The following is a 218550-nucleotide window of genomic DNA, read 5'->3' on the forward strand; positions in this document are numbered from 1 at the left end:
GCGATCGTCAGCTTTTGGGATGGGGAAGAGATTGGCTGCAGTTCTGCTGGGGGGGGGGCGCTCCCTGTTTCCAGATGGAGAAGGACTGTCAATGGCCACTGCTAAAGACAATCACAGTCCTGCTAGCCCCATCCACGATCTGGTGGAAGGTGACTCGCTTGGTTGCCACTACCAATCTCAGAAAGAAGGGATTTCTTGTACAAAGGTTTTTATTAACTGCCCCTCGCCCGCCGGCTGTCAAATGACGGCCAGGCGGCGCAGCTCTCGGTCTGTGCGGGCGCCATATGACGTCCTTCCAGAACTACCGCTCTTGCACGCCCCTGAAGGCGCGCATCACGGCGATCGGTGGTGCAGTGTGTCAATCACACACACCGCTACACCAATCTCGGTAAAGAGCCTCTGACGGAGGCTCTTTACATCGTGATCAGCCGTGTCCAATCACGGCTGATCACGATGTAAACAGGAAGAGCCGTTGATCGGCTTTTCCTCACTTGTGTCTGACAGACGCGAGCAGAGGACAGCCGATCGGCTGCTCTCCTGTTTATCAGCACAGCCCCCCTCAGATGCCCGCCCAGGACCACCAGGGATTGGCACCACCCTGGACTACCAGGTATGCCACCCTAGACCACCAGGGAAATGCCAGTCAATGCCCAGGCAGCTGCCTATCAGTGCCCAGGCAGCTGCCTATCAGTGCCCATCCCAAATGCCTGCCAGTGCAAGTGCAATCAGTGATGCCTATCAATATCATCTATCAGTGCCCAGCAGTGCCGCCTATCAGTGCCCACCAGTGCCACCCATGAGTGCCCATCAATGCCGCCTATCAATGCATATCAGTGACGCCTACCAGTGCCCATCGTCAGTGCCACCTCATTGATACCACCTCATCGGTGCCGTCTTATCAGTGCCCATCAGTTAAGGAGAAAACTTACTTATTTACAAAATTTTATAACAAACAAAAGAAAATAACTTTTTTTTTTTTTCAAAATTTTAGGTCTATTTTTATTTGTTTAACAAAAAATTCCAGGCTCTCGCTATGGTCAGTTTAGTTGCAGTAAACAGATGCAGTGCCAGCTGGCGTTCTGGAAGCAGTAGTTCTATAATTGGTTTGCATAGGAGAGCATCATAAGGGTCCCACTTCAGGTTAGTGTGAAATAGAGTGCGGGGAAGGGCATAGACTCTGACCCATAATCTGCATGCTCTTGGACACGCCTGAGAGCATCCCTGGAAGCAGAGAGGAGAATAAGTTGGAATGAAATGAGCCAATCTAGCCAGGGTATATTAACATCTGTATAGTATTTTATATGCATTCTCCAAAATTAGGACATTTTTGCAGCATTCGGAAAGAGAGATAGTAATGACCTGCCTGTCCTCCGAATCCAGCTGCCTCCCTGGGTTGGCCTCCCACTGGAGGTAGTAAGGTCTAATCTGTGTTTCTTTTTTTTAGAGAGAAAATGATTGCTGCATAGACTAAGGAGATTAGGCCCGAAGATTGGGGCCGGGATCTACAAAGGCTTTCTAAAGGGGTAAAGGTGCATGGGGTAGGTCGGGACTTGATGAGCTGTTGCAGAAAGTGGCAAAGCTGTAGGTAGCTGTAGTGTTCCCGAAGTGGGATATTGTGTGAGGAACGCAGCGCATCAAATGTAATTATCTTGGTGGGGGTGAATAGAGAATGAATATCAACAAAACCGTTATTAGTCCACCAAGAAAACTGTTGTGGGTTATCATGGTCTGGCGGGAACAAAGGACACAGGAGGAGGCGGAATAATGGAAGATGAGGAGAAATCAGACCCGCTGAGTATTTAATCAAGTCCCACGCGCGGAGGGAATGTGTCAGGCAAGGCCCAAGAGTGTCAGGCCAGTGTTTGAGGGGAAGCCAGGGCAAGGAGGCTAACAGAATTGGATATGAGTCCACCAAGTCTATGGTGGCCCATAACGGCATTTGATGCTGTTCATGGGGATGAGACAATGAGGCAATGTTCGCTGCTGTATAGTAGGCTTGGAGATTGGGAACCGAGAGGCCACCATTGATCTTACGGGCGTATAGAACCTGTGTCTTGATTCTGGGTCTGGTGGAACCCCAGATAAATTTCAGAATTTTATGTTGGTGAATGCGCAGAATATGTGTAGGGACCGGGACCGGCAAAACATGAAAAAGATACAGTAGTTTTGGGATATAAGTCATGCGGACCGCCACAATCCTGCCGAACCAAGATAACGGGAAATGGGACCAGGAGGACAGCATATCGGATAACTTCCTGAACAGAGGGGGAAAATTGGCCTGGTATAGTTCCTCATATGTCGGAGTGAGCCTAATCCCCAGGTAAGGCAGAGAAGTGAGCCATTAAAATGAAAAGGCATTTTTTAGGGTTGCCAGCTCCAAGGGTGGAAGGTTAAGAGACATAGCTTTCAATTTGGTAGGGTTAACTCATGGTCCTCAAAATAGCGCAAAAGGTATCCAGGAGGGGGAACAGGTTAGGTAAGGCGATGTGGGAATTAGTTAGTTAGGGACATCGGGATATCGTCCACAAATAATGATATTTTATGAGAAGTACCCGCTTTATCCACCCCTGTTATGTCTAGGTGAAATCGCATCGCCTCCGCTAAAGGTTCTAGTGCTAAGATAGATAGAAGTGGGGAGAGCAACCTTGTCTGGTCCCCCTCCTGATAGGAAAGAGAGGCGAATCAAAATCGTAGTACTTGACCTTGGCCTGGGGAAAGTCATATAATGCTGAGATCCAGCTCAAGAATGAGGTGCCAAAGCCGTAGTGGCGAAGTACCGTCATCAGGTAAGGCTAAGACAGGGTGTCAAAGGCCTTGTTCACATCGAGGGACAAGAACATCGTCGCCAAAGATCTGTTATGTACTATATGTTGGATTTGAAGGAGCCGTCTGATGGCGTCTCCCGCCTGTCTTCTCGGAACAAAGCCCACCTGGTAATTTTTAATCAGACAAGGTAAAAAGGAATTCAAGCGGTTGGCCAGAATTTTTGTTAAAATTTTCATGTCTATGTTTAGAAGGGAGATTGGCCTAAAAGGAATGGTCCCGGTCGGGTTTGGGGATCATCACTATATTGGCGGTGAGGAGGGTTGAAGTAAAGGAGTGGCCATTTTTCACAGAATTAAACATGTTTGTCAGGTGGGGGGCTACCACATCAGCCATTTTCCTATAGAAAAGTGCCGTGAAGCCATCTGGGCCCGGTCTCTTGCCCACTTTCAATTCTTTAATACATAATAGGGTCGGGGTCCGACCATGGAGCCGCTAAGATAGAGGCGGAGACGATTACGGGAAGATGTTTCCTGGACACAAACATATGATCGATTCGGGAGTGGGAATGATGAGGATGAGAGTAAGGAGTGTAGTCCCTGCCCAGGGGATGGAGCTCTCTCCAGATGTCCACCAGGTCATGACTTCGTAATGAGCATAAGAACTTTTTTGCATCCGGAGAATGTGCTTTGCACTCCGAGGGATATTTGTCAAATGCGGGGTTCAGAGTCACATTGGAGTCTCCTGCCAAGAGCAGAGTACCCCTCTGGTGGGCTTTCAGCAAGGATCAAACATGGGTCAGGAAGGGCCCTAGATGTACATTTGGGCATAGTATGTCAAGATGGTAACTTACGTGTCCTGAATGCTACCCTGTAACAGGAGGTATCTGCCATTTGGTTCTGCTATCTGTTTACTGCAAGTGAAAGGAACTGATTTGCGAAGAGCGATCAGTACGCCTCTTTGCTTAGTCGGGCCCTTAGTCAGGTAGATTTGAGGGTATATGGCATGAAAATTTTGGGGGCAAGAAGAGGAGGAGAAGTGGGTCTCCTGCAGGCATGCAATGTCCACTTTTTGTTTTTGGAGGTATTTAAAAACCTTCACCCTTTTGAAGGGAGAGTTCATGCCCTGAACATTCAGGGATAACCAATTCAAAGCCATACCATCAGAAAGACGAACTAAAAGATTGCGACGCCCTGAGGCCCCGTGGATTTTAGGGGGGCAGAGGAGAGAGGAAGAAGAGAGATTGGTGAAAAGAGAAAGTATAGAGGTGAACCGTGAGAATCGAGGCCGAGAAGTACTCGGAGCATAGCAAATAGGTAAAGCATAAATGCTTCACTGAGTGGGAACAAAGGCCCACAAGGGGGCCGGAAGTTGGGTAAGACTAGCATCTGAGCCAAGTTCCGGCACATGGGGGAGCAATGGTCCTTTGGAACCACTCAACATCCTAATATTGTAAGATTGTCACAAGTAAAATAAGCACAGTATCTAACTTAGCATTTAGGCCCCTTTCACACGGACGGATAGAATGGTGCTTTTAGCTGCGGATTTTCTAGATTTCTACCGCAGCTAAAAGCACACAATGCTTTCCTATGCGCCCATTCACACACTGCGTTTAGCTGCGATTTCATTACATGGGGTACCGTGCGGATAGAAAAAATAGAATTGACTGCGTCCAGGAGCGATTTAGCGCAGCTATCTGCACATAACCGCAGGTAATCGCAGTCTATTGTGTCAACTGCAGATAGCAGCGTGAGGAAAAGAAAAGAAAAACAAAAAAAAAGCTCTCAGTTCACCAAACATGAGGAAGAAAAATCGGTGACTCGCGCTAAACAAATTAGTGAATGTGTGGCTAAGAAATGCCGCACCAAAAAAACTAAATACAACAGGTATTAGTGAATACATAAACCATCAGTGCAGTAATATATCACAATTAGTGCAAGCAAATTTCAAAATGAGTCCATGTGTAATAAATATAATAGGAAATAAATGTGAATGGTTGAAGGAATAGTCCATAAGGAAAAAACCCAAAACAGTGAATGGTAATCCTGGGTCTTTCAACCGCAGGGAACCTTGGCACGTGCCCCTGGAAGATGCAATTTTTTTTTGCGAAACGCAGCGTAGGGCTGAGCGGTATCATCGCGCCACCTCCCACTGTCGCTGTACATCCAGCAGGACGGGCTATCTGTGGTCATCCGGCCGGTGCCACAGACTGTTCTTCTATTGATGATGCTGATTTTCTTGCCTACATGTGAGTGTTTACGTTTTTTATTTTAATAAATTGCCATTTGATTTTACACTATGGGAGCCCTCCCTTTCTTTCTTCCTATGATGACAACACTATGCTGAGGGCTGAGCCCCTTTCTGTGGACCCATCCATCTCCATCCTAGCACCTGACGTCCTTTCCAGTTTCCATCTCCGCCCCTGGGAGTTCCGGACTAGCAGGATCTCAAAGCCCTTCTAGACCCTCTGTAACGGGTGGTCATGGGGTTCTGGTAAGCGGCCAGGCTCTTACTATTGGTGGTGGTCCCACACATCCAAGGTTCCATGCGGTTGAAAGACCCGGGATTGCCATTCACTGTTTTGGGTTTTTTCTTTATGGACTATTCCTTCAACCATTCACATTTCCTATTATATTTATTACACATGGACTCATTTTGAAATTTGCTTGCACTAATTGTGATATATTACTGCACTGATGGTTTATGTATTCACTAATACCTGTTGTATCTAGTTTTTTTGGTGGGGCATTTCTTAGCCACACATTCACTAATTTGTTTAGCGCGAGTCACCGATTTTTCTTGCTTATATTGTGTGTTTGTGTCACATTTAGGACATCGCAGCTTTTTTTTATCATATTTTATACACCTTTGAAGCGCAATTATTTCCCCCCCCCTTACTTCTTATTTAGATACACATATGTGGATATATGTATGCTGCATATATATATATATTTTTTTCTCTTTTTTGATGTATGATATGTTTATACACATATATTTCTGTATTTATATATTTTCCTTATGACTAAATCAATATATATTCTTGATCGCAATTTATAAGCAGACATTTGTTTACATGTATATTTTCTCTGTTTTCATAGTTGACTATAATATCACAATATATTTCCTGAAGAAGCTTAGGAAAGCGAAACATGTTGAGAGAGTGGTATTAACTTCTGTATTGATGAATTACTTCATTTGCTTTATTTATTTATTTATTTATTTTTTAATTATTTATTTAGTGGAGAACATGGCCCACATGGACCAGCAGGAATACAGAAATAAATGCGTCAGATAACATATAAGGTACAGTATAATGAAATCACATTCTTGCATCTCTTATTGTAATATACCAGCCCCCCACTTGTCATTCCATAACAGTACAATAAACCTTATAAGATTATATTGTGTTCAGCCGTGGGGTCCGGTATTCCACTGACATCTTTCCGTGCTGACTACCATTGCGCCCGTCCTCTATTTTCTATATAATTGAGAACAGGAAAAGAGATAGAGAAAGAGAGCAAGATCAGAGTGGGGGGGGAAAGGGGAAGGAAGAAAGAGGGTAAAGGGAAGTGTGGAAGGAGGAGGGGGAGGTATGAGAGATGAAGACTTCATTTGCTTTATATGTTGTCTCTAGCCAATGTCTGTTTTTTTAAAAAGATTGTTAAATAAAATTTATTTTATTCTATTCTATGTTCTTTTCCTTATTTGATCCCAGCACCGTTTAAAGTCCCTGGGGCCAATCTAAGGCCTCAATGTCCCCTTTTTTGAAAATTATACACTTTGGGATGTGGTGCTTTTGATTTTTCCTTCCTTCCGAATCTTTACTCAATGAGGGCAAAGTAGCCGATCGAAAGACATTGCGAGGTTAAAGGGTGCACCCAGTAACGACGGGGACATCTCCTCCGCTCGATCACTCTTCTCCTCTTCATTCTCATCAGCAGCAATATACGCATTGCCATCAAACTACCCGTACATGCATTCATCTTCAAAAGCACAATAGACAGAACACTCCTCTCACTGCAAAACTCCAACACACACTCAGCCAGTACACAAAGAGACAGGAAATAGATGATTTGAACTGCAGAGGACCGAAATGCATCATGGGTAGATTCAGGACCAAACAAAAACATTGACTACCGCAGCTAAACGCAACCGCGTGTAAACGCAGGTAATCGCATTGTACAAATGCAGCTGATCGCAGTGCTTGGAGTCTTGAATTTCACAGAAAAAAAAAACATGCTTTTAACTGCGGCAGAATAGCCGTCCGTGTGAAAGGCGCCTTAAGGCACTAAATGTATGCAAGTAAAATGAGACTTATACATATAGGTGCAAGGAGGTCCCTTGCTCTCCCGGGGCTGCCACCCTCAAGTGGTGTCACGCAGGGAAAGCCAGCGGACAAAGAGGCAAACACAACAAATGCTGGCCACTAAAACAATAGGTGCAAAGTGTAAAACAAACATGAGCCAATAGGCTCTATAACAGGTTAAACTGAGATGGAGAACACCCATTCAATCACTTACACCACCGGTTAAGGAGTGGATGTCACTGTCAGCTAGCCTATAAAAATAATAAGAGAACAACAAAGAAAAAAAAAAAAAGAACAGTTGTGGGTCTCCCATTAAGGGAGCCAACCTATGTTAGGTGAACCGTCCCATCTAAATGTCTACCCCCACCCACCATACAATAGTCAAAGAGTTTCTGAAGCGGTTAGGGCAACCGGTGACTAAGTGATGGGAAGAAAGGCAATAATAAAACCAAAAACTAGGAACCTCAGGGTATAGAGTATCGTCGGTTACCTTTCTCAAGCATCAGCAGGAGACGAGGATTTGCGGATGAAACCTAGAGAAAGTGCAACATACTCCTCCATGGCCTTAGCCTCCAAACCGGCAAAGGGTAAAGCTCGAGGGGGTATGGCACCAGGTTACATAGTAGGTGAGGTTGAAAAAAGACACAAGTCCATCAAGTCCAACCTATGTGTGTGATTATGTGATTAGGTTGAAGGTCAATTGCACAATCATACGACCGGTGTGGAGGCAAAGTACCGGCTTGACCTTTGTTAAAGACATTGCTAAAATTGCTGTACTCCTCCAGCAGGGAGGAGGGTGAAGAGGTGCACAAGACCTTGGCTACCTTCTGGAAGCATCTCTTACTGCATTGTGGTGACCAGGACGGAGCCAATCAAAAGAAGGGCTGTGCCTCTGTAACCAAGGATAACCAATAATCAGCGAAAACTTAGGTGAGGAAATAACTTGGAATTGGATTATCTCATGGTGAAGAACCCCTACGGCCATGGACAATGGAACAGTCTCATGAGTCACATGGGCAGGCTGTAGAGGTCTCCCGTTAAAAGCCTCAATGGCAAGTGGAGTGTCACGCAGCTGCAGCGGAATCGAGTGCATCGCTACAAAGACAGCATCAATGACCAGGCCTGCTGTCCCGAGGTCGATAAGAGCCTGTATCTCGACGGACGACTCAGCCCAAGAAAGGGCAACCGAAACCAGGGGCTTATCCTTATAGATAACTGGAGACAAAACAACGCCACCTAAGTTCTGTCCATGACAGGACCTCAAGGTTCGGGTGTTCCCTGGACAGGTAGGACAAGACTTCAAAAAGTGACCAGCCTGGCCACAATAAAGGCACAATCTCTCCCTCCTTCTAAGGGCTCTCTCATCCGCAGAGAGATGCGTGAAGCCCAAGTGCATGGGTTCATCTTCACAGACCGACAGGCTTCCGCAAGCACTCCTTAAAAGAGAGTCTTTCTCCGAGTCTGGAGTCATTGAGAATGGCAAATGTGATCAACTTCTCCAGCTCAGTGGGTATATCTCGGGCTATCTCATCCTTGATGTTATCCCAGAGACCATGAGAAAAGGCAGCCACGAGGGCCTCATTGTTCTAAGCAACCTCTGCTGCCAGAGTACGGAATTCAATGGCGTAATCGGCAACAGTTCTCCTACTCTGATGGACATGAGGCTCTTGGCAGCAAATACCCTTTTGAAGGAAGCCACAATTTCTGGATAACTCAGGACCATGGGTTTTTGCGTCTCCCATAGAGGGTTTGCCCAGGCCAAGGCTCTCTTAGAAAGCAAAGATATCATGAAACCTACTTTGCTTCTGTCCGTGGGAAATGCCTGGGGCAGCATCACAAAGTATATCTCAACCTGGTTGAGAAACCCTCTGCATTGAACTGAATCGCCCCCAAATCACTGGGGAAGTGAAGCGGAACCAGACATACCTCTTATACAGGTAATACTCGAGGTGGGTGCCTGCACAGAGACTGGAGCAGCAGCTGGGATTGCCTGCAACACAGGTTGTACCGAAGCAGCCACAGCGGGAGATTCCAGGTGAACCGTGCGACTCAAGAGCATTTGTAACGCCATGGCAAACTGATCCATGCAGTGATTCTGGTCATCCAATCTGGAAAATCACACTTGTTTAATAATAATAAAAAGATAAACAGAGTAAGTGTAGTCAAAACATAGCCAGAGTTCAGGAACCAGATCGGATTGTCAGCCAGGCCAATGTCAGAGAGCCAGAGATAAATGTAGTAGAACAGCATGCAGGATCTGGAGCCAGTAGGAACATCAACCAAGCAAGTCTTCAACAGGAACGCAGGAGTCTCTGTGATGTTGACCAAGGCGAAGGCAGAGATCAAGTGAGCTGCATGGCTTAAAGTGTAAGTAAACCCCCTATTGTTTTCAGCCAAGGAAGCTGCCATCTTGGCCTCTGTTTAATCTACAACTGCCATGATGCTGCACATGTGATCAGTTATGACACCAGCCATTGGGTGGTTTGACAGTTTAGTTGAGAGCACAACCAATAGGAGTGTTACATTTCCGGCACGTGCCAGAAATGAAACTGTTTTATGGATGGGTTTACTTCCGCTTTAAGTAGGCAGGACTAATGAGCAGGATATCGTCAACAGGTGAGTAACTGTGGAGAGATAGGAGCTGGCAATTAGCCGACAGCTGAGTGGCCAGCTCAGAGAAAGAAGGGCTGAGCCCAGCCCTGACAGCATGATTCTGTGATGGTCATCACTGCATGGGCTACTTCCAAAAATCACTGTCTGAACATAGTTTTCCATGCCATCCATAAATAAAAGGTAAAGCTCTATAGTACAAACACCATCGTCTTCTCTGGGACAAAGCTCATTTAAAATGGTCTGTTGCAAATTGGAAAACGGTTTTGTGGTCAGACAAATCAAAATGTGACATTTATTTTTGACAGCCATCTGCCCCATCAATGCTGAAAGATATATCCAGGTTTTAGAGCAGCATATGTTCCCATCCAGAGGATGTCTTTTTCAGGGAAGATCTTTCATATTTCAACAGGACCATGCTAAACCACATACTGAATCTTTGACAACAACATTGCTTAGTAGTAGAAGAGTCTGGGTGCTTAACTGGCCTGCCTGCAGTCCTAAGCTTTCACCAACTGAAGATATTTTGCACATTTTGAAAGATACAACAAAGGATACCCAGGACTGTTAAGCAGTTAGAATCCTATAACAGGCAAGAGTTGGACAACATTTCTCTGCCAAATCTCCTCGCTTCCCAGATGTTTACAGAGTGTTAAGAGGGGATGCTACATTGTGGTAAACATGGCTCTGTCCCAAATTTTTTGAGACGTGTTGCTGCCATTAATTTCAAAATTAACTTTTTTTTTCTTAAAATTGTACATTTTAACAGTTTAAATATTTTATATGTTTTCTATTGTGAATATAAGTTAGGTTTATACGATTTACAAATCATTGCATTGTCTTTATGTAGATTTTGCTCAGCATCCCAACTTTTTTGGAAGCTGGGCTGAACAAACAAACCTTACTTTTTTAGCAAATGTGGGCTGGTGGTCTATATAACAGAGGGGTGTAAATTTACATTCTAGCTTCAATAATTATAATTGAATATCCCCTTCTCCCAAGAAAAGGAAAAGCACTGACTACAAGTGATGATTATATTTTTCTGAAGTGTTGTGCTGTTCTCACAAAATGGCAAAAATCAATATACGAAAAAAAAACAATTAATATTTTATAATATAGTGACAGTGTAGCGCTACTAAAAAGTGAAATTAAATCACAAAAAAACTAAATAACACATCTAATAAAACCAAAAAGTAATATATATTAGCTATACTGAATAAAACAGCGAGGGTGTAAGAAAGAATGTCCACAAAAAATGGCAAATGGTAGATCCCTCAGGTGAAGGTAATCCCAATCGTGAAATAATGGTGTAAGGTTTGTCTGTAGTCAATAACAGCGGAACTCAAGAGGTAAATGGGTACTCTTACCAGCTGTGATGGACCCCAGATGTCATACGACAGAGGGGTCAAACAGGCTTGAGATCCTATGTTGTATTTATCAGATGTTACCCAGGTACTGGACACAGGTGGATGGAACCAATTCAAGGTGATATCCTCAGCTCCTGGTCCGTAAAGGCTCCAAGTGCTCCCCCGTCAAATAGCCGTCTCCAAAGATGTTCTGTGAAGGCTCCGGGGAAAAATCATATAGAAAATAGAAGGAAGGAGAAGGACTCCAATGGTGCAGGTCAAAACCAATAGGGTTTATTAATAAAAGGTCAGATGGTAAACACCATCAATAAAAGTGATCACAAAAACGGGTATAAAATAGGATAAAACCAATGTGGGATACAAGAAATGCTGGGCCATTGGAAGAAATACCACTCTCCGTCATCAAGGCTCAACACATAAAACTTGGATGGACTCAAAGAAACCAGTGAATTTGCAACTTCATTGCTGCTCAGCAACTTCTGTCAAGTTGTTACTTCATATGGCGAGTTCAAAACTGGCTGTTACATCGATCCATCCAAATTTTATCCTGTGTTGAGCCCTGATGAAGGGGGGTGGTGGTGCCCTCAAAATGCTTAGAGTGTGTATATATAGATTATATTATTATATACATACATACACATACACACAGTGGGGGTTATTTACTAAAGGCAAATCCACTTTGCACTGCAAGTGCACTTGGAAGTAAAGTCACTGTAGATCCAAGGGGGATATGCAAGGAAAAAACAGCATTTTAGCTTGCACATGATTGGATGATAAAATCAGTAGAGCTTCCCCTCATTTCAGATCTACCCCTTAGATTTAGAGCGACTGCACTTTCAAGTGCACTTGCAGTGCAAAGTGGATTTACCGTTCGTAAATAACCCCCAGTATCTCACAAAAGTGAGTACACCCCTCACATTTTTTAAATAATTTATTATTTCTTTTCATGTGACAACACTGAAGAAATGACACTTTGCTAAAATGTAAAGTAGTGAGTGTACAGCTTGTTTAACAGTTTAAATTTGCTGTCCCCTCAAAATAACTCAACACACAACCATTAATGTCTAAACCGCTGACAACAAAAGTGAGTGCACCCCTCAGTGAAAATGTCCAAATTGGGCCCAAAGTGTCAATATTTTGTGTGGCCACCATTATTTTCCAGCACTGGCTTAACCCTCTTGGGCATGGAGTTCACCAGAGCTTCACAGGTTGCCACTGGAGTCCTCTTCCACTCCTCCATGATAACATCACGGAGCTGGTGGATGTTCGAGACCTTGCGCTCCTCCACCTTCTGTTTAAGGATGCCCCACAGATGCTCAATAGAGTTTAGATCTGGAGACATGCTTGGCCAGTCCATCACCTTTACCCTCAGCTTCTATAGCAAGGCTGTGGTCATCTTGGAGGTGTGTTTGGGGTCGTTATCATTTTGGAATACTGCCCTGTGGCTCAGTCTCCAAAGGGAGGGGATCATGATCTGCTTCAGTATGTCACAGTACATGTTTGGCATTCATAGCTCCCTCAATGAACTGTAGCTCCCCAGTGCCAGCAGCACTAATGCAGCCCCAGACCATGACACTCCCACCACCATGCTTGACTGTAGGCACACTTGTCTTTGTACTCCTCACCTGGTTGCCACCACACATATTTAACACCATCTGAACCAAGTAAGTTTATCTTGGTCTCATCAGACCACAGGACATGGTTCCGGAAATCCATGTCCTTAGTCTGCTTGTCTTCAGCAAACAGTTTGCGAGCCTTGTACATCATCTTTAGAAGAGGCTTCCTTCTGAGATGACAGCCATGCAGACCAATTTTATGCAGTGTGCGGCATATGGTCTGAGCAATGACAGGCTGACCCCACCCCTTCAACTTCTGCAGCAATGCTGGCAGCTTCTCATACGTCTATTTCCCAAAGACAACCTCTGGATATGACGCTGAGCTTGTGCACTCAACTTCTTTGGTCGACCATGGCGAGGCCTGTACTGAGTGGAACCTGTCCTGTTAAACTGCTGTATGGTCTTGGCCACCGTGCTGCAGCTCAGTTTCAGGGTCTTGGCAATCTTATAGCCTAGGCCATCTTTATGTAGAGCAACAATTCTTTTTTTTCAGATCCTCAGAGAGTTCTTTGCCATGTTAAACTTCCAGTGACCAGTGAGAGCGATAAACACCAAATTTAACACATCTGCTTTCCATTCACACCAGAAACCGTGTAACACTAACGAGTCACATGATACCAGGGAGGGGAAATAGCTAATTGGGCATTTTCACTTAGGTGTACTCACTTTTGTTGTCAGTGGTTTAGACATTAATGGCTGTGTGTAGAGTTATTTTGAGGGCACAGCAAATTTACACCGTTATACAAGCTGTACACTCACTACTTTATATTGTAGCAATTTAGTATCATTTCTTCAGTGTTGTCACATGAAAAGATATAATAAAATATTTACAAAAATGTGAGGGGTGTACTCACTTTTGTGAGATACTGTGTGTTATATTTTTTTATATATATATATATATATATATATATCAGGCCCAATGGTTCTGATGTACTGAGGAAGTATCTTATTGTGTGTGCTGCCCTGCTGTATAATTATCCATCATGGCATACCGTCAGGGAGGCGTGTGATTGGCCCCAAATTTATTCTGCCACAGGACAACATCCCCAAACATATAGCCAATGCCATTAAGAACTATCTTCAGTGTTATAAAGAACAAGGAGTCCTGGAAGTGATGGTTTGGCCCCCACAGAGCTCCGATCTCCACATCAAGTCTGTCTGGGATTACATGAAGAGATGGAAGGATTTTAGGCAGCCTACATCCACAGGAGATCTGTGGTTAGTTCTCCAAGATGTTTGGAACAACCTATCTGCCAAGTTCCCTGAAAAACTGTGTGCAAGTGTTCCTAGAAGAATTAATGCTCTTTTGAAGGCAAGGGGTGGTCACACCAAATTTTGATTTTATTTGGATTTCTCTTCTGTTTATTTTTTTATCAATTAACAAAATTGAAAGTAAATGAACTATTAACACTTCTATTTCTGAAAGCATTCTTCAATTACAGCATTTTTTCACACTTGTCTAAAACTTTTTACAGTACTGTATATAAGTTTTGGATTCTCAGATATTAACCACTTGCCAACCGCCGCATGTACATTTACGTCAGCAGAATGGAACGGCTGCGCAAAGGGACGTACCTGTTTGTCCCGGCTGCGTGCTCGGTGAACATGCCCGCGATCATCTCACGGAGCACCAGAATGGGGAGATGCCTATGTAAACAGGGCATTTGCCTGTTCTGCCTAGTGACAGGACAGTGATCTACTGCTCCCTGTCATCGGGAGCAGTAATCAGTGTCATGTCACTTGTAGCCCATCCCCCCCAGTTAGAATCACTCTCTAGGACACACTTAACCGCTTCATTGATGGTGTTTAACCCCTTCCCTGCCAGTGTCATTTACACAGTAATCAATGGATTTTTTATAGCACTGATCGCTGTATAAATGACAATGGTCCAAAAATAGCGTCAAAAGTGTCCGATGTGTCCGCCATAATGTCGCAGTCACGATGAAAATCTCAGATAGCAGCCATTAGTAGAAAAAAATAAAATATTAATAATAATGCCATAAATCTATCCCCTATTTTGTAGACGCTATAACTTTTGCGTAAACCAATCAATATGAGCTTATTGTGATTTTTGTTACCAATAATATGTAGAAGACTACATATCAGCCTAAACTGAGGAAAAACATTTTTTTTTATATATATTTTTTGGGGATATTTATTATAGCAAAAAGTAAAAAATATTGCTTTTTTTTCAAAATTGTTGCTCTTTTTTTGTTTATAGCGCAAAAAATAAATCTGCAGAGTGATCAAATACCACCAAAAGAAAGCTCTATTTGTGGGAAAAAAAGGACGTCAATTTTGTTTGGGTGCAACGTCGCACGACCGCGTATATGTCAGTTAAAGCGACACAGTGCCGAATCGCAAAAAATGGCCCAGTCATTGGGCAGCCAAATCCTCCAGGGCTGAAGCGGTTAAAGCTCCACTGCAGCCATAACTTGTTTATGTTTGTCACGCTTACCCCTAATGCAGATGGTCAGGTACTATAGCTGGCTGCTGTGTTCTTCATCTATAGCAGCTCATTTCCATTATGGCAAGCAGGCCTACTGGTACTCGGTTGCCCCAGGACTTATACACAATGCTATAGTTCCTGGCCACTATGCCGGGGCAGGCGCGGACTGGGCAAAGCAAACAGGTACTTGCTATTGGCAGACATGCAGAGTGGTTCAATGACAGTCCAGGTACAATGTAGGCAAGGTTCAGAATAGTCTGGGTCAATCCGTAGTCAAAAGACAGGCAGAGTTCAGAGAGTAAGTGTAAAAATGTGTATTAAACTACCAAGGAAAAATGTGTATTGAAGGTAATCAAACTAATTAAAAGGTAATACGATCAATAAAATTAGTAACATGGTTAAAGTGCTAAACACCTCAATAAAAAGTGCTATTTGAAAAACACAATATACAAAATGATACATCAATATCTATCCTATTATAGAAATAACATAACTGGTATTGGATCAATAAAGTGCTTAGAGTGACAAAAACCACAAAGTCCAACATTTTTTTTTTTTATTTTAATAAAAAGATTAACCAAAAAAGTGACATGGTTAATTAAAAATGCTTAAAGTGCCAAGAACCAAAGTCCAAAGGTTTGAAGGTGTGATCTAAACAAACTTGAACAAATAATTCAGCCAAAGGGTGACACTCCAAAAGAGCCAAAATAATTAAAGGTGCCACCAAAGGCTTATTGGTCAGCTAGCTCGATGGATGCAACAGGCTTTTAGTCTACAGCTGTGTTGGCAGCTATTTTTTCTCTTTCCATTTCACACAGCGTGGTATTTTCCCCCTCTTTTTCCAGAGTTCAGAGAGTAGTCGATATCCGATCTGAGGTTGTCAACGACGGAATCTAAACAGCAGAGCAGGGCAGACAAACAGAGAGCTTGGAACATGTGTTACAAATGCAATATCACAAGCAGGAGACTGCAGGTTTGGCTGGCTTGAATCAGGTTTGGTCTCCACCCAGAGACTGACCATATCAATCACCTTGCAGGTGGACAGGAATAGAAAATGTATCACAACCAAAACTAGAATGCTATAATGAGACCAGAAGGATCAGGAGCGCTATATTCTCTTGTTGTGTACAAAGAGATTAATTTTTATTATTGTGTGAATCCTCACCTAGGAGATTTATCCATACTTCTAGTCTATTAGATTTGTGGCAGAACAGGAAGAGAGGATAAAAATCTCCAGTGGTCACATAGATAGCAATAAAATGTAAAAGCATTTAAAACAATTCTAGTAGAATGAGGGAGACTTTCCCTCACTTCCTGTCTAATTGGCAGAATAGAAAACTATGGAAATGTTCACACTTCCTATTTGACAGTTTTCAGATCAAGAAATGAAGCAGAATCCTCCCCAATGGGGACACAAGCAATAAACACATTTTCCAGCAGAGTGATGAAAATTTAGAACCTCTTCAAGACCTTTTACTTCTGTCTGTATCTTTATAAGGGCGATTTCTCCTAATTTCCTGTCCAGAATATGGATATCAGGAAAAAAAAAAAAAAAAAGAAGAAATACCCTCTATGCTGGTTGCATTTACATTCTTAAGGGAAAAGATCTACATACTAACCATTTGACAGAATTTCTGACTTTTCTCCATTTTGCTTCCCTCCCCCAAAAAATGTTGCTTTGGATGGAATTGGGAGTTTAGGTAGTGAGACTTGCTAAACCAACAGTGAATATACATTACACTATCTGTAAGGTGTTTCCCAACCCTTTGACCCTTCTATACAGGATACAACTGTCAGACCACTTGTCATACCACACTAAATCTCAGGTTCAGTTCATTAATGATTTTGGAACTTTAAAAAGATAGAAGACACAGAGTTAAAATGAATACAGAAGGCTTAGCACATTCCAACAACTCAAGACATTAAATCAAAGGAACATGGCACCCCAGTGGATCAGACAACTCTTCAGATGATTTCTCACATGACAAACTTAGAGGCAGCTTCATTCTAATTACTATGTCTAACCACAAGATTGAGCTTTCCTATACAAAAGTCTTACTGTTCAGTGACAACCTGTCCCCTTATGGGAACGTGTCCATTACTGGAATAATAGGGACATTCTAACACCTTATCCTAGCACTGGAGGGCATTGTTTGACAGGTAAGACTGCCATAATGTGCTAATATGCGAGGCATACTAGACCAATATGGCTAACAGGTCCTGGGGGTCCATTTAATAATAATTTTAAAAAAATCTTATTATTATTAATATACAGGATTTATATAGCGGCAACAGTTTGTGCAGCACTTTACAACATGAGGGCAGACAGTACAGTTACAATACAATTGAATGCAGGAGGAATCAAAGGGCCCTGCTCATTACAGCTTACAATCTAAAAATGTAATTCTGCTTTAAATAATTCCTTTGGGCAATAATATACTGCAATAGCTTGTGCTACGTACTGAGATAGGCTTATCCTCTAGTCCAGGATATAGAGAGAGTAGGTTGTATCACATTTTCATCATTTAGAAGAATAGGCTTGTATTTTTTTCAGTCGATACAAGGTTTTCTCTGACTGGTTAAAGTTTGAAGGTGGGCAGGTGACACCATGGTCTCCAACTCGACCAGAGAAAGCCTTGTATTCCTTGAAATTATACAAGGCTTCTCCTGAATAGTGGAGATATACACTACAACTGGCTCTTTTAATATCTGGCATTAGAGGAGAAGTGTCATACTGCTGCCAGGGCACATCGTCGTTTGCTGTATCTATCACAAGCTTCTATGGTGTATTACAGCCTAAGCAGCAGCCAGTCTGGCATGCAGATAAATCATATAGTACAAGCTGGCTCAAATAAGTCATTTAAAGTGACATGAACCCACCTAGAATTCTCTTTTAGGTAGTGTAGCTTGGTCAAGGACTTCCCAACAGTGTGCCGATTAGACAATCAAAAAAAGAAAAAAAAAAAAGAGAAAGATTGTACAGATGGTCTCCTCATTGCAACCATTCTACATTCTCCTTTTGTCACTAAACTGTCATTGTTGGGCTGACATTACTGTGCATAACAGTAGAGCTCCCTGTCCTGGCCCTTCATTCCATAAGCTGAGTCTTGTTGTGTAGATCAGGGAGTCTCTAAACTTTATAAACATAGGGCAAGTTTAGTGTCCTTCAGACTTTGGGGGGAGGGGGCATATTAGGGCCAGTGGGAGTAGAAGATGTCCTGTCATCCAGTAAGTGTAAACAGTGCCCTATCTTTGTTATCAGAAGGAGGACCTGTGCCCCTGTGCCCCCAGAAAAGACGTGGCGACAGTGGGGTCCTACTGTCGCCACGTCTTTTCTCAGCGCTGTTTTATTTGTTTTTATCTGGATTTACATGTGAGTATACATCTGTTTATTTTTAATAAATTACTTATTTTTACGGATTCACACTATGTGGCCATTCCTTCCTTTCCCACTTCTCCATATTATCGTTTGGCTCCACTAACCCGATTCTGAGGGATACGATACCTTCTGGCTTGCTTCAACTACATCGTCCCCCCCCGGGTTTGGGCATCCACCAATTAAAGGGATACAGCATCAAACCGGTCCATCCACAAGCATCATCCTTCCAGATCGCCCTGAATCACTCACCACCTAAGCCTACCTGACCCAACTTGGCGTACGCCCTTTGGGTCCATCCCATCCGGTAAGCCTCTTCATCTTCAGGTGGTGTTGTGTTTATTTTCACCATAGATGTCTTCTCGAAGTATCCAGTTTCTTGAAGGACTTTTCACTTAATACATACAGATGTACTTTTTGGTTCACCTTTGGGAGTAATAACTCAATACGTTTTTATATATTGGATATTCTATTCTCTAGCGCTACACCTGTTTTGTTCTTTTCTTGTCTATGCCTTGTTGGTTGTGTTAGCTGCTATTTTCTTCTGTGTAGGGCAGCGCAGAATTGTTTTGTATATAGTCCCAACTATGTGGACTCTGACGTAAGGGGGGGCCTCTGTGCAGACTCTGATGCTTACATAATAATGTACAGGGTGCAGGGGACAGGAGTACGTAATGTACAGGGTGCAGGGGTCAGGAGTATGTAATGTACAGGTGTCAGGAGCATTTAATGTACTGGGTGCAGGGGTCAGGAGTATTTAATGTACTGGGTGCAGGGGCCAGGAGTTTGTAATGTACTGGGTGCAGGGGCCAGGAGTTTGTAATGTACTGGGTGCAGGGGCCAGGAGTTTGTAATGTACTGGGTGCAGGGGCCAGGAGTTTGTAATGTACTGGGTGCAGGGGTCAGGAGTTTGTAATGTACTGGGTGCAGGGGTCAGGAGTTTGTAATGGACAGGATTCAGGAGAATGTAATTTTACAGGGTGCAGGGGTCAGGAGTGTGTAATGTACACGGGTGAGAGTCATGGTACAAGAAGGGGGTCCCATGAGGTCCAGAGTGAATGAAGGTGTTCACTGTACACTCTGTTAGAAAGAGGCCCCCCTCCAGGTTCCATTATACTACTTTGTAGTCTCTAATGGGGCCTGAAGGAGAAGCTAACAGACTCTCTGCTGTACTTTGGGCCAGGGGCGGGACATGGACAGGGCATGGGTGGGGCATGGGTGGGGCCTGACAGGGGGCCCTTGCTTTATTTGTTCCAGGGGCCCTGAGTGTTGTCAGTCCGCCCCTGCCGGCAAGTGTACCATAATGCTCTCCCTGTTAGGGATCTCCACCCGACAGGAGCTTCCTAGTTCCTGCCCATCATGACGTCATTCAGAGGCTGGGATGGAAGAGGAGGAGTGCTGTTGCGACCTGCGGGGAGCGTCTACTACAGTGGGTGAGTGAGCAGCTGAACATTGCTGCACTGCTTTGATCTTACAGAAGTGGTTAATTATCTTAAAAAAAAATTTGGGGTAGGGAGTTAATTAATCTACAATGATATTTGTTATATGCAGTATGGAGGAGGTTAATGTATTGCTATTGATCACTGATGCATTAGTGACCAGTGGCAGTTAATTAACCTCTTTGTGCTGCATTAGCAGCAGTGGTGTCAGTGTTAATTAAACACTTAATGCTGCAGCATAAAGGAGTTAATTAGCACTGACACTGGTGCCACTAATGTTGCATAAAGGGGTTAGTTAGCACTGACACTGGTGCCACTGCCACTAATGCAGCATAAAGGGGTTAATTAACTGCCACTGGTCACTAATGCATCAGTGACCAATAGCAATACATTAAAGCAGAGCTCCGCCGAAATTTTTTTTTTTTAAAGTCAGCAGCTACAAATACTGCAGTTGCTGAATTTTAAAACATGGACACTTACCTGTCCGGGGCGCCCGCGATGTCTGCACCCGAGGCCGTACTGTCTCTCGGTCCTCGGGTGCTGCCGCCTCCATCTTCGGTAAGGGAATCAGGAAGTGAAGGCTTGCGGCTTCACTTCCTGGTTCCCTACTGCGCATGCGCAAGTCGCGCAGCGCAATACGTATGGTCCCTGCTGTCTCTGGGACCCGTGTGTTTCCCAGCAGACAGCGGGGGGGGACAGGAAGTGGCGTAAATAACCACAGATTCTGTGGATATCTATGCCGGAAGTGGATACAGATACCTGTAATATACAGGTATCTGCACCCCCCTGAAAGGTGCCAACTGTGACACCGGAGGGGGGAGATATCCGATGAGTGGAAGTTCCACTTTTGGGTGGAACTCCACTTTAACCCCTCCATGCTGTATATTCTAAATAGCATTGTAGATTAAAGTGGTTGTAAATGTTATTTTTTTTATATAAATATAACAAACTTGTCATACTTACCTGCTCTGGCAAAGGGTTTTGCACAGAACAGCCCAGACTCTTCTTCTGGGGTCCCCCGCCGGCACTCCAGGCCCCTTCTTTTCATCCCGCCTCCTGTCACCTTAAAATCATAACATAGGGGACTTTTTGTCCCCTATGTGATGAAAAAATAACTTAAGAAAAAAAAGTTACACACAAGCACATAAACCCCCCCCCTCCACCCAAATTTTTTTGAAGCCCCCCCACCCCCAAATATACACATTAACGAATGTAAACGCATGCCTCAGGGGAACCTACGCATGAAAACGTGATTGCAATGCATGTTACATATTACCGTGCACTACGGAATGAGAGCAACACAAGACCTCCTCTGTAACACTAAACTGATACCTATAGGGGGATTTTGAAGCTTTGCCTATAGAAAATATAGGGTACTGAAGTTTGTCGCCATTTCACACAAAATTAAGGTTTGACATGTTGGCTCTATTTACTTGGTGCAACCTCTAAGTCTTTTATATATTACCAAAAAATTGGGTAATTTATTGCCTTTGTTTGCCCTAAATTTCTCTTTAGTGTGTTTTTTTTTACAGAAATTTTACGTTTCCTAGACCTTTGCGGTAATATCGTGTGACATAAAAAAAACTACCACTATTTTATTGTCTAGGGTGTCTGCTTTCAGGAAATATATAATGTTTGGGGGTTTTGTGTAATCTTCCAGCCTAAAATGATTTTTTAAACATGTGTGCAAAAATAGCTCTGGCTAAGAAAAGGTAAATTAACCACTTGAGGTCCGGGCCATAGCCGAATGACGACCACAGCGCGGACCTAAATTTCTGGGAGGCCGTCATAGGACGTCCTCCCCTGTGCATGCATCCCGCGCGCCCCCTGCAGGAGTCACGGAAACTCGGGTGATCACAGATCCGAGTAAGGGGCCGATCCCGACCCCTTACCATGTGATCAGCTGTCAGCCAATGACAGCTGATCAGATGATGTAAACAAAAGATCAGAAATCGTTTTTTTTTCTGCTCACGCTGACAGTGTGAGCAGAAAAAAAAGCCGATTACCAGCTTATGTTAAAGGGACATCGGTCCCGAAGAGGAAGGAGGCACATCTGCCTCATCTGTGCCTGCCAGTGCCACCTATTGCCACCTGACAGTGCCCACGAGTGCCACCTATCAATGCCCACCAGTGGTGCCAATCAGAGCCACCTAGCAGTGCAGCCATCAGTGTAAGCAATCAGTGCCCATTATTGCCACCATCAGTGCCTATCACTGCCACCCATCAGTGCCCATCACTGCCACCTATCGGTGCCCATCAGTGCCGCCTCATCAGCGTACATCAACAGGAGAAAAATTACCTGTTTGCAAAATTTTATAACAAAATATAAAAAAATATATAACATTTTATTTTAAAAATTCTGTCTTTTTCAATTTTTTTTATCAAAAAATAAAAAAACGCAGAGGTGATCAAATACCACCAAAAGAAAGCTCTATTTGTGGGAAAAAAATGATGACAATTTAATTTGGGTACAGTGTTGTATGACCGCGCAATTGTCATTCAAAATGTGACAGCGCTGAAAGCTGAAAATTGGTCTGGACAGGAGGGGGGTTTAAGTGCCCAGTAAGCAAGTGGTTAACATGGATGACAAAAGTGGGAGTTGGGAGGAGGCAGGGAAGAGGGAGAGTGGGGCAGAGTTGCTCCACCATGGACCTCTGGGTTATACTTGCCCCTGGGCCAAAGGATGCCAGTCAGCCCCTAGCAGGGGCTCTGGAGGGCCACATTGTCCTCCCCCCACCCTTGTGATCATGAAAAATTTTAGACTGTTATCCTCGATCCATTTTTGAATCAATCTGTACAAAAGATCCATTTGCTAAAGGTACAATTTCATCACTTTATAATCAATTATATGGAGTAGCAAATCTTAATAGACCCTCTTACGTTCAGAGGTGGGAGGAGGACCTGGGACGAACTTTAGAAGACACGGACTGGTCTAACATATGGCTCACATCTAAGTCATCTTCACCCAACATCTTATTGAATTTAATGCCCGAGCCAAATATGTACCTGGTTTGTTTGTATTCATGTAGAAATTGTGTTTGGAGCGTTTGAGGGATTTATCAACTGACTCAGTGAGAAATAGATCGTATTCCAATCTAGATTTTTCCAGATGAGATTTTGTACTCTGAGATGGATTATCTTGGAATGATATGTAGGCTGCATTAAAATTGAGTTCTAGTTTTCTAGTTTTTTTGCTAGATTTTTGCGTTCCCGTTTAAATAGTGCCATTTGTCTTTGTATTGTACCACGCAAGACAGGCTTATGAGCTTCCCACAGTGTTATTGGGAAGATGTCTGTTGTATTATTAATTGATATGTATTCCTTTAAAGCTTGTTCAATGGCCATCTGATGTAGTGGGTGTTTGAGCATTATGTCCGGTAAGTACAGTGAGGGAGTGCTTCACTGGGAAAGGACCGCTCTGTTAAGCAGCCACTATTCAACACATGGATTTTCCCATTTACAACTCATTGACCAATATACTGAGGGCTCAGGAATCAGTCGGCTGTGGTCTCTCCTGGCCCACCCTCCAATTACTTTGGAAGGATGGTCGGTGCCCTGCCTCAACCCCGGTTGAGACGGTTATATCTCACACCCTAACAGATCCCATTGCTGGTGACCCCTCTTGACTTTTGGGCTATTTTTTAAATTATGCATCCCACCCCTGATGACTGGCAAGAAGCCAAGAAACGCGTCGGGTTCGCAAACTAAGGATGCCCTATCAAGCCTAAATCATATCCCTGACATTTATCAATTTTTTATTGAGTTTTCTCATTTCATGCGATTTTGTGATTTTGATTGGCGATTTTAATTCATGTACTTCTGTTATGAATTGCATATATGTATGTCCATTGATTTGTTTACACTACTGAGTTTCCTCGATTGTTACTGCTAAATATGCGTTTATATCAATTCATGCGATTATGTCTGTATTTATACTACTTTATTGGTACTGTATGCATCAAAATCATGGACTTGACTATTAATTAAATCCAATCATTTTACCTACTCACATGTATTCATTATTATACTTTCAATTGACATGCTTCATTTAAAGTCCCACTTGCCCCTCTCTTTTTTTCTTGTATGTATTTGGAAAGAAGTTGAGAAAAAGGTAATCTAGAGGTTATTTTGGATGGTGTAAAAGGTGATTTATCTAGAAATGGGAGGAGGACCTGGTTCAAATCCCCACACATTATCACTGTTCCTATTTTGTGTGTATTAATCACTTGTAATATATGTGAGAGGAATGGTGTAGGTTGTTTGTTAGGAGCGTAGTAGGAAATCACTGTGATTGCTGTATCCATTATATAACCCATGAGTATCAGGTATCTACCTTCTGGGTCTTTAATTTCTGATGATAAGGTGAATGGTGTGGATCGGTGAAATGCAATTAGAGTTCCCCTTTGCTTGGTACAGGCAGAAGCCGTGTAAATTTGTTGATAAAAAGGAGAAATATATTTTGGAGTAGAATCTTTGGTGAAGTGTGTTTCTTGGAGGCATGCTATGTGAGCCTTTTTGTTATGGAAAGTACGGAAGGCTTTGGTCCTTTTTTGAGGGACATTTATTCCCTGAACATTCAGGGAAAGTATATTCAGTGGTGCCATGGCAATAGATCAAATAGTTTTGACTTACTTTTTGTTATGCAGAGCTGACTGCGCAGATCAACCTGTGTGGACTGAAGAGATGAATAGATAGAAAAGAAACCAGTGAATTCTGGAGTAAAGAGTAAACAAAAAACATATGAGATTAGATGATACATTGTATAAATTATTTTTTGCAAGTAATCACGATTTACTGTGAAAGAGAATAAATATCTCTCTCAGGGGAATAAGTGCCTTCGTCACACTCCCACATAATATGGTTGGGAGAATGAGGAGGGCTAATGGGGGTACACGGATCTTCCGCTTACAGGAGAGAAGTGCTATGTCAAAAGACATCAAAATGATGATTCATTAATTGGAGTGCAGAATATAGTTTTGAAATTATTTATTCCAGGGTGGTTGTATATGGTTAGTCTTGCCCTAGGCTAAATAATTCAGTTAGAAAGGTACTGTTAATAACTTTGGTATTGATGAAGATAGTTTGAATTATTTTGGGATTTTAACCCTTTTAGAGTAAACAATTACATCATTTATTCATATGTAACTGTTTAGATATGTTAACTCATAAAATTGAGGTTGTATTGCTTCAGATTAGAATAAACAAAAACATAATTCTAGGAACTAGTTAGGTAATAATATATTTGTTTTAAGAAAAGAAAGAAAAAGCTTCCATTACTTCTGGATTATTGAACATATTTGTCCTAAAAAGTAATAAATCTATTGTTATTACCTGATAATATATAACTGAACAAGAATTTCCTTATTTCACTTATATATTCTAAGGCTATATGAATCAGAAGTAATAAGAAATATAACTGGAATGTAACATGATCCCACACAGTGTGTGACTATCAGAATGCAGTTACATTCAGTGATAAATACAGGTTTTTTTATAGAGAACCATCTCTTAGTATAATAAATGAAGAGATATCAGGAATTAGGATGTCAGTCCATTGAATCTTCTTGGTCCATGGATGATGTGGCATAATGGCCTCTTTTGTGAGAATGATGATTCCCATTTTGTTCTGAAATTTTCTGGGTGCTGCCTGAAGGTGAAGATGACGCCATTCTTCTGCGTGTGGGAGTGTTGCTGCTTATGGGTTCTGTCAGATTTAATTTTAAAAGGGTTTGTTGTAGTTCATCTGCTGATCTGCTTCTGTAAATTGTACCTTGGTAGTTTAATCTGACTGAAAAGGAGAAGCCCCATTGATACATAATGTTGTGGCGTTGCAGTTCCATTAGTTGGGGTTTCATGGATCGTCTTTTAGTAATAGTAAGTTGGGATAGGTCAGCAAAAATTTGATAATTGTGTCCTTGAAAATTAAGTTCCTTTTTTTCTCTTGCAGCAATTAGTATTTGTTCTTTCGTTCTGTAATAATTAAATGTTGTGATTATATCACGTGGGGGTCCATCTTTCTTTTTGGCTGTGGGGGCTCTGTGTACTCTGTCCAGTTCTAAACGTTCAATAGGGATATCTGGCTTTAGTTCTTGTAATAGAGCAGTAATAGTAGATTGCAGGTCTGTCACAGTTTCAGGTATTCCCCTTACGCGCAAGTTTGAACGTCTGGCTCTATTTTCGTAATCTTCGAGCTTAGTTTGAAGTATTAAATTCTCTTTTTTTAATTGTTCCAATTCTGTTATATTTTCTTGGGTTGTAATTTCAATTTCATCCATTTTTATTTCTAAGGCTGCGGTGCGGTTTCCCAGCTCTCTTATTTCTTTGGTTAGGCTTTTTGTTATTTGGTCTGAGGTTTGTTTTAAAGCCTTATGAAGCATCTTTTCAAATTGTAATAATATTACTGGGGATGCTGAGGAGGCTTGTGGAGAAGTTTGTGAGAGTATTTGTTCTGTATCTGACTCAAATGGAGAGTCTTGCTGTGACATTTTCTGTCTGTGAGAGCGCCCTGATGCTGTATCTTGTGAGGTGACTGGAGCTGCTTCAGCTGCATTGAGTGCCTGTGAGCTCTTTGTGAGGTGATTTTTATTTCTGCCACGGTTTCCTCCCTGTACCATATTTCCTGCCCAAACTTTCACAGTTTGTTCCCTGGGGCAAAAAGGTTCAAATGGATACCTTTTGAGCCTGCAGGCTCCGCTTTGTCCTTCTCTTCTCTCCTCAGCGGTGTGGAGCTCTAACAGTGCATGTCTGCTCCGCTAGGCTCCGCCTCCTGCCCCCCTTTCAGGATTTTTTCATTGGTGTATTTAAATAGGAGCTCCAGGCTCCTTCAGAAAAAAATAAAAATCAGCAGCTACAAATACTGTAGCTGCTGACTTTTGGAGGTCAGAGGGGCTCTACAAAAGACTCCGGCCTTTTCAGTCTTTGTTGATTCTCTTGCCACCAGGTCTAGTTACCCAGAGATATTAGATGACTATTGCCTGATACTCACATATCTTACAGACCTACATAGCAATCTTATTGTCTATGGTGCACAGCTAACACTTTTGGAGCATCACCTTTAGTTGGATTGATAATCTGTTCTCCAAACTCGCTTGGCTGTGCTGAGTTGTGCACCCCTCATAAACATGAACACCTTGATTATACGAGCACATCTGTGAATAAAACTGTCAGGTAATCAAATCTTTACCATGTACAACCTTCAAATAATGTAAATGTCCCATCAGAACTGGTAAGTGATCGGTTCCACATGTGAGTATGTTTATTAGTTCTGTTCCCGCCTTGTGTAGATGAAACAGCGGCGTCTGCGGACTACCTCAACCAACAGGGCAAGCATCAAGGGAGTGAAGGGGCGTGTACAATGCGTTTCTGAGGCCGCCTCCTTTATAAATAAAATGTTGATCTCTGTGCATGACAGTTGTTTGCCAGTTGGATGGCTGTGCTGCTTTCCTCCTCTCCATACAGATTGTTCCCTCCACATAGAAGCAGCATTTTGTTTACCATAATGTAAGTCTGGATTTGTGTTGTTAATAAATAGATACTATGTTCTTACTGATACCTGTGTTGTGGCCATCTTTGTGTCTCTACATGAAAATTACAAGCAAGAAAATGAGTCAGAAGACTTAAAGGTTAACTCCACTTTCGTTGGGGAAAAAAATAGCAAAAAAAGAAAACATACTATAGTGTATACAATTGTGACACAAGTCATACTGTAATTGATTTTTTTTTAAAAATGACCTTTCCTTTTCAGTCTGCAGCTCTGTTGTTTTCTGAAAATGCAATGCAATATGGCAACCTGGAGGTGTTCTGTACACAGAGTGTGAACTGATCACTCCCCAGAAACATCATTTCCTGCTTGTGTGATTGGCTCACTAATTTTCCCAGAAGTCTGCCTTAGATTCAAGTCAGATTTCAGGCATCCCCTGTAACAGAAATGTCATTTTTGGTGAGATACTTCCAATAGGAACACGTCTAAAGGGATGCAGGCCCAGCAGATTTCCTCATTAGTGCTCTGCAGCTGCCACAGCTGACTGATAATTATGAAACCATTAGACCCACTTAGCACAGAGGCAGAGTGGAACAAACAGTGATTTCTTCAGAGTAACACAAGGTAGGAATCTGCAACAAAGGTTTTTATAACCCTTGCAATATACATAGATCACCTAGAGGGAAATGTTTTGTTCTCAACAAAAGTGGAGCAACGCTTTAAGCTGGTCATAGATGGATCGAAATTTGGCCGGATCAGCAAGGACTGGATGAGGCCATTCACATTCCAGTAAAGTTGATTTAATGATTGACTTCTTTCAAACTGGCTTGTGGGAAAACGTCCTTTTGATCAGTGTATTCTGACAGGGAAGGAGCCCCACTGTCCGAATATAATACTGGAGAAGAGCAGGTAAGGGAGAACTGCTTCAAGACAACACCAGACTCCATTGTTTTTTTTCTTAGACAGAGACAAGTATTTGATTTTTGGGGGTAGGTAGAGTGAAGATTTTCTGCCTAACCCCCTCCCCCCCCAAAAAAACAAGATCCCTAAAAATCTGTCTCAGTATAAAGATCCTACACTACGATTCCAGCCTTGTCTTAGTTGAACCAGAAGTTCACCCTTAGTAGAATTCCAACTGTGGGAGCCCAACCCCTCCAGATGCTTTGTGTCAAACCATAATAGATGCATGAAGAAAGCCCAAGGTATGAAAACAGGAGCCGTTTGAAACAAATACAAAAAAGGAGGCATGATGGACATCTTGAAAGAAGCCATTTGGCTAAACCAAGAATGACGGTAATAGACCAAAATTAAAAAAAAAAAAAAAGTGTGGAGTGTATGGCGGTGAGTAGTGTGTGCAGGAGAAGAGAGCAGGATGGTGTTAGTAGGGCAGTGGCAGTAGTTCATTATTTTTATCGTATTTTTTTACAATTTTATTTTTTCAAAATAAAAAAATAAAAAATGGGGGGGGGAGCAGTGTCAGTAGAGCAATGGTCAGTGTAAGATTTTTATTTTTTACTATTTATTATTACCTATTTATTTTTGTATTATTTCGATTTTTTGATTTGGGGGCAATGGGCAGTGTCAGTAGAGTGGTGGATGGTGTCAGTAGTTTTTTATTTTTACTATTTTTATTATTGTGTGCAATTTATTTTTTCTAATTATTTTACAATTTATTTTTATTTTTTTCTCAAAATCCTTTGGGGGGCAGTGTATGGTGTCTGTAGGGCAGTGGGTGATGTCAGTAGATTGTTTTTAATATTTTATTTTCTGTTATTTTTTACAATTTAATTTTTTATTATTTTTATTTTAATTTTTATTTCATTGTTTTTTCACAGTGTTTCTGGGGGAGGGGAGCAGTGGATGGTGTCAGTTGGGCAGTGTCAGTAGAGCAGTGGATGGTGTCAGTAATTTTTTTCTATTTTTAGTTATGGTTTATTTATTTTTTCACAAATACATTTTATTTATTTTAATTTTTAAAATTTAATAATTTTTCTTCCTTTTTTTTCACAATGCCTTTGAGGGGTAGGGGATTGGGGCAGCGGATTATGCTGGTAGGGGAGTAGATGGTGTTAGTAGAGCAATGGACAGTGTCAGAATTGTTTTAATTGTTATTGTTTTATTTTTACAATTTTATTTTTTTATTATTTCTTTCTATTTTTTTTATTATTTTTTCAAAATGCTTTTAGGGAGTGTTTTTTATTTTACTTTTTAGTGTTTTTTTTTTTTTTTATTATTTTATTGAGAATTACATTTTTTAATATTTATTGCAATTTATTTTATACAATTCATATACATGTATATAAATAATGTGCGATTGTACAATACTAGAATATGTGAGTGATATATACATGTATAGTAGCAATATGTGATTGCGATTTATAAAGTTTATTTTTTTCAAAAGTTGGAAAAAAAAAACTGCCCTTTTTTGCCAGGTAACAGGTGACTGATGATGTCACAGTGAGCAGCTGGGCTAAAAAACAGCCCTTTGTTGCCAGGTAACAGGTGACTGATGATGTCACAGTGAGCAGCTGGGCTATAAAAAGCAGCACTGCAGTGGCAGGCAGACAGATATAAAGGAGCAGTTGAAGAGTACACAGTGATTTTCAGTGTCCCACTGTATTGTTGCTGTGACCCCAATATATTGTAGAGATATTATATCATATATTAGATAAAAAAAGGAGACAGCGTAGGAAGAGATTTATTGCTTTGAATTTAAATTTTTTTTCTTTAAAAAAAAAAAAAAAAAGCAGAAATATGTCTTGTAGAAATAGACAGGTCAGGACTTGTCTAAGTGCTGAGGACTTCACATTCCATACAGAATTAGGGAGAGGATCCTACGGACAGGTAAGTGATCATATTAGATTAGTAGTGAGGACACAGCTGGGTATCTCTAGAACTCTCTGATCTGATCTGTAGTTTTTCACCTTCATCTCACTAATGAAGCTGCCCAACAAACATGACATTTGGAGGTTGGAATAAACCAATAAAGTGGTTCCCCATCTTCATATCACCCCTCAGAGTTCTGATCCTGAGTCTCCCCTCAATTCACAGCTCTGATCAGAGATCACATGATCGGCTGGTTTCCTCTCTCATCGTCTGACAGAGGCAGGAGGAGGCTGAGATTCGTCCCTGACTCACTCGGGGGAGGAGACAGAGCTGATCATGTGATCGCTGAGAAGCGAGGCATAGCAGGATTATTTATACATCACACACGGGGCACACAGCAGTGGTGTTCGTATAGCTGTTGCTGAGGTCGCCATGGTGACCGGCCCCCAGTCTATCTGGATAGGAGGAGCGGCTGATTAGACCTAAATGAAAGCACAATGTGTGCTGTGCTCTTTATCTCCCCCTACAGTGCAGTACCCGACAAGAAGAGATAAGGGGAAGCTCTGCCTTTTTTAACCACTTGCGGAATGCCCACAATAGTGCCGGTGTTCTGCCATATACTGTCCTCGTATCAGATAGTGTCCGCCTCGTACTGCGCAGGCGCAGCGCCTGCGCAGTACGGAGGAGCAGGAGATGCCGAAAATGCCCGAAGTTGATCAGCTGACCATCAGCTGTACACAGCGCTCGGGCACCTGTTAGCGATGGCAGTGTAAGAGGGCCCCTCGCGGGCTCGCTTCGCTCGCCACGCTTCGGGCACGGCCTCGCTGCGCTCGGCAAATATTTATTCTAACTCTATGTCCACTTGGATAGTAGGGAATGATCCTGGACATAGGGTAAGAATAAATGCGCAGGCGCCGTGTACAGCTGACGATCAGCTGTTGAACTTCGGAGACTTTCGGCGTCTCTTTTGTCCTCCGTACTGCGCCTGCGCAGTACAGGGAGGACACTATATGATAGGGGACTGAATTCGATAAGACACCGGACAAAGCGAGGACGGGGATGTGTGAATGTAAACATACAAATCTACGTTCTGTCAGGGGAGAGGAGAGACAGACCGTGTGTTCCTAGTATATAGGAATAACGATCGGTCTCCTCCCCATGTCAGTCCCCCCCCCACACACAGTTAGAACACACAGAGGGAACACATTTAACCCCTTGATCTCCCCCTAGTGTTAACCCCTTCCCTGCCAGTGTCATTTATACAGTAATCAGTGGCTATTTTTTAGCTCTGATCGCTGTATAAATGTCACTGGTCCCAAAAATGTGTCAAAAGTGTTCGATCTGTCCGTAAATAACAAAAATGCCATAAATCTATTCCCAATTTTGTAGATGCTACAACTTTTGCGCAAACCAATCAAAATACACTAATTATACAAATATACAACATTGCACGACCACGCAATTGTCAGTTAAAAATGGCCTGGTCAGGAAGCGGGTAAATCCTTCCGGGGCAGAAGTGGTTAAAATGCTATCTGTATGTATGTATGTATGTATGTATTATGTATGTGTGTGCGCGCATGTATGTGTATGTATGTATCATGTATGTATATGTGTGTGTGCATATGTATGTATTATGTATGTGTGTGTATGTATGTATGTATATGTGTGTGTGCACATGTATGTATTATTTATGTGTGTGTGTGTGTGTGTGTGTGTGTGTGTGCGTGTGTGCGTGTGTGCGTATGTGCGTATGTATGTGTGTGCACATGTATGTATTATGTATGTGTATGTATGTGTGTGCGCATGTTTTATAAGTATGTATTATGTATGTATGTCTCTGCATGTGTGTGCATGTGTGTACATGTGTGTTTACATGTATGTATGTACATTTTATATATGTAATTTTAATCCTGACCTCCTTAAAGCTGAGTTCCACACAAAAATGGAACTTCCGCTTTTCGGAACCCTCCCCCCCTCCGGTGTCACATTTGGCACATTTAACACCCCCCCTCCACTGATTGGGAATGGTGCAGTCCAAGGGTGATGGTTTCTCCTTGGTAATCTACAATATAATAAATGATGTTTTTTGGGTTCAGTTACTTTACTTTAACCCTCGCAGTGCAGAGGGGACCCCACTACATGGGGAATGTTTTTCCCTTGGATTTCAGCCTTAACCCTTTTTCTACCAAATCCTAAAGTAGCATTACAAGCTACCCCCAGACTAGTCTTACAATTGTCCCCTCCCCTAAAGCCTAAGCTGACTAATCTCTGTAAGAAAGATTTATATACTTACCTATGTACAACCCTCTCCATCCAGTCATGTGATCTCCTATGTCATCCAGTGCCAGCTGCAGGGGAGAGGAGAGAGTGCTTAAAGGGGTTGTAAACCCATTTGGTTTTTCACCTCAATACATTCTATGCATTGAGGTGAAAAACCTCTTGCAGTGCATCTGCGCCCCAAAGCCCCCGTTTAACTTACCTGGGCCCGATCGTTCCTGCGCCGGAGACGAGCAACCCCACTCAAGCCGGTGTCTCAGGTGCCGATTAATTGATTGATAGCAGCACAGCCATTGTCTCCCGCTGCTCTCACTCAAATCCAATGATGCGGGAGCCAGGGGGCGGAGCTAAGTCCTGCTGTCTGTGTCAATGGACGCAGCAGCAGGACACGGCAGCATGCCTGCACGAGTGCCCCGAGGGAGAGCGCTTCTCCGACGGGACACTCGAGAAGAGGAGGAGCCAGGAGCGCCACTGAGGGACCCCAGAAGAGGAGGATCGGAGCCACTCTGTGCAAAACCATCTGCACAGAGGAGGCAAGCATAACATGTTTGTTTTTTTAAAAGAAAAAAAAATGCAAAGCTTTAGTGCCCCTTTAACAATGGCTGGTAAAGCCTGGAGGGGTGACAACACCCATAGGCTTCCTATGGCCCATCCATTGTCATTGCTCCCTCCTCTCTCCTGCAGCCATCGCTGGCTGACACGGAGTCAGATCACATGACCGAACCGGGGTGGGCTGAAAATAGGTAAGTATATACAACATTCAGCCTGCTGTAATGAATAGGGCTGATGGAAGCTCATTTTTATGTCTATAGGACATTTATGGAGGTTGATAATATTCTGACAAATGACAGAAAGGGGGAAAAGAAATGTAATTACAGAGAGAACAGGAGGAATGTCTAGGAATGATTTTACAGCTAGAGCACATGGAAAAGAAGATGTACTAACCTCCCTCTCTCTCTCTCTTACAGGTTGTGGCTGCCACCCCCCACGCCATTAACAAACTGGTGGCCGTGAAGATGGTCAGCAAAAAGGATCTAATTAAGGACGACCCGGCTTCCGTCCTGATCGAGAGGAAGGTCCTGGAGATGGTTGAGTGCAGCCCCTACTGTACTCACCTCTATGGCGCCTTTCAGACAGACGTAAGTGTATTTTCTATAAAATATAATATATAGTAGCAAAAATATTGTTTCATGACATCTGCATGCCGGCTTTGGAAGCTGAACTCCAGACAGGCAGGGAAGATGCAGATGTGACACATGTATAGTACATCTCACCTGTCAAAGGATTGTGTTGTGATCAAGGTAACCCTGCCAGACAACATTGCCAGGTCAGGGACCTCACTTTTCTCTGCTGTAGTCACACAATAGTGGCTGATCACCTGCCTTGCAGCCTACACTGATAACTGTCACACTGCATTAGGCAATGCTATATAATGCAAACTGGCCTGACTGGCTCTCACCGATAACAGTGTTCCACCACCTCTGGCTCAGGTTCTCTGCCTACCACTATCACCTGTAAACACAGAAGTCACCTATAGTGGAGGTACTAGAGCCAGCTGGGTGCTTCAGCTTAATACAGCAACAAAAGTAAGATATGTGGACAATGGTGGAGCTTTTAAGGAAGGGGGGTTGCATGGAGAGATCAGAGCTAAAGATGGGTGAAAGTGGGATGTGGATGGGGGATGCAGAGGTAAAGTAGCTGTGGAAGTAGGCTGAACTCTGCACTCACTTTGTAGTGACCCCTGAACTCTGCACTCTGTATGTAATGTACTCCTGGTGTTTTATGCCCCTTTAAGTGGTTGTAAACCCTTGCAGACCACTTTTACCTACAGGTAAGCCTAGATTACCTAGATTAAGGCTTACCTGTAGGTGCAAACATGGTTTAGGAGATATTTCCGAAAGACAGGTACCGATGTCTACGGCGCATGCCCCGTAGACAATGGCCCGCAGGCGCACTGAGCGTGCCGTCTCTAACGGCGATCATGCAGTTAGTGGCGGCACCAGCGCAAGGAAGAGGAAGTCAATATAAAAATGACTTTTGGTATTTTTACCAGCTGTATTTAAGAAATAGATTTACTGAATCTATCTCTGGAACCAAGTGGTGATTTATATAAGACTGGAGTTCACATAGAATTGGAGAAGTCAGATGTAGCGGAATACACCAGAAACATGTTACCAAAGGATGTATAGTAATAGATGGACATAGATATTATGCAGTGTTTTTTGGTAGAGAATTATAATCTGATTCTTTTATTTTGACCTTCTAACTGAATTCATTCACTGACCTGTCTGTATTTCCTTCCCCAGAACTACTTATTCTTTGTAATGGAATACCTGAGTGGAGGAGAGCTGCGGAAGAAGATAACCGGCAAAGCAAAATTGACGATCGCCGCCATCAGACACATGGCAGTGGAGCTGCTTTGCGGTTTGCAGTTCCTACATTCAAAAGGTGTCGTGCACAGGTAAGTATCTTTAAGAGACTGCAATTATTTTTACAATCTGCCCAATCACTGAAACTGTAACTAAATCCCATTTGTGAAAAGAACTATTCACCCTTCTGCAAAAGGTGGAAGGGCGCAGAGGCAATACATTTTACACTTAGTGGTGCTTTCCTGTTTCCCCCTTCTCCATCCAATGATTGTGGCTGCCCTTCTGCTGGCCGTTCTCATAAGAGAATGGTTGAGCGCAGATTGTATCACTTTTTAATGTTTCACTTACCCAGTAAAAAAAAGGAGGGAATTTGGAGAATTTTTTTTTGATTTTCCACCAGGACTGATTGATTAGTGCTGATGAAAACAATTGTTTAATGATCATATAGTAGTAGTGCCATCAGTTCAGGAAAGACATCATTGTTTCCTGGATCCTATCATTCTGTGTATGGACAGCGCTAGGAAAGGCAGATTTGTGAATGTTAATCCCTCTATGGATCAGTAACATTGGGATATAGGGAGGAAAATTGAATGAACTGCAGATCTGATGCTCTTTTTCTTCGTAGGGATCTAAAACCTGAAAACATCCTTCTAGATGGGAAAGGTAATGTGAAAATAGCAGACTTTGGTCTAGCTGCGACCAACATGATCGGAAATAAGAAAGTAACTGAATATTGCGGAACATCCGGATATATGGCACCAGAGGTAAGTAAAAAAAAAAAAGCCAAGGGAAACTTTCAGTATGGCCTTTTCCAGTCTCAGCTGAGTGTGATTTGTCGCTCTGATCCTAATCTCTCTAATTTTCTTGCAGGTCTATGAATCTAAACCATACAACGCAATGGCAGATTATTTCTCTTTGGGAATAATTCTGTTTGAAGTGGCTTTCAAATATCACCCATTCTATGATGGCGAGGACGATAAGAAGATGAAGAAATGTATACTCCAGGATGAGCCACGTTACCCAGAAGAGGCTGACCCTGATCTTCTGGACTTACTGGCAAAGGTAAGTAGTGACACAGTCCCAGTGGGACAAGAAAAGTAGATATTTAAGCTCAGCCAATAAGTCATTGTTCTTTGCAAAAGCAATGCTCTGAGTAAAGTGGAGCCTCATTTATCCCAATGATTGTAAATAAAATGAGCTAGGAGGTGGAGGAAACCTGTCACATGACCTTGAAATGTCATGTGACAATACTCTCCTCCTACGAACAAGCATTCTTCGCAAGTTTTATACAAAGAACACACCGCAGAGTCCACATTGTGCTCAGCATTTTATTAATAGGATGTAAATTGCCAGCGCTGTGTGGAGTATTTCCTGTGATGTGCGGAGAGTGAACACCGCAGATCTTTATAAATAGACCTCTTAGCAGTTTTATGCCATTACGGTCATCTAATGTTTCTCCATTTTCTTTTCCCTCACAGCTCCTGTGCAAAGACCCGAAGACCCGCAAAAAGGATGTTGCCAACATAAAGGACCACCCGTTCTTCAATGAAATAAATTGGGAAGAGCTGGATGTGGAAGAGCCTACCCCCCCATTTCCTAAAGATAGGAAGGTAAGTAGAAATTTGAGTGCTTTGTGTGCGGTCCACCCAGCCTGGCACTGTACACAAAATAAATGATGTTTGGAAGACAGTATCATTGTGCTTAACAAGAAACCATCAAGACCAGATTTATGAAAGGATATGAACATTCTGTCTTCAATTATTATAATTGTGCAGCTTTTTTATTCCCATCTTAGCTTTTCTGACTTATCAGATTTAGAGTCTGGGGGGAAAGAGTTACATATCACTTAGCTATAGGGCTCTGAGAGGACAGCAACAGGCAGACCTCATATGAGCTCTCAGCCCAACTCTCAATCTGAAGACTCAGGGGGAGTGAGTAAAGTGAAATAAGGGGACAGATATAAACCTTTCAGAAGTGAGTTTGCACAATTCTAATAGTGAAGATACATATCCTTGGTATCGGACATCTCACAATCATATGGACTTGGATGGCCCATACAGGGGGAAATGCCCCCAAGAGGTATTTCTTCTAATTATTAGTAAATCTAACTGATCTCTCTTTTTTAGAACCCCAGAACCATACAAATAAAGCGAATGGAGCTGGAAGAAATAACAGACAAAGAAAAGGCCGTTACAGATGACGAACAGAAATTGTTCACAGACTTTCCTTTTATCAGCGACAAATGGAAAGCCCTCATAAACCAAGAAGAGGCATCTTAAGCAGAAAATGACATAAATGCCTCAAAATAAATCAATTCACTCAAGAAAAAAAAGGGAGGATACAATCATCCAGTGTTAACTAGCTGGAAGAATAAGGGGAGATGACCCCAAAAAGAAAGACACAGCTAAGCACACTGCCCTTGAAACTGAGTGAAATAAAGCCAGAAAAACAAAAATGGAAACAGGATAGGGAAAAGGGGAGAGGGAAGGGAAAGAGAAGGAAAGAAGAAAGTGGGGGAGGAAAAAGCTGCTGGAGACAAGGACCAAAGCTGCTGGATAGAAAGAGGGAAGAAAAAAAGAGAACCAAGGAGGACAGGGAAGGGGGTGAATGAGGTAGGGAGGAGGGAGAACGGGAAAAGAGAAGAAAGAAAGGGAGAATGGGGAGAGAGAGAGAGAGAGAGAGGAGGGGGAGCAGATACCTGTGTAATACAGGCATTTGCTCCCACTTCTGGGCATAGATACCAGAGCCACCCACTGGTATCTATGCCACTTCCTTTGTCCCCCCGCTGTCCTCTGGGAAACACACAGGTCCCAGAAGACAGCAGGGACCAGTGGGATAGTGCAGCGCGAGTCACGCATGCGCAGTAGGGAAGCAGGAAGTGAAGCTGCAAGAAGAAAGAAGAGGAGGAGGAAAAGAAAAAGAGGAGGAGGAAGAGGAAGAAGAAGAATGATGAGGAGAAGGAGGAGGAGGAGATGAGAATATAATCTCAAATCAGGTACAGTGGAACCTCAGATTACAAGCATAATCCGTTCCAGGAGAATGCTCGTAATCCAAAGTACTCGCATATCAAAAGCGAGTTTCCCCATAGAAGTCAATAGAAACGAACCCGGAGATTTCAAAACCATTTCCACCTGAAAGGAAGGAGGAGATCTTTAGGCTGAAGATATATGCACAGATGAACAGAGCATGCGATTCCTTCATCCTCAAATTGGGAGGACCGGGATTTTTTGACCAAAAGCAAGATGAACTCCGAATTGCAGAGAAGTTCTGCTAAGTACCCAGGTAAAAACAGGACTAACATTTATTTACTGACACACACTGGACAACATACAATGACTGGCATGCACTGACCTACACTAACAGAGGACGTCCAGATGTACATAAACTGACTGGTCCATGCTTTAGAGAGATGTACACAGACAGACAACCAAATTAGGAGAGAGTAGATCGCACACACAGATTATAGGATGAGGCCTACTACAAACATACATCCAACATTAGAAAAATGATGACTAGCATCCAGTAGGGTAGCTTAGTGTAGTAAGTGTAGGTCCTGCCCTAGAAGAGTCTACCTTGCCGTGGTGGGCAGGCTTGGAATCTCTTGGTCAAAAGTGTGTCAGTGAATGGGAGAGAGGATCACTAGATCTTCACTTCTGGCCAATTGATTTTACCAAAGGACTCTTGGTTTAATCAGAGTATATTTAGTTGGAAAAGGAAAAAATGTGTATAGGTCAAGAATTATACTTTCATAAACACACAATAAAAATTTGGTATATTTACATTTGAATTGCTTCCTCTTTTATTTAATCCGTTCATGACTGGGGGTCATTACCACTTGGATGCACAGGCCACATTTGCAAGGCCGGAAGGGGCTCTATGACTACTTCTTCCACTTCTGGTGTGTGTGTAGGGATGTGTAATAGGTGTTTATCTATAAACATGTGTCCTAACCATGTATATAGGTATGTATTGACAAGCCCCTTATGTGACAGTAGTGACAAGATCCTCTCAATGGAGACATCAGGGGTCTTCTAGCTTCATCCCAAGAACAGGATATATGATTAAATACGGTAATGAAATATTCCCCTTAACTAGGAAAAGATATCAAGTTCTCAGGGAATTTTATATTCATTTTTAAATTTTATATTCCTACACATTCCCCTCACAAAATATATAGGAAATTTGTTCCTTTTATCCAGGGCTAGAGGATCTGCTCTATTCAGAAGTGTTTTTCTGCCCTCACAATCTATACTTTAGTATTAAGCCTTTGGGCTCTTTCACATGGACGTGTCTGTGTACGGAGCCCGCTCTGTTAAGTGGGGGATCGCTCCGTCGATCCCCGCTGAGCAGGCAGTTGATAGGTCTGTCTCTGCACACTGTGCAAGGACGGACCTGTCAGAGCGCCGCTCTCCCCTATGGGGGAATCGGATAAAGATGGACCGTAGAGTCCGTCGTCACCCGATCCGATGACAGATGGAAAAATAGGGTTTTCCTCTGTCACACTTTTTCAGATCGGAGTGGGTTGGATGTCAGCGGACATGTCACCGCTGACATCCATCCCCCCATAGACCTCTATGGAGTGTCCGTTCAGGTCCGCCTAAAAAACTGAGGCGAACCGTCCATGTGAAAGGGGCCTTTCTCTAGTCTCCAATATAATTGTAAAATTCTCAATTTTAAAATCTCTTGCTTCTTAAAGTGAATTTTAAAATCTCTTGCTTCTTAAAGTGACTGTAAATGTTTTACATTTTTTTCATTAAAATATTAAACATGTAAGGCCCCTTTCACACGAGGCGGGCTCCGTTTCTACAGAGCCCGCCTCGGTCCGCCGGCTCAGCGGGAGATCTGTCCGTTGATCTCCGCTGAGCCGGCGGATGACAGGTCCCTCTCCGCTCACTGAGCGGGGAGGGGCTTGTCAGGTGCCGCTGCCGCCTATGGAGGGATAGGACGAAAACGGACAGCATGTCCGTTTTCGTCAGATCTCCCCCGATCCGATCCACCAGCGATGGACTTGGACGTAGGGCCATCCGTCTGCTCTTCAGCGGATCGGACCGGGTCGGATGTCAGCGGACATGTCTCCGCTGACATCCGACGCTCCATAGACTAACATGGAGCGCCCGTTCAGGTCCGCCATCAAAACTGACAGGCGGACCTGAGCGGTCCGATCGTGTGAAAGGGGCCTTATACTGATCTGCTCTGTGTAATGGTTTTGCACAGGGCAGCCCTGATCCTCCTCTTCTCGGGTCCCCCGTCGGTGCTCCTGGCTCCTCCCTTTGCCTGCTATGGGGCACTTGTGTGTGCTCGATCTGGAGCCTCACTGCCTTTGTCTATTGTGTGAAAAACTGCACTTGGTGACTATTAAATGACACAGTGAAAAGAATTGTGACTCTCAGAGAAAGCAACACTCTAAAATGTGTCAACACCCAAAGAAATGTCACTATAGCTGGTTTGGTGCACTGTCTCTTAAATTGTTACATTGATATGAAAAGCTTAATTGATAATGACACAATGACAGTGGGACTAGGCCCTGCCCCTGGGCTACGCTCACAGCTTTTGACTGACAGCAGCTGGAGCCAATGGCTCCCGATGCTCTAAGCCAAGCCTGCGAGAGCGGGGAGAGGGGAGAAGAGCTGCTGCAGACATTCATAGCACTGGATCGAAATCGGACTCAGTTGAGTATTAAGGGGGAGAGGGTGGGTACTATTAAAAGGTTTTTACCTTAATGCACTTTCATTTAAAAAAAACTCCAATAGTACAATGGTAACCAATAACATTTTGCTTCTCAGGTTAACAACTCAGGTTATCTACTTTTGTCTATATCCTGTACAGTATGTCCTCGGTCTCTTTGTCATTCGACTTTTACCAGAGAGGAGTCGAGCATTACAGCCAGAAACATTGTTTCCATTTTCAATAGTTCTGTAGGAATAAAAGTAAAAAAATAGCCAGGGCTGAGCTTTTACTCCTTTCATACGGAAGCATCAGAAATATTTCTGTTGGGCTTGACTTATTTCCCAGATCACCTTTCTTTATTAGAAGGGACTTCTCCATCCTGGCTAGCATATATGGTGTGACTAAATGGGGTTCTGAATTAAGCTTTTCCTTAAAGTGGTTCTAAAGTATTAGGCTTAATGTACACAGGACGTTTTAACAACCTCAGGCGCTTTTAACCCTTTTTCGGCCACTAGCGGGGGTTAAAAGCGCTGTTAAGAATAGCGGCATTTTACCAATACATCAGTCTCAACATACATCAGTGTCCCCATCAGTCTCCCCATATACATCAGTGTCCCCATCAGGCTCCCCACACATCTGTGTCCCCATCAGGCTCCCCATACATCAGTATCCCCATCAGGCTCCCCATACATCTGTGTCCCCATCAGGCTCCCCATACATCTGTGTCCCCATCAGGCTCCCCATACATCTGTGTCCCCATCAGGCTCCCCATATATCTGTGTCCCCATCAGGCTCCCCATACATCTGTGTCCCCATCAGGCTCCCCATACACCTGTGTCCCTATCAGTCTCCCCATATACATCGGTGTCCCCATCAGTCTCCCCATATACATCAGTGTCCCCATCAGTCTCCCCATATACATCAGTGTCCCCATCAGGCTCCCCACACATCTGTGTCCCCATCAGGCTTCCCATACATCAGTGTCCCCATCAGGCTCCCCATACATCTGTGTCCCCATCAGGCTCCCCATACATCAGTATCCCCATCAGGCTCCCCATACATCTGTGTCCCCATCAGGCTCCCCATACATCTGTGTCCCCATCAGGCTCCCCATACATCTGTGTCCCCATCAGGCTCCCCATATATCTGTGTCCCCATCAGGCTCCCCATACATCTGTGTCCCCATCAGGCTCCCCATACATCTGTGTCCCCATCAGGCTCCCCATACATCTGTGTCCCCATCAGGCTCCCCATACATCTGTGTCCCCATCACTCATCAGGGTATCCCCACAAATTGGTGTCCCCGTTCGAGCCCCCCACATTTTTGTGTCCCAATCACTCATCAGAGTATCTCTGCACATTTGTGTCCCATCACAGGCCACCCCCGCTTTCATATTTGTGTCCCCATCAGAGCCATCACCCCCCCCCCCCCCCACAAATTTGTGTCCCCTTCAGAGCCATCACCCCCCAACAAACACATTTTTTGTGCCCCCATCAGAGCCATCAGCCCCCCCATATGTTTGTGCCCCCATCACCCCCCCATATTTGTGTGTGCCCATCAGCCCCCCACATGTTTGTGTCCCCATCAGAGCCATCAGCCCCCCCATGTTTATGTCCCCATCAGAGCCATCAGCCCCCCCGTATATTTGTGTCCCCATTAGAGCAATCAGCCCCCATGTGTGTGTCCCCATCAGAGCTATAACCCCCCATATGTTTGTGTCCCCACTAGAGCCATAACCTCCCCCCATATGATTGTGTCTCCATCAAAGCCATCAGCCCCCCACATTTGTGTCCCCATCAGCCCCCCCCCCAGATGTTTGTGTCCCCATTAGAGCCATTCAACCCATCCCTCACACATTTGAAACCATCTCACATCAGCGCCCCCTGCATGTGTACTTTACCAGCACTTCTCAGACATTACACTGGCTGTACAGACGTGCTGCACCTCCCAACTCCCGTCCCGCTGGTATTACACACTGGTTACTGGTTAACAGTGAGGCAGGAGGCGGGAGCAGGAAGGTGGCAACAGGTCTACACTAAAGCACTTCTTTGGCTGCCCATGGTCCCAGCAGCCAACATAGTGAGATGACAGGAGGGATTGTGGGACCTGCGCTGAATATTGCTGGGGGTGAATATGCAGCGCAAGTTCCAGAACTGACAGGAGGACCGAGGACTCCAGCTGCGGGCCAGAAGAAATGGCCTGGTGGGCCGGATGTGGCCCACAGGCCGTACTTTGGAGGCCCCTGGTGTATGGTCACATTTATACACCTAAAATTACCAATTGCGCTTTTAGTGTCATTAATTGTTAATGCCACACCAAACACAAAAGCAAACACGCATTTTGCCACACAAAAAAACAAGTGACAAATGCAATAAAAAAAAGTGCAAAAATGTCCCCTGAGCTATTTTGTCATGTGTAGCACAGCCCATTGAAATCAACGAGCTGCCCTATGTGTGTCACTGGAGAAACAAGTTAAAAAAACTTGCACTCCCACTACTCTAGGTGTGAATGGGGCCTGAAAGTGAAATTGGTGCGTTTACACAAGAGCAATGAGGCTCCATTCACATCTGTGCGTTTTCAAATGCATCGCAAACTGCACAGAAAATGCAAGTTTCACCATGCGTTTCAGAAATGCTGCAAATGTGCATCATGCTTGTGTTATCATTAAATGTTAAAGGCTCCCAAAGTGCAGCAAATGCACCAAAAACTGCAGTAACACACCACAACCTGCTCCAAAAAAGTTCTGGAGCTTCTCTGGGGAGATTGTTATGCTTAAGGCAGCCCATTTAAGTGAATGAACTGGCCTATGCTTGACGAGTGAAAACACTCCAAAGTACCCAAAACAAACACATGCAGGAATGTGAGTTTTCACTACGCAAAGATGTGAACAGGGCCTGACAACTGATTGTCTCCCTCTTATGTTCTTGTATAAAGATGGCCATACACCATGCAACCTGATTGTACAATCTCTGTACAATTTCCTTTAGATTTACCAAAATGATGGAATACAGGACACACTTGAACAATCCATTAAATTTGTATCCAATCAGACAGGCCTTTGTACTACATAGCTGATGGGAGATCTAAAGGCGATTGTACAATCAGATTGTATAGGGAGTAGGTGGAAGGTAGTATTGTAATGAAGGAGTGTGGTCCAGAGTGGTGAACACACCCTATCATGTGATGCAACAAAGAAGTGAAGGCTTCTGGGAGATGATCTATAGGAAGTGAATACTGATACAAGCTACAGGAAGTGATGGAATCTGAAAATCTGTTCAAAAATACAAATAAACTGACAAGATGTGGACAAAGTGGGTTAGAAAAAAGCACATTGAGATGGATGGGCCAGAAATGGCATTAGAAAACACTTCTATTTACTATGAACACTGAAATTCTGCCCAAAAGGGTGAACCTTTCCTTTAACTACTATTCATATAGTAAATAAAATTTAGGTAGCCATAAAATACTCACTTTGAATTTCACCCGATTCCTGCTGAATTGGCCCAAATTTGAGCTGAGGATCTGTTGGTACCCCTTTGCTTAAAGTGGAGTTCCACCCAAAAGGGGAAGCTCTGCTTAATTGGTTCCCCCCCCCCTTGTTTTTTACAGGTACCTGCAGCCACTTCCAGATAACTTTGCTGCAGAAAACTCATCCGGAAGTTTGTCCCCCTCCTCCTTCCCCTGATGCCAGGCCATTCACAAAGCACAACGCGTTTCACGCCTGCGCAGTAGGGAACAGTATAAGTAGCTGCTGACTTCATTTTTTCTGAAGTCTGGAGCTCCTCATTACAATAGTTGATATTTAGATTGACTTTTGTCAAAGCAGCCAGCGAGAAAAATGTTGGCCAAACGATGCCTGCATCCAGTCAGGTGCTGGGACTGTCCAGGAATCCATGCCGTTTAGTGAGATGGAGAAATCAGTTTCTCCTGTTCAGGAAACTGAATGAGAGAAATCTACATGCATGTAGCCAGCTATAGCAGGGTGTGGGGTTGGGTTGTAGTCTGACATTAGTAAAGGACCTTATTCCAGCCTAATTAACCTCCATAATAACCGTGAAGTCAGTATAATCTAAACTTCTGTATTATATGCATGTTTGAGGTCAGTGACTCCAAAGATATTGAAGTAAGATCAGGATGGAAGGCTCTCATATTTCTATCCTAACATATTCTGCTTAACCTCCCTCCCCGCATGCAGTGGCATAGTGTGGGTTGTCAATGCCTGGGGCAAGGCAAGTAATTTGTGCCCCCTAACCCGTGGGCTTTTAGAACTCCATGAGTCCTTTACATAAGTACAATATTAAACCCCTTACCTAAGGAGAAGTGGAAGACACACTGAGTGGAGGTCCCTTTGCACACACCAGGCACAGGTACTTGAAGACCTCTGTGCTGTTCTTGAAGGTGCACACACTGCAGTCCCAGTAGTCTTCATCTGAGGAGGGCTTCCGCTTCAGTCTGTGGGGAAGAAACACACAGGTCAAACACACAGCACACAACAAGGTCTCTGCTTCTCTGCTCTACCACACAGAAGACCACCACCCTCCCTGGACTGCTCCACTGGCACCACTCACCTGGCTGGTAGGGCTCTAAAGCATACCTGCATATGTCAGCCATGAGGAATGGTGTGTCCCCCAGGAGCTGCAGGAAGATGGTGGCAGAAGTGAGGTCCAAGTGGTGGTCCCTTGGGCCTTGCATACATCACACATCAGGTGGTGTCAGGGAATGGAGTACTGGCCACATGGTGATGGAAAAAGGCTGAGAGTGTGACTTCTAACTTTTAGGTCAACAGTTGTAGCACTAGAAGTGATGCAAGGTCAGTGATGAAGCACTGGTGTAGACCATTTACATACCTTATGAAGCCTGACTGGAATGCTCCCAGGACGTTGCTAAGTGAGGCCTAGTCATCACTACTCACCTCCACCATCACAGGAGTGAGCTCTTTCTCTGATTCAAACCCCCTCACATGTCCTTTCTCTCCTCTGATGCAGAAGCTTTGAGCTCAGCATTTGAGCACTCCTGTGATGGTGGAGGTGAGCAGTGATGACTAGGCCTCACTTAGCAATGTCCTGGGAGTATTCCAGTCAGGCTTCATAAGGTACGTAAATGGCCTACACTTATAGCAAGTGCTTTATCCAACTTTAGTCAGAGTTGCACAGTTTTTTTTTTTTTTTACAGACACCCCTTATCTGCTTAGACAGTTTTGTAGTAAAGGTGAACTATTCCTTTAAATCAAATCACAGTGCTCCTAAGTGAATCCATATGTGTCACTTCTGTGCTCACTAAGCTCTCACCTTCCCGTATATGATATACACACAATAACCATCAGAAAGCGGTTGTATAATCCGTAGATTTCCTATCCACCAGTGAACCTACAGCTGTTACTTCACATACTCCTGATGCTCATGGCACTGGTCCCTTAAACCACTTCAAGACCAGGCCTATTTCTGACATTTGTTGTTTACAAAAAAGTTTACACACACACATACACACACACACACACATACATACTTATTTTAGAGGTGGGCGATTTTATCAAATTAAATTACTCAGGAGAATAAAATGACCGTCGTTGCAATATGTTATGTCACACTGTATTTGTCTTTCAAACGCAATTTTTTTTGGGAAAAAATACACTTTAATGAATTAAAAAAAATAAATAAATAAACAGCAAAGTTAGCCCAATTTTTTTGTATAATGTGAAAGATGATGTTATGCCAGGTAAATAGATAACTAACATGTCATGCTTTAAAATTGTGTACACTTGTGGAATGGCGACAAACTACGGTACTTAAAAATCTCCATAGGTATTGCTTTAAAAAAATGTAATGGTTACCAGGTTAGAGTTACTGAGGAGGTCTTGTACTAGAATTATTGCTCTTGTGACGATACCTCAAATGTGTGATTTGAACACGGTTTACTTATGTATGCGTTTTCTTTGGCGCGTGAGCATAGAGTGATGGGGAACTTTTTTTTTTTTTTTTACACTGTCCCTTTAATTTTTTTTCTGATCACTTATTGCTGTCACAGGGAATGTAAACATCCCTTGTGGCAGTGACAGCTACTCTTTATGGAGAGATCTGGGGTTTAAAAGACTGCAAACCCCTCCTCTGCACTTAAAAGTATTCAAAAATGCCAAAATCTGCATTTTTGAATTCTTTGGATATTTAGACCAACGGTACCGGGGTGATTCCTCTAGCTGCAGGCATCACTCCGGTACAACCACTATCGGACCCCCCCCCCCGGTGCCTGCGGTGGTCGGCAAATCCTCCCCGGCGATCAGTGGTGAGGGGGAGGCCATCCATTCGTGGCCCCCCCTCACGATCGCTCCTGGCCAATCAAATAATTTCCCTGCCTCTGTATTGTACACAGAGGCAGAGGAAATGATGTCATCTCTCCTCGGCTCGGCATTTTCCGTTCCGGCGCCGAGGAGAGAAGACTGTAATGTGACTGCACCAACACACACACACACTCAGTAGAACATGCCAGGCACACATTACACCCCCGATCCCCACCCAATCGCCCCCCGATCCCCACCCAATCACCCCTCCCCCTCCCTGTCACACTGACACCAAGCAGGTTTTTTTTTTATTTTTTGTTATTTTCTGATTACTGCATGGTTTCAGTTTGTGACAGTTACTGTGGTAGGACAGTTACTGTTAGCCCCCTTTAGGTCTAGGGTACCCCCCTAACCCCCCTAATAAAGTTTTAACCCCTTGATCACCCCCTGTCGCCAGTGTCACTAAGCGATCATTTTTCTGATTGCTGTATTAGTGTCGCTGGTGACGCTAGTTAGGGACGTAAATATTTAGGTTCGCCGTCAGCGTTTTATAGCGTCAGGGACCCCCATATACTATCTAATAAATGTTTTAACCCCTTGATTGCCCCCTAGTTAACCCTTTCACCACTGATCACCGTATAACTGTTACGGGTGACGCTGGTTAGTTAGTTTATTTTTTATAGTGACAGGGCACCCACCGTTTATTACCGAATAAAGGTTTAGCCCCCTGATCGCCCGGCGGTGATATGCGTCGCCCCAGGCAGTATCAGATTAGCGCCAGTACCGCTAACACCCACGCACGCAGCATACGCCTCCCTTAGTGGTGTAGTATCTGAACGGATCAATATCTGATCCGATCAGATCTATACAAGCGTCCCCAGCAGTTTAGGGTTCCCAAAAACGCAGTGTTAGCGGGATCAGCCCAGATACCTGCTAGCACCTTCGTTTTGCCCCTCCGCCCGGCCCAGCCCAGCCCACCCAAGTGCAGTATCGATCGATCACTGTCACTTACAAAACACTAAACACATAACTGCAGCGTTCGAAGAGTCAGGCCTGATCCCTGCGATCGCTAACAGTTTTTTTGGTAGCTTTTTATTGAACTGGCAAGCACCAGTGGCATAGTACACCCCGGTCGTAGTCAAACCCGCACTGCAGTAACACTTGGTGACGTGGCGAGTCTCATAAGTGCAGTTCAAGCTGGTGAGGTGGCAAGCACAAGTAGTGTCCCGTTGCCACCAAGAAGCCAAACTCAGGCCGTCGTGCCCATAATGCCCTTCCTGCTGCATTCGCCAATCCTAATTGGGAACCCACCGCTTCTGCAGCGCCCGTACTTCCCCCATTCACATCCCCAACCAAATCAGTCGGCTGCATGAGAGGCATTTTCTTTATGTCCTCCCGAGTACCCCTACCCAACTAACCCCCCCAAAAAGATGTTGTGTCTGCAGCAAGCGCGGATATAGACGTGACACCCGCTATTATTGTCCCTCCTGTCCTGACAATCCTGGTCTTTGCATTGGTGAATGTTTTGAACGCTACCATTCACTAGTTGAGTATTAGCGTAGGGTACAGCATTGCACAGACTAGGCACACTTTCACAGGGTCTCCCAAGATGCCATCGCATTTTGAGAGACCCGAACCTGGAACCGGTTACAGTTATAAAAGTTACAGTTACAAAAAAAAGTGTAAAAAAAAAAAAAAACAAACAAAAATATAAAATAAAAAAAAAAATAGTTGTCGTTTTATTGTTCTCTCTCTCTCTCTATTGTTCTGCTCTGTTTTACTGTATTCTATTCTGCAATGTTTTATTGTTATTGTTATTATGTTTTATCATGTTTGCTTTTCAGGTATGCAATTTTTTATACTTTACCGTTTACTGTGCTTTATTGTTAACCATTTCCATTCACGACTTTGAGTGGTTATACCAGAATGATGCCTGCAGGTTTTGGTATCATCTTGGTATCATTCTTTTCAGCCAGCGGTCGGCTTTCATGTAAAAGCAATCCTAGCGGCTAATTAGCCTCTAGACTGCTTTTACAAGCAGTGGGAGGGAATGCCCCCACCGTCTTCCATGTTTTTCTCTGGCTCTCCTGTCTCAACAGGGAACCTGAGAATGCAGCCGGTGATTCAGCCAGCTGACCATAGAGCTGATCAGAGACCAGAGTGGCTCTAAACATCTCTATGGCCTAAGAAACCGGAAGCTACGAGCATTTTATGACTTAGATTTCGCCGGATGTAAATAGCGCCATTGGGAAATTGGGGAAGCATTTTATCACACTGATCTTGGTGTGGTCAGATGCTTTGAGGGCAGAGGAGAAATCTAGGGTCTAATAATTTTTTCAAAAAAAGGTACCTGTCACTACCTATTGCTATCATAGGGGATATTTACATTCCCTAAGATAACAATAAAAATGATTTAAAAAAAAATGAAAGGAACAGTTTAAAAATAAGATAAAAAAGCAAAAAAAAATAATAAAGAAAAAAAAAAAAAAAAAAGCACCCCTGTCCCCCCCTGCTCTCGCGCTAAGGCAAACGCAAGCGTCGGTCTGGCGTCAAATGTAAACAGCAATTGCACCATGCATGTGAGGTATCACCGCGAAGGTCAGATCGAGGGCAGTAATTTTAGCAGTAGACCTCCTCTGTAAATCTAAAGTGGTATTTTTAGCACTGGATTTTTAAAGGCTTTTAAAAATTTATTTTGTTGCCACTGCGCGTTTGTGCGCAATTTTAAAGCATGTCATGTTTGGTATCCATGTACTCAGCCTAAGATCATCTTTTTTATTTCATCAAACATTTGGGCAATATAGTGTGTTTTAGTGCATTAAAATTTAAAAAAGTGTGTTTTTTCCCCAAAAAATGCGTTTGAAAAATCCCTACGCAAATACTGTGTGAAAAAAAATAAATGAAAACACCCACCATTTTAATCTTTAGGGCATTTGCTTTAAAAAAATATAAAATGTTTGGGGGTTCAAAGTAATTTTCTTGCAAAAAAAATAATTTTTTCATGTAATCAAAAAGTGTCAGAAAGGGCTCTTCAAGTGGTTAGAAGAGTGAGTGACATGTGACATAAGCTTCTAAATGTTGTGCATAAAATGCCAGGATAGTTCAAACCCCCCCAAATGACCCCATTTTGGAAAGTAGACACCCCAAGCTATTTGCAGAGAGGCATGTCGAGTCCATGGAATATTTTATATTGTGACACAAGTTGCGGGAAAGAGACAAATTTTTTTTTTTTTTGCACAAAGTTGTCACTAAATGATATATTGCTTAAACATGCCATGGGAATATGTGAAATTACGCCCCAAAATACATTTTGTTGCTTCTCCTGAGTATGGAGATACCACATGTGTGGGACTTTTTGGGAGCCTAGCCGCACACGGGACCCCGAAAACCAAGCACCGCCTTCAGGCTTTCTAAGGGCGTAAATTTTTTATTTCACTTTTCACTGCCTATCACAGTTTCGGAAGCCATGGAATGCCCAGGTGGCACAAACCCCCCCAAATGACCCCATTTTGGAAAGTAGACACCCCAAGCTATTTGCTGAGAGGTATAGTGAGTATTTTGCAGACCTCACTTTTTGTCACAAAGTTTTGAAAATTGAAAAAAAACTTTCTTCATTTTTAAAAACAAATGAGAGCTGCAAAATACTCACCATGCCTCTCAGCAAATAGCTTGGGGTGTCTACTTTCCAAAATGGGGTCATTTGGGGGGGGGGGGGGTTGTGCCACCTGGGCATTCCATGGCCTCCGAAATTGTGATAGGCAGTGAAGAGTGAAATAAAAAATTTACACCCTTAGAAATCCTGAAGGCGGTGCTTGGTGTTCGGGGCCCCGTACGCGGCTAGGCTCCTAAAAAGTCCCACACATGTGGTATCCCCATACTCAGGAGAAGCAGCTGAATGTATTTTGGGGTGCAATTCCACATATGCCTATGGCCTGTGTGAGCAATATATCATTTAGTGACAACTTTTTGTAATTTTTTTTTTTGTCATTATTCAATCACTTGGGACAAAAAAAATGAATATTCAATGGGCTCATGGCCTGTGTGAGCAATATATCATTTAGTGACAACTTTGTGCAAAAAAAAAAAAAAATTGTCACTTTCCTGCAACTTGTGTCAAAATATAAAATACTCCATGGACTCAACATGCCTCTCAGCAAATAGCTTGGGGTGTCTACTTTCCAAAATGGGGTCATTTGGGGGGGTTTATGCCATCTGAGCATTTTATGGCCTTCAAAACTGTGATAGGTAGCGAGGAGTAAAATAAAAAATTTACGCCCTTAGAAATCCTGTAGGCGGTGATTGGTTTTCGGGGCCCCGTACGCGGTTAGGCTCCCAAAAAGTCCCACACATCTGGTATCCCCATACTCAGGAGAAGCAGCTAAATGTATTTTGGGGTGCAATTCCACATATGCCCATGGCTTGTGTGAGCAATATATCATTTAGTGACAACTTTTTGTAATTTTTTTTTTTGTCATTATTCAATCACTTGGGACAAAAAAAATGAATATTCAATGGGCTCAACATGCCTCTCAGCAATTTCCTTGGGATGTCTACTTTCCAAAATGGGGTCATTTGTGGGGGTTTTGTACTGCCCTGCCATTTTAGCACCTCAAGAAACGACATAGGCAGTCATAAATTAAAGGCTGTGTAAATTCCAGAAAATGTACCCTAGTTTGTAGGCGCTATAACTTTTGCTCAAACCAATAAATATATACTTATTGACATTTTTTTTACCAAAGACATGTGGCCGAATACATTTTGGCCTAAATGTATGACTAAAATTGAGTTTATTGGATTTTTTTTAGAACAAAAAGTAGAAAATATCATTTTTTTTCAAAATTTTCGATCTTTTTCCGTGTATAGCACAAAAAATAAAAACGGCAGAGGTGATCAAATACCATCAAAAGAAAGCTCTATTTGTGGGAAGAAAAGGACGCAAATTTCGTTTGGGTACAGCATTGCATGATCGCGCAATTAGCAGTTAAAGCGACGCAGTGCCAAATTGTAAAAAGTGCTCTGGTCAGGAAGGGGGTAAATCCTTCCAGGGCTGAAGTGGTTAATGTAGTTTGTCACTGTTTCATGGGCGTGCATCATTTTAAAGCAGGACATGTTTGGTATCTATTTACTCAGTGTAACATTATCTTTTATCAAAAAAAATGGTATTATATTGTATTTGTGTGCACTAAAATTCATTAAAGTGTATTTTTTCTCAAAGCAGTTGAAAAACCTCTGCATAATTATTGTGTGGCAAAAAAAAAAAATTACAACACCCACCATTTTATTCTCCAGGGTCTCTGCTTAAAAATATATGTTTGGGGGTTCGAAGTAATTTTCTAGGGAAAAAAAGCAGATTTGAACATGTATGACAGAAAGGTCAGAACTGGCCTGGGGGGGGTCAAGGACTGAAGGCGAGGGAAAATCCAAAATTTGGAGTTGTCACTAAAACAGGAATAGAAGGGGAGTGTTCCAACCAAGTGTTATGGCAACCACTGTCTAAGGCAGGCAATACATAATTTATTTGTTTTCGTTCCAACAGCCGGTTGAACAAAAAAAATAATTAACCGTGAATGTGTGGATGGGGTAAAAAAAATCACTCCTGCTGAGCTATTGTGTTCTTATAGCGGAGAGAATACACTGATCAGCATTGCAGTGCCCATACATAGATTGAAATTTGGCTGGTCCCTGCTGAACTGCACAAATTTCAAACCATGTATGGCCGGTTTAAATCAGGATTTCTCTCCACTCTGTAGAGATTTGCTTCCTGTTATGTTTATAGAACATAAAGTATAGGAAAATCCCCCTAATGGGACACCGGAGGCAAAAAAAAACAGAGGTTTTAACACCTCATTACTTTATCAACACTAAAGGAAACAAGTTTTGGCTTTAGATATAATTTTAAATACACTGTTATTTCCCTTTAAAATAAGGATTACTTGTAAAAACACAAAATACCCTATGCTGCTGTTAGTACACCTACAGCAGTTTTTAGTACCTTGAATGTTAGGCAGTTCCATTCAGACCGAGATCCAACATTTCCTGGCTGTCTTGGATCTTACCTTCTCCTTCCCAAGCTCCATACATTCCTGTAGACCCCTGGTGCCCAACCTGCAGCCCAGGGGCCACGTGTGGCTCTTGGGCATAAGATGTGAGGCCCTCGGTCCTGAGCAGTCTGTAGTGGGAACATCATTTAGGGTAATAGTATTGATCTCTAATATCCTCATGCAACATGTTTCCAGATAGTTATTGTCTTCTGCAGAATATCCCAAGCCAAAAATGTAGCATGTACTCATTCCCTGGCCCTCATTTCTTCTATTAGGTCTGCCATTTTCTTACAGTTGTCTCAAGCATTACATATACTGAACATTATATTTAGTGATGTCAGGGGCTACATGTAAAGTCCCCTTTAGCTCATAAGTTGACCACCACTGCTGTCGACCAATCACTTTGAAGAGCTGCTTCACTGGCCAACAAGCATGGGTGGGAGGGGCTGGGCAAAATTCAGAACTATCAGAAAGTGCTGAAGCGTTATCCAATCAGAGAAAAGTTGCTGCAGGTATGCATCTCTAGGTGCCTCCACTTTACACCTGTCAGCAGCTGTCTATTGGCTGGTAAAGTGATGGCAGCTTTCATCTCTCCAAGGGTAAAGAACATGAATGGCAGTGTCTGGGAAATCCAGCAAAGTAGGTCTTTACAGCCAAGTACAGTCTTTTTTTTCAAATTTTTTATTTAAAGAAAGGACACAAGACAAACGAAATATAACATCTCGAGATCATAAATGAGCCAGATAACATGCATTGGTATGAACGAAGTCCCCTATCATGATCTACCTAACAGTAAATAGAGTATCGCGATCTTGACATTAGGACTGTTTCTGACCATGACCCCAGTTGGAACAAAAAGGCAACCTACTCCTAGGCTGCACTAGAACTGTCGAGAGGTTCCGCAAGTCTTGCTCCTATTTTCCGGGATAGTAAAAGAGTAGGACTATTTAGGTCGTGGGGCACCAGTAAATACCTCCTACAACCATTGTAGTCCTAGTAAGAACAGAGAGTAGAAAGTGGGGAGAAAAGAGGAGAAAAAGGAGGGGGAAAGCGTGAAGGTGGGACGGGGGGGGAAGAGGGGAGAGGAGAGTGTAGGGATGAGGGGTGTGGGACAACCATGGCACACCGAGGCAGCACGCGCGTCCCCCCGCGAGTCGAAGGACAGGGTGGTAAAGTCATTCAACCTCATTAGACCTATGTACCTGTATTGCATAGCAGTACTATATTAATCAGTCAGTCGCATTCCTCCCCAAAAGTGTCTGATCTTCATCTGAAAAGAAGAAAACATTCCAAATGGACCATTTCTTGGCAAAGCGTTCATTTTGATGGCGGGCTGAGAGGATTAGATCCTCCATTTTTTTTATTTCTTCTACTTTCCTAATCCATAAACTAATAGGGGGAGATTGTGTGGATTTCCAGTACAAGGGGATGCAGGCCTTCGCTGCGTCGAGCAAATGAGGTATTATTGATCGTTTGTATGCTTTCTGAGATTTGTCAGATGCGTGTAACAGAAATAGGGCTGGGTCTGCCTGAACTGGGTATTCAGTGAACTTCTGCAAGGTCTGGTGGACAGTTTTCCAAAACCCCTCCAACAAAGGGCAAGACCAGAAAATGTGGAGAATCGTTCCACATTCTCTCTGACATCTCCAGCACTGATTCGTGGCACCGGGGAATATCTTTTGTAACTTTGCCGGAGTGTTGTACCATCTGGTAATTATTTTATAGTTAGTCTCTTGTGTTTTTGAGCAGATTGAAGATTTGAAAGTGAATTGGAGGATGTTTTGTTTTTGTCATGTTGAAAAGGTGCAGTGTAGATCCCTTTCCCATTTATCCAGGCATCGAAGACGATGGCCATCTGATGGGGTGATCAGCAATTGATAGATGGCCGATAGCATATGGGACACGGCACCCTCTTCTGAGCAGTATGTCTCTAGGGTGGTTAGATTCTGGTCAGGGCTACTTGGGAGAGGTAGTGATTTAAGAAAATGACTAAGCTGATGTGCTCTCCAAAAATCTAAATGGAAGGGACCGTCCATATCCATGAGTTCTGTCCGTGTCGGCCATCTACCGTTAATCATAAAATGGGAGGCTTGGAAGCGACCTGCAGCTCTCGTTGCCCGGAAGACAGGGTCTGTATAACCGGGGGCAAACTCTGGGTTTCCCAGTACCGGATGAAGAGGAGACCTTAATGACACCAGGTCTGTACGCGCAAAGAGAGACGAGCATATTTGTGTGGTAGTACCTATCAGCGGGTGGTTTCTTACGTCTCTTGGTAGTGAATTATGACACCAAGGAGCTCTGTTTAGTGGTATCTCGCATTGAGTCTGTTCTAGATTAGTCCATAATTTCGTGGATTGATGTCGGTTCCAGTCGACTAGTCTTGTTAGGTGAATTGCTTGGTGGTACTTACGAAGGTCTGGGACTGCCAGTCCCCTATATTGCTTAGGTAACATAATCTGTCGTCTATTCAGTCTCGGTCTTTTATGGGCCCAAATGAAGTCGAAGAATACCGCTCTGACTTGATCAAAATAGCTAGAGGGAATCTGGATCAGGAGTGCTTGGAGAAGATAGAGGAATTTAGGCAGGATGCACATCTTAATAATATTGCATCTCTCGAACCACGAGTGAAGACCCATTTGCCATTTGGTAAGGAGAGCTCTAACTTTGGTCAGCAAAGGGGGGAAATTTAGAGGGAAGAGCTGTGAGAATTTGGTGGGGATATATGTACCAAGGTATTTCAAGGCAGAGGTTGTCCGTCTAAATTTGAAACTGGATTGGAGGGCTGTGAGGTGTTGTGTGGGAATTCCTATGCTCATAGCTTCAGACTTAGTGAAATTAATCTTCAGGTTTGAAAGTTCACCATACGTTTTAAATTCTTTGAGGAGGTTTGGAAGAGAGATCAGTGGGTTGGTGAGCAAGAACAACATATCATCCGCATATGCGGCAATTTTCTGTTGTGAGTCTCCCATATCCACCCCAGAGATGTGTGGATTGGCTCTCACGGTACGCAGAAAAGGTTCCAACGACAGGGCGAAGAGGAGCGGGGACAGGGGGCATCCCTGGCGTGTTCCGTTCTTGATTTCAAAGGAATCTGATAGTATCCCATTGGCCCGGACACGTGCTGATGGGGCCCCATATAGCGATTTAATCCAACCTAACATGTTACTACCAAGGCCTATGTGTTTCAGAATAGCTATCATAAACTGCCAATTCACCCTGTCGAAGGCCTTCTCCGCGTCCGTGCTTAGAAGAATACAGGGAGTTTTTCTCTTATTGACCACATGTAGGAGGTTCAGAACTTTAGTTGTGTTGTCCCTAGCCTCTCTTGTTGGAACAAAACCAACTTGGTCTAAGTGAATCAAGGCGGGGAGGTGGGATTGGATCCTAGTAGAGAGTATTTTGGTAAAAATTTTCAAATCAGTATTTAGGAGAGAAATTGGTCTATAACTCCCACACAGGGATGGGTCTTTCCCTTCCTTAGGGATCACTGTGATGTGAGCCGACAGAGAGTCACGGGGGAAATTTGTATCGGGGCCTATATAGTTGAAAAATTTATGCATGAATTGCACAAGGGAGGGGAGTAGTGTTTTAAAGTATTGTGCAGTAAGTCCGTCCGGTCCTGGGGCTTTCCCTAGCTTAGACGTCTTAACTGCTAATTGTATCTCTTCTGTGGAGATTGGTTCGTCAAGTATATCCCCTATTTCACCTGAAAGTTTGGGCATGCCCGAGTTAATGAGGTATTCTTCAATTCGAGAGAGCTGGGGAGCTGGAGTTTGCAGATTGTAGAGAGACGCATAGAACTCCTTAAATTCTCCGACTATGTTGCGGGGGAATGAGGTCTTCTGGCCTTTAGAGGTCCTAATATGCGGTATATAATTAGCTAATACTTACTCTCTTAGAGACCTGGCCAGAAGTTTGCCACACTTGTTACCTGACTCATAGGATATCCGGCGACAAATCTGAATCGCGGCTTTAGCTCTAAATTTCATTAGATCGGTAATTTTGTTACGAAGTGTCAAGATTTCGGCCTCTAGAGGTTGGCTTTGGGCATGCTTGTGTCGGGCTTCGGCAAGGCTCAGTTGATTTAAGAGCGAAGCCAACTGCTCCGTACGTTGTTTCTTTATGCGTGAACCATGCTTGATAAGGACACCCCGGATCACTGCCTTATGGGCTTCCCAGACGATGCCGGGATTGCTATCAGGGGTATCATTAGTTTGGAAGTAAAAGTCCAGCTCCCTAACTACATCTCAAAGTACCTCTTTGTCTTGTAGGAGGCTCTCATTTAATCTCCAGGTTCTTGTTTTGGAGGTAAAAATGTCAGTCAGGGCATAGGTCAAAAGAACAGGGGCATGGTCAGACCATGTAATAGAGCCAATGGAGGTCTCTTTAATAGCGTGTAGTTGGGAATGGGGGATCAAGAAGTAGTCAATTCTCGAGTATTGTTTGTGTGATGATGAATAAAAGGTGTAGTCCCTTTCAGTGGGATGGGTGAGTCTCCAGGCATCAATTAGCTGAGCTTTATGTAGAGTACGCGCAATGCGTTTCCTAACACAGGGAGTTATTGAGGAATGCCCCACTGATGTGTCTTCTGATGGGATCAGTGGTACATTGAAATCGCCTCCCAGTATTGTCTGACCTTTGGCAAATTCTAGCAGGGTGTCAATCACTTTGGAGATAAACTGATCCTGTCCACTGTTCGGGACATAAACATTGACAAGAGTCACCTCTACTCCTCCGATTGTTCCTCTGAGGAACAGATAGCGTCCCTCTGGGTCAGCCCTCATGTCCTCTAGGATCCATGGGACAGGGCGGGAGATGAGAATGGAAACCCCTCGAGATTTGCTATCCCGGTTAGTGGAGTGATATGCCTTCGGGAAGGATTTATTTTGCAGCAAAGGGAAATTATTTTCCTTAAAGTGTGTCTCCTGAATGAACGCCAGGTCAGTTTTTAGTCGGTGTAAATCTTGCAATAACATACGCCTTTTTTCCGGAACGTTTAGGCCTCTCGCATTAAGCGAGAGCACGCGTACCGCCTCCATGACCCGGGACCCACTTAAAAAAGAAGGGAGGGGCGGGAGGGAGGGGAGGTAAAGAAGGGGGAGTGGGGAAGCGGAAGACTAGTAGGTAGGGAAAGTAGGAGGGAGGAGGGTGATAGTAGAAGAAGAAAGAGAGGAAAAAAGCAACAGAATAAAATATAAGTACAAGCACCCCAAAAAGGTATTGTAGTACTAAGTTTAGAGAGCTAAGACGCTCACCAGAGCAATTCTGGTTATCGAGCGCAGACCTAGATGGGGTTGTAGAAAGCAATGACCAGCGAGAAGCTCACTGACCTTCCCCCTGACCCGCATTATAACATATCATATAAGCCAAGTACAGTCTTATGTACTGAGCTTAAAGTGGAGGTCCACCCTTAAAAAAAAAATTGCATGAAAAAATACCTAAAAAAATAAAAAAAATGTTTACTTACGTGAAATGGCTGTTGCTAGGCAGTCTTCCTAATCTGCCTCTTCCTACACCGTGGTGATGTTCTGTCTTCTCCTCCCTGCGTTGTCTTCTGGGGAATGGGGCGCGGTGTGTTATGGGAACTGTGTGTGTCCCACAACACATCGTGTCCCATTCACGAAGCGCCGCACCGCTCGTGGTTGCGCAGTAGAAAACTGGCAGTGAAGCCGCAAGGCTCCACTGCCCGTTTCCCTTACTTAGGATGGCGGTGCTGGGACCCGAGAGCCGTAGGACAGGCCGGCCTCGGGCAGCCGACATCGCGGGCACCCAGGACAGGTAAGTCTACTTATTTAAAGTCAGCAGCTACAGTGTTTGTAGCTGCTGACTTTAAAAAATGTTTTTCGCTGGCCGGAATCCCGCTTTAAGTCAATAACAAGATAGATGCAGACCATGTAATTGTCTTAGTAGGCAGCAGAATAAAGAAACTGAACATATACATATAAAGAGGAATTCAATTGTATCTGAGAATAACAAACTGAAAACACTATAGGATTAATTTTTCACCCTGGGTTCACACATATGCGAACATAGACATGGCATGTTATTCGCACCGCATTGCTGATGCAGATCACATGCGATGTCTGTGCAATGCGAATTCGGTCATATAGTTGTATGGCTGAACACGCTTTGGATTCGTAAGAAGAAAAAAAAACACAAACACAAGGTGCAGGGAGTTTTCTTTTTCCCGCACTGGAAAAGGATCACATGGGTGTTCTCACCCATATGATTTGATTCCTGTCTAAATCCTGGGGGTGTCATTAACTTTGTATTGAGACCTGCAGCAGTTGGCAGAGGGCAGTGTGAACTGCCTGTGGGGGAAATACAATGTAGGAACTGGCAGTGGAATCATGCTGGTTCCCGCATCGCAAGAGTCTGAACCCAGGCTAAAAGGATAAGTTCACCTTTGTGAACATGCTACACCCATATATTTAGGGTGCGCCATGTCCAGTATCTGCCTGCTCACCCCCCCGGCCACGAATCCTCTCCTCGCACCTGCTGTCACAACTTAAGAAATCGCGGCCAAGTCATTTACATTTACAGTCAAGTACTGTCAGCCATTGTGGCTGATAGCTTGTAGCTCTTATTGAACTACCAGAGCACTGATGAGTGCTCTAGGTCATGGGGTCATGGGGCCAGCAACCAGTAGATCGTGATCTACCAGTTGATCGCGGACAGGTGACTGGTAGATCACGGTCTGGGCTTGATGACCCACCACTCTAGAGCATCAAACAGAGTGCAATGCAGAGGGACTACTTGGAAAGTTGTAATAGGGAGCAAGAGCCACTTAAGCCGATGCCTCCTCTGTAGTGCGGGCTCCTGTCACTCACTTCATCTTCTCTTATCCTGGCTAGCGGTCTCCAGAGTGGTGCCAGCAGGAAATAAGTAATCTTAAGATCTGTGTGAAGCAATTAGGGGTGCGCGTCTTCACTGGTCTCACGATTCGATTGCGATTATCTGGTCAACGATTCGATTCCGTGATGCATCACGATTACCGACGAGCTCCCACTTCCGCTTTGGCTGCCTAGGCGGCCCTTCCACCCTGCAATCTTCTGGGACACATCACAGGTCCCAAAAGATTGCCCGGCTATGCAGGACAGCGCAGTGAGAAATGCGCACCCGGCTGTGAAGCTGCAAGCTGTCACAGCCGGATGCCCACAGTAGTATTGCCAGTGCCGTGGACAGGCGGGGGAGAGAATGGAGGGTTTGGGTGGCCACGTCGCTGGATTGTGGGTCAGGTGAGTGCCTTTTTATTAAAAGTCAGAAGATACACTTTTTTTGTAGCTGCTGACTTTTAATAAACAAAAAATTGACTGGAACTCCGCTTTGAACTAAAAATAACCTCACTTCCTTAAAAAGTGCACTAATCCGGTGCACTACAGTGTACAGACATTCACACACACTGCTTCTGGGGGGTCAGGAGGGATTACAATCCACAGCTGACAAACAAAACGTGGCCTCCTTCTTCAGGTCCTCGCCTCCAAAACATGTCCTAGCAATTGCATGAAGCTTACGAGAGGAGTCAGCTGCATCACTGTGCATCCCCCCCCTGGCCATGAGTGACGTCAGGCAGCGCCGGCTGGTCCGTGCGAGCGCTTTGGGTGGTGTGTGTTACAAGGAAGCCGGCGGTCTGTGCTTACTGAAATACTTTACCACACTGCTAGTTGCTGTGAGCTAACTGATCCCTACAGACCAGGAGAGGAGGCTATTATGGAGCTGTTTATGCCATTTAACGCTAGATGTTTGTGAGTGCAACCCTCGTTTTTTTATACACTTATCTTCATCTATTAAACGATAACACACTAGGGCTGGCGTGCGCTCTCTCTTGTCTTTATATATTTTCAGAATCATGTCTACCACCCAGTGGACTTTTGGGAGAGCTGCAACACCTTAAGCGAGGAATATACATACAGATTGTTCACTGTTGGAATAGGTATAGTGGGGACAGCGCTAAACTTGGTTTGTTGTGTGTGTTTAAAAAAAGTAACAGGGAACTCACACTTGCTGGAAGAGAGGTTTCATCACATTAGCATTTCCACATTTGTGGGAAACGGAAAGGGAAATAGCGAGGCAGGTATTGGACACTTTGTTGCAACCAGGGTTGTCCCGATACTGAGCATTTGCGTGAGTACTTGTATTCACACAAATGCTCCCGATACTTGATCTGATCCCTGGGAGAGGCACCGCAACCGGAAGTCAGTGGGCGGAACAACAGAAGTGACGCTCCGTGTCGACATCAGTGGTTGAGCATCCCGACGCCCAGCTTGGTACATCCTGCACTCAGCCGCAGTAAGCCAGCAGCGGACATCTTGTTACATCCAGCCCAGATAGTTGGGGCTGGGTGTAACAAGATATCCACTGCTGCTTTTATGCGACCGAGTGCAAGGAGTACCAAGATGGGTGTCGCAGGAAGCCTTTCCTCTCATGTCATTTATTGCTGGCTGCATTTCAGTGTCTACCCACTAATGCCACCTATCAGTGCCCAATGCCCAGAAGTGTCAACTACAAGAGCCAGCCATCAGTCAGTGCTCATCAATGCTGCATAATCAGTGCCACCTAATCTGTATTGTGCTTTGAAAACCGTCACATGACATTTAAAAAAAAAAAAAAAAGTATCAGAAATCGTTGTACTCAGTCTTAAAAAAGTGGCATCTGGATAACCCTAGTTGAAACAGAAAGTTGCCTGATACATGGACATAGAAGACTCAATCAGCCATGACACTACAAACAGCAGCTACAACATATGAGAACATCATTACAAAGTAAAGCAAACAAACTCCACAGGAATTAGAGACTAGCACCTAGTTAAAAAAAATAAAAATAAAAAAATCCATCTGAACAAAAATGCCCAATCCCAGCCGCTAAAAGTGTAGTCAAAAGACAGCTGACAAATCAGTGCCTTCTGCTATAAGAGGCCAAACCACTAAAATAGGGGTGTCAAACTCAATTTCATTGCGGGCCGCATTGGCAGTATGGTTGTACCTGCAAGACTACGAATCTATGCTTTTATTATTCAGGAGTAAATTATGTCATAGGAGTAAATTATGTCATGGGTGCAGAGTTCAGGGGTGCTCTGTATACAGAGTTCAGCATTTAAAGGTGCGCTATGTACAGAATGCAGAGTTCAGGAATGCACTGCACACAGAGCGAAGAGATCAGGGGTGCGCTGTGCACAGAGTGCAGGGTTTCGGAGTGAGCACCAACAAGCTTTCTTGCATCTCTACTCTCTCCTACCTCTCTCTATGTAAGCGGCTCTAGTACCGCCCTGTGTAGGCAGCTCTCTCTACTACCCATTTAGTTGGGTCTGTTATACCTCCCCTGGGTAAGTGGTGCTGCCGAACAGGTAGATTGTTCTCGCTCTTAGATTCTGGAGAACTGTCCTCACCATGCCCCCTTGTGAGGGATCTGTTACATCTGAAAGCCACCAAATGCAAAGATAACTTGCTGATTGATAGGGGATCAAATACTTTTTTTACCCATTAAAAATTTTTTTTTGAAATTGCCGTATTTAATCGGAGTATAACACGCACTTTTTTTCCCCCTTAAAATCAGGGGGAAATCGTGGGTGCGTGTCATAAGCCGATCCCTGCTGATTGTGAGCCCAGTGAGCGCCGCCGATATACACATAGCCGAGTGTGCTCGGCTAGGCTCGGCTCCTCTCACAGTCACGCCCAGTCCCGCCATTTGTACTGTGTTATGTCCATCATAGGGCAGGACTACGAGAGGAGATGAGAGGAGCCGATATACACATAGCCGAGTGTGCTCGGCTTGGCTCGGCTCCTCTCACAGTCACGCCCAGTCCCGCCATTTGTCCTGTGTTATGTCCATCATAGGGCAGGACTACGAGAGGAGCCGAGATACACATAGCCAAGTGTACTAGACTAGGCTCGGCTCCGCTCACAGTCACGCCCAGTCCCGCCATTGGAACTGTGTTATGTCCATCATAGGGCGGGACTGGGCGGGACTGCGAGAGGAGCCGAGATACACTGGACATCCGGCTCTGTGTATCTCAGCGGCGCCATATTTTAACTGCAATGACTGGGGCAAGGTTGCAATGACACTGGACACGGCTGCAAATGACACTGGACAAGGCTGCAAATGACACTGGACACGGCTGCAAATGACACAGGACAAGGCTGCAAATGACATTGGACAAGGCTGCAAATGACACTGGACAGGGCTGCAGATGGACGCTGATAAGGCTGCAGATGGACACTGATAAGGCTGCAGATGGACACTGATAAGGCTGCATTGATGGGCATTTAAGTGTAAGTTTTTTCCTTAAAATTCCCTCCTAAACTTGAGGCGCGTGTTATACGCCGATAAATACAGTATTGTTTTCTGGATATTTTTTTCTTATTCTGTCTCTTCCTGTTAAAAATAAACCCACCAATACAATTATAGACTGCTCATTTCTTTGTCAGTGGGCAAACGTACAAAATCAGCAGGGGGATCTAATAATCCCCCCCCCCCTTACTGTAAGTTAATGCAACGTAGCTCAGTGATTAAGAACTGAGACTTAGTGTTTATTGTAATATACACTCACTGGCCCCTTTATTAGGTACACCTTGCTAGTACCAGGTTGGACCCCCTTTTGACTTCAGAACTGCCTTAATTCTTCATGGCATAGATTCAACAAGTTGTTGGAAACATTCCTCAGAGATTTTGGTCTATATTGACATAATAGCATCATGCAGTTGCTGCAGATTTTTTGGCTGAATATCCATAATGCAAATCTCACATTCCACCCCATCCCAAAGGTGCTCTATTGGATTGAGATCTGGTGACTGTGGAGGCCATTGGAGTACAGTGACCTCATTGTCATGTTCAAGAAAGCAGTTTGAGATAATTTGTGACATGGTGCATTATCCTGCTGGAAGGAGCCATCAGAAGATGGGTACACTGTAGTCATAAAGGGATAGACATGGTCAGCAACAATACTCAGGTAGGCCGTGGCATTTAAACAATGCTCAATTGGTACTAAAGGGCCCAAAGTGTGCCAATAAAATATTCCCCCACACCATTACACCACCACCAGCCTGAACCGTTGATCCATGGCAGGATGGATCCATGCTTTCATGTTAGTTACGCCAAACTCTGACCCCATCATCTGAATGTCGCAGCTGAAATCGAGACTTCAGACCAGGCAACATTTTTCCAATCTTCTATTGTCCAATTCTGGGGATCCTGTGCGAATTGTAGCCTCAGTTTCCTATTCTTAGCTGACCAGAATGGCACCTGGTGGGGTCTTCTGCTTCAAGGTTCAATGTGTTGTGCGTTCAGAGATGGTATTCTGCATACCTTGGTTGTAACGAGTGGGTATTTGAGTTACTGTTACCTTTCTATCATCTCAAACCAGTCTGCCCAGTATCCTCTGACATCAACATTTTCTTTCACACAACTGTCGCTCACTGGATATTTTCGATTTTTCGGATTATTCTCAAATTCCATTAGATCAGCAGTTTTTGAAATACTCAGACCAGACCGTCTGGCTAATATAAAAACCAACAACCATGCTATGTTCAAAGTCAAAGTGGAGGCTATGAAGTGGCTGGGAGGACTGCAAGAGAGAACTCATCCAAGGGAATCTGTGTATGACACTGTGAGTAAAGTTCTGTTACTAGAGGAGATAGCCTATCCTACAAAGTACAGATGTGCTGGTTCAGCTTAGAGGCTCCCTTGCCTGTGCTGCCATGTACTTTATCTCACCTATTTTTGTCTAAGGAGTCTGCCAATCTGCCTGTTGCTGATCGCTACTAAGGGTGTCCTGTGCCCCATCTCCTCTCTCCCACATTTTTCCTGTTTGAGAAATAAACTTCTTGTTTAAGCATAAAAGTGACTGGTGCCCAATTTTCTTGTTCATTACCCACCGTGCCTAGTAACCTGCACCCTGAGGAATTAAGTCAGCTCTCCCCACCTCTGGTAGTCACTATCAGGCACCCAGAAATTTGGGGTAGGCCCTACATTGGCTTGGCTTACAGAGGAAACTGACTTTAATCCATTACACTGGAGGAAGAGGTGTTTGGAATCAAGGGTAAGGCCAGCCACATGCAGTGCGAATTTCTTTCCTGCAACCACGGGACATTGCTGACTGGGGAATCGGCCAGGGACGTCTTTAAGGCAGGGCAAAAGGGGCAACTGCCCTGGGCCCTGTCATTATTGTGGGGCCCAAAGGAGCTGCCCCATACTTGCCAACTATCCCAGTTTAAATTCCCTGATATCTCAGTGTGAAGTTCTGTTACTAATTGTGCCAGCTCTGCCCTATTGTGGTGTACAGATGACTCACCTGCAGACCCCATGTTTACATGTAAATACCAGCATTGATATGTAAATAGTGGCTGCATTCATATGTAAATAGCGACGGACCGGCAGCATTCATATGTAAATAGAGGCAGTATTCATATGTATATCATGCCCCCCTGAGGTCATATCCACCATCACCTATATCGAATGCTGCCCACTGAGGAGATAAAGGGGCATGCTGGAAATTTTCACCCCTTCCCCCAGCACTGCCACTGATCCCAGGAGTCCTAGGAGTTTTCTGTCTATTAATGGGTCCCCTCACCTCCCCAGTCCATGGTGTGCAGGCAGTGAGGAGATGATGTGCTGTAACCTCTAGCAACCAATCAGTAAGCAGTAATGGTGTGCAGTAACCTCTAGCAACCAATCAGTGAGCAGTATTGATGTACAGTAATCTCTAGCAACCAATCAACAAGCATAAATCATGTGCTGTAACCTCTAGCAACTAATCAGTGAGCATTAACAATACACTGTAACCTCTGGCAACCAGTTGCAATCACTGCCTGATCTGATTCAGTAAACGAATTTTGAGTCTAGCTGCTATTTATTGTATGCCTCAAAGCAGGTGGAGAGTGAAACTGCATGGAGGGGGGCCCAAGAAAATGTTTGCCCATGGTCCAATCAATATTAAAGATATTGGGGGGGGGAAGCCGTTTCCGTGGACAGAAGACAGTGATTATCGATAGAGGCTATAGCAGCCGCTTACGATAACATAAAGCGAATTCGGCAGGCTAGTTGTACCAAAGTTGATCAACTTGGTACATTCAGCCTGCCCATTAACGGCTCGAATCTCAGCCTGTTCCTGCTGAACTGGCCGAGATCCGAACCATGTATGGCCAGATTAAAGAGAAGTATGGTTTTCTTTTTTATTGTAGAATCATACTTACCTACCATCGGTGGAATGCTGCATCTGTCCCCGATCGATCGTTTTCAGAGCTCCATGAGCAGAGAGATGCAGACTGTCAGTCACAGCACTCTCCCTCCTCGCTGAGAGGCTGAGACGGGTGTCAGTCCAGGCACCTGGTGGATCCAGACTCCAATCAGTCCTGGACTGATTTTTGTGAAGTCAGCAGAAAGGGGACTTCAATCCCCTTTCTGCTGAAAACAGGTCACAGGAGTGCAAAACAACCTGCACTCCTGGGATCCATAGAAGAAATACAGCGAAACAAGCTGTGGCTGGACTTCTACTTTAAATCGGAGCTCCGCCAAAATTTTTTTTTTAAAAGTCAGCAGCTACAAATACTGCAGTTGCTGACTTTTAAAACATGGACACTTACCTGTCCAGGGCGCCCGCGATGTCGGCACCCGAGGCCGAACCGTCTCTCGGTCCTCGGGTGCTGCCGCCTCCATCTTCGGTAAGGGAATCAGGAAGTGAAGCTGTGCGGCTTCACTTCCCAGTTCCCTACTGCGCATGTGCGAGTCGTGCAGCGCAATATGGATGGTCCCTTCTGTCTCTGAGACTCGTGTGTTTCCCAGCAGACAGCGGGGTGGGAGCAGGAAGTGGCGCAAATAACCGCAGATTCTGAGTCTATCTATGCCAGAAGTGGGTACAGATACCTGTAATATACAGGTATCTGCACCCCCCTCCTCCCTGAAGGGTGCCAACTGTGACACCGGAGGGGGGGAGGAATCCGATGAGTGGAAGTTCCACTTTTGGGTGGAACTCCACTTTAAGGTAAATATTGCATTGTGTATCAATTACATTTAATTTTTGCCTAGAGCTGGGCTTTAAAGTGGTTGCAAACCCTTTACAACCACTTTAACCTACAGGTAAGCCTAGATTAAGGCTTACCTGTAGGTGCCTGAAATATCTGCCATAGGGCGATTTCTTCTGCGCATGCGCCGGAGTCAGAAAGGGCACGCTGTGCCGTTTCTAGCTCGGGTCATACCGTTAAAGGCGGCGCACGCGGGAGTGATGTCACACGACTCCGGCCAGTCACAGAGCTGGAGTTCGTGGCCCAGAAGGAAGAGGGATGAAGAATGGACACTCGCTACTAGCGAGGAAGACGGGGACATCACAGGCTTCTCCTGCAGGTAAGTGTAATATATAATAAATATATATATATAATTTTTATTTTTTTCCTAGCAGAAAAAAAAAATTATGATTTTTTATACATATCTGGCGTAACATCATCATTTATATTTTACCCAAAAAATTTGGCTATATTTTGGGGGGGGGGGGGGGGGTTTGCATTAAAATTTATTAAAGTGTATTATTTGCATAAAAATTGCTGAGCAAATACCATGTGACACAAATTTGTAATGACCACAATTTTATTCTCTAGGGTCTCAGCTAAAATTTTTTTTATATATATAGAGAATAAAATTGCGGTCATTACAACTTAAAATGCAAAATATAGCTTAATTTTTTTGGTAAAATATAACTGATGATGTTATGTCGAGTAAATAGATGCCTAACATGTCACGCTTTAAAATTGCGTACACTCGTGGAATGGTGCCAAATTTGGGTACTTAAAAATCTCCATGGGCTACGCTTACATTTTTTTTTACAGGTTACCAGTTTTGTGCACTGGTCCAAATCATTTGGTGGAGGGGGGATTATGGTGTGGGGTTGGTTTTCAGGGGTTGGGTTTGGCCCCTAAGTTCCAGTGAAGGGAACTCTTAAGGCATCAACACATTAAGACATTTTGTACAAATTCATGTTCCCAACTTTGTGGGAACAGTTTGGGGATGGCCCCTTCCTGTTCCAACATAAAGACATGGATGAGTGAGTTTGGGGTGGAGGAACTTGATTGACTTGCACAGAGTCCTGACGTCAACCAGATAGAACGCCTTTGGGATGAATTAGAGTGGAGACTGCGAGCCAGGCCTTCTTGTCCACATCAGTACCTGACCTCACAAATGCGCTTCTAAAAGAATGGCCAAACATTCCCATAGACATTAACCTGCTTGGGGCGTCTTTGTATTCAGCTTTGAGCTGCAAAACACTCAGGTGTAAATGGGGCCTAAAGGTAGATCTTTCATTTGTAGTGTGTATAAAAAAAATGTACGCGCCTTGATCATGTTGGGTTCACACTGCCGTGACTTTGAATTCAATATCCCTGCACGACTTCATTGCGGCTTGCATACAACTTCTTTAACAGAAGTTAAAGTCATATTGACATCGCACCAGAAGTTGTGCAGGAACCTTTTTCTAAGTCGGAGCGACTTGAGATGCACTGATTTTAGAATGATTCCATTGCCGTTAATGGGGCACGACTTGGCATGCGACTTTGAACTCTCAAGTTGCATGACAAGTCACGGCAATGTGAACCAGGGCTCTGTGTGGTAGAGTAGAACCCCTGGCGGTGTTTTATTAGAGAACATTTATCTGATGTAAATTCCAGAACCCGTTTATCTCACTAATTGGTGAGTTGGAATGACCAGAAGCTATGGAGATGTCACTTTAAAGCGATAATGATCATATCTTTGGTTTTTTGTTTGTTTTTCTGTTGCTAACAGCACTGTTTGGACAGATAACCTGTTGGGTACCGATTTACGTAGTACTTTTTGAGCCGGGAAATGCCCCAAGGCTCTGTTTTTGTAAATCTATTAAAAATCAATAAAGAGAATTTAAAAAGAGAGAGAATGATGCCTCCATCCAGGGAAGAAATGAATTTTCAGACATGGTGTACAGAGGTCTGTGAGCACCATGCTTTTATTTGTGATATAACGCATCATTAAAATATTCCGCTAGCGGGCTAATGGCTCTTTTTAATGAAGTGTTTATTGTATGAAACACCTGTTAAGTGAATCTGTTCTATTTAGTGGTACAAATCGATAATAAAATCGGAAGTAACAAAAACTGCGCTGAACTTCTTCATAATGGATGTTTATAAAAGCTGTGCGAACAAAAAACTTGTGTATGAATAGATGAATTCACAAACTATTGCTGAAATAATTTTATTCTATAAACCAAATCTGACTAATGCATTAGCTTTGACCCAACAATTTCCATGGTAAATTCACGTATGATACGATATGTAACAGTTATGGGGGTTCATTACATTCTAGATAGGGGCCCAAGGCACTTTCACATGGGACTGTCAGTGCATTAAAATGAAACGGTTAAGGCGTGGATTTAAGGCACTTCAGCTGCCTATCAAAGCTCAGCAATGTCCACCAGACACCCCCATATACATTGTCGTGGCTGTGAGTCTTTGTTTTGCAGAATACCAAAAAACAAAACAAAAAAAAGTACGGCATGTGATGTCCCTTTTGCAGGTGTAATTGGCTATGCACCCTATAGTGGTAAACGGGCCGGGCAGCAACTGCATCTAATGAATGTGGTTGTGACGCAGTAACAAAGGATGTGCATTTGAAATCCCTCTTCAGTCCGGGGTGCTGAAGGCAGCATATCACCTTCTGAATGCCTGCTTAGGCGGGCCATACATGGCTCGTATCAAGGCCAGTTCAGCAGGAACTGGCTGAGATTCAAAGCGTTTATGGGCAGGCTGAATGTACCAAGCTGATCGATTCACTTTAGTACAACCAGCATGCCGGGTTTTACCTGCGATTATCGCTAGTGACTGCTATAGCCACTAGCAACATGCACTGTCTTCTCCCAGCAGGAGCAGACAATTGCTCAGCAGGAGGAATTCCTGCATCAACGCTGTCTGTTAATGGGGGATTCAAGCTAATTTCTTTAATACAAATTGTGGTTGCAGGAAAGACATTTGCTCGGTGTATGGCCAGCCAGTTTGGTGCGTTAATGAAGACAGAAAAATAACAGATTACTGGCCGGATCACCAGGTGAAGAAAAAAAAAAGCAAACACAGCCACCATATTTTAAAGCATTTATTAACTAAAACAATAATAATATTGATCCTGTTCCCTTAAAGCATGTCATACAGCACAGTATTTGTGCAGTGTGATTTTTGCCCCATGTAACACCTGAAATACCTGCTGATCCTGCCTGATTCTCCCCTCCCCTCTGTAAACTGACCACGGTTTATCATGGCTGCTGAGCCCTGACACCGTGGTCAGTTTACGCGCCTCCGTCATCTGCTGCAATCTGCAGCTCTCCTGTCTCTCCTCTGTCCCCGCCCCATCCCCTCCCTGCCCGTCTGCTCCTGTGTCAGTGCCCACCCCCTCCCCTCCTGCTGCTGAAATAACAACATGTATTGTTTTATATAATCCTCTGTGTCTTGCCATCCTAGGTGTTCCTTTTTATAATAAAATGCCAGTGTTCCGTCAGATTTGGTGACCCATCAGAATTGTTGACGGAAGTGACGTTCCATCGCCGCCATCTTTCCACATCCCGCACTCCTCCATGTTTGGTGAACTGAGAGCTTTTTTTTTTGTTTTTCTTTTCTTTTCCTCACGCTGCTATCCGCAGTTGACACAATAGACTGCGATTACCTGCGGTTATGTGCAGATAGCTGCGCTAAATCGCTCCTGGACGCAGTCAATTCTATTTTTTCTATCTGCACGGTACCGCATGTAACGAAATCGCAGCTAAACGCAGTGTGTGAATGGGCGCATAGGAAAGCATTGTGTGCTTTTAGCTGCGATAGAAATCTAGAAAATCCGTAGCTAAAAGCACCATTCTATTCGTCCGTGTGAAAGGGGCCTAAATGCTAATTTAGATACTGTGCTTATTTTATTTGTGACAATCTTACAATATTAGGATGTTTAGTGGTTCCAAAGGACCATTGCTCCCCCATGTGCCGGAACTTGGCTCAGATGCTAGTCTTAGCCAACTTCCGGCCCCCTTGTGGGCCTTTGTTCCCACTCAGTGAAGCATTTATGCTTTACCTATTTGCTATGCTCCGAGTACTTCTCGGCCTCGATTCTCATGGTTCACCTCTATACTTTCTCTTTTCACCAATCTCTCTTCTTCCTCTCTCCTCTCCCCCCCTAAAATCCATGGGGCCTCAGGGCGTCGTAAACTTTTAGTTCATCTTTCTGATGGTATGGCTTTGAATTGGTTATCCCTGAATGTTCAGGGCATGAACTCTCCCTTCAAAAGGGTGAAGGTTTTTAAATACCTCCAAAAACAAAAAGTGGACATTGCATGCCTGCAGGAGACCCACTTCTCCTCCTCTTCTTGCCCCAAAAATTTTCATGCCATATATCCTCAAATCTACCTGACTAAGGGCCCGACTAAGCAAAGAGGCGTACTGATCGCTCTTCGCAAATCAATTCCTTTCACTTGCAGTAAACAGATAGCAGAACCAAATGGCAGATACCTCCTGTTACAGGGTAGCATTCAGGACACGTAAGTTACCATCTTGACATACTATGCCCAAATGTACATCTAGGGCCCTTCCTGACCCATGTTTGATCCTTGCTGAAAGCCCACCAGAGGGGTACTCTGCTCTTGGCAGGAGACTCCAATGTGACTCTGAACCCCGCATTTGACAAATATCCCTCGGAGTGCAAAGCACATTCTCCGGATGCAAAAAAGTTCTTATGCTCACTACGAAGTCATGACCTGGTGGACGTCTGGAGAGAGCTCCATCCCCTGGGCAGGGACTACACTCATTACTCTCATCCTCATCATTCCCACTCCTGAATCGATCATATGTTTGTGTCCAGGAAACATCTTCCCGTAATCGTCTCCGCCTCTATCTTAGCGGTTCCATGGTCGGACCCCGACCCTATTATGTATTAAAGAATTGAAAGTGGGCAAGAGACCGGGCCCAGATGGCTTCACGGCACTTTTCTATAGGAAAATGGCTGATGTGGTAGCCCCCCACCTGACAAACATGTTTAATTCTGTGAAAAATGGCCACACCTTTACTTCGACCCTCCTCACCGCCAATATAGTGATGATCCCCAAACCCGACCGGGACATTCCTCTTGGGCCAATTTTAGGCCAATCTTCTAACCTTCTAAACATAGACATGAAAATTTTAACAAAAATTCTGGCCAACCGCTTGAATTCCTTTTTACCTTGTCTGATTAAAAATGACCAGGTGGGCTTTGTTCCGAGAAGACAGGCGGGAGACGCCATCAGACGGCTCCTTCAAATCCAACATATAGTACATAACAGATCTTTGGCGACGATGTTCTTGTCCCTCGATGTGAACAAGGCCTTTGACACCCTGTCTTGGCCTTACCTGATGACGGAACTTCGCCACTACGGCTTTGGCACCTCATTCTTGAGCTGGATCTCAGCATTATATGACTTTCCCCAGGCCAAGGTCAAGTACTACGATTTTGAATCGCCTCTCTTTCCTATCAGGAGGGGGACCAGACAAGGTTGCTCTCCCCACTTCTATTTATCTTAGCACTAGAACCTTTAGCGGAGGCGATGCGATTTCACCCAGACATAACAGGGGTGGATAAAGCGGGTACTTCTCATAAAATATCATTATTTGTGGACGATATCCCGATGTCCCTAACTAACATTCCCACATCGCCTTACCTAACCTGTTCCCCCTCCTGGATACCTTTTGCGCTATTTTCAGGACCATGAGTTAACCCTACCAAATTGAAAGCTATGTCTCTTAACCTTCCACCCTTGGAGCTGGCAACCCTAAAAAATGCCTTTTCATTTTAATGGCTTACTTCTCTGCCTTACCTGGGGATTAGGCTCACTCCGACATATGAGGAACTATACCAGGCCAATTTTCCCCCTCTGTTCAGGAAGTTATCCGATATGCTGTCCTCCTGGTCCCATTTCCCGTTATCTTGGTTCGGCAGGATTGTGGCGGTCCGCATGACTTATATCCCAAAACTACTGTATCTTTTTCATGTTTTGCTGGTCCCGGTCCCTACACATATTCTGTGCATTCACCAATGTAAAATTCTGAAATTTATCTGGGGTTCCACCAGACCCAGAATCAAGACACAGGTTCTATACGCCCGTAAGATCAATGGTGGCCTCTCGGTTCCCAATCTCCAAGCCTACTATACAGCAGCGAACATTGCCCCATTGTCTCATCCCCATGAACAGCATCAAATGCCGTTATGGGCCACCATAGACTTGGTGGACTCATATCCAATTCCGTTAGCCTCCTTGCCCTGGCTTCCCCTCAAACACTGGCCTGACACTCTTGGGCCTTGCCTGACACATTCTCTCCGCGCGTGGGACTCCATTAAATACTCAGCGGGTCTGATTTCTCCTCATCTTCCATTATTCCGCCTCCTCCTGTGTCCTTTGTTCCCGCCAGGCCATGATAACCCGCAACAGTTTTCTTGGTGGACTAATAACAGTTTTGTTGATATTCATTCTCTATTCACCCCCACCAAGATAATTACATTTCATGCGCTGCGTTCCTCACACGATATCCCACTTCGGGAACACTACAGCTACCTACAGCTTTGCCACTTTCTGCAACAGCTCATCAAGTCCCGACCTACCCCATGCACCTTTACCCCTTTAGAAAGCCTTTGTAGATCCCGGCCCCAATCTTCGGGCCTAATCTCCTTAGTCTATGCAGCAATCATTTTCTCTCTAAAAAAAAGAAACACAGATTAGACCTTACTACCTCCAGTGGGAGGCCAACCCAGGGAGGCAGCTGGATCCAGAGGACAGGCAGGTCATTACTATGTCTCTTTCCGAATGCTGCAAAAATGTCCTCATTTTGGAGAATGCATATAAAATATTAACATCTGTATAGTATACCCTGGCTAGATTGGCTCGTTTCATTCCAACTTATTCTCCTCTCTGATTCCGGGGATGCTCTCAGGCGTGTCCAAGAGCATGCAGATTATGGGTCAGAGTCTATGCCCTTCTCCGCACTCTATTTCACACTAACCTGAAGTGGGACCCTTATGAGGCTCTCCTATGCAAACCAATTATAGAACTACTGCTTCCAGAACGCCAGCTGGCACTGCATCTACCATAAACTGACCATAGCGAGAGCCTGGAAGACACCCATACTTAGCTTTTTGAGGCTGTCAAACATCGTATGAATGACATTATGGTAAATGAAATGCTGATAGCCATAATTTCAGACACTCACAATAAATTTCTCAGGATTTCTAGCAGCCTTGGGTCGCCTACATACAACCTACCAGATTTGATTCCACGCTCCTATCAATCTAATATCTGCTTGCCCCCCACCCTGCGGATCCCTCCCTTTCCCTCTCACTCCTACTCTTATTCATTCTCCTGCTTACTCATTCTTCTCTTCTTCCTATTTCTTTTCATTTTCCCTTGCTCTTTTATGTATACTTCCATCTCATCAGGCCTCCAGGCTTGAGCCTGGCTGACATGGTCATATGGCTAATATTCAGCATTATTATTTTGTATACCTTCGAAATTATCTCCATAGAATGGATGGTTTGCTAAAGAGCTGTAGGCAAATGCCCATTTGGGTGCTCCCTAATTAAACTCCAAGCATATGTTCTAGGATGCTGTAGACTTAGGAGGGGACACTCATCCCCTGATTGTTCTACTTTGTTGACATGAATTTATTAACGCTCTCCTTTTTATTCGTCTTCCTTTCGTTTATGATATCTTATGTTTATCTCCTATGTGACCATAGATGTGATGGGCTGTACAGTTGAATTGATTATTAACCACCTTAATACAGTGCACTTACACCCCCTTCCTGCCCAGGCCAATTTTCAGCTTTCAGCCCTGTCGCTGTTTAAATGACAATTCAGCGGTCATGCTACACTGTACCCAGAGTTTTTATCATTTTGTTTCCATAAATAGAGCTTTCTTTTGGTGGTATTTGCTCACCTCTGGGGTTTTTATTTTTTGTTAAACAAATAAAAATAGACCTAAAATTTTGAAAAAAAAAAAAGTTTTTTTCTTTTGTTTGTTATAAAATTTTGTAAATAAGTAAGTTTTCTCCTTAACTGATGGGCACTGATAAGACGGCACCGATGACGTGCTATCAATGAGGTGGCACTGACGATGGGCACTGGTAGGCGTCACTGATATGCATTGATAGGTGGCACTGATGGGCACTCATGGGTGGCACTGGTGGGCACTGATAGGCGGCACTGCTGGGCACTGATAGATGGTATTGATAGGCATCACTGATTGCACTTGCACTGGCAGGCATTTGGGATGGGCACTAATTGGCAGCTGCCTGGGCATTGATTGGCATTTCCCTGGTGGTCTAGGGTGGCATACCTGGTAGTCCAGGGTGGTGCCAATCCCTGGTGGTGCTGGGAGGGCATCTGAGGGGGGCTGTGCTGATAAACAGGAGAGCAGCCGATCGGCTCTCCTCTGCTCGCGTCTGTCAGACACAAGTGAGGAAAAGCCGATCAACGGCTCTTCCTGTTTACATCGTGATCAGCCGTGATTGGACACGGCTGATCACGATGTAAAGAGCCTCCGTCAGAGGCTCTTTACCGAGATTGGTGTAGCGGTGTGTGTGACTGACACACTGCACCACCAATCGTCGCGATGCGCGCCTTCAGGGGCGTGCAAGAGCGGTCGTTCTGGAAGGACGTCATATGGCGCCCGCACAGACCGAGAGCTGCGCCGCCTGGCCTTCATTTGACAGCCGGCGGGCGAGGGGCAGTTAATAAAAACCTTTGTTCAAGAAATCCCTTCTTTCTGAGATTGGTAGTGGCAACCAAGCGAGTCACTTTCCTCCAGATCATGGATAGGGCTAGCAGGACTGTGATTGTCTTTAGCAGTGGCCATTGACAGTCCTTCTCCATCTGGAAACAGGGAGCGCCCCCCCCCCCAGCAGAACTGCAGCCAATCTCTTCCCCATCCCAAAAGCTGACGATCGCAGCTACAGCAAAGTTAGAGAACCAAACAATGTTTCCCATCTTTTACAATGTGTGGGGACACAGTGCCTCCCCCTCAGTGCCTCCCCCTCAGTGCAGGTCTGGCGTGGGGAACTCTGAAACTGAAATGCATTAGTGTCTCACTGACATCTCCCTGCACTGCTCTGCTGATAGGGAGAAAGTCGAGTGCCGGCAAAAGAGTCTTTGTGTGCTGGGGGTTGCCTACCCCTGGCATAGCTCCTTGATCCTGTCAAGTATTTCTCCAACGGGGCTCTTCTTTAGCATAGAACCTCAACACCTTGAGACATTGGCGAAAAAACTGAGGTACTTCCTGTATGGGAGGGGTTATATAGAGGGGGACTTCCTGTTTTTTTAGTGCACCAGTGTCCATTCACCTATAGGTGGCGTTTAACCCACATAGTAATTACTATGGCTACTCTGTGTCCCGTGATGTATGATAAAGAAAAAACACCATCTGTCTGTTTTTGCCAGATATGATCAGATCATGTGTCTGCTGCCATCCGCTGCTCCACAGAGGAGACTGGAGGGTCTGATCAGGTCTGCCTGAAAAACTGACAGGCGCAGCTGATTGGATAGCTGGTGTGAAGTAGACCTTTGGCTGTGTTGCTGTGGCATGACAAGGAGAGAGTGCAAAACTGAAGATAATAAAATAAAAATAAAAAATAAAAAATGAATTATAATGAAAAAACAAAACAAAACAAACGTTTCCCTCGTCGGGGGGTGGGGGGTGGGGGTGGTAAATGGAACTGAAACCATTCCAACCAGCTGCCCCACACTCCCTGTCCACTCACTATTAAGGTGAAGCCTGCAACACCTTCAATCTCTTACCAGCTGTCAAATTGATGTCGGAGGAGGGTGAGCAGTGGAAGCCCTCAGCGCTGTCAGTGACTGCTTGTCGCAGCCCCAGGCACCAGAAAAGGGCAACGGTTCGCCGGCCAATGTTATCATTGTAAGGGCAATGCCCTCACTCAGCATAGCAGGCGCTGCATCTTGCTCCAGCAGGCCGCAAAGCCACGGCCTCATTTACCGGCCAGCACACCTTGTTAGTCCACACACCCGTGCGGGGTGCAGGGGGACATGACACCTGCCACAGTGCAGCCCAGGCACCAGGCCACTAATTCTAGTTGCCCATGCAACCTGGCACCTGGGGTGTGTTGAGCCCTGCTTTAACCTTATACATCAAGGAATTCCCAGACACGTCCCAGAAGATTGCCCGGCCAATCACAGCGCGGCTCGCACATGCGCAGTGCGTGCCTGGCTGTGAAGCTACAGCCGGGTGCCCACAGTAGTGATGCCGTTCCTGCAGAGAGGAGCGGGCTTCGTTGGCCCGCATCGCTAGACCGTGGGACAGGTGAGTGTCTGATTATTAAAAGTCAGCAGCTACACTTTTTGTAGCTGCTGACTTTTAATTGGGTGTTTAATGAGGAAGTAAACCCTGATGGACTTTACTTCCTCTTTTGCTCACTGCAAACCCTGCAAATTAAAAGCATAATGGGCTAGTGTGCATTGCATACTAGCCCATTATGTGACACCTGCAAATGAATCCAGTGCTGTCCCCTGTGCAGGCTGCGTCCATCTTTATGCCCCTCTTCCTTCTGGAGCCTCGGATTCCGGCTCTGTGATTGGCCGGAGCCTCAATGACGTCACTCCCACGCATGGGAGCCGCCGGTGGCGGCACAGTCTAACAGAAGCAACGGCACAACGTGCCATTGCTTCAGTGCGCATGTGCCGATGACTTCGGCACATGCAGATACAGGGGGATATCTCCTAAACCGTGCAGGTTTAGGAGATAATCCAGGGTAGCTACAGGTAAGCCTTATTATAGGCTTACCTGTAGCAAAAAATGGTTTGTAAGGGTTTACAACCACTTTAAGCAAAAGCATTATCATATGCAAATATAAGAGCTTTCATTATATGATTCAGGACCTACCCAGCTCCACCAGGGGGCAGCAGCTGGCTATTTACATATTTAAAACAATATACACATGCTGATAACATATTGATGCAGCTGTAGACATAAATGACAAAGACATAACAAATGCACAATAACACCATTACTTACTTATAGGCAGTATAGTATATACATACAGTATATATAGGCAGTATAGTATATACATACAGTATATATAGGCAGCATATACATCTCTAACCTGTGGGATGACGGCTACACTGTCTGAACTACAAGAACAAACCTGTTACCAGAATTGTCAAATAGAAGAAACAGAAGTAAGAACAGAAAAGGAAGGGCAGGAGGCCAATAAAAAGAGGGGTACTAAAAGGATATACAGAAGGGGGAGGGGAACTCCACATTCCAGTCATACCTATTCTTTTTTAAATACAAAGAATACAAAAGAAGAAAACCCAATAATTTCTCTCATCCCTGTATAAATTGCACCATATACACTATTTTAATATAAAGTTTGATTCTTCCAAAATCTTGAATTTGATTCAATCCAAACTATTTTATTGAGTAGTTACATTTTACCATGTATAAGGAGGGTAAATGTTTTATATTTGTTTCATTAGATTTACTTCCCGAATCCATTCTCCCTCCATAGGTATATACACATTTTCAAGGTTAATGTGGGATCACATAGGAAAACACTGAATTCGTATAATTACTAAAACCCAGTGATTTGTAAAATGCTGGTCCCTCTGGATTATGAAAAGTTGTTTTGCCTATTAACCACTTGAAGACCAGGCCTTTTCTGGGACTTTTTTGCTATAAAATGACTTAGAACCCCCAAACATTATATACGGTATATTTTTTTAGCAGACACCCTAGAGAATAAAATGGCGATTGGGTTTGGGAGTTGCTGGTGACCCGGGCCGAACGATCCATGGGGGGAGGGGTTGTTTGCATTGTTTGATGGCCCCCAAACATACCACTAGCCGCCACTGTTGGAGATTCTCTGCATGTTGTAGTGTTTAATGCAGTTTTCCATTTTTTGGCTATTAAATTAATGTGTATTGGTACAATAAATATTCACTCTTCAGGTTGGTGAGTTTGGCTTCTTCGGAAGTAAGTACTGCACGAGATATAATTGTGGGTACAGAAAAACAATTTATTTGATTTATCTGTTAACCTGTTTTGCTGTCCTAATCATGCATGAAGGTAAAAAACCTCTGTGCAGCAGCCCCCCCCCCCCAATACTTACCGGAGCCCCATCGGCTCTCTGGAGACTCTCCCTCCTCGTTGGCTGGGGCCGAGCCATGGCTCTGTGTATGAATGGACATGCAGAGCAGCAGTTCGGGAACAAGCCAACTTCGGTGCCCCAATTGCAAGGGACTTGCTCTGGGGGCAGGAGGGAAGGGCCAGGAGCTCCATCGGGGGGACTCGAGAAGTGGAGGACTGGAGCTGGTCTGTGCAAAACCATTATACAGAGCAAATGAGTATGACATGTTTGTTATTTTTTTTTTAAAGTAAGCCTTTAATATCACTTTAATGTTAGGGTATATGAGGTGTGTCTAAAAAGTTTGGTAAATGATCCAATATCTCAATGGCAACATGGGCCAGGTTCATGCACATGTGTGAGAGATATGGTCACAGTGTAATGGAGCAATGAGTGAACATCAAGTTCTGCTACAAGTTGGGGAAACCGGTGATGGAGATGCACAAAATGTTGGTGCAAGTGTACGGGCAGAACCTATGACCAGAAAATGTGTTTCGCGTCAGGAAGGAAACAACTGAGGATGAGCCACATTGCGGTTGGCCGTTGACAAGCAGAACCCCAGTGTCAGGAAGGCACTAGCCATAGTACAGATGAAGCCTCAAGATGTACACTGGTGCGCAGGGACAGGTGTGCAGTTGCCCGTGTTAGTTCTGTTATTGATCCAGCTTTCTCTGACCTCACTTGAATGCTGCCTGCCCTGACTTTGGCCTGTCTCTGGATTTGCTCTGCCTCCTGCTCATCTGCCTGATTCTACATTGCTGTATTCGGCTTGTATCCTGACCATTCTCTGCCTGCCGTTTTATGCCTGTATCTGACCATCTGTTTTAGACCTGGCTCGTCTGACCTTGCATCCAGTTACCCACCCATCCTGCTCTGCATGCTACCTGGTCCCTACTGGTCCTGAACCTGCTACCTGCCAGCCGCCTGTCAAGCAGCTGCAGCCTGCCCAATCCGGGGATGGCTGTCTCTGCTGCCATCTGCTGTTCCAGCAATCTGACCCGTCTCTGGCAACGTACTTGCAACGCACTGACGCGGCTGACAGACATCTTACAGACACTCATACCTCGCCGTGCTCTCACTGCCACTGACGCTTCATCAGTGGTCTCAGAGCTGGGGCTGTATGAGAGGCCGCCCTGTACACATCAGGCTCTGTCACAAGGTAAGTGACACCCAGACATGATAGAGCGAGTGCAACAAATGCTAGCATGGAAGTGAAAGATCTGTGCCCGGTTTGTGCCACATAAGGTGACAAACAGAAAGCAAAATGGATGGAAACCTCAGGAGATTTCATTACCATGTGTGACCAGGAACCATCCTTCCATCGTCACAGAGGATGAGACCCGGTGCGATCCACGTGCGCCAATTCTTGGCTCAGCACAGCGCACATGTTCTCGATCATCCACCATACTCCCCTGATCTGGCGCCTGTGGACTGCTTTCTGTTTCCCCACCTAAAGAGCGTCACGAAAGGCGCACGTTATGCGGACATGGCGGCAATCCAAGAATGTGTGACAGCGGTTTTGCGATAGATTCCTAAAGAGGCCTTTGATGACAGTTGCCAGAGGCTTTATGAATGTTACTAAAAGTGTGTTTTGCGAAGGATGGCAATTATTTTGAAGGCCAATGAAGGTAATTTGTATTTTCTGTTTTGTTTGTTTTCTGATACCATTCATCAAACTTTTTAGACACACTTTGACCTTCTTCCACATGTTTGCAGTGCCCCCCACATGGCTTCAAAACTGCAAATGGGACTTCTTATGGCTTTCTTCTTGCCACTCTTCCATAAAGGCCAGATTTGTGGAGTGTACAACTAATAGTTGTCCTGTGGACAGATTTTCCCACCTGAGCAGTGGATCTCTGCAGCTACTCCACTGTTACCATGGGCCTCTTGGCTGCTTCTCTGATTAATGCTCTCCTTTCCCAGCCTGTCAGTTTAGATGGACAGCCATGTCTTGTGTAGGTTTGCAGTTGTGCCATACTCTTTCCATTTTCGGATGATGGATTGAACAGTGCTCTGTGAGATGTTCAAAGCTTGGGATATTTTTTTATAACTTAAACTTACTTTAAACTTCTTTATCAATGACCTGTCTGTTTGTTCACTAAGGTTCTCTAACAAACCTCTAAGGGATTCACAGAAGAGTTGTATTTATACTGAGAATACATTTCAGACAGGTTGGCTGTATTTACTAATTAAGTAACTTCTGAAGGCAATTGGTTCCACTAGATTTTAGTTTAGGGGTATCAGAGTAAGGGGGGCTGAATACAAATAAACGCCACACTTTTCACATATTTATTTGTAGAAAATTTTGGAAAACCATTTTTCATTTTACTTCCACTTCACAATTATGTGTCACTTTGTGTTGGTCTATCACATAAAATCCCAATAAAATACATTTACGTTTTGGGTTGTAACATGACAAAATGTGGAAAATTTCAAGGGGTATGAATACTTTTTACCAATAACAACAACCTACCCAAACAATCTATTACATTTACAGACTCTCATGCTTCAAAGTTTCAAGTAAATCTAAAGCCAGTTGTACAGTCTGATTATATCCAATCAGGTAGACTTTCACTCTCCATACTTGTTGATAAATCTTAAGGAGATTGTGTAAGCAGATCATAGTGTGTGTAGCCAGCTTTGGAGAAATTGAATTTAGCGGCTGAAGGAGAGAAAGCAATAGATTCCTCAATCCACCCTAAACAGCGTTGATGGAGGAATATCCCCTGCTGGTTTTTGTATTCTGACTGCCGTCAACACCTGTGGCTGGCAGAATGCCTGAAAAATAATGCCCTGTACACATGACCTGTTTTGCCGTCGGAATAAACTCTGAAGGTTTTTATGACAGAGTTCCGACGGAATTCTGCTCAAGCTGTCTTGCATACACATGGTCACACCAAATTCCGACCGCCCAGAACGCGGTGACATACAACATGTACGACAGGACTAGAAAACGGAAGTTCAATAGCCAGTAGCCAATAGCTTCTGTCTCGTACTTGCTTCAGAGCATGCGTCGTCTTTGGTGCGTCGGACCAGCATACAGACGAGCGTTTTTTCAGATAGTAATTTGTTCCGTCGGAAAAATATAGAACATGTTCTCTATATAAGTCCGTCTGAATTTTAGATAGAAAAAGTCCGATGAGGCATACACACGGTCGGAATATACAATGAAAAGCTCCCATCAGACTCTGTCGGAAATTCTGCTTGAGTGTACGCGGCGTTACTGCATCGGATTGGATGCAGTCACTATTCGGCCAACATGTTTTCCACCTGGCTCCTTTAATTTTTCAGTCGAAGTTTGTCAATACAGGTGGTGCTGATAAGGCCAGCCACAGCTCAATTTTTTGGTGATTCCTGCTAAATTTGAGCCGTGTATTGCTACCATGACATAGATAGATCATGCTGGTAGGGTTTTTGTCACATTGGTGGTTAAAACAGGTGGTTGATCCACATTTTTACTACCCAGTGAATGCCCTCCTACAAGTGGACATGGTGCCACTCAGATGATATTACCATGACCGTGATTCTTTTCATCATGGTACAGCAATGTTAAACACCTCAATGCCAGGTACTTTCAGTGCTGTCACACTTTGAATGGCAATTGTGCGGTCATGTAACACTGTACCCAAATTACATTTTTGTCATTTTTGAGATAGGTAGAGCTTTCTTTTGGTGGTATTTTATCACCACTAGGGATTTTATTTTTTGCTAAATAAATTAAAAAAGACCAAAATGTAAAAAACAAAAAAACGTTTTCTTAGTTTCTGTCATAACATTTTGCAAATAAGTAATTTTTCTTCTTCACTGTTGTTCACTGATGAGGCTGCACTGATGAGTACAGACGAGGCTGCGCTGATGGGCACTGATAGGCGACTCTGATAATTAGGGCACAGTGTAAATGCTGTACTCACTGTGCCCTGTCAGATTAGTTCTCCTTTTCTCACATGCTGTCTCTGTGTGTGGAAAGGAGAGCCGATAACCAGCAAGACAGTTTCCATGTGACCAACTGTGATTGGACACGTCTGATCACATGGTACAGGGCCGCTGTGATTGACCCTTTACCCAGATCCATGATCTGCTGTGTCCAAGGGACAAGCAATCACAGATACTTCCCGATGTGTGCCCCAGGGTGCGCGCGGGAATCACATTCTTGGGAGGACGTCCAGGGACGCCCTCCCAGAACTGGAGAGCCGTGCTGTAGCCGTAAATCTGCTATAGCGCAGTGGTTAAAGCAGAACTAAACTCTCTCAATCAACATTAACTATATTTAATCGTTATACTGCTAGGCTTAGTAAAGAGATAGGAATGTATATTATATTTACTTGTTTTCAACTTTTTTTACATTTCTTCAGCTGCTTCCTGGTTGCTGGCTTAGGCCAAAATGACGTTATACATCCCATATATGTTCATCGCCAATTTATTTCTTTCATCTAGAGGAGGGACTTTCTCGGCTAAGCACAGCTTCCTGTCTGCATGCCAGAGCTAAGGGCAGATGGATTCCAGGAAGTAGATGCTACATTACATGTTCTGTTACTCAAGATGGCTGTGGCTAGAAATGCGCGGGGGGGGGTGTTTTTCAAAGTGATTTCTGAACAAAATCAAACATGGAGACATGCATGGATGGGTGAGTTTGCTTTGAATATCACAAATAAATTAAATAACATTTTCAGTTTGTGGTGCTCAGATGCAGTTATGTTCTGTTTTAATCCTATGTACAGAGTTTGACAGGTGGGCAGGTGGGACCACCTGTCAGACTCTTCCATGCAGAGTGAATAGGTCTGATCTGCAAAAATGAGCCAAGCGATTGGCTCGTAGTTGTGGCATGGTCCCGCGATGTAAAATTGCCATTCAGCAATAAAAAAAACAGGCATCATAAGCCAACAGAATTGCTTCCTGAACACCTGCAAACCTCCTTTCACCATCCTCTGAAAAATGATCTACTGCATATCTGTTTTCAGGGTGGTGGTAAACATCACCATGAGTGTGAAAGGAGCCTCACTGAGGTATGTTTACCTACAACGCTTGTAAAGCTATATTAAAAACATAATGTTTTTACTCTGATGTTCTCCACTTAAGACTTAGTTACAGGGCAAGTAAAAAGTGACTATGATAACATTAGAGCATTCAGTTGATTGAGTGTTTTGTATAGACCGTACCTTGCTGCCAACTGTCATCCTGAGCTCTTTGTTTGCTGACTTTATCACTGGCCGTGCAGACTTCACCTTGATGGCAGCACTATACTGTGGAGTGCTGCTGGGTGTATTCTCTTGAAAAAAGCTGGCACACAGGTCAAACTAGGATTGTTAAGAGAGAAAAAAAAGAAAGCCTTGGATAATGACCACAAAAAAATTGTGAGAATAAAAACACGTCAAAACCTTCAATGTAACATAAAAATAATCTTGTTTCCTTTTTTATTCCTAGGTGTTCTTTTTGAAGCATTTGCTAGAAGATATCTTGTCCTTGCAAACTCACCAAACACATTACAATCACAAACATCAAAATGGAGAACAACCAGAACCCCCATGCATGTCCCCTGGTGCACTGCAGATGCTGACACATTTTCAGGGGGGAGCTCTGATGAAAAAGGGATCCCTCGAAATGCATCAGTATCTGTAGGCCAGTGCAGCCTAGTCCCAGTGAAATAAGGCACACGCATGGTGGTTCTGGCTGTTCTCCATTTTGAGGTTTGTAACAAGCCTTTCCTTTATGTTGGTTTGTGAGTATAACTGCATATTTAGCTTTTTAATAAACGGTGTTAAAAGTTAATGGACTAGGCAGGGCCATCTTTAATATTGATTGGACCCTGGGCAAAACTTTTCTGGGGGCCCCCCATGTAGTTTCGCTCTTGACCTGCTCTGAGACATACAATAAATAGCTGCTAGACTCAAAATCAGTTTACTGAATCAGATCAGGCAGCTATTGTGATTGGTTGCTAGAGGTTACAGTGTATCATTACTGCTCACTGACTGGTTGCTATAGGTTACAGCACACATTATGGTTCACTGATTAATTGCTAGAGGTTACAGCACATGATTTCTGCTTGTTGACTGGTTGCTAGAGATTACTGAGGACATGACCTCTGGGGTGCATGATATACATATGAATACCTCTGGCCGCCACTATTTACATATGAATGACACTGCTATTTACACATGAATGTCACCGCTATTTACACATGAATGCCGGTAATTTACATGTAAACACAGGATCTGCAGGTGAGTCATCTGTACACAACAATAGGGCAGAGCTGGACAGCATTAGTAGCAGCACTTCACACTGAGATATTGGGACACAGCCCACAGATTAAAACCTCAAGGGACGAGGGAATTTAAACCAGGATAGTTGGCAAGCATGCAGCAGCTGCTTTGGGCCCCATAACAATGTCAGGGCCCAGGGCAGCTGCCCCTTTTGCCCTGCCTTAAAAACGGTCCTGGGACAAGGCCAGTGCACCCTCTCTCTGTTCTTTTTATACATAATTTAAAGCCCAACTCCAACTTTAAAGTCTAACTCCAGCTTTGAAATGACTATTAATAATTTGTTTAGGCCGAGTCAGGCCAAAAATACTATTTTATTTACTAATACAAGTGGCCGCTGTCAGCACTGTATAAGCTGTATGTGGTAACAAATACATACAGTATACAGCGCTGTGTTCTAGAACAAACTTGAGACGGGCTCAGCACTACTCAGCCATTAATAGGAAGCTTTGTATATTTATCAATGAATACAAGGCTTCCTCTGAATGACTGAGATGGAGAATGTGATGTCATATGCCTGCCCCTCCACTTCGGCCAATCAAAGGAAGCCCTGCATTCACTGCTTAACTCAAACAAACTTTTAAAGTGATAGCAATGCTGAAGTTAGATGTTTTAGCTCTGTTTTAAAAAGGGTGAACTTCTGTCAGATTTTCATTGTCATTCTCCTCACTTTATATACTTTATATTCCAGGACAAAATAAAGCCGCACACCAATGGCAACTCTTCCCAGTGCCTTTATTAGAACATAAGTGTTTGGAAGAGACATCATCGGTGGCTCGTATTCATTACAATCTTTCAGTTGTGAGCAGGGATGGGTTCTCTGTACTGGCACCAGGGTGGCCGCAGTGGAGGAAAGGAGCAGGGCATCTGAGGCTTGAATGGTCTGGAGTAGCACTGTTTATTATGGATGTTTCAACAGCAAGAAAAAGTCTTGTTTTCCATTTATCCTGCACTTGATTGGGTATTTAAAGTGAACACAGTTTTACCTAGCTAAGCGAACATACGTTTTTCAAAGCGAATGTTTACTTTGCTTGGTGAACAGCTTCTACTCCTTGAATAAATTGACCCAATGCGTTTAGAAAGGAAGGAAAAACCTTTTTCCATTTTGGATAGAGGAATGGGGGACCGTTGGGGAGTTTTTCCTTCACTTCCTTCTGTCCCACAGCCGAAACAGGAAATTAGAGGAAATTCCTTTCAAAGGGAGGGAGTCCTGACTGTCACAAGGGTCACCAGAACTAGTATCCCTATTGGCAGATTTCTCCTCTATTACTGTTCTGGAGACAACCAAAAGTGTGGGATTTTCTTTCACTTTCATTTGTGGTGATAACACAAGACAAACAGAGAGGGTGAATCTTTCTAACAGGCGCACAAACAGCCATAAAAAACCTGACAGGTGTTCTAATCCCTCTCCACTCTATCCCAAACTAAAAAGAAAGTTTTGCCTTTAGTTACACTCTAACTTAGGTATTGTCTTAGTTTGTTTTTTTTTTTGTTTTTTTATATTTTTGGCGTTATACTTTATGGGCTTTCATATATGATGCCCCATACTTTTACACAGATCTGTACACAATGTTAACATGTTTTATATGTTAACTGGAAGCCTCCCCTGCACAGAAGTGTATGTACAAGAACTCCCTATTGTTCCTAAAACCCGTGCCTATGAATTCCTATTTTCCAAGTTTCTCAATGCAAATATACATAAAGAACAAGGAAGTGAATCACACAAACCTTACTAGTTCTCAGCAGATCAATCAATACTTCATATACGGTATCACGATTTTTCTCCAAAAATCCATCACATTTGTATTCTACCTGTGCAGATCAAACACATAGCTTTAGACAGTATTATATATTATGATGCACAAAAGAACACAATGAAATCATTTACATCTGTACTGTTATTTCTAATACTGTCAAATACACAAATACCTACATAATAATAAAACAAAACAATATTCCCAGACCAGTAATTTTGCAGTCCTGTATAAAACTATAGCAATCATTATACAATCACAGATCTCCTATACAGTTGTTTCATATATTTTATATTAGCTGTACTAGTAGGGGTTGGTTATGTGAAAGATGAGGCACTGAGATCTTGAGGAATGGAGATTTCAGCTTTATTTCTATAGGGAAAAAAGAATACATGTGTGAAAACAGTATTACAGGAGAGGACAGATAGGAAAAAAAACTTCCTTCCTGTGCAGAATATACAAGCATATGTAAATACACAGATGCTAGTATATCACTATAGCACCATCTATAGTCCGGAGTGCATAGTAGATGATGTTGCACTTCCAACGGTGCGTACGTGATTCAGTTCATCTGGAAAGTATTCACAGCGCTTTACTTTTTCCACATTTTGTTATTTTACAGCCTTAATCCAAAATGGATTCAATTAATTATTTCCCTCAAAATTCTACAACCAATACCCCATAATGACACCATGAAAGAAGTCTGTTTGAAATCTTTGAAAATTTATTAAAAATAAAAAACAAACAAAAATCCCAGGTACATACAGTAAATATTCACAGCCTTTGCTCAATACTTTGTTGAAGCCCCTTTGGCACCAATTACAGCCTCAAATCTGAGGTCCAGGGTGCTCTGGAGCAGGTTTTCATCAAGGATGTCTCTGTACATTGCTGCATTCATCTTTCCCTCGATCCTGACTAGTCTCCCAGTTCCTGCCACTGAAAAACATCCCCACTGCATGATGCTGCCACCACCATGCTTCACTGTAGGGATGGTATTGGTCAGGTGATGAGCGGTGCCTGGTTTCCTCCAGACATGACGCTTGCCATTCAGGGCAAGGAGTTCAATCTTTGTTTCATCAGACCAGAGAATTTTGTTTCTCATGGTCTTAGAGTCCTTCGGGTGCCTTTTGGCACACTCCAGGTGGGCTGTCATGTGCCTTTTACTGAGGAGTGGCTTCCGCCTGGCCACTCTAGCATACAGGCCTGATTGGTGGAGTGCTGCCGAGATGGTTGTTCTTCTGAAAGGTTCTCCTCTCTCCACAGAAACACGCTGACACTCTGTCAGAGTGACCATCAGGTTCCTGGTCACCTTCCTGACTAAGCCCCCCCCCCCCCCCCCCCCGATCGCTCAACTTGGCCTGGCAGTCCACTCTAAGAAGAGTCCTGGTGGTCCCAAACTTCTTTCATTTATGGATGATGGAGGCCACTGTGCTCATTGAGACCTTCAATGTTGCAGACATTTTTCTGTACTTTTCCCCAGATCTGTGCCTCAATACAATCCTGTCTTGGAAATCTACAGACAATTCCTTGGACTTCATGACTTGGTTTGTGCTCTGACATGCACTGTTAACTGTGGGACCTTATATAGACATGTGTGTGCCTTTCCAAATCATGTTTAACCACTTAAAGACTGCCTGTTGTACATATACTGTGGCAAGGCAGCTCTATTGCGCAAAATCATGTACCTGTATGTGATTTTATTCAATAGCCACTGGGGGGGACACATATGCGTGTCGCTCCCCACAAAGACAGAACAGTGGTCTGTCGATGTAAACAAGTAGACTGCCGTCTGTCAGGCATAACTACTGTGATCTAGTGTTCCTGCTAATCAGGAACACGGATCAGTGTGTCCATGCAGTGAGCACACCCCCCCCCCACAGTAAGAAAGCACAATTAGGGAATACACTTAAACCTTTGATCACCCCTGATGTTAACCTCTTCCCTGCTAGTGTCATTTATACAGTGGCAGTGCATATTTTTAGCACTGATCACTGTAATAATTTCACTGGTTCCCAAAAAAAGTGTCAGCTAGGTGTCCGATCTGTCCGCCGCAATGTTGCAGTACCGCTAAAAATCGCTGATCATTGCCATTACAAGAAAATAAATAAATAAAAATGCCATAGATATATATCCCCTATTTTGTAGATGCTATAACTTTTGTGCAAACTAATCAATATACGCTTATTGGGATTTTTTTTTTACCAAAAATATGTAGCAGAATACATATTGACCTAAACTGATGAAGAAATTCGAATTTTTATTATTTTTTTTTATTGGATATGTTTTATAGCAGAAAGTTGTCATTCTTTTTTTGTTCATAGCGCAAAAAATAAAAACCGCAGAGGTGATCAAATACCACCAATAGAAAGCTCTATTTGTGGGGAAAAGGGGACATAAATGTTATTTGGGTACAGCATCGCACAACTGCACAATTGTCAGTTAAAGTAATGCAGTGCCGTATCACAAAAAAAAAGGGCCTGGTCATTAAAGGGGTAAAACCTTCTGGGGGGTAAAGTGGTTAATCAACTGAATTTACCACCGATGGACTCAAATCAAGTTGTAGAAACATCTCAAGGATGATCAGTGGAAACAGGATGGACCTGAGCTCAATTTTGAGTGTCATGGCAAAGGCTGTGACTATTTATGTACATGGGATTTTTTTCGTTTTTTTATTTTTAATAAATTTGCAGCGATTTCAAACAAACTTATTTCATGTTGTCATTATGGGGTATTGTTTTTAGAATTTTGAGGAAAATAAATAATTTAACTCTTTCTGGAATAAGGCTGTAACATAACAAAATATGGAATAAGTAAAGCACTGTGAATACTTTTCGGATGCACTGTACATGGTGAAAATCCCTAGACGTGAAAATACACATGGTATCCCGCCGGACGCCTTACATTTTCTATATCATAGGTCTGCTATAAGAGATCATTCATTTTTTGAGTGGTCATATGGGCATTTTGCTAGCTTTTGCAGGTGCCTGAGGCTTAGACAGTTTTTAAAATTATTATTATCCAATGGAAATTTAGCTACTAGGAAATAAAAACATGCGATAAGAACATTTTTTCGTGCCTTTGCTGCGCATTTGTGTGATTTTCAGATGTTCCCATTGAAGTATATTGGGACCAAAGACATTTGAAGCTTGTAGCTCCAAAGATGCTTATGTACTCTTTTGTGCTTCAAGCTTCAAGTGACACCACTGGGTTGATTTACTAAGGGTAGACAGTGCACTTTGCTCCAGAGCTTAGTAAATGAGCAGAAGCTCTGCTGACTCTGATCATCCAATCATGTTCATGCAAAAATGCTGTTCTTTTTTTATTTTCCGTGATTGGGTATTCATGGCAAAGTGAAGTTTTACCTCATTTACTAAGCTATGGAGCAAAGTCCACCGTTTATTTGCCTTTAGTAAATCAACCCCTATGCTCAGGTGTGAATAGGCACAATTGAAAACCGTTCGATTTTGAATATGGAGCGTTTTGGAGTTTCAGGCTAAAAAATGCTCAGATATGCATAGGGCCTATGAAAAAAAAAAAAATAAAACACCTGCATAACAATAACCAATTGAACTTCACTTATTTTTTAATATATAGGGACTTCTGTCCGAAAGGAAATTAAACAGATAATGCAAATGGTCTATTTGGCAAATATAATCTAATTTTGATACATCTAAAATCTTTAAATGCATTTATTCATTAAACCCCTTGAATTACATGTAGGCATATCTTCTTTTTAGGTGTATATTTTATTAGCTTACCTTATCTGCAAAGTGCTGAATGATGAATGATCTGTTGGACATTCTTGGTTTTTCAAACAAAGGATTCTTATTAATGAAGTTGTTGTACAGCTTTTGTAGCCAGTTTTCATCTGTACCATGTGGTAGCTGTTAAATACAGTGCAATGAATGTAGCTAAAATCTACTAGATGGAGTACAGGAACAATGTACCACTAGAAAAACAGAAGAATCAACAAAAATTGCTGTGCCTTCAAGGAAAGGTGTCACTACCATTCACATGCTAAGTACCAGGTGCTCATCAGAGTTTTCCTATGCGAAGCATTGCTGCAGGGCACCCCAGGAGACCCCAAATCCTAGGTCCAGGATGGGGAAATTCTCATTTTTACAAAAGGCAACCCTAAAGACGTCCCATTCTTCTATTCCATAACAAGATATACACTTCCACAGGGTACTGCCTAGAGCAGGGGTCTTCAAACTTTCTACATACACTACAGTTTACTGTCCTTCAGACTTTAGGGAGCCAAACTGTGGCAAGCGGGAGAAAATGCCCAGATGTCAACAAGAGAAAACAAAGCTTCAGGCTTGGTGGTCAGTGGGAGTAAAAAAATGACATAGCATGTGTGGTCATTTTGAGGAGGAATAATGCGCTATTGTTGGAATCAGTGGGAGGAATAGTGCTCTAATGTTGGTGTAAAAAGGAGGAATAGTGCCCCATTGTTGGTGTCCATGGGAGGAATAGTGCTTTATTGTTGGTGTCAGTGGAAAGAATAGTGCTCTATTGTTGGTGTAAAAGACATTGTTGGTGTCAGTGGGAGGAGTAGTGCACCACTGTTGGATGTCAATGGAAGGAATTATGCCCCACTGGTGGTGTCAAGGGGAGGAATACTGCCTCATCCTTGGTGTCAGGGGGAGGAACAGTGCATCACTGATGGTGTCAGTGAGAGGAAATACGCCCCACTGTTGGTGTCGATGTGTAGAATTATTCACCACTGTTGCTGTCAGTGGGAAGAAGGGTGCCTCATAAACCTCTGAAATAAAAAATGAGCAAAGCATATCCTTCTATAGTGTGTACTTGCCTCAATCCAAAACACCCAGTGTGATTTTTGTCACCTCTCTCAATCCTTTGCTATCTGCATGAGGCCCTTCTGACAGTCTATGCCCATACTAGACAATCCTGGAAGATGCCCCCCCCCCCAGCCTATGATTGACAGTCTCAGCTGAGCATGTTTTCCTTTAAAACTGTGTAGAGCGGGGTGTGTTTATTCCCTCCACCCAGGTCTCAGATTACACTCAGCTCCTTTCTTCATGCTGTGCAGTGTGTGACATCAGATCCTGGCCTCTTCCTCTTCTAGGCTTAGAAATAACCTTTGCTCTATGTGCTATAGAAGGCTATAAAGAAGAAAGCGCTGTAGGTAAACAGGTACAACTTATGTATGAGCATTTGTTTCCTCTCTCTGTACCACCTGAGGCTAGTCACTTCAATGAATATATGTAAGGATTTACAACTACAATAAATTATAAATACTGAAAGTGTGATAGGTCAATGTAGAATAACTATCAGTCATGGGCACCACTAATTAATATAGTAAAACAGAATAGGAAATAAATCATTTTATGTGGCCAAAAAACTACCTACCAGACATTCTTCATCTAGTAGTTCTAAAATACCCATCTTTGCTTCAATGAGGTCAATGACTGGCTGATTGTCATAAAAGTCTATGAGATTCCAAGGGATATCTTCCTTAAAGTACTCCTCTTGCTCTAGCTTGAAGACATGCTGGAAAAATATTTAAAATACATGTTAGTTTTGTAATGAATACAACAATTTAGGGATATGAAAATATATTTTTTTTATTCTTTTTTATTTATTATTTGTATTTCCCCAAGAGGCGTATAGTTCCTCCCATTCATCCACTTCATTAAGGCTGCATTCACACCTGAGCGTTTCAAGGCGTTTTTTTACAGCGATTTTACTGCGTTTTTTTTACCGCAATTTTGTTCAGGTCACCAATGTAAAAGGCAGAAACATGCCTGTAATCTGCCCCAAAGAAGCTCATGTTCTTTTTTGAGCTTAGGGCGTTTTTCAGGAGTTTATTTCAGGTGCCAAAATGCTCAGATGTGAACAGGTGCCATTGAAATTAATGGGATTTTGCATGTTGGGGGTTTTTCAGGCGTTTTCTCTGGCGTTTTATGAGCTGAAAACGCTCAGGTGTAAATGCAGCCTAAGAGTCTCTAGTCTCTACACATATCCCTTTCCTTGGCAAGAAGTCTAATACATTTCTTTATAAGTATAGGTCATTAAATGCCTGCAGAGAAATGAGTGAAGCATGATGACGGTGTTTTCCCAAAACGATGCCAACCTTTTGAAAGAGCAAATTCTACATTATTATTATTATTATTGTTATTATACAGGATATACTGTATATAGCGCCAGCAGCGCTTTACATTTTTCAAGTCTGCTCTGATCTTATATGAACAAGCCTCTATTAATATGGCACTTTTTATGCTACACAGCATTATACCCCTGCAGTGTATGTTTGACTAAAATTAGGTTGGAAGCCAGGTCGTCCCTTATGTCAGAGCTGTAAAAGTAATGCAAACTGGTATTACCAATACTTAAACTGAATTGTAAACACTATTCTTTTACATTTTTAAATAGCAAACAGGTCTATACACTCACTGGCCACTTTATTAGGTACACCTGCCAATCACATGGTGAAGATGACTTGCTGAAGTTCATACCGAGCATCACAATGGGGAAGAAAGGGGATTTAAGCGACTTTGAATGTGGCATGGTTGTTGGTGCAAGACGGGCTTGTTTGGGTATTCTCTCGGGTTTACAGAGAACGGTCCGAAAAAGAGAAAATATCCAGTGAGCGGCAGTTGTATGAAGGAAAATGCCTTGTTGATGTCAGAGGAGAATGGACAGACTGGTTTGAGATGATAGAAAGGCAACTGTAACTCAAATAACCACTAGTTACAACCAAGGTAATACTATCTCTTAACGCACAACACATCGAACCTTGAAGCAGATGGGCTACAGCAGAACAAGACCACTCCGGGTGCCATTACTGTCAGCTAAGAACAGGAAACTGAGGTTACAATTTGCACAGGCTCACCAAAATTGGACAATAGAAGATTGGAAAAACATTGCCTGGTCTGATGAGTCTTGATTTCAGCTGCGACATTCAGATGGTAGGGTCAGAAATTAGTGTAAACAACATGAAAGCATGGATCCATCCTGACTTGTATCAATGGTTCAGGCTGGTGGTGCTTCGCTGTAATCTAATGGCCTTCACTCACCAGATCTCAATCCAGTAGAGCACCTTTGGGATCTGGTGGAATGAGAGATTTGCATCATGGATGTGCAGCTGACCAATCTGCAGCAACTGTGTGATGCTATCATGTCAATGTGGACCCAAGTCTCTGAGGAATGTTTCCAATACCTTGTTGAAGCTATGCCATGAAGATATAAGGCAGTTCTGAAGGCAAAAAGGGGTCCAACCCGGTACTAGCAAGGTGTACCTAATAAAGTGTCAGGTGAGTGTACTTACCAGCTCTGTGCAATAGAATTGCACAGAGTGACCCTAATTCTCATCTTCTTAAGTCCCCCTGGCTCCTCCTCTTTTTGGTGTGCCACCATTGGAAGCCGTTTACTATGGTGGCACACCTGTGGGCTCGATCCCGAGGCACACTGCCTGCATCGATAGGCACAGACAGCGTGGCTCGGCCTTGCCCCCTTGTCACAGGATTTGACTGACAGCAGCGGGAGCCAATAGCTATGAGAGCGAGGAGAAGGCAAAGAGGTGCTACAGGTGGGCACAGCACTGGATCACGTGAGGGCTCAAGTATAAGGGGTGTGAGGGGGCAAACTGATACCTAAACATTTTTACCCTAATGCAAGTAATGCATTAAGGAAATAATGTTGAGGCTTTGGAACCACTTCAAGTGTAAAGCAATATGGTGCCATATTACATAACCTACAAAACCTGTTTTTCAACTGTTCATGGTGTCTTCAGAATGAAATATTTCAGTTGATGACAGTTATCATGAAGATACACGCCCATTTAAGTAAACAGTGCATGTAATGACACTTTTTTTTTATAACGGCTTCTATGGGATATTAAAGGAACTATAATTCAATAATACAGCATACTATTACTGAACTGCTTGTCACCATTATCTAGCCTATTAAAAAAAGCACCTTTGGAAAAATTTCTCTTTAATGATAGGCTCACATTTATGTGATACAGGAATGGCAAAATCTCTTGCATTCCCACATTAATTCTTAATAGCACCCCAACACACCTTGCTAACATGCGAGTGAAATTGCAGTGTAAAATACATGGTAACAAAGTACCAAGCATTTTGGTGTAGCGCAATTAAAAAAAAAATGATGCTTGCACTTCTTTTGTGCAATTTTCGTACATAGGGCAGCATGTTAAAACTAATGACCTTTCCTTAAATGCAACCCAAACGTGCAAAAACCCGTGTGTACCTTCGCATCTGCATAGGTATGAGCAGATCCTAAAGGATCTCTGTGCTGAGAGAATAGGTAGCATGTCATAACAGACCTTCTTATAAAAATGCTAGTGGCTTGGTTGGTATGCTGATCCAAGGGATTCAATACTGTAAAGTCGTGTTTGAATATATATATATATATATATATATATATATATATATATATATATATATATATATATATATATATATATACACAGTGGGGACGGAAAGTATTCAGACCCCCTTACATTTTTCACTCTTTGTTATATTGCAGCCGTTTGCTAAAATCATTTGAGTTAATTTTTTTTCCTCATTAATGTACACACAGCACCCCATACTGACAGAATAACACAGAATTGTTGACATTTTTGCAGATTTATTAAAAAAGAAAAACTGAAATATCACATGGTCCTAAGTATTCAGACCCTTTGCTGTGACACTCATATTTAACTGAGGTGCTGTCCATTTCTTCTGATCATCCTTGAGATGGTTCTACACCTTCATTTGAGTCCAGCTGTGTTTGATTATACTGATTGGACTTGATTAGGAAAGCCACACACCTGTCTGTATAAGACCTTACAGCTCACAGTGCATGTCAGAGCAAATGAGAATCATGAGGTCAAAGGAACTGCCTGAAGAGCTCAGAGACAGAATTGTGGCAAGGAACAGATCTGGCCAAGGTTACAAAAACATTTCTGCTGCACTTAAGGTTACTAAGAGCACAGTGGCCCTCACGATTGCCGCTATATGATATTTGAGCTTTTTTCGATCTTCAAAAATGTGAGTTTGTTTTTTGTTATTTTAATAAATTAGTGTTTTAAAAAATGTTATTACACTATGTGAGTTTTCTTTGCTCCTCGCATGGCATATGAATTATACGTTTGGCTTATGCTGGATTGTCCATGGGTGAGGAAGCCGTGCTGTTACCCCTTTCTCCACCATATGTTGATGACATCTGACAAGAAGCACTCCTCAAAATCGCTGGTCATTAAGCCTTTCTGACTTGTTTGGCGTACGCCATTTCAGGTCATGTAGTTCCTGTAAGCCTCCTCTACTTCTGGTGATGGCCCCGGCACTGATGTAAAATCTTTGCACACTTGTGGTCTTCTTATTTTCTACCCACTTGCCAGATCTGGTGAAACCATCCATCTGTGAATTTGGGAGTTTTTTTTCCATCACTGGCCATTTATTACCCCCACAGACCTTTGGTGACGTTTTCTTCACTATTTTTTTCACACATTTTTTTACATACTCAATATGGACTGTTATGCTTCATGATTTTTTATTTTTTATTTTTGAGGTGTTTGGTTCATGGAACCAGCACGGGTTTCTTATTACTAGTCACTGGTACATCTGATAACAAAGTATATTTATCGTTTTATTTAATTTTCCTTGTGATCAACACTGTTTAATTATTTGGTATTATCCATATTTATGGTCATACGTGTTTTGTTAGTATTCACCTTATATATGCACTTATGTATTGTGATACACACGTTTGTGGATGTGGAATATAGCGCTACACTTTTATTTCTTTGATGCCTCCATAATCCTTAAATGGAAAATGTTTGGGACCCCTTCCTAGAGCTGGCCGTCTGGCCAAACTGAGCTATCGGGGGAGAAGAGCCTTGGTGAGAGAGGTAAAGAAGAACCCAAAAGATCACTGTGGCTGAGCTCCAGAGATGCAGTCGGGAGATGGGAGAAAGTTGTAGAAAGTCAATCATCACTGCAGCCCTCCACCAGTCGGGGTTTTATGGCAGAGTGGCCCGACGGAAGCCTCTCCTCAGCGCAAGACACATGAAAGCCCGCATGGAGTTTGCTAAGAAACACCTGAAGGACTCCAAGATGGTGAGAAATAAGATTCTCTGGTCTGATGAGACCAAGATAGAACTTTTTGGCCTTAATTCTAAACGGTATGTGTGGAGAAAACCAGGCACTGCTCATCACCTGTCCAATACAGTCCCAACAGTGAAGCATGGTGGTGGCAGCATCATGCTGTGGGGGTGTTTTTCAGCTGCAGGGACAGGACCACTGGTTGCAATCGAGGGAAAGATGAATGCGGCCAAGTACAGGGATATCCTGGACGAAAACCTTCTCCAGAGTGCTCAGGACCTCAGACTGAGCCGAAGGTTTACCTTCCAACAAGAAAATGACCCTAAGCACACAGCTAAAATAATGAAGAAGTGGCTTCACAACAACTCCGTGACTGTTCTTGAATGGCTCAGCCAGAGCCCTGACTTAAACCCATTTGAGCATCTCTGGAGAGACCTAAAAATGGCTGTCCATCAACGTTTACCATCCAACCTGACAGAACTGGAGAGGATCTGCAAGGAGGAATGGCAGAGGATCCCCAAATCCAGGTGTGAAAAACTTGTTGCATTTTTCCCAAAAAGACTCATGGCTGTATTAGATCAAAAGGGTGCTTCTACTAAATACTGAGCAAAGGGTCTGAATACTTAGGACCGTGTGATATTTCATTTTTTCTTCTTTTAATACATCTGCAAAAATGTCAACAATTCTGTGTTTTTCAGTCAATATGGGGTGCTGTGTGTACATTAATGAGGGAAAAAAATGAACTTAAATGATTTTATCAAATGGCTGCAATATAACAAAGAGTGAAAAATTTAAAGGGGTCTGAATACTTTCCGTCCCCACTGTAGGTCCATATATATTTGGACACAGGCACAATTTAAATTTTTTCAGGTATTTACTAAAACATATTCAAGCTATAGTTATATAATGGATATGGGCTGAAAGTGCACACACCCAGGCTTAAAGTGATTGTAAGGGATTGTTTTGTTTTTAAATAACAAACATATCATGCGGCTCTCAGGTGGCTCTCGCGGCTCCTCCCCATATCAGATAACCCCCTAGGAGAAGCACTCTCCCGGCTGGTTACCGTGCAGGCGCTCTCCCGAGCTCTCCCGAGTCCAGCATTTGCGTCCATAGACACGAATGCCGGACTCGGCCCCGCCTCCCCGACACTCGAGTTATTGGATTTGATTGACAGCAGCGGGAGCCAATGGCTGCTCTGCTATCAACCTATCCAATCAAGAGCCGGGACCCCGTGGAGAGTGGGAGAGCACGTCTCTGCCGACAGAAATACGGGGCTCAGGTAAGTAAAACGAGGGGGGCCGGTCACTGCCAAATGTTTTTTCACCTTAATGCATAGGATGCATTAAAGCAGGATTCCGGCCAGCTAAAAAAATTTTTTAAAGTCAGCAGCTACAAACACTGTAGCTGCTGACTTTAAATAAGTAGACTTACCTGTACCTCAGCTCTCGGGTCCCGGCACCGCCATCCTAGGTAAGGGAAACAGGCAGTGGAGCCTTGTGGCTTCACTGCCAGTTTCCTACTGCGCATGCACGAGCGGCGCGGCGATCTGTGAACGGCCCCGAGGTGTTCTGGGAACACACACAGTTCCCAGAAGACAACGGGGCCGCTTACCGAGGAGCAGAACACCCTGCGGAATAGGAAGAGGCAGATTAGGAAGACTGCCTAGCAACAAGGGTTTAGGTAAGTATAAATAAATTTTTTTTTCCAAATGTTTTTTTTTTTTTTTTTTTTTTTTTTTTTTAGGATTTTTGGTGGAATTTTTTTTTTCAGGGTGGCCCTCCACTTCAAGGTGAAAAAACATGAGGCTTTACAACCCCTTTAATTTGAGGGTATGTACATCCAAATCGGAGGAAGGGTTTAGGAATTACAGTTCTTAAAGGGGTTGTAAACCCTCATGGTTTTTCACCTTAAGGCATTATATGCCTTAAGGTGAAAAAGCTTCTGTGGTGCTGAAGCCCCCCCCCCCCAGCCCCCGTTCTACTTACCTGACCCCGATCTTTCTCCAGCTGGAAACGAGCACACCAGCACTAGCTGGTGTCTCATGTCCCGATTGGATAGATTGATAGCAGAGCAGCCATTGGCTCCCACTGCTGTCAATCAAATCCAATGATGCGTTGCCGGGGGGCGGGGCCAAGTCCTGCATTCTGTGTGAATGGACACAGATGCGGGACTCGGGAGCATGCCCGCATGGGTGTCCACCAAGGAGAGCGCTTCTCCAACATGGACACTCGATGCGGGAAGGAGCCACCAGCGCCGCCGAGGGACCCCAGAACAGGAGGACCGGGGCCACTCTGTGCAAAACAAAATGCACAGTGGAGGTAAGTATGACATGTTTGTTTTTTCATTTTTTTAAAACAAGGGTTTACAACCCCTTTAATAATAGTCACCCCTCCTTTTTCAAGGGACCAAAAGTAATTGGACAATTGAATCAAAAGCTGTTACATGGCCAGGTGTGGGCTACTCCTTCTTTATTTCTTCATGAATTAAGCAGGTAAAAGATCTGGGGTTGATTCTAAGTGAGGTATTTGCATTTGGAATTTTTTGCTGTGAACCTACATCATGCATTCAAAGGAGCTGTCTATGCAAGTGAAACGGCTTCAAAAATGAAACAAATCCATCAGAGAGATAGCAGCAACATTAGGAGTGGCCAAATCAACAGTTTGGTACATTCTGAGGAAAGAAGAAGGCACTGGTGAGCTCAGCAACATAAAAAAACCTGGATGTCCACGGAAGACAACAGTGGTGGATGATCACAGGATCCTCTCTATGGTAAAGAAAAACCCATTTACAATATCCAGACAAGTGAAGGACACTCTCCAGGAGGTGGGCGTATCATTGTCAAAGTCTATAAAAGAATTGTTGCTCTACATAATGATGACCTAGGCTATAAGAAGATTGCCAAGACCCTGAAACTGAGCTGCAGCACAGTGGCCAAGACCATACAGTGGTTTAACAGGACAGGTTCCACTCAGAACAGGCCTCACCATGGTCGACCAAAGAAGCTGAGTGCACGTGCTCAGAGTCGTATCCAGAGGTTGTCTTTGGGAAATAGACGTATGAGTGCTGCCAGCATTGCTGCAGAGGTTGAAGGGGTGGGGAGTCAGCTTGTCAGTACTTAGACCATACGCCGCACACTGTACCAAATAGTCTGCATGGCTGTTATACCAGAAGGAAGCCTTTTCTAAAGATGATGCACAATAAAGCCCGAAAACAGTTCGCTGAAGACAAGCAGACTAAGAACATGGATTACTGGAACCGTGTCCTGTGGTCTGATGAGACCAAGATAAACTTATTTGGTTCAGATGGTGTCAAGTGTGTGTGGAGGAAACCAGGTGAGGAGTACAAAGACAAGTGTGTCTTGCATACAGTCAAGCATGCTGGTGGGATGATCGCAGGATCCTCTCTATGGTAAAGAAAAACCCATTCACAACATCCAGACAAGTGAAGAACACTTTCCAGAAGGTGAGCTTATCATAGTCAAAGTGTACAATAAACAGAAGACTTCACAAAAGCAAATACAGAGGGTTCACCACAAGGTGCAAACCATTCATAAGTCTGAAGAATAGAAAAGCCAGATTAGAATTTGCCAAAAAAAGTCTAAAAAAGCCAGACCTGGTAAAGCATTCTTCTGATGGATGAAACTAAGATTAATCTGTACTGTGTGGAGAAGGCTTGGAACAGCTCATGATCCAAAGCACGTCATCTGTAAAACATGGTGGAGGCAGTGTGATGGCATGGGCATGCATGGCTTCCAGTGGCACTGGGTCATTGGTGTTTATTGATGATGTGAGAGAAGACAGAAGCAGACCGATGAATTATGCAGTGTTTAGAGATATACTGTCAGCCCAGATTCAGCCAAATGAGCAAAGTTGATTGGACGGCGCTTTACAGTACAGATGGGCAATGATCCAAAACACACTGCAAAAGTAACCCAGGAGCTTATGAAGGAAAATAAATTAAATTCTCTGCAATGGCCGAGTCAATCACCTGATCTCAACCCAATTGAGCATTTCACTTGCTGAAGGCAAAACTAAAGGCAGAAAGGCCCACAAACAAAGAACAACTAAAGACAGCTGCAGTTAGAGCCTGGCAAAGCATCAGAAAGGAGGAAACCCAGTCTTTTATAATGTCCATGGGTTCCAGACTTCAGGCAGTCATTGCCAGTAAAGGATTCTCAACCAAATATTAAAAATGAAAATAATATTTTCGATTATATTAATTTGTCCAATTACATTTGAGCCCCCTGAAAATGGGGGGGGGGGGGTTGTGTATAAAAATGGTTGCAGTTCCTAAAATTTGTACTTGATATTTATGTTCAACCCCTTGAATTAAAGCTGAAAGTCTGCACTTCAAATTCATTTGGATTGTTTTGTTTTAATATTATTCTGGTGGCATACAGAGCCAAAAGTATGAAAATTGTGCCTGTGTCCAAAAATATATGGACCTAGCTGTATATACAGTGCTTTGAAAAAGTATTCACGCCAAATGAAATTTTCTACATTTTGTCATGTTACAACCAAAACCGTAAATGTAATTTATTGGGATTTTATGTGATAGACCAACACAAAGTGGCACATAATTGTGAAGTTGGTCTATCACATAAAATGATAAATGATTTTCAATTTTTTTTACAAATACCTGAAAAGTGTGGCGTGCATTTGTATTCAGCCCTTTACTTTGATACCTCTAAATAAAATCTAGTGGAACCAATTGCCTTCAGAAGTCACCTAATTAGTAAATAGAGTCAGTGGCGTTACTAGGGTTGGTGTCACCCGGTGCGGTAAAACATGGTGTCACCCCCCCCCCCAGCATGACAGGCAGTATTGCACTGAGCAGGCTAGCGCATTATGTGCCTCTCACGCCCCCCCAGCCTGCCGCAGTGCTAATTGATAGTGTCACCCAGGGCATTCATCTCAGAGAAAAGGTGCAGGAACTCAACGACGCTCCACACCTTTCCCCAAGTAGGGGGGTGGAGGGTTGAGCGTGCCACAGCAGCTGGGAGTGGGAGGGTCTTTAAGGGTCATTAAATACTATGAGGGTGCTACATACAGAGTCAGAGGTCAGAGTTCAGGTGGGTGCAGGGTGCAGAGTTCAGGTGGGTGCAGAGTTCAGGTGGGTGCAGAGTGCAGAGTGCAGGGTGCATGTGGGTGCAGAGTTCAGGTGGGTGCAGGGTGCAGGTGGGTGCAGAGTTCAGGTGGGTGCAGGGTGCAGAGTGCAGGGTGCATGTGGGTGCAGAGTTCAGGTGGGTGCAGGGTGCCGAGTTCAGGTGGGTGCAGAGTTCAGGTGGGTGCAGGGGGCAGAGTTCAGGTGGGTGCAGAGTGCAGAGTTCAGGTGGGTGCAGAGTTCAGGTGGGTGCAGGGTGCAGAGTTCAGGTGGGTGCAGGGTGCAGAGTGCAGGTGGGTGCAGAGTTCAGGTGTGTGCAGGGTGCAGAGTTCAGGTGGGTGCAGAGTTCAGGTGGGTGAAGGATGCAGAGTACAGGTGGGTGCAGGGTGCAGAGTTTAGGTGGGTGCAGGGTGCAGAGTTCAGGTGGGTGCAGAGTTCAGGTGGGTGCAGGGTGCAGAGTTCAGGTGGGTGCAGGGTGCAGAGTGCAGGTGGATGCAGAGTTCAGGTGTGTGCAGGGTGCAGAGTTCAGGTGGGTGCAGAGTTCAGGTGGGTGAAGGATGCAGAGTACAGGTGGGTGCAGAGTTTAGGTGGGTGCAGGGTGCAGAGTTTAGGTGGGTGCAGGGTGCAGAGTTCAGGTGGGTGCAGAGTTCAGGTGGGTGCAGGGTGCAGAGTTCAGGTGGGTGCAGAGTGCATGGTGCAGGGTGCATGTGGGTGCAGAGTTCAGGTGGGTACAGGATGCAGGTGGGTGCAGAGTTCAGGTGGGTGCAGGGTGCAGAGTGCAGGGTGCATGTGGGTGCAGAGTTCAGGTGGGTGCAGGTGGGTGCAGGGTGCAGAGATCAGGTGGGTGCAGAGTGCAGAGTTCAGGTGGGTGCAGAGTTCAGGTGGGTGCAGGGTGCGGAGTTCAGGTGGGTGCAGAGTTCAGGTGGGTACAGGGTGCAGGTTGGTGCAGAGTTCAGGTGGGTGCAGAGTGCAGGTATGTACAGGCTGAAGGTAGGTACAGGGTGCAGAGTGCAGTTAGGTACAGGATGCAGGTAGGTACAGGGTGCAGAGTGCAGTTAGGTACAGGATGCAGGTAGGTACAGGGTGCAGGTAGGTACATGGTGCAGGTAGGTACAGGGTGTAATTAAGTACATGGTGCAGGTAGGTACAGGGTGCAGGTAGGTACAGGGTGCAGGCAGGTACAGGGTGCAGGTAGGTACATGGTGCAGGTACAGGGTGCAGGCAGGTACAGGGTGCAGGTAGGTACAGGGTGCAGGCAGGTACAGGGTGCAGGCAGGTACAGGGTGCAGGTAGGTACAGGGTGCAGGCAGGTACAGGGTGCAGGTAGGTACAGGGTGCAGGCAGGTACAGGGTGCAGGTAGGTACAGGGTGCAGGCAGGTACAGGGTGCAGGCAGGTACAGGGTGCAGGCAGGTACAGGGTGCAGGCAGGTACAGGGAGCAGGCAGGTACAGGGTGCAGGTAGGTACAGGGTGCAGGTAGGTACAGGGTGCAGGCAGGTACAGGGTGCAGGTAGGTACATGGTGCAGGTACAGGGTGCAGGCAGGTACAGGGTGCAGGTAGGTACAGGGTGCAGGCAGGTACAGGGTGCAGGTAGGTACAGGGTGCAGGCAGGTACAGGGTGCAGGTAGGTACAGGGTGCAGGCAGGTACAGGGTGCAGGTAGGTACAGGGTGCAGGTAGGTACAGGGTGCAGGCAGGTACAGGGTGCAGGCAGGTACAGGGAGCAGGCAGGTACAGGGTGCAGGTAGGTACAGGGTGCAGGTAGGTACAGGGTGCAGGCAGGTACAGGGTGCAGGTAGGTACAGGGTGCAGGCAGGTACAGGGTGCAGGCAGGTACAGGGTGCAGGTAGGTACAGGGTGCAGGCAGGTACAGGGTGCAGGCAGGTACAGGGTGCAGGTAGGTACAGGGTGCAGAGTTCCACCACTAAATCACCATCCTGGACAGAACTGTCTTCCCCCTCCCAGCACAGACACCCATTCCCCCTTCCTGTACAATTAGCACATATTAAACTTTCCCCTGTGAACACAGACCTCAGATACAGCGCGGCTCGAACCAGAGAGATGTCCCTCCTCACAGGCTCCCCTCATGACCTGTAAGACACGTCAGAGCCGGGGAGGAGCCACCCAGCAAAAGCTTCCCCTCCCCGGCTCTAGTGTGACAAGCAGCGGCGAGCGATGCTTGCTGCGGGAGTGTGGACAGGTGCCGAGAATCTGGCCGGAAAGGAGCGCTGTGTCACTTCTAAATACAGAAGCCTGGCTTCCGTGTTTAGAAGTGACAGTACTGAGCGGAAAGCAGAGGGCAGCAACGTAGATGGCGGAACTCTCTTCCATCACGTTCCAGCTGAAAAAGTCCTGGTGTCACCCCTCTTGCGGGTGTCACCCAGGTGCGGACAGCACCCCCGCACCCCCATAGTGACGCCATTGAATAGAGTCCACCTGTGTGTAATTTAACCACTTAAGGACCGGAATGATTTGGCCCTTAATGACCAGGCCATTTTTTTGCGATACAGCACTGCGTTTCTTTTAACTGACAATTGCGCGGCCGTGCGACATTGTACCCAAACAAAATTGATGTCCTTTTTTTTCCCCACAAATAGAGCTTTCTTTTGATGGTATTTGATCACCTCTGCGTTTTTGTTTTTTTGCGCTATAAACAAAAAAGACTGACAATTTTGAAAAAAAACAATATTTTTTACTTTTTGCTATAATAAATATCCAAGAAAAAAAAATAGAAAAAAATTATTCCTTCATCAGTTTAGGCCAATATGTATTTTTTTACATATTTTTGGTAAAAAAAAAAAAAAAAAAAAAAAAAAAAAAAAAAAAGCAATAAGCGTATATTGATTGGTTTGCACAAAAGTTATAGCGTCTACAAAATAGGGGATATATTTATGGCATTATTATTATTATTTTTTTTTTTTACTAGTAATGGCAGTGATTAGCGATTTTTAGCAGGACTGTGACATTGCGGCGGACAGATCGTACACTTTTGATACTTTTTTGGGATCACTGACATTTATACAGTGATCAGAGCTAAAAATAGCCACTGATTACTGTAGAAATGTCACTGGCAGGGAAGGGGTTAACACTAGGGGGCGATCAAGGGGTTAAGTGTTCCCTAGGGAGGTGTTTCTAATTGTGGGGGCAGTGTACTGACAGGAAGTAGAGAGAGGTCGCTGTTCCTGTTCACTAGGAACAGCAGATCTCTCTTTACTTCCCTGACAGAACGAGGATCTGTCTGTTCACATTGACAGATCCCCATTTTGTCTCTCTCTGGAATGATCGCAGGTCGCTGTCAGGCATTGCGGCCACCGGCCACGTGCATTGGCTCCAGCGTCGCACTGCGGGCGTGACCCCTAGAGCTCTTAAAGAGCCAGATGTACGGCTACGTCGAATCACGCAGCCGTGCCAACCTGCCAACAGTGTAACAGCGACGGCTGGTCGGCAAGCGGTTAATCTCACATTTGTTCTGTGAAGCGTTCAGAGGTTTGTTAGAGGACCTTGGTGAACAAACAGCATCATAAAAGCCAAGGAACACACCAGACAGTTCAGGGATAAAGTTGTGGAGAAGTTTAAAGCAGGGTTAGATTACAAAAAAAATATCCCAAGCTTTGAACATCTCACAGAGCACTGTTCAATCCATCATCTGAAAATGGAAAGTGTATGGCTCAACTACAAACCTACCAAGACATGACCGTCCACCTAAACTGACAAGCCAGGCAAGTAGAGCATTAATCAGAGAATCGGCCAAGAGGCCCATGGTAACTCTGAAGGAGCTGCAGAGATCCACAGCTCAGGTGGGAAAATCTGTCCACAGGACAAGTATTAGTCGTGCACTCCACAAATCTGGTATTTATGGAAGAGTGGCAACAAGAAAGCCATTGCTGAACGAAAACAATAAGAAGTCCCACTTGCAGTTTGCAAGAAGCCATGTGGGGAACACAGCAAACATGTGCAAGAAGGTGCTCTGGTCAGATAAGACCAAAATTGAACTCTTTGGCCTAAAAGTAAAATGCTATGTGTAGCGGAAAACTAACACTGCACATCACCCTGAATACACCATCCCCACTGTGAAACATGGTGGTGGCAGCATCATGTTGTGGGGATGCTTTTCTTTAACAGGGACAGGGAAGCTGGTCAGAGTTGATGGGAAGATGGAGGGAGCCAAATGCATGGCAATCTTATGCCGCGTACACACGACTGGTTTTGCCGTCGTAATAAACTCTGACGGTTTCTCCGACGGAACTCCGACGTAATTCCATTCAAGCGGTCTTGCCTACACATGGTCAACCCAAAGTCTGACCAAAGTCCGACCGTCCAGAACGCGGTGACGTACAACACTTCCGACGGGACTAGAAAAAGGAAGTTCAATAGCCAGTAGCCAATAGCTTCCGTCTCGTACTTCAGAGCATGCGTCTTTATGGGTCCTTCGGATCAGCATACAGACGATCGGTTTTCCCGATAGGAATTGGTTCCGTCAGAAATATTTAGAACATGTTCCATTTCTAGGTCTGTCAGGAAAAAAAAAGTCTGATGAGGCCTACACACGATCGGTATATACGATGAAAAGCTTCCGTGTGACTTTTTCTGATGGACATTCCGCTCGTGTGTACGTGGCTTTAGAAGAAAATCTGTTAGAGTCTGCAAAAGACTTGAGACTGAGGCAGGGGTTCACCTTCCAGCAGGGCAACGACCCTAAACGTACAGCCAGAGTTACAATAGAATGGTTTATATCAAAGTATATTCATGTGTTAGAATGGCCCAGTAAAAGTCCAGACCTAAATCCAAGATAAGACTTAAACATTGCTGTTCACAGAAGCTCTTCATCCAACCTGACAAAGCTTGAGCTATTTTGAAAAGAATAATGGGCAAAAATTTCACTCTCTAGATGTGCAAAGCTGGTAGAGACATCTCCAAAAAGACTTGCAGCTGTATACAAGTCTGAATACAAATGCACGCCATACTTTTAAGATATTTATTTGTAAAAAAAATGTAAAACCATTTATCATTTTCCTTCCACTTCACAATTATGTGCTACTTTGTTTTGGTTTATCACATAAAATCCCAATAAAATATATTTACATTTTTGGTTGTAACATGACAAAATGTGGAAAATTTCATTTGGCGTTAATACTTTTTCAAGGCACTGTATGAAAGCAGAACTGCTGATCCGTACATGTTTCAGGTCATCAAATATTTTAAAATATTTTATTTTATATTTTTATATTTTTAAAGTATCTTTTTTATTACTTTTCTAAAATCCTCAATTTGGTGATAAACATTAAATACAGAGTGCTTCCATAACACAATAGGTCAGATAAACCTAGCCTGGAAGTTGTTAAGTATACAAATTGTTGCTTGTGACAACCTACTTTGGAGCATTTCATGTCAATTAAACTATTATGCTGCAGTAATATTGTTGATTTGGCACGTAGTAGAATGTGTAACTGACCTTTTTGGCACTGAATATTGACAAACCCATTTTCTGTACCAATATTTATGTGGCACAGATTGGGAAACTTTTGTTGCAAAAAGTCGCACTTGGGAATTTTTAGCAATTGGTGTACGCCTTTCTATGTAAACCATCCAAAAAGAACTATACTTTGGTACATTAAAAAAACAAACAAACAATAATTTGGTGTACTGACAATGTTTGCAGACCACTCTGGCCTTTCTGATAGGTCAGTTTTTAGCCGAGTACCGAATGAATAAAGAAATATGTACACAAATAGAATATGGTAGCAGTATAGATAACTTATAGCAAGCAATCAGGCTGCATTCACATCTCAGCGTTTTGAATTGCGCGCAGATTTGTTGTGATTCTGCCCGCAATTTCAAATCACCAAGGTGTGAATGACAAATCACAGATCATTTGAATGGCACCTAAAATCATGGTGCGGTTCTGCCGTGATTGTCATGTGATAAATCATGCTGCAGTTGCGGAAAGCCACACAGTGTGAAACATGTTTCCTAGAAGTAGCTCCTGAACTTTTTTCGGGGCAACATGCTTCATGCAATGCAGGTTGCTACGATTGCAGAGCGATTTATCATGCGAAAATTGTTGCAGAACCGCACCACGATTTTAGGCGATACTCAAACGAATGCATTCTGCAATTTGTGATTCACACCTCTGCGCTTTTGAAATAACGGGCAGAATCATGGGAAATCTGCCTGCAATTCAAAACGCTGAGGTGTGAATGCAGCCTCACAGTTCGGGGTTTACCGTAGTCAAAGGAATTAAAATACTACTTCTAAATAGTTGCTATGGACTAATGCAATGTACACTTTACTCAAACCAAACTATTAAATGGATAATGAAATCTATCAGAAAAATCAACGATAACTGTCAAAAATAAAGTTATAGTAAAAATCTATGTCAGCAAAACTTGTCACTACATAGATATAATATTAAAAAATAAGCTAAGACATTCAAATGACTTACATCGGTATGTTCCTTACTTAGTAATGGTGCATAGTTAAGCTGGCCTTACACTAATAGCTTTTTGAACAAACGTTTGTACGAAAATTTTCAGTACATTCAATGACTTCATGAATGATGTTCGACAATACTTAAAAATTTTGTTTGGTTTTAACTAGCGTTGCACTGTACTTGCACAAGTTCAAGTATTTGTACTTGTGCAAATGCTCCGGTACTAAAGCATACCTCTCAGTTCACATATGTGTGGGCCGATGCGTTTTCGTTCAGCCGTTCAGGTGTGATTCCAATGCAAATTATAGTGTTTGAGATTAGAAATCACACCTGAACCGGACTGAAATCGCACAGGGCAGTTTTTCAAATCGCACTGCGGCTGGCCTGCACATATGTCAACGGGCTGTAAAGTTGTGATGTGAACCTGATGTCTCTGCAAGTGAAATCTGTGTGGTTTTCCCATTCGTTTTCATGAATGTACGATGTGAACGAGCCTTAAAAAAAATGTCTCATGACACTAAAAATAGGTATCGCTAATTGGTATCAGCGAGTGCTTGGGAAAATGTATTGGTACTCATACTCAGTCTTAAAAAAATGGTATCGGTGCATCATTAGTAGGGTTGTCCCGATGCCGAGCATTTGCCCAAGTACTTGTACTCGGGCAAAGGCTCCCGATGCTTCCCCCGATACCTTGAGAGTCAGCAGTGATCGGCGCCTGGGGGAGTTACAAGCTTTTCCCCCAGCAGCTTTCAGCTGCTTTAGTGACATACAGCGGTGATCGGTGCTTGTAACTCCCCCACACGCGATCACTGCTGACTGTCACCGCATCCTCCATGCCCCCTGTGTTCCGCTGTCCCCCTCCGTTCCTCTGTCCCTCTCCGTTACGCCGTTACGCTGTCCCCCTCTCTTCCTCTGTCCCCCTCCGTTCTGCTGTCCCCCTCCGTTGTGCTGTCTCTCTCCATGTCCTCCTCCTTCCTTTGTGAATGGACAGAGTCAGCTGACTCTGTCCATTCACATAACTGAAACATTGTAATCTCCTGTGATTACGATGTCTCAGTTTATGAATGGAGTGGAGCCGCTGTCTTCTCTCCATTCATTATCAGTGCAGCTGAGGCTGCAGAGAAAGGGACTGGGGAATCTCTATCCTCAGTCTCTTTCTCTGTCTCAAGGGGGAGATCTCACCAAAGCCCCCCAACAGGGCTGATTAAAAAAAAAAAAACATATTGCAATAAATAATAAAAAAAAATATTATTGGAAAAAATAATAAAAATGTAAATAAAAACACACAGACACCGTTCACCCCCTCCCCCCCTAAAAAAAAAGAAAAAAAAGAAAGCATTGTTAAAAAAAAAAAAAAAAAAAAACACTGTCACGTGACATTAAAAAAAAAAAGTATCCGTATCGGCGAGTACTTGAAAAAAGTATCGGTACTTGTACTCGGTCCTAAAAAAGTGGTATCGGGCCAACCTTAATCTCTAGTTTTAACACTCGATTTTGGAGGAAATTGACTTTCCCAAAAAAAACACATAACGCTGTTAGAAACTTGTTCAATCCAGAAACATTTTCCATTCTGCTGCTTTGAATTTTCTTGACACTGCAGTAAAAAACAAATGTTGATTTGACCCAACTAACCAGCAGTAAATCAAACATTCCTAAAATGAAAATTTCAACCAATATTCTACTGGAGTAAAGCCAACCTAAAACAATAACCAAAAGCAAACAATCATATTATTGTTAACGTAGATCTAAATGTAATCACTAAAATAGAAACATGCTTTAACATTTTAATGTCGTTTCAGAAGTTTTCAAGCTTTCATTAAAGTGATTGTACCCCCACAGCAAGCAGCTTGCTATGGGGGCACCCAAGCCGAGCTGCAGCTCCGTGTGTCCATTTAGACACGGAGCTGCCATTCGGCCCCGCACCCTCTCTCCCCTGATTGGCTAACTGACTTTGATTGATAGCCGTGGGAGCCAATTGCGCCGCTGCTGTGTCTCAGCCAATCGGGAGGGAGAGTCCCGGACATCGCTGGACAGAGAGGGGGCTCAGGTAAGTATTAGGGGGTGCTGGGGTGGCTGCTGCACACAGAAGGCTTTTTATCTTAATGCATTGAATGCATTAGGATAAAAACCTTCTGCCTTTACAACTCTTTTAAAGTATTATTCGGGGATCCTGCCACAAAGGTTCTCGTTTCAAAAGATGATGTCTGATTGGTCTCTATGGTTTGCTGCATTGGACATTGTGTTCTGAGTACTTACCAAGTTGAACTGTTGTTGTAGTTTCTCATTCGCATAATTTATACAGAACTGTTCAAAGCTATTGATGTCAAATGTTTCAAACCTGCATTATAGAAATGTATGTTTTAATAAGCTCAGTGCTATTCAAGAAATTTTCAAAAAAAAAAGACTATAGCCATCAAAACCCAATTGTTAGTGTTGGGTAGAGTGTGGAAGTTTTATTTCTAACTGTAATCCCACTAGGAATATTTTTTGTCAATTTCGCACTGTACCCATGACGTTCAGCCAAAATGTTTTTGACTACTGTATAGTAGTTAAAGGTTACAAACTCTGTCATGTTTTTATTGCTGTCCATGTTTTCCTGTCTTAGTGACAACCATACCACCCATGCTCTCATTGGAGAGATTTCCTTTCACTTCCTATACCTGAGACATGTCAATGAAACTGAAAAATGTGGAAAGTGGAAAATGATAGGAAATCCCACCCTTGACAGTTGTCATCAGTATAAATGTTCCCATTGGAAGACATCACCTTTACTTCTGATACAAGGATACAATGATACTTCTGATACAATGATCATTGTAAAATCTTGGATTACCCCTTACCATCTATCCTACTGACACCACAACAGTGAGGGCGGACCTCCCAAAGGGTGACACAGACAGCAATAAAAAACTAGTCTCTGCACATTTAAGGAGGAATTAAAGTGATTGTAAAGCTTCTGCTTTTTTTTTAGTTAAAACAAACATATCATACTTACCTGCTCCGTGCAATGTTTTTTCACAGAGCAGCCCCAATTCTTGGGTCCCTCATTGGCGCACCTTACTCCACCTCTTCAGCCAGTTTCCCCATAGGAAGTGGCTTCCTATGGGGCACTGCCCCACCCCCCCACTCCCTTGTCACAGAGTTTGATTGACAGCAGCGGGAGCCCAGACTTAAACCCCACTGAAAATCTGTGGAATGACTTGAAGACTGCAATCCACAAAGGGTATTCATCGAATTTAACTGAACTTGAGCAGTTCTGCAAAGAATAGTGGGCAAATATTGCAAAGTCTAGATGTGCAAAGTTAGTAGAGACATATCCCAACAGACTAAAGGCTGTAATTAAAGCAAAAGGAGTTTCAACAAAATACTGACATAAGGGGGTGATCCTTTTTCCAACTCAGTGATTCTGTTTTTGAATTTTTTATTTATTGTTCTGACATGTTGGTGTTATATCTTTCACTTGGATGTTATAATGTTATAAGTTGCACTAGTAATGAGAGCCGGATAAAACAAAAACTGTGTCTTTCTTCATTTAAGGCTGCAAAGAAACAAAATGTGATTATTTTAAAGGGGGGAGATTCTTTTTTATACCCACTGTAGTTTTTCAAATATATAAGACTAACACCTCTGTTTTTAATAGATATCAGGGAATCAACTAACCACCTTGTACCATTATAATGGCTCAGGAAACTGCCGGGAGTGGCATTTGCTAAGTAAGCAGATAGGCCTGCTTCAGGTCTATCTGTGCTACCTACTCCAGTCTCTGTTTTAGCACCCCATTTGTTAATTAGTAGCAGCATTTGATTCATTTTTTATGTTTAGAAGATTGGTGCAAGCATTATGGACCAGGCAGGCAAGATTTTTAATGTCTGTTCTGCATTGAAGCTTCTGCCTGTTCGCACTTTACACTGAACTGCATACACGCAGCTCAGTTGAACAAACTCCCGTGCATGCACAGAAGTGACGTCTTCTCAGCCCAGCCAATCAAAACAGCCGAAGATTGGAACCTGTAAGGAGACTAACCAATGTCAGCAGCCAAGACACCTTAGCACAGGAATTGAGATGATTATGATTCCGCTTTAACTGCAGCAAAGAAAATAAGGTCACCAGACATGCTATGCTGTATCAGGGCTGTATAAATCTCAGGACTAGATGGGACAGAAATACAAATCCTTTGACAGATAAGACAGCTCCCAAATTTGTATTTTAGCTCTGGATTTAGCTCTTTGCGTACAATTCAACTTTATTCATGTCAGGTGGTTTGGGTGAAACACCATCACTAGTCGGTGGAAGTGAAACTACTAATGTAGCGTACACACGACCGGTTTTGCCGTCAGAATAAACTCCGAAGGTTTCTCCGACGGTACTCCGACCGAATTCCGCTGAAGCGCTCTTGCATACACACGATCACACCAAAATCCGACCATCCAGAACGCAGTGACGTACAACACATACGACGGGACTAGAAAAAGGAAGTTCAATAGCCAGTAGCTTCCGTCTCGTACTTGCTTCAGAGCATGCGTCGTTTTTGGTCCGTCAGAACAGCATACAGACGAGCAGTTTTCCCCAATAGGAATTGGTTCCGTCGGAAATATTTAGAACATGTTCTATTTCTAGGTCCCTCAGAATTTTCGAAAAAAAAAGTCAGAGGAGGCATACACACGATTGGAATAGACGATAAAAAGATTCTGTTGGACTTTTTCTGTCGGACATTCCGCTCGTGTGTACGCGGCTTAAACTTGAGTAGTCTTACCTCTTGACTTTTCTTCCCTGAAGGCAGACGTCTGATTAACAACCGATCTTGTTTAAATTACACCATAGGAACCTCCAGAGGTAATATAATGTTTTCCAAAAACTAACATCATACATGAGCTCAATAAAACTTGGACATTTTATGTATGTAAGAACAAAGCAATAAACTCTTTTTACCCGTAAATATCGAGCACTCCAATAAACGTATTCTGCTTTCCTGGAATCCTCAGTGCTTTATTGATTTTTTCAATCAAATAGTCAAAAAGATGAGAATAGATTTTCTTAGCCAGAGCATCCTTTCCATAGTCAGCTTGATGTTTTGTCATGGGTTTGATGACGGTGTCCGATACTGTAACTATTTTCCTGTTACAAAGCCATTGTGCCACTTTTTCTATGTCGAGGTCCAGCAGTTCACAAAATATCTGCAAATGCTGGTCATTTTTCTACAAAATGAATGAAGAGTGATTGGAGTAAATTTCTTCAAATGTAGAAAGCAGAATGTATCTATAGTAACAATGGCAATTACAGCAAAATGGATTATTTAGCATATAACCCGCATTAAATATGAAAGTGCATGCACTGCTGTTTTATTCATTTGTTCATTAAGTCTCCTCTGATTTAAAAAAATATATATATATTCACCATCTTTTTTATAAAGATATTAAAATGGGTGTTTAAAGAACAGTTATTGGATACAATGCTTATTTCTCACTGTTTAAAGATGAACAGAGCTATTTGTCCAGTAGACACCAAAGTGTTTAGGGAAGTATACATGGACAAGTTGGACTACCCATGACCCCAAAAAGACTAATGCCGCGTACAGATGATCGGACGTTCCGACAACAAAACCGTGGATTTTTTTCCAAAGGATGTTGGCTCAAACTTGTCTTGCATACACACGGTCGCACAAATGTCGGAAATTCGGAACGTCAAGAACATGGTAACGTACAACACGTACGACGAGCCGAGAAAAATGAAGTTCAGTAGCCAGTGCGGCTCTTTTGCTTGATTCCGAGCCTTGTGGACTTTTGTGCGTCGGAATTGTGTACACATGCTCGGGATTTCTGACAACAAGTCTTCTTGTCGGAAAATTTGAGAACCTGCTCTCAAACAGTTGTTGTTGGAAATTCCGACAGTAAATGTCCGATGGAGCATACACACGGTCGGAATTTCCAACAACAAAGTCACATCGAACATTTGTTGTTGGAAATTCCGATCGTCTGTACGCGGCATACAAAACCGTGGATTTTGCATAAGACTGCTGTGTGTGTGAATGACAGCAACATTCTTTATAATAACAAAAAATATTAAAATGCTTAATGCAGTTTGCTGCCCGTATAGGTGACCCCTTGTTGCATACATTTTCATTAGATCAGGTCCAAATGTCAGTTTGGAGTGTTTAATAAAATAATGGAAAACGTAAATGCACAAAATTAATATCTATAACATACTAAATATTCAGATAGTTATAGTCTTAGACACCTGAAGTTAAAACACAGAAAATTTCTTTTGGTATTTATATCAGATTACCCAAATTTTATCTAGAAGAGTTAATGGATGAGTTAACATCAGTTTATCTGCTATTGTTTTCAACTGAGAAATGTTTCATTGGCCAAGCAGAAGTTGATCATTGGATTCATTTACAATAGCTTGAATTTCTTACATTGGCTGATGACTTGTCATCACTAACACGCTTGATCTCTACGTTTCCCAGATGCAAGATAGCTGCCAGAACCTTGAATACATCCATCTGAAAGTCAATATTGAAACCTAAACATTGCGCCAAATGCCACAAAGAAAGAAGGAAGTCTAGGTTAATCTGGTAAAAAAAAAGTAACATCCTGTATTTTCTTTCTATTGGGAGAAAAGTTGTCCACATAAATCCATGAGATGACCAGAGTCAAAAGGTTTTCAATTAATATAATCAAAACTAACATGAACACAAAAAAGCAACAATATATATAATAAAAATAAATGGTCACAATAACATACTAGAAATCCCAGTTTACCCTTTCTTCCTCCACCTATAGGGTTGACAATTCCATTGGCTTCATGCTATAAATCAGTGGTCTCCAAACTGCAGCCCTGGGGCCAAATGCGGCCCTTTGTCTGCCTTTATCCGGCCCTTGGGGCACTACTCCTCCCACTAATACGAGACACTATTCTGTCAACTGACACCAACAATGGGGCACAATATCTCTCACTGACACCAATAATGGGGCACTATTCCTCCTAATGATTCCAATGATGGGGCACTGTTCCTCCCTCTAATACCAAATGTGCCAATGTTTTCTCCCACCAATGCCAGGAAAATGTCTACTCCCACTGGCCATAGTCCGGCCCCCTACAATGTGAAGGAATATAAACTGGCCCTTTGTTTAGAAAATTTGGAGACCCCTGCTGTAAATGGATAGGTTTGACTAGAAAATTATGGCAAGCAGAAAGGCAACAGATGTGCTTGGTATAGGACTTCCAAAGCTGTAAACTCTTCAAATCATCCTTTAAGATGGTCATTCCCAGTCCCTTCTGCATTAATAACATTTACAAAAGTTCCCCAATTGTTGGATTTCAGGTGATATTAATTCTCTTTACTAGGCTACGGAAGCTACAAACCAGTTTTCAGTAAATGCATCTAATTTTTTTAACATCCTTATTAGAAAGTGGTTGGGACAATGTATCCCGTGGGACTTTAAATGAAACCATGACCTGATGCGGTCATGCGTTTCCATCCCTGTACTAGTCTAAGAGAAAAGGGTGGGACTTTAAATGAATTGCATGAATGCTCAGAAACAAAATCGATGAACAACTAGGAAAATGTATTCAATTCATAAAAATATAACATGCATAAAATAAAAATATATTAATCATGAATGGAAAGAAATATTAGCAATAATAGCAGCAATTATACATGATTATATAAATACAACAATTCTCCATGGTACACCAATTGGATATTAATACACAACCATACAATAAAGGGTATACACAAAAGGCCTCCAAAAGGTTCCAAATAAAAATTAGAATTTTTTTTTAACATCCTTACCTAGTAATTGGAATGTTTTTTGTGTGTCTATCATGTCTTTCCTGTCATTGACGCCATCAATTTCTATGCAGCCACCCATACTTGTGTATTTAAAGTTCTCGGCATTCACTAGAAGTACAATACATAAATAAATAGATAAACACTACTACAAATAATTATCAGTGCAACAGTTACACACAAACCTTAAAAGAGGTACAAAATTGTAGTTAATAAAAGTATGTCAGACATTTGAAGGTCTTAAAGTTTCTACAAAAGAATGGTTAGTATAATTACCAGCAAGAAATTCCTTCTCTGTGGGCTTTTGTTAGATGGAACCTAACTCCTAAGGTAAATCCCAGCAGCTGTCATTTCCTTGCACTTTGAAAGTGTTCTCAGTGGCCAGTAAGGCACTCTCAATGTCCAGGGAGTATACATTTTTTTTCTCTTTCCCATGCTCCGTTGCACCTTTTTCCAGTTTGCAAAAGGCAAAGCTTTTTTTTTTTTTAGCCAGAATGTGGTGGAACTCCATTCAGCCACCTTTTGTGTTTAAAGGTGACAGCGCACCTCGCCTAGTGACTCCCACAGAACCCTCCCTGTCCCCGCATGAGGGCCTTGCATGGTGAGCTGCACCCTCTGTGATCCCCAACTCTTGCCTGATGCTGATGTCCTCGCTGCCTCTGCTGCCTATCTAAGAAAGGTGAAGTGTACACTCATTGCCCTGTGTAGGAAAAACAAGCCTTGGCCGGGGGAGATACTAGAGCCAAGTCAGCTGCTGAGAGGTGCTTTTTTGCAGAGGTAAGCATGTGGAAGATAGTGGAGCATTGGAGGGGGGGCAATGATGAGGGCAGTGAAGGGGGGTGTATGCAGAGGTGAGTGCTGGGGGAGGGGGGATGTGCAGAAGTGAGTGGTGGATGGGGGATGTACAGGTAAGGCGCTGTGGAAGAGGGCTGAACCCTGCACTCTGTGCATAGCGCACTCCTGAACCCCCCCACCCCCACTCTGTGCATAATGCACTACTGAATCCTGCAGTATGTGCATAATGCACTCCTCCACCATGTGCATAATTCACTCCTGAACACTGCACCCTGTGCATAGCCCACTCCTGAACCCTGCAATCTGTGCATTGTGTATTGCTGAACCCCTAAACCTTGTACACCTGGTTTTATTTAACAAAGCCCCTTTTATGACCCTCACACTGTTCAAGGGGGGTGGACATGAGTTAGTGCACCTATTCTCTGAGAAAAAAAGCCCTGACTAACACATTTCCAGTAGTTTGTCTTTATGCCCAAGACTCTGGGACTAATCTGAATACAGGTATACTCCTTTTATCCAGCTAGAAGGATCCAGGAACAGCCATAGAATACATTGGGGACTTTAGATCACGGGGGTTGATTTACTAAAAGTGGAAAAATCTGGTGCAGCTCTGCATAGTAGACAATCAGCTTCTAACTTTAGCTTGTTCAATTAAACTTTGACAAAAGAACCTGGAAGCCGATTGGTTGCTATGCAGAGCTGCACTCTCCAGTTTTAGTAAATGAACCCCACAATGCTCAAGGTATAAAAGGAGTGGAAGGATGATTCTATTTTTAATAATGGCACAGGCATAACAGCCAAAATATATTACAACGCTGGTTCCTCAATTTTGCCAGGAGCCCCCGTTTAAAAAAAGCATGTTACATAGTTAATCGGTTTAAAAAAGACAGTCCATCCAGTTCAACCCAACATAGAAAAAGAAAAAAAAAGGGAAATCGCTGGATTTTATACATACTCAAACGAAGGTTCTTGAATTCAGGCTGGGAAGCTGATGCACAGAGCTGATAAAATATGTGATAATTCCTTTCATTATCTGACTAAACAAAAAAGAAAATATACTTTAAAATCAACATAAACTAAAATTCTGTGCATAAAATATATATTTTCACATCAAATTGCACTTTGCTGTTGTTACCTGAAACACTACTCTGGACTTCTCGAGAAGATATGTTCTAAGATTCGCACCAATTATTTGGTATCTTCTGTCAAAACTATTTTCAGTGTATTTTCCAAATCGGCTGCTGTTATCATTACGCGTAGTTTTTGCATTCCCTACAGCCTATGAAAAAAAAGCAAATAAATATAATGTAAAAAAAAAATCGATGCATTAATGGAAACATCTACTAAATGAGACTCTGATAAAAAAGAAAACATTATTTAACAAATTAATATGTCATACCTAAACAAGATATTTATAGCAAATATGTCTGCTATAGGTGTCCTAGGAATTCAACTAAAATTTGCAGTTGCAAATCTATGTTGGAATTTTTTTTATTTAATAATAATTAGGATAGGCTGGGAAACATGACCTCACTGTAACATATATTGCATACATCAACTGAGAGCTGGCACAGATAGAAATATTCTAGTACATTCTTTTGTTTGTTGGGTGCAAAAACATTGCTAATCCTGTAAGTCCAAATGTCAAAAAACTTTGTAAAGTTTCAATAGTTTTAAATAAAATCAAACCCCACAATTCTTAAAAAGAAAAAAAAAATGTTTTAAGCTTTGGAAAGAAAGGATGATAGTTAAATATCTTCTATCACCGTATATCCCAGCCAAGAAAAAACTGTGAATCCTAGAAATTGGAATGTACTAATATAATATAAGAATATATCACATGACATAATTGAGCCATATTACCTCTGTTATTGGGTTTGATGCCAGTACTCTGTCTTCCACATTTGCTTTACTGCTTGATTTACTGACTGTGGCAAAGTAGCGCATGGCATATCTTGCTGACACTGTCTTTCCAGCTCCAGATTCTCCACTTACAATAATGGACTGATTCCTATTTTTCCTAGTCATTGGACGAAATGCATAAAAAGATAAGTAATAAAAACTTATAATTTTCCTACTCTATCCACAACTAAAAAAAAAAAAAGTAACAATTTAACATGTCACACAATAGAAGATGTTACTTAGCTGGAACAAATAGTGTGTGACTGAGAAATAGTAACATAATTAGGACAATAAAATCTTTTTTGCACGCAGTGTGGAAAAGACAACCACTACTACTCTTAATTATTCACTAAGGTAAGAGTCTTGTTTGCTTAATACAGAGTATTTCCAGGAAAAATGGAACCCCATGAGCAGTGATTGATTAATTGTACCATGGGCCCAGGCTCCTATCAATTCATGAGTCACCCACTAGTACAAGCAGATCATGCATAAGTGTCAGCATACATGGAATTTGTGTTTTTGCTGCCAATGTTTGTAGCAGCATCCATAGAGCCTAGAGGTTCTCATACAAACACTGTAGAGTAAATTACAGGGTCAAGTAAAAAAAAAAAGTCTTCTTAGGATCAAAAACCTTGATTTATTTTAGATGTCCCACAAATACCTGGCCATCTGTTTGTATGCCTCTTCTGCAACAGCAAATATGTGTGGGTCCATGTCTCCCATATTTTGTCCACTGTATGCATGGATGATTGCATCTCCGTAAATTCGAAGTTCTTTATAAGGATTGATTGCAACCAAGATAATACCTTCAGGAAAAAGGTAAATTGTTACTCAATGCCCACATTTAAGGACAACAAAAGGACAATAAGTTCTGAAGTTCACCGTATTTTCTGTTCTTATGAAAATTTAATCTTAAGAACCATGTATGGTAACTTTCTACTGACACAGTTGGACTTGCCCAGAGATGGGCTTAAAAAAATAGTTTGCAGTCTGAGCCACAGGGAGGCTAGTCAACTAGAGGTGCTGCCACCTGTGTCATCCTGTCTGCCTGGTAAAAATAATATAAATTGTGCATTCTAATTGAACCAGTGGGAATCTGTTCATCTTGAAGTGTTGTGTGTCTATGCCAGTCTTTCCTTCTGATGACAACTTTCTATATCCAAGACTGCTACCAATGGTCTATAAATTTGTTCCATACTTGTAAAACTGCTGGCTGTGTTAGTGCCTCTTCCTGCTGCCAAGTCTTATACAATTTATATTCAATTTTATCTGGGGATCATAAATAATGCTCCAAACTCCAAATGATGCAGTTAAACTTGGGTGTGGTCCAGAGTCAAAGTAAAGAATAGACATCAAGTGAACAGCCCATCTTCATTCATCTACTGTATATATCGTTTGCCAGATTTCAAGCAAATTAGGTGATAATATAGTTACGGTAGTTAAGTATGGAAGCTCCATCTCTGTTCCACTGTTTAGAAATAATTTACATCATCTGAAAGATCAATGTTCTCAGCTAAAGTCATGTTGCCAGATAATGAAGGGATATTTTCTGAAACAGGTTCAGCATAGTTAGCTTCCCTAATTCTCAGGAGATATTAAAATCAACTGCACCCCTAAAAAATATGAAAAAACACATTCATTTCACCTTCCGCATCAACTCCAATGCATTTAGACTAGACTAAATAGCGATATTTTGTCAAAATTTTGATGAAGCAAAAACCCTAAATTTCACGTTTCCCTCCGACCGCCCAATAGAGAACAGCGGGGCTATGCAGAGCGGACAGAGACCTATCCTCCGCCTGCTTAGCAGGGAACAACGAGGGGATCCCTTGCTGAACAGGCAGATGTGCATTACGGAGTCCACCCCATGTGAAAGGGGCCTTAGGATGTTAGTTTAATACAAGTTATGCTTTAAGTTTAAAATGAGATGTAACTTAGGCTAGGTTTACACTTGCATGGATCCTGCATGCCTTTCATTTGAATTGGTAGTCGTACTGTGAAAAAAGTGGGGAAAAAGTCCCCTTTTTTCAAAACGCGGCCACAAGGAACCACATGGTACTACAGCACCATGTGGTTTCACATACCGTAAAACCGAGCCACATTTTCCAATGTGTGGGGGTACTATTAAGAATTAATGGAATCCCGCATGTCGCTAAAGAGCAGTGCATTTTGTCTACAGGTCAGGGAACGCATGTGATTAGCACGCATTCCCTGACCCGCATATGTGTAAACCTAGCCTAAGAATCCAGCTATGTGTTTTTGGTTTTGACCAGGAATCATGGCCTGGCTCCCAAAAATCAGGCTTGGTCCTTGAAAGCTTTATTTAGGACACTTCTTATTATCTTCTCCATATGAATTAATCATTGTAACATGAGAAATACTGTAACTATTAATATCACTACATCATTGTTCCTTCCAAAACATTATTTTCTATATTTTTTACTTGTGTTTCTAAGTAATATAAGTATCAGCCAAGTTCTCAGGGTTTAAAAAAACTGCATTCATTTAACATATATTTATTTTCAATAGAAAGTACAAGCAGTGTCCCTTGAAGAAGGGAAATACAGTTTACCATATATTTACCATATATTTAAACACCGCTAAAACCATTTAAACCACTAAGATGAATGGGATCCCACATTTCACTGTATTCTACTGTATATTATCAAGACGAATAGGCTTTCAGTTAGCAAGATTTGATGGCACTTCCTAAAGGATTGGGGTTAAGTGTTTTCAGTACTGTAATGTTTTCTTGTCCCAGTACTCTTGTCCCAGTAATTACTGAATGTATATTATCTGTACTGTACCTATATGAATGCCCTGAACAGCACTATTTAACCAGCACTGGCCAAAGCTGGACACCCACATGTGCCCATGACTGGTCTCTTTCACATGGCCACTTACATACAATCACTGGATTTTTGCGGCAAGAGTCAGCAGATTTTTTTGGCTGAAATGACCTGGTCATGTAAATAGCTGTTGCCGCTCAGCCTATTTAAACTAATAACAGGATGACAGTGGCCACCGCTGATCGCATGTAACGGCACAGAGAGCGGTTACCTATCAGTGCATTTTAAAAACAAGAGGTTGGCCATTAGGCATCCATGTCCTCTACAGTGATTTCCTGCTTTTTAGAGCAGGGGTCTCCAATCTATGACTTTAGGGGGCCGGACTGTGATCAGTTGGAATAGAAAATGCCTTGGCATCAGTGGGAGTAAACAATGCCCCATCACTGGTATTAGTTAAAGGAAAAATGCCCCATTGGTGTCGGTGGAAAGAATAGTGCCTCGTATCAGTGGGAGAAATAGTGCCCTAAGGGCCCGATAAAAGTAAGCAGAGGACCACATCCAGTCCACGGGCCACAGTTTGGAGACTACTATCCTAGAGGGATCCTAGAGGTATGGTATATACATAGTTGCCTTGGTCCAAGCTGAACCAATGTGAAAATGTCATACCTGGAATTCTTCTTTAACTTACTTTTAGACTTCTTTAAAATGTATGTACAGCAATAACTGAACGAGAGAAAATGAACATCAAAATAATCAGCATGACTTTACACCTAATCAGGGAGCACTACTTTATTACATGGAAATATATTAGTTGTATATCTTCTTATATGCCTAATCATGTTATTTTACCTGCCCTGCCATTGCTCTAGTTTTGGCATTTTATATCATCTCCCTGCACTGTTTTATTAATTACAAAGGATTGAAAACAACACACCTGCAGAAAGAAACCTTATTTTAACCCAAAACTGTAACTAAATTGTTGACAAGAAAATAATCCTGCAGAATTAGATTACAAATACCGTAATTACGTCACCCAAAGAGAACCACAGTGTGAAAATTATAATGTTTGTTCAGGTGTATTGGTTTAGGAGTTCTGCAACTATTTATTTATTGAAGTTCAAGTGAGTTTTTTTGTTGCTTATACAGGAAATGTATATGAAAATTAGGACTGAATTAGGACTTAAAGTGTTTCTAAAGTTTAATTGTTTTTTTACCTTAATGCATTTCCTGCATTAGGCTAAAAAAACTCCCCACTAACTGTTTCCCCTATCCCCCTATAGAGGCTCTCTTCCCCTGACTATGCCTTTTCGGGAGAAACTCGTTCTGAAAAGACTGCCCCGTGACATCTACACTACACATGGCGATGTGGAAGGCGGATGTGGTGTTTCATGTTACGCACGCGATTTTGCCTCCTGTCATTTTAAGTGCATTTTTTATAAAGTCCAGCAATTGCTTTTAATACTATAGAATGTATTCCTCTTTTCTTCACATATCTCTGCGGAGATTGTTAATTTAGAGATTGCTATGTGATCGTGACAGCAGGATATGTTCTAACTGCCAAGCAGACAGGCATATATCGATTTCTGTGGGAATCCATGTCTTCCGAGATTGCTGTGTGATCGTGTTAGCATGAATTTCTTTAGCTTCTAAGCAGCCAGGCGCCTATTGATCTCTATGTTGGGATCTTTCTTTCTGGTAAGAAGTATGTAGATATGGGTAGAGGTGTGCTGTATTTACCATTGTCTGTTGTGTGAACACTGCTGAGGACTTGAATTACCAGGCTGATCCTACTGCCCCGTACACACGAGCGGAAATTCCGCCAGCAAAAGTCCGATGTGCGCTTTTGATCCGAAATTCCGACCGTGTGTATGCTCCATCGGACTTTTGCTGGCAGAATTTCCACCAGCAAAAGATTGAGAGCAGGTTCTCTATTTTTCCATTGGAAAAAGTTCCTATCGGAAATTCCGTTCGTCTGTATGCAATTCCGATGCGCAAAAAAACATGCATGCTCGGAAACAATTTGACGCATGCTCGGAAGCATTGAACTTCATTTTCTCGGCTCGTCGTAGTGTTGTACATCACCGCGTTCTTGACGGTCGAAAGTTCAGAGAACTTTTGTGTGACCGTGTGTATGCAAGCCAAGCTTTAGCGGAATTCCGTCTGAAAAACCATCCAAGATTTTTCTGACGGAAATTCCGCTCGTGTGTACGAGGCATAAGAAGCACTTTTCACCTGTGGGACTCTCACTTTTGTTACCTTATGTGCACATTATTTAATTTAATTATTTTATATTTATCTATGATTGATATATATTTAACAATTTCCCTGTTTTTGGTCATTATATTTTGATAGTTTAAAACTTTTTTCTTAAAAAGACAGCACACTGTGCTTTTATGTTATACATTTTTTGCATATCTTGTATTCAGATATTTCAGCAGGTGCAGCAATCTTATTCAGCAGGCACTACATGCACTACAACATCCTCTTTAAAATAACTATATGTATTGATTACTCCCGTAGGAGCCCTTGGAATTTTGCCCAGGTTCTTTCCCAGTGGATACCCTGCAGCCAGGCACACAATCTCAGCCACACTTTTCCACAATAATCAGTCTAGAGGTGTTGTTTTTGTTGTTTTTATTTTTGGAGAACTTGGATAGGGTTGAGGGAACTGAGTGAAGACAGAGAACTCCTATCTGTAAAGCTGAAGCAGAAGCCCCTGCATATAGCAAACTGTGGATTTGGCTTGTAGTAGAAGCAGTCAGTCAAAAGCACACAAGCTTATTTCTTTAGAGCAATAAGAGTATAGTCCCTTCACAAGCAATTAGATAAACTAAGCTCTTCAGGACATGAGACAATGTCTCCTTTGCAAACACACAGCTGACCTTCTAGCACAAAAGGGGTGGCAGCAGCCAAAAAGACTCTAAGATCGCTCAGCAGTCCGTACTCCCAAAATTTCCAGGAAACGCTATTTAACTCCTTTCAACTTCCAAGCGACACTTTCCTCCAGTGATACCAGACTAGCTTTAGCATCCAGACCCCCAAGTCGCCCCCTTGAGGCTTCACGAACAGCAAGCATATGGCAGCACTGCCCTGGATGGCAGAAAGCCCTCCAGGCTGGACTGATCCTCTCCAGGAAAAACCCCAATCTCAGTGTGCTCACAGAATATATACAGTCTCCCAGCAGCCTTCATGTCCCTGCTCCCTGGGATTGGCCAGGGCTGTATAAATATTCATGCTGCATTGCTTCACACCTATCTTCTAGAGATTTCTCCAATCTTCTGGACAGCAGTGGAAACAATCAAACCCAGCAGAAGCTGAAACACTGAGCAGACCTAACTAGTCAAAGGCAGCTGCACTGAATACAGTGAGCAACTAAATTTACCTAGCACAGCAATTCCAGCCACAATAAATGCAGTTGTCAGGGCTGGGCTCAGCCCTTCCTTCTCAGAGCTCTGTGCTCAGCTGTCGGTTAATTGGCAAAGACTCTTCATTCCACAGTGACTCACCTGGTCTTCATTTCCTCCTCGTCAGCAGAGCTGTTGGTTATATAAACTTCCTGGATCAGATTGTCTGTGTCTTTACCTTGGTCAACATATCCAGACTCTCTCTGCTGTGCTTTCCTGTGATAGACTTTTGCTTGGCTGACTTCCCTTCTGGTTCCTGATCATGTTTGGTGCACCTGACTACGCTGATCTCTGGACCCCTGTTTCTCTGGTTGGTTCTGACTACCTGTCCTGGTTACCGAACTCTGGCTATGTTTTGACCATGTTTGCTCTGTTTATACCATTTTACCATTTTATTAAATAGTGTGATTTTTACAGCACTTCTTAGAATACTTCCACCCAATATAGCTGGATCAGGTGGCACTGCCACCAAATATGAGCATGGGTTCCAACCTCCCCGCATAGAGGCGATATATCAGGGTTCATTTTGTGCAATTTTAATGGGACATAATATCATTTAGTTAGTAGTTTATAGTTCATTTATTTTGTCCTTGTGTCCGTTGAAGTGGAGTGAACATAGTTTAGAACTTTATTTTTCATTATTTCAGGCAATGGCTGATTCAATTCTATTTCCCAACTCTCCAGGGGACACGTGGACCCATCGTCCAAAGGGGACATCAACATCTTATTTATATATTCTATAGATCCCCTATTTATTCCCCCTTGGTCGACTAATCTTTCCAATGGGTTTAACTTACTGGCCGCGCAAAGGGGTTTTGGGAGAGACTCTACGAAATGTTGGAGTTGTCTATATCTCCACCCATCCCGTGGAGTTGTATCGTATCCTTCTTGCAAGTCCTTTAATGAACATAGGGCATTTCCTATCAGAACATCTTTTAGCCTTGGATAATCCCAGGGAGACCATTTTAAATACAATTTATTATCTTTCCCGGGCGGGAAATAATTATTACCTGTCAGGGGCATCAGGGGACTATTATGCCGCCATGATATACTTTTACGTAGCCTATCTCATATTCTCAATGTTTCTGTAGTGATTGGAGACATTTTTCTATAGAGACCTCTGTATTGCCTAGGGATCCAGATGATCTGGCCCAAGGTAGCCTTACTCATATTTTCCTCCACCAACACTGTGTACTAGAGCAGCCCTACAGCCAAGTTCTCAGTGGTCGGGTGCAGTTTTCATTCTGTTGCAGTGCTGTGAGAGGAATTCATGAATTAAGTTGTGACCTGGAAGTAAGTTTACTGCCCAATCTGTGTCACTGCTCCTGTTATCATTGCTTTGCTGTGAGACAAAATTGTTAACTGTTCCCTATATCTCTAGGTGAGGCCATCATCATAAAACATACATGAGATTATTTGAATATGAATGATGGCAAGCTTTTGTGAACAGCCAACCCAACATACAGAGGAATGCAAGTTAATCATTTTCATCTTTTAAACCATGAAGAAAGCTTCAAGCAGCTGTGACACAATGTTTGCTTACCACTGTAGGTGTAGATAAGTTTGGACTCCATGAATCGCACTTTAAGGTTGTGGAGAACAGCTGGCTCATGCAAGTAACTGAGAGCGGTGAGGTCATTTTCTCCAACAAGAATGTCCGGATTTCTGAGAGGCGGCAGACTCTTCTCAATTACGTATTTAATGTCCTACAATAATAGCAGTAATAAATCTTATCCACATTCATTTATTCTGCCACTGTTCTACTACTTCTCAGAGAGATCTGTCCACAAAAATTGGTCACAAATGTAAATGTAAAAATGTATGGAAGCCCAAAATTCATTTTTCAGTATGTTTGGCATCGTGTTTCATTGTATACAATTTTCTTAAAGTATTAATAAACCTTGCGTTTAAAAAAAATGTTCTCCTGTCATTTGCATTTAAACGTTGCCTAGCATCTGACCCCCAAAAGCACGCAACCGCCTGGCATCGCAGCCCAAGGTGCCAATAAGCACAGGCAGCCCGAAACCATATGGATGGATTATTTCCCAGCTTCTTCCCCAGAGAATGATTGTCAACTGTATTCAGAGAGACCAGCTATAATTCAATGCTGACCAAGCTTGACCAAGCATGAGCTGATGTAACTGGCACTGGGGTACTGGGACACATAGTCCTGCTGCTGGCAGTTATGTATCTGATTGATAATGTTTACAGCGGGCACCCTCCCGATCACTAGTTCAGGGATCGGTGGTGGGGGCAAGGAGGATGCAGCTTGTCAAGTTTCCAGGAGTAACTGACTAGAGGCAAATTTAAAAAAGAAAACGTACGGATATATCTTCCCTGGCATCTTCCTATTCAAAAATAGGGGGGTTTAATACTACTTTAAGCAAATTATTTTTGGGAATCTGTTAAAAAGTTTATTACCTAGAGATCCAGCCAGTTATAGTGCTTCCTGTTGCAGGGTGACAATGCTAAGCTACTACTTCGCAATTAGAAGCAGCATTGTCAACATACATGCATACATGTCCACTCCTCCTGTTGACCATTGGGCTGCCTATCTGAGAAACCTTATAGATAGCCCAATGGCTACCGGAAGAAGTGCACATGGTAGACTGATGATACTGTTTTTTTGCTTAATGGGTTAGGTCACCTTTAGTGACATTCCTCCCTCTCTCCCCACATGCAGTGCAGCATCCCAAGCACTTTACAATCAACTCTTCAGCATTTAGGAAAAAAAAAATGTTCCTTTGTCATTCTATTCAGGCAAGACAAAGGGGGGCATCGCCTACACTGAGTTTTTTGTGGACAGGCCATGTATGGCCTACAAATATGAATTTACAAAGAAACACTTTTTTTTGCAGATTGGTGCTCTATTTTTTTGGGGTGGGGGGGTGGGGTGGGGGGGGTTGTTGACAGATAGTGCACGGGGAGTTGTATGGAACGTAAAGGTGAACTAGCACTAGATTTAAGGTTTACATACACTGATTAGATGTTCAGCATAGAGATTTCCTCATATAGACCACAGATACAAGGAACTGAGATATGTTTAAGAAAATAGAATAAAACACATACAGTGAGGAAAATATTTATTTGATTCCCTGCAGATTTTGTAAGTATGCCCACTTACAAACAAATGAAGGGTCTATAACTGTTATCATAGGTGTATTTTAAACGATAGAGACAAAATATCAACCAAAAAAATCCAAATTGAGTTACAGTTCAGTGAACAAAATTATTATTTGATCCCTTACCAACCAACAATAATTCTGGCTCCCACAGACTGGTATGTGCTACACAGATTAGTCCTGTGGTGCTCCTGGCTACAATCATTATGAGTGTAAAAGACATCTGTCCACAGAATCTCTTTCTTCCATTCAAACCCACCATCATGGGCAAGACCAAAGAACTGTCAAAGGATGTCAGGGACAAGATTGTAGACCTGCACACGGCTGGAATGGGCTACAAGACCATCAGCAAGAAGCCTGTGAGAAGGAGACAACTGTCGGAGCGATTATTCGCAAATGGAAGAAATACAAAATAACCATCATTCGCTCTTCGTCTGGAGCTCCATGCAAGATTTTGCCTCATGGGGTAGGGATGATCATGAGAAAAGTGAGGGATCAGCCCAGAACTACATGGGAGGAGCCTGTGGAGGATCTCAAGGCAGTTGGGACCACAGTCACCAAACAAACCATTGGTAAAACAAAACGCCGCCATGGATTGAAATCCTGCAGCGACTGCAAGGTCCCCCTCCTCAAGAAGGCACATGTACAGGCCCGTCTGAAGTTTGCCAATGAACATCTAATTGATACAGAGAAGGATTGGGAGAAAGTGCTGTGGTCTGATGAGAATAAAATTGAGCTCTTTAGAATTATCTCGAAATGCCGCGTTTGGAGGAACAAAAATGCAGACTATGACCCTAAGAACACCATCCCTACAGCCAAGCACAGAGGTGGAAACATTATGCTTTGGGGCAGTTTCTCTGCTAAAGGTACAGGTCAACTTTGCTGCATTAGGGGGTCAATGGACGGGGCCATGTATTATAAAATCTTGGAGAAGAACCTTCTTCCCTCAGTAAAAACAATGAAGATGGGTCGTGGATGGGTCGTCCAGTATGACAATGATCCAAAACATACCGCCAAGGCAATGAAGGAGTAGCTAAAAAAGAAGCACATTAAGGTCATGGAGTGGCCCAGCCAGTCTCCAGACCTTAATCCTAAAGAAAATTTAGGGAGGGAGCTGAAATTTCAAGCAGCCAAGATTCCTTAAGGATTTAGAAAAGATCTGTAAAGAAGAGTGGACCAAAATCCCTCCTGAGATGTGTGCAAACCTGGTCACCAACTACAAGAAATGTCTTACCTCTGTTCTTGCCAACAAGGGTTTCTCCACCAAGTACTAAGTCATGGTTTGCTTGGGAATCAAATACTTATTTTACTCACTGAACTGCAACTCCATTTGTAACATTTGTATCATGTGTTTTTTTCTGGATTTTTGATTGCTACTCTGTCTCTATCATATAAAATACACCAATGATAAAACATTATAGGCCCTTCATTTGTAAATGGGCAAACTTACAAAATCTGCAGGGGATCAAATAAGTATTTTCCCCACTGTAACTACAATAATAGAGACCTGCCACTAATATTTGCTGCAGTATTTGATGCCCACTAAACAGTGATTCTAAACATTTTACTTTATGTATACCTTTATAACAGCAAATTCTTACTCCCCAGTGAGCATTAGTTGTTTGCCCTATTAGATTGACTACGTTTCTGTCAGCACCCACTTCTAAAGAAAACATGACCTAAAGTGTATTTCCACTTCTTCAGCCAAATTGAGATCACACCTGCTTTATATATTTTGCCTGTTCCCATTACCATAGCATAACTAAAAAAAAATGCTAGTTACATCTTTAAGTGTTTTTTTCTTGCTTAGAAATCCTACCAAGCTATCCCTGCTTTGTAATGATCAGCATGGGGCAGGGGAGTAATGTTTAAAACAATTATCCCTGTCTATACTGTGCTGGCAGCTCTTCATTATCAGTTGTAAACTAATAAAGAAGCTCACCAGCTGCATTGTTTGTTAATGAAGGAATAGTTTAGGGAGTTTGGCAACCAAGACATTGTGAGGCTGTCCAAAAATGCTTGCATTTGGCTGAGAGGCCTTCTCTTTAGAAACATTTGTTGGCTCGAGTCACATAGGTGCGATGCGGGAATGCTGCAAATCCACAGTGGGTTCCCACGTCGCACATGACTTGCAAGGCAGTTCACATTGCCTTATGTTGTGGGTGTCAATACAAAGTTATTGACACCCCCAGATCAGTTCGCATATCGCAGTGCAAACTGTCAGTTGGGATATGAATCGGATTGCATGGGTGTGAACACCTATGCGATCCGATTTAGGTGTGGACCAAAAAAAAGGTCCTGCACGACTTCTGTCCGAATTCAATGCAAATTCAGCCATACAATCTGCATGGCTGAATTTGCATTGCACAGACATCCCGAATCACAAGCGAGGTCGTACAGCGCACTGGTGTGAACCGAGCCAAAAAGTAAGAACATTTTGAAAAAAAAACACATTTTTTAGGTATGCTGTGTGAATGATAATCACATAATAAACATATAATGGGGTTATTCTCAAATTTGACTGAAAAAGTAGAACTACACTTTAATCAGTTGTTTTTTAAAATATTTATTTTGTGCAAAAATGCTTAACTTTTTTTTAAAGCGGACCTCCTGGGTTAATTACATATACATCTTGTTTAACCTTCCAAAGAATCTGTAATTCTGTTAAGCCAATCTTGCAATTTACACATTTCTGCAATCCTACCCTTCCAGGTAGTTGACACACCTTACACCTGATTCAGCTTTGCAGCTTCCAGTTGCAAGCCTCTGCCTCCACATTGCTCATTGGAGAATGAATCTACAACATCAACACACATTGAGCAGAAAGCTAACCCAGGGAGCTGTAAAGGTGAACCAGGAGAGTGATCTTCCTGCTTGTGTGGTATGGCATATCCTGTGGAAGGCAAAATAATATTTATCTGCTGTATTTAGCTGGTTGCCGGGAGTTCCACTTTAAACTTTTCTGTGCCATACATCTGCATTACGAGTCATATACTGTACATCAGTTCACAGTCATGAAGTATTTCGCTCATTCCTGGGATTGTGAATGTTTCCTGCATGGATACCATTCAGTACATCCTTTGGATAAATGCTGAGAATAAAGCATCTAGTGGGATGTGTGGTGTATCTATGTTAATGGGAAATGTAGACATGAAGATCAGCATCATTTGACTTTAACTTCCATAACAAATTTAGGTACAGTGCCTTGAAAAAATATTCATACCCCTTTTCCACATTTTGTCATGTTACAACCAAAAACATAAATGTATTTTATTGGGATTTTATGTGATAGACCAACACAAAGTGGTGTCAATATTTTGTAGAACCTCCTTTCACTGCAATTACAGCTGCAAGTCTTTTTGGGTATGTCTCTACCAGCTTTGCACATCTAGTGAGTGACATTTTTGCCCATTCTTCTTTGCAAAATAGCTCAAGCTCTGTCAGATTGGAGAGAGAGCATCTGTGAACAGCAATTTTCAAGTCAAGTCAGATTCTCAGTCAGATTTAGGTCTGGACTTTGACTGGGCCATTTCAACACATGAATATGCTTTGATCGAAACCATTCCATTGTATCTCCGGCTGTATTTAGGGTCATTGTGCTGCTGGACGGTGAACCTCCGCCCCAGTCTCAAGTCTTTTGCAGACAGGTTTTCTTCTAGGATTGCATTATTTTTGACTCAATCCATCTTCCCACCAACTCTGACCAGCTTCCCTGTCCCTGCTAAAGAAAAGCACCCCACAACATGATGCTGCCACCACCATGCTTCATGGTGGGGATGGTGTGTTCAGGGTGATGTGCAGTGTTAGTTTTCCGCCACACATAACATTTTATTTTTAGGCCAAAAAGTTCAATTTTGATCTCATCTGACCAGAGCACCTTCTTCCACGTGTTTGCTGTGTCCCCACATGGCTTTTCGTAAACTATAAAAACGGGAATTCTTATAGATTTCTTTCAGCAACGGCTTTCTTCTTGCCACTCTTCCATTAGGCCAGATTTGTGGAGTGCATGACTAATAGTTGTCCTGTGGACAAATTCTCCCACCTGAGCTGTGGATCTCTGCAGCTCCTCCAGAGTTACCATGATACCTCTTGGCTGCTTCTCTGATTAATGGTCTCCTTGCCTGGCCTGTCAGTTTAGGTGGATGGCCATGTCTTGGTAGGTTTGCAGTTGTGCCATACTCTTTCCATTTTCGGATAATGGATTGAACAGTGCTCCATGAGATGTCCAAAGCTTGGGATATTTTTTTATAATCTAACCCTGCTTTAAACGTTATCCCTGACCTGTTTGGTGTGTTCCTTAGCCTTCATGATGCTGTTTGTTCACTAAGGTTCTCTAACAAACCTTTGAGGGCTTCACAGAACAGCTGTATTTATACTGAGATTAAATTACACAAAGGTGGGCTCTATTTAATAATTTGATTACTTCTGAAGGCAGTTGGTTTCACTAGATTTTAGTTAGGGGTATCAGAATAAAGGGGGCTGAATACAAATGCACGTCACACTTTTCACATATTTGTTTGTAAAAAAAAAAAGAAAAACAATTCTCATTTTCCTTCCATTTCACAATTATGTGCCACTTTGTGTTGGTCTATAACATAAAATCCCAATAAAATACATTTACGTTTTTGGTTGTACCATGACAAAATGTGGAAAATTTCAAGGGGTATGAATACTTTTTCAAGGCACTGTATATCTAAAGAGACTAATTTAGTTCTTACACATATCAGAGGAACTCCTAGAGCTATACAGACCTCTGCTGACATTGACATTTTGATTGTTATCCTGTCTCGCTGTTTAATCATCTAACCTACTGTATACTGATAAATCTGCCATTCTCAACTAGGGTTCCTCCAAAGGTTGATAGGGGTTCCTTGAGCTGTGGCTGATTGACCTCCTATCTTAAGGTGTCTGCATAGTTATGGGGTCAACGCAACTTGTTAGAGCCAGTTGCATTAAGCCAACAATCTTTTAAGCCATCCGTAGGGATTGCATTTTGACTACCACTGCAAGGGCTGCCTTATTCCGTATGATGACCACAAATGTAAGGGGCATTTTTTTTTTACTGACCACCAATGAATTGGTTTTAGTAAAAGGTTCCTCGAGACCTGAAAATGATTTCAAGGGTTCCTCTGGGGTAAAAAGGTTGAGAAAAACCGTCTTAAGTAAGAATCCTAAGGAAAATGGGTGGACCCACATATGTGCAATGATAATAGAATACACATTAAAGAGATCTAATAGCTCAAGATGACAAAATGTTACAGTAGATGTTATAGATTGTTATAGGGCAGCTTGTATCCTCCTTTATTCCCCGCAATCAGAACATTGCCAAGGTCCTGGAGTCCTCTCTTGTTCCACTGTAGTCCACCATCCAAATCACAGGCTGGACACCGAAGACCTTCAACTCTAGCCAATGTTTATTGCAAAGACAGCAAGCTGCTCACTCCCACCCAAAACCATGACCCCAACATGTTTTATCATCAGCATGGCCTAATCATGGGGATCAATGTTAGTCAACCAGCATTTACTGATTGGATATGAACATGCTAGAAAATCTATTCCTCCAGTAAGTGGTCATCCCTTGTTCTTGTTTGAAATGCACGTATAACAGCAAGATTGAGGAAAAGAAGTCATGTTGGATTTGGCAGCATGCCACTATTGATGGAGACAGATATCTAATTTCCTGTCATCACCGATGAGTGATCGGGCAAAGTAAATAGGTGTCTCCCATTATGAGGAAAGGGAGATACCAATATAACTGAGACATTAATCGCCCCTTTATAAAAAATATGTGAAAGGCAATGGTGACTCTATCTATTGTATTATAATTAGTCATAACATGGCCACCATTGAGAAGCAACAAATCCAACTTCTACTAAAATACATTCACTTATACCTAAAAATGTACTAACAATGCCCCATCCCCCATCTTCCTTACAGAGCCATCTTCTAAGCGTAGGTGAAGCACAGTGTCCCCGATCTTCAGGTCTTTTGTGATTTCAGCAGATTTCCAAACTTCATCTGCATCAGGGATCCAAACCCGATTATACTGGAAGAAAAGGGGAAAAAAAAAAATTCGTTTTTTTTAACTATACAATGCGACATGACTACATTCAGACAATAATTCTGCACCATGTTCCCCAACAATAATACAAACCCAGTCATTTTATACTTTCTGCCAGCACATAGTTTTTTTCTTAAAGTGGAACTTCACTCTCCCAATCAACATTGATTATTTGTAATCCTTATGCTGCTAGCATTAGTAAATAGATAGGAAAGTTTATCATATTTACTTGTTATAAAGTTTTTTTTTTTTTTACATTTTTTTCAGTTACTGCTATATCTTATGTCATATATCCCAGGAGTCTTCAGGACAGGAGGAGAGGTTTTCTCAGCTAAGCACACTCACCTGCATGGATGCTTGAGCTAAGGGCAGATGGATTGCTACATGGATCATCTGCCCTTACTCACGATGGCCATGGCCAGAAATGCTAGGAGGGTGTTTTTCTGGTTCAATACATTTTTATTGCAGAAATCGTATTAAAACATACAACAATGTCAAAGGCACCTAGACTGCCCTCGCAGGGGCTAGAACTGGCGCATAAGAGACAAAAAAGACATAACATTAACAGAGGAGGGAGGCCTCCTGTCGAAACGGTAGGGGGGTATTTTTCAAGGTGGTTTCTCAACAAAATAAATCATAGAGACCTGAGTGGATGAGGGAGTTTGCTTTGAGTATTAAAAATGAATTACATAGCGTTTTTGACACAGATAAAGTGTAGTTCCACTTTACGTACAGTCAGGTCCATAAATTTTGGGACATCGCCACAATTCTAATCTTTTGGGCTCTATACAACACCGCAATGGATTTGAAATTAAACAAACAAGATGTACTTTAACTGCAGACTTTCAGCTTTAATTTGAGGGTATTTACATCCTAATCAGGTGAATGGTGTAGGAATTACAACAGTTTGTATATGTGCCTCACACTTTTTAAGGGACCAAAAGTAATGGGACAGATTAACAATCATCCATCAAACTTTCACTTTTTAATACTTGGTTAAAAATCCTTTGCAGTTAATTACAGCCTGAAGTCTGGAACGCATAGACATCACCAGACGCTGGGTTTCATCCCTGGTGAAGCTTTGCAAGGCCTCTACTGCAACTGTCTTCAGTTCCTGCTTGTTCTTGGGGCATTTTCCCTTCAGTTTTGTCTTCAGCAAGTGAAATGCATGCTCAATCGGATTCAGGTCAGGTGATTGCCTTGGCCATTGCATAACATTCCACTTCTTTCCCTTAAAAAACTCTTTGGTTGCTTTCACAGTATGCTTCGGGTCATGGTCCATCTGCACTGTGAAGCGCCGTCCAATGAGTTCTGAAGCATTTTGCTGAATATGAGCAGATAATATTGTCCGAAACACTTCAAAATTCATCCTGCTGCTTTTGTCAGCAGTCACATCATCAATAAATACAAGAGAACCAGTTCATCTGGCAGCCATACATGCCCACGCCATGACACTGCCACCACCATGCTTCACTGATGAGGTGGTATGCTTTGGATCATGAGCAGTTCCTTTCCTTCTCCATACTCTTCTCTTTGGCAAACTCTAATCACTCTGGTACAAGTTGATCTTGGTCTCATCTGTCCATAGTATGTTGTTCCAGAACTGTGAAGGCTTTTTTAGATGTTTGGCAAACTCTAATCTGGCCTTCCTGTTTTTGAGGCTCACCAATGGTTTTCATCTTGTTTTGAACCCTCTGTATTCACTCTGGTGAGGTCTTCTCTTGATTGTTGACTTTGACACACATACACCTACCTCCTGGAGAGTGTTCTTGATCTGGCCAATTGTTGTGAAGGGTGTTTTCTTCACCAGGGAAAGAATTCTTCGGTCATCCACCACAGTTGTTTTCCGTGGTCTTCCGGGTCTTTTGGTGTTACTGAGCTCACCAGTGCGTTCTTTCTTTTTAAGGATGTTCCAAACAGTTGATTTGGCCACACCTAATGTTTTTGCTATCTCTCTGATGGGTTTGTTTTGTTTTTTCAGCCCAATGATGGCTTGCTTCACTGATAGTGACAGCTCTTTGGATCTCATATTGAGAGTTGACAGCAACAGATTCCAAATGCAAATAGCACACTTGAAATGAACTCTGGACCTTTTATCTGTTCCTTGTAAATGGGATAATGAGGGAATAACACACACCTGGCCATGGAACAGCTGAGCAGCCAATTGTCCCATTACTTTTGGTCTCTTAAAAAGTGGTAGGCACATATACAAACTGTTGTAATTCCTACACCGTTCATCTGTCATGTCTTGTTTGTTTCATTTCAAATCCATTGTGGTGGTGTATAGAGCCAAAAAGATTAGAATTGTGTCGATGTCCCAATATTTATGGACCTGACTGTATGTACATTATGTATACTGTGGCACTGTGCTTAATACGTTTCAAGCAATAAGAAACCCCAAAAAAACATTTATTATATTGCATGTTACCAATTCTTAGATGTGACGGCTGCATTAATTTCCCCTTCTATTTTCATCTGTTGATCCAGCCAGCAAGTCTGTTTTTCACAGCACAAACTCTTATTTATACATGCAAAACCTTTATCCCAAAAGGAAAAAATATTTGCTGTAACTGGTCATAAAGTGTGAGCTGGAGTTTGGCTTCAATTTGTTAGTGTACTTAAATCTGCTAATACATTATACACTACCCCCCTCCCCCCTAGACTAACGATGCTGCTGTCTGCTATGCCTCCTGTTCTCACTCCTCCAGAGTTGTGTCTCCCTAATACAGGAGGTGTGTTACTTGCCAGATCACCACATCTAATGATTGGTAAGCTGCGATATACTACATTTTCGGTTTTGGGTTTAATATCGCTTTAATTATGTATATACTGCATATATATACGGTATATATAAAAAGCACACATCAACACACTCACAGATAAAAGAGTATATATTGAAAATACAAGATTTAACACTTTGATTTGTGATCTTGAGATGCTAAATTTGGAGCTCACTGTATATATTTTTTAACTTAGAAGTCATTTTTTTAAGCACTATTATCTTTTAATTGTTTTGCTGTATTTTAGTATAAATCCTCTCTCTTTTTAAGTATGGATTAGCTTGAGGAAGGGTCAAAAATTTGTCAGGTTTTTATTACCTTGTTGGGGATATCTCTCTCCACTTTCTAAGGTCTCTTTTACACGGGCAGCCTTGGGACAGTAAAAACAGGGGGTTAAGCTAAAGTTTTACTGCCTCCCCCCCCCACCCCCCGATCACCCACATAGTCTTAAAGTCTGAAAGTCTGAAATTAGACAGATGAGGCCTTTCACATGCTGTGGCTAACACCTACTGTCAAATTGGCCATTTAAATCAATGGAGCTGTGCCCTGAGCCAAACACTTGATTTGCTGTTGTGGCAAATTAGTCACACGTTGTGAAGTGACAATGCTTGGCATTTAAAGGCAACAGGGTCAATGTGTTGCCAGCTTACTATAGGAGTTTGGGAGCTCACTGGGCTTAAAACAAGCTCTGAGATAACCACAAAGGACACCCCCCCCCCCACCACCATCACCGACCCTCCATAGGCTTCTGCTGCTGTCAAACTCCTTTGAGGCGGGAGCAGGGGCGTGGCTTACTGGTGCTGTGTGTGTCTATAGATGCACACAGCCTGTCTCAGCAGCACATCCGCACAGGTGCTGAGGGGGCACTCGGAGTAAGGAGTGAACAGCACTGGTGGGGGGATTCCAGAAGAGGAGGTAAGGGATCACTTTGTGCAATATCATTGCACAGAGCGGGTAAGTATAACATCTTTTTATTTTAAACCAAATAAAAAAATATTCTTTACAATAATTTTAATCTTTGCTCAGGCAAGTTGCCCAGTGCTCACATTTTCTTTCTGACACGCCAGTTTATGGGTGGGTCTTCACATACAATGTCCACTGGTCCTGAGTTGTATGATGACATCACAATGAGACTACTGGCCAGAGTGCCTTAGGGAAGAGGCTTTGGGGGACTGGTCATAGAGTGTGGAGGAAGCATGCCAGAGCAAGGAATGAGGTATTACACCTTACCCCTCTAACCCTAACAGGCATTTAACCCTTGCCGTGTGGGGGCACTACAAGGGTACTTTCTATCTGGTGCCCAGAGTGGGGCTTTAAAGTGGAATTACAAGCAACCTATCTACTCCTAAAACTGTCCCCACCTCCCTCCTAACACCTATTCTGTCTAACCTGTGTAAGAAAGATGTATTTGCTTACCTATTTTCAGGCCGCTCCTGTTCGGTCATGTGATCGGATGGGTCAGCCAGCGGCCAATGCAGTGGAGAGGAGGGAGTGTCGACAACGGATGGGCAATTGAAGCCTATGGGTAACGTCACCCGCTTAGGCATTACCAGGCGTTGTCGAAGTGCTCTCCTCCAGGGATTGCTTTTCAGAGGGCAGCAGGCTTACCGCCTGTCTGAAAGAGCCCTATCAGTGTATGGCCAGCTTTAAAGACAGTTGAAAGGATAATTGGTGCCAAGTGCCGTTGACCCTGGAACTATGCAGGCATCATCAAACAGAGATCAGCCACAGCTCATTGAACCCCCCTAGCAACCTAGAGAAACCTATAATAAATGGAGAGTATAGCCTCATGTGACGATTGTAACTCAAAAATAGCAAAGTACCATCATCCAAGTTGATATCTAGAGAAGGGGGACGAGGGTGGGAAAAATAGGGCAGTTGCTGAAGCTGACCATATATCTATTCCCAGGCTCAAAAATTGTGATGGATTGTCTCAGTACTAATAACAAATAATGTAGATAATATTAAAATTATTTATTACATATAAAAAATTCTTGGAAGAAATTATATTTCAAGAAACAAATACTTAGGGTTCCCCCAAACAAAGTATCTGTTGATGAAGTAAATCTCGAATTTGACTTTTCCTCTACTAGTTTCGCTGTGTTATTACTGCTTCTTCAGGAGTAATAATCTATAAACTAGATATGAGAGTAAGGCACAAGTCAAATGCATTACATTCAAAAAATGATAGACGATTGTAATTCAGCAAATAGTATATAAAAGGTAATAATCAAGTTGCTCACCAGGCTGGACAATGGCTATATGTGAGGTCAAAAACCATTGTATTGTCTGTATTGATTGCAAAACAATCCATTTTATATTATATTTTCTTCGTATCATTATTACATTTCTATTTAGACTCATATCCGCACATCCCTTGTCCGCCGCGGGGGGAACTTTCAGTTCGGGTTTTTGGCCTCACATATAGCCATTGTCTAGCCTAGTGAGCAACTTGATTATTACCCATTATATAGTGTTTTCTGAATGACAATTGTCTACCATTTCTGAATGTAATGCATTTGACTTATGCCTTACTCAAATATCTATTTTATAGATTATTCCTCCTGAAGAATCGGCCAGTAATATCACAGCGAACATAGTAGAGGAAAAGTCAAATTTGAGATTTACTTCATCAACAGATACTTTGTTTGGGGGAACCCTACGTATTTGTTTCTCGAAATATAATTTCTTCCAAGAATTGCTGTTTTATGTACAATGTATGTCTTTTTTATATGTAATAAATAAATTTTATATTATCTACATTGTTTGTTATTAGTACCGAGACAATCCATCACAATTTTTGAGCCTGGGAATAGATATACATGTATATGGTCAGCTTCAGCAACTGCCCTATTTTTCCCACCCTCGTCCCCTTTCTCTAACCTAGAGGAACCAATGGCTGCTCTATACAAACTACTTTTATACATCTGTCAATAAAGTTAGTTATTTGTTAACCATAATTTGCTACTGTGGAAATTGCCCGGTTCCATAATGATTTATAGTGATCCAGAAAATCAATACCAAGTTCCAGGAACTTTCTTAGCATCAGCAAAGGGGCCAGGATAAGTGTGAGTGGGATTAAAGTGGTAGTAAAATCCATTTTGTGATTATTATTTTTTTATATAAATCAGGAGTGCTTTATTGAACAAAAAAGACAATACAGCATAGGTAGTCACATAAAGAGTACAATGCCATATCTGATTAGCAGTCGAATACACGGCTACAAAACTCAACCCTACAATGCCATGATGCATACTGTAATCCTCTTACATAAACAGAAACAATAATGCAACAAATAAAATATAAAATCCGTCACATGTATTGTACATGAGAGACTGAATAATAGCAAGTAAACAGTCAGTCTATTTGTCTAACAACAATGAGAAAGACAGAGATAGTCAACAGCGTTCAACTTGAGGTCCAAGAAGACCAAACTTTCTCATACTTCCAGGAAGAACCCTAAATGGTATATGTAAGTCTATACATAGGTAAAGCAGCATCTACCATCTCTTCCCAGGACACTGCAGGGGAGTGGAGGTCCACTTAAAGTGGAACATCAGTCATTTTTTTAATCTTTCCATCTATTACATTTTCTGCCCTTGTCGTTTTAACTTTGCATAGTAAAACATTTTTATTCTGCCCGTAAATACCTTATACAGCCCACTTCCTGTTTGTTGTCTGGTAAAAAGCCTAGGCTTATGACATCATGCACAGCTCTCTCTCTCAATCTCATGAGAGTTTGCCAGGGAGGGGGGGGGGGGGGGGGATGAGTCATAAGAGGGCAAATGAGAGCTGCAGAAGTGGAGGTGTGCCTCTGTGTAAATCCAGGAAGTGAACAGGCAGCAGCTTCAGCTGCCCACAGTTAAAATGGATGCAGCCAGACTAAGTGGAGGGAGATTTCTGCAGCATATTTGGCGAATACAGAATCACAGTATATATAGACGTAGCACCCTGATGTTTAGGCAGGGTTGCTCCTAAATTTACCTGCCAGGTATAGTTGCCTTGGCCAATTGCTAGGGATCAATTGATTTCACCCTAAGTCTGGAATCGCTGCACTTCTCTCTTCTGTCACTGGGTGGTCGGGTACCTGGTGACATTAGATAAGATAAGGGTGATGCAAGGATGGATTAGAAGTATATGGGGTGTCTCAGCCAATGGGCAGGGTTTTTCTTGGCCCCTTAGCCTGCTGGGAGAACCTATTTATTACGGTGGAATCAGGTGATCAGGGTTTTGTGCCACCTGGATGGCTGTCTGGGTGGACGTGTGTTGTGCTGCCCGGGCTGCTAGGCCAGAGTTTGGGCCTATCCTGGGTACATCTGGCTGCTACGCTGTCTGAGGGCCTATCTAGAAGCAAGAGAGCAATGTAGGGTTGGGATTGCGGATTGCAGTCCAACCAGGAGTGACAGGTCTGCCGGCCGGAGAACCTGACATGGTCAGAGGTAGAGGAGACACTGTCGCCACTAATGGACCATCCACCTTGTTACCAGGGACCACTGTGAGTAGCTGAAGCAAGTACTGGAGCAGTCTTCTCACCAACCATGGATGGTGAAGAATCATGAAACTTTGGCAGGTGCCAAGCCAGGGACCCAGCCAGTGGGGTGACGCTTGAGGAGTATCTGGAGTGCCAAGCCAGGGACCCAGCAGGAAAGCGGGGGTGAAGCTTGAGGAAGATACTAAAGTAAAAAGATTAGAAGATTAGAAGAGCTCATGGGATTCAGTGGCAGTGAATCAGCAAGTTTGGTGAGAGAGACTGGGAGCTCAGTGGGCTGAGAAGCTACAAAAAGTGATTGTATAACAGTAAAGAAGTTTGTTACAATGTGTGTTAGAAACTTTTCTAAGACTGTTGCCATAGGAGATAGCGCTCCTACACATGCAAATGTGGTGTCTTGCTGGATGCCTTTCCCTGCATGGCTGTCTACCTGTAGAAGTCTCGGAGTCTGCCAATTAACATTGCAACTACCTAAGGGTGTCCTGGCCCTAAACCCTCTCCCACAAGTCTGTTCAAGAGAAAATAAATCTCTTTGCATTCAAGAAGTGTCTGGCGCCCATGAATCTACCTTACATAACACCCACTATGCCTTGCAACCCACTGTATACAGAAGGATGTCAGCTGTTCCTGGCTCTGGAGGTTCTCATTAGACTAAGCCTCGGTTCACACCAGAGGCGGCACGACTTGCAGGTCGCCTTACCGAGGCAACCTGCACACGACTGCCCGGGCGACTTGCAAAACGACTTCTGTATAGAAGTCTATGCAAGTCGCCCCAAGTCGCCCCCGAAGTCGTACAGGAACCTTTTTCTAAGTCGGAGCGACTTGCGTCGCTCCCCTTAGAACGGTTCCATAGCACAGAACGGGAGGCGACTTGTCAGGCGACTAGGTCGCCTGACAAGTCGTCCCTGTGTGAACCGAGCCTAAAGGAGGCCTGAGACCTTGCTACATAAAATAATATGCATAGTGGTTGGAGGGAAGCTTCAGAATGGCAAAGATGTTTTTATTACAAATTATGTGAGCAGACTGCAGTTCCTCTTTAAGAAGGATTTCCTATAAGATTTACCTGTAGGTAAAATTAATATCTCCTAAACGTGCACTGTTTAGGAGATATTTACCCTGGATGCAGCCAGTGACTTTACCAGCGCATGTGCTCTGAAGGTATGGCATGCTATACCGGACCTTCAGAGCTTCACGCTGGAGCTGAGGGCTCCCGCGAGCATGTGCAGGAGTGACAGTGCGGCTCTGGCCATACATACAGGCAGAGCCGGTGAACCGGGAAGGAAGAATGGGGGAAGATGTAAGCCCTCTTAGTGGAGACAGCTATGCATACCAGCACATTATACAATTTCCTTACAGGTGTTCATTTTTTTTTTTCAAAAGTAAAACTAAAGGCATTTTTTTATAATTTTGCATAGAGTATGGGAGGGATATAACCCCTGTAAGTTTTTTTTTTTTTTTGCCATCTGTGACCACTGGGGAGATTTCCATTCATATCCTGTCCCATGATAGTGTGGGAATCACCAAAGTGTGGGAATCTCTGGCTGATATCAGGGTCACCAGAACTAGTGCCCCCATTGGAAGATTTCTCTTCTATTGCTGTTCTGGTGACAACCTAAAATTTGGGATTTTATTTTACTTTCATGACAAATAGAGAGAGGGTGCATCTCCCTAGCGGGGGCACAGACAGCAATAAAAACCTGACAGCTGTTTTAATCCCTCTCCTCTCCATCCAAAACTAAAAAAAAAAAAAAAAAAAAAAAAAAAAAAGAAAAATTTTCCATGTATTATAATTTTATCATTATATTGCACGATATACAATAACGTAGCAGAAAACCATAAAATATGTGAAAATTTACTAAACGCAATGGACTACAAGGACTACGCAACAAGTTTATGATATGCTCAGAAAATTGCAGCCATCCAACAACTCAGCAAGGTTTTGTAAATCATAATGAAGTGGGATCATAGGAAAATGCATGTAGGAGGCAAGTTAGTGACTTGTTAGCTCTCTTCGGAGATCCTGACGCCTCCATTGGTAAATGGTACATTTCGTGTGAATATTACTTCTTGAAAAAGCCCAGCCTAACAAGTCAACACTAAGCTGTTTACTCAATCAGGGGCATTATGTTACACCCTATTCTAAGACACCCTCCCTTAGGTAACAGAAAATATGCAGAGTACGTTAGGAGTCGTTTAGTGTTCAGGATATAAAATCACGCTCACTGCCACAAGCAGATGACATCATTGGTATCAATACACCTAGCCGGGAAAGAATTCTGTATGCAGGTGGGAAGTGCTATATGCAGGTTTAAGAGTAATAAAACAAGTATCTCAAGAGCAACCACTGGAAGACTTAGAACATTTTATATATATATATATTTTTTTATAATCAATTTTTAATTGAAAAGTTTGTATGCAAAAGTATACATAAAGAACATTGCGGTAGAAAATAAAAAAACAAAAAGGAAAAGATTGTCTTCAACGGAGATATCATGGGTTACACATCATAAATTCCCTATATCATATAGCATAGACAAAATAAGTTGTAAATAATCACATATCTGATACACAACTTCCTAGTATAGCATTAGTGAAGTGCGATAGTTATAGGAGCAGTGGAGGTAAAAATCGTACCACACTCCACTGTAGAATATAACTGGGAAATAAAGGGAACCTGTAGTAAATCTCTTTGTCTATGAGACAGCAGTGGTGGCCCCCCTATCCATGCGTTCCGCCCCCTAATCTACATGCTGGGCGTCGGACGCATAGATTTCAATTAGGTTTTTTTTTTTTTAAGCATTTGATTAGAGCCTGAGGCTTTAATAGGCTTAAAAAAAGTGTGGGCTCAGGGCGCAGAGCACTGCGCCCCGAGCCCACCCAGTTATGTGACAATAGCGAATGAATATTCGCTATTGTCACACTGATTCTCCTTCTGGCCAATCAGGAAGTGGGTCCCGTTTCCTGGTTGGCCGAAAGGAGAAGTGATCCTATTGGCCTAGGAGGAGGAGGGAGGAGATGCATGGCCACTGTGAGGAGACGTAGGAGAAGCCAGCACCAGGAGGGAAGCGCTGCCCGCACCATAGATGGGGTAAGTGTGGGGCCGACCGACCGACCCACAGGGGGGGGCATTGTTTGCCACCTCCCAGAAAAAAAAAAAAAAAACACCAGCCGCCACTTGAAGACAGTAGAAAAGACAAGAACCAGGAAAGGAAGAAATGACAGAAAATGACAAGACCTGGTTCACTGGTTTACTAATACTTGCTCAGTGTTCCGAGGACCAGGGGTGTATGGTTCATGGGGTGATCGATAACCTATTGGTGTTGGATAATCAAGGTAACACGTCTAAAGCGGGGTGTGTTCAGACAGGATTGTCCCTTTCAAGAGAATAATACATCTGACTAGACCAAATATTCCTAAATTGTTCCTCCCTATCGCTAGTAAAATTGACCCATCTCTCTGCCTCCATGATTTTGTTCACCTCTTCCTGCCAGTCCGCAATGTAGGGCATCTTATTGGGGAATGAGGCTATTTGCAGCGTTCAGAAGATAACGTTTTATATTTTTAACGTTTTTATTGTCAGCGGGTTACATTTTTTTAATGGTGGGTTGCAGTTCTAGATTATAGAATGTGTTGTTACTGTCAGAGCAGTCACTGGAAATAATGAAAAATGGTTCATGATTGAAGATATTCCGTTTTTTTAAATTGACAGCCAGCCAACCCTTTCTAGGGGTGTCGGTTATAAACAATCATTTGTACACGCAGTTGTTCTCTTGCAAACAATACAACCTGAAACTAAACTTATCCAATTTACACCTGCTTAAAGGGCAGCTCCACTTTTGTGGAAAAATATACCAAATAAAAAAAAAAAAAATAATATAGCATATACAATTGCTACACAAGCCATGTTGTAATTTAAAAGGGAAGTATAAGGTACGGTCTGATGCTGCATCTATCCCCCGCCGCCACTACGTTGAGTGGCTCGATACTACATATTTTTATTAGTACCTATTTATTTTATTGACACCTAATAAAAATATTTTGAGACAATGCACTAGGCCAGTATCCTCTTTCTTTAATTTATCTTTACAGAGTTCTGAGGACAACCCCAGTCCTAGAGGGCAGCTTCAAGGGAATTATCCATCTTTGCAATAGAGCTATATTCCCTATGTGGTTATCTCACTCATGCGCAGGGGATTATTGTTGCAGTTTGTGATGGTTTATTGCATAGTTTACATACTTAAACATGCATACATAAATTATTTTTCAGGTACATTGATATTATTTACTACACATAGCATAAGGTTGGTGAAAAATAAATTTGCGCAATCCATTAAAAACTAAATAAAATAAAGTGTCCATATAATATATAAAATAGCTGATATTACTTCAAACAAATGAGTCCACAATAACAGTAGATGGAAAAGGAGAGCCCAACACCAGCTTCAATGTGAAGAAGATAACATTCAGCACCACTGTGATCTAGCCATGCAGCTTACCAGAAGTAGTGGACCCTCAGATTATACAGTGGTCACAAAAAGCCCAATGATATCAGATCATGATCTCCTGATCACTTCAATTACATTGATATCTAACAACCAGTTGTCCAGGGCTTATTTAATCCCTCAGTGGTCAGCAAAAGTCAACAGGCATGTATAGGACACATCCTCATAAAAATATACTGTAGATAGAAAGACTTTCATAGTGTAATACGTTCAATAAATAACTTTACATTTATTAGGTAGTAAACTCACATATGAATGAAAAATACAGCACTTGTTTCAAACCAAAAATATGGTCACAGCGTCCAGCATGCTGACGTCAAAAGTCCTGCCTTACGCGTTTCATCACAATTAACGTCATCAGAGGTGTGGTGGTGTTGACGTCAATTGTGACAAAATCACACAAATCCGGTTCTGTCAGGGGAGAGGAGAGAGAGATTGTGTGTTCCAGCTAAGCAGGAACAACAATCTCTCTCCTCTTCAAGCCGGCCACATTCCTCCCACAGTTAGAAACACACATAGGGAACACAGTTAACCCCTTGATCGCCCCCTATCGTTAACCCCTTCGCTGCCAGTGACATTTATACAGTAATTAGTGGCTATTTTTAGCTATGATCGCTGTATAAATGTCAATGGTCCCAAAAAAGTGTCAAAAGTGTCCGACGCAATGTTGCAGTCCCGATAAAAATCGCACATCACCGTCATTACTAGTAAAATAAAAAAATAATAAAAATGCCATAAATCTATCCCATTTTGTAGACGCTATAACTTTTGCACAAACCAATCAACATATGTTTATTGCGATTTTTTTACAAAAAATATGTAAAAGAATACATATTGGCCTAAACTGATGAAGAAATGTGTTTATTTTTATTTTTTTGGGGATATTTATTATAGCAAAAAGTTACCAAATATTGTGTTTTTTTCAAAATTGTCACTATTTTTTTATTTATAAAGCAAAAAATAAAAACCACAGAGGTGATCAAATACCACCAAAAGAAAGCTCTATTTGTGGGGAAAAAAGGACATAAATTTTGTTTGGGTACAACATCGCAATTGTCAGTTAAAGCGACGCAGTGCCGTATCGCAAAAAATGGCTTGGTCAGGAAGGGGGTAAATCCTTCCGGGCTGAAGTGGTTAAACAATCGTTTTTTCAGAAGCAGTGATTTTAATTATGCTTACAATTGTGCAACAATAAAAATGAAAAACTTTCTTTAAATATAGTGGCGGGGGGGGGGTCCCCTTAGTCTGCCTGTAAAGGGGCGCATCTGTAGCATGTAGAGAACATGCTGTAGCAAAAATAACATTTCTAAAGAAAACTAGTAAAATCCCATTTAAAATGACGGCTACAATTGCCAGCACGTTATTGAAAAAATAAAGAAAAAATGGTGTGGGGTCCCCCCAATCCATACCAGGCCCTTCGGGTCTGGTATGGATTTTAGGGGGAACCCCATGCCAAAATAAAAAAAAAACCTGACAATCCATATCAGACCTTTATCTGGGCATGCAGCCTGGCAGGTTAGCAAAGGAGGGGGACGAGTGAGCGCCCCCCCCCCTCCTGAAAAAATACCAGGCCACATGTCCTCAACATGGGGGGTGGGTGCTTTGGGGTGGGGCTCTGCTCCCCCACCCCAAAGCACCTTGTCCCCATGTTGATGTAAGAAATGGCCTCTTAGCTATGTAAGAAATGGCAAAGCGCAGAGCAGGCACCTTCCCAGGAGGTGAATCGTTTTTTTTATTCCCGGGTTGGCAGGCGGCGTAATTGACGATTTACATGGAGGGACACTATTTTTTTATTTTTTAATAAAGGAATTATCAAAAACTTGTATAGTTTTTATTACTTTTGACACTTTTCACAAAGCTCATTCACATAGGGGAGGGCGATCTGGGGGCCACAGTTGTGGGGAAGAGGCCTTTGTCCCCATCAACATGGAGACAAGGTGCTTTGGGGCTGGGGCGAGCAACCCCCCCAGCCCCAAAGCACCCATCCCCCCATGTTGAGAGCATGTGGCCTGGTATGGATCAGGAGGGGGGGAGTGCTCACTCGCCCCCCCCCCCTTTCCTGACCTGCTAGGCTGCATGCCGATAAGGGTCTGGTACAGATTTTGGGGGGGAACCCATGCTGTTTTTTTGGTCTTTTTTGTTTTGGCATGGGGTTTCCCTCCACATCCATACCAGACCCGAAGGGCCTGGTATGGACTGGGGGGAGGAACCCCATGCTGTTTTTTTCTTTATTTTTTTAACTGGCACTTTTTTTTTTTTTATTCAGCTGTCAGCGGGGAAACCCATTGACAGCTGATGAATCATCAGTTGTTCAGGACACTGCGGCCGGCTTCCCGGTCCCACTCCTTAACAAACAACTTACACTGTGCCCTGATTGGGTAAAGCTTTGCCCAATCAGGGCGCAGAATACACTGTTCAGCGTTCAGTGCATTGCAGGGTGTTGGTCGGGGCGAACACCTGGCGAACACCCTGCAAATTCGGGTGTTCGGCGAACGGCCGAACAGGCAAATGCTTGGCCCAAACTCATACCCGGGCCGAACCGTTCGCCCATCTCTACTTAGCAGCCTGCTCTACACTAGGGGGGTGCTACATCAGTATATAAACGAGTGGTGCAGAGGACAGTCCTGATTTGCCTTGAATACTGGTTCTGGTGGACTAACCTGTTCATCAGTATGTGGTCCTTTGCAAGAGTCATATGTGGGGACCAGTTATTTTAATGGCATGATCACAACTGCCCCCGAGTCTTTGTGTGCGTATGTGACATTCTGACTCTTGTAAGGATTCTAGACCGTATGATTCTCTAGGAATTACATAAATGATTCTGTGAGCGAAGTAAAGTGCTGAACGATGTGTCAAGATGATATAATGTATTTATTAAGGAATTAAAATACATGATCTCAAAATGTCTTATGAATGCACAAAGCTACTATAATTAAGTGCAATTACAAACACGAAATGAAAATTGGAAGGTAATAATGATATAAGTGATAATGCTCAATATCCTCAGGGGGTGAAAACAGGAAACGCTTCAAAGGAAATCACAATGTGGGAGCCAGCATAAGCAAGAAGAGAATTAAATGGGGCGAACAAAAACTTCGGAAGAAACTAAAAGAAATACACTCAATGCAAAAACCGGTATGGCAGGATTTATAACCACACAGAGTGGAATTTCCTCAAAAAAATTCATCATTTGTAAAGCTTCACTTTCCACTTAGCAAACAATATAATGTGCTTATTCAGCAGAATGGTACTTGATATATTTGCATGTCTGCATTTATGTCAATGAAATAGGAGAGCAGTAACAGTGTGTCATAGTAAAAGAAGGGCTCCGAGGTGGACAGAAACCATGGTAGAGCTACCTTCCTGAAGTCCCCAAATGATCTAGCCAATCCATGGAGAGAACAACAAGGCCAGCATCATATTCCAGTCTGACCCTTTACCATGTCTGAACAAATATGGTGCACCTGTACCTGTTACAACTACTTAATACTTAGGGATGTACTTATAAAAAAAAAATTTACAGAGCTATTCATCCCGTGAAACTGCAAAAACCTCCATTTGTGCAAATGGGAGCAAAATCGAACGTTATTAGGTTATTTTCTGTTCAGATCGAATGGTCTTCATTCATACAGAATACAGTTAATCAGGAAAATACGACATTATGGCCACTAGATGGAGCTGAGGATCATAGGAAATAATGATCATCAACTCCATATAGTGGCCATATTGCTGTAATTTCCTGATTGACTTTGTTCTATATGAATGAAGAACATTAAACCTGGAGAGAAAAGCCCAATAACATTTGATTTTGCCCCCATTCACACAGAATGAACGTAAATACAGTTACACTCTGCACAAATAATTTGTTATAAATACAATCGCTATTATCTGTGCTCTTAGGGCCAGTTCATACCACATGCAGTCCAGTGCGTTTTGTTTCTGCATCAAAAACACATGGAAAGTAGGTTATATGGTTTTCAATGGCATAGTTCACACCAGTGCTTGCAGTGCCAGTGCATTCCAGTTCCAGAAAAAAAAAGTAGAACATGCTGCCTTTGTTCCTGCACTGGACTGTACTGAAATGCTGTAAAACGCCTCAAAAACACACTGGATTGCACAGAAACGCACCTAAACGCACCAAAAACGCACTGGAACAACTGGAACGCACCTAAACACACCAGGAATGCACTGGAACACACATGTCCTTATTTAAGGTTAAGAAAAAAGTGGGGGGAAAAATGCACTAGACTGCATCAGAAATCAGAAAAGCATCTGAAATGCATCTGGACTGCGTTTCTATGATGTGAATTGGCCCTTAAAGCGTTTGTTATCCCAACACTTCATATTCCTGATGTGTGCCTCCTGTACAATGTACTTGTATGAGAAAGTATGCTGTTCTCTCTGTATTGCTTCCCTAATGGGAAATCCCTGATATTCCCGGCAGTCCCTCTGCTTTCCTATAAAAAAAAACTGACCACACTAAGCAGGAGAGCACATCATGGTCAGTTCTCTAGCTGTGCTGGGAACTCAGCCTGCTCTCCAATGATCAGACTTGTCCTGACATGCCCCCATTGCACAGCCATTCACTGGGAAGCTCAGTGTGCTGCATCTTCTCCTCCCCCCAGCTCTTAAGCAGCTGAGACCAGAGGGAATGTTATCATTTACAAAAAAAGGGAAAGAAAAGTTTTTTATAAAGTTTTTTTATATCTATATAAAAATGTTTTTTGTTGCCTTTCATTTCTATTTTAAACAGAATGGGTTGTTTTACAAGGTGATCATTTACAATCACTTTAACCACTAGCCGCCCATCCACTGTCATATGACTGCGGGACGAGGCAGCTCTCGTTCTGGGCGGACATCATATGACGTGATCGCCCTCCCGAGCCACTAGGGGGCGTCGCTCAGGACCCGATGCGCGTGTCCGCCGGGCACACGCGATTGCTGGGTAACAGAGCAGGACCGTGGATCTGTGTGTTTAAACACACAGATCCACGTCCTGTCAGAGGAGAGACCGATGGTGTGTTCCTTGTACATAGGGACACCGATCGGTCACCTCCCCCAGTCAGTCCCCTCCCCCACAGTTAGAATCACCTCCCTAGGACACACATTTAACCCCTCGATCGCCCCCTAGTGTTAACCCCTTCCCTGCCAGTCACATTTACACAGTAATCAATGCATTTTTATAGCACAGATTGCTGTATAAATGTGAATGGTCCCAAAAATGTGTCAAAAGTGTCCGATATGTGTCCGATATGTCCGCCTCAATATCGCAGTCACAATAAAAATCACAGATCGCTGCCATTACTAGTAAAATAAATAAATAAAAAATGCTATAAATCTATCCCCTATTTTTTGTAGACGCTATAACTTTTGCGCAGACCAATCAATATATGCTTATTGCGATTTTATTTACCAAAAATATGTAGAAGAACACATATCAGTCTAAACTGAGAAAAAAATTTGTTTAAAAAATAAATAAATTGGATATTATAGCAAAAAGTAAAAAATATTGTGTTTTTTCAAACTTGTCCCTTTTCTTTTGTTTATAGCGCAATAAATAAAAACCGCAGAGGTGATCAAATACCACCAAAAGAAGCTCTATTTGTGGGGAAAAGATGATAAAAATTTCTTTAGGGTGCAGTGTTGTATGACCGCACAATTGTCATTCAAAGTGCAACAGCGCTGAAAACTGAAAAATGGCCTGGGCTGGAAGGCGGTGAAAGTGTCCGGTATTGAGGTGGTTAAAGGGATAGTTCACCTTTACCACAAAACTGCCTATGCAGATAAGGAGCACCTATAGATATAAACAAATGCAGCTCTGACTAAAGTTAAATAAAGCTCTTGCTATAGGTGTAGACCATTTACATACCTTATGAAACCTGCCTGGAATACTCCCAGGAAGTTGCTAGGTACTCCCAGGACGTTGATAAGTGAGGCCTAGTCATCCTCCATCATCACAGGAGTGAGCGCTCAAATTCTGAGCTCAGAGCTACTTCATCAGAGGAGAGAAAGAGTATTTGAGGGGGTTTGAATCAGAGAAAGAGCTCACTCCTGTGATGTGGAGGTGAGTAGTGATGACTAGGCCTCACTTAGCAACATCCTGGAAGTATTCCAGTCAGGCTTCATAAGGTATGTAAATGGTCTACACCTGTAGCAAAAGGGTGTTATTCATCTTTAGTCAGAGCTACACAGTTTGTTTTCATCTACAAACACTCCTTATCTGCATAGGCAGGTTTTTGTAAAGGTGAACTATCATTTTAAGGTACAAAATAAAACAGCAAGTGAAACCTTATGAGTCTCACTTCATGCAGTGGAAGGCCGCCATGCTAAGTTTATACAGAGTTGAGGATGTTCTGACACACTGCTCTGTTAAAGGGAAAAAATCCAAATAAAGGTGCCCTGCAATAGAAGAGCTCTTCCCTCTCACCTCTCTGGTGACCCGTATCTTCTACCTACGCTCATGCTGTTTTTCCTTCACCTACACCATTGCTGTGACTTGTAGTGATGTACTGTAGGGGGCGACGTAGAGGATAAAACTACAGTGTATGGTGGTGGACACAGGCATCTTACACTCCATGAAGCGTCAAATACTGAAGCATTTTAACCACTTGCCTACTGGGCACTTTCACCCCCTTGCTGCCCAGGCCAGTTTTCAGCTTTCACACTTTGAATGACAATTGCACGGTCATGCTACACTGCAACCATGTGCAATTTTTATCATTTTCTTCACATAAATAGAGCTTTCTTTTGGTGGTATTTAATCACTGCTGGCCTTTTTATTTTTTACAACAACAAAAAAGACCGAACATTTTGAAAAAAAAAAAAGTTTTTCTTAGTTTCTGTCAGTAAATTTTGTAAATAAGTTATTTTTCTCCTTCACTGATGTGCGCTGATGAGGCGGCACTGATAGGCTGCGTTAACCGGCACTGATGAGGTGGCACTTATGGGCACTGATGAGGTGACACTTATGGGCACTGATGGGTGGCACTGATGAGCACTGATAGGCGGCACTGATGGGCAGCAATGGATTTAATGGGCAGCACTGACTGGCATTACTATTGGGCACTGATTGGTGGCACTTGTGGGCACTAATTGCTGGCACTAGTAGGGACTGATTTCTGGCACTTGTGGTGCTTTATTGTAATCAGGGCACTGATGATTAGTGCCCTGATTACATGTCTCAATGTCCCCTGCGTAGAGATGCCACAGATCGGCTCTCCTCGCCACACACTCTTTCAGTGTCTGGAGCAGGTTTTCATCAAGGATGTCTCTGTACATTGCTGCATTCATCTTTCCCTCGATCCTGACTAGCCTCCCAGTTCCTGCCACTGAAAAACATCCCCACAGCATGATGCTGCCACCACCATGCTTCACTGTAGGGATGGTATTGGCCAGGTGATGAGCAGTGCCTGGTTTCCTCCAGACATGATGCTTGCCATTCAGGCCAAAGAGTTTAATCTTTGTTTCATCAGACCAGAGAATTTTGTTTCTCATGATCTGAGAGACCTTCAGGCATCTTTTGGCAAGCTCCAGGTGGGCTATCATGTGCCTTTTACTGAGGAGTGGCTTCTGTCTGGCCACTCTACCATACAGGCCTGATTGGTGGAGTGCTGCAGAGATGGTTGTTCTTCAGGAAGGTTCTCTTCTCTCCACAGAGAAATGCTGGAGCTCTGTCAGAGTGACCATCGGGTTCTTGGTCACCTTCCTGACTATGGCCCTTCTCCCCCCGATCGCTCAATTTGGCCGGGCGGCCTGCCCTAGGGAGAGTCCTGGTGGTTCCAAACTTCTTACTTTTACGGATGATAGAGACTACTGTGCTCATTGGGACATTCAATGCTACAGAATTTTTTCTGTAACTTTCCCCAGAACCATGCCTCAAACCAATCCTGTCTACAGACAATTACTTGGACTTCTTGGCTTAGTTTGTGCTCTGACATGCACTGTTAACTGTGGGACCTTATATAGTCAAGTGTGGGCCTTTCCAAATCATGTCCAATCAATTGAATTTACGACAGGTGGACTCCAATCAAGTTGTAGAAACATCTCAAGGATGATCAGTGGAAACAGGATGCACCTGAGCTCAAGTTTGTCACGGCAAAGGCTGTAAATACTTATGTACATGTGATTTTTTTTTCCTTTTTTAGTTTTAATAAATTGGCAAAGATTTCAAACACATTTTTTTCATGTTGTCATTATGGGGTATTGTTTATAGAATTTTGCGGAAAATAATGAATTGAATCCATTTTGAAATAAGGCTGTAACATAACAAAATGTGGAAAAAGTGAAGTGCTGTGAATACTTTCCAGATGCACTGTAGGCCTGAAGTTCCTGCCTCAACCTCAATATTCTTTTTGTCATTTATTCCAGCCCGGACCTTCCTAATTATTTCTATTGTGTATTTTATTTGTAGTCGTCAGGTTGGTTCTGACTCATCTGGTGGGATGCCGCAGTCCTGAGTTCTCTGTATTGTCAGCCTGTCTCTGATTACACCACCCTGGAGAAACTACATGAACACCAAATTCCTTAGTAAATGAATGACGTGTTCCCAATTCAAATCCACCTTTACAATGCACTCTAACACTACTAATCATGTCTGGATGTTTACTCCACTCTACGTAATTTCCACATTATGCTCACCTAATATGAGACAGCTCGTGACATTACCACCAGAAAGTCCCTGATATCAGCTTATCGCTTCATTTTTCTATTCCTCATTCCTGAGCAACGTAAAAGTAATTTACATAAATAGAAGATGTTCCCATTGGGAACTGAAAGGGAAACTACAAGCACAAATTTTGAATTATTTTTGCAATTTTTTTAAACTTAAAGAGGTTGTAAACCCTCACAGTTTTCACCTTAAAGTGACACTAAAGGTAATTTTTTTTTTTAAACAACAAACATGTCACACTTACCTCCACTGTGCAGCTCGTTTTGCACAGAGTGGACCTGAATCTGGTCTTCTGGGGTCCCTCGGCGGCTATCTCGGCTCCTCCCCACATCAGATAACCCGCTAAGAGAAGTGCTCTCCTGGGGGGTTACCTTGCGGACGCGCTCCCGAGTCCAGCATTCGGCGTCCATAGACGTCGAATGCAGGACTCGGCTCCACCCCCCAGCAGCCGCGTCATTGGATTTGATTGATAGCAGGATAGCGGGAGCCGAGAACCCCCTAGCAGAGAGACAAGTTCGTGGGACAAGTTCAAGGGTTCAGGTAAGTAAAATGGGGGGGGGGGGGGGGCTGGGGGCCTGGTCACTCACAGGTGTTTTTACACCTTAATGCATAGGATGCATTAAGGTGAAAAAAAAAACACTTACCTTTACAACCCCTTTAATGCATTCTATGCATTAAGGTGAAAAACCTTTTGTGCTGCAGCAGCCCCCCTTTTTTTTTTACCTAAGCCCGATCGTTCCAGCGACGGGGACGAGCACAGCAGCTCCAGTCGCTGTCTCGGATCCTCATTGGATAGGATAACAGCAGGAGCCATTGGCTCCTGCTGCTGTCAATTAAATACAGTGACACGGGGGGGCGGGGCCAAGTCCAGCTGTCTGTGTTAATGGACGCAGCAACAGTACTCAGGAGCAGGCAAAGCAGCTCTCCGTGGATGCACTCGAGAAGAGGAGGAGCCAGGAGCACCGCCGGGGGACCCCAGAAAAGGAGGATCAGGGTCGCTCTGTGCAAAACCTTTGACATGTTTTGACATGTTTGTTATTTTCAAAAAAACAAAGCTTTACTATCACTTTCAAGGCCCCTTCACACTGATCCGTTGTTTTTGGGTTACAAAAGTAAGAAAAATGCATGAAAAACCTATCCCTTTAAATCCCGTATCCCTTTTGCTAAGAAACATGGCAAAAATCATCAAAAGCACAGCAAAAATGCATTTGCATTTCAACGGAGCAGTGTGAAAGCACCCTAAAGCAGAACAAACCCCAGGCATTTTAAATTAAAAAGGGCTGTGTTACAAATAGTTAACCCACATGAGGTGTATGCCACTTCCAAGATCACACGCCAAAGAGTTGCGACAGTCAAAACTATTTTAGGACACTGCAGCTCACTTTTATTAAATAAAACGGAAAGTTCACATAAACCTCAGGTGCCCACACAAAGGTTCTTCCACATCAATATGAACAAACAAAAAATACCAAGCTACCTGGCTCCCTCGTTGGCAGCAACACTGCTCTTCTTACCAGTCCCTCTGACTGTGTTCAGCTCTGCTGGTTCCCTTGGCTCTCTTAGCCTTTAGTGGCAGCACCCTGCTGCATAGCCCAATCCTCTGGATAGGGGTTCTCCTGACACCCTGATAGGAGACACTCCTGTAATGAGACCTCCTGTCTGCTGGCTGGGGCTTCTCTCATCCCTGGGTGAGACCTTTTGGCTCTTGGCTTTTGGCTGGGGCTTTTCTGACCCCTGGGTGAACCCTTCTGGCTACTGGCTGGGGCTCCTCTGACCCCTAGATGAGACATCATGTCTCTTGGCTCCTGGCTGAGGCTCCTCTGAGCCCTGGGTGAGACCTTCAGTCTCTTGGCTCCTGGCTGGGGCTCCTCTAACCCCTGGGTGAGAACTTCCTCTCTCTTGGCTCCTGGCTAGGGCTCCCCTGACCCCTGGGTGAAACCTCCTATCTCCTGGCTAGGGCTCCTCCGACCCCCTGGAAGAGACCTCCTGTCTCTTGGCTCCTGGCTGGGGCTTCTCTAACCCCTGGGTGAGAACTTCTCTCTTGGCTCCTGGCTAGGGCTCCCCTGACCCCTGGGTGAAACCTTCTGTCTCCTGGCTAGGGCTCCTCCGACCCCCTGGAAGAGACCTCCTGTCTCTTGGCTCCTGGCTGTGGCTCCTCTGACCCCTGGGTGAAACCTTCCTGTCTCTTGGCTTCTGCCTGGGGCTCCCGGATGAGACCTTCTGTCTCTTGGCTCCTGGCTAGGACGCCTCTGAATCCAAAAAGTTTGGTGCCATCTGTAATTCTTACATACAATGGTTACCCGGTTTGTGGGACTCGTCCAGCCCAGACAGAAGCAGATGGATGGACCTACAACAATCCAGATCTATAGGACTTACCTGCACGCAGTCTTGCAGAGTCCCCTTATGCAGCATTAGGTGTGTGAATCCAGCTCCTGCCTCTCAGAAGTACATCCTGGTCTGAGACTGGCATATGCTACATGACACTTTATATAAAGCAGACGTGTAAACATTAGCTGCGTCTTTTTGGCTAATTAACAAATCAAATATTATCTGATCCCAACTGCTAATTTATAGCTTCAGCATAACATCCCTTCCTCCTCCGGTTAGATGGGATATGGCCTTTTGCTTGTTGTTTTAACCACAGAATACAGTGATGACATGCAGCTTTTCTTCCCTTTTTACATCGAAGCTCACATCTTCTACTCAGACATCCCAATCTGCAAAAACTCATTTCAGGAAGTGGACGGTGTCAGTAGTTTTTTTATTTTTAATAACAGATTTTTTTACAATTTAATTTGTTTTTAATTTTTTTCACAATGATTTTTGGGGGGAGAGGGTTGGGGCAGTGGGCAGTGTTGTTAGGGCAGGGGAGAGTGGTGTCAGTAGTTTTTAATTTTATTTTTACACTTTTTCATTTTTTAGATTTTTTTTTACAATCATATTTTTTTTTTTTTTTTTTTTTTTTAGGGGGGGGGGCTTTGGTGAGATGTCAGGGGTCCCTGACATCTCCCCCTTGAGACAGAGAAAAGGACTGAGGATACAGATTCCCCAGTCCTTTTCTCAGCACTGAAGATGAATGAACAGGAGACAGAGGTTCCTGTTCATTCATAAACTTAGCAGAGTAACACAGTTTACTCTGCTCAGTTATCACAGGAGCGATCTCGCTCACTGTGTCCAATTCCCGACAGTTCCCCCCGCATCCGGGGGGAGAGGAGAGGAGGGGAGCCGACTGCAGGGAACGAGGGGGGGGGGGGGGCAGAGGAGAAGGACAGGAGCGGCAGAGGAGAACATGGGGGCCGGAGGAGAACGGGGGGAAGGAGAAGGACACGAAGGGGGCCAGAGGAGAACAGGGGGGGAAGGAGAAGGACATGGAGGGGGCCGGGGGAGGAGCACACAGGAAACAGCTGGAAATGATCGGTGCGGCTGGAGGGGCAGCTGTGAACACCGATCTCCCTGTATAGCTTTTTAGCTGACAGCCGCAGGAGGGAGAGAAGGATAAGTGGCTGTCAGCTAAAAATCTATACAAAGGAGATCGGTGTTCACAGCTGTTCCCCGCCGCACTGATCATTCCCGGGAGATTGTGAGGCGCTTGCGAGTATGCAGGATCCGCCACAGAAATGCGGGAGACTCCTGCACCTTGCGTGAGAATTGGGATGTCTGTCTACTATAAGGGCCAGGTCACACCAAAACGTTGTGCGAGAAAGGTGCATGTTTAACGCACCATGCTCAAAGTGCACTGCCTGTGCGATCTGCTGCGGGTGTCGATATATTCTTCTTAACGATACCCCAAATGCGGATCACAATTGCAGCATATTTACCTGCATTTTTGAGAAAGGCGCATTCCGGTGCAATTCACATGCAATTCAGTGTGGTGTCATTTGAGCTCATTCATTTTGAATGGGCTCAAATCGCACTGCATAGCATCAAAGTAGTGCATGCACTACTTTTGGAAATGCACACTGCAACTGGATCGCATGGTAGTTTTGTACCATGTGATCTGGTGCAGAAAAACGCATTGCATTTGCAACCTGTCTTTGGGGTGTCCTTAACATTGCACTGACACCCGCTGCAGATCACAAGTGCAGTGCAAATTAAACGCAGTGCGGGAAATGTGCACGGATCAAGGGTTTTCCAGCACTGCGTTCTAGTGCGAATCGGGGCTTTTACTCCACTTCTCTATAAATAACCAAATTATAAATGCATCAAATAATGTTTTAAAAAAAGTGTGAATACAACCAAATAAAATCCAAATAAAGTCTCTTTGTGCAACAATGTATAACTTTGTATCTTCTGTTCCTTAAAGTGGTTGTAAACCCTGTAGGGTTTACTACAGGGTACTGTAGGTACTGGGAATATCTCCTAAACCTGCAGGTAAGTGCAACATAATGGGCTAGTATGCGATGCATACTAGCCCATTATGCTTTTACTTTGCAGGGGAAAAAAGAGGAAGTAAAACCCATCAGGGTTTACTTCCTCTTTAAAGTGGTGTTCCGGACGAAATTATACTTTTTAAATAAAAATACCCCTATAATACACAAGCTTAATGCATTCTAGTAAAGTTAGTCTGTAAACTAAGGTCTGTTTTGTTAGTTTATAGTAGTAGTTTATTTTATAAAATTACAGCAAGCCGTGGCCATCTTAAGAGTGGGCATCTGAAGCCAGACTGTATTTCTTCCTGGATCTCATCCTTGCAGATCTCGCACATGCTCAGTGCAACATAAGCAGTGTAATAGGTTTCAGGTCAGGTTTCCATAGCAACGGCAGTGTCAGAGGAAGTTGCCGCCCCTTCCCAGAAGGCATTGCAAACAGGAAATGATGCGATGGGCCACGGCCAGGCAGGAGGAAGTGACAAATGAATACAGCAGATATACAGTAGGTGCTGAGAATTTTTTTTTTTTAAATATCCAATTCGTTTACAGTGCACAGTTTAGTGATGGATGCTGAAGAGTTGTAAAAGTGGGTGGAACTCCACTTTAAGAGCATATGCCTGTAAACTCCTGAAAAAGCCTGAACTCCTGAAAAAAAATAGAGTGCATGGGCACATTGGCTAACATGGAGGGGAGTTTCCAGGCAGAAAAAAATAAGAGCTCAAAAAAGCTCAAAAGCCTGTAGGAGCCGCTTCTTTGAGATACAATATGCATGAGCCCTTAAAGTGTTACTAAATCCAGGACCCTGCATTCAATATATGTTCTCCCACAGTACACAGAACATGGAAATGCAATTATTTTAGTAAATATAAACTTCTAAATACTTTTTCTCATCAGCAATATATAGCAGTCTTGTGACTTCTATCAGTGTGAAGCCGAGCACTGGTAAAGCTTGTAGGAGGAGTTTTCATTCTCCTCTGACTGTCTCATGAGGCTGCATGACCCCTGGCCCTCCGTCTGGACAGTGCTGATTGGCCCTGTGCTGTTCACATGCACCCTCCCAAAAAATAAAATCCACACCACACTGAGCATGTGCAGAGTGACTCCAAGGCTATGTTCTATCAGCAGATGGATTGGGGACAATGGAAGAAGGGGAGGATGAGAGAAGGGAGGATGAGAGAAGGGAGGATGAGAGAAGACAGGATCAAACAGCCTTTTTATACAAAATGGAGGATTAACCTCTTCCAGGTTCCAGAGTGAGTATAACAAGCATGCTTTACTGCATACATACACTGATTTTAGTGTTGTGGGTTTAGTAACACTTTAAAGGATTTGTAAAGGCAAAAGGTTTTTTATCCTAATGCATTCTATGCATTAGGATGAAAAACCTTTTGTGTGTAGCAGCTACCCCAGCACCCCCTAATACTTACCCTGAGCCCTATCTTTATCCGGAAAGGTCCACGATTCCCTCGGCCATCCGGGACTCTCCTGCTGATTGGCTATGGCACAGCCACGGTGCCATTGGCTTCCAGGGCTGTCAAAGTTGGTTAGCCAATCAGGGGAGAGATGGGGAGGGGCTGAATGGCAGCTGTGTTTCTGAATGGACACAGAGAACAGCAGCTCAGCTCGGGTGCCCCCACAGAAAGTTGATGGGCTGTGGTGGCATTCGTCAGGGGGGTGGGGACAAGAGCACAGAAGAGGGACTCTCGAGAAGAGGAGGATCCAGGCTGCTCTGTGCAAATCCACTGCAACAGAGCAGGTAAGTATAACATGTTTGTTTTTTGGGGGTTTTTTTAAACAAGAATTTACAATCACTTTACATAGCACTTTGCAGAAAAGAAACATACAGAAAATACAGTCAGGGTTAGGAGTTGTGCGGTAAATAACTACTGCGATATAGTTTCATTAATGCGGTAATTACCGAATATTTTCATGCGGTAATTTATGGCATTGAGCTGGCTGCTTGGAGTGAGCCAGGAAGCAGGCCACCGCATCCTTAACAACGGATGACTCATTAGCTGTCAGGGGGTTCCCCCCTGACAGCTGAAAGTAAAGAAAACATGCCAACAATTAAAAATTAGACATGCCAACAATTAAAAACAGTTTGGGGTCCCCACCCAATACATTCCAGGCCCTTCGGATCTGGTATGCATTTTAAGGGGAACCCCATGCCAAAATTTTTTAAAAAAGACAGCGTGGGGTCCCCCCCAAAATCCATACCAGACCCTTATCCGAGCATGCAGCCCGGAAGGTCAGGAAAGGGAGGGTACGAGCGAGCGTCCCCCCACCCACCCCCCTCCTGAACCATACCAGGCCATTACTCATTCACCCAAAATGTGTAAAAAACAAGTAAAGACACAAGTTCTGTGACGGGGCCGGAGGTTTGTTTTTTTTCTCCTCTTTTTTCAGGTACAGCGGGCGTCATGATTGATGATAGATTTACTTCAGGGGACATTTTATTTTTTAATAAAGGAATTGTCAAAAACTCTTGTAGTGTCTTTATTCACATTTTTTGTGAATGGATAGGATACTGATTTACATAGGGGGAGGGGGGCGGGATCTGGTGGCCTCCTTGTTAAAGGGGGCTTCCAGATTCTGATAAGCCCCCCGCCCACACACCTTCACAACCACCGGCCAGGGTTGTGGGGAAGATGACCTTGTCCCTATCAACATGGGGACAAGGTGCTTTGGGCTCCCCCCTAAGTTGAGGGCATGTGGCCTGGTATGGTTCGGGGGGAGGGCTCGTCCGCTCCCATTCTTGACCTGCTGAGCTGCATGCTCGGATAAGGGTCTGGTATGTATTTTTGGGGGCACCCCACGAAATTTTTTTTTTTTTTTTGCCATGGAGTTTCCCTTAAAATCCATAGAAGACCCAAAGGGCCTGGTATGCACTGGGGGGGCCCACACCGTTTTTTTTCTTGGCTGACGGTTTTTTTTTTATACATTCAGCTGTCAGCCGGGAATTCTGCTGACAACTGATAACTCACCCTTTGTTAAAGCGGGGGTCCACCTATCTATCGTTTTTTTTTTTTGGAGTTCATTCACAAACTTTTCTTCTCATGATTATCTACTCACATGTTCTGTGTAATAAGTCCGCCTGTGTCCGATTTCGTTGTAAAGAATAACTTATAAAATTCACTGAAGGCGGTTTCCATCTTCACTGTGGGCATTTGAAGCCCACAAGCATGTATTTCCTGGATGCGGTGAATGCTGTGCTCCCAGCATTCACCGAGATGTTGTGATGACGCTGTTGCACAATGCATGCTGGGAAGCCTGAGACTAGCTCCCTGGGGACTGTGGGAGGTCTGGGAGAGGCTAGAAACACGCCTACTCCCATGGGAGGACAACCAGGAAGTGCTAAGAAGATTAGAAAAAAAAAGGTAATTACGGCGATTTAAATTTTTTTACACAGCATGTCAGCATCTAGGCAAGGAAGAGAATGAATAGAGATAATGTTCAAAATTTGGGTGGAACCCCGCTTTAAGGACGCGGTGGCCGCCCACTCCTTAATAACCATGCTGGCTGTTAAGGACACCGGCGGCTCCTTAACAAACAGCAGCAATTTAACTCCTTGAATAACGTGTGGCTAGACCAATTATTATTCAATGAATGTGTTTATTTATTTATTCAGCTTGATAAATTGACTTTAGAGTCAGTTTATGTGATATTTACCGTGCATTTTTCAATTGTGCGGGAAATATCGCATAAACTGACTGTGAATTGATATTATGAATATCGCATTCCAAAAATGGAAAACGTGTCACGTGATCCAATTGTCTTTTGCAATATTCTTTTGTGAATTGAGCCCTGGGTCCCTAGAGCTAAGCAGGGACCCCATGCGATAGCACAAAGGGCGCTGTATTGCTCATCCCCTTTCCCCGATTACTTTTATTCACAGGTTGCCACTGGTTTCTACAACAGGAATCTTCCCCCAGCAACAGCTTACTACTGGAGGCTTTTGGTGGGATTGGGACGCCATGCTGCAACCTATAAAAGCTCTCCTCCCTCCGCTAAGCCAGCCCACCTAAGATCAGCCAGATTGTGGCTACCACCCCACCCTCCCATATTATTTATTACACATCATGTGTTTTATTTAGTGGGGGTTACTCCTCCAGTCTGGCCTGGATGGACATCGTGATTGGAGTTTCTGGAATTGGCTATGTTTGGGACATATGTGCCTTTACGGCTACTCCTAGAATTTACATTAGTTAATTTTGTTGCTGCTAAAATTGGGTTGCCCCATAACGAATCACTGTTGCCAAAAAAAATAAACTGACCATTAAAACTTAACCTATGTGCATATCTCCTTATTTTGTTTATTATTGCTCCTTTGTGCTGATGCTGATGGGGGAATCACTCCAGAATACAATGACCAGTGTTGCCGGCTATAGCCGACATAGATTGACTTGTGTAAAACCAGCTAGCCCATACATGGATTGAAATTCAGCCAGTCCATGCTGAATCGGCTGAATTTAAATCCATGTATGGCCGACTTTAGGGTACTCAGGTAGCCATGGGTGTCATGACTATTTGAATACAATAGCTGGCAGAGGAGATTCCTCCATTCAAGCCATTTAACCTGAATGATAGAATTGCCTAATATCTCTAATCCAGCCTGCAGGGCTGAACAAGAGGAAACTAGAGATGTATGGCTAGCTTTACTACTTCTGCTGCATTTTCCATATTGCGAACAGAAACACAAATCCAGCGGGGGGAGTAAGGCTGGCCATATATTATACAATTTTTTAAATTCAATTTCCTTTAGATTTACCTCCAACCATGTAGTGTAAGGACCTGCCTGATTGCATACAAATTGAAAGTGTTTAGGTTTGACCTCATAATATATGGTTTTGGTAAATCTAAAGGAAAGTTGCACAAGAACACTGTATAATGTATGGCCAGCTTATTACGCCCGCTCCCCATGATAGCTGTAACAGGTAAGCAGGATTTCAGGCACAAATATTAGTGATGCACTGAAATTTCAGCCGCCAAAAATTTTCCACCGAAAAAAAAGGTGCCGATAATGGCTGCCGAAAACGCGTGGAATTTTGCCGCGATTTTACAGTGCTTATGGTGTGTTTTTCATAAGTCACATGACTCAAAAGATGCATCACAAACAATGCAAAACGGGTGCATTTTTTATGCATTTTTAACCACTAGGCTACCGCCCACCATCATATGACGGCGGGACGAGGCAGCTCTTGTTCCGGGCGGACGTCGTATGACGTGATCGCCCTCCCGAGCCACTAGGGGCCGCGCGCGCATGCCCGCTGCGTCGCTCGGGACCCGGTGCACGTGCCCGGCGGCCGCGATGTCCGCCGGGCACCAACGATTGCCAGGTAACAGAGCAGGACCGTGGATCTGTGTATGTAAACACGCAGATCCACGTCCTGTCAGAGGAGAGGAGACCGATGGTGTGTCCCTTGCACATAGGGACACCGATCGGTCACCCCCCCCAGTCAGTCCCCTCCCCCCACAGTTAGAATAACCTCCCTAGGACACACATTTAACCTCTCGATCGCCCCCTAGTGTTAAACCCTTCCCTGCCAGTCACATTTACACAGTAATCAATGCATTTTTATAGCACGGATCACTGTATAAATGTGAATGGTCCCAAAAATGTGTCAAAAGTGTCCGATATGTCCGCTGCAATATCGCAGTCACAATAAAAATCGCAGATCGCTGCCATTACTAGTAAAAAATAAATAAATAAAAATGCTATAAATCTATCCCCTATTTTGTAGACGCTATAACTTTTGCGCAAACCAATCAATATACGCTTATTGCAATTTTTTTTTTTTACCAAAAATATGTAGAAGAATACATATCGGCCTAAACTGAGGAAAAAATTTGTTTAAAAAAAAATTGGATATTTATTATAGCAAAAAGTAAAAAATATTGTGTTTTTTCAAAATTGTTGCTCTTCTTTTGTTTATAGCGCAATAAATAAAAACCGCAAATACCACCAAAAGAAAGCCCTAATTGTGGGGAAAAAATGATAAAAATGTCATTAGGGTGCAGTGTTGCATGACCGCGCAATGGTCATTCAAATTGCGACAGCGCTGAAAACTGAAAAATGGCTTGGGCAGGAAGGGGGTGAATGTGCCCTGTATTGAGGTGGTTAATGTGTTTTCAATGCATTTAAATGGGGAGGTGAGTTTTTGGTGCAGTTTTTTTAACTGACCAAATATGCACCAAAAATGCGGCAAGCAGGAATTTTAACACCGCTTCAAAAGGTGCCAATAATGGCTGACAATAAATTCATATTTATTTCAATTCATGATATTATTTTAAAAGTTGAATATAATACAATGGTATACAAAATATATATATATTTTTTTTTTAAACCGTCAATTTCGGTTTTGGTTTCGGTCACGTGCATCCTGATTTTTCAGTTTTCAGCACCAGAATTTTCATTTCGGTGCACCACTAACAAAAATGTCAACGGGTGGTCTAGGGTTGCCACCTCATCCCTTTAAACCCGAACACATATTAATTACACAGGTTCCATGGCTGATTAAAGTGGAAGCTAAACCCACTTAGTGTCTTACCTGCATTCAATTAGCCTCAGAACCTGTGTAATTAATATGTGTTCGGGTTTAAAGGGATTTGGTGGCAACTCTAGAGTGGTCTGACCTGCTGGTATCAATGTAGAACTAAAATACAGGTTATTATCAGGACTGAATATCAGGAACAAAGCCATGTAACCCCTAAGACAGAATACCTTCAATGGGTATGCCTAGAACCTGACCTATTGTCTGACCACAAGCACTGGCTCAGTCCCCACTGTAATTCGGAGCAATAAAAATGGTGTAGAAGAACAAATGTGGACTTTACGGAACAGTCGCTTGTCTCCAGTGATTGCAATGGCCCTCAGGTGACACGTATCACCTTTCCTTTAGCCCCCTCTCCTAGTTATTGATAAACTACCTTCAGTAATAAGGTATTCCAAAGCTTTGTTGGTGACATGTATTATTTATTAACATGCTTTCTTGCTCGAACAAACACAAAGATAACATGTATGTATGAGTAGACAACTTGGCCAATTCCTAGAACTCTCTGAGATACAAAGAATACCATCCTCAAGCAATGACAATGACAGTTTAATCTGGCTTCCCCCAAGGTACATGTCTTTTTTTTTATTGACTTAGGGCTCATGCACATGGACGTGTTTGTGGGCATATGGATGTAAAGCAGGAAATCTTCCTGTATCTGATAAATCAAATTAAATAACATAAAAAAGATCTAAAAATATCAAAATTGAAATAAAGTAAGAATAAAAATATTGTCAAGAAGACATAGTCAAAAAACTAGTCAAAAAATAATAGTTGAAGCTGCTTCTGTAGTGAAAGGTCATATAACCTTGTAGGTTGTCAGCAAAAAAAAAAAAAAGGATTAAACTCAGCGCTGCTTCCACATACATTATATATGTAAACACAAATATATAAAAGTGCCAGTGCATTCAACAAGAATTAGTAGTCTATAAGTGCAAATAAAGTGCCAGTGCTGACAGTTTCTCTTGTGAAAATCCAGATGTCACTCCATGCTCCCCTCCTGAATTCCCCACTCACTGACAGTAACATTCAAAACAGCATAGTATATATCCTTAAAGTGGTTGTAAACCCTGTTACACCACTTTTACCTACAGGTAAGCCTATAATAAGGCTTACCTGTAGGTACTGGAAATATCTCCTAAACCGTGTAGGTTTAGGAGATATTTACCATACACGCTTGTGCCAACGTCATCGGCGCATGCGCACTGAAGAAAGGGCACAATCATGCCGTTTCCAAAGGGCCCGTGACGTGACCGGCGGCTCCAGAGCGCATGCCCTGGAGTGACATCACGCAACCCCTGGCCAGTCACAGAGCCGGGGTCCATGGCCCCGGAAGGAAGAGAAGTGAAGGTGGATGCGTTAACCCGCGGGGAGAGCAGGGACATCGCGGGCTTCATTTGCAGGTAAGTGTAAGTGCAGGTACAGTAAGTATGCGATGCATACTAGCCCATTATGCTTTTACTTTGCAGGGGAAAAAAGAGGAAGTAAAACCAATCAGGGTTTACTTTTTCTTTAACAGATGGATGCAGTTCCTTCTTTTCTCCTTCAATTGCCAGGTTCACATCTCAGGTGTGTTATGCAATTCAATGAAGAGAGAGATATCCATAGCATAATTTCATTTAGTTTATTAAAAAATTAAAAGCAAATACACTTTCAAAAGTAGAAAGGTTTGAGCATGTATATTGTTTGGGCTTGCCACCTCGGTGCGCGTTCCAACTGCTGAATAGACGTCACTATCTCGTCCCCGCTTGACGCGTTTCGCACCTCCCACTGGGCATCTTCAGAAGCTAGGGGCATTCGTGACTGGTTCTCTCGTATACCTTATTCCCCTCCTACTACACCCAGATCCTCCCACTCCTCTCTCGTAAGTAACTTCCTGTTGTAACGTCTGACCTCATTTCCTGTATACGACCAGAAGTAGTACAGCCACCATGTTGGAAAAGCATCAAAACACGCAAGATCTCAACTACTGACCACCTTTTATTATTATTTTGTAGCTGCATAAACACATTTGCTGCTGTAGCTGCCTACAGTAATCAGCTACAGCAGGAACTGTGTAGCTATTTACAAATCACCAAAGAAAATCAGAAGAGTGGATTGCCAAAAATGGGCCCTCTCTTGCACATATGGTGGGACTGCCCAAAAGTCAAACACTTCAGGATTGGGGTTTACCAACTTGTATACATAGTAATGGGAAGAAGCATATGGGAACATTCCTGGGAAGGCTTATCGAAACTAAAACCTGAAAGCTTTAGCACTGCTTGGTTTAAGTTTATAACCTTCATATACACAGCAGATAAACAAACTCGACCTTCACTAACTGGTCTACAAGTTAAGAAGAAAACGGCATAGTATTAAGTGAATGAAAAGCTATCAGCAATTCTTTATGATTCCTTGCATACATTTCATAAAATATGGACTTCCACTATACGTCCTCAGATACTGATGGGCATTAAACTGGATAAGTATTAGAGTATGCGGGATTTGACCTAGGCAAAAAATATTTTTTTAGGTTTGGATAGAGTGGGGAAGGCTTATATCCTCTGTGAAGTTTTTAATGCTAAAACAACAAGAACAGAGGGCGCACCAGCCTTGTGCATTACCGTTATACATTTTTTATTGAAGACATAAAAACAGTAGTATATTCGCAAACAGCATGGAATATAAAACTCATAAAAATGTCCATAGTGTCCCATATTGCCTGGTCCACTGCCTCAATCCCAACATGAGGAAGACGCTTCAAATGGCTGTTGGGATTGGGGCAGTGGACCAGGCAATGTGGGACATTGTGGACATATTTATATTCCATGCTGTTTGTGAGTATACAGTACTACTGTTTTTATTTCTTCATTAAAATATTTATAAAGGTAATGCGCAAGGCTGGTGCGCCCTCTGTTCTTGCTGTTTTAGTGTTCCTTTTGGACTTCCCCCAGTCCGCAGGACTGCAAGATCTTGCATAGAGACAAGCTGCTGAAGATCAAAAGTCCGCCACTGCCAAAGCAGTTATCTTGAGCGCATGAGGTTGTTCGTTTTGTTTGCAAGTTTTTATTGCTGTCGGAGTCCCCACTGGGGAGATTTACCCTTCTGTTTGACCTGCTCATTATTTTCTCTGAGAAAAAAAAAGGTAAGGGAAATATAATATATTACAATTGCCCCCAGAACAAGCAGTGAGGACACCTGTACCAGGGACAACTGTCTACAGGGGGAATTCCCATCACTTTGGGATATTTACTCTCTTAAACTGGTTGTTAAGGCAGTAGGTTTTTTTTTATCTTAATGCATTCTATGCATTAAGATAAAAAACCTTGCTTGTGAAGCAGCCCCCCTAATACTTACCTGAGCCCCATCTCTATCCAGCGATGTGCACAAGTGCCTCGGCTGTCTAGGACTCTCCCTCCTAATTGGCTGAGACACAGCAGCGGTGCCATTGGCTCCCGCTGCTGTCAATCAAAGTCAGTTAGCCAATCAGAAGAGAGGGGGGGGGCTGGGCCAAACCACGGCTCCATGTATGAATGGATACACGGAGCTGCGGCCCAGCTTGCTGTGGTGGCACCCAACAGGAGAGAGGGGCCAGGATCTCTGAAGAGGGACCCGAGAAGAGGAGGATCCAGGCTGCTCTGTGCAAAACCATTTCACAGAGAAGGTAAGTATAACATGTTTGTTATTTTTAAAGAAAAAAAAATTAGACTTTAGTATCATTTTAATTTCCTGTTGCATCTCAGGGGACAGGAAGTAAAGTTAAATTTCCCCATTGGTACCCAAACAGCAAAAAATAAACTGACAGGGATTTAACCCATCTCCCTCTATATCTAAAACGTAACGCAGTTCTAAAGCCTCAAGGTTTTTTACCTTAATGCATTCTATGCATTAAGGTAAAAAACCTTCTGTGCTGCAGCTCCCCCCCCCCCCCAGCCCCCACCTTATTCTTACCTGAGCCAGGCAAGCGACATCCTCATTGCACAGATTGATACAACCAATTGCTGCCACTGCTGTCAATCAAATGCTGTGACAAGGAAGTAGGGGAGGGCAGGGCCGAGTCGCCTGGTCTGTGTCAATAGACACAGACTGGCCAGCTGGTGAGCGAGCACGCACGGGTGCCCCCCTGGAAAGTGGCTTTCCATGGGGGCTTTCGCCGAAGAGGAGGAGCCTGGAGCTCTGGCGGGGACCTCAGAAAAGGAGGATTGGGGCTGCTCTGTGCAAAACCATTGCGCAGAGCAGGCAAGAATAACATGTTTGTTATTTAATTTTTTTTTTAAATGATTTAATGTTGCTTTTAAAAAAAAAAATTGGCTATGCATGTACTTTAATACTCTAATCCCATTCTTTTTTCTACTCTGCTACCAGTTTCTCAATCAACTTTTTTGTTGCTCCTCTTCTTTTAGTCATTGGTTCTATAGATCTGGTACAATTAAATCTTGTTTAGGCCTCACTGTTTGTCACCATTCCTAAAAAGATTCTTGCAGTGGGGCTGCAAGAGTTCATAGCTTATTTTGTTTAGGGGACAGGAGAAAGCGTTTTATTTACCTAATCCTCTGCTCCCCGGCAGATAGCACTCCCCCCCCCACACTTCAGCAATGCACTGTCCCTCTGCATCATCACGTCCAGAACAGGGCTACAGAACCTTCTTTGGTCTTGATGATGTCAGGATCCAAGATTGCTGAAATGTGGGGGAGAAGAGGGTGTATGGACCGGTCTAGTTCTGGGCGGGTCACAGTGTCTTCCAAGAAAGTCCCTGCACTACTCTGATGTGACTTGCCATGAACTCTAATGTCACATGAAAGTCGCAAGCAAATCACAATGCATAGTTGCACGGAAGTCGCATGACAATTTTGTGCTATGTTTTTTTGCTGGGTACCCTACCCCATGTGGGCCTGGACACTCAGCCTTTGTATACACTTGAAAACCCAATAAAAAAGATTAACTGCTTAGCAACCACCCACCATATATTTACTGCAGCAGGGGGCCGCTCTGCGCCAGATCACATACCTGGTCAGTAACCTGACAGTTCTAGGGTGCGCTTCTGGTGACCAACTCCCACTGTGATTGGACGCAGCGGGAGCCAATCAATGGGTCCGGCGGAGGCGATGTCCGCTGGGACCCGCCGATCGTTCAGGAGAAAGACAGAACGGCGGTCTACTTATTTAAACAAGGCAGATCGCCATTCTGTGAGAGGGGCATGTGCTGATCCTGTGTTCCTGCTAAGCAGGAACACGGATCGTTACATTCCCCCAGTCAAAGCACCTCCCCCATAGCTAGCAATTACTTATAGGGAACACATTTAACCCTTTGATTGCCCCTGATGATAACCTCTTCCCTGCCAGTGTCATTAGTACAGTGACAGTGCATATTTTTATAGCACTGATCACTGTATTAGTGTCACTGGACCCCAAAAAAGTGTCAAAAGTGTCAGTGAGGTGTTCGATTTGTCCGCCACAATATCACACTAATGGCCCGTACACACGATCCGAATATCGTATGACCGATCGTATGACATATTTCGCTTAATAATCGCAAGTAGAAATTGAATAGATAAATAAAGTCACGAAAATTCTCGTACGACAGAAAAAAAAATCGGAAGTGATGTCATGTGTTGTATGTATTTGTATTGAATTTTCAGGACGACAACTATACTGGCTAACCGAAAATCTTACGATCTGGAATCGTACGAAAAAATTTTTCGTGCATGCCCGATCGAATAAGATCGGGTGAACGGTCGTGATCAGCTGTCGAAAGTAGTGTACACACAATCCGAAAATCGTACGATCCTTTCTCGGACGACCGTTTTCGTACGATATTCGCTGTTTACCGCCATTACTAGTAAAAATATAAAAATGAATAAATAAAAATATACCATAGTTTAAGATGCTGTAATTTTTGTGCAAACCAATTAATAGACACGTATTGTTTTGTTTTTTACCAAAAATTGTGGCAGAATACAAATTGGCCAAAATTGATGAAGAAATTAAAAAATATTGTTTTGTTTTTTTTTTTTAAATTGTCAGTCTTTTGTGTATAGTGCAAAAAATAAAAACTGCAGAGGTGATCAAATACCACCAAAAGAAAGCTCTATCTGTGGGAAAAAAAGGGACGTACATTTTTTTTGGGTACAGCGTCGCACAACCGCACAATTGTTCATAACGCAGTGCTGTATCACAAAAAATGGCCTGGTCATGAAGGGGGTAAAACCTTCCGGAGCTGTAGTGGTTAAAAAAAAAAAAGAGACAGTATGTCACTATGGCGAACATTTGAAAAATTTTAAAAAGCAAAATGTATCTCTCACTCTCCTCCTTGAACAATTCCAAATTTTTAAAGCTCATGTGATAAACCTCCAGATCCGGTGATCCTCCATGCAGCTTTGGCTACATTCCAGTGTCAGGTCTAGGCCATAGCAGTGGGCCAATAATAATGATAGAACATTGTTTTCTGACCTCTCCAATGCTATTCCCTTGATGAGTCTAGGCTGGCAGTATTTACAAGTGTCCTACAGATGCCTGAACCTTCCAAACATTGCTGTACTGGGAGATTACCACTAACACTGGTTTATGGATCTGATAATTAATAATAAAAAAAAATTAGCGTGACCATGTTAGGCTCCATTTCCATTAGTGCGACCTGTCATGCGACTTGGGACTGCAAAGTCGCATGACAAGTCGTACCCTATGATTTCCAATGAGTACTGTTCGTATCTGTGTGACTTCAACTCGCAGCGACTTCAGAGTAGTCCCTGCACTACTTTGGTCCCACTTTGATGTGACTTGAGTTCCATAGACCCCAAGAATACACAGGCATTACTTCAAGTTGCATCAAAATTGCGGCAAAATCACACAACTTTCAGGTCGCAATAGTGGAAACCTGGGGTTAGCCCTGGTTCACATTGGAGGGACTTGGCATGCAATTTGACATGTCAAATCGCATGCCAAATCAGCGGCAACTGCCAGATATGGCACCGTCCGAATTGGCGGCGCCGCACCGATTTCCAAAAGTTTCTACTACTTTTGGTGACATCGGGGTGCGATTTTCATAGACATCTGTGCAGAAACCCGCACAGATTTGTCTGAAATCGCCCCCAAAGTTTGGACCGACATGCGGGAATGTCGATTTCATTCCCGCTGTCAGTGTGAACCTACACTGTGATATAGAATATGAGGGGGAATCATATAGAATCCGTGTATGGGTGAATTTCTACAGCAATGAAAACCTGACAGGGGTCACTATTCTGCTTAAAAACAAAAGTAGACTTTAAACCGATTTCAAGGTGGTAATAAACCGAAAAGCAAATATGTAAAATATTGCAGCTTACCAATCATTAGATGTGGTGGCTGCATTCGTTTTCTTTTCATTGGCTTTTTCCCTCTGTTTCTATCTGATGATCTGGCCAGTAACAAACCTCCTGTATTATAGTGTACCCACTCTGGATGAAGGAGCACAGGAGGCACAGCAGACAGCAGCCTTGACAGTCTGGGTTCGGGGGAGTTTTAAATGTATTAGCAGATTTAGATACAATTACAAACTGAAGCCAAATTCCAGCTCACGCTTTATAATCAGGTACAGCAAAGTTTTTGTTCCTTTTGGGATGAAGATTTTACATGAATAAAAAAAGCTGACCATTTTAAGTAGGGTTGCACCGGTGCCGATACTAAACACTACAAGCATACTTGTACTCGTGCAAATGCTTCAATACTGAAACTGATACATTAGGGTCGGTTCACACATGGGCGACACGACTTTAGCGCAACTTTGTACCGCGACTTCAACGCGACTTCAGCGCGACTTCGGCAAATTACGAGGCGACTTGAAGTCGCCTCCATGACAGGCGACTTCACCTGTGGCCAATCACGGGGCAATCAGCTCTCTGGGAGGGAGGGGGGGAGGGAGGGGTTTTCCCTGCAAAGTCGCTTGACTTTACAGAGAGATCCGACTTGGAGGCGACTTCCATTGATTTCTATGGTACAGGTCGCCTACCAAGTCGGATCAAAGTAGTACAGGGAGTACGCTCTGAAGTCGGAGCGACTTCAGTAGCGTCTATTAAGACGCTAGCGTTCACTCCCATTCAAACTATTTCTGGGGCGACTTGGGGCGACTTGAGGGCGTACAAGTCGGATCCCAAGTCGCCCCAGTGTGAACCGAGCCTTAAAGTGCGCGATTTGTCATGCAATTTGACCGTTCAAAATCGAATGACACGTCGCATCGCATTGACGGCAATGGAATCGTTTAAATCATTGCCACTGAAGTCGTAGCAACTTTAGAAAAGGTTCCTGCACTACTTTTTTTATGCGATTTCACTGTTGCTTGCATAGACTTCCGATAAATGAAGACGCAAGCTGCAATGAAATTGGAGGTCCAAATTGCACTGATCTGGCCACACTGGTGTGAACTAGGGCTATTCAAGGACAAAATAGGTATTAGTAATTGATATTGGCGAGTACTTGAGAAAGAGTATCGGTACCCATACTCGGTCTTAAAAAACTGGTATCGGTGCATCCCTAATTTTAAGCACCCCTGCCAGGGTTAAGTGGTTTTTCTCATCCATGTAAACTGATACTGGGACCTGGACTAGAACCTGTCTATCCCAGGGGAACCATTCATATAATATGAAGCTCCATGGACCCTGGACTAGAATTTCACTACTCCAGGGGAACCCTTCATATAATCTGGAGGTCCATGGGACCTGGACTAGAATTTCACTACCCCAGGGGAACCCTTCATATAATCTGGAGGTCCATGGACCTGGATTAGAACCTGTCTATCCCAGAGGAACCCTTTATATAACCTGGAGTTCTATGGGACCTGGACTAGAATTTGACTACCCCGGGGGAACCCTTCATATAATCTGGAGGTCGGTGGACCTGGATTAGAACCTGTCCATCCCAGGGGAACTCTTCATATAATCTGGAGGTCCATGGGACCTGGACTAGAACTTGTCTACTCTAGAGAAACCCTTCATATAATATGGAGTTCCATGGACCCTGGACTAGAATTTGACTACTCCAGGGGAACCCTTCATATAATCTGGAGGTCCATGGGACCTGGACTAGAATTTGACTACTCCAGGGGAACCCTTCATATAATCTGGAGGTCCATGGGACCTGGACTAGAATGTCACTACCCCAGGGGAACCCTTCATAAAATCTGGAGGTCCATGGGACCTGGACTACAATTTCACTACCCCAGGGGAACCCTCCATATAATCTTGAGGTCCATGGGACCTGAACTATAACTTGTCTACTCCAGGGGAACCCTTCATATAATCTGGAGGTTTGGGGACCTGGACTAGAACTTGTCAGTTTAAGTGATTTGTCTCGTCCATGTAAACTGATACATTCTGCTGGAGAGCTTGTGTTCTTGAAAAAACAGCAGACTTGCTGGCTGGATCACCAGATGAAAATAGAAAAAAGAAAGCCTAAAAAAAGAAAACGGATGCAGCCATCATATCCAAGAGTTGGTAAGTGGCAATATAATAAATGTTTGCTGTTGGGTTTAATATGACTATAACCCCACTTTTTAAAAACTTCTGGACAGGCACGTTTTTTATTTTATGAATGAAGAGACTCTTTCAATTTGTTCTGCCATACAGTGAGGGAAAAATGTATTTGATCCCCTGCTGATTTTGTACGTTTGCCCAGTGACAAAGAAATTATAAATCTATCATTTTAATGGTAGGTTTATTTTAACAGTGAGAGACAAAGTAACAACAAAAATATCCAGAAAAACACATTTCAAAAAAGTTATAAATGGTTTTGCATTTTAATGAGTGAAATAATTATTTGATCCCCTATCAATCAGCAAGATTTTTGCCTCCCAGGTGTCTTCTATACAGGCAATGAGCTGAGATTAGGAGCACCCTCTTAAATGGAATGCTCCTAATCTCAGTTTGTTACCTGTATAAAAGACACCTGTCCACAGAAGCAATCAATCAGATTCCAATCTCTCCACCATGGCCAAGACCAATGAGTTTCCCAAGGATGTCAGGGATAAGGATGAGCTCCGGCGTGTTCGCACACCCCACGTGCAGAGCCCGCCAGGAAGTCGGCACGGCGCTGCGCTAATCACAGGCAGTGACACATTTTCCCGATGTGCGGCTGCAGAGATCGGGAAACGTCTCACTGCCTGTGATTAGTGCAGCGCCGTGCCGACTTCCTGGCGGACTCAGCACGTGGAGTGTGCGAACACGCCAGAGCTCATCCTTAGGGCTCCTTCACGCGGACGTGTCCGTGTACGGAGCCCGCTCTGCTCAGCGGGGGATCGCTCCGCCAATCCCCGCTGAGCAGGCAGATGACAGGTCCGTCGCTGCTCAGCGACGGACCTGTCAGAGCGCCGCTCTCCCCTATGGGGGATCGGATGATGATGGACCGTAGAGTCCGTTGTCACCCGATCCGATCCGAAAATGGATGGAAAAGTAGGTTTTTCCTCCGTTACACTTTTTCGGATCGGAGCGGGTCGGATGTCAGCGGACATGTCACCGCTGACATCCGACGCTCCATAGAGATCTATGGAGGGTCCTTCAGGTCCGCCTAAAAAACTGACAGGCGGACCTGAACGGATCGTCAGTGTGAAAGAGGCCTTAGTCAGGGACAAGATAATAGACCTACACAAGGCTGGAATGGGCTACAAGACCATCGCCAAACAGCTTGGTGAGAGGGTGACAACAGTTGGTGCGATTATCCGCAAATGGAGGAAACACAAAATAACTGTCAGTCTCCCTCGGTCTGGGGCTCCATGTGAGATCTTACTTCGTGGAGTTTCAATGATCATGAGAACGGTGAGGAATCAGCCCACAACTACACAAGAGAATCTTGTCAATGATCTCAAGGCAGCTGGAACCATAGTCACCAAGAAAACAATTGGTAACACACTACACCATGAAGGACTGAATCACTGCAGCTCCCACAAGGTCCCCCTGCTCATGAAAGCACATGTACAGGTCTGTCTGAAGTTTGCTAATGAACATCTTAGGGCCAGTTCGCACTGCTGCGATGCGGGAACCCTGCAAATCCACTGAGGGTTCCCGCATTGCATGTTTCCAGGTGGCAGTTCACACTGCCCTATGCGAACTGCTGGGAGTGTCAGGTAAAACAGTTCGCATATCGCAGTGCGATCTGCAAACTCGGACAGGAATCGGATCGCATGGGTGTGAACTCCCATGCGATCCGATTCTGCTGCGGACAAACAAAAGGGTCCTGTGTGAGTTTTATGCAAATTCAGCCATACAATCTTTATGGCTGAAATCGCATCGCACAGAGATCGCATGTAATTTTCACTGCAGTGCGGTGCGAATCACATCCAATCTCTGACATCGCACTAGTGTGAACCGGCCCTGAATGATTCAGAGGAGAACTGGGTGAAAGTGTTGTGGTCAGATGAGACCAAAATTGAGCTCTTTGGCATCAACTCAACTCGCCGTGTTTGGAGGAGGAGGAATGATGCCTATGACCCCAAGAACACCATCCCCATCATCAAACATGGAAGTGGAAACATTATGCTTTGGGGGTGTTTTTCTGCTACGGGGACAGGACAACTACACCGCATCAAAGGGATGATGGACGGGGCCATGTACCTTCAAATCTTGGTTGAGAACCTCCTTCCCTCAGCCAGGGCATTGATGGGTATTCCAGCATGACAATGACCCAAAACACACGGCCAAGACAACAAAGGAGTGGCTCAAGAAGAAGCACGTTAAGGTCCTAGAGTGGCCTAGCCAGTCTCCAGACCTTAATCCAATAGAAAATATGTGGAGGGAGCTGAAGGTTCGAGTTACCAAACGTCGGCCTCCATACCTTAATGACTTGGAGAGGATCTGCAAAGAGGAGTGGGACAAAATCCCTCCTGAGATGTGTGCAAACCTGGTGGCCAACTACAAGAAACGTCTGACCTCTGTGATCGCCAACAAGGGTTTTGCCATCAAGTACTAAGCCATGTTTTGCGAAGGGGTCAAATACTTATTTCACTCATTAAAATGCAAATCAATTTCTAACTTTTTTGAAACGCGTTTTTCTGGATATTTCTGTTGTTATTCTGTCTCTCACTGTTAAAATAAACCTACCATTAAAATTATAGACTGATCATTTCTTTCTCAGTGGGCAAACGTACAAAATCAGCGGGGGATCAAATACTTTTTTCCCTCACTGTAAATACTTCCCCCTGTCTGTCAGCTGCAATGTACATTGAGCTGTGCATGCGTGGCTCAACGTATATTTATGCCACCCGTTGCGTGCCTTGGTGCTGTGACTCCAGAACACATGTGGGGGGGGGTGACATCATCACAATTCAGGGATTCAAGCAGCCAGAAGCTGGAAGGAAGACGGGGTGAAGATGGAAGCACTGGGGACCTGCGGGATGGGTGACAGCGCAGTGCTTTGGGCCCATTATGACATCACGGGGGGCCATTATGACATCACTGGGGGCCCATATAGAAAAAAAAAAAAGACTTTACTACAGTTTTAACACAAGATGTTCTATAGGGATCCATGTACAGAGTGGACACACCATATGGATAGAAAGTTTAGTGCACACAATAGAAAGGATCCCCTATGGCTGCCTCTATTGTACTCAGTACTGTACAGGAAGTCCTCCGATCTTTTTCATTGTTTCCAATCATCCCGGGGAATGAATGATTGGTGATGACAGCACAGTGCGGGGATCGCTGGCTCCCCTATGACGTCACCTCTCGGTGATCACACAGCAGCCCCTTCTGTCCCCCCCGCGGTCCGAACACCGGGGAGAGGAGACCATACCTGAGTGTAGAGCTCGGCCAGAGCCATGGTGTCCGCAGGGTGGACGGTCCGCCCGATCTGCTCTCCCCCCGCCTTGTTCTTGGTTAATCCTCCGCAGCGATCGGTCACACATTCACGGGTTGCCTATGGGGTGCTCGGTGCGCGTTCATGTCCGCATTGCCTGCAGCGGAGAGACGTGCCCGCGCTGCACCTGTCCCGGGAGCTGAGCAGGTGGGCGCGCCCTGTGGGATGACTGTACAGTGAGCGGGGTGTGACTGTTAGAGAACTCCTACAGGACGGATGGAGGTCCATCATGGGACCTAGACTAGAACCTGCCTACTCCAGAGGAACCGTACATATAATCTGGAGCTCCATGGACCCTGGACTAGAACCTGTCTACTCCAGAGGAACCCTTCATATAATCCGGAGGTCCATGGACCTGGACTAGAATTTAACTACTCCAGGGGAACCCTTCATATAATCTGGAGGTCCATGGACCTGGACTAGAATTTAACTACTCCAGGGGAAGCCTTCATATAATCTGGAGGTCCTGGCCTGGACTAGAACTTGTCTTTTCAAGTGGCTCCCTTCATATAATCTGGAGGTCCATCATGAGACCTGGACTAGAACCTGGCTATTCCAGAGGAAACCTTTATATATTTAGAAGGTCCATGGACCCTGGACTAGAATTTATCTGCTCCAGGGGAACTCTTCAAATAATCTGGAGGTCCATGGACCCTGAACTAGAACTTGTCTGCTGCAGTGGAACACTTAATATAATCTGGAGGTCCATGGACCCTGGACTAGAATTTATCTGCTCTAGGGAAATCCTTCATATTATCTGGAGGTCCAGGAACCCCGGACTAGAACTTGTCTGCTCCAGGGAAACAATTCATATTATCTGGAGGTCCATGGACCCTGGACTAGAACCTGTCTGCTTCAGGGGAACCCTTAATATAATCTGAGGTCCATGGACCCTTGACTAGAACTTGTCTTCTCCAGTGGAATGCTTCATATAATCTGAGGTCCATGGGCCCTAGACTAGAACTTGTCTGCTCCTGGGGAATCCTTCATATAATCTGGAGGTCCATGGACCCTGGATTAGAACTTGTCTGTTCCAGGGGAACCCTTCATATAATCTGAGGACCATGGACCCTGGACTAGAACTTGTCTGCTCCAGGGGAATCCTTCATATAATCTGAGGTCCCTGGACTAGAATTTATCTGCTCCAGGGAAACCCTTCCTATTATCTGGAGGTCCATGGACCCTGGACTGGAACCTGTCTGCTCCAGGGGAACCTTTAATATAATCTGAGGTCCATGGACCCTGGACTAGAACTTGTCTACTCCAGTGGAATGCTTCATATAATCTGAGGTCCATGGACCCTGGATTAGAACTTGTCTGTTCCAGGGGAACCCTTCATATAATCTGAGGTCCCTGGACTAGAATTTATCTGCTCCAGGGGAACCCTTCATATAATCTGGAGGTCCATGGACCCTGGACCAGAACTTGACCACTCCAGGGGAACCCTTAATATAATCTGGAGGTCCATGGACCCTAGACTAGAACTTGTCCGCTCCAGTGGAATGCTTCATATAATCTAGAGGTCAATAGACCCTGGACTAGAACTTGTCTGCTCCAGGGAAACCCTTCATATTATCTGGAGGTCCAGGCACCCTGGAGTAGAACTTGTCTGCTCCAGGAAACCCTTCATATAATCTGGAGGTCCATGGACCCTGGACTAAAACTTGTCTGCTCCAGGGAAACCCTTAATATTATCTGGAGGTCCAGGGACCCTGGACTAGAACATCCCAACTTGTCTATCCAAGAGGAACCCTTCATATAATCTCCAGGTCCATTAAACCTGCTTACCCCATAGGAACCTTTTCAAAGAATCTGGAGGTCCATGGACCCTGGATTAGAACTTGTCTGTTCCAGGGGAACCCTTCATATAATCTGAGGTCCATGGACCCTGGACTAGAACTTGTCTGCTCCAGGGGAATCCTTCATATAATCTGAGGTCCCTGGACTAGAATTTATCTGCTCCAGGGAAACCCTACCTATTATCTGGAGGTCCATGGACCCTGGACTGGAACCTGTCTGCTCCAGGGGAACCTTTAATATAATCTGAGGTCCATGGACCCTGGACTAGAACTTGTCTGCTCCTTTGGAATGCTTCATATAATCTGAGGTCCATGGGCCCTAGACTAGGACTTGTCTGCTCCTGGGGAACCCTTCATATAATCTGTAGGTCCATGGACCCTGGATTAGATCTTGTCTGTTCCAGGGGAACCCTTCATATAATCTGAGGTCCATGGACCCTGGACTAGAACTTGCCTGCTCCAGGGGAACCCTTCATATAATCTGAGGTCGCTGGACTAGAATTTATCTGCTCCAGGGGAACCCTTCATATAATCTGGAGGTCCATGGACCCTGGACCAGAACTTGACCACTCCAGGGGAACCCTTAATATAATCTGGAGGTCCATGGACCCTAGACTAGAACTTGTCTGCTCCAGTGGAATGCTTCATATAATCTAGAGGTCAATAGACCCTGGACTAGAACTTGTCTGCTCCAGGGAAACCCTTCATATTATCTGGAGGTCCAGGCACCCTGGAGTAGAACTTGTCTGCTCCAGGAAACCCTTCATATAATCTGGAGGTCCATGGACCCTGGACTAAAACTTTTCTGCTCCAGGGAAACCCTTAATATTATCTGGAGGTCCAGGGACCCTGGACTAGAACATCCCAACTTGTCTATCCAAGAGGAACCCTTCATATAATCTCCAGGTCCATTAAACCTGCTTACCCCATAGGAACCTTTTCAAAGAATCTGGAGGTCCACTGACCCTGGACTACAACATTCCAATCTGTCTGATCCAGCGGAAACCTTTATATAATCCGGAGGTCTACTGACCCTAGACTACAACATTCCAATTTATTTACTCCAGGGGATTTCTTGATATACTGTAGTTTAGATGTGTCAGGGACCACCCTCCCATCCCCCAAAAACAAATGATCACATATACAGGTCAGGGTACATTAGCATACTCAGTAAGGTTTCATTCAGACTAATGTAGTGCATGAATGTGCCCCAAAATCATGCAATTGTGTGTGCATGAAAAACACCTGTGCAAATGTAACCTAAGTTGTATGAGGTTTTACACTTGCGGTTGATAGGCTGACTGGAAGCATTATGCCTCCTGGATGACTGTTTTACCCTTCAAAGCCCAAAGCACCATGCTGCAACCACTTGCATTACATGTGAGGTGGTTGTGGTGAAGCCCTCTCTAGTTTAAATGGTCTAGAACATTTCAACCTACACCCCTAAAACATGGATGAAGAACGTTCGACTAACTGAAATAATAAAACCAAAAGTTGCAGAGGCGCACGTACAGGGGTCACAATTGCAACCCGGCCCCTGTACACCTGGATAGGAGGGGCAGCGAAGCGGCATATAGAGGAACAGATTGGTCTAGAACAGCCCCTCCATTTTCCTCCTGCAGCCTTTCAGCAGCTTCAGGAGGAAAACAGAGGGGATCGGTTCCTCTACATGTCCCCCCTCCCCCTCCTGGCCCTCCTATCCACCTCCTGCTAACATCCGGCCCCTGTGTGATCCCCCTGCCCCCTTCATCCAGAATAGTCTTAATGAATAGGGTCAATGATCCTTAATGAACTGTGTTTACTATGCTTCAGTTTGTAAATGAACAAGAAGCTCTTTACAGAGCTATTTCTGTCCATTCAATCTGTGCTGCTGAGGCTTGAGAGATGGAGAAAGAAGGCCGGGTCCCCATCTCATTTCTCTGTCTCAAAGGTGAAACATCAGAGTTCTGTTTAGACCCCTGATATCTCACCAAAGCCCCCCAACGGGGCTCCTACAAAATGTTTTTAAAAAATAATAAAAAAATACAATTGTAAAAAATAAAGTGGTAAAAAAAGAATAATAAAAAAAAAAACTACTGACACCAGTGGCGGAACTACTAGGGTTGCAAAGTTGGCACTTGTAACTGTGCCCTGGCCAGGGGTCAGGGGGGCCCTTTATGGTTTTCTTCCCTGAAGGTTCTAGTTATGCCCCCGCCAAGAGTTCGGAAACGATAAGCCAAGGGTGGCAGGTCAGGTGTTCAGTGGAAACTACCTCTAAACATGAAGATTTTCTGTTTAGAAATGTTAATTTTGCCTAATTGTCTAGAATTCTTTATAAAAAATAGCAGTGTGCTTCCTGGTATGTGAGTGTACTTAGGAGCTATGTTTACCCCCAGCCTACAGACGGACGTTGATAAAATTAGGGAATGGGCAGCTACATGGCTGATGAGATCCTGAAAACTACCTGAAGCATCAATTTGCTGGTCTCCTGCTGCATGCTGTGGTTCCTCCAACTGACACAGGACATAGTAGTGACATTGGGGCCAGTAGATTAAATCAATATGGGCAGCAGGGGCCAGGATACTAAATGTCTTCAGAAATCGGCGGCACAGGCAGCAAGAGAGAAAACCATTCAATCTCTTGTTAACAGGGAAGAGTTTGTTTTTAATTTAATTCACTTCAACAGAACTCTGAGAAACGATAAAGGAGGGTTTGGGGGTTGGAGTAGGTACAGAGAGAGGGTTAGGGTGACATTAGGTGCATAGTTTAGGAGACATTCACACTGAATGTAGCCTGTGACATTACCGGTGCATGTGCTCTGAAGGTTCAGCATACCGTGCCGGAACCGAGGGCTCCTGTGCATGAGAGGGAGTGATGTCATTGCAGATCCGGCCACTCACACAGCCGTAGTCTGCGAACCCGGAAGGAAGATGGAAGTGGGATCAGATCACACTAGTTGGATCAGACATCATAGCCACACAGGGCATGCAGAGTCCGTTTTCCCATTATGCACCACTACATGTAGACCTAAAAGAGAAGAGTGAAGTGTCTCCAAATTCTGCTTTGGTTCAGCATGTAATGTAGTGGCTGCTGGTGCTCAAAATTTTTGGGGGGCGCAAACAAACTGAAAAATACTGAACCCCCCCCCATCAATTGCAGCCTCACTCTGCCCATCAAATGCAGCCATTGTGCCCATCATATGCAGCCACGTGTGCCCATCATATGCAGCCACTGTGCCCATCATATACAGCCACTTGTGCCCATCATAAGCAGCCACTTGTGCCCATCATAAGCAGCCACTTGTGCCCATCATAAGCAGCCACTTGTGCCCATCATATGCAGCCATTGTGCCCACCAAATGTAGCCACTTGTGCCCATCATATGCAGCCACTTGTGCCCATCAAATGCAGCCACTTGTGCCCATCATATGCAGCCACTTGTGCCCATCAAATGCAGCCACTTGTGCCCATCATATGCAGCCACTTGTGCTCATCAAATGCAGCAATTTGTGCCCATCATATGCAGCCATTGTGCCCATCAAACGCAGCCACTGCCAATCAAATGCAGTCACTTGTGCCCATCATATGCAGCCACTTGTGCCCATCATATGCAGCCACTTGTGCCCATCATGTGCAGCCACTTGTGCCCATCATGTGCAGCCACTTGTGCCCATCATATGCAGCCACTGTGCCCACAGCTCCCAGGAGATAGCGGGGACCACTTACGATGCGCAGCGCGACTCGCGCATGCGCAGTAGGGAACCGGGAAGTGAAGCCGCAACGCTTCACTTCCTGATTCCCTCACCTAGGATGGTGGCGGCAGCAGCTGCCGAGAACCGAGCGGGTTCTCGGCGTCCCCTGCCGACATCGCTGGACCCTGGGACAGATAAGTGGCCATGTATTAAAAGTCAGCAGCTGCAGTATTTGTAGCTGCTGGCTTTTAATATTTTTTTTTTTTTGCGGTTTGGGTGGACTCCCTCTTTAAGTAGGAAGTTTCAGGAAAAAATTTAAATTTTAAATAAAGAACTGTGAAGCAAAATAAGGATCAGTGCCCATCTGCAGCCTCACCATTGCCCTGAATGCAGCCTGATCGATACCCATCTGCAGCCTCAGAGGGGACAGGGAGGGGGCGGGATGAGCGACAACAGATTACATACAGGAGAATCTCCTGTTTACTCGGCGGCTTCTTTAATACAAAGTCCCACCTTCTATAATAGACAGAACAGTTGTCCAATGCCAGCCCAGGGGACGGGACTTCCTATTACAGAGGCCGCCGAGTAAACAGGAGATCCTCCTGTATGTAATCTGACGGCACTAGTCCCGCCCCCTCCCTGTCTCCTCCAAGGAAGGATAAATATAGTAGATATTTTTTGTGGCCCCCCCGCGGTGCTCGGGGATTCATTGGGGGCCACAAAAGATTATATATATATATATATATATATATATATATATATATATATATATACCGTATTTATCAGGGTATAAAACGCACCGGCGTATAACACGCACCCCAAGTTTAGGAGGGAATTTTAAGGAAAAAAACTTTTAGGTGGGAAGTTTAAGGTAAAATATTACATTTAAATGCCCATCAATGCAGCCTTATCAGTGTCCCCATCCGCAGCCTTGTCCAGTGTCATTGCAGCCTTGTGTCATTACCATTGCAGCCTTGTGTCATTGCAGACTTGCCCGGGCAGGCTGATTATTTAAAATTGCCGCCGATCTCCGCTCCACTGAGGGGAGAGGAGCGAGCGCTGGTGTCCTGTTGAATAATGTCCCCCATTGGATAGCGTCCGCCCTGTACTGCGCAGGTGCAGCGCTTACGCAGTACGGAGGACATAGGAGATGCCGAAAGTCTCCGAACATCATCAGCTGATACATAGAACACCGCCGACATACACAAAGCCGAGTGTACTCGGCTATGCTCGGCTCCTCTCGCAGTCCCGCCCCTATGATGGACATAATACAGGTCCAATGGCGGGACTGGGCGTGACTGTGAGCGGAGCCGAGACTAGCCGAGTACATTCATAGTAGGTGAGGTTGAAAAAAGACACAAGTCCATCAAGTCCAACCTATGTGTGTGATTATGTGTCAGTATTGCATTGTATATCCCTGTATGTTGTGGTCATTCAGGTGCTTATCTAATAGTTTCTTGAAGCTATCAATGCTCCCCGCTGAGACCACCGCCTGTGGAAGGGAATTCCACATCCTTGCCGCTCTTACAGTAAAGAACCCTCTACGTAGTTTAAGATTAAACCTCTTTTCTTCTAATTTTAATGAGTGGCCACGAGTCTTGGTAAACTCTCTTCTGCGAAAAAGTTTTATCCCTATTGAGGGGTCACCAGTCCGGTATTTGTAAATTGAAATCATATCCCCTCTCAAGCGTCTCTTCTCCAGAGAGAATAAGTTCAGTGCTCGCAACCTTTCCTCATAACTAAGATCCTCCAGACCCTTTATTAGCTTTGTTGCCCTCCTTTGAACTCGCTCCATTTCCAGTACATCCTTCCTGAGGACTGGTGCCCAGAACTGGACCGCATACTCTAGGTGCGGCCGGACCAGAGTCTTGTAGAGCGGGAGAATTATCGTTTTATCTCTGGAGTTGATCCCCCTTTTAATGCATGCCAATATTCTGTTTGCTTTGTTAGCAGCAGCTTGGCATTGCCTGCCATTGCTGAGCCTATCATCCACTAGGACCCCCAGGTCCTTTTCCATCCTAGATTCCCCCAGAGGTTCTCCCCCCAGCGTATAGAATGCATTCATATTTTTGCCACCCAAATGCATTATTTTACATTTTTCTACATTGAACCTCATTTGCCATGTAGTCGGCTATGTGATATCGGCGGCGCTCGCTCCTCTCCCCTCAGCGGAGCGGAGATCGGCAGATAACACGCACCCACGATTTTCCCGATTTTTGTTATACGCCGATAAATACGGTAATTTTAACGGTTCAAAGAATATCAGGCAAAATGGTCGGCCCTCACGCACGTTCACTTCATCAAATTTGTCCCTCTTTGAAAAAAGTTTGGACACCCCTGTTCTAAAGGCTGGATATTTTTTACCTTAATACATTCCCTGCATTAGGTTAAAAAATGTCCCAGTAGTTCTATCACCCCCTCACCTCCTTATATACCTTTCCTATCTTGATCCAGCACTGTGCCTGTCTGCAGCAGTGCTAGTCTCTGTTCCTCTCCTCATAGGACACAGAGGCAGCAGCGGGAACCATTGGCTCCCACTGCTGTCCATCAATTCCTGTGAGGAAGGGGGAAGGCCAAGATGCGCTGTGTGTGTCTATAGACACAGCTCAGTTCAGGAGCGAGCCCGCAGGTGTGCCCCCATAGCAAGCAGCTTTCCCTGGGGGCAGACATAGAAGAGGAGGAGCTGAGAGTGCCCTAGAAGAGAGGACCCTAGAAGAGAAGGTTTGGGGCCACTCTGTGCAATACCATTGGAGAGAGCAGGTAAGTATACTATGATTATTTTCATTTAATAAAATGAATCCATCTGACTGGATCAGAGCAACTCCAAAACTGTAGCTTTTGTTGGGATGTTCCCGGTCTGCAGTGGTCAGGACTGACCAAAGGTGGTCCAAGGAAGATAAACCGAGTAACTGGCAACAGGGCATGGGCGGCCAAGGCTCATTGATGTATGTGGGGTGTGAAAGTTGGCCTGTGTAGTCCAGTCTAATAGAAGCGTTACTGTAGATTGCTGAAAAAGTTAATGCTGGTTCTGATAGAAAGGTGTCAGAACACACATTGCATCACAGTTTGTTGTGCCAAAGCACCTACAATTAAGGATGAGCCGAGCACCTCCCAGTTCGGACCAAAACTTGCAAACAGGCAAAGTCTATGGGACACAAACATGAAAAAAAAAAGTGCTCCTTTTTGAAGGCTTATATGCAAGTTATTGTCATAAAAGTGCCCCAGGGGACATGTATCAATACAAAAAAAAAAAGTTTCAAAAATGGCCCTTTTTTCGGGAGCAGTGATTTTAATAATGCTTAAAGTGAAACATTCCTTTAAATATCGTGCCTGGGGGGTGTCTATAGCATGCCTGTAAATGGCGCAGTTTTCCCGTGCTTAGAACAGTACTACAGCAAAATGAAATTTCTAAAGTAAAAAAAAATTGCGTGGGAGTCCACCCAAAATCCATACCAGACCTGATATTAAGGGGAACCCCGCGACAATTTTTTTTTTAAATGGCGTAGGGCCCCCCCCCCCAAAAAAAATCCATCCCAGACCTGATTTTAAGGGGAACCCTGAGACAAAATTTAAAAAAATGGCGTAGGGATCCCCCTTAAAATCCATACCCAGACCCTTATCCGAGCACGCAACCCGGCAGGCCGCAGGAAAAGAGGGGAGGACGAGAGAGCGCCACCCCTCCTGAACCGTACCAGGCCACATGCCCTCAACATGGGGAGGATGCTTTGGGGGTCCCCAAAGCACCTTGTCCCCATGTTGATGGGGACAAGAGCCTCATCCCCACAACCCTTGCCCGGTGGTTGTGAGGGTCTGCGGGTGAGGGGCTTTCGGAATCTAGAAGCCCCCTTTAACAAGGGGACCCCCAGATCCCGGCCTCCCCCTATGTGAATTGGTAACGGGTACATTGTACCACTACCATTTCAAAATAGACCTGAAGGGTCTGGTATGGATTTTGGGAGGACCCCCACGCAATTTTTTATTTTACATTTTGGTTCGGGGTTCCCCTTTTTATTACATAATGGAAAATATAATTCAAGTGATAAAAATTAAGTGTATAAATTGCATGTATCAAGTCTTAAAGTGCTCGTGTCAGTGCTCTGTCTCTATCAGTGCTGTACTCACATAGAGCTCCTTGAACTTGGTCTCATAGAAGAGAAGGGGCTGTGTGAGTTTCACCACCTCAGAGGTCTCATCATCCCCATTTGACAGCAGTAGGTCCCCCGGGACTACCTGTAGGGGAAGAGCTCCTGGTGGGAGATAGCAGCGGAGAAGCCGTGAGGTGAGAAGGGGTCCCTGTCCCCAGGGGATAAGGGGGTCCCTGTCCCCAGGGCAGAGGGAGTCCCTGTCCAGGGGAGATGGAGTGGGGTATGGGATGGTGTGTGAGGGATATAGGGTCAAACAAACAAAAAACTCCCAGTCTATGGATAGTGCAGGACCCACTAATCATGGGGTACTTTGTCGCAGTAAGTGGGCTTAAGCACCATATAGCAATATGGTGTGACCAAATCCCCATATTTTTTGAAAATGTCTAGGTGTTTTAAATAAGCCTTGCAGGAGGTAAATGTCTTTTTTGCATGTGTGCGCTGTAATATTTTGTTATTTCAGGGATATAGGGTCGTCTCACTCACCATGACCAAGCTGCAGGGCACTCATCCATGGTCGCCTGGGCTCCCTCCAGCAGAAGAACGGATGGGCGATCAGCATATCTCCGAGGGAGATCTGTGTATGACGGGGGTGGGGGGGTTTGGGGGGGCTGGCAGACAAGCCTGCGGTGTTCTCTGGGTAGCTGGCTCTCACTCAAAGGGCTGCATCTGTGTGCTTAAAATTTGTTTGCCCAGAAGAAGCATGGAGTGCAGTGTTAGCAGATATAGGGCGGCGGGACTCTGGCTGGGGAGGACACTGAACTGAGTGGCGCTGCATGGGACAGAAGAGAGGGACCCCGAAGAGCCAGCCGAGCACACAGGCGGGGAATCCGACAATAAAGAGCAACCAGTGCGGTAGAGTAGGGAGCTCTGCTATCCACCCCCAGAGGCGGCTCTTTAATTAGGCAGCCACGAGGCCCCTGTGAGCGGAAGGCATTGGGCGACCACATAATTAAAGAGCCGCCTCTGCCGCCCCTCTCAAAGTGCCGCCTGGGTCCAATGGACCTCTCAGGACCCAAGGCAGTGTAATGCTTTAGGCAATGTTCTGCTGGGAAACCTTGGGTTCTGCCATTCATGTGGATGTTACTTTAGAGTCCATGCCTTAATGGGTCAGGGTTATTTTTTTTTGGCAAAAGGACAATGCTCTATCTTAGGTGGGTGCTCATAAAGTTATGGCTTATTGGTGTATACTCAGTGCGTCTCCCATTCAGCAGACATCACTTGCCCACATCTGGTGTTTCACTGTAATAGGAAATTTTCAAGAAATACTAGGGTTGCTGGATAAGTCTACAGCAAACATAGAAAAACTCTTTAAAGAATTTTAACATTGTTATAAAAAATGTAAAAAAAAGTTTTTTTTTTTTTAATCTCCTGAATAGGCGATAAAATCATGCTGACCAAAATACAGTAAAACCTTGGTTTGAGAGTAACTTGGGTTGAGAGCGTTTTGCAAGACCAGAAACATTTTTAAACAAATTTTGACTTGATATTCAAGTAGCGTCATATCACAACTGGGTATAAAAGAGAAGAGAGGTGCCTCTAAGTGTAGCAATATGGTTACATTTAATGAAGGTACAACATTTAGAAACTCACATGGTTGATGATTAACACAGGCACATACAAGTATGAAGGCATCCAGGGTAAAGCTGTCCACATAGACCGTCCTCCTTACCGCCATTGATTTAGTCCCTTCCACACTGCGCTTCATGTACGGTTCAAGCCTCTCTTTCAGATCGCTCTACTGCAGGGTAGTCTTCCCAGTCACGATTGTAGACTGACAGCGGTGAGTGCCGGCGGTGCGGGGGACAGTCTATGTGGACAGCTTTACCCCGGATGCCTGCATACTTAGATGTGCCTCTTTTAATCATCAATGCGAGTTGCTAAATGTTGTACCTTGATTAAATGTAACTATATTGCTACACTTAGAGGCGCTCTCTTCTCTTTTATAGTCTGTGGCTCCTGCTGGGTTTTGCTTCTAATCCCCTTCGGAGAGGCTGCCTTTTGTGGATGGATATTTTATGGTTACACAACTTATCACATTGCTATAATCATTTTATATGGACTATTAACTGAAGGATTTATGAATAAATGGTTGTGGAACAAATCATTTGAGTTTCCGTTATTTCTTCTGGGGAAATTCGCTTTGATATACAAGTGCTTTGGATTACAAGCATGCTCCTGGAATGAATTATGCTCGCAATCCAAGGTTTTAATGTATTAGACAATTTAAATAGCCAAAGGATAGTGCTTGGAGGTTTCTTGGCAGGATTACAAATGCAAGAAATTTAATTGCATTTTATTAAGAATAGATGTTTTCTCTTTGAAAGAAAAACTGTCTTTCCGAGCTACTTTTCCTGCTCAGCAAGAATTTCTTGTTTAACTAGATAGTCCAGGTTAGAGCTGCTAACAGGTCCGTAAAAGAAAAAAAAAAATGAAAAAAGGCTTGTCTAACAGTTGTCTTTGGCTCCACTAGCAACAAGAGAGATAGTGTCAGTATCTTAAATGAAAAATGCTATTCATTAAAGGCACATTCAGAAGTGTTTGAAATAGAATAGAGTTCAATCATTTCAGAAAGGGTTCAGTAAATTAAAAGCTAACCGACACCAAGGTTGATCTGTTAGAAGTGAACACAGCAATTGTAATGCTCAGTGTCTTTACATAAAGATATATATATATATATACACACACACACACACACACACACACACACACACACACAGTATCTCACAAAAGTGAGTACACCCCTCACATTTTTGTAAATATTTTATTATATCTTTTCATGTGACAACACTGAATAAATGACACTTTGCCACAATGTAAAGTAGTGAGTGTACGGCTTGTATAACAGTGTAAATTTGCTGTCCCCTCAAAATAACTCAACACACAGCCATTAATGTCTGGCAACAAAAGTGAGTACACCCCTAAGTGAAATTGTCCAAATTGGGCCCAATTAGCCATTTTCCTCCCTGGTGCCATGTGACTCATTAGTGTTACAAGGTCTCAGGTGTGAATGGGGAGCAGGTGTGTTAAATTTGGAAGTTCAACATGGCACCTCGTGGCAAAGAACTCTCTGAGGATCTGAAAAAAAAAAAGAATTGTTGCTCTACATAAAGATGGCCTAGGCTTTAAGAAGATTGCCAAGAAACTGAGCTGCAGCATGGTGGCCAAGACCATACAGCGGTTTAACCACTTAAGGGCCGCCCACCGCCTATATACTGCAGCAGGGTGGCCCTGTTGCGCTAAACGACATATCCGTATGTCCTTTCATGCATGAGTTACATAGTTACATAGTTAGTCAGGTTGAAAAAAGACACAAGTCCATCCAGTCCAACCATAAAAAAAAAAGAAAAAAAAAAAAAAAGTACAATCCAATATACCCAATACTATACCCACAGTTGATCCAGAGGAAGGCAAAAAACCCCAGCAGAGCATGCTCCAATTTGCTACAGCAGGGGAAAAAATTCCTTCCTGATCCCAGAGAGGCAATCGGATTTTCCCTGGATCAACTTTACCTATAAATGTCAGTACCCAGTTATATTATGTACATTTAGGAAAGTATCCAGGCCTTTCTTAAAGCAATCTACTGAGCTGGCCAGAACCACCTCTGGAGGGAGTCTATTCCACATTTTCACAGCTCTTACTGTGAAGAAACCTTTCCGTATTTGGAGATGAAATCTCTTTTCCTCCAGTCGTAAAGAGTGCCCCCTTGTCCTCTGTGTTGACCGTAAGTGAATAACTCAACACCAAGTTCACTATATGGACCCCTTATATATTTAAACATGTTGATCATATCCCCCCTTATTCTCCTCTTCTCAAGAGTGAACAAATTCAGTTCCTCTAATCTTTCCTCATAGCTGAGCTCCCCCATGCCTCTTATCAGTTTGGTTGCCCTTCTCTGCACTTTCTCCAGTTCCCCGATATCCTTTTTGAGAACTGGTGTCCAAATGAGTCACTGAGGGTGGCTCCCGCTGCACAGCGGGGAAACTGATTCGTGGGTATGGTGGCGGCGATGTGGCGCTGGCCACCCGCGATCGCTCCTCAGAGAGGCAGAATGGGGATCTGCCTTTGTAAACAAAGCAGATCCCTGTTCTGACAGGAGAGTATAGAGTGATCGTCTGTTCCTAGTGATCAGGAACAGCCATCTCTCTGTACTCCCAGTCAATCCACTCCCTCCCCAGTTAGAAACACCTTCCTAGGGTACATTTAACCCCTTGATCGCCCCTAGTGTTAACCCCTTCCTTGCCAGTGTCATTTATATAGTGATCAGTGGCTATTTTTAGCTGTGATCACTATGATGTCACTGATTCCAAAAAAGTGTCAAAAATGTCTGATCTGTCCACTGCAATGTTGCAATCCAGCTAAAAATTGCTGATCACCGCCATTATTAAAAAAAAAAAAAAAAAAAAAAAAAAAAAATTAAAAATGCCATAAGTCTATTCCCTATTTTATAGACGCTATAACTTTTGCGCAAACCAATCAATATACGCTTATTGCGATTTTTATTACCAAAAATATGTAGCAGAATACATATTGGCCTAAACTGATGAAGAAATTTGTTATTTTACATTTTTTGGGGGTATATTATAGCAAAAAATGTAAAAAATAAATTGTGTGATCGAGCCACTGGATACGTGTACACATTCCAGATTTATGAAGACAAAGACTCCCAGCTCCAGCCACGTGAGTGCCCCATATATATTGGAACCAGTGGGAAAATTGTCTGGGCACTCGCATAGCCCCTGTTATACCAGCCTGCCCCTTTTTCGTCACCTTTACAGTAAACAAACCCTGGCCTGTGGTACCTTAAAAAAAAAAAAAAAAAAAAAAAAAAGGAATGGATTCCCACAAAATCTGCTAACAAACAAATTGTAAAAAGGAGAATCGGCATTCATGAGAAATGAGGAGGTGTTGGCCATGAAGTGGAGGGACAAGAAAGATGTCCACATCCTCTCTACCATCCACAATGATACCTTGGTGGAGATCCAGAGAAGATGTGGCCCTGTTGTAAAGCCTGAATGTGTCCACGACTACAATCTGTACATGGGGGTGGATTTAAACAATCAGTTGCTGCAACCCTATTTGTCAACCAGAAAGTCCCATTACTGGTATAAGAAAGTTGTATTTCACCGGTTTCATATGGTTCTGTTTAATTTGTTTGTCTCCTCAAAACCAACAAATCACCTACCTCACTGCCCTGATTTACCAACAAGGTCCCGCCCCAGGAAGCATTCGCCCTGATGGTGCGAGTCAAGATCATGAGCAACATTTTCCCTATAACATTCCCCCCACAGAATCTGGAAGAAGACGCCAAAAGAAATGCCGTGTATGCAGCAGAGGAGGAGTAAGAAGAGATACCAGCTATTGTCCCTAATGTCCCTCTCAACCTGGCCTGTGCATCAGAGATTGCTTCAAAAATGATCACACATCCATCAGATATTAGTTCCCCTTATTATTACCAGACTGCCATTTCCCCATTTGTACTTTCCTGGCTTGTTAGGGTCTCAAGAAATAAGATAGGCTGTCATTACATCAGGTGTGATCAGACGTGATCAATTTTCAGTGATTGGCACTATAGCTTGTAGGCTCTATAACTTTCACACAGACCAAATAATATCCACTAATTTGGGTTATTTTTGCCAAAGATACGTAGCAGTATAAATTTTGGCCTACATTTATGAAGAAAAATTACCTATTTGCAAAATTTTACAATAGAAACTAAAAAAAAAAAAAAAAAAAAAAAAAAAAAAAGAGTTTAAAAAAAAATTGCTGTTTTTTTCGTTTAAATCGCAAAAAAACCGGTGATTAAATACCACCAAAAGAAAGCTCTATATGTGAGGAAAAAATAACCATTTTGTTTGGATACAGTGTAGCATGACTGAGTAATTGTCATTCAAAGTGTGAGAGTGCTGAAAGCTACAAATTGGTCTGGGCGGGAAGATGCATAAGTGCCTGGTATTGAAGTGGTTAATGGCTGTGTGTTGAGTTATTTTGAGGGGACAGCAAATTTACACTGTTATACAAGCTGTACACTCACTACTTTACATTGTAGCAAAGTGTCATTTATTCAGTGTTGTCACATGAAAAGGTATAATAAAATATTTACAAAAATGTGAGGGGTGTACTCACTTTTGTGAGATACTGTATATACACTATATTACCAATAGTATTGGGACGCCTGCCTTTACACGCACATCTCAGTCCGTAGGGTTAAATATTAAGTCTGCCCACCCTTTGCAGCTATAACAGCTTTAACCCTTCTGGAAAGGCTGTCCACAAGGTTTAGGAGTGTGTCTATGGGAATGTTTGACCATTCTCCCAGAAGCACATTTGTGAGTTTAGGCATTGATGTGGATGAGAAGGCCTGGCTCGCAGTCTCCGCTCTAATTTATCCCAAAGGTGTTCTATCAGGTTGAGGTCAGGACTGTGCAGGACAAGCAAGTTCCTCCACCCCAAACTTGCTCATCTATGTCTTTATGGACCTTGCTTTGTCCACTGGTCCAAATCATTTGGTGGAGGGAGGATTATGGTGTGGGGTTGTTTTTCATGGGTTGGGCTTGGCCCCTTTGTTCCAGTGCAGGGAACTCTTAAGGTGTCAGCATACCAAGACGTTTTGGACAATTTCATAATCCCAACTTTGTGGGAACAGCTTGGGGAAGGCCCCTTCCTGTTCCAACATGACTGCGCACCAGTGCACAAAGCAAGGTCCATAAAGACATGGATGAGTGAGTTTGGGGTGGAGGAACTTGAGTGGCCTGCGCAGAGTCCTGACCTCAACTCAATAGAACCTTTGGGATAAATCAGAGTGGAGACTGCGGGGCAGGCCTTCTCGTCCACATCAGTGCCTGACCTCACAAATGCGCTTCTGGAAGAATGGTCAAACGTTCCCATAGACACGCTTCTAAACTTTGTGGACAGCCTTCCCAGAAGAGTTGAAGCTGTTATAGCTGCAAAGGGTGGGCAAACATTCCCATAGACACACTCCTAAACCTTGTGGACAGCCTGTCAGGAATCATGAATCAGACCGAGACAGAAGTGCAGTAAAAATCACACTATTTAATAAAATGGTATAAACAGAGCAAACGTAGTCAAAACTTAGCCAGAGTTCGGTAACCAGGACAGGTAGTCAGAACAACCCAGAGAAACAGGAGTCCAGAGATCAGCGAAGTCGTTGCAGCAAACAGGATCAGGAACCAGAAGGGAAGTCAGCCAAGCAAAAGTCTTTCACAGGAAAACACAGCAGAGAGAGTCTGGATATGTTGACCAAGGCAAAGGCACAGGAGATCTGATCCAAGGAGTTTATATACCCAGCAGCTCTAGCTGATGAGCAGGAAATGAAGACCAGGTGAGTCACTGTGGAAGGAAGAGTCTTTGGCAATTGATCGTCAGCTGTGCACAGAGCTTTGAGAAGGAAGGGCTGAGCCCAGCCCTCACACAGCCTTCCCAGAAGAGTTGAAGCTGTTATAGCTGGAAAGGGTGGGCAAACTCAATATTGAACCCTACGGACTAAGACTGGGATGCCATTAAAGATTATGTGCATGTAAGGCAAGCGTCACAATACTTTTGAAAATATAGTGTGTGTGTGTGTATACATACACACAGTATATATACACATACATATACAGACACACACAGTGGGTAAAAAAAAGTGTTGAACACGTCACCATTTTTCTAGGTAAATATATTTCTAAAGGTGGGGTGGTATTGATATGAAATTGTCACCACCCGTCGGTAACAATCCATGCAGACAAAGAAACCAAAACATAATAAAATGGAATGACACAGGAAAAAAAGTATTGAACGCGCTAACTGAAATGTAATCAATACTTTGTAACAAGTCCTTTGTTGGTAATGACAGCTTCAGGACGCCTCCGATATGGAGAAACTAGTCACATGCATTGCTCAGGTGTGATTTTGGCCCATTCTTCTACACAGTCTTCAAATCTTGAAGGTTCCTTGGACCTCTTCTATGAACTCTGATCTTCAGTTCTTTCCATAGATTTTCTGATGGACTCAAGTCAGGTGATTGGCTGGGCCATTCTAGCCACTTTATTTTCTCTCTTTGAAACCAATTGATAGCTTGCTTGGCTTTGTGTTTGGGATCATTGTCTTGCTAAAAAGTCCACCCTCGTTTCGTCTTCATCATCCTGGTAGATGGCAGCAGATTTTTATCAAGAATGTCTTGATACATTTTTCCATTCACCCTTCCGTCAATGATATGAAGTTTGCCAGTACCGCATGCTGAAAAACAGCCCCACACCATGATGTTCCCACCTCCAAACTTCACTGTTGGTATAGGGGTGTTTTTGGGGTGATGTGCAGTACCATTTGACCCCTAAACATGGTGTGTGTTATAGCATCCAAAGAGTTCAATTTTGGTTTGATCTGACCAGACTATATTCTCCCAGGATTTTACAGGCTTGTCTAAATGTTGTGCAGCAAACTTTAAAGGAGCTTCAACGTGCTTTTTCTTGCAATGGAGTCTTGCCTGGTGAGTGAGTGTGAATACAGGTCATGGTGCTTGAGTGCATTACTTATTGTTTTCTTTGAAACAATTGAACCTGCTAATTCCAGGTCTTTCTGAAGCTCTCCACAAGCGGTCCTTGGCTCATGGACAACTCTTCTGATAATTCTTTTCACTCCTCTGTCAGCAATCCTATAGGGAGCACCTGGTCATGGCTGGCTTATGGTGAAATTGTGTTCTTTCCACTTCTGGATTATGGCCCCAACATTGTTCACTGGAACATTCAGAAGTTTAGAAATCCTTCTGTAACCAATGCCATCAGTATGTTTTGCAACAATAATGTTGGGAAGGTCTTGAGAGAGCTCTTTGCTTTTTCCCATCATGAGATGTTTCTTGTGTGACACCTTGGTAATGAGACACATTTTTATAGGCCATCAGTGGAGACTGAACCAGCTGATATTAATTTGCACTGACAAGGGGCAGGATTGCTTTCTAATTACTAATAGATTTCAGCTGGTGTCTTGGCTTCCAATGCCTTTTTTCACCTCCCTTTCTTCATGTGTTCAATACTTTTTCCCTGTGTCGTTCCATTTCATTACACATAACTTAATCACTGAACTTATTTGTTTTGGTTTCTTTGTATGTGTGGTTTGCATAGGTTGTTACACACATATGGTGACAATTTTATGTCAATAGCACCTTTAGAAATATATTTACCTAGAAAAATGGTGACGTGTTCAATACTTATTTTACCTGCTGTATATATTTAAAATACAAAAAGGGCCTGTCAACTTTCCTACCTGCCCTAGGTATTGCTATACTGCTCAACCGTTCTTGTGATCCGAGTCACCCCTACCAGATAGAACAGTCAGGTATGTGGCCTTCCTTCATACTAAACTAAAGTTAAGCAGTTAAAAAAACCTCAGCTCAAACAGATCTCTCTGTTCTCCACTCCTGTAAAGCATGTTCCCTGTGTTAGGTCAACAGCACTGTGCAATGCAGTACAGCAGGGGTCCAAGACTGCAACTGTACTGGGGATTACAGGAAGCTAAGGCCCCATTCCCACTTTCAAACAGGTGTAAGTGGTTACATGTGAGAAATTCATCAGGGGTTTCTGGTGATAAGTTGAGGGAGGAAGCCCCATTGCAAGCAATAAGAAGCTGAAAAACTCCCACAGCTAGTCATAGATGCTCGCAAGCAATTGCTCAAGCGGTGATTACCTGTAAATGCTTGGCCCTGGGCGCAGACTGTCTGCCTCCATAGACAATCAATCACAGGTAACTGCTCCATGAGAGAGAATTTGAACGGGTGCTTTCATTGGAGTGCTCCCCCCAGCTTATCCCCGGGAACTGCTGATGGGGTTCTCACATGTATTCGCACGCAACCCCATTCGCAAGTGTCAATGGAGCCTTCGTAAATTAGGTACTTAAGCCAACTACGTCTAAAAGGCATTTCAATTGCCTGCATACTGCTGTGCACACTTACATATTACAAGCAAACATTTGTATAAAAACAGGAATTTTTGGTTCACATGTATTGCAATACTTGAAACAAAGTTGGGTGATAGGGGGCGCTAGAATAATTATATATTTCATATATAACAAATAAAAATGAATGAGTCCCTTTACGTGCAATATTTTCTTGTATCATACAAACACAAAAGTGAAAAGATATATAAATTGCAATATCAGAAAACACACACAAATATATTAATAGTGAAAAAAACAACAAATTATGTTTTTAAAGTCCATAATCCCAATGATGCGTCTGGATTAGTAGACCCCCCACCAAGAGCAAAAGAGAATTCCTTCACCAAATATATTGAATCCACCCAATGTGCTCCAAATTGAAAGCTGCTCACCAGATGGATATGACCTCTTTATTTAAAAAGATGGTCTAATGCGCTTTTGGGAAATCCTGGATTGGATACCCAGATGAGTCCTCTGTAATATGAACTCCTCTCCACCACAATATCCCATATGGAAGAAACAAAAGCATAATTTCAATGTGCCTTAGCCTGGCACTGAGGATAGCCTGCAGAGATTGCATATGGAGCCGCTTGCTGCTGGGCTCACGTCCAGAGCCGGCGTGCGTTCCACTCGTGCATGGGAGAAAACCAGAAACTGGGACCACGAAGTGACGTGACTGGAAGCGCCTCGACGTACGTTTCGTAATTAATACCATCCTCAGTGCCAGGCTAAGGCACATTGGAATTATCCTTTTGTTTCTTCCATATGGGATATTCTGGTGGAGAAGAGGTCATATTACAGAGGACTCATCTGGGTATCCAATCCAGGATTTCCCAAAAGCGCATTAGACCATCTTTTTAAATAAAGAGGTCATATCCATCTGGTGAACGGCTTTCAATTTGGAGCACGTTGGGTGGATTCAATATATTTGGTGATGGAATTCTCTTTTGCTTGTGAGACACATCATTGGAATTATGGACTTTAAAAGCATAATTTGATTAATGTTTTTTTCACTATTAATATATATATATTTTTTGATATTGCAATTTATGTATCTTTTCACTTTGTGTTTGTATGATACAAGAAAATATGGCACTTTAATGCACGTATTCACTTTAATTTATGTTATATAGGAAATATAATGGTTTTAGCACCCCCTATCACCCAATTTTGTTTCACCCCTACTTACATATATGTCCATTGGTTTTAAGACCCGCCCTGTTTTCATTGTGTAAACTGTGCTGGAAATCCCCAAATTAGGGGCAAGGATGAACATCGATCTTCCTTCCTATAGAATGCATATGCAGTGTCTCCAAGTGCAGAAATAATCCACATTGTCACCAACAGTGCACTGCATTACCACCTCTGCAATGCACTTACCAGATAGATGAAATGTATAAGCAAATACACATCCAATTCATATTTTGCCCAATGTTCATCAGACTCCAACAGCTCAGGTGCTGGTGATCCTTTCTCTGCATATAAAGCTCACACCATGGAGCCCATACAGAAAAAGTATATAGTGTAGTATTTTACTAAAATATGACCAATTGTACATAAAATAAGCAATCCACATGGAAAGTATATAAAAATGCAAATAAACTCACTCCAGAGGCCACCAATCCAACTTGTGGAGTTGGCGGTGTGATGTCAGCCCACACAGGCCCCACCCAACACGTTTTGTGCGCATGCATGTCCCCAGGGGACCCCCTGAGCACTCACTCATATTATTATGCACCTGTTTTTAAATAAATTCTTTAAAAAAATCAGTTCAAGCATGAAAAGAAAAAAAAAAAAAATCACACCATTTTGGTGTAATAAAATAGCTAGACAAATTCTTGAATTTTTAAAAAATTTTTTTACATTTTGCAGTGATAGCTTATTAGTTACAGTGTTAATGATGCAAATATTTGCTAGGCATGACATTACAGAGTACAGAATATAACTCTTAGCATATGGACTTCTTTATTATTATTGCCTAAATGAAATTCAGCAACAACAACCTTTTTCTTTCAAGTATAAGTATGAATTAAGAAAGGAGTCCTATTCTGGTACCTAGTTTAGTAAAGAATAAGTTACATCTTAATGTCATAATGAAATAAACGCGAGAAACATTGTATCCTGCACCGTGTGCATTGACCACCTTGACTAGAATAGATCATGCATGGTGAACGTTTTTCAAAGATCTTATTTTTTTTTTTTTTTTGCCCATCAACCAATCCACATGGAATGATAACCAGTATTTGATACTCACTATTCTTAAATGTGGTAAGGAAGCCATTTTTATACTAAAGGACGTATTCTCTACACAGTCTTAAGAGCTTCATTTCAAAAGGTCTCTCTCCCCCAGCTGCAAATTTGACTTTCTCTCATCTGCTTGCCAATCACATACGTGCAAGTCCTCCCCTTTCCTCTTTTTTTTGATTGGTTGTCACTGCTGTTTGACAACCTTGTGAGCAAGTTTGAAAAAAAAAAAAAAAAACCCAAAAAACAAACTATATGAAGGCATTATATCAAGAATTAAGCACCCAAGGGGGAACGTGTATCTGCTAAAAGAAGCCACTTAGGTGGATATAAATAAATCTAGATACAAGTGTATGGAGAAAGCTTTAATGAGGTTGGCAGGAGGAATTCTTTATCAAAATTTAAGTATCAAAGCTTTTAAAATATGCAGTTCAAGCGATGCTCGCATTAAACACATTAGGTTAGTTTACTAAAGAAAAATGAATTAATGTTAATTTAGCAAGAAGAATTTTCCCCACATTCACCAAGCTAAGTAAAAATTAAACTACAAAATGAAAATTTACTTTGTAGAGTGAATATCCTCAATTCTTTTTGCAAATTGACACCAATACATTTGGTAGTTTTATCCCAACGCCATTTTAACACTAAACATAAAGATCTTCTATATCAAAACTCTTGGTATTTAAAGTTGGCCATACACACAGATTTTTTTTTTGCTAAACATGGATGGACAAATCTCTGTGGCTATCACCGGCTGTCAAAAAAATCTGTACAGTGCATCTGGCTGGATGTAAGTGCTGTTCGGCTAACCATTCTCTGCCCGACTCCTTATGCCGCGTACACACGGTCGGACTTTTCGGCTACAAAAGTCCGACAGCCTATCCGACAGACTTTCGATGGACTTTTGGCAGACTTGCGGCAGACTTTCTAACGAATGGACATGCCTACATACGATCACACCAAAGTCCGACGGATTCGTACGTGATGACGTACATCGGACTAAAATAAGGAAGTTCATAGCCAGTAGCCAATAGCTGCCCTAGCGAGGGTTTTTGTCCGTCGGACTAGCACACAGACGAGCGGATTTCTGGGTCCAGCGTAGTTACGACGTAAAGATTTGAAGCATGTTTCAAATCTAAAGTCCGTCAGATTTGCCGCTGGAAAAGTCCGCTGAAAGTCCGGGGAAGCCCACACACGATCGGATTGTCAGCCATATTTTGTCCGTCGGCGTCCGGACTTTTGTAGAAGAAAAGTCCGACCGTGTGTACGCGGCATTAAACTTTGCAATTAAAGGATGGCAAGCAGGAAAGGTACCAGCCAGAGCCACCCATGGATCACATTTTGGCCAGCCCATCAGGAACTGGTCAAAATTTGGTTTGTATATGGACAGCTTAATGCCTGGTACACACATACAATTTTTTTTCTGTTCAACCTAGCGGGCTGAATGAAAAAATCTGAGGAGCTCACTGTACTATGATGTCAGTACACCGATCTCCCCAACTGAGCTGTTGTGTGCTGACAAGGAGACTCCAGCCCCCCCCCCCCCCCCCCCCCAGAACACACCAGACATTGACTGTTAGCGCTAACCGGTTGCTGGTCTTCCAACATTCTCGTTCCACAGAAGCCGGACATTAGGCCAGCTTCTGTCGGAAAGGCTGCTGAACACACTGGCCGAATGTCGCCCGGTTTCTGTGTACCAGCCTTCTTATAAAGATGATAATGTCACACATAAAGAAGCTAGATTTGTCTAGCATGGCAGTCTTTATTTTTTTAGTTACCGGGACTCTAAATGTTAATGTGCCTGATTTCTATGGCACTAAAACATGCAGTTCATAGAAAAACCAGTGGCAGGTGTGGGTTTCGCTGGGGATGAATTCTATGACACCCCCCCCACATTTGATGTTCTGGTTGCACACATGTAATCAATAAATCCGAGATCATTTACTAAAGTTCTTTCTTGGAAACCAAGAACATTGACTGCATCTGGTAGGAATGAATCACTGTTTCGCAGATAATTTTCCAACTGACTCGGTCAATTTTTAGATTTTACAATTTTTACTTTGTCTTCTATCGAGCCAGGTGGTGCTGACAGGGCCACCTAAGACTCAAGTTTTAGCAAATTCAGTGGGAATAAACAAAATTCCAGCTTACAATGGCTAGCTTTAGTGTCCTCAAAGAAAGGAAAGGAGAACTGGGAATTGATTAAACTACTTTACACCTCTGAAAATAGATTTAAAAGCATATAGATTTTTTTCTTATAATTATATTTAGAGCAAGATGGACATACAGTAATTGAGACACCTAAACCGCATGCAAACAGAGGGAAATGTATTTACCTTGCATCTAATTTTCAAGCTACCACGCTGTACATCGGTGCGAGGACTGTATTTACTTGGATGGGATGCACATGTTGCCCCCTTCCCTGGTGGTCCTAGTGGCGTTCCTGGTGGTCCAGTGTGGTCATCTGAGGGGGGCTGCGCACCTCCCCCTGTTAGGAGAGTCGCCGATCGGCTCTCCTCTACTCGCGTCTGTCAGACGCGAGTGAGGAAAAGCCGATCAACGGCTCTTCCTATTTACATCGTGATCAGCCATGATTGGACACGGCTGATCACGTGGTAAAGAGCCTCCCCCGGAGGCTCTTTACCAAGATCGGTGGAGCAGTGTGTCAGACTGACACACCGCTCCACCGATCACTGCGATGCACGCCCCCACGGGCGCGGCGGCTGTTATCCTGAAGGACGTTATATGACGCCCAGTCAGGATAACTGAACCACCGACCGACCGTCATTTTGCTGTAGGCCGGGCAGGAAGTGGTTAAGGCTTCTATTTTTTTTTTTTTATATATTTTATTTATTTTATTTAAAAACAGCAATTTTTATCAGTAATCCATATGTGCTTAAGGTGCCTGTTCCTTGTTTCCAGAGATAAGGAATCCAGCCTATTCTGTGGCTTACCCTAATAAACAGATCACATTGGACTGTAAACATACTCGATAATAAAGAGATGAATATTTTATTGTGTAGTGCCGAATACGGATATCGTAACATTAGAGCAACACAAAAACACAGCAGCACATTTTATATGCATAGTAAACCACGGTACTAACAAATAAACATCATCTACATTACATGTAAAGCTGATTTCTTTATCGTCTAATACTTTTATATAATTGTTCTTTTAACATAAATAATGATGTGGTCTGGCTATTGTTACAAGTGTACACAGGTATTCATACACCTATAGTGATGAAATGACCGATTACCATATAGTCTACCACAAGAACGTGTAGCTTCCTTTCTGCTTCCAGTGAATCACGGAATTACACTAAGAAAATGTATTTAAATATATTACATGTAACCTGTGTTTATCTCCTATTAGGACGGGAATGGCTATTTTAGGAACACAACTGGTGACCCAGAATGGCGTTTTATTATCAAGGCAAATTACCTAAACAATAGGCTTTAAGGACAATTCCACTGTATGCGTACCAACTGACATCTTTCTATCAGTCTCTTATACATGATTTACAAAATGCAGAAGATGTACAAGTCATGCATTTAGAGATGCAGTGGTGGACTCCATAATGCTTTAATTGCAGCTTACATGTCTGGGTGATTCACATCCAAAATGATATGAGGCAGTGTGGCTTTCTTTGATGGGACCCTATGGGCCCTCTCTATGGCGAACAAGTGTGAAAGGTATCATCCGCCATATTGTCCTTAAGACACATTTCAAGGAAGTCTTCAGGTTGTTTGCCCTCTGCTTTCTCAGGGAAACCAACCAGGCGAATATTGTTCCTCCTTTGGCAGTCTTCCATGTCTCCGAGCTTATCTGTATGAGCATTTTAACAGTGGATATTCTGCACTTTATGCTCCAGAGGGCGGACTACATCCTCCAGGTCACTAATTCTCTGTTCAGCTTCAGTAGCCCTTTCTCTAATGGTCTGTACATCCTTCTTTAAAAACGACATCTCAGCCCTTATTCCATCAATGTGTTCAGTCAGTGTGGCCTGGCAGGTACATATAGCCTCCATAATCTGTTTTAGAGATGGCTCCCCCTCCCCCACCTCTGGCGTTATGTCCCCCAGTTCTTCCTGTGGTAGCCCATCCAGGGAGAGTCCTCTTCTCAATCCCTTAGTTCTAGGGGGCAGCGGGCTTACCTTGCCAGAGTGAGAGGGGGGCCGATCCGTTCCGCTCTGCTGTGTATTGCTGGGGCTTGGTTCATCTGCCTCATGGCCGCCGCCATCTTGAGATCCCCAGGCATACTGAGAGGTGCTCCGCCGAGGATTCCATGGGCGCTCGCCCGGATTTAACCATACCACAGCGGTCTGCCAGGTCCAGAGTGAGTACTGAAGGCTTTGGTGTGGAGAATCTGTGTCTCTGACACCCAGGTTGGCTGAAGGATTCGTTGTCCTGCACGGAGCTCCGGCTCAGCGCTGTTCACATACCAGCTGCTAGCTCCGCCCCCCCAGTGTGGCTTTCTTTACACACGAGCGATGAAACCTAGGCTGAGACTACCTGGGATCTGAATGGTTTCTAAAGCCAGAGATGATGGGTTAAAGGGGAAGGTGACAGGGAAGATGTGCTTGGCATCTATTAGCAGCTAAGGAGCGTCTTTCCGGTCCCTTAGATGCAACTGTGGGAAAATAGACAAAATCATTTTAGATCAAAGTATTTCACAATTTTACTGGTTATACACATTCAGAGTAGGCACAGTCCTGTGACTTCAAAAGGAACGAAAGTCCCAGATTTAAAGACTGCAAGCAGACAGTGCTTTTGTTGCAGAAGAGGTAAGGAAGGTCTTTTCTGCAATATAATAAACCTACCTGCCTGTCCGCAGTCTTCTTTAGCATGCACCCAAGTACAGATCAGTTTACATTCCGACACAACGTCTGTGTGCCAGGATGACTGAACTTCGGGCACATGTGCAGGACTGATATCATCCCACGACAGCCAATTAAGATGACCACAGCCTGTCACATGGAGGAAGCAAGGGAGAAGATGCCAGCAAGGGATGTTGGACCACTAAATTGGTTGTGAAGACTCTAGGTTTTTTACCTTCATGCATTATATCAATCAAAGCTAGTGAGGCGGGGGTGGGGCTGAACCACGCTCTCTGTCTTATGGACGCAGAGAGCCGACTCGGAAACAAGCATGCACGAGTGCCCCCACAGCAAGCAGCTTGCTATGGGGACATTCAGCAATGGGGAGGAGCCCAGAGCGCCAGCCAGGTAGCTCAGAAAGAAGGTTTGCGCTGCTCTGTGCAAAACAACTACACAGAGCAGCTAAGTATAACATGTTTATTTTTTTTATAATTTTTTTTTCCTTTACAAACACTTTAAAGCTATGTTCACACTTGATTCTGATGCAGCTGACAGCACGGGACCGCTGTGCAATTTTTACCCAAGTTCAGACCTAAAACGGAGCCAATGACACACAGGACCGCTGTGCAATTCGCTCCGTACTTCCCCTGGAGCTGTATAAACCAGGTTCCATTGAGAGTCGGGCACACTCTTCTGTCATGCAAATTGGATGCGGGGAAACCCACATCCAATTTGCATAAGTGTGAACCCAGCCTAAAGGAGAGGCAAGTACTGGGACTTTAGTTACGCTTTAAGTTGACCATGCACTGGTAAAAATCTTGTTTTAGGAACACTTGTTCAATTTTCTAATAGTTCGTGGGTCAAATCAATTTACTTTTTGACTATACCGATGAAAAAATCTGAAGCAGGATGGAAAATTTTTCTTTAAAAATGTAATTTCTAACAGTGTATGTGGTTTCTGTTTGGGGAAAGTCCACTTATTCCTAAATCAAATGTTAACAGCAAACACAATTTTGAAGTACTTTCTAACCACATACATCAACTCATTAAATGCACAGATAAATTTCATTAGAATGTTCATACGAATATTCCTACGAACGTTCCATCCTACATACTAGTGTATGGCCACCTTAAAAAGGTTGTTAAAGTAAAATGTTTTTTACCTTAAAGTGGCTGTAAAGGCACAAGGTTTTTTACCTTCATGCATTCTATTCATGAAAGTAAAAAAAAAACTTCTGTGTGCAGCCTGCCCTCCCTCCCCCTCCCAGCACATACCTGAGCCCCCTCTCTCCCAGTGATGTCAACGAGAGCCTTGCCTCTCTGGGGACTCGCACTTCCGATTGGCTTTTAGGCATTGGCTCCCGCTGCTCTCATTCACAGCCAGTAAGCCAATCAGGAGAAGGAGGGGGCGGGGCCGAGCCACGGCTCCATGTGTGTGAATGGACACACAGATCCACGGATCAGGAGTGCGCCAGCTTGGGTGCCCCCAGAGCAAGCTACCTGCTCTGGGGGCACCCGGCAGGAGGGAGGAGCCAGGAGTACCAAGTGTGGGACCCAAGAAGAGGAGGATCCGGGCAGCTCTGTGCAAAACTACTGCAGCAGAGCAGGTAAGTAGAACATGTTTGTTATTGGAAAAAAAAAAAAAAAAAAAGATTTAAACAACACCAATAATGCTTTAATGTGTTCTCTGCTTTAAGGTAAAAAACATTTTACATGCAGCTACCCCCCCGCCGCCTCCCTAAACACTCACCTGAGCCCAATCTCAGTCCAGCGCTGTGCACATCTCTGCAGCAGCTTCTCTCCTGGCTCTCACAGGCTTGGCTTAGAGCAACAGAAGCCATTGGCTCCTGCTGCTGTCAGTCAAAACATGTGAGCAGAGAGCGGGGGGTGGGGCCAAGCCAGGCTGTGTGTCTGAATAGATGCAAACAGCCCAGCTCCAGATCGGGCCCAAAGCGGCTTCCTATGAGGGCACTCGGCGGGGGTGGGGGGGGGGGGGAGGAACCAGGAGCGGGAGACCCCAGAAGAGCAGGATCGGGGCTGCTCTGTGCAAAACCACTGCACTGAGCGGGTGAGTATAACATGTTTATTATTTTACTTAAATAAGAAAGGAAGCTTTAATGTCACTTTAAGACAGCAGAGTCCTTTACCTCTCCTCCCTACACTGGCCAGAAAATTAAATTATATTGAAATTTTAATTTCCACACATTATGAAGTGACAGCTAACAATGTATGCATTTAAAGTGGTATTAAATCCTTGGTTTTAAAAAAAATAAACAACATATCATACTTACTTGCTCTGTGCAATGATTTTGCACAGAGCAGCCCCAGTCCTCCTTTTCTGAAGCCCCCTGCTGGCACCCCTAGCCCCTCCCTCCTGCCAAGTCCCCCCATAGCAAGCAGCTTTGCTATGGGGGCACCCGAGCAGGCTTGCTCCTAAGCCGCTGCTCTGCGTGTCCATTCACACAGAGAGCCATAACTCGGCCCCACCCCCTTGGCTTACTGGCTGTGATTGACTGTCTCAGCCAATGAGGAGTGAGAGTCCCCAGAGAGCCGAGGCTCTCGTTCACAATGCTGGATCGCTATTGGGCTCAGGTAAGTATTGTGGTGCTGGGAGGCTGCTGCACACAGACGTTTTTATCTTTATGCATAAAAATGGGTAAGAACCCTTGAGCCTTTAGAACCACTTTAAGTCTTCATAACAATAATCACTGGATAGCTGTAGAGAATGAAAGGCTTATTTATCCATCCTACAAACCCTGCTAGTTTCTTTTTCTTGCTAATCACCCTCTATAAACCTTCAACCTCACCTTACTTTTTTCTGTTATTCAAGCCGGCAAAAGTTTCATACTTTTTATAATAAAGGTGCTCTGATCCCAATATTCATGAGTGGGCACAACACTTGCCCATAAAGACAGTGTTACTGGGCAAAGACCTTGGATAATGTGAGTGTCCATCCAGATTCCATGCAAGTCTATTGTGTCAAGGTGAATGCCTGTACACCCCAAAAACACTGCCGACACTGACAACTTGATTGAACCATAATTCTCATTAAATATGACCAAGCTAATACAATTCCATCACCTTCCTCAATCAAAGCAGTACATTCGCTTTAAAGTTTTACATTATGTGCAATATTTGGGTGCAAGGAATTTCAGTGACCATGAAATTGAAAGACTATAAACGCCCAAAACTTGAAGACTGTACCAACAATAACTGTTCACACAAAGAATTTATTTTTTTCTATCTACAAAGTTAAAAAAAATGCCAATTTTAACTTCTGACACTGTCGTTGACTGTATCATACATACCGTATATATGTATATAATTAATATGCCATGTGTGTATGTACAGTCAGGTCCATAAATATTGGGACATCGACACAATTCTAATCTTTTTGGCTCTATACACCACCACAATGGATTTGAAATGAAACAAACATTGCAGACTTTCAGCTTTAATTTGAGGGTATTTACATCCAAATCAGGTGAACAGTGTAGGAATTACAACAGTTTTATATGTGCCTCCCACTTTTTAAGGGACCAAAAGTAATGGACAGATTAACAATCATCCATCAAACTTTCACTTTTTAATACTTGGTTGGAAATCCTTTGCAGTCAATTACAGCCTGAAGTCTGGAACGCATAGACATCACCAGACGCTGGGTTTCATCCCTGGTGATGCTCTGCCAGGCCTCTACTGCAACGGTCTTCAGTTCCTGCTTGTTCTTGGGGCATTTTCCTTCAGTTTTGTCTTCAGCAAGTGAAATGCATGCTCAATCGGATTCAGGTCAGGTGGTTGACTTGGCCATTGCATAACATTCCACTTCTTTCCCTTAAAAAACTCTTTGGTTGCTTTCGCAGTATGCTTCGGGTCATTGTCCATCTGCACTGTGAAGCGCCGTCCAATGAGTTCTGAAGCATTTTGCTGAATATGAGCAGATAATACAGAATTCATCCTGCTGCTTTTGTCAGCAGTCACATCATCAATAAATACAAGAGAACCAGTTCCATTGGCAGCCATACATGCCCACGCCATGACACTACCACCACCATGCTTCACTGATGAGGTGGTATGCTTTGGATCATGAGCAGTTCCTTTCCTTCTCCATACTCTTCTCTTCCCATCACTCTGGTACAAGTTGATCTTGGTCTCATCTGTCCATAGGATGTTGTTCCAGAACAGTGAAGGCTTTTTTAGATGTTGTTTGGCAAACTCTAATCTGGCCTTTCTGTTTTTGAGGCTCACCAATAGTTTACATCTTGTGGTGAACCCTCTGTATTCACTCTGGTGAAGTCTTCTTTTGATTGTTGACTTTGACACACATACACCTACCTCCCGAAGAGTGTTCTTGATCTGGCCAACTGTTGTGAAGAGTGTTTTCTTCACCAGGGACAGAATTCTTCGGTCATCCACTACAGTTGTTTTCCGTGGTCTTCCGGGTCTTTTGGTGTTGCTGAGCTCACCGCTGCGTTCTTTTTTTTTTAAGGATGTTCCAAACAGTTGATTTGGCCACACCTAATGTTTTTGCTATCTCTGATGGGTTTGTTTTGTTTTTTCAGCCCAATGATGGCTTGCTTCGCCGATAGTGACAGCTCTTTGGATCTCATATTGAGTTGACAGCAACAGATTCCAAATGCAAATAGCACACTTGAAATGAACTCTGGACCTTTTACCTGCTCCTTGTAAATGGGATAATGAGGGAATAACACACACCTGGCCATGGAACAGCTGAGCAGCCAATTGTCCCATTACTTTTGGACACTTAAAAAGTGGGAGGCACATATACAAACTGTTGTAATTCCTACACCGTTCACCTGATTTGGATGTAAGTACCCTCAAATTAAAGCTGAAAGTCTGCAGTTAAAGCACATCTTGTTCGTTTCATTTCAAACCCATTGTGGTGGTGTATAGAGCCAAAAAGATTAGAATTGTGTCAATGTCCCAATATTTATGGACATGACTGTCTTACCAGGTGTTTTGTGTACGACCACATCTTGTATTATTAATCTGTACACTTTTATTACCAATACAAACTGTATTTGTTGTTTTACTGTCCATTAATAAAGAGGTTTCCTACTTCCCTCGTTATCCATTTATGACTGCGTACCCAACTCAAACACAGCAATACAAACATATTAGTAATTTATGCTGAGGCCATAAATCATTCTCAAGTGTATCAAAACATGTGGAAGATATGTCCTATGACCAAACATTAAAAATCATACCGTACCTGTATGTTGCGTATAAACGTTACCAGTACCCTTTCTTCAAACTCATTTACAGGGGTATAGAGATTCAACACCTTCACAATCTGTAAAAAGACAAGATATTATTCTTCAATTTTTTACAAACCATATGGAAAGTTTACCAGTAGTCATTTAGAATGGCGTGCTTCTAAAGATTTTGGGAAAGGCCCCTTTCTGTCCTAGCTGGACTGTGCCTCTACACACAAAGCCAGTTCCATAAAGACAAGGTTTGCTGTGGAGGAACTCTACTATCTTGCTAAGAGCCATGACCTCAATTCTACTGAACACTTTTGGAATGACTTGGAATGTCAGTGGTGAGACAAGTCCTCTTGTCCAACATTAGTACCTAACTTGACAAATACTGTTTAACTTAAAGCAGAAATATAGGCAAAACTTTTTTTTTTTCTCATTTTGGATAGCGTAAAAGAGGGTCATAACCCCTGTCAGTTTATTTTCTGCCATATGTGTCCCGTTGGGGAGATTTCCCTACACTTCCTGTCCCATAGCCAAAACAGGAAGAGAGAGGAAAATAGGGGAATCCCATAGGGACCCCAAGATCACCAGAACTAGTGTGCTCATTGGAAGATTTCCCCTATAATACTTTTCTGGAGACAACCCAAAATGGGGACTTTCTTTTCCTTTCACTTTCAATGATAACGGTAAACAAGACAAATGGAGAAGGTGAATCTCCTTAAGAGGGGTACAGATAGCAATAAAAACTGATAGATGTTCTAATCCATCTCTACTCTATATGTATAGAAAACTAAAAAAAGAAAAAAGTTTTGACTTTAGTTGTACTGTAATGGGCATAGCCTTTCTACAAGAGTGCAGGCTGTTAAAGCGTTTGTTACCCTAAAAAAAAAAAAAAAAAAAAAAAAAGGATCCTTAAAACATGAACAGCACAGTGCTTGTGCTGTGTAATTTGACCCTTTCTATCATCTAAAATACCTGGCTGGTTCTGCCCCCCTTCCTGTAAACTGACCACATTTATCATGGCTGCTGAGCCCCTGATGCCATGGTCAGTTTATGTGCCTCTCATCTCCTCTGTCCTCCTTTCCCTCCCGTCCCTGCCTGCCAGCTCATGACATTGCCGCCCCCTCCCCTCCCTTCCTGCTGCTAAAATAACTTTGTAATTTTCATGCAATCCCCAGTGTTTGATAATGTTATGTGCCCAGTGTATGTGCTTTATAAAAAAAAATGCAGTTTTATACCTTATTTCATAGCGCCGCTCGGCGCACACACATGACCGCCCGCCGCTCTCTTTCTCTCCTCTCCTCCTCCCGGCTAACGTCAGCAGGGGATTCTCAGCCCCTCCCACTGTAGCTGTCAGATTGGGGGAGGAGAGAGGCGGGCAGTCATGTGAGCGCTGAGCGGTGCTCTGAAATGAGGTATAGAACAGCATTTTTTTATATAAAGGACAAACACTGGGGCACATAACATTATTGAACACTGGGGAATGTATGAACATAGCAAAGTGGCTTTACAATCACTTTAAGTTGCAAAGGAGGGTGGAGGATTCACTATTAGTGACCATAGTTTTGGAATGGTGGGTCCAACAAACTCTAACTAAAAACAATACAGAATACAGAAAAAAACTATAAAATAACATGACTTAACGTCACTTGGTAAAATGCTGGTTGTGTAAGCAAAGTGGCACCGATTTGCAGCTGGTCATTAACATACAAAGCACAGAGACCATATGGCAAACATCAACCTTCTGGATGGACTCATATCCTCACAGTAAATACAGTCCCCTTACCTGAGCAGTGGTCAGAGCATTGCACATTGAGCAGATAGCCTCCGCATCTTCATATGTTTTCTTCTTCACTTGTAACAATTGGGCAGCCTGAATTAAGGGTTCCAGGGTCTCTTTGGCCCCGCTGTTCATCAGATTCTTGTCCCGTAGCCATTCCTCTAACTGGCTTACATTGTACCTGTACAGTGCAACACAAAATATCACCTTCCTGATCAGTACAGTCATCTCATACCTATAAGATTTTTTCAAAACACACGTTGTTTGACAGCTTGGACAGTCTTCTAAATCAATGTTTCTCAACCTTTTTTCAGCCAAGGCACCCTTTACATTTGGGCACAATCTTAAGGCCCCACACTCTAAAATGTAAAGAACTAAACAAATAGATCTACATAACGGACCAACATCCACACAAGTAGGACATCCAACATTACAGGTGATTTATTTTTACAAAACAAATATACCAACTAGTATTCCAGCATTCCTCTTCCCCCTCACTCAGCTAAAGTGACCCCCAGTGCTGACGGAGAAGGGCAAACAAAGATGAAGGCATCGGACGTCTTCCTTATCAACCAATTACATCATCAGTTTTTGGAATGCCAGTGCCTGGACCTCACAGTGCCCAAAATTGTAACGATGCACAAAAAAAAAAATCAGTGGTTTGTATAACAGAAAGACAGGCTTGATCTACTTGTTGGTTTGTTGACATTTTTTGGGGAACATGAGGCAATTTTTAGGCATTTTGCCAAGGCACCCCTGAAGAAGCCAGAAGGCACCCTGGTTGGAAAAAGATGTTCTAAATACATGCAACAGATGATCCAATGAATAAGCCCTAGTTCACACTGCTGCAATTTGTCATGCAACTTGCGACCCTTAGGAGTTTATTCGCTAAAACTGAAGAGTGCAAAATCTGGTGCAGCTCTGCATAGAAACCAATCAGCTTCCAGGTTTTATTGACAAAGTTTAATTGAACAAGCTGAAGTTAGAAGCAGATTGGCTACCATACTCAGCTGCACCAGATTCTGAGTGCTCCAGTTTTAGTAAATCTACCCTAAATCAAGTCAAAACACATTCATTTCAATTGCAGCCCTTCCAATTAATGCAACTTCAAAGAAGGTCCCTGCACTACTCTGATGCATGTCAAGTCCCATGGACTCTAAGGACGGTTCACACCTATGCGTTTTTTTAAATGCTTTTTGCAGAAACGCACTACAGTCCGTTTAAAATGGTTTCCTATGGGACATGCTCACATGCTTTTTTCAGCTGCTGCGTCTTTGGAAAGGGTCAGGAACTTTTTTTAAAGCAAAATGATGAGTTTTTTTGTTCAGGAGACTTCAATGGAGAAGCTGCAAAAATACATATAGTGCGTTTTTGCAGCAATTTTGCAACAATGTGTGTTTTTTAATCCACCCAACAACAAATTGGCCAAAAAAAAGCTTAAAAATTGCAAAATACACCAAAAACCTAGCAAAAAATGCGTCAAAAACGTATGTGCAAAAATGCAAAATGCACTGCAGAAACGAATAAAAAGCAAACTGCATAGGTGTGAACCAAGCCTAATGTTGCATCAAAGTCACACAATTGTGTCACGGCAGTGTGAATCAAGCCTAAGGCCCCTTTCACATGGGCTGTCCGATCAGGTCCGCCTGTCAGTTTTTCAGGCAGACCTCATCGGACCATCCATTCACCCCTATGGAGCGGCGGATGTCAGCGGTGACATGTCCGCTGACATCTGCCGCTATCCGATCCTGTTCGCCAAATCCAGACAGATTGTGATCCTATTTTCCATCCATCTGGTAGATCGGATGGGATCAGTTGAAAACAGACAAGCGGTCCGTTTTCATCCAATTACTCCATAGAGGAGAGCGGGACAGTCTGCACAGTGAACGGAGACGGACCTGTCATCCGCCTGCTCAGCGGTGATCAATGGAGCGATCCCTCGCTGAGCGAGTGGAGTCAGTCAAACGGATCCGCCCCGTGTGAAAGGAGCCTAAATGTAACATCACTTGTATATCAAGTCCAAATTTGTTAAAAAATGTTGCTTGTCTTGCAAAACGCTCTCAAACCAAGGTTTTACTGTATATGGTGGGGTGCGGTTCATCTCAGCAACAACTAAAATGTTAGCTTTGCTAAACTGTAACAAGCACACGAAACTTTAACACACAAACTTCCTAAAGCTGAACGTAAAACAAAAGCTAAATAAACCACCAAAATAGACAGATCAACTGTTTTAGTTGCCAAATATGTGTATTTCTGTTATCCCTTCATAGCTCTTACACATATTCATTGGGTTTACTGACCTTTAAAGAGGGGTTATTCACTCTTCTTTATACAGTTCTTTAATGAATCATTAACCTTAAGGTAGGAGTGGAAAGACGCAGCCTTTAGCCATTAGGGCATACTACAATTTACCATTAAAGTAGAGCACTGCTTGGTCTTCTGTACTCTCTACACACTGGTGGCTTCTATAGTAACCATGCTGGTGTGATTAGCAGATTACATGAATAATGGCAAGAGACAAACTCCTGTATAAGAAGTACTCTGGTGGTGGCCAGGGATGTGGACGGAGCAGAGATCTCAATTCCTTTTCTCTGCTTTTCTCTAAAGAATACATCACAGTTCACAATGCCTTCTGCGTACCGTTGCTGGTATCAATATAAGTTAATGGATACCCTCAGATCAGTTCGTAGATCGCACTGTGAACTGTGAATTCGGACAGGAATTCCGATTTGCATCCGATTCTGGTGCGGACAAAAAAAGGGTCCTGCACGAGTTTGGTCCAAATGTGATGCAATTCAGCCAGTTTGTATGGCTGAATTTGCATTGCACAGACATCACATGTGATTTGCACAGCAATGAAAAAAAAAAAAACTAAAAACTGTATTGAGAAACATCAGTTTTACTGGGCTCCGCCTGAAAATGCTACCTCCATGGCAGTCTACTTTAAAATGTTTTTAAAGACTTTTAAAGTGTCACTCAAACCTAATGTTAAAATACATTGTCAAGTCTCTCTTTCACCACATCCCGCCCGGCCTATAGCAAAATGGCGGCCAGCGGTGGCTCTCCCGTTCTGATTGAACATCATATGATGTCCAGCAGAACAAGCCACTCGTGGGCGCCCCTGGGGGCTTCCAACACAGCGCTCGGTAGTGCAGTGTCTCCAACCACCGTGAAGAGCCTATGACATAGGCTCTTTACAATGTGATCAGCTGTGTCCAATCACAGCTGATCACAGCGTTACCAGGAGACAGGGCGCGAGTAGAGGAGAGCCGATAAGCGCCTATCCTGAGAGGAGGTGGGTCTGCACTAATAATCAGTGCAGTGATAATCAGTGCAGCCCCATCAGCGATGCCAATCAGTGCCCATCAGTAATGCCGCCTATCTGCTGCATATCAGTAATGCCGCCTATCTGCTGCATATCAGTAATGCCGCCTATCTGCTGCATATCAGTAATGCCGCCTATCTGCTGCATATCAGTAATGCCGCCTATCTGCTGCATATCAGTAATGCCGCCTATCTGCTGCATATCAGTAATGCCGCCTATCTGCTGCATATCAGTAATGCCGCCTATCTGCTGCATATCAGTAATGCCGCCTATCTGCTGCATATCAGTAATGCCGCCTATCTGCTGCATATCAGTAATGCCGCCTATCTGCTGCATATCAGTAATGCCGCCTATCTGCTGCATATCAGTAATGCCGCCTATCTGCTGCATATCAGTAATGCCGCCTATCTGCTGCATATCAGTAATGCCGCCTATCTGCTGCATATCAGTAATGCCGCCTATCTGCTGCATATCAGTAATGCCGCCTATCTGCTGCATATCAGTAATGCCGCCTATCTGCTGCATATCAGTAATGCCGCCTATCTGCTGCATATCAGTAATGCCGCCTATCTGCTGCATATCAGTAATGCCGCCTATCTGCTGCATATCAGTAATGCCGCCTATCTGCTGCATATCAGTAATGCCGCCTATCTGCTGCATATCAGTAATGCCGCCTATCTGCTGCATATCAGTAATGCCGCCTATCTGCTGCATATCAGTAATGCCGCCTATCTGCTGCATATCAGTAATGCCGCCTATCTGCTGCATATCAGTAATGCCGCCTATCTGCTGCATATCAGTAATGCCGCCTATCTGCTGCATATCAGTAATGCCGCCTATCTGCTGCATATCAGTAATGCCGCCTATCTGCTGCATATCAGTAATGCCGCCTATCTGCTGCATATCAGTAATGCCGCCTATCTGCTGCATATCAGTAATGCCGCCTATCTGCTGCATATCAGTAATGCCGCCTATCTGCTGCATATCAGTAATGCCGCCTATCTGCTGCATATCAGTAATGCCGCCTATCTGCTGCATATCAGTAATGCCGCCTATCTGCTGCATATCAGTAATGCCGCCTATCTGCTGCATATCAGTAATGCCGCCTATCTGCTGCATATCAGTAATGCCGCCTATCTGCTGCATATCAGTAATGCCGCCTATCTGCTGCATATCAGTAATGCCGCCTATCTGCTGCATATCAGTAATGCCGCCTATCTGCTGCATATCAGTAATGCCGCCTATCTGCTGCATATCAGTAATGCCGCCTATCTGCTGCATATCAGTAATGCCGCCTATCTGCTGCATATCAGTAATGCCGCCTATCTGCTGCATATCAGTAATGCCGCCTATCTGCTGCATATCAGTAATGCCGCCTATCTGCTGCATATCAGTAATGCCGCCTATCTGCTGCATATCAGTAATGCCGCCTATCTGCTGCATATCAGTAATGCCGCCTATCTGCTGCATATCAGTAATGCCGCCTATCTGCTGCATATCAGTAATGCCGCCTATCTGCTGCATATCAGTAATGCCGCCTATCTGCTGCATATCAGTAATGCCGCCTATCTGCTGCATATCAGTGCCGCCTATCTGCTGCATATCAGTGCCGCCTATCTGCTGCATATCAGTGCCGCCTATCTGCTGCATATGAGTGCCGCCTATCTGCTGCATATCAGTGCCGCCTATCTGCTGCATATCAGTGCCGCCTATCTGCTGCATATCAGTGCCGCCTATCTGCTGCATATCAGTGCCGCCTATCTGCTGCATATCAGTGCCGCCTATCTGCTGCATATCAGTGCCGCCTATCTGCTTCATATCAGTGCCGCCTATCTGCTGCATATCAGTGCCGCCTATCTGCTGCATATCAGTGCCGCCCATCAGTACCCATCAGTGCCCATCAGTGCCGCCCATCAGTACCCATCAGTGCCGCCCATCAGTACCCATCAGTGCCGCCCATCAGTACCCATCAGTGCCGCCCATCAGTGCCGCCCATCAGTACCCATCAGTGCCGCCCATCAGTACCCATCAGTGCCGCCCATCAGTACCCATCAGTGCCGCCCATCAGTACCCATCAGTGCCGCCCATCAGTACCCATCAGTGCCGCCCATCAGTACCCATCAGTGCCGCCCATCAGTACCCATCAGTGCCGCCCATCAGTACCCATCAGTGCCGCCCATCAGTACCCATCAGTGCCGCCCATCAGTACCCATCAGTGCCGCCCATCAGTGCCGCTCATCAGTGCCCATCAGTGCCGCCCATCAGTGCCCATCAGTGCCCATCAGTGCCGCCCATCAGTGCCCATCAGTGCCGCCTATCAGTACCCATCAGTGCTGCATATTAGTGCCTCATCAGTGCCAGTCAGTGAAAGAGAAAACTTATTTATTTGCAAAATTTTATAACAGAAACGAAGAAAAACAATTTTGTTTTCAATATTTTCGGGTTTGGTCCATTTGTTTAGCAAAAAATAAAAAACCCAGAGGTGTTTAAATACCACCAAAAGAAAGCTCTATTTGTGATGACAATTCCATTTGGGTACAGCGTTGCATGACGAAGTGCAACAGTGCTGAAAGCTGAAAATTGGCCTGGGCAGTGAAAGTGACCAGTATTGAAGTGTTTAAACAGTAATGGCTACCTCATAGCAATTTTTGGTGGCTGAGCTTAGGGACGTGTTTTTTTTTATCTATTAGTAATTGCGTGGTGGGCAGCAAACTGGTAAAGTAGTCTTTCCAACCTTCCTATTTAAGGCTTGGAGTAGTGCACATGTCATCATGATCACGTGCATCAGCCAGCCTCACACTACATATCCTATGATGCCTTCCACTGGCATTCTTTAATTCAGTGTGTATTCATTGTTCGCATTAGCTATGCTGATACCACCTACAAGTGACAGCAGTAAAGACCCCTTATAATCAGAATATCTATGATGGTGTATTTGATTAGTTAAACCACGAGCGTTGCTGCATGGGCAGTGCTGCCAG

At 43.4% G+C, this 218550-nt stretch overlaps 3 protein-coding genes across 5 annotated transcripts; 1 reads left to right on the forward strand and 2 right to left on the reverse strand.

Annotated features, from left to right (window-relative positions):
* Positions 1-13984: 13984 nt before the first annotated feature.
* Positions 13985-178745, reverse strand: LOC141131448 (unconventional myosin-Vc-like). Of its 3 annotated transcripts, none has more exons than XM_073618737.1 (17): positions 178576-178745; positions 134359-134469; positions 126845-127007; positions 119770-119914; positions 119070-119226; positions 118342-118485; positions 118162-118243; positions 116415-116522; positions 115035-115141; positions 113549-113814; positions 110876-110957; positions 92384-92524; positions 90769-90894; positions 86985-87068; positions 84159-84296; positions 44857-44998; positions 13985-16004 (listed from the first exon to the last, which is right to left on the reverse strand). In XM_073618737.1, exons 1-16 carry the CDS (start codon positions 178600-178602, stop codon positions 44972-44974), a joined length of 1908 nt encoding a protein of 635 aa, XP_073474838.1. In that variant the 5' UTR covers positions 178603-178745; the 3' UTR covers positions 13985-16004; positions 44857-44971. The 3 variants fall into 3 exon arrangements, with proteins under 3 accessions (XP_073474838.1, XP_073474837.1, XP_073474839.1); XM_073618736.1 differs by lacking the exon at positions 178576-178745 and adding an exon at positions 157300-157463; XM_073618738.1 differs by lacking the exons at positions 13985-16004; positions 44857-44998; positions 178576-178745 and adding an exon at positions 157300-157463 and having other exon boundaries at positions 84186-84296; positions 86990-87068.
* On the forward strand, positions 28282-38434 carry LOC141131449 (protein kinase C theta type-like). The gene is made up of 7 exons (XM_073618739.1): positions 28282-28699; positions 33478-33648; positions 34816-34970; positions 35504-35642; positions 35749-35940; positions 36357-36488; positions 37005-38434. Exons 1-7 carry the CDS (start codon positions 28589-28591, stop codon positions 37155-37157), a joined length of 1053 nt encoding a protein of 350 aa, XP_073474840.1. The 5' UTR covers positions 28282-28588; the 3' UTR covers positions 37158-38434.
* Positions 178746-203412: 24667 nt separating the features above from the next.
* Positions 203413-212472, reverse strand: LOC141133912 (unconventional myosin-Va-like). Its single transcript, XM_073623528.1, has 3 exons — positions 212251-212472; positions 210476-210556; positions 203413-205058 (listed from the first exon to the last, which is right to left on the reverse strand). The coding sequence occupies exons 1-3, from the start codon at positions 212470-212472 to the stop codon at positions 205026-205028; spliced, it is 336 nt and encodes a 111-aa protein (XP_073479629.1). The 3' UTR covers positions 203413-205025.
* Between the last annotated feature and the right edge of the window lie 6078 nt (positions 212473-218550).

This window comes from Aquarana catesbeiana, linkage group LG03 (assembly GCF_042186555.1).
Source record: "Aquarana catesbeiana isolate 2022-GZ linkage group LG03, ASM4218655v1, whole genome shotgun sequence".
Taxonomy (NCBI): domain Eukaryota; kingdom Metazoa; phylum Chordata; class Amphibia; order Anura; family Ranidae; genus Aquarana; species Aquarana catesbeiana.

Coding starts and splice junctions, on each gene's coding strand:
- LOC141131448 (XM_073618736.1), bottom strand. CDS start 157,335: ATGCTGCATAAGGGGACTCTGCAAGACTGCGTGCAG. Junction 92,525..110,875: donor TACAACAACAGTTCAACTTG/GTAAGTACTCAG, acceptor ATATTTTTCCAG/CATGTCTTCAAGCTAGAGCA. Junction 84,297..86,984: donor ATCTGCTGAGAACTAGTAAG/GTTTGTGTGATT, acceptor TAACAATCCTAG/TTTGACCTGTGTGCCAGCTT.
- LOC141131449 (XM_073618739.1), top strand. CDS start 28,589: ATGCATGAAGAAAGCCCAAGGTATGAAAACAGGAGCCGTTTGAAACAA. Junction 35,941..36,356: donor TTCTGGACTTACTGGCAAAG/GTAAGTAGTGAC, acceptor TTTCCCTCACAG/CTCCTGTGCAAAGACCCGAA. Junction 36,489..37,004: donor CATTTCCTAAAGATAGGAAG/GTAAGTAGAAAT, acceptor TCTCTTTTTTAG/AACCCCAGAACCATACAAAT.
- LOC141133912 (XM_073623528.1), bottom strand. CDS start 212,472: ATGACTGTACTGATCAGGAAGGTGATATTTTGTGTTGCACTGTACAGG. Junction 210,557..212,250: donor ATGCTCTGACCACTGCTCAG/GTAAGGGGACTG, acceptor GTCTTTTTACAG/ATTGTGAAGGTGTTGAATCT. Junction 205,059..210,475: donor CGTTTATACGCAACATACAG/GTACGGTATGAT, acceptor ATTTTCCCACAG/TTGCATCTAAGGGACCGGAA.